Source organism: Capricornis sumatraensis, chromosome 18 (genome assembly GCF_032405125.1).
Source record: "Capricornis sumatraensis isolate serow.1 chromosome 18, serow.2, whole genome shotgun sequence".
NCBI lineage: Eukaryota > Metazoa > Chordata > Mammalia > Artiodactyla > Bovidae > Capricornis > Capricornis sumatraensis.
Genome location: NC_091086.1, coordinates 74,003,411 through 74,291,768, shown reverse-complemented (window position 1 = coordinate 74,291,768; position 288,358 = coordinate 74,003,411). Strand labels below are relative to the sequence as shown.

The window sequence follows — 288,358 nt, the reverse complement described above, 5'->3', positions numbered from 1 at the left end:
TGCTGAGGTTTAGGTGTATGCACGCTCAGTCACTCAGTCATGTCCAGCTCTCTGTGACCCCGTGGACTGTAGCCCGCCAGGCTCCTCTGTCCATGGGATTCCCCAGGCAAGAATATGGGAGTGGGCTACCATGCCCTCCTCCAGGGGACCTCACTGACCCAGGGACCTGAGTCCCTTGCATCTCTTAGGTCTCCTGCATCGGCAGGTGGGTCAGTTACCACTAGCACTCCGTGGGTCTGAAGTGAAAGTCGTTCGGTCGCATCCAACTCTTTGTGACCTCATGGATGATAGCATTCATGGAATTATCCAGGCCAGAATACCAGAGTGGGTAGCCTTTCTCTTTTCCAGGGGATCTTCCCAAACCAGGGATCGAACCCAGGTCTCCCGCATGGCAGGTGGATTCTTTCCCAGCTGAGCCACCGGGGAAGTGCCCCTTGGATATGGTGACTCAAATCGCTTTCCAAGTCCCATTGGAAAACTACCCCCACCTCACCCCTGCCAGGTGGTCAGGCAGCGACACTCGGAAGCCTCCAGGGAGCGTCTCAGCACTGTGACTTGTCCCGTCTTTGGACAGCCTCCCTGCTGTCACACTGTGACAGGAGTAGCCGTCAGGACTTGAACTTGGTGGACGCACCAGGCCCATCCAGAGCCCAGCACAGAGCTGGTTCTGCACATGACCTTCCAAACAGGCAAAAGCAGCGCTTCGCTCTAAGCCTCTGTGAGCAGGTGGACAGCTGTCCCTGCTTCCACCCGCCCTCTCCCAGGCTCTCTCCCGCCACACACTCTGGCCGTGGTTTTCCGACTGTGCTCTGCTTGTTAAACACCCTCCCAGTGAGGCATCCGGAACTAATGCTGAGGTTCGGATGAGGCCAGAGAGGCCATAGAGAAAGGCCATCCCTCCTTTCACCCCAGATGCTCTAGGTCCGTTAATCCAGGCTCAGTCTCTCCTCCTTTTGACGACTACCCTCACCAAGGATGCACCCCGATCCTGGTCAACAAAGCCCCCTGTCTCCACACATCCCTCTCTAAGGCAGGCTCCTGGGCTCGGCTTCGGAGCAGCTGCCTTTGGACCCAGCTCGTCTCCCTGTCTGACAGCTGACGCTGTGATGGTGTGCCTGGCACGGCTTTGTTGGTGACAAGAGCATGATGGAAACTCAGCTAAGACAACTGCACCCACGGTCTGCACCGGACCCAGAATGGGCGGTCCCAGCACAGCAGGAGCAGCAATGCTGATCTTCTCCAGGGACTTTGTGAGATGGAGGACCAGGCAGGATGCTGAGCGTGTGTGTGTGTGTGTCTGGATCAGGCAGGATGGGAGACCCTTCAAGTCACTCCATGAGGCAGGACCCACAGAGGTGTGCGTTTGTCATAAACCATAGTGGAGAGCCTTAAGCGCAGTCCTGAGACGTCAGGCTTTTATTCTGCAGGAACTGGAAAATCGTGGGGCAAAGGATGGAAGGAGAATTTGGAAAGTTAACTGGGGGGAAGTTTGAGGATGAACTGAAGATAATGCAATTCACCATTTTTTGCTTGTTTATTTTAACAATTACCAGAAAGAAATCACTCAGGGGTAACTTGGGGGTATGTCATGGTAAACGAGGATCGGAACTGTGATGTGCTCTAGGTCTGAAATGAATCAGGCCTTTAGTAACCAGGCAGCTCGGGGCGTAGGAGGAAGCGCTTTTCGTGAATGTCGTGAACAGCAGCAGAGAGGTGGGGGCTTTGTATTAATAAGCTGAGGATGATGAAGTCAGGTAGTAAAACAGTAACAGTGCAGCCGTTTGTCACAAGTGTCCCTTTTCAGCTCAGTCCAGTCACTCAGTCGTGTCCACCTCTTTGTGACCCCATGGACTGCAGCACACCAGGCTTTCCTGTCCATCACAAACTCCTGGAGCTTGCTCAAATTCATGTCCGTTGAGTCAGTGATGCCATCCAACCATCTCATCCCCTGTCGTCCCCTTCTCCTCCCGCCTTCAAGCTTTCCCAGCGTCAGGGTCTTTTCCAGTGAGTCAGTTCTTCGCATCAGGTGGCCTAAGTATTGGAGCTCCTTTTGCTGTCTATTCTGTATGTAACACGTCCACCTGGTTCAGAACCTTTCCCTCTGATGCCTGGAGCCGCTGACCCAGTCCCAGCAGCCCCTTCCCCAGCAATCTTTAGTTTCTTATGCACGCTCCCTGTGTTCCTTTTCAGCAAAGCGGTCTTGCTGCTACCCTCTCTGCTGCACTCGTGGGCTCTGCCCATCAGAACAAACTACCACATTCTGGGTGGATTAAACCACGACATTTATTTTCTCACAACTCTGGAGGCTGACACCCTGAGGTCAAGGTGTTGGCAGGGTTGCCTTCTCCTGAGAGTTCTCCTTGGCTTGCAGACGACTGTCTTCTCCCTGGGTCATCACATGGCCATCTTTCCGTGCCTCTCTGGGTCCTGGACTCCTCTTCTTGGAAGGAGACCAGTCATATCGATTTAAGGACCACCCATATAACCTATTTAGAGGTCCTAAGACTTCCCTGGTGGCTCAGACGGTAAAGCATCTGTCTACAATGCTGGAGACCTGGGTTCAATCCCTGGGTGGGGAAGATCTCCTGGAGAAGGAAATGGCAACCCACTCCAGTACTCTTGCCTGGAAAATCCCATAGACAGAGGAGCCTGGTAGGCTACAGGCCATGGGGTCACAAAGAGTTGAATACGACTGAGTGACGTCACTTTCAAGCCATCTCTTTAAGACCCTCTGTCCACACAGTCAAATTCTCAGGTGCTGGGGGACAGGGCTCCAACATACAGGTTTGGGAGAGACACAGTTCAGCTCGGAACACCTGCTCTCAGCTTCTTGGACTCTCGGAAGTAAGCAGACTGATAGTCTAGGGGTTTCCCTGGTGGCTCAGCTGGTAAAGAGTCCACTTGCAATGAGGGAGACCTGGGTTCGATCCCTGGGTTGGGAAGATCCCTTGGAGGAGAGCATGCCAGCCCGCTCCAGAATTCTTGCCTGGGGAATCCCATGGACAGAGGAGCCTGGCAGTCTAGAGTCCAGGGGGTCTCAGAGTCAGACAGGACTGAGCGCAGCACAGCGCTGGCTTCATGATGACAACCACCAGATGTTTCGGGATCTAAAACCTAAAATGACTGAGTGACTAAGCACTCAGCACAGAGGCTAGCCCAGATCCAGGAACGCACTTTTCCTGGGGAGCGGCTCCATCCGGACACTGAAGACATCAGATCGGGGTTGGCCACATGGGTCTGAGGCCCCCATAGGGCTCCTAGTTCATCCTATTACTCTGTTGCTCACTCAGCAACGCGGTTTGCTCAAGGGATTCAGTGCAGTCCTTCCCTAATGACGTTGTTTTACAAGGGAACCTATGTCGAGTCTACACATATGTGCTTAATAGACAGTATTTGTCTTTCTCTTTCTGACTTACTGCACTCTATACAACAGGCTCCAGGTTTACCCACCTCATTAGGACTGACTCAAATGTGTTCTTTTTTATAACCAAATACTATTCCATTGTATATTTGTACCACAATTTCTGCATCCATTTATCTGTCTGTGGGCACTGATGAGCCTATATGAAGGGTAGCAAAGGAGACGGGAACATGGAAAACAGATTTGTGGACGTGGCGGAGGAAGGAGAGAGTGGGACGAATTGAGAGAGGAGCATGGAAACACACGCACCACCAGATGTAAAGCAGAGAGCCAGGGGGAATGTGCTGTGTGATGCAGGGAGCCCAACCCCGTGCTCTGGGACAGCCTAGAGGGCTGGGGTGTGGGCGGGGGGCACGGGAGGCAGGCTCAGAGGGAGGGGACACATGTCTACCTGTGGCTGATCCATGTTGATGTCTGGCAGAAACCAGCACAATATTGTACAGCAACTATCCTTCAATAGTTTTTTTTTTTTTTTTTTTTAAAGAGGCCACGTAGGAGGTGCTGGAAGATACACTTGATACAGATATACCAGGCAGACTTTGCTAGAGATGACCTCTTGTCTGTCTTATATACTAAGGGAACCAACCACATCACAGGAACTGGGTGACGTGTCGTGGTGATATTTCGTGGGGTACATGGACATTCAATGCCCTGACAAGCTCATTATGCAAGTTTATGCCCTTTGCGATTTTCTGTTATAAAGCAGATATTGGCATATTAAAGAGAACTTAGGAAACAAGTAAAGATTCTTAAAGTCCATAAGCCCAGCCAAGTTTATACAGAGGAGCTACCCTCAAAATATTATGTCTTAGGCTAAACTATTGGAGAAGGAAATGGCAACCCACTCCAGTATTCTTGCCTGGAGAATCCCACGGACAGAGGAGCCTGGCAGGCTGCAGTCCATGGGATCACAAAGAGTCAGACATGACTGAGCAAGTAGCGCTTTCAAATCTTTCACCTCAAAGTGAGACGGACTGCACACCTGTTGGGGGGACGGGTGTGGAGGGGCCAGTGATGATGTTTCACAGCCCTGAAATTTGCTCACAAACCTACAGGCTTCCTCTGTCCCCTCCTGGCTGGGGACAGCGGCACAATTGGTCCAAAATATCACACAGGACTAGTTAAAAGTCTTCTAGAGTATTGCTATAACTCCTCGGTTACTGCAGGAGAGGAAGGTAACGCGGGCCTGATCGTCACCCGGCAGGTAAGGACTCATTCTCTGCACTCCTCACAGGTCAAGGGCAAAGCATGGGGAGCTCCAGGGTTGAAAGCTGGAACTTCTCAGCTGCAAGACCCAGCGTGCATGTCTTCACCACCCCTGGACGTGGCCCGTGGCTCTGGCCTCATGTTCAGGTATTACTTAAACAAATCATTGCAGCTGAGAACTCAACTTACACATATCCTTCCACAAGTTCCTTTCTTGTCCTCACCTGCCTGTGACCTAGTGACGTTCACACACACACACACACACACACACACACACACACACACACACACACACACACCTTTTTCCTTTTTCAGTAAAGCTGAGTCTGTATTTCGCTCACTGAAGTTCAGTACTTAAACACAGAGATGGAAAACACGGAGCAGGCCAACCCACACAACACGCCGACCCACACAACACGCCGACCCACACAACACGCCGACCCACTGTGCTATTAATACTGGGTCCAGATTAGCTTGTGGGTGTGATGCTTTTTTAGTTTTTGCACATTACACATTTACCAAAGTAAACAAAATATCAAAACTTGTCTGTGGCCGCCTTACAAAACAGTCCACAAGGTCGCAGAGAGTCAGACAGGACTGAGTGCCAGACACTTTCACTTTCTTTGCACCTTACAAAAACGAAGACACAGTCCTTTAATCTGGAGACTTTGTTTGCTGGGTTTTCTCACTGGCACAAGGAAACGCGGTAGGTCACATGTCTGAGGCCCCTCCTTTCTGCTCTGGTGACGTGACCTCCCGGACCTGAGACTAGGGATGCCCTGTGTTGTGTGAGGACCTCTTGATTCTTCGGATGTGTTTCCAAGCTAAGGATGACGTTCATCTGAATTAGCTTCTTAGAAACACGGTCCCACGGAAAGATGGAAAGTACCCGGGCTACTCAGCTGTTACACGGGTTCATGTCCTCCAGGTTTGTACTGTAAGGTTTTAAATTTTGTGCTGGCCTGCTGCCTAAGCATCCCCACAAATAGGCTGTGAGCACCCTGACAGGTGACCGGGTCCACAGGGGTCGTGAGGCCGGACTTTATCACAAGTTCCCTTCTTGTCCTCACCTGACTGTGGCTAGTGATATTCACACATTCCTTTTTTTTTTTTTTCACTTTTTTTCAGTCAAGTTAAGCTTTTGTTTCCTTCTTTGATGTTCAGTACTTAAAATAGTTACACAAATTGCTGAAAGAGAGTTTTAATTAATTTAAAGAAGTTTCTTATGTGAGTTTGCCTAAATTATTTCTTCCACTCTGGAGGGAGGGTTCCTGCTGGCCCATACTGCTTAAATTCTATACAAATATAAAAGTACTATATTTTAAAGTAATTAGCCTCCAATTAAAATAAATTAATTTTAAAATAAATTAATAAAAAAAAACTAAAGACACAATATCACTTGAATCCCTGTACCACCGAAAAAAAAGGTACAATCCACCATAAATAAGTCAATAACTTCTAAAATAATAGTCATCATTTAAAATAAGCTTTTCTGTGAAACACTGTGCTAAATATGTTACAATTCGTTTTGCTTTTGTATTCCATGCTGACCCGCAAAAACATCCTTGCCCATAAGGCCTCGCTCTTGGCCCCCACCTGCCCGAGGCTCCCTCTGCATGGTCCCCAGTGGGCCCTCCTGTGCCCTGCTGTGCCCCCACAGTGCCCTGCTGTGCCACAGAGTGCCCTGCTGTGCCCCCAGCATGCCCTTCTGTGCCCCAGAGTGCCCTGCTGTGCCCCAGCATGCCCTGCTATGCCCTGATCTGCCCCTGCTCTAGGACCTGTGGGTGCTATGAGTCTCTCACTTTCGCACACCTCTTCACATACCATCCTGTGTCTGCTCCTAACTGACCATCCAGGCGTCCATATACAGTGACATAACTGCTCCTCACGGCGCAGTGTCCAGCTTCTGTTTAAGGACGGCGTTTGGAGCTTACGAGGAAGGAAACTCTTTGGTCACCTAGTACTCGGTGCATTCTCCTCATAGCTGGAATTCTGTATATATTTCTACTTTCTTTCTTGCCTAAGACATCCATAGGCTTCTAAACCCCATCTAAAACATATTCATAGAAATAATGCCAACTCTTATGTGAACTTTATATGCCTTTTCCTTAGTGTTTTTTTACTTTATACATATTTTACTATTTTAACAGATATTTCTTTAATTTTAGGCAGCCTCAAGTATTCTATGGAAAGAGATGTGATACAAATAATTATATGTATACATATATGTATATGTATATATATAATATATTTATATTAACCAACTTAGTGAAGTATCTACTTCTCTCTAACATTAGCTGTTTAGAATACTTGAAATTGTTTGCTATCGTTGGTAACTCAGCTGGGGTGACTTTGTTCTTCACATCTGGGAAACTGTTCCTTCTTATAAATTCTTTGGAGAGTTTCTGGAGAGTTCAAAGTCTTTGGATACCTTTAGAGCTCTTCCCATGTGCTGTCAGACTGATTACATGGTTACAGGTTCATCGTGATGCCTGCAATAAACAGCTGCCCTGGCTTCATCTTTCATCAACATTCTAAAGTATTTTTTTTTACAAGTTGTAAAATACTTCACAACTTACTCATTTTATAAATGGCATCCTGAAGCTTTTCTCCTAACTCCAGCGCAATTTTATATATTATTAATGCTGTGCTTTAGTCTCTCAGTATGTTTGACTCTTTGTCACCCCATGGACTATAGCCCACCAGGCTTCTCTGTCCATGGGGATTCTCCAGGCAAGAATACTGGAGTGAGTTGCCATGCCTTCCTCCAGGGAATCTTCCCAACCCAGTAATTGAACCCAGATCTCTCATGTTGCAGGCAGATTCTTTACCATCTGAGCCACGAGGAAAGTTCCCATATTATTAATAACGGCCCTTTATCCAAACCGATTGAGGCAAATGTTTCCAAACTACTGCTGGTCCTTCCACTTCATTTCTGTAGATTTTTCTGCCTTTTTTCTAAAAGTCAAGAGAGCAAATATCACTTTTGTGAGCTATTCCTTTTTTCATATTTCTCCATAATATGATATTAATAATTAACTTTTTAAACTTCCAAAATTACTTAATATGTGCTTTATTATAAGACAGTCACTATTGTATGGATACAAATGACTAGCTTTCTATTTTTTCCTTTAATTAGCTACTTTAATAAATTTATCATTCTAGTTTTTAGCTGATTCATTCAGATTGCTGGGCTATTTAATCAGTAAACCTAAAATAATGATAGCTTTAGTTTCTTCATTCCAGCATTATTAGAAATGTAAAAACTACTTCTATTAATTAAAAAAACTGGAAGTTGGCTTGTAAGGTCATTTTATATACTCATATAACCACTAGTAATCTAATTAGCTTAAAAGGTACCATATTATAAATTAAGAAGGACAGTTTATATGAAAAACTATAAGCTGATTTGACATTCTTTATTTTTTGATTGATTCATAAAATTTAAGAAGAGCCACTGGTGGGATTAAATGTTCATGTAATCTAGTGAGTTAAGTAATTATCAAGAGATAGACTTGATGTGTGATTTGAACACTCAAATAAGATGAAAGATAGAAATTAAGGTTTCCCAGATTATGAAAACCTAGCTTCTCTTTCTCTGTGTGGCATCAGCCAGCCCTTCACCTGCACATCAGGGGAAGGTGGCCTTGGTGTAGCTTGGTACTGTGCTGGGTGGGGGCCCTGGAGATGCTCTGGACACAGACAGATCAGAGGGGTCTGGCTTAACCACCCTGCTCTGTAGCTCAATCATTTATGGGGATTTTCAGATTCATCTAGATAGAATATTCAAAAGCAGAGACATTACTTTGCCGACTAAGGTCCGTCTAGTCAAGACTATGGTTTTTCCAGTAGTCATGTATGGATGTGAGAGTTGGACTGTGAAGAAGGCTGAGCGCCAAAGAATTGATGCTTTTGAACTGTGGTGTTGGAGAAGACTCTTGAGAGTCCCTTGGACTACAAGGAGATCCAACCAGTCCATTCTGAAGGAGATCAACCCTGGGATTTCTTTGGAAGGAATGATGCTGAAGCTGAAACTCCAGTACTTTGGCCACCTCATGCAAAGAGTTGACTCATTGGAAAAGACTTTGATACTGGGAGGGATTGGGGGCAGGTGGAAAAGGGGACGACAGAGGATGAGATGGCTGGATGACATTACTGACTCAATGGATGTGAGTCTGAGTGAACTCCGGGAGTTGGTGATGGACAGGGAGGCCTGGCGTGCTGTGATTCATGGGGTTGCAAAGAGTCAGACATGACTGAGCAACTGAACTGAACTGAACTGAACTGATGTTTGCCACTCGGATCAAATTTCAACAATATCATGCAAATGAAGAAAAAAATATTAGAACCCTTGTATTTTCTTATCATTAAGATATGAAATTAGCCCTCAGTTCAATTCAGTTCAGTCGCTCAGTCATGTCTGACTCTTTGTGACCCCATGGACTGCAGCACTCCAGGCCTCCCTGTCCATCACCAACTCCTGGGACTTACTCAAACTCATGTCCATCCAGTCGGTGATGCCATCTAGCCATCTCATCCTCTGTCATCCCCTTCTCCTCCCACCTTCAATCTTTCCCAGCATCAAGGTCTTTTCCAATGAGTCAGTTCTTTTCATTAGGTGGCCATGGTATTGGAGCTTCAGCTTCAGCATCAGTCCTTCCAATGAATATTCAGGACTGACCTCCTTTAGGATGGACTGGTTGGATCTCCTTGCAGTCCAAGGGACTCTCAAGAGTCTTCTCCAACCCCGCAGTTCAAAAACATCAACTCTTTGGTGCTCAGCTTTCTTTATAGCCCAGCTCTCACATCCATACATGACTACTGGAAATTAGCCCTAGTGAATCAAAAATAATGATATTCAATGAGCATTTGCTAATTAATTTTGTAAACCCACAGTAGAAAGAAGAGACGCTGATTCTTTACTACTGCTTCCTTTTGGGGTCATCAAGTCCTCTAGGTTCTTCCCTTGGAAATGTCTCCTCCTGCTCCTCCATCTACCAAATAGCACACGGCCCCACAAAGTCGTTCCTTTGCCCTTGGGTGTTGGTGGATTGTCATCTCGATCTTGATCTCTGACTCCAGAATTATCTTCCAAAAATGCAACTCAGTCAAAGTCACACTCCTGCCCAGGAAACTTCTCTCTCCTTTAAAGTGAGCTCTTAATTCTTCATCATCTCACAGAAAACAAAAATCAAATTTGACTACAATAAACACTGTTAGCGTCCTTCTTTCCCTGGGCAATTCATTCTTGAAAGGGGACCAAAATCTTGCAAAATGGAAGATGAGCATGGAATTACAACATGAAGTCAGGTGATGCATCCTAATTCAGTCTGACATCTGGCATTTATTTTTAGCCCTTTGGAAAACAGGGAAAAATAATTTCCTACGAAATTCTAGATGTGGAGAGGGAAAATAATTTTGTAGCTCTTCTTTAGCCATGTTTCGAAAAGAATAATTACTATACATGCTCCCATGGTTATCATAAATTGTGTTAACGTTTTTATTGTTTCTCCCCTAAGTGAATGTGTGCCCTTGTGGAAATAACGAAAGAAAAACATAAGCCAAGTGTAAATTATTGCTGTATCTGCATTCATTAAATGCTGGTCAGAAATTAATAAAACTGAATCCTGATGGACTATGTCATAAATCTCATAAAACGGGGCTTTCTGGGAAACTGTAACATCCATCCGACCCTCTACCCTTAGACCGATGTCTATGTCATGCTTTTTTTCCCTGGCTTTCTTGTTTCTCCAACTTTGACTCAAAATATTTCTTCCAAGAACCAAGAATGTACCTATTTTCTGAAGAGCCCCGTGACTGTTCACAGCTCTGCTCACTCAGGTCGTGAGGACTCTGTTTTCTGTCCCTAGCGTCGTCGTCATTCAAGGGCAGCTCAAGTGCCAAGTGCTCCATGAAGATCTGACAGCATGCTCATGCCATCCTTTTGCAGTCTGGCTTATTGCCCACCTTAGGACTTGATGGAGAACAAGGGCTTTTTAGCTCATTTGTTTGTCCTTTAACACATCAAGTCACAGTAATACCTCTTGAGGAGGTACTAGATACATCTTCTTTAACTAAATGTAATCACTTTAAGGGAAATTTAAGTTTAGAATATTTTCCTGAGCAGCATATTTTATAATAACCTAGATGGGAAAAGAATCTGTAAAAGAATAGATAAACATATATGTAAAACTGAACCATTTTGCTTCACCTCGGAAAGTAACACAGCTTCGTTAATCAACTAAGCTCCAATGTAAAGTAAAAATTAAAAAATAAGGTTACAGCCCTTGTGGCTAATCTGGTAAAGAACCTGCCTGCAATGTGGGAGACCTGGGTTTGATCCCTGGGTTGGGAAGATCTCCTGGAGAAGGGAAAGTCTACCCATTCCAGTATTCTGGCCTAGAGAATTCCATGGGCTGCATAGTCCATGGGGTCACAAAGAGTCAGACATGACTGAGCGACTTTCACTCACTTCACTAAAAATGCAAAAGCATTTCTGTTCTGTTATTTTAAGGTGTTTTATTAATAGTAATATGAGCATCTTCCAGAAAATTTTGAGATTTATTTGATTGCTTTAATTTATAAGCAAATAATTCAAGACTAGACTGGAAAATGATATGGTTTGAACATAAATGTTCTAAATATTATATTAGTATAAGTAAACCAAGTTTTTCATGCTAACAAGCACCTTACGGGGTTTCCCAGGTGACTCGGGGGTAAAGAATCCGCCTGCCAGTGCCAGAGACGCAGGTTTGATCCCTGGGTTGGGAAGATCCCCTGAAGAAGGAAATGGCAACCTGCTTTAGTATTCTTGCTTGGGAAATCCCATGGACAAAAGAGTCTGGCAGGCTACAGTCCCCAGGGTCCCCAAGCATCAGACATGACTGAGCAACTTACTGTGCACACAAGTACCTTACGATACTTCCTAAAACAGAAAAGCTGTCCAACATACAAAGCATCACCGACTTCTGCTTTCTGTTTGGTTCAGGATGTGTCTGCGTGCGGGTGGAGAGGACTGTGGCTTATTTGTATTCCTGATGCGCCTGGTGCTGGCCCTCCCTGATACTGCTGATGAGTAGAGTGCTGGGCCAGGGACCGGCCGGGGCCTTGCTATAACAGCGGGCCCTTCTGTTCTCGGGCTGCCGGCTGGCTCTGCAGCCCGGGGTCAGCTCGGGTAGCATGTCGTGAACTATGTCAGTGAGGCTCTTACCCTGAGCGGCATACGTGGGGGTGAGGCTGTCTCCCTCCTTATAAAGTACAGTAAGGGGGCAAGGATACAGCTAGTGGTGAACAGTCATCACAGACTCCATGCCCAGGACTTCCCTGGTGCTCCAGTGGCTAAGACGCAAAGCTCACAAGGCAGGGGTCCTGAGTCCGACCCCTGATCAAGTAACTAGATCTCACATGCCAGAACTAAAGACTGCGTCCACAGTGAATCTCGAAGATCCTTCCTTCCTCAGCTAAGAGCTGGTGCAGCCAAATATGCAAATACAAGGAAATCTTAAAAGAAATAGAAAATAAATGTCATGCTCAGATATACAAAGTTTCTTTTAGCCTTGTGATTTTTTTGGTGTATGTTGAAAACACTGAATCGTTTCATGATTTACAGCAATGGTCCTCAAACTCTGGTATCTAACACCTGATGATCTGAGGTGAAGCTGATGTAATTATAATAGAAATAAAGTGCACAATAGGTGTGATGCCCTTGAATCATCCCTAAACCGCTCCACCACTCCTCCTGGTTTGTGGAAAAAGCTGTCTTCCATGAAACTGATCCTTAGCGTCAAAAAGGTTGGGGACTGTGATTTAAAGCACTGCCATTATGCAGCTGTTTTGACTAGATTTCTATCACTTCACAATATACATTTGAAAAGTCAGGGTGGAGGGAAGTTCAGAAAGCTGGAAATCAGAACAGGAAAAGATGAGAGGACTTCCACCCCGGTTGCTGAGCTATGCCCGGCGATGCTGTCTTTGCTGCACGTGTATTCAGAAGCAGCCCATCAGATTTATTCTGCTGGACTGGGTCCTGGTTTTGCCCCATGAACGGAAGCTACAGATTGAAAACAGAGAATCTGATAGGAATCCTTAGAGGGATCCCTGCAGCTTCGATATTTGCTTCAAGTTTCATCTACAATTTTTAAGATCTATTTTATCAAATAAAAATATGCAAAATGGAAATATAATTCTGTCTGACTTTATGACATTGGGTCATGTCATTAATATAAAGCCCTAGTGGACTGCTGTTTAGTGCAGATGCTGGCAAAGTCACGTTCAACTGCATTAGCTGAGTCTCATGATAGAAAGAGAGAATTCACAGACGTCCCTTTTTTACTAACTGCCCTCCGCCCTGATCCAAGGGAGTTCTCCTGACTTGAAAGAACTGATCGGCCTTCTTATTTCCTTTGTGAGCATGAGGTACTGAGAGACATAAATCTCTCCTAGCTCAATGATATTATGCATTTTTACAGAGTAGATTCTTGTTTAACAGAAAAAAAAAAATTCAAAAGGATAGATACTATAGTATAAGCAAGGATAAAACTGAAGCATTTAAGTAACAGGTTAAAATGTCCCCACGGCTTGCTTGGCTTGATGATAAGAATATATATAAAACAAGGGAAAAAAAAAAACACCTCATTTAAACAAAATGCCAAATAAGCGAGGTTTTCAGATAGCTTAATTTTCCTCCCATGGTTTTGAATATCTCTTTAAGAAATGAATATCTTCTCTTTGGGGCATTAGAGGATCATTAAAGCACAGTGGCACCTTGGACAGGTCAAGGGGAAGCCTGGACAAGGGCCTGGATTGGGCAGGGCATGTTGAGCTCGTCCTGGAATAAGAAAGGAGGCAGGGCTTCACACGGTAATGTGAAGTGGGGCCTTCGACATACACAGGGGGTTGCCCATGAAGGAGGGTCTAGGGGCAGAGATGTAAAAATTATTTTCATAGATGTGATCTTCTGGAGAGAACAGAAGGATGGATAAAACCCTAGGGACAGTCTAAAAGGCTGTAAGTTAAGCCAAAATTAAGCACAAGCCAAGGACTCCAAGGGGAGAAGTTTTGTTTTAAATTAGATGTTGTATCATAAGCCTACAGAAAGCCAACAGAAAGTCACTACCAAATATCCACAGACAGGATTGCAATGTGACCTATGGGTATTTCAGTAATAAAAGTGTGAGGATCTCAGAGGAATGAGCTGGAGGAAAGAGGAAACGGCTGTAAAAGTAAGGTACTGGTTTCAAGGTGAGGGACCAGCAACCTTCTTCGGGTGTGGGGACCATCATTAGAGACGTGGCCACAAGGAGTGAAGGCAGCACCAGCTCAGCACGGGTCCTAACGGAAGAGAGAAGGAATATTTAACGTGATTGCTTTTCAAATAATTTAGTGAAGGGACTTTTACAAAGGTGTGAGGGGGGAGTGGGAAAAGTCATGCCTGCAGATTTTCGTGGTGGGTCCTGCCATCCCCAAGACTGGAGAATGTTTAATGAAACCAAGAGACTGGTGAGGAGAAGGGCCTCCGCCAGCAGCTGCAGGTTTTCATGGAGGAACTGGCTGGGCTATGGAAACTGGAAAGGGAATAGCATATCCCGAGCCCTCTTCCTTCCCTCCCTCTGATTCCCATCGACTGAACTCGTTCAGAAACAGGTAGATTCCCAGGGCATGGAGCAGATGGAGAAGGATAGAGGGTTGGTCTGGAGTGATCCATTGCATGCTTTTAAGGGTTTTCCCGGTGGTTCAGATGGTTAAGAACCCACCTGACAATGCAAGACATGGGTTCGATCCCTGGGTGGGAAAGATCCCCCGGAGAAGGAAATGGCAACTACTCCAGTGTTCTTGCCTGAAAAATTCCAAGGACTGAGAAGCCTGGCAAGATATAGTCCATGGGGTTGCAAAGAGTCAGACACGACTGAGCAACTAATACACACACAAAGAAAAGCATGCTTTCTTAGAATGGAAAAAACTACAATTTTGATTACAAGATGTCCCAAGTCAGAGAAAAGAAAAAGATTGAGGCTACTGAGAAAAGTGGGTTGGTCCCTTGGTATGCTGGAGCCACATGCTACAGCTCATGAGAGACAATAGCTTAAATAAAACTCTGAACTGATTTTAAACATAGGGAACATAAAATCAAATAGAGTGAGATTATTCATGCCACAGAAATTGACAAGCACGTCATGACCCTGATCACTGCCCCTGGCCTGGAAATTCAACTTTAGCAGCAACTGTGATTGTAAGAATTTCTCAGAGTTCTGGGAACTTTGAGGGGTATGAACAGTGTCAGCTCTCTTTTACCTTCTTGGATTTGGGGAAAAGCTGACGGGATAGGGAATTAGGTGAAAAATTAGATCATGGCTTTCATAGACAGGAGAGAATGAAAGGGAAAAATACTAAAAATGCAATAAAACCAAAAGTTTACCATGTTCAAGTCTCCATTGTTACCCAGCAAATAGGTTGATCAGTACCATCCTTCTAGATTCTATGTGTGTGTGTGTATATATATATATATATATATATATATGCTTTAATATCTGATATTTGCTTTTGTCTTTCTGACTTACTTCACACTGTATAGTAGGCTCTAGGTTCATCCATCTCATTAGAATGGACTCAAATGTGTTCCTTTTTATGGCTTGAGTAATATTCCATTGTATATATGTACCAGAACTTTTTTATCCATTCATTGAAAGAAATACTTTACCAAATGTAAAATGGATGTGCATGCTAAGTCACTTCAGTTGTGCCGAACTCCTTGTGACACCATGGACTGTAGCTTGCCAGGCTCCCCTATTAACAGGATTCTCCAGACAGGATATTGGAATAGGTTGCCATAACCTCCTCCAGGGGATCTTCCTGAGCCAGGGATCAAAGCCAGGTCTCTTGCAACTCTTGCACTGCAGGCAGATTCTTAACTGCTGAGCCACCAGTGAAGCCTGTGAAATGGATAGCCAGTGGGAATTTGCTGTATGATGCAGGGAGCTCAAACCCGGTGTGCTGTGACAACCTAGAAGCGTGGGATCAGGTGGAAGGTGGAAGGAGGTTCAAGAGGTAGAGACATGCGCGTACCTGTGGCTGATTCATGTTGATGTATGGCAGTAACCAGCCAATATCATAAAACAACCATCCTACTATTTAAAAATAAATACAATTTCTAAAAGTTTGCAAACAGCTTCTTAGTGTTTGCAACATTTATTCCAAAATAGTCCTGTCGCATCCAGGACTTTTATGAGCAGGTAAGAGGTCATCATCCTAAATGAATAAGAGTGAAACCCTCTTTCACAAGACTTTACATCTGATCAGCCTCCCAATCTCAATTATCAGCTGCACCACTAGCCAGAAAATTCTTCACCCTGAAGCCTTGGGGGCTGTTTTAATCTCCTGGCAGACACCAAGTCTAAGACAGAGCCATATGGTGCAGTCAGTGAAGTAGTCCCTAGAGATGACTACATCTTGGTTCCCAGAACTTCACATGCCAGAAGGACTTTGCAGATGTTACTGAAGTGAACAAGATGGGGAGAGGATCCTGGAATATCCCACTGAGCCTAACTGAATCCCTTGAATTATGGCTTCTCTCAGGTAAGACCAGAGAAAGAGGCGTAACAAAAGAAACAGAGAAACGCTGCTTGGCAGCTTTGCTGATGGACAAAGAGGCCACGGACCAAAGATTCTGAGACTCTCGTGCTGTGCTGGGCTGGGCTTAGTTCATGCAGTCGTGTCTGACTCTTTGTGACCCCATGGACTGTAGCCCACCAGGCTCCCCTGTCCATGGGTTTCTCCAGGCAAGAATACTGGAAGTTGATTGCCATGCCCTCCTCGAGGGGATCTTCCCAATCCAAGGATCAAACTCAGGTCTCCCGCATTGCAGGCAGATTCTTTACCAGCTGAACCACCAGGGAAACCTGAGTGACTTTTAGAAGCAATGAAAAATGAAGACCCTGGAGAAAGGAGTCAGCCTGCGGATACCTCGAGTTAGCCCAGTGACCCATGTGTCTGGCCCACAGAACTGTATTTACAGTAAATTAGTTGTTTAAGCCACTGAATTTATTGTGATCTGTTATGGGGGGAATAGAATATGAATGTCCACGATTCACTTTCCCTGCAGACTTCTTATTCCTATTTCCTCACACAGTGTTCCTGCTCTGATCTGTTTTCTAAGACCTGCACTGATCCTGGCAGCTTCCCTCACTGATCGAGTTTAAAGGGGTTAATACAAAACACACGGAGCTGTTTCAGCGGCAGGAAGAGCAGTTGGCAGACGAGGTGCTTTGCACCAGAGATGGGATTTGGGGAGAGCTGATGGCACAGCCTCAATGCAAAGATGCCTGTCAGGTTAGGTACCTGCAAACACCTGTACATTTCACCTGTCCTTCTCACTGGACAGCTGTGCTAGGGAAGCAGGGGTCAGTCTGTCACCTCCCCCGGACCCTCATTCTTGGAGAAGCACAAGGATGTTTTTCAACGTTCTCATGAACAGACCTCTGGATGTCTGACAGACTGCGTTCAAACCCCAGCTTGACAGCTTCCAGGCTGTGTGGCTTTGGGCAAGTGAATAAAAATACTTATTGTAATTTCATTTCCTCGTCTATCAAATGGGCCAACGGCAGAACATCCACAAGCAAGTTAATGTCATGCTCATTTACTCAACAGCAGAAGGCCGATATCTGGGCTTCCCTGGTGGCTCAGTAGTAAAGAATCCGCCTGCAATTCAGTAGACACTGGAGATGCAGGTGGGTCAGGAAGATCCCCTGGAGGAGGAAGCGGCAGCCCACTTCAGTGTTCTTCCTGGAAAATCCCGTGGACAGAGGAGCTGGGTGGGCTACAGTCCATGGGGCTGCACAGAGTTGGACGCTACTGAAGTGACTGAACACACACTTGGCACTCAGGCCTAATACATACTAGGAACTGGGTAGGCACCCAGGAACCACCGTGTACAGAGGAACGAAAACCACCCCAGATAAAGGACTTATGTAGGTAAAACCTACTGATGTGCCAGGGTGGAGAGTGAGGGCTTGCCTGATGTTAATAATACACATATAACTGGATTGATTTTTCAGCAAAAATATGAAAACTTTTAATAAAATGTAAAAGTATGAAATTAGTCTCCTCACCTCACTTAAAAGTTCTGGGAACTTGAAACCCAGCAAGTGAGTGACCTCTGAAATATCTTCATGAGATTCTCACTGAGCTGAGACCTCAGCTGAGCTGACAAACAGAAGCTTGGGAAATGGCTGTCTGAAGGGCTATTATAGAATTCCTCTTTGTGGATGGAAAATTGGATAATCCAGGGTTCTGAGCCTGAACGTCAAATACTCTTGAGAAAAGTGACCAGTCTATAAAAGAATGTAACTGTCAATTCCCATACTGCAGTGGAAATATGCCCACTGGGAAAGTTCAGCAAGGACCGAATAGCATCTTACAATGAATTGCAGTTTACAAATGCATTCTAAATTTGTCTGTCACCCAGGGATCCTTGTAACCCAAGACGGTGAAACAGCAGGATGCCTTCTGATTCTGAGACAACCACTGTCCCTTTGCCTGACTTGGGCTCCTGCCAAGCAGGCTTCCATAAGCAGCATTTATGCTAAAGCAAATGGCTCTGAGTCTACCAGCCCAGCTGGGTTTGTACAGCTTCTCTACATTTTAAGTGATCACCACACTCACCTCATATACACTCACACATGTGTGTTTCATAGGCAGAGATACAGCAAAAGATATCTATGTGTGTGTTTGTTTTAAAATCTTTTAAGACATATATTAAAAAGCAGACACATTACTTGGTCAACAAAGGTCTGTCTAGTCAAGGCTATGGTTTTTCCAGTGGTCATGGATGGATGTGAGAGTTGGACTATAAAGAAAGCTGAGCACTGAAGAATTGATGCTTTTGAACTATAGTGTTGGAGAAGACTCTTGAGAGTCCCTTGGACTGCAAGGAGATCCAACCAGTCCATCCTAAAGGAAATTAGTCCTGGGTGTTCATTGGAAGGACTGATGCTGAAGCTGAAACTCCAATACTTTGGCCACCTGATATGAAGAGCTGACTCATTTGAAAAGACCCTGATGCTGGGAAAGATTGAAGGCAGGAGGAGAAGGGGACAACAGAGGATGAGATGGTTGGATGGCATCAATGACTCAATGGACACGGGTTTGGGTAAACTCCAGGAGTTGGTGATAGACAGGGAGGCCTGGTGTGCTGTGGTTCATGGAGTCGCAAAGAGTCGGACATGACTGAGCAACTGAACTGAACTGAACTGAAGACATATATTCTTAACTTCCCAGCTGGCGCTAGTGGTAAAGAACCCACCTGCCAATGCAGGAGATGTAAGCAACACAGGTTCAACCCCTGGGTCGGGAAGATCTCCTAGAGAAGGACATGACAACCCACTCCAGTATTCTTGCCTGGAGGATCCCATGGACAGAGGAGCCTGGCAGGCTACAGTCCAAAGGATCACAAAAATTCGGACATGACTGAAGTGACTTAGCACAGCCCAAGACATGTATTGAATTTTAAATAGTTTAAATAGTTGGTGAAGATTAACTCGGAATTTGAAATATGGTTGGTGTTTAGTTTAGAAACTGCTAAAAATAAATTTGTGCTCAGATGGCCACATTTCATTTCACGGCATCAGTGTATCCTCTGAGCTTCACTCGCAGCTGGTTACTTACCAGTGTGAACTATGAGCAACTTGAGTCGCTCATAAGAGTGCCTCTGACATCTTTTAACTGCTTCACTGTCCTTTCCTGAATATAATGCACTGGTCCTGTGCTCAAGGTTTCCTTCTATCCTTGGATTTAGAATTTGGAGACACATGTGCACTGTAAACATTACAAGAGTCCCACACCTCGAGTGAGTGCGGGAAGGAGCAGGGCTCACATAACAACGGAATTGCCAGAGTCTAGATGAACTCTCAGTTCCGTGGTACAGTCATAGCGATAAGCAGACGATTACATAGACTTATCTAACAACCAATCATTTCTTCGTCCACCTGATGGGGCCGAGCTAAGGATCAAGGTGGAAGGATGAGCAGAGGAGTGTGTGGGGGGAGTGTGTATACACACCAATATTCATACATGTTTATGTGTATATACGTGCACGTCTGTGTCTGCATGTATGTAGCAGACACATCCTTCTGTCTTTTGCTCTGTCTTTCCAGCAACACATTTCTTTTGCTTAAGAATCACGTGATAAAATTGCCAAAAATCTTCCTAAAGAGCTCTAGTTATTCTCACCCACACACGCAGCCGGTAAACACCTGGATCCGGCACAAGCGGCCTTCTCTACATGGACGCCATCAGAGCATCCTTGCGGTGGACACAGGGCGTAACCGGAGTGGATGGGAAGGAAACAAACATCCCTGAGCAACTGCCGTCAATTCTTCTTGTCTAATCTTTACAAAACTCTCATTTAGAAGTTTGGTTTGAGGCTGCGTTCTAGAACTCTTACAATGCAGGAAACCTCAGTTCGATTCCTGGGTTGGGAAGATCCCCTGGAGAAGAGATAGGCTACCCATTCCAGTATTCTTGAGCTACCCCGGTGGCTCAGTTGGTATAGAGTCCTCCTGCAATTCGAGAGACCTGGGTTTGATCCCTGAGTTGGGAAGATCCCCTGGAGAAAGGAATGGCTACCCACTCCAGTGTTCTGGCCTGGAGACTGACTGATTTTCGCTTTCACTTTATAGAGCTCTGAGCCTGGGTTTCCTTGTCTATTTAACAGCAGTAGAATCATTTTCCTGCCTGGATAAGATGGAGGATGAGGTAATGGACGCACAGTGCCTTCTTAGTACCATAATACATCTAAGGATGCCTGGGTGCCCTGCCTGAACCCCTGGGTGCTGTGTGCAGTGATGCCTTAGATCCTGGGAAGGACCAGAGCAGGATCCTTTTCCCTCTGGGTCTGAACCAGAAGGAATCTCTAGGAAGGGTCTCAGATAAGCCCCTGGGCTGACCTGAGGATACCATGTGGGCAAGAAGTGACTGCAACCAGGGGAGTGAGCCAAGGCTTGGAAGTGAAGCGGAATCTGGAAGGACTATGTGGGGTTGGAAGCATGCAACAGGCTGGGTGATCACAGAGCGTGAGACGGGCTGGATCTTCTCCAGGGGGTGCATCAGACCGACTCAAAGGAACCAAGTCAGGGGCAGGTTTTCTCCCAACAGGTGGTAACACTGATCCTCACTTCCAGGCTCAGTTCCTCCTACATAAGGGATCTGTTCTCATGCAGCCAGGGCAGGGTAAGAATTCTAGTCAAGAGAACTGCAGGTTTGAGCTGACCTGCTGGTGATTGTTCTGCTGTCTTGTCACAGGACACTCATCCTACCCTTCAGATCTCACACCCTGTCTGAAAACCTGGACTTTTCTTCTGTTTCCTGTCTTGCAGGGTGTCCAGAACCATGTACTAACGTCTCAAAGTCCATGCTCAGCTGCATCTTACCCTTTGTGTTGTGATAGACGACATTCAGGACAAAAAAATCTCAGAAGTGCCTGGCAATGCACTCACCCATTCATTCGCCCTTTGCTTTGATTTAGCGCAAATGGCTTCTTTTTTGCCTTACTTTTGTTTTTCTTGGAAGAAGCTATTTTTTTAGTGAGTCTTTCACTGCACACTTTTTCTGAGGCTACCCTTTGGAGTTGCTGCTCCCATCTTTACCACCTGCATTCATACTTACTGTGTGCGTGGGCTCAGTCACTCAATCGTGTCCAGCTCTTTGTGACCCATAGACTGTAGACTGCCAGGCTTTTCTGCCCATGGGATTTCCCAGGCAAGAATACTGGAGTGGGTGGTCGTTTCATACTTTGGAACATTTCAAGCCTTTGAAATTGGTCATCAGAGGGCCTCAGTGTGAGAGCCGACAGACCTGATACCTGAAGAGTGACCTCTTCACAAGTCTGGGGGCCGCCTGAACCCAAAGCAAGCTCTGCTTGTCTGCTCTTTGTTCCTGAGTAGAGAGATGAGTTTCCTGAAGCCGGCGGCCACATGCTGGACACAGTGGTTTGGATCCAATTCTGCAGAAAATCCAGCTTACTCAGCACTCAGATCTCTCTCTGAGAGGCCTTTTATTCTTAGGCTACCACATGCTCTCGATTAGAACCATTCGCTCCATCTTTATGTGGTCTATCCACCACCAGCTGCGTGTGTCAGACAAGAGCACTAGTTCTCACGGGTACTTCTTGGTCAAATGCTTCATTGTAGATGGTGGGTCAAGACAGGTAGGACCTTGATAACACTGACAATTTCTTTAAGGGCTTTGGCCGAAAGTAACTCTTAGTGGAGCACGCCCCTCTCCTGCTTACAGCAGCAACCACTGTTCTAAGAAGTCGCTCTCAGGTGAGTTTTGGAGGCCCTGTTGCAGACTGCTATACACCAATTACTTCTGATTTTTAGGACAACAATTCAGCTTCACAGCACAGCTGAGCTCAGGCTGTGAGCTCAGAAATCCTACATCACTCCGCTAACTGCAATTTAACTTAAAACTCCACCTTTTTAAGTTAAAAAAAAAATTACCATAAATTAAAAAAAAAAAAATCTTGCCCAAATTTGAGTAAGTTTTTCTCAGTCCTGAATAAGGGATAGTAGTTTATTTTCTGTTTTTGGCATGAGAACTCTAATGATGGAGGGTAATCTGTTTGAGTTTCAGGTGTGGAGAAGAGCCAAGCATTGGTAACCTGGGTATATAGTCTTGGTATAATTGTGTTTTGCTTGATTTCTTTGAAATTTACTCTCTTTTTTCCCCTAAGAAAACTATCTTTTCAACCCCTTTGGCTTGTGTCTGCAAATCTCAGTGACCCGAGAACATAAAGGGAATTGATTCAAAAGTTTTAGAAAACTTTGCAGAGAGGCTATCACTCCGCTGGATTCCTTTGTCGGGTGCCTGAACCTGATCCCACTCTCTGAAAGGAGCGTGAGGGAGCCTCTGCCCCACAACGTTTTCAGGGAGTGATGTCGAAAGAACAAACCCTACCATTCTCAAATTCGTCATTGTTTTCAGAGTACTTTTTCCTAAAGTTTCTCATAAGTTCTTTGTATGTAAACTTGCCTCACCAGCCAAGGAACTGTTCAATTTCCATGAGGTTAAATAATTTCCCCAAAGACTATTAAATCTTAATCCAGTCTCAGTAGAACAATCTCGTTCTACTGAATTCATCACAGAAATGTTTCCAAGCTTTAATTGTAGGTATCTATGGAACAGGATGATTTTCTGTTCATCGAGTTGAAAGAAAACTCTTTCAATTTCAAAATGTTGGAAAACATTTAGGCTCCTCATTCTTATCTTATTTAGATATGTAATTTGTTTAATATACTGTGATGCTGAAACTAGTAGTAAATCAGATTAATAAATTCCAGGCCTTAAACTAACCTAAATATTAAAAGTCTATTTTAAAAAGCCTATATTGTATATTTAGGACATAGTATTTGTAAAATACAACCTTGAGAAAGGGATGACTGCATTCTCTCTTTATTGGTCCTCTTTGTTGTTACTGGTTAAGCACTAAGTCATGTCTGATTGTTTGTGACCTCATGGACTGTCACCTGCCAGGCTCCTCTGTCCATGGGATTCTCCAGACAAGAATACTGAAGTGGGTTGTTATTTCCTTCTCCAGGGATCTTCCCAACCCCGGGATCAAACCAGTGTCTCCTGCAGTGGCAGGCAGATCCTATACCACTCCGCCACCAGGGAAGCCCCAAATCAACAACAACAAAAATATAACCTTAAAAAAGCATGATTGAATTCTCTCTTTGTTGGCCCTGAAGTGAAGTGAAAGTCGCTCAGTCGTTTCCGACTCTTTGTGACCCCATGGACTATACAGTCCATGGAATTCTCCAGGCCAGAATACTGGAGTGGGTAGCCTTTCCATTCTCCAGGGGATCTTCCCAACCCAGGGATCGAACCCAGGTCTCCCACATCGCAGGCGTATTCTTTACCAGATGAGCCACAATAGAAGACCCCTTTGTTGGCTGGGGTAGGGAAAAAAAAAAACAGGCTATGGAAGCCATGCAGTTACATACACTTCAAAAATAGAGATTTCATTTTGTAGGAGCTGGGAGGGTGGTAAAGGATTTTGAATGAGCAGAGCTGAGAGCTCCAGGAAAGCACCTGCTCTTTACACACTGGAGCAGCAACCTCTGTTTCCCATTTGGGAGGCATGTCTAGGGACACTCTTTTGAACACAAGTGCCTATCCAAATGCAAAGTAGCCCCTTAAAGGAAATCACTGGTGACTTGGGGCATGACAGGCATTTCAGAGGCGCTGAGTGTGTGTGGAGAATGACAGGGATCCAGCCTGTGTGCTGTGGGTGAGAATTTCACTGATACTCAGCCTAGTTCTTCAAGAGGAGGCCATCTTTGCTCTATAGAAGCATCGTGCGCCATCCTCCAGAATCCTGGTTGCACACGTATAGTATGTTTTATCTTGTGAGTCACAGTCCTGTACAGTATTATCCCACCACAGATGCTATTTGCCCCTGTTGAAAAACACAAAATCCATTCTATTAACCACCCCTCCAATTTCCCTGTATGTTGCAGTCATCACCATTTTCTCCAAGTCACCCCCAACTCCAAGTGCTAAGTCATGCCTTAATCATTCTTGCACTTGGCCAGCTAATCGGTACCCAAGTATTGTCATTTGTATCTAAAGGCCCTTTTTCCCAGCTCTTTCAGGCTCATCAGCTCACCCAAGCCGGCTAGCCCAAATGTGGGTAACACTTACGTTCACTAGGCTTCCTAGGTGACGCAGTGGTAAAGGATGGTCCTACCAGTACAAGAGACGTAAGACATAGAGTTTGACCCTGGGTCAGGAAGATCCCCTGGAGAAGGAAATGGCAACCCACTCCAGTATTCTTGTCCATTACAAGCACAAAGGAGCCCGGTGGGCTAGAGTCCATGGGGTTGCAAAGAGCTGGACATGACTGAGAGACTGAGCGCACCCACACTTAGCACTGTTCATCTCAAAGGTAAGGTATTTACTGTTATATCCAGTATTCACATCGTTAGAGCACGAACTATTCCCAGTCTATCTTATCCCTCTTGTTTCCTCAAATAGATCAAACTTCATGTCCCTGCACCCTTGCTAGATGAGTGACCCCTGGGGGATGACCACTATCAGTCCTGGTTTTTAAATCACAACTCTGACCCACATTAATGGGTGACAGTCAACCAGTTACTTGAACTCTCCAGCACATCAAAACCACGTGTGACACGTCAGTCATCCTTCCCACTCCAAAACGAATTGGTCCCTTCACTTCCACCACTCGTGTTCCAAACAGGTCAGCTCTTGGGATCCCACCACCTCACCCCCAAGCTCCATCCAGGCATCTGTTGCTGCACACCTGTGCCCACCATCCGCCTTCTCCAGGGCCTCTTGTTGCCTGGAACAACACTGTTCAGTATAAATACAAAGTTAAGTGAGCTGTGTCATATTCTCTTTTTGTGCCATGTGGCTGAACTCCACTGTGTTTTTCAGTGACAGCAAATCTTAATTCAGACTGGCCCAAGTTCAGGTGCTCAGCAGGTAGCCAGTAAGGTGCGGGCCTAGAGGCATGCCAGTGCTTGTCTTTGCCTGCGGGCACTTTATACTCCACTGTCCCGTGTTGTGTTCAGATCCAAGGCTACCGTAATAACACTTAAAATTTTTCAATGCTCTGCACCCACTGCTGAACTAGTGAAATGAATATGTCCTAGAAGTTTTAGTCTGCTGTAATAAAATACCCAAGACTGGGTGGCTTAACGAAGAGACACTGACTTCCTCACCCACCTGGAGGCTAACAGTCTAAGATGATGCTGTTGGCAGGGCTGGCTTCCTCCGAGCCCCTCTCTCGGGCTTGCAGACACCTCTGCGCCCTCACGGGACTGCCTATCAGTCTGTGTCCTAATCTCCTCTTATCACAAGGACACCAGTCATAGGGCTGGATCACAAGGACACATAGGGCTGGATGAGAGCCCAGCCCTATGGCCTCAATTTACCCTTACTTGCTTTCAGTTGCTCAATCGTGTTCAACTCTTCAACTCAATGGACTGTAGCCAGCCAACCTCCTCTGTCCATGGAAATTTTCCAGGCAAGAATACTGGAGTGGGTTGCCATTTCTTCCTCCAGAGGATCTTCCTGACCCAGGGGTTAGACTTGCGCCTCCTGCATTGGCAGGCAGACTCTTTTACCACTGCGCCACCTACAAGGGCTGCATTAATTGTCCTTAATCATTTCTTTAATGATCCTTTCGTCAAAGAGAGTCATGTTCTGAGTTAGAATTAGAATTCAATGTGAATTTTAGGGGGCGGGGCGCAGTTCAGCACATAGACCTGGACTCAAAAGTATTAGCAGACATATGATCATCTCCTCTTCTTTTGTTTCTTAGTCTCTAAGAAATGTTACCCTGACTCACCTTAAAACATCCCACTGTCTGTCCATCTCCTCACCATTGTTTTGTCCCCCACAAAGATCTGTGCCGGGATCCCCCTGTTGTAACACCCTTCAGATTGTCTTCCAAGGTCCGCCCTCATTGGGCCTCTCCTCATCCCTTTATTAAAAGAATAGCACTCTTCAACCCAACCATTAGAGTTGGCAAGAAGGGGCATTGCCTCGGGTTACAGTTATCCGTGTGAAGTACGTAACCCATCTCAGGGTAAGGTGTGTGAGACGGTGATAGAGTGCCATGCACAGGGACTGAGCAAAGGGAACAGGGGGTTGCAATACTTCCCCTCCTCTCTTTCTGGGCTCCTCTTGTGGCTCAGCTGGTAAGGAACCCACCTGAATGCGGGAGGCCTGGGCTCGATCCCTGGGTCAGGAAGATCCCCTGGAGAAGCAACAGGCTATCCACTCCAGTATTCTGGCCTGGAGAATTCATGGACTGTATAGTCTGTGGGGTTGCAAAGAGTCAGACACGACTGAGTGACTTTCACTTTTACTTTCTTTCTTCTCTTTTTTATACCACATAGGATACATCCAAGTCCCTTGCCCTTTATTGCACAACCACCTAATGAGAGCTCTTTGAACTGAATCAGGGCAGAGAAGGAGACTTTGCTGACATGCAATGATTGCTCAGTGGCCTGCGTTAGTACCTGAGTTTGCTGAGATTACCACGGAGCCCGTACACTCAACTGAAAGCCTTGTTTTGGACGTGCATCTTGACTTGTGTGCTGCATGGACACCACTGTGCTGCCCCCATGCTCTCAACAGAGACCTGCATGCAGTCTTCTCCAGTTAAAGGCAGGAGGCCAGAGCTCCATTATAACAATACCTCCTTGACCGCCTCTGGTTGCCCAAAGCAACTAAGCCCCCTCTCATTTGATCACTGACCTCATCTTTGTTCTGAAATCACCTGTAAGATTTTTAATGTTTTTTGTGGTGGTGGTGGTAAAAGTTTCATAATGTAAAATACACCACCTTAACCATATTAAACCATTCAGGTCAGTGGCACTAAGGACACTCATCTTGTTGTGCAGCTCTCTCCATCATTCATCTCCTTCCTTAACTAAAAGTCTGTCTCCGTTAAACACTAACCCCCCATCCCTCCCTCCGCACCCCGACCACCTCACCTCCAGGCCTCTGGCATCTACCAATGTACTTTCTGACTCTGTAAAACTGAATATTCTAGGCATCTCTTATAAAGTGGAATCAAACGGTATTTGTACCTACTGTATATTGGAAGGCATTTTTAAGGTTAACTTAATATATGTCCTACTGGGTCAGGAAGATCTTCTGGAGAAGGGACAGGCTACCCACTCCAGTATTCTTGGGCTTCTCTGGTGGCTCAGCTGGTAAAGAACTCACCTGTAATTCAGGAGACCTGGGTTCAATCCCTAGGTCAGGAAAATACCCTGGAGAAGGGACAGGCTACCCACTCCAGTATTCAGGCCTGGAGAGTTCCATGGACTGTATCGTCCATGGGGTTGCAAAGACTCGGACATGACTGAGTGACTTTCACTTTCACTTTTCACAGGTTATACCTAGGTGGCTCAAGTGGTAAAGAATCTGCCTGACAATGCAGCAACTTCAGGAGATGCAGGTTTGATCCCCGGGTCGGGAAGATTCCCTGGAGTAGGAAATGGCAACCCACTCCAGTATTCTTGCCTGGAAACTCCCACGGATAGAGGAGACTGGCAGGCTACAGTTCAAGGGGCTGCAAAGAGCTGGACACAAATGAGCATGCAAGCACTTGAGGTTGGTATTAATAAATTTAGTAATTTGTGTTTGTGGGCAGGATAAGTGTGTGGCTTCTTCTGTGATGACAAAGTCCTAGGTGAGAAGATACCAAGCAAGCACGTGGCCCAGAGAAGGTGTTGGGCAAGACACACCGGACTGTGTCTGGCACCTCCCTCTGGTTGCCCTATTACAGGGCTCGGCTCCAAGGTCCTCTGGGAAGAGGACATGCTCGTGGCCCACCGCCCGCCTTGGGCTGCCAGCAGCCTTCCAGCCTAGTTCTCCCTGAGTGCCCTTTCCTCTTTTTGGAAGGGGAAACAGAAATTCCCCCATACGGCGACTCCTGCCTGACTGTGGGGTGACCCTGACTGCATAACTCAGCACTGATACTCCTTCTTTAGCCCTTATGACATGGGTCAGGGCAGGCACTGAGAAACAGCTCTTTTTCTTCTCTTCTCGCTAATATTAACTTCACAAAGGGCTTTACTCTGTGCAGATGACCAGATTCTCTATTTTTTCAACACCTAACAGTGCTTCTAACAGATGTGGATTTTTAAGACCATACAGCATAGGGGGGAAAAGCAATCTTGGGCTAGAAATATATTTTTGCTATTAATATCTTGTTTATTCACCCAAAGTTTAATGACAAACCTGATTTCAAGTCCATTCACAATATCCCTTCTGAAGAACAACCATAGACTGGTGAGCTAGTTTCTAGTTTCACCGTTCCTGGGGTCAAAAGTAGTCCAACAAGGAAAATATTCAATAATTATTAGCAATGTGAGAGTTGAACTATAAAGAAGGCTGAGTACCGAAGAAATGATGCTTTCAAATTGTGGTGCTGGAGAAGACTCCTGAGACTCCCTTGGACTGCAAGATCAAACTAGTCAATTCTAAAGGAAATTAACCCTGAGCATTCATTGGAAGGACTGATGTCGAAGCTGAAGCTCCAATACTTTGGCCACAAGATGTGAAGAGCCGAATAATTGGAAAAGACCCTGAGGCTGGGAAAGATCAACAGCAGGAGGAAAAGGGGGTGACAGAGGATGAGATGGCTAGATAGTATCACTGACTCAATGGACATGAATTTGAGCAAACTCAGGAAGACAGTGAAGGACAGGGAAGCCTGGCCTGCTGCAGTCCATTGGGTCACAAAGAGTCAGATATGACTGAATGACTGAACAACAAATTAAGAGTGAAGTTTCGCCTTTCGAGAAATATTAATATATCCCCCAATTAATACTTTCTGAAGGAAGGAAAATGGCTGACAGGTCCATCCTAAAACTTCACAGTTTCCACTCAAGGCCAGTAGTGAAGGGTGTGGTTGGGGCTTGGGGGAGGGAGGTTCCTGAGGGTACCTCTTGCCCAAATAGGAACAGTCCCTAAAGGATTTAACGTAAGTGGTTTGTGTCACCTACTAAGACTCCCAGGACTTTTCTCTCCAGATCTAGATGCCAAATTTCTCTGGCATCTTGACCTACCCTCAGAATGAGGAATAAAGGAAGCCTGTACAAAGACTGTCACATCTGACTCCACACTGAACCAGAAAGCCAAGAAAATAATGTCGGTTTTCTCCAAGTTCAAGGGTGGAATTGTAATAAAGTGGCTTCAGATTGGGGGCTTTCCCGGTGACTCAGTGGTGAAGTATCCACCTGCCAAAGCAGGTTTGATCCCTGGGTAGGGAAGATCCCCTGGAGAAGGAAATGAGAACCCACTCCAGTATTCTTGCCTGGGAAATCCCATGGATAGAAGAGCCTGGTGGGCTGTAGTCTATGGGGTCACAAAGAGTCAGATGTGACTGAGCAGCTGAGCACTCACAGATTGTATCAAAGTACTTGTTTCAGGCTTATTCTAAGTTATTCAACAGAATCCATACTATTTTCTTTTGGAATGCAGTGCCAAAGCCAAGTTCTATCTGATGGATGATTGGTTTGTCCATTGATGATCACAGTGATCTGAAAGTCATTCCCTCCCTTCAGGACAGCTGTGGCAGGTGGGGGACACATCTGGACATCTCAAAGCCACCGTTAAGCCCCTGGCACAGGGTCAGACTCAGCAGGTACTGTAATCCAGGTCTGTGCAAAGTCCTTGACAAGGCAGAGCAGAGCTGCCCACTGGATGACCGGCTCAGGCTCTCTGCCCTCCTTCCTGACATGGAGCGGGAGCCTTGGACGCCTCGTGGCCTGGCCCCCAGGGCACACACACCTCCCTGCAGGTGGTGGCATCTGACTACTGATCCTGCACTCTCGGTCCATTGCTTCATTGGTCCCAGTAGGGAGCTGAGCAGAAGCACCTGCTTTCTAGGAGCTGATGATGGCTGCTGGCAAGCATGTCTACAGCTTCCTGGAGAAGAGGCAACCAATGACCATAACACGGCATGTGATGCTTGGAAGTGGGGGCATGCCCTTATTCCAGTGACCCCATGACCTCAGCAAGGCAGACACAGTCAGGTCTGTGTTAATGGTTTGATGGGTAAAAAAAAAAAAAGGCTTACCCGGTTACTCATATGGTAAAGAATCTGCCTGCTGTGCAGGAGACCTGGGTTTGATCCCTGGGTTGGGAAGATCCCCTGGAGAAGGGAATAGCTACCTACTCCAGTCTTCTTGCCTGAACAAAAACCATGGTTAGACCATGGGGTTGCAAAGAGTCAGACATGACTGAGCTACTAATACTTCACTTCAGGACCTGGCCATTCCCCAACACACAGAGGTCACAGCTACCCCACCTTCAGAAGGCTCCCCTACTAGGCACTGTGCCAGGGTCTGAGTTTATCCCCTGGTTTATGCCTCACAGAACTCTATTGGGTCAGCTGTTAGCAACCATGTGCAAGTGAGGGAACTGAAGCTGTAATGGTTAAGTGATGTGTTCAGTGTTTGCCAATCAGAGGAAGAACTGGGTTTGAATGAAGCTTCTCTTTCTCTCTTAACAATTACTAATGCTAGGACTCAGCCCCATACACTATCTCTACTATACATACCCATCCACGAACTGGTCAGAGGAAATGCCCTCTTCCAACAACACAAGAGACAACTCTATACATGGACATCACCAGATGGTCAATACTGAAATCTGATTGACTATATTCTTTGCAGTCAAAGATGGAAAAGCTCTATACAGTCAGCAAAAGCAAGACCATAAGCTGACTGTGGTGCAGATCATGAACTCCTTATTGAAAAATTCAGACTTAAATTGAAGAAAGGAGGTAAAATCACTGGGCCATTAAGGTCTGACCTAAATCATATCCCTTACTATTATATGGTGGAGGTGACAAATACATTCAAAGGATTAGACTGATAGAGTGTCTGAAGAACTACGGATGGAGGTTCATAATGTGCACATGGTGGTGATCAAAACTGTCCCCAAGAAAAAGAAACGCAAAAAGGCAGAATGTCTGCCTGAGGAGGTGTTACAAATAGCTGGGAAAAGAAGAGAAGCAAAAGGAAAGGAGAAAAGGAAAGATATACCCATCTGAACGCAGAGTTCCAAAAGATAGCGAGGAGAGATAAGAAAGCCTTCTTACGTGCATGAATGCAAAGAAATAGAGGAAAACAATAGAATGGAAAAGACTAGATATCTCTTCAAGAAAATTGGAGATACCAAGGGGATATTTCATGCAAAAATGGACACAATAAAGGACAGAAACTGTGACCTAACAGAAGCAGAAGATATTAAGAATAGGTGGCAAGAATACATAGCAGAACTGTACAAAAAAAGATCTTCATGACCCAGATAACCACGATGGTGCGATCACTCACCTAGAGCCAGAAACCCTGGAATGCAAAGTCAAGTGGGTCTTAGGAAGTGTCACTACAAACAAAGCTAGTGGAGGTAATGGAATTCCAGTTTGCTACTGCTACTGCTAAGTCACTTCAGTTGTGTCTGACTCTATGTGACCCCATAGACAGCAGCCCACCAGACTCCCTCATCCCTGGGATTCTCCAGGCAAGAACACTGGAGTGGGTTGCCATTTCCTTCTCCAATGTATGAAAGTGAAAAGTGAAAGTGAATTCGCTCAGTTGTGTCTGATCCCTAGTGACCCCTTGGACTGCAGCCCACCAGGCTCCTCCGTCCATGGGATTTTCCAGGCAAGAGTACTGGAGTGGGGTGCCATTGCCTTCTCCGGAAATTCCAGTTGAGCTATGTCAAATCCTAAAAGATGATGCTGTGAAAGTGCTGCACTCAACATGCCAGCAAATTTGGAAAACTCAGCAGTGGCCACAGGACTGGAAAAGGTCAATTTTCATTCCAATCCCTAAGAAAGGCAATGCCAAAGAATATTCAAATAACCACACAATTGAACTCATCTCACATGCTAGCAAAGTAATGCTCAAAATTCAAGTCCAGGCTTCAATAGTATATGAACAAAGAACTTCCAGATATGCAAGCTGGATTTAGAAAAGGCAGAAGAACCAGAGATCAAGTTGCCAACATCTGTTGGATCATCTTAAAAGCAAGAGAATTCCAGAAAAACATCTACTTCTGCTTCATTGTCTATGCTAAAATGTTTGCTGGCATGGATCACAACAAACTGTGGAAAAGTCTTCAAGAGATGGAAATACCAGTCCACCTTACCTGCCTTCTGAGAAACCTGTATGCAGGTCAAGAAGCAACAGTTAGAACTGGACATGGAACACAAACTGGTTTCAAATCGGGAAAGGAGAAATTCAAGACTGTATATTGTCACCCTCTTATTTAACTTATATGCAGAGTATATTGTGTGAAATGCCAGACTGGGTGAAGCACAAGCTGGAATCAAGATTTGTGGGAGAAATATCAATAATCTCAGATGTGCAGATGACACCACCCTTATGGCAGTAAGTGAAGAGGAACTATAGATCCTCTTGATGAAAGTGAAAGAGGAGAGTGAAAAAGTTGGCTTGAAGCTCAACATTCAAAAAATGAAAATCACGGCATCCAGTCCCATCACTTCATGGCAAATAGATGGGGAAACAACAGAAACAGTGAGAGACTTTATTTTCTTGGGATCCAAATCACTGCAGATGGTGATTGCAGCCACAAATTTAATAGAAGCCTCGTATCTTCTAGGTTCTATGACAAACCTAGAAAGCATCTTAAGCAGAGACATTACTTTGCCAACAAAGGTCCATATAATCAAAGCTATGGTTTTTCCAGTAGTCATGTATGGATGTGAGAGCTGGACTATAAAGAAGGTTGAACATTAAATAATTGATGCTTTTGAATTGTGTTGCTGGAGAATACTCTGAGAGTCCCTTGGACTGCAAGGAGATCAGACCAGTCCATCCTAAAGGATTCAGTCCTGAATATTCATTGGAAGGACTGATGCTGAAGCTGAAGCTTCAGTACTCTGCCCACCTGATGCAAAGAGCTAACTCATTAGAAAAGACCTTGATGCTGGGAAAGATTGAAGGCAGGAGGAGGCGGGAACAACAGAGGGCGAGACAGTTGGATGCCATCACTGACTCAATGGACATAAGTCTGAGCAAGCCCCAGGAGATGGTGAAGGATAGGGAAGCCTGGCATGCTGCAGTCCATGGGGTGGCAAAGAGTTAGACACGACTGAGCAACTGAACAACAACATACACCTTAACACTTCAATTCAAACCTCAGCTGCTCTGCAAAGTTTCTTTCATTTACCAAGAGGTCTTACAGTTGATGACTTCCATTACCACCCCAGTCCTGATAAAGCAAGGAGCTCTGCCACGTGAGTTATTTTTTGTTGCTGTTTTCCAGTCAAGAAGTCATGTCAGACTCTTCACAGCACCGATGACCGCAGCATGCCAGCCTCTTCTGTGTTTCACTGTCTCCCAGAGTTTGCTCAAATTCATGTCCATGCCATGGTTAGAATCTTAGCTAAATCTGCTCCTCAAGAGAATCTGAAGACCTGGAAGTCAAGGGCCAGATATTTTGTTGTGAGGATTGCCAGCATCCCGCATGGGATAGATAGCAAACATGTGGCAAAGGTGGGAAAAAGGAGGAAAGGGAAGAACAGGGAAAAGAAGAAGGAAGAAAAGTAAGAAAAATAGACTTTTAGGGTGACTTAAGCCCAGCTATCTATCAAAAAAGAGTAATTATGTTTCTAGTGTATTAATTGAAAAAGAACAATTAAATGTAGCCTGAATTTTTCCATTGTGGGGTAATTAATGGGACAGGTTTGACCATGTGACTCACAGGAGGAAAGCCTCATATGCCCACAAACAGGGAGTTAAAATTAGAAAGAAAGTCTTTAATTTCTACTAAGAGCCAGTTACTGAAATTTAATTCAGTGTTTGCTAAGAGTGATAGCTTGAGACTTAAGTTATTAATTGACTGAGTGTCTCTTATCTTGAACTAAGATAATAAAAATATTTAAGTAAAGAAAAATTGGTCCATTTCCTAACCTAACAAAAATATGAAATAGCCTTTCCTAACGCAGACTACAATGCCAACAGACACTCAGTGAAGTCATACTGAAAGCATGCCTCGATACATGAAATACAAGAGTATCTGAATCAGTGAGTGAATGAATCTTTCCTAACCATTGGCATAGATACTATAACAAAAGTGAAGATAGAGTGAAAATTAGAGTGAAAAGCAAGAGAAAGTTGAGCTTCCCAGAGGATTACTGGGTAGTAAGATAACACTGAGGAATTTATTAAGAAGGGATTAAGAGAAAAGTCAAGGAAAACTAAGAGACACTTAAAGAGCTATACTGAAAGACTCCAACAAACTCTCAGTAGCAACAACAGTCTAAGGGCTGACACCTGAAACATTTTCCCATTTAATAAAAGCCTTGTATCTTCTATAAGAAACTCAATCTGATATCAAAGTGAATTGGGAGAAAAAATTTCACATAGGATCATAAGGCAGGGAAATTTAGAACAGCAAAGCAAAGAAAAAAAAATAAAAGTTTTCAGAATTGTTTTAAATAAAAAGAAATATCTCTTAGACTAATAGCAGACTTCTCATTGGTTAAATTGATAAAGAAAGAATTGGAATAATAACCTGAAAGTGTTTAGGGGGAAAGGTTAGCATTGAGTTATATGTTGATCCATGGCCTTTCAAATTTGTGATATAGCAATGTGGTTTAGTCACTCTGTCATGTCTGACAATTTTGCAACCCCCATGGACTGTAGCCTGCCAGGCTCCTCTGTCTGTACAATTTCCCAGGCAAGAATACTGGAGTGGGTGGCCAGTGAGATTCTCCTCCACGAGGTCTTCCTGACCCAGGGATCCAACCTGTGGTTCCTGCTGCCTCTCCTGCATTGCAGGTGGATTCTTTACCCCTGAGCCACCAGGGAAGCCTTCACAATATAGTAAAGACATTTTCAATTTAAACTCTAAGCCAGTTAACAAACATCCTACAATTGAAGAGGAGATTAAGCATAATAAAAAGAAGAAAACTGCAGGCAGAGGCCGGGAGTGGGAATACAGAAACCTTGCCCATCTAGGACCTTGGTAACATACATGTGACACCCTAATTAATTATGAGTCTAAATTTGATTTTTGTGGTTAAAGAGCTCACACTGAAATTCTAGAAAACAGGAACAGAATGAGGAGGCTTGCTAAAGCACAGCATGCTCTTTATCCTACTGTTGAAAATTAGAGAGCCTAAACAGTTTCAAACATTGTTACACAATTTAGAGTGAGCCACAATTATTAAAAGCATGGATAACATAAAAGAGAGAAAAAAGAATGAAGAAAGTGCTTTATTCTGGCAGAAAGTGATATTAGAAAAATAAGAAAGAAAGGAAAAATGATTGTCATTAAAATTGATCATTTTAAAAATCTTCCAAATGTTCCCGTAAAGAAGTGAGCGAATCCCTCATTTGTGGCTTGATGCTCTTGTCTCACCAGGAAGAAACTAGAACTTGGATGCCAGACTCCCTTGCAGCTATGCTGCAGGCTTGTGATCTTGGCTCCACCAATCAGTCTGTTTGGACAAACTCAAACGTGGCCTCTATCCAGAAACCAGAACATGTAAAAAGCAGGTGCCTTGTGGATTCCAGGCTGGTGAGGGGAAGGGTAGAGACCTGTCCACCAGGTCTGGCCCTGGCAACCACACCAAGCACCACAGAGCTGTCTGCAGAGGCGGGGCTGGGCAGAGCAGTGTGGAGTCCTGCTACAGAAATCCCATGGTGTGAGGCAGGCACCACTCCTGACTGCAACACCTTAGAGGACGCCTCTGGGACCCCTTCAGAGTGTCTCTATTTTATGATTTGTTCTCATGATTTTTTTAAACAACCTACCATTCATTTATGTATAACCACCAACACTGAGTGGCATTATGCCTGGTGAAGAAAGAAGAATGTAATTCTGGCAATAACTGATTCAAGCTGAGTTCTTTAGGTACAAAAACTGACCACTGAACATTTGGTAAACAATAGATGTGTGTGTAGATGAAACTGACTTGTTAATTACAAATGGAACATTAACTTTACAAGGTGTTCACCAAACACAGTCTTTTTTTTTTTTTTTTTTTTACTATATTTTACTTTACAATACTCTATTGGTTTCACCATACATTGATATGAATCTGCCACGGGTGTACATGAGTTCCCAATCCTGAACCCCCCTCCCACCTCCCTCCCCATATCATCTCTCTGGGTCATCCCCGTGCACCAGCCCCAAGCATCCTGTATCCTGTATCGAACATAGACTGGCGATTCGTTTCTTACATGATAGTATACATGTTTTAATGCCATTCCCCCAAATCACCCCACCCTCTCCCTCTCCCTCAGAGTCCAAAAGTCTGTTTTATACATCTGTGTGTCTTTTGCTGTCTTGCATACAGCGTTATCCTTACCATCTTTCTAAATTCCATATATATGTGTTAGTATACTGTATTGGTGTTTTTCTTTCTGGCTTACTTCACTCTGTATAATCGGCTCCAGTTTCATCCATCTCATTAGAACTGATTCCAATGTATTATTTTTAATGGCTGAGTAATACTCCATTGTGTATATGTACCACAGCTTTCTTATCCACTAATCTGCTGATGGACATCTAGGTTGCTTCCATGTCCTGGCTATTATAAACAGTGCTGTGATGAACATTGGGGTACACATGTCTCTTTCAATTCTGGTTTCCTCGGTGTGTATGCCCAGCAGTGGGATTGCTGGGTCATAAGGCAGTTCTATTTGCAATTTTTTTAAGGAATCTCCACACTGTTCTCCATAGTGGCTGTACTAGTTTGCATTCCCACCAACAGTGTAAGAGGGTTCCCTTTTCTCCACACCCTCTCCAGCATTTATTGCTTGTAGACTTTTGATCACAGCCGTTCTGACTGGTGTGAAATGGTACCTCATTGTGGTCTTGATTTGCATTTCTCTGATAATGAGTGATGTTGAGCATCTTTTCATGTGTTCACCAGACACAATCTTAACCAAGTAATCTGAGTTAATATCCCTAATAATGAGACAAACTGATATCCTCTGCCTACAGATATAATACCCTGTGAAGAAAACATCATTTTTTTAAATATTTATGCATACAAGCATAACTTGAAATCAATTATGAGGAAGCATACAGCAAACCCACATTGAGAGATGTTGCACACAATAACACAGCTGCATTCTTGAAGTCAAAATCGTAGAAGACAGAGTACTGAGTACATTTTCTGAGTTAAAGGAGACTAAATCGACATGGCAATTAAATGGGATGTGGGAGTCTGAATTGGATCCTGGAGTATAAATATAAAGTAAGTGCAACAAATATTACTGGAAAAATTACTAAAATATGGAAGTGAACTGTGGATTAGTGGATATCCTTGTTATATTTCCCAATTTTACTAATGTTCTATGGTAGGTAAAATTTGTACATACCTAAGAAGATATATGATGCTGAAAATTTAGCCAGAGAATATTTCACCAGGTGGAAATACTGGAGATGAGAAATAGTTTTATATGCCAAGGCTGAAAATTTTGGTTCTTTCATATTTTCTCTAAATTCTACTTGTAAAATGCTGTGTTCTTATCTTAGCTCTTTACTCAGCTAATAATAGCCAGCTGAACATTCAGCATTCTGCCTCAAAATATAATTGTTCAAATCCAAAAGTTTATTTAGTACATTTGCTGTTTCTAAGATACCACCCACCATGGTTTTACAAATTGTACCACCACCAATAGCATGGGCCACCATGATTCCAGCCTCCTGAAAAGTCTCCATCCATTTTCCCAGTCTTGACCCACCACCGAGCCCCAGTGCAATGAGGATTATTTTCTATTTTTGCCACAGCACCACCCTACTTTGAAGTAGCAGTGTCTACATTAGCTCCCTATTATCATGATAAAGCTGTTTTACAAACCACCCTTACAGGCAGTGCCTTAAAGCATGTCCATGTATTATGCCGTGTCAGGGGTCAGCTGGATAGCTTTACCGATCCCATCTGGACCCCCTGGTCAACTGCAGCTCCTGTCAGTGCCTTTGCTGATGGATTCTGGGCTGCCTTGCTCATCTGAGGTCAGCTGGCTCCTGTTGGTCTATGAGGGCTAATATGCCTGGGCTCTCAGCCATGGGTCCCTCATATCCTCCATCCCAACATGCATGCCATCATGGTAAGCTCAGAGGATTTGAAAGACAGCAGGCATGATCATGTCGGAGGGCACATGAAAATTCACATGCTCTTTGAAGTTCTTTACTCATGTCTAACTGGTCAAAGTAAGTCATGGGGCTGAGCTCAAACCAGAAGGAACAGGTGTTCTAGACCCAATGAGTGGATACAGAGGAGATTTTCCCTGGGATCTTAGCGTAGGTAATCTACCACTGATATGCAGTGAAGGGGGCACTGAAGCTCAGTGTGAAAAGCGTGATCATTTCCATGGGTAGTATTGGTGAATCCAACATCTATATATAAAAAAAAAAAAAAACATGACTCTTACCTACTACCTCACATTAGAGACAAAAACCAGCCTAACTGGACAGAATAAAATATGCAAAAGAAAATAACAAAGTTTCTAGGCACGTCTCCTGTGATTGGTTCCCATCCTTATTATTGGAGTTGCCTCTAGAAAACATAGATCAGTTCATACAATTCCGTTTCTTGAAAATATGAAACTATTCACTTCAAAATAAATTTCAATTGATTGCAAATTGAACGCATAACCCTCAAAGTCCTTCAATACCTAACCTCAAGCTATGAACGCTGCCCCAGCCATCTCATGCACAGGTCACACCAGAAAGCACCTGTTTTTTCAGAGTCTTTCTATGCATCTCTCACTCACGTTTCCAGCTTTCTCTGCCCTCTCCAACTGGTGAGATATTAATTCTGATAATCAAACAGAATAGACTCTTGGGGCTTCCTTGGTGGCTCAGATTGTAAAGTGTCTGCCTGCAATGCGGGAGACCTGGGTTTGATCCCTGGGTTGGGAAGATCCCCTGGAGAAGGAAATGGCAACTCACTCCAGTACTCTTGCCTGGAGAATCCCATGGAAGGAGGAGTCTGGTAGGCTACAGTCCATGGGGGTGCAAAGAGTTGGACACGACTCAGCAACTTCACTCTCTCTCTCTCTCATAGACTCTTGAAACCTTCTAGGGATTCCCCAAAACCAAGCAGAAAGAATCCCCTCTCCTCTGTCTGTGTCCCCCAGGATCTGACTCAGTCACCCTGTCCCCTCCTGTTCTCTGTGTGCCCACAGTGTGGCTCCTTCAGCTTCCCACATCCCAGCAGTGTTCCCGCCTCCTACTGGACAGCCAGTTTGTGCAAGGAAGCAATTGATGGAGAAATGTGAGCGGAAGGGAAAGATAGGAAGGAAAACTGAATTAGGAATTTCACAACAGTTCAGGTGCAAAAATTATAGAAATCAATTTTCATTGCAAAATAAGGTGTTGTTAGAAGGGAGGATTACTGGCCTGGATGTCAGTGTTATGACACAGTATGAGTGTGTTTTGTGTTTGGCCACTGCAATCATTGCTGCTGTTGCTGTGGTCTTCCTTTTACAAGGCTTGGTGTCAGTTTACCTACCTCTCGTAAAAACAAAATATAGGGTGTAAACTGTGTGTGAGCTGTGAGCAAATGGAGAATCAAGATACAATGTACCTGGATTTGGAGAAACGGGAGTTCACTAAACTTTCACATTATAGTGTGAAATAAATGTTGACACTTGGTTCACAGTCGTGGCCACAGTTGCCCTCTCAGTTGCTCACTCATGTCTGACTCTTTGCATCCCCATGGGCTGTAGCCCACGGGGCTCTCCTCTGTTTATGGAATTTCCAGGCAAGGACATTGGAGTGGGTGGCCATTCCCTCCACGAGGGGATATTCTTAACCTGAGTCTCCTGTGTCCCCTGCTTCACAGGAGGAGTCTTTACCCGCTGAGCCACTGGGGAAATCTGATGGCCATGGTGTCTCCCACTTTTAACTTTGCATATTTCTAGGGACTGGTTGGGACAAGCACGTTACATTCTTAATAGACCAAGTCATTTAAGTTCCAATAATCATTTAGACTAGGTTTCCTATTGAGTCTCTTATTTTCATTCTCACTGTGGGGAAATAGTCTCGTAAGAGTAGTGGGGAGTGTCCTTCTGGAGGTCTTTCTAGACATGATGGCTGAGCTTGGCTGGACAGTCCAGAGGGAGTGTTTCAAACCTTCAAACCAAGAGACTTTTGCATAAGGCATGCCCATAGGCATCTGTTATGATCTCACAGCTAGTTATACTTGGCCAATCATAGCAGCTGGGATTAGTAACTCAGGTTATGTCTGCTGCTCAGAATGAGCAGAGATGAATTTCCTGGAATATTATTAGTCTTGAAGTGATTTTCCAGGCCCTCCATGACAAAGTTTACTTATTTTTAAAGCAGTCTGTACTATATTAATATTTACCTTAGTAATAATTGAGGGCTGTTTTACGCTTTTCCCCTATACTTGATTTAAGTGGAGTGAAATGCCCTGATTGTATATGTTATGATCATTTGTATCAGGGCTGCCCCGGTAGTTCAGCAGTAAAGAATTTGCCTGCCAATGCAGGAGCAGCAGGAGTAGCGGGGTTCAATCCCTGGGTCAGGAAGATTCCCTGGAGGAGACAGTGGCAACCCACTCCAGTATTCTTGTCTGGGAAATCCCATGGACAGAGGAGCCTGGCAGGTTACAGTCCATAGAGTCGCAAAGAGTCAGACACAACTGAATCAACTTAGCAAGCACACACACATAATTTATATAGGACTTAGACTGATCTTGCCAAACTCTTTTGTTATGATTCAAAAACATACCTTTTTCCTGGACAAAGACTCAGCTTCATTCTCCTTCTCTGGCTCATTGTGACTGGTCCACGGCCAGACACTTCCCCTGGGTGAGTGTGGACTCTCTGAGCAGGATCCGCCAGCTTGGCTGCGCAGGGATCTCGGGCTGTGTGGGCCCCTCCTTTCCTCTCAGGTGCAGGTCAAGTGCAGGAAGCCTCCGGGCTCAGATGAAAGAGAGCTCTGGCCACGCCGTTAGTGAGAGAGTCAGTAGCTTATCCTTCTCAATGGTGGACCAAGCTCTTGACAATCACAGAGGGTATCTGCTCCTGAAACACAAGCAGTTCTTGCCCCACACATGTTGTTGTATTTGGAGGATTTCTCATTCTTCCAAAAAGATATGTGGGGTTTTAGGATGACTCTTTCATTTTTTTTTTATTGAAGAGTAGTTGATTTACAATGTTGTGTTAGTTTCAAGTGTACAGCAAAGTAATTCAGTTTATATATATATATATATAATTACAAAATACTGAATATAGTTCCCTGTGCTATACAGGAGATCCTTGTTGCTTATTTATTTTACATATAGTAGTATGTATATTAATACACATATGTGTTAATCCCAAACTTCTAATTAATCCCTCCCTTTAACCCTTGGGTGACCTTAGAGTCTGTTAAATAACCTGTGAGTTTATTTCTGTTTTATGAATAACGCCATTTGTATCACTTTTTAAGATTCCACGTATAAAGTGATAGCGTATGATGTTTGTCCTTCTCTGTCTGGCTTCCTTGACTTACTATGATCATCTCTCAGAATACCAGGTCTCCATTCTTCAGGAATCTGAAATCAACCCTGGCCTCCCACATGGAGTGAAATGCAAAGGGTGAGCGTATGCATGCTTAGTCACCTAGTCGTGTCCAACTCTGTGCAACCCCATGGACTGTAGCCCACCAGGCTCCTCTGTCCAGGGGATTTCCCAGACAAGAATACTGGAGTAGGCTGGCATTTCCTACTCCAGGGGATCTTCCTGCCCCAAGGATCGAACCCATGTCTCCTGGGTCTCCGGCACTGGCAAGTGGATTCTTTACCACTGTGCTGCCTGGGAGTAGACACTCACTGATGCTGTGGAGACAACGTCTGTGTATACACAGCCCGAGAGGCTACGTGTGCACCCAGGGCAGGGGAGGTGAGGTGGAAACACTGGGTGAGCAGAGCTGGGCGGACAGAAACTCCACAGGACACTCAGATCCATGAGCACGCGGCCACCGCAGAGCAGCCAACACCACTGCAAAGCCAACCCCACATTTTAAGGGAGAATTAAACAATACCTGCTCCAAGTTTATTCCTGCTGGCTCAATAAAAAATAACTCCATGAGATACATTTCTATTGGGGACTCTTAGATATAAGCTAATTATAGATCACTCACAGCTTTACAAAACCCCAAGCAAGTACCAACAGACTGGATATTTTATATTGCTCTGATATGGAATGAGAGAGAAAAGAGCTGAAGAGATGTTTCACTTGACTACATCTAATCATCTGAACATCATTATATAAATGTCAATTCTAAACCACCAACATTTTTTGAAAAGCTGTGAAAAGTAATTTTAAAATATCAAGAAGATGTATGGATAAAGATGTGAGAGATGTGGTGTGTGTGTGTGTGTGTGTGTGTGTGTGTGTGTGTGTGTGTGTGTGTTAGTCACCAAGTCGTGTCTGACTCTGCGGCCCCATGGACTGTAACCACCAGGCTCTTACATCCATGGGATTTCCCAGGCAAGAATACTGGAGTGGGATGCCATTGACTTTTCCAGAGGATCTTCCTGACCCAGGGATCCAAACTTGGCCTCCTGCATTTCAAGCAGACTCTTTATTTCATATACTCTTTGTGTGTGTGTGTGTGTATATATATCTCATATATTACATGTGCATGTGCTGCAAAGCACAGCTCTGAGACTCTACAGGAAGCTGGGGCAGCTGAAGCTCCCTGTGCCCAGCATGTTTCCCAAAAGGCTAGAAAAGAGCAAGGGTCACCCTGAGATGGGGCCAGGGGCAAAGCAGCAAGTAGTTTCCTGGGATGAGGCCAAAAGGACTTAAAATTGAAAAAAAAAAAAAAAAAAACATTGCCAGGCTGTGTCTTAGAAGAGGGGAAAAACTGAGCTGCAAGCCACAGGCCAGTGGGCTCAGGCTGAGTCCTGAGAGCTCCGGAAGAGAGGGGGTGGGGTGGACTTGAGGCTGAGAAAGAGAAAGGTTCCATGTGGGGCCCGTGAGGGTAGGGCCTTGCCCAGGGACTCAGTCTCTCTGTAAAGTCTCTACAGGTAATTTCTGGTCAACGTGCTGTGGAGGATATTTTCAATTCTTTTCATGAACCACAGTCAAGTTGTGTACCTCAAATTTTAAGCACCGCCTATGAAGGAAAGGGACAAATGAGGATCCCCCACTTGGCAAGACTTCAGAAAACATGCCCCCAAAAATGTCCCATAAAAACGCATGCGTGCTGACGTACATGTGCAATTAAACCAGATGGAACCGCCGCTGGACATGGGTTGCTTCCGAGTCCTAGCTACTGTAAAATTGTCAGCCTCCAATTAAAAATAAACTTAAAAAAATAAACATTTGAAACTGTTGAGATTCAGCTTTTTTACTTACAAAATTTCACATGGTTTCAGGCTAATCACTGAAGATCTCTGTTGACACAGCAAGAGGCAGGGAATTCTTTTTGGCTCTGATCTGATTAACATGTATTAATCAGCATTGCAACTGAAGAAAGGTGTACCCCATTTGAGGCGCCTAAACCTACAAGGAATCATTTGACTTCTGAAGAACACATGGCAGAGTTGAGAGCTAAAGGCGGAAACTGACAAGATCATTTTGTTTTTTTTTTAATATGGTTACTAATGTGCATGTAAAGAGTTTTGTTTTTTTTTTTTAACTGTGTATTAGTGTGAATAAATGAATGACCAGAAGTAGAAAAGTTGGGTTTCTTTGGCTACAAAGAATGCCTTCATCTTGGAGAAGTGTTAGTCTCTTAGTCATGTCCAACCCTTTGCAATCCCATGGATTGTAGCCTACCAGGCGTCTATCCATGGGATTCTCCAGGCAAGAATTACTGGAGTGGGTAGCCATTCCCTTATCCAGGGGATCTTCCCCATCCAGGGGTCAAACCCAGGTCTCCTACAATGCAGGCAGATTCTTTATCACCTGTGCCACAGGGGAAGCTTGGTTGGGTTTTCTGTGTACTTCCCCGAAATACTCCTAACCATTTGTGAAAATCAGCATGGGGATAAACTTGAAAGGCTGATCTAATGATTTAAGGAATTAAAGATTTTAAAATTAAAAAAATAAAAATTAAAAAAAAATAAAATAAAGTAAGGTGACATTAATAAATAAACATGATTGTTAATTATGAGTAAACTGAACATTTTAATTTAAATGCAATTTAATATAGAATTTTGCTTCATTCAACATTAGCGACATTGGGTCATATTTAAAGAAACAGAATTAGAAACATACCAGCAATAAATATTAGTTGACTCCCTTAAGACACGTCCTAGGGTTTGACAAAGACCTTAGCTTTAGATCCACAGCAGCTGGCATTCTGCCCAGATAACTTCTAGAGACAGGCTGAAATTACTGGACATCTGAAGACCCACAAGAGGGGCCTTGGGAAAGAAGATCCTGGTCTTTGGCTCCCCTGGGATCCTCCTCGGCCCTGGAAGTCTGGTGAGGCAGAAAATGCAGAGACAAGCGTGCTCTGGGATGTTAAATTTAAAATAAATAAACAATAGAAGCTTCAGGGAACTACAAAGCAGGCAGCAGTGTTTCCTTGATAGCAAATCTTTTGAAAAGCTTGACAGAGGACGTAAAACTGCCCGGGAACAGAACTGGCGGGATCTCCTTTTAATTTTTAAAACTGTTTCTTTGATGCTGGAGTATAATCGATCTACAGTTTGTGTTTGTGTCAGACGCACAACAAAGTGGTCCACCTACACATGTACACGTGTGTACGCCTGCTAAGTCGCTCAGTCATGTCCACCCCTTTGTGGCCCCATGGACTGCAGCCTGCCAGGCTCCTCTGTCCATGGGATTCTCCAGGCAAGAGTACTGAAGGGGGTTGCCATTCCCTTCTCCAGGGGGGTCTTCCCGACCCAGGGATCGAACCCATGTCTCTTGCGACTCCTGCATTGGCGGGTGGGTCCTTTACCACTAGCACCACCTGGGAAGCCCCACGTATACATACATCTATTCTTTTTTTTTAATTCTTTTCTCATTTAGGTTATTACATAAGACTGAGCAGAGTTTCCTGTGCCATACAGTAGGCCTTTGCTGAATACTTATTTTATGTATAGTTTGTACTTCTTAGTGCCAAACTCCCAGTTTATCCCTCCCCCTACCTGTCCCCTTTGGTAACCCTGTTTGCTCTCTATGCCTCTGAGTCCGTTTATGCTTTGTAAATAAGTTTATTTTTACCTGTTTTTAAAGATTTCCCATGTAAATAGTATCCTATGTTATCTGTCTTTCTCTCTGACTTACTTCACTTAGCATCTCTAGGTCAATCTATATTTTACTATCGATCAAGTGAAAATGCCAGATCTCAGAAAAAATCCACCCCATCCTGTGTGCACATGCGTGCATGCACACCCCCAGAGGCACACACTGAATCAGCATGTCACACTGCAGACTTGAGTAGAAGAAGAGATTGGAGAGCCACGGAGGCCACTGGGCATGGAGGTGTGGGAGCAGAGCAGGATGTCTCATCAAGGCCACATCTGGAAGAGAGATGCTGAACCACGTGTGCAGTGCACGTGGGGACAAACTCAGTGTGGGACTGTGAACTCACCCCCCTTCAGAGAATATGAGGTCATTAACAGCTAACGGGAGAAGCAGATGGGAGCTGGATTGAGCTATATTGTTATATTGTTAGAGAGCCATACATCCATTCCTCTGAGGGTCTTGGAGGGAAATGGTCAGACCACAAACCCTACCCCCTGGAGTGGAGACTCAGGTCCGTCCCCCACTCTCCTCTTGCTGGGGTTTTCTCAGCTCCAGGAGCTCCTGCCAGGTGCTGTCCTGGGGCCAGAACTCAGCCTGTGTCTCCTGGCACGTGTGGGAGACCAGTCCCTTCCACACCCTCACCTGGGCAAGTGCAAAGATGGAGGCTGCTGGGAGGGGCTTATCCTCATGTAAAGGCACATATGTTAATTTGCTCCAGTCCTGTCTGACTCTTTGCAACCCCGTGGACTATAGCCTGCCAGGCTCCTCTGTCCATGGGATTCTCCAGGCAAGAATACTGGAGGAGGTTGCCATTTCCTTCTCTAGCGGATCATCCCCACCCAGGGATCGAACCAGTGTCTCTTATGTCTTCTGCCTTGGCAGGCAGCTTCTCTACCACTAGCACCATCTGGGAAGCCCACACAGAGGCGTGAGGCTAACCTTTCTTAAAGCCCAAGAAGATGCTTCCAGAAGTAACTAAGTTTGTGTCAAGCTGTCCATAGTAATGGCCTTGTCCATGTAGAGTGATGGGTGCTCATCCTGACTGTCTGGGTCTGGGACTCACCTGTCCTTGTGTTAAGATCCAGCACTCAGAGTTGGGGAGCCCAGGAAAAGGACACTGCTCACCTGAGGATTTGTTCCAACCTGTGTTTGCTACACATTTAGCAGGCATGAAACGGTAAGGAAACTCTCTCATCTGGTGGCAAGAAGACAAGAGAGAAAGTCAAATCACACATCTGAGCAAACAATAAATATGGGAGCTGGTAAAAGGAGTGTCAAATGCATCTTGAAGGATACGGTTAAGATCATCGAGAAGATCAGAGAAATGAAGAGAAACTCCACTTGGAGAGACCCCGGTAACGCATTCGACTGACACGGCTGATCCCAGGCAGACATGGCAACCCGGGGATTCAAGAAGGGAGAGTCAACCCAAGGACAAAGAGAAAAGGCCCAGTGCTTCATCCACGGAGGAAGCTCTGGTGAAGACAGAGAGGGAGCTTTTCTGAGGTTACCTCAATGTCTGTAAAACATGAGACTCTTACTAACATGCCCAGTGTTAACAAAATGTTGCAAGGGAAAGTCTAAATGCATTCAGATGAGATTATTTCCAGGTGGGACATAGTCACGGTTCGGCTGACTTGTGAAGGGTGGACATGGTGAAATTGGTGTGTCCAGAGGAGTGGACCAGAGACACGGAGGCAGGAGGCCTAGAGGCCCTTTGACACCCCCAGAAACCCGGTGTCTGTGGCGGGGGCCACAGAGAAGAGTTCAGTGTGGACAAATGTCAGCAGGCAGATGGGGGAGCAAGGCTTGCCTCTTGTACTAATTCTGAGGAACTTATGGGTTTGCTTGCTTGCGGTATGCAGTGAGGGCAGAGGGGTCGGTGGAACCTACAAGGTACTCTGGAGGCATAGCATGATGAAGAGAGTGGGCAAGAGGGAGGGAAACAGCCCCGGTCCTCCTCGGGAGGATTTCTGCTGTGTCCATGGAAAAGTGATGAGCAGAGAATGCCGAGCCTGGTGGCAACAGTGGAGAAGAAGCACCCAGACCCAGGGGCACACAGGTTCCCGGGAAGAGAAGGAAGGTGGAACTGAAGGCAACTGTCAGGTCTTGAGCAGGAATGTCCAGAATCCTGGTGAATAACATCGAGAGCTAAGTAGACATGGAGAGCAAGAAGCCTTGGTTTCCTGTTTGACACAGTTGCAGGGACATTCAGACGGACGCCTGAAACCTACCAGGATGAAGCTGAAGATGGCAAGTTTAAGTCATGCTGGGGACTTAAAGGGGAGGGGGGAGCAGATGCCTCAGACAGGTGGTTCCCAGACCTCAATGCACAGACATCACCTGGAGGGCGCATGGAAACCGCCCCCCAAAGAGAACGTAAGTCAGCAGAGCTGGGCCGGGACCGGGAGCGGGCATTGTTGCTGCTGGTCAGAGCACCATGCTTTGAAAATCGCTGCCTTAGAAAGTCAATCACAGGGACTTCTCCCCATGGTTCAGTGGCTAAGACTCTGCACTCCCGATGCAGGGGGCCCAGGTTCAGACCCTGCTCGGGGAGCTGGATCCCATGTGCTGCGACTAAGAGTTTGCACGCGGCAACAGAGGCGGCCTGAATGAATGAATAAGGAGGAGAGTTGCAACAGGATGGGCTGTGGGAAAATAACTGAAAAGCACCAAGATGTGGGCATCCTACAGGGAGTTGTTCTCAGGCTGAACCACCCATTAGAACCTGAGGAGCTTACAGATACCAAAACAGACACAGCCCCTGCCCTTCCAAGAGAAAAGCGCTCACACACACACACACACACACACACACACACACACACACACACACACACTGAGACCCTGGTTGAGTTGGCCTTGTCCCAGATGGTGTCGCCGGAATTCTTTAAATTCTCAGGGTCATTCTAACATCCATCCAGGGTTGAGAACTGCTGAATAAGGAGATGAGAAGAGAGAGAACTATTTATCTATTTTCTAAAGAGGCAGATAAGGACCCAAGTTTCCTGGCATAACTCTAATTCTCTTTTCTTTCCTCAAGAAAAGCTCATGAAATGCAGTTTGTTCACAGGTGGCCCAACTGAGCTATGGGCAACTAAGAGGAGAAATGGTTTGTTCTTGTGACACCTTTAAGATATGAACAGTAGATGAAGCTTCAAGAGCATCAGTGAGCAGGAATCCCCTGTTTGTCCAGTGGCTGGGGGTCCACACTCCCAGTGCAGAGGACACAGGTTTGATCCTTGATCTAGGAACTAAGATCCCTCCTGGCATTTTGGCATGGCCAAAATGAACTTATCGACCAAACAGAAATAGAATCACAGACGTGGAAAACAAACATATGGTTACCAGAGTGTGAGAGGGTGCAGGGAAAAACTGGGAATTAGAACTGATATATAGACACCGCTGCTACTGCTACTGCTAAGTTGCTTCAGTCGTGTCTGACTCTGTGTGACCCCATAGACGGCAGCCTACAAGGCTCCGCTGTCCCTGGGATTCTCCAGGCAAGAACACTGGAGTGGGTTGCCATTTCCTTCTCCAGTGCATGAAAGTGAAAAGTGAAAGTGAAGTCACTCAGCAGCCCCATGGACTGCAGCCTGCCAGGCTCCTCTGTCCATGGGATTTTCCAGGCAAGAGTACTGGAGTGGGGTGCCATTGCCTTCTCCGATATACACACTACTATATATAAAGTAAATATATCAGAACATCCTGCGGAGCACAGAGGACTGTACTCAATACCCCTATAGGGCCTATACGGGAACAGAATCTAAACAAAGAGTTGATATATGTACATGTATGACAGATTCATTTTGCTGCACAGCAGAAACTAACACAATATAGTAAATCAACTCTATGCCAATAAATTTTAAAAAATTAAAACTAAAAGCATCAGTGTCCAGCCCCCCTTAAGCCATCCCACCCCAGAAAGAAGCCACAGAAGCCACGTGGAAATTGTACAAGAAGGGTGCCTGTTGTGGTATCCACCATAGAGTAAATACTAAGGGTAATCACTGATTTTCTGATCAGATGAACAGAGGTGACCTGGAGCTGAATTTAATTCAGCTATAAGAAAGCACGTGTTTCCTGCACAGAGGGAGGTACTGCACTGTTGCAGAGTTGCTGTTTGTAGAGCTGGGAAAGCCCCTACGGAGAGGTGGACTCCAGGCTCAGTCAAGGCTTCCAGCTGAGAAGCAGACCCGGGGCTGGATGGTCTCCCACACACCCCAGCCCTGCAGGTCTCAATCAGCTGATTTCTGACTCTTCCTTTCATCCATCCTCAGAGACAACTGAGGACACTTTAACTGATTGACATGCTGCTATTGAATCTGAGAAAAGGAAAACCAGCGTATTAGCAAACCTGCCAAGCGTCCCCCGTTTTGACATTTTCCCTCCATTCACGTTCAAGAGTAAGGGTACTTAAATGAATAAAACTGCATTTTCAGCATTCAGAGCCCATAGACTGTGAGTACCAGGCACATTTTCAGCAGTCAGCAGTTCTGCTGGGTTGAATTGGCCACGTTTCAAGATACACATTTTTGTTAAAAAAAAAAAAAAGCCCCTAAATACATTCATGAAATGATTTATACTCTTTCCCACTAACTTTTAGCTGCCTCCGCAGTTTCACACAAAATGCCCCATGCTGGGGACGTAGAAGTAATAAAAAAGGGAGCCCTCCTGTTCCTCCCCTTAGCTCCTGTCCTGGAAGTGGAGCTTGAAACCTTCTGACACAACAGAGACTAGAGGGTTATATCTACGGCCTGCAGGCAAGCCCAGTGAGTTTTGACCTGGAATAAGCATTTAGCTGAAGGGATGTCCCAGACACAAGGTGGTGGTTGTTGTTTAGCCGCTCAGTAGTATCCACCTCTTTGCGACCCCGTGGACTGCAACAGGTCAGGCTTCCCTGTCTTTCACCATCTCCCAGAGCTTGCTCAAACTCATGTCCATTGCGTCCATGATGCCATCCAACCATCTCACCCTCTGGCCTCATTTCCATAGCTGTAGAGGAGGCTGGTGGACTCGGCTGCATTTTCTAAGTCAGATTCTCCGCAGTGATCTGAGTGATGAGCATAGGCTAAAAAGTCAGGGGCTTTATTCACATTAAATCACCAGTTTGGGTTCATCAGTGGCAAGACATGTACCACCCAAGTTCACATTGTTAAGAATGAAAGGGAAACCCGTGAGAGGAAGAGAGTGCGTGGGAAATCCCTGTTCCTCCCACCCAAGTGCTCTATAAACCTCAAAGTGCTCTAAGAGTAGACTTTGGATACAGTGGGGAAGGAGAGGCTGGGGCGGCTGCAGAGCGTAACACTGGACATAGACATCACTATATGTAAAATTAAGTAGCCAGTAGGAGTCTGCTGAAGAACACAGGGAGCTCAGGTCCAGGGCTCTGTGACAGCCTAGGGATGGGGCGGGATGGGGTGGGTCGTGGGGGGGAGGGGACATACGTGTTCCTATGGTTCATGTTGCTGTATGGCAGAAAGCAACACAATGTTGTAAAGTAATTATCCTCCAATTAAAAATTTTAAAAAAAGAAGAAAAGGGGGAAAAATTGTCCATTAATTTAAAAAACAAACAAAAGCCCCAAATAAATCATCCACTCTGAGTAAATGTTATATAAAATTCATCTGACCATTTTTTTCAAACTGCTGACCTTCCCTGAAAATCTTTTCATCACTTTAAACTCTTGTTTTACTCGTGGTCATTTTCATTGTGGACCACCCTGTAAGCTTGCTTCCTGCTCTGCAACCTGTGGGCTCTTCAACATATGGGACACAGTGGAGCTCTAGGAGGTGAAACATCAGAAATAATGTTAGAAATGGTGTATATGATCATTCAGAGTAAAACAGCAGTACGGAATGTAGAAAGGTGTGCTCATTGAATGTATCTTCATCCTGTTTAACTGGAGTCATGAGAAAGAATTTCAAAACACGATTAACATACGTACTTTTTAAAAACTCTAGCACAGTGGAAATAGGACGTGAAGTTCTAGAAAATCCCACATTTCACACTTTATTTTGAAGTCTCAGGCTTCCCTGGTGGCTCAGCTGGTAAAGAATCTGCCTGCAATGTGGGAGACCTGGGTTCGATCTCTGGGTTGGGAAGATCCCCTGAGAAGGGAATGGCTACCCACTGCAGTATTCCGGCCTGGAGAATTGCATGGCCTATAGAGTCCATGGGGTCTCAAAGAGTCAGACATGACGGAGCCACTTTCGCTTTCGTCTCGCTTCTTTGCTTTGGAAGTCTCCGCGGGCCCTGATCTTTTGTCCTCAATGGAATTTCTCTTCCACGTGTCACTGTGCTTGTAGTCAGTGCCCAGGGAAGGTGACATCTCTGCAGTGTCCCTCCCACAGGGGACCCACCCAGACACTCACCCCTCGAGGATTCCTGCACCCACCTGCAGAACCCAGCCCTGGGGTTCTGAAATCTAACTGGACAGTTTGCTCTCCAGTAGAGAGGATGAAGACAAGGTCTGAGAGAGTAAACTCTTTGACTTGGCTGTATTATGGGTATAAAACAGAAATATCCTTAAAAGTAGCTAGAAAAGATCCACAGTAAGGATAAGCAATAAAAAATAAAAGCACAAAGGGAAAGTACTGGGGAAAGATGGCAGTTGTTCAAAGTCAGAAAGCCTGGTTGAAATGGACCTGATGGTGGGAAAAGCCATTCATTCAACTATTTGAGGAGCAGCCCTGAACATTTCTGGAATGCAAGGGGAAGCATGCAGGAATCTCAGGGCTGGAGGAACAGTGTGAAGCCCCTCAGCCCACTCCACAAACGCCCTGAGCATTCCAGCAATGACTCCTTGCTGGTTGTTACAACTTGGTTGACTGGCAGCTGTTATTGGCACTGTCCCACGCGGCCGAGACCCCTTGCCCACCGGAAATCTTCCTCACCCCATAGGCCTGGGAGAGACAAAACTGTCCTTGGGAAGAACAGCTGTGCAGAGGGAAAGGATTCCACCAGAGGCCAGGAAACTGCCTTCGTGTGCAGCCCCAGGCTCTGTGGTTCCTGGTCTGTCCCGAGGCCAGCCTGGAAGCCCTTGTCAGGCTGCACAGTGGCTGGTGTCAGACACAATTTCCTGAAAGCGCAAGAAGTTTCAAGGACTGGGAGTTGTATAAATCCATAAGGAAGTATTACTTTTTCTTGGAAGGCATTTGTCTCCCAGTATCTTGGAACTAAATAGTCTTCTTGTCATTGTGACAGTGTGGCCTTCTAAACCCAGGAGTTTAAGAGTGTGTGTGTGTGTGTGTGTGTGTGTGCGTGTGTGCAGTGCACGATTTCCCCTGGTTGCCTCTGAATTCTGCCCCCTCTCTCCCCTGTTAGGCCACAAGGATCTTCTGCTCCAATTCTTCTCTTGCTCTTCTCCAGAGATGCAGCAAGTTAACTTCCAGATCGCCACTTTGCCTGGTGTCCACGCTGACATTTTATTTTTAGCATAAAGTATGGATTTTGTGAAGAACTGACTCATTAGAAAAGACCCTGATGCTGGGAAGGATTGAAGGCGGGAGGAGAAGGGGACAACAGAGAATGAGATGGTTGGACGGCATCACCGACTCAATGGATCTGAGTTTGAGCAAGTTTCAGGAGTCAGTGATGGACAGGGAGGCCTGGTATGCTGCAGTCCATGGGGTCACAAAGAGTCAGATACGACTGAGTGACTGACCTGAACTGATGGATTTATGAGAAACCTAGAGAAGGTTGAGATGACTGGTTATTTACCGGCCTGGGACACTGTCCTCATGCTGCTGTCTTCTGTATTAGGGACTTGCTGTTGGATAAAACCATGAACCCTTCACCTCAAAGCTGGTACCCCAGGGAAACAAGCAGTGGTGCCAGAGAGAAGGAAGAAATGAGGAGGGATTGTTAGACAACAACAACAAAAGACATTTCACAGAGTGGGCAATCTAAAGGAAACTAGCTAGAAAATATTTAGGCATCCAAATGTTGTCCATCACTGTCACTCTCATATTCCTTCATGGGCCTTCCAGGTGCAGTCCTGGGAAGGCATTGCTTTCCGCATCAGAGTTGCCAGCATCATCTTAAATGACCCTGTTTCCTTATGTGTCTTCTTACCTGAATCCTATTCGCCCTCAGTTCCTACCCTGATCTCACCACTCTTTCACCAACGTGTGGAGATTACATTGTTTTTTATTTCTGTGCCCCTCAAAAGGAGACTACATCCTCCAAACTGCAGCTCATCAAACTTCAAGAATTTTTCATCACCTCATATCTTTTTTCCAAAACAACTTGTTACCGAGTCCAGGCTCATCAAACAATAGACCAATAAATCCAGTGGTTGGGATAAGAAATAGCATAGTGACTTTATTTAGAAAGCCAGCAGACCAAGAAGATGGCAGACTAGCATCCTTAAAGAACCATTCTGCCTACCTCAGAATTCAGGCTTCTTTTACACTACACGGGGAAGGAGAGCGGTTGGTTGTGGCAAACTTCTTGCTGCCTGAACCTTTTGTACTTGTAGCTGCTCAGGTAGGTCTGGTCACACAGTTCCTGTAAGCCTCCAAGACAAATGTTATTTTCTGTTATGCAACTTTTTAAATTGAAAATTGTTTTAAAGGTCGGACACTGGAGACTGGGCTGCCCTGTGTCTTCCAGAACATAGAGAACACTCTTACAAAAGGGAGGGTGACTACGCACAGGCAGCTGACCGAGAGTTAGGGCTAGAGGAATAGATTCAATAAGCAGTCAGGTTCGTTCTTCTCTGCTATGAACGGAGTGATAACATGTGTGCATACATGAATATTCTGCCCTGTTCTGGCCATGTCATACCTGGAGGGCCATTTTCTGAAATGGTCAAGTCGAGAACAGACACTACACTAGAAGGGGCTGCCTGGACCCCAGCCCAGGGCCCCTCCTCAGCTGCCTCCCCCCCTTCCTTTGTGTCTCTTTCCCTGAGCTCCACGTGGTCAGCCCACCCTCCTGACTCATCCCATCTGACCCCCTACCCCCTTAGCAGGTTAGAGGCTCTGGAAGTTCTCTACAAAGGAAACTTGTGAGCTAAGTTCCACAGTGCTTTTCTGAGATGGACTTGGTCACAGATCCCTTCATCACCAAATGTTACTGAAGGCAAGTTCACGTACATGAGGAAGAGGAGGCCAAACAAACTGAAGTGTCACATTTTGGAGCAGAGAAAGGTTTATCGCAGGGTCAAGGAGAACAGATGCTTGTGCCCCCAAACCCTGAGCTCCCTAAAGGGTTTCAGCAAAGCATTTGTAAAGGTCAGTTGAGGGAGAGATGTGGTTGGTTGTTGCAAACATTTTGGTGCTCGAATACTGTGTTCTTGCAGCTAACCAGGTAGGTCAAGTCATCACCTTCCCATAAACCTCCAACAAGATGAAAGATATTCTCTTTCTGCAACTTTGTATCTCTATACGAATGGAAAAGTGTTATACACTTAAAGGTCAAAGCCTTGGGAATGGGGAGAATGGGCTAGCCTGTATATTCCCACCTATAGGCAAGATTCTTAACTTGAAGCAAAACCAGTAGAGTACAAAGATTAAAAGAAGCGGATTGAATAGGGAGTCAGAGTCCCACTTCCCTAACATAGTGAAGACGCCCAGGAACAAACACTCGGAGGCTGGGCCCTGGGAGATGGTCTCAGGTAGAGTGAAACTTGACTTCTAGTCACAAAGATTAAAAACCCCAGTATGTTTGTTTGTTTGTTTTTTTAAATCCTGAGACAATCTCAGAATGGCATGGAAAAGACAATGAAACGAGCTGCATATGACGAAGTTTGATCAGAGGGCTCAAAAATCAAATGCAGGGGGCAGCCCAGCACCAAAATCAGCCATGGCATCACCCACCGGAACCAAAACTGGCTCGCAGCTACTCACTCCTCACGTTAGCCCCCAAACAGGGCGCTTTGACCAGGAATGGCAGAGGTGGGCTATGCTGTCAAAAGAAAACGCACAGAGGCCTCCCTGGGGGTCCAGTGTCTAGGACTTCGTGCTTCCACTACAAAGGGCTTGGGTTCCATCCCTGGTCAATGAACCCAGATCCTGCAGGCCCTGCTGGGCGGCCAAAAAAGGAAAAGAAAATGCAAAGTCATGAAACAAGTATGCTGATGCTTATCTAAGGCTGGCAGCCTTAGTCTCATTTTTAATGCATGGAAAGGAAATCAGACTATAAATGTGGTGATTTCCTTGTATTTCCCCATTTCTTGGGCTTCCCTTGTGACTCAGCTGGTAAAGAATCCAGCTGGTAAAGAATCCAGCTGCAGTGCCGGAAACCTGGGTTCCATCGTGTGGAGGAAAGACTTCTGAGATGACTCAGTGGTAAAGAATCTGCCTGCCAATGCAGGAGACCTGGGTTCGACCCCTGAGTGGAGAAGATCCGCTTGAGGAGGAAATGACAACCCACTCCAGTATTCTTGCCTGGAGAATCCCACGGACAGAAGAGCCTGGGGGCTGCAGTGCACAAGGTCACAAAGAGTCAGACACGACTGTGCAACTGAGCATCAGGTGTGCACGCAGTGTGCGGGTGGGGAGCTCAAGTCCTGTGTTTGGCAAAACAATTAATTATTCAGGACCTACTTCATATAAAAAAGGCCACCAGTGCTCATGGGCCTTGGGAAGTCAGGACAAATGTTCTCAGAGAGCCAGGTGTCCAGGGAAGTGTGCAGTGAGTAGGAAGTCACCGCCATAAATCCTGATGGAGTCACTCTTGCCAAGATGGTTCTCTCCGGGAGCCCAGCACCCTGGGGTCATCCAGACCCGCACGTTGAGTCCAGTCGGTCATGCACAGCTCTGCTGCCTGCGGTGGGTGACGAGCCCCTGAGGGAAGGATGGTGCTGGAAGCAGGATGCTGAAGCCAGATGACCAGGTCAAGTCTCCACCTGGGCCAAGGTTTCACCTTCACGCTTCTGGGTCCCCGTGTCCTCCTTTGCAAACTAGGGATTCTCCCCACCTCCGATGCCACCAGGAGTGACAGCAATTACATAGGCTGATCAACAGTCTCTGGCACAAAGTAGTTGTCCCGGGACTGTCAGGGGCCACTGGAACCTTATAATAAATGGGGGGGGAGGGTGCAGTCTTCCTGGTGCTCTCATGAGCCACGTGGCCAGCTATGAGGATCTCTGGTTCCCCAGGCTGTTCCTTACCTGTTCTGGGCAACCATACATGGGGGCAGAGAACCAGGACCACATTCGGGGGTCTTCTAGGACCAAGAAGATTTGACATCCCTGTTTCTGAACCCCAGCCACACTCCTGCTTGCTGGCCACCTGCCAAATCAGCCAGACTTGCTTCACAGCATCACATTCAATGGAAAGTGTTTTCCCCCAGTACGGGCAAATGCCTGAAGTCGAATCTGGCGCACCTTTAACCAGGAGCCTGGTTGAAAACAAATATGTGACCGGAAAGCCTCCAGTGTCCAAGAGACTGGAGGCAGCTGGCTTTGAGAGTCTGCGGACGAGGCAGACATGCAGGAGTGCAGTCTGGGGCCCTGTGCCCAGCAACAGGCATCTGTGCCCCGCGTGATGAGCAGAAAGGCGGGCAGTGCCAGCCAGGGGTGGCCAAGCAGGCTGATCTTCCACTTGTGTTTCAATAGCGGCTTAAATGTTGACTTGCATAATATGTTTCAGCTCTTTTCCCTTGCAACAGGCCTGTGCCTTGGAAAACGGTGTTCCTGAGAACACAGGGAGTCTGCAGAGACCCCAGCAGACAGGGGCGGGGTCTCCTCTGCCCCCCACGTGGTTCGTGCTCCAGTGTGTCCACGTGGGGAGCCCCCCACCAACTCAGACAGGGGTGTGTCCTCACCCTCCATTTGGGCTCTCTTGCCACTCTCGGAACCTGGAGGAGCTACTCTGTCCCAGAACCTTAGCCAAACTCCTCAGAGCTTCACTGCCCCTCTTGGGGTTACAGAGTCAGCTCAGATAAACCATTATTCTTTCGGTCAAAGGAAAATTGAATTCCCAATGTGATATAAGAAGAATTCTGAGGGGCTACGGCAATGTGGTCTGTGTTAACCCCCAGTTACTGAGTGATGAGGGCAGTCACTGGAACACTGGGAAATTCCACGGGGGTCAGGAGTAAGTCACGTGAAGGGTGAAGCATTAACCCAGGTACAGAGGCAGGCGGGTGGGTAACACAGGGCTGGGGGAACGTGGTGCTCTCCAACCAAAACCCCGAAGGAAGAAACTTCACATGATCGACTGATTCAGCCGCTCAGTCGTGTCCAACTCTTTGTGACCCATGGACTGCAGCACACCAGGCTTCCCTGTCCTTCACGATTTTGCTCATACTCATGTCCACTGACTCGATGATGCCATCCAACCACCTCTTCCTCTGTTTCCCCTTCTCCCCCTGCCCTCAATCTTTCCCAGCTTTAGTGCAGGTCATCATAGGAAGGGGAGTGGCGAGTAGCTTTGCCAGTATCTGTCTTACACCCCTGGGGCCCCTTCCACATGACCACATGCTGGATGGAGACGCTGTATTCAGTATAACTGTGTCCACTGCAAGCAGGTGCTTTGATCTGCAGGCTGAGTACCCACACCCCAGCATTTTGTGCCCTGGAAAAACAACTGTCATATCCTGATGCCTGGCAAAGGAAGTCATTCAAACCGGCTCTCTGATTATGGCAGCAAACAGCAAAAACACTCATCAGTTAATAAAATACCATTTACATACAAATGCTAATAAAATTGAAGAAAAATACATTGCTTTTAATTTAATCATTAGCTCAGGGCTTCCCAGGTGGCACTAGTGGTAAAGAACCCTCCAGCCAATGAAGGACATGTAAGAGATGTGGGTTCGATCCCTGGGTGGGGAAGATCCCCTGGAGGAGGAAATGGCAGCCCACGCCAGTATTCTTGCCTGGAGAATCCCATAGGGTCACAAAGAGTTGGACATGACTGAAGTGACTTGGCCTAGCCTAGCCTAACCTAGCTCAGGTTCAAAGGGTGAATACTAAGTCCTTCCTATCCCATTTCAGGTTGTTAGTGTTTCCTGAAATGCCTACACCCTCCTCATTCTCTTGTCTGTCTGTAGATAACTAGGTGTCGCTCTGGACCTGAGTCAGTCTCCTAACCTGGGAGTGACATACAGAACAGTCCCTCATTACCTCCAAGAAGTAGGCCTCCCTGGTAGCTCAGACAGTAAAAAATCTACCTGCAATGCAAGAGACCTGGGTTTGATCCCTGGATCAGAAAGATCTGCTGGAGGAGGGCCTGGCAACCCGCTCCAGTCTTCTTGCCTGGAGAATCCCATGGACAGAGGAGTCTGGCGGGCTACAGTCCATGGGGCTGGAAAGAGCTGGGCACAACAGAGGGACTGATACTTGCTCCAAGAAGTAGGTTTGGGTGGAACAGGATTAAGATGCGCTTCTCTCACTTTGAAGAAGAGTCTGGGCAGCCAGTGGGGAGCTGGGGGCCTGCAGGGGCTTTTGAAAGGCTCCTGCCATCTGACTGCCATCCATCCTTGGATGCAGCGTGGTGCTGTCTCAGTGTCCAAGATCATCCCTGGAGGTCCAGCCATGGCATCCACATTCCAGCCAGCAGGATGGAGGCAGGGAGGAGCCACCCCTCTCTGAGGCCATGCCCGGGAAGGAGAACATGCCAACGGTGCTGACATTCTACCAGCCCGCTCTGCTGACCTCTCCGAGCTTTGCAGGAAACCAGGAAACGAATCTCTGTTCAGGGTGGCCACACGCCCAAACGAGAATAAAATCAGGGCACTGTTACTCAGGGAGAAGGCGTGACAATTTGCTGGCTCGGCTCTATTCATTCTTCTTATAACAAGAATAGAATATATAAGTCATCACAAGGTGACATTTATCACGCAGTTCAAATTCCTTTTACGTTTCTGAGTTACTGGGTTTGTTGCTGTTGTTTGGTTGCTAAGTGATGTCCGACTCTTTTGTGACCCCATGGTTGTAGCCCACCAGGCTCCTCTGTCCATGGGATTCTCCAGGCAAGAATACTGGAGTGGGTGCCATGTCCTCCTCCAGGGGATCTTCCCGACCCAGAGATCGAACCCGTCTCCTGTATCCCCTGCACCACAGGCAGATTCTTTACCGCTGAGCCAAGGGGACTCTCACATTACTGGGTCCTTACTTTCTATCTTTCTGACTCCTGAACCGTCCCCAGTAATGCCATGCCTCAGCGTGCACTGGAGTCTCCCTTCCCCCACAAGGGCTTCATCCAAGTGCATTCTGAAAATACAGCTGAAACTTCTGTCCACGGAAGCATTGCCATTCTCAGCTGGATCTGGACACCCCTTAGGAGTCCTCCTTTGGAAACAGGTTCCCTGATCAGCTCATGAGGAATTCCCGAATGGAAAGCCCACAGCCTCACATCCCAGGGCTCCCTCAGCTCTGGAGAACCCTGGGAGGTGGTGAGCGCTGCACACCACTTGCTGCGCTTCCTGAGAGCGGACCGCTGAGGGGGTGGGGGGGGAGCAGGGAAGGCCCTCCTGCCAACGCTGGCGCCCCACCCGCAGTCCCTGTGGCAACAGTCCGTACTGTGACAGGAGGCTCGTCAAGGACTGCACAGCTCGCGGATTATTTTCAATTCCTCTTATTTAGTTAGCCGGTTATCCTTAATTTCTTAACGTTTTAATTTTTATTGAAGTGTAGTTGATTTACAATGTTGTGTTAGTTTCAGGGGTACAACAAAGTGATTGAGCTTTATATATATATGCACATATATATATAAGGATTTTATACAAAGAATATATATTTTATTTATATATTTATATAAATATATGTATAATACATTTTATATAAATATATATAATTAACATATAAACATAAAATAATATATAAATATATTTATATTAAATATAATCTATATGATTAAATATATTAATTACATAAGTAATATATTCCATTAATATATAATTAAATATATATTTATATATTTATTTCTATATATTCTATATATTTATACATCATTTTATATATTTAATAATATTATATATTTATTTATAAAGATGTATAAACATATTATGTTTATATATTTATATATTATATATTTATATATTTTATATAAAGAATATATATTTATATAAATACATATAAATTAATATATAAATTTTATATAATATATTTATATATTATGTATATATTTAATCTATATTTTTATATAATACATAACTTTAGAATATAAAATAATATATAACTATATTATATATTAAATATAATATATAACTATATATTTGATTATATATAATTATATGATTAGTATATTTAATTGACATATAAATATAATACATACATAATTATGTATAAATATATATATTTGTATATTTTATATAGATATCTATTTATTTATATATAAAGGATAATATATATCCTTTTCCAAATTCCTTTCCATTTCAGCCTGCTGCGCAGGTAACACCGAGCAGAGTGCCTGTGCCGCACTGTAGGTCCTTGTTGGTCACCCATTTTAACCACAGCAGAGTGTACATACTAATCCCCAGCCCCGTAACTATCCCTTCCCCCAACCCTTCCCCCCCTTGGTAAGCATAACAGAAGTCTGTGAGCCCACTTGTGCTGTGTAAGTAAGTTCATTTGTACCATTTCTTTTTAGATTCAGCTTATGGGCAGTTTCATACGACTTTTCTCCTTACTTCCCTCTGCAGGACAATCTCTAGGCGGCTGTTTCCTGAGGCTTGGAAAGCGCAGTTCTTCCCGCAGCCTCATGTTAAAGGTCAGGAAACTGAGGCTGCAAGACAGTCTCTGGTCCGTGCAGGTTGTGAGCGAGAGCGTTTGGGCACAGTGACCTCCCAGCCATGGCCCCACCCCCGTCCTAGACGCATTCCGCTGCAGGGCCCGGCGGGCCTGGAGGGGCTCACTCTCTACCTGTGAAATGCAGTTAACGGAAAACGCACGCTTAGATGAGTGGGCAACAGATGCGGCGGACTTGGCTGGCGGAAGAGTCCCTGGAGATATCGTGCCTTCCAACCAAAGTTAGTTGCCACTTTTCATTACTACTGTTTCAAAGCCAGTGATAGATCTGCTAATGTGATTTTTATAGGTCTAGCTTCTCATCAGCTGTCTCCCAGGAGAGGGATTTTATGTTGAGAATCTCAGCATAAAATATTTTATCGCTGGTGCCATTAACCGATACCTGCTGATTTCCTGTTTGTGGCCACTGGGACGGGTCTGGGAGCTGCCCCGCAGGACCAGCTTGGCCCTCGCTGCTGTGATTCATCATTTTTGGGTAAAACCTTTCAGAATCCACTTTCTAACAAAAGTGACTGAACTCCAGGCTGAAGCGAGCTGGTGGGTGAGACACCGACCACGTGGCTGAGCCTCTTCTGCCCTCTCCCTTTCCTTCTGTTTCTCGACCAACTCCCCTGCCACCTTTTTTTAAATTATTGTTTTAATTGGAGGATAATTGCCTTTCAGTGTTATGTTGCTTTCTGCCATACAACAACATGAACAAGCCGAGTCACGTATATATGTTCTGTTCTGTTAGCTGCTCAGTTGTGTGACTCTTTGGACTGTAGCCCACCAGGATCCTCTGTCTGCAGAATTTTCTAGGCAAGAACACTGGAGTGGGTTGCCATTTCCTTCACCAGGGGATCTTCCCGACGCGGGGATTGAACCTGGGAATAGGCTTCCCTTATGGCTCTGCGGGTAAAAGAATCCACCCACAATGCAGGAGACCTGGGTTTGATCCCTGGGTTGGGCAGATCCCCTGGAGAAGGGAAAGGCTGCCCAGTCCAGTATTCTTGGGTTTCCGTTGTGGCTTAGCTGGTAAAGAATCCGCCTGCAATGCAGGAGACCTGGGTTTGCTCCCTGGGTTGGGCAGACCCCCTGGAGATGGGAAAGGCTGCCCACTCCAGTGTTCTGGCCTGGAGAATTCCACAGACTGTATAGTCCATGGGGCTGCGAAGAGTCGGACACTACTGAGCGACTTTCACTTCTCTTCACTTCTGCACTGCAGGCAGATTCTTGACCATCCGAGCCATCGGGATATATATACACATATATCTCTTCCCTCTTGAACCTCCCTCCTTTCCCCCCATCCCATCGATCTAGGTCATCACAGAGCACCAGGCTGAGCTCCCTGTGCTCAATAGCAGCTTTCCGCTCGCCGTCAGTCCCACGTGCGGTAATGTACACATGTCAGTGTTCCTTTCTCCCTTCATCCCGCCCTCTCTCTTTCTTGCACTGGGTCTACTTGACCACTCTGTGCATCTGCGTCTCCATCCCGGCCCTGCAAATTTGTCTGGATTTCCTATATATGCATTACTATGTGACATTTTCTTTTCTATTTCTGACTTATTTTACTCTGCATAACAGGCTCTAGGTTCGTTGACCTCAGTGCAACTGACTCAAACTCATTCCTTGTTACCCATGCCACCCTTTTTTCTGTTACTGATAAAGTTGAATCAAGGGAACCCATGACATAAAAATCCATAGTAGAAGTATAGAACACTGTGACTATCAGTAGCATTATATTATAATCACTTGATAGTTTTCAGTGGTTCAGTTTGACATATCATTGTGTGATTTCCGCAGTCAAATGAGTCAATTTTCACAGTAAAAATGAGCAAAAAAGGGATTAATCTCATGTAAACATTAGGATATTGGTTCAAAGAAATGTGATTCGCCCTATTTCCTTCACCAAGCAATTCAGAACTGCAAACTCACACCAAAGTCTTTTCTCTCTACCTGTTGCTTTCTCTGTACCTAAGACAGCACTTCAGCTCAGGAACTTGACCTTCACTTTACCTTATCAGCATGTCAGTTACTCAGGGGGCCCAAGCTGAAAGTGGGAATATTTTTTCCAAATGTTACTCATGGTAGGTTTTCTTTTTAAATGAATGAAACTAATAAGTTTTTGAAGCTTTAATGACTGAAGGAGTAGGTTCCAATTAAGGTGATAAACCATCTAAATAGTGAATAATTCTCTAAAGAAAATCCTCACCAGGGGTTTCTGCCAAACCTGTGTGGAAAATACAAACAAAGCTTGGAGTTGAAAAAAAAAAAAACCTATAATCATTAAAACAAAAATTAGCAATAGCTTGGAGGATGAGATGGTTGGATGGTATCACCGACTCAATGGACTTGAGTTTAAGCAAACTCAGGGAGACAGTGAAGGACGGGGAAGCCTGGTGTGCTGCAGTCCATGGGGTCACAAAGAGTCGGACACAACTCAGGAAGTAAACAACAGAAGGGACCCTCAGCTGACTACAAACGAAGTTAATCTATTGAGTAGCTGGGCTGAAGAACTTTCTTCAGATTAAGCCCAGTGCAAACAAAAGCAAAAAGTTAAAATCAAAACTGAAAAGCAATAAACAGAAACAAGCTAAACAGGGACTGAAGTGATTTCAACGTAGAATCGAAAAAGGGTTAGATCCCGAAGACAGACTGAGAGAAGCGAACACGCCTATGCAGGGCTTCCAGGAGAGGGCAGGATGACCCCTGTTCAGGGCCAGGCCCCCCCTCACTCCCTTGCTCCCCTGTCACCTGTTGCAGGGGTCCCCAACCCCCCCGGCACCCAGCCCCCCTCCTCCAGCTCCAGGGTGGAGGCAGTGACTGAGCTCCAGGCATACCCCCCTCCATCACTGTCCCACCCGTCTAGTCCTCAGCCCAGCGTCCACCCCAGCCCCTCCCAGTGCCTCGTGCTCCTGGCAGGTCCTTTGCCAGTTGGTAGGTTGTCATCTCAAACCTGCCCTGCCTTGACTTCCTTGCAGAAACCCTTCCAAGTTTCTTGTCTGTGAAAATGGAGGTGGTAGCTGCTTAGTTGTGTCTGACTCTTTGCGACCCCATAGACAGTAGCCCACCAGGCCCCTCAGTCCGTGGAATTCTCCAGGCTCCTCAGGATGCCGCCTTTGTTTGGTCCCCATTTGTCGGTACCTACGCAGTTCTCTTCCCGTTATCCTTCTTACATCCGCTGTCTGATAGAAATTTGGGGGGCAGTGGTGGGGCGCTATTTCACATCTTTATAATGAGTCAGAGCTGAAGGGGGAAGATATAACAGACACTCAGTCTTAGAGGCATGAGTGACTGTCTAAAATAATCAAGAGTTCATTTGTGAGAAAGGGGTTGATTGAAGCTGGAAAATGTGGATGTAAACTAAGTTATACCAGAAAGAACTCAGAATCTGCTTGGAAATCTTGAAGGTGCTGCTGGATGTTATGTCGATTATGCTTAATAAACCAAAAACATAAACAAGAAATTTTTGCGTTTCTTGTGTGGTGATAAAGAGCAACCATTCTTTATGTGACCAAGGAGTCAACTCATGAGAAAAAAGAAACGGGCTGGTATAAAGTCGAGTTTTAAACTGATGTCTGCGAATGTTTGTTAAATGCTTTAATCCCTAAGACCCTTTATTTTCTGATTAAGTTTTGTTGCCAGCCTTATAAGTTGGTTACAAAAGTTCTGTCACTTGATAGATTAAAATTCCTCCTAAGTATGTCTGCTGTTGACAGTTTTTTTCTCCCTGATGACCTTGAAGAGAGACAAGGAAGTCAACAAAGGTGATGAGAAGCACATGAAGATGTGAGAATAGTATGAGCTTTCATCCCAAAGAGGGTGTTGGGAGAGGAGAGAGCCTGAGGTCTGACAGAGTCCCCCGAATCTCCTCGTGGACACAGGACAGGCAGCTGAGAACCAGGGTGTGTGCCTTTTCAAGCAGCTTTCTCCCGGGGAGTTTCTCTTTATTTTTCAGCTCTTCCTCTTTCGCGTCACTGAGATTCAAGCTCTTTCTGAAAGTGAATCTGCTGCTGTTGTTCAGTCCCTCAGTCCTGTCTGACTCTTTACAGCCCCTTGAACTGCAGCACGCCAGGCTCCTGTGTCCTCCACGATCTCCCAGAGTTTAGGAAAATCCTTGTCCATTGAGTCCGTGATGCCATCTAACCAACTCACTCTCTGCCTCCCCTTTCTCCTTTCACCCTCAATCTTTCCCAGTATCACTTCATGGCAAATAGATGGGGAAACAGTGAAAAGAGTGGCAGGCTTTATTTTTGGGGACTCCAAAATCACTGCAGATGGTGACTTCGGCCATGAAATTAAGAGACACTTGCTGCTTGGAAAAAAAGTTATGACCAACATAGATAGCATATTCAAAAGCAGAGACATTACTTTGCCGACAAACGTCCGTCTAGTCAAAGTTGTGGTTTTTTTAGTAGTCATGTATGGATGTGAGAGTTGGACTATAAAGAAAGCTGAGCACCGAAGAATTGATGCTTTTGAACTGTGGAGTTGGAGAAGACTCTTGAGAGTCCCTTGGACTGCAAGGAGATCAATCTTACCAGTCCATCCTAAAGGAAATCAGTCCTGAACATTCATTGGAAGGACTGATGCTGAAGCTGAAGCTCCAATACTTTGGCCACCTGATGTGAAGAACTGACTCATTTGAAAAGACCCTGATGCTGGGAAAGATTGAAGGCGGGAGGAGAAGGGGACGACAGAGGATGAGATGGTTGAATGTCATTACCGACTCAATGGACATGAGTTTGAGTAAACTCCGGGAGTTGGTGATGGACAGGGAGGCCTGACATACTGCAGTCCGTGGGGTCGCAAAAAGTCAGACATGACTGAGCGACTGAACTGAACTGAACTTTCCCAGCATCAGGGTCTTTTCCAATGAGTCAGCTCTTTGTCATCAGGTGGCCAAAATATTGAAGCTTCAGCTTCAACATCAGTCCGTCCAATGAATATTCAGGGTTGATTTCCTTTAGGATGGACTGGTTTGAATCATGATAAAACAAAATTAAGAAGATCTGAGTTCAAGGGCTACCTTTGCTCCCTAAACAAACAGCTTGATGCTCTCTGGCTTTAGACTTCTAGGTTTTCCTCTGTGTGAAACGGGAACTGAGAGTCATTGAACTGAACTGATGTGTCTGTATTGAGACATTTACACAAAGTTCACTGTGTTCATCAGTAAAGCAAGGGGACCACCCTAGTAACTATGCTGCTAATTTGAAAACAAGCCCTTTGGCCTGCTTAGCCCTGTTTCCTGGGCAATTCCCCTGAACGCTGCTGCTGGACTTATTCCTGAAATCCTGTGCTCAGAGAGGAAAGCTGAAAGATATCTCAGGGTTAGGTCAAGTCAGAGCAGAGACAGCCACCTTCCAAACGCAGCTTGTAGTCAAGCCTCGGTGTTCAAATCCCCTAGCTAGGTTTACGCCCCACTTGTAAGTATTAATGAGTGTCTTGTGTTTGTTTTGCTTTGAAGTTGTTAAATGGAGATGGATTATTAGATTAACACATACTGGACAAATTGTCCATTATCCCCCCACCGAGGAACAGAGGCATCTGCAAATCTAATCTGAAAGATTGGTTTGTAGCCAAGCTGTGGCCAACTTCCCAGAGGCTTGTGGCTTTCTGGGTCCCTGCCTCTGCATCTGTCTCCTGAAATCATTTCAGGGATGTGAGCCCTGCCATCGAGCTCAGGGCATTTTCCCAACGCCCAAAAGGGAGCAAATTTAGTAAGCATGCATGCTCACCAGTCGTGTCTGACTCTTTGTGACCCCATGGCTCGCCTGTCCATGAGATTCTCCAGGCAAGAAGACCGGAGTGGGTAGACATTCCCTTCTCTAGGGGATCTTCCCAACCCAAGGAGGGAACCCAGATCTCCTGCATTGCCGACATATTCTTTACCATCTGAGCCACCAGGGAAGCCCATACTCACTCACATGCACACTTGTAAACTAAACAGGTTGTACATTTCATGTGCAATCTGCTTAATCAGAAAAACTTCAAGCGCTCACATTGTAATCGAATTATTATTGGCTTTTTCTAAGTTGTGCTAAAAACAAGGACATGGAAATAAATATCAGGTGAAGAAAGGTGGGCTTCCCCGGAGGTGCTAGTGGTAAAGAACGCACCTGCCAAAGCGGGAGACACAGGAGACATGGATTCTATCCCTCAGGAAGATTCCCGGGAGTAGGAAATGGCAACCCACTCCAGTATTCTTGCCTGGAAAATTCCATGGACTGAAAAGCCTGGTGAGCTGCCATCCACGGGTTGGCAAGGAGTCGAACATGACTGAGTAAACACACGCAGGAAAGGTAGAGTGTCCACCCTTCAGTTCTTACATGATTTACTAATGCTTTTGCATTTTGTGAGGTTTTCTTTAGAGTCAACACACTGGATGATTACTAATAGATGATCCATTTACTGGGCAATGGTGAGTCTTGGAGACAAAGTACGCCTGCTCAATTTATTTATTGGTGCCCCTGGCCTGAAACACTTTATAACCCCCCAGCTTTTCTCTGCTGCTCTCTCCATCTGCCACACCCCCAGGAAAACGTCTCTTGTGCTGTCTTTTGGTGAACAGACACCACTGAATATTTACAATAATCATTCAGCACTAGAGGATGCTGCAAAATATACAAAATAGAACAGAAAGCATCCATTTATTAAGGCAGTAAGTTAGCAACTAATAATCTGTAACTGGTCTCCGAAGCAATAGAAAGAAAAGCAAAATTAAACAAATGTTCAGTTCAGTTCAGTTCAGTTGCTCAGTCGTGTCCAACTCTTTGCGACCCCATGACTCGCAGCACGCCAGGCCTCCCTGTCCATCACCAACTCCTGGCGTTCACTCAAACTCATGTCCATCAAGTTGGTAATGCCATCCAGCCATCTCATCCTCTGTCGTCCCCTTCTCCTCTTGCCCCCAATCCCTCCCAGCATCAGAGTCTTTTCCAATGAGTCAACCCTTCGCATGAGGTGGCCAAAGTACTGGAGTTTCAGCTTTAGCATCATTCCTTCCAAAGAAATCCCAGAGCCGATCTCCTTTAGACAAATGGGACCTAGTCAAATTTATAAGCTTTGCACAGCAAAGGAAGCCAGAAACAAAGCAAAAAGACAACCTATGGACCGGGAGAAAATATTTGCAAATGACGCAACTGACAAGGGCTAAATTTCCAAATTATACAAACAGCTCATACATTCAATAATAATAAACATTTCTATGTAGAAATGGTCAGAAGACCGAAATAGACATTTCTCTGAAGAAGGTACACAGGTGGCCGATTGGCACCTGAAAAGATGCTCTAGATTGCTAATTACTAGAAAAATGCAAATCAAAACTAAAATGAAGTATCATTTCACACTGATCAGAATGGCCATCATCAAAAAGTCTACAAATAATACATGCGAGAGAGGGTGTGGAGGAAAAGAACCATTCTACACGGTTGGTAGGGATGTAAATTGTTGCATCCACTATGGAAAACAGTAAGGAACTTCCTCAAAACTAAAATAGAGCTACCATATGACACAGCAATCCCGCTCCTGGGTTTATATCTAGAAAACACAAAAGCTCTAATTTGAAAAGATGCATGCACCCCAGTGTTCATAACAGCACTATTTACAATACGCAGGACACGGAAGCAACCTAAATGCCCATTGGCAAATAAATGGGTAAAGCAGCAGCAGAACATATATATAATGGAATATTACTCAACCATAAAAGAGAATGAAATAATTCCATTTGCATCAGCATGGACGGACACAAAGATTATCATAGTAAGTGAAGCAACTCAGACAAAGACAAATATCACATGATATCACTTATATGTGGAATTTTTTTTAAAATATACAAGTGAACTTATTTACAAAACAGAAATAGACTCACAAACTTATGGTTACCGAAGGGGAGGTAAGGGAGGGATAAACTGGGAATATTGGGTTAACAGATATACACTCCTATATATAAAATAGATTTAAAAAAAAAAAACACCAAGGTCCTACTGTATAGCACAGGGAACTACTTTCAGTGTCTTGCAAGAAATTATAACGGAAAAGAACTTTTTAAAAGAACATGGATCAAATATATGTATAACTGAATTACTCTGCTGTATATCTGAAACTAACACAGCACTGTAAGTCAGCCACACTGCCATTAAAAAAATGATCAGTGGCAGAATAAGCGCCAAGAGAAAAGAGTGTCACCGTGCCTTTTCATTTTCTGTATTTTGGGTGCTGTGACATTTAAGCCTTGCTAACCCTAGAGAGATTGCCCCTTACAGGACTTGCCCCCGCAAGTAGGCCCTTCATATACAAACCATCCCCCCCAGAGCCGGTGCCCCAACCATACCCTGTACAGATGAGATGCGAGGCCTGTGGAGCACGCAAGACACAGTCCACCTCAATGGTACTGCCTCTGCCCGGGAAATGTTCCCCAGGCCCTGGGGACTAGCTTGTTCTTGTTTCGTGCTGGAGGGGGAACGGGAGCTCAAACTGAAGGCATTGGGGTGTTACTACATTTGGCTTCAGTGGAATAAAGGGGTGGCATTTGGTTACCGAGTCCAAGCTCACTCTGCTCTGCTCCCTGCACAACAGAGCGATGAACCCGAGAGAAGAGGTGTCGAGGCAAGGGAAACGACTTTATTCGGGAAGCAGCTGACCGAGAAGATGGCAGGCTAGTGCCTCAAAATAACCATCTGATCGGGGTCTGGATGCCAGGTTCTTTTGTTAGAGATGGGGGAGGTGAGGAAGCACAGTAAAAAAGTCATTTATCCTGCAAACATCTCCTAGGGGATGTGTTAATTTCTCCTTGCCTGCCATCCACAGGTGGGCAAGGTTCTGAACAGAGGCAATTTAGTTAACAGTCAGGCAGAGGGGCAGGGTCCTCTGAGGCAGGCCATTCTGTATGATTATAACAGAAGCCACGAAAAGCAAGTCAAAGAAACAGTTCCATCAAGGGGTTGGAATCGGCTTCTTCTCTGCAATACATGGACTCTTCCCCTTACAAAGGGCATTTATTGTGCTCAGTCCTTTAAGAGACACTTGGGCTTCCCAGGTAGCACTAATGGTAAAGAAGCTGCCTGCCAATGCAGGAAACCGAGAAGATGCAGGAGACAGGAGTTCAGTCCCTGGGTCGGGAAGATCCCCTAAAGGAGGAAATGGCAACCCACTCCAGTCTTCTTGCCTGGGAAATCCCATGGACAGAGAGCCTGGTGGGCCACAGCCATGGGGTCACAAAGAGTCAGACACAACTGAAGCAACTTAGCTGGTATCCTGTGACTGTCAGTTCCCCAGGCGCCCTTCATTGAGGCTGTACTCACTAAGAGCAATTTTTGAAAAATCTTGCTCCAGACCACTAGTCTTCTAACACAGAGAAGAGAGCCCAGATTTTGCAGTCAAAGGTTCATTTGACTTTTGAGACGATACCAAAACAAAGTATGTGCTGACCAGGTGGAACAAATGCTTAGCTTCTCATGAAATTCAAAAAGAACTTTTATAAAATGTGCCTTTGGACCATATCCAGTGTTTCACTTTGCAATTACTAGATGGATATCAGTTGTCCCCCTAGCCATCAGGTGGGTAGAACAGAACACAGAGAGAATGTTGTTTTCTGAACTTTTACCCAGGATGCTGTGAATTTCCTGGGGCAGCTCACTGTTAGGTAAAGCCTCCCTACATCAACAAGCATACACCTGTTGGCTTATGCACTCAGTTAACCGATGTTAATGGCAACCTGGACCTGGGCCTTTGAGTTTGCTTGGGATCCTTCATGCTGCTGCTTTGCTAATTCATGGTCAAGGTTGGGCTTCCTTTCTGAGAGCACCAGGCAGAGCCCTGCTGGGCCCCAGGGCCTTGGATCCAGCTAGGCTTTTCTCCAGGATTAATTTTTCCTCCTCTGATCAAATCTTGCATCTGACCCAATAAAGCCTACAGAGAAAGTTCCTCTATCACCCCAGACCCAACACCAGGTTCCTGGAAGCCAGTGTTTTTCAGCCAGGTTAGCACCCAAGTTCACTTTCCTGGAAGAGGGAATTGGACCCAAAGAACATATGAACACTCAGAGGAGACAGACTATAAACAAGAAGAGAGCGATCTAGACCATTCCCTGTTCCAGAAGTAGAGCCCATCCCGTAAGAAGGAGCAGGGTCCATCTGTCCACAAGCCAAGCTTCACGACTTACTGCATACAATCGCGGGCTTCCTTTCACGACTTACTATATATAATTGTGGGCTTCCTTTCACGACTTATACAATCACAGGCTTCCTTTCACGACTTATACAATCACAGGCTTCCTTTCACGACTTATACAATCACGGGCTTCCTTTCACGACTTACTGCATACGATCGTGGGCTTCCTTTCACGACTTACTACATACAATCACGGGCTTCCTTTCACGACTTACTACATACAATCGTGGGCTTCCTTTCACGACTTACTACATACAATCACGGGCTTCCTTTCACGACTTACTACATACAATCGTGGGCTTCCTTTCACGACTTACTACATACAATCACGGGCTTCCTTTCACGACTTACTGCATATAATCACGGGCTTCCTTTCACGACTTATACAATCATGGGCTTCCTTTCAGGACTTACTACATACAATCGTGGGCTTCCTTTCACGACTTACTACATACAATCGTGGGCTTCCTTTCATGACTTACTACATACAATCGTGGGCTTCCTTTCACGACTTACTACATACAATCACGGGCTTCCTTTCACGACTTATACAATCACGGGCTTCCTTTCACGACTTATACAATCACAGGCTTCCTTTCACGACTTATACAATCACGGGCTTCCTTTCATGACTTATACAATCACGGGCTTCCTTTCATGACTTATACAATCATGGGCTTCCTTTCACGACTTACTACATACAATCACGGGCTTCCTTTCACGACTTACTACATACAATCACGGGCTTCCTTTCATGACTTACTATATATAATCGTGGGCTTCCTTTCACAACTCACTATATACAATCATGGGCTTCCCACGGCACTAGTGGTAAAAAAAAACCCACCTACCATGCAGGAGACAGAGGAGATGCAGGTTCTATCCCTGCGTCGGGAAGATCCCCTAGAGGAGGGCATGGCAACCCACTCCACTATTCTTTACTGGAGAATCCCGTGGACAGAAGTGCCTGGAGGGCTACAGTCCATAGGGTTGCAAAGAATTGGACACAACTGAGTGACTAACACTTTCACTTTAAGGGCCAACCAGTTGATTCCAGATGATTACTTTGTGGGTTTAACAATCTGGGTTAAAGAAATTTTTATCATTGCTACCCTCAGATTTCCAGGTTGGCTGGGAAATTGAGTGTCATTCCTTCAAATACGCTGCATTCACAAGCTGACTTTTTTATCTGCCAGTGCTTCACAATTAAAAAAAAAAAAGACAACGAATTTACAAAAATTTTATTTAAACTCTTTGAAATGATGTTAAACATTTTTAAAGTATTTCCAGAGAAATCTAAAATACATTGATATAATACATTCAAAATATAATATATTCAAAATCATTAGATTTTGAAACCTACATTAAGGACTTACCTGGTGTGCCAGTGGTTAAGAATACACCTTCCAATACTGGGGACTTGGGTTTGATCCCTGATCAGGGAAATAAGGTTCCACCAGCCATGGGGCAACTAAGCCTCTGCTAGCCACAACTAGAGAAGCCCCCAGACCACAGTGAAGACCTAGTGCAGTCAAAAATAAACTAATTAATTTAAAAATAAAAACTATATTAGACCTTAAAGGCTATAGCCCAATAATAATCTAGGGTAAATGTGTGATATTCCAACTTTGGAAACTAGTTAATTGCAACTATTCACTGAGTAATGTGAAGTTCCTTTTATTCTAGAAATTAAAGTAAAATTTCAAGACGGCTGATGAACTGGATACCAAAATAAGTAAATAAATAAATGCAATTCAGGAGGTAGAATTTATGCAACAGAGGCTCCCATATGGGACTGTCATGAACCCAGGGAAAAGATTCACTCTAAGAGGACCGCATTTGTTGCCAAGAGACACAGATACCATTACAGAGGACCCAGAGGGGAAAGGGCAGCCCCTCTCTATATTGAGCTGGCCAAAAAGTTCCTTTGGGGTTTTCTGTAAGATGTTACTGAAAACTTGAACTTTTTGGCCAATCCGATATTTAACTCACTTGGCAAGCTGAGCAGATGGCAGCAGAAGCATGTTACAAAATTCTAGAAAAGATCTGTTGAAAGACACCAAGTCCCAGCAAGCATTTCATCCTCACCAGTAAACCACGGCTCAGCCTCTCAGCAGGGCGGAGGGAATTATTTAGTTATGTGCCAACTCTGCAAGCTGTTGCAAGTGGAGAGCTCGTACCCAAGGACCAGGGTCCCCGAGAAGAAAGGCATTTCCACAGACCACATTTTCACAACCCTTCTTTACTATACCAAAATCATGTAACGTCCCCACGGGTGTCCTTGGGCACCTTTCTTTTTCAATTCTGTGCTCTGGGAGATCAACAGATACCAGAAACAGGAGCTAAGGAGCTAAGAAAAGGAAAAAAATGTCACTGAGCAGCCAAGTCGCACACCTCCCTACCATGTCTTTTAACACTCCATGGATACAAAGGAACATTCCAGAAAAAGAAGTCCAGAGAGGCTGCATAGACAACCACAGAGGGCCTGAGCCCTACCAGCCATCTCCTGTCCAGGCACAGGCTGGTACCAGAACAGGGCTCTCCCCTTCTGGCCATCCACATGATCAGGAGCACCCAGGCTGGATGTTTGAAGGTCCCTGGGGTGGCGGTGGTGCCCAAGGGTGTCCAGAGGCTACATCTCCAGCACCCTCTTGTCAGCTGGACTTCTGCATGCCACGTTTAAAATAAGTGGAAATAACCAAAATGCACAGCAGAAATGTGCCTTTCTTTTTCCTCTGAACCTGAGTTCCCTCTGGGTACAAGCCCTCATTTTGCCTAGCTAATAGCAGGAACAAAAGAAAACCGCAGAACCAGAGTGAACTCTCGACCTGCATCGTAGGTGTGTCAGGCATGGAAGCGAAACATAAGGAGCCGGCTCTGCTGGGGTCACTCACCCTCCCGGGGTCCCTGCACCTCCTCCCCGGGTGTGTCTGCTCAGGAGCCTTGGAGGCAATTTCTGAGACAGCCCCCTCCCCCCTACCCAGTTCCCAAAGGAGCCAGCAAGCAGTCCCCTCTGCTCTGGAATTCAGAGCTTCTCGGGCACCTCTGTTTCTCTGATGACCCACACGGCTTTGACTGCAAGTCGTGGTTTCATAGGGTTTAGCGACAAAGCCATGTGTGACTGGGACCCCATGGACTGCAGCCCGCCAGGCTCCTCTCCCCATGGGATTTCTCAGGCAAGAATATAGGAGTGGGTTGCCATGCCCTCCTCCAGGGGATCTTCCCGACCCAGGGATCAAACTGGGGTCTGCTGCATTCCAGACCTCACAGGCAGAGAAGCCCTGGCACCTCATAACACGAGCCGCCCCCTGAGGACAGACGTCCCCCTGCCCTCTGGCCACCAGGCCTGCCCTCCGGTTTCCCCACCAACCCCGGGAAAGGTCCTTATCCCCTTCCGGGGTATAGCAGCTCTTCTGGTTCAAACCCTGAATCCTTCCCGCTTGCGCCATAGAACCAAGTCCACACCGAGGCCTCTGTGTTCTGCTTCTCGGTGATCAGAGCCCAGCGCTCAGAGTCCCCTCAGGAGAGCCCTTTTCTCCACCGAGAACTCGGCACTCACCTCTGACCCGGGGCTGCGTGGCCACTGTCCTCGGGATGCCCTCTCCACACTCACCTGGACGGTGAGTCCCCGCTCAGCACGCGTGTCACCTTTCAGGTCCTCGGCTGCTTGGTCCACACGGCTGAAGGTCCCTGCTTGCAGCCTCAAGCCCTGGATGGTCTCAACAGCTGAACTCAGAATTTATACATCTGCTCCCTGGGCCTGGAGGTGAGCGGCGGGGGCTGACCACCTGATCAGGGCTCTCCGATTCTTGCAGAGGCCGCCCCAGGCCACCAGCTCCCCGCCAGTGTCACCAAGGGGTCCCTCAGGGGCAGGAGTCCAGACATCGGGGGGTGTGGTCGGCACCTCCCTGCCTGGTCGCCTCCTCCAAGACCCCTCACCCTCAGACCCCTCCTCTGGTGCTGGTGCCGCCAGATTACAGAGAGCATCCTGGGGTTCTCCGGACCCCCTGGGGGTTCCTTTCTCCAGAGTCACATGTTCCACAGAAGCACATGTAGTCTGTCCTTTAGTGGAGGGTACTGGGGGACTCTGTCCTTGTCTGGGGAGGGGGCGCTGGGGTTTCCCAGAACATCCTCTGAGGATGGGTGTGTGTGTGAGTGTGTTTATGAGTCAGACTCTGCAGGTAGGGATGAATCAAGCCCCTCATTCACATCCACCCAGGCTGGAAAAGAACCTAACTTTGAATCTCCATCGGTCTCTCTCTGAGACCCAAGCCTGGAGCCTGGAAAGAGAAACGATGACCTGATGGAGGTTCTCCTAAAGCTCCAGGTTCTGAGCGTGGCCTGGAAGCAGGTGACAGGTGGTGAAATGAAGCCAGGAGCTGGGGTGGGGGGTTGGTTTGGGGCTCAGGCAGGCTTGTGAGTCGTTCTGGACCTCATGGTCGGGTGGTGACTGCTGGTGGGAGTCAGAGAGGACGTGGACAGGGAGCAAAGGGAGGGATGAAGGCGGTCACGTGGGGGCTGCTTCCAGGGGGCCCAGCCCGACCGGGGTCAGGAGCCACCGGAACAGGCTGAGAGTTAAGACAGATGACTTAGACTTGAGCCTGCGAGTCACGCGCGGGTCAGAGCCTGGTGTTTTGGATTGTGCCCATGTGTGCAGGGGCTGGAGGCCAATTAAAGGGTCTGGATGAGACCCGAGATGCCCTTCGCATGCCGTTCCTCCAATTCCTTTCAGCTACGGGCTATGAGCGGTCGTAACTGAGCTCGGTCTGGAAGGTGTCTCCCCAGTAGAGGCAGGCTCTCTCTTTTAACTGCCTCCCTCTTAACCCAGAGCTCATCACTGGCATATTTCTTCCACTTGAGAGAAAATGCTAGGACGTGGAGAGGAAACTACCAGCTGCTGCTTTGCATGGGCTCCTAAGGAAAGGCAAGCCTGAACTGGCTGGAGAGCGTGATCAAGTCCACGTCTGGTCTTTATAAACACAGCGGGTAAGGGAACGGGCCAGGGGTTCCTGTGAACTGCACCATGCTCTCTTGTGCTCTGAGACTCGAGGCACTGTTTGGGGATGAATCTAGGGATGAGTATTAAAAAGCAGAGACATTAGTTTGCCAACAAAGCTCCATCTAGTCAAGGCTATGTTTTTTCCAGTGCCCATGTATGGATGTGAGGGTTGGACTATAAAGAAAGCTGAGTGCCGAAGAATTGATGCTTTTGAACTGTGCTGTTGGAGCAGACTCCTGAGAGTCCCTTGGACTGCAAGGAGATCCAACCAGTCCATCCTAAAGGACATCAGTCCTGAATATTCATTGGAAGGACTGATGCTGAAGCTGAAACTCCAATACTTTGGCCACCTGATGCAAAGAACTGACTCATTGAAAAAGACCCTGATGCTGGGAAAGTTTGAGGGTGGGAGGAGAAGGGGACAACAGAGGATGAGATGGTTGGATGGCATCACCGACTCAATGGCATAAGTTTGAGTAAACTCCGGGAGCTGGTGATGGACAGGGAGGCCTGGCATGCTGCGGTCCTGGGGTCTCAAAGAGTCAGACATGACTGAACTGAACTGAACTAGGGAGGGAGGTTTCCTTATGGAATTGCAAACCCATCTCACTGAGGCGAATGAGCCCCCAGCTTATTGGCACTTGTATCAAAAACCACACAACCTGCTCAGAACAGGAAACAGACACCAGGAGGAGAAGGAGCTGCTGAGTGTCACACCATTTCAAAGGGCAGAAACGCTCACGGCTGTCTCCTCCACCCAGCCACCTCAACTGCGCTCCAATCTTCTGATGGGCCTTTGCTTTCAGCTTCTGTCTCTTGAGTCTCCACTCCATGCCTGGAGCCACTGTGGTCCCGGCTTTGCCGCATTGCTCCGAGTTGATCTGATGTCTGTGTGGTCCAGCTCTGAGCACCGGTGTCCCCTTGCCAGGTGACCCTGGGGTCTACCAGTGGCTGAACCTCACTGGTTCAGATCTTTTCTTGGAATCTGATCAACTTTCCCTCCCGCCCCCATCTAGACTTGAAGCATGACAAAGAAGAAGCCCAAATCTTTTAAAATATGAGGGCAGATTTTGAGCTGAAAGGCTTAACTCTGCTTTGTGTTCTAAAACACAGGTTCAGATTCTCCTTGCTGTGCTCAACTGCAGAGTGTACGGACGAGAGAGAGGACACAGAGTTTAAGCGTCCACAGTTAATCAGCGTTCCACCTGGGGAGATAACTTCTTCATGCTAGCCACTCCATCTCTGGGCAGAAAAATAATGTCCTTCTTCCAACAATTGGCATGCTGAAATACCCTTGGGGGGCTTGTACTTTCCACCCATCACCGAGGCAGAGTTTGGAGCTTTGCAGAATGGAGTAGAAGGTTCCAGCTCTTCCATGACTGTCCAGGAGAGTGAGGATTACGAATTTTCCTGAGATCTATAGAGGTAAAAGGAAACTCGAAGGTAGATGTGTTCCACCATTCAGGTAACTGACAGGTATCGAACACGATGGCATTCTGGGTCCCTCTGGGTGGGGGAGATGTGGGAGCAAGCAAGGCACCCCAGGGGAAAGGTGATCAATCAACAAGGCCCCCAGCAAACAGGGGATGTGATACCAGGCAGAGGAAGAGAGAGAAGAGAAGAAAGCCAGACAAGCAGAGAAAGTGAAAGTGAAAGTTTCTCAGTCATGCCTGACTCTTTGTGAACCCATTCAGTCCACGGAATTCTCCAGGTCCGAATACTGGAGTGGGTAGCCTGCCCCTTCTCCAGGGGATCTTCCCAACCCAGGGATCAAATCCAGGTCTCCCGCATTGCAGGCAGATTCTTTACCAGCTGAGCCACCAGGGAGGCCCCAGGCAAGAGAAAGGCATTTGTGAGCACACCTTCAGACATGAAAGGACAGGAAAATATGAGAACAGTACTTCCCAAGATTGATCAACAGTGCTTTTTTCCTACAAACTGACTTTTCAATGTCTAAACCCATGCCTGTCCCTGCTAAGAGGGGCTGCTGAACGTTAAAGGCAGTTTGAAAAAGTATAATCTGCATTTGTATCGATTAATTAATCATTATTATATTTCAAGTTTATTTTTGAATCCCAAATTTTGTTGAAGGATGCTATCAGATTTGTACGCTTATCACACTGGTTGTTTTTGTTTTTGCTGAGTCATTAAGCTATGTCCGACTCCTTGTGACCCTACAAACCACCACGCCAGGCTTCTCTGTCCTTCACTGTCTATTGGGGTTTGCTCAAACTCACATCCATTGAGTCAGTGATGCTATCTAACCACCTCATCTTCTGCCATCCCCTTTTTTTCTTCCCCTAAATCTTTCCTATCACATTGGAGGTGTGACTCAAAGATATTTTAGAGACATTAGCCAAACTCATTGGTTCTTTCGAGGGAATGAGTAAAGAAAGCTAGCAAGTGAGAAGATTTTATTTGCATTATTAAGAAGTAATCATTGCAAATCCAAATTTCCCCAAACATAGGATTGCTCAGTTATCAGGAATTAATGGAAAGTTTTGTATCTTAGTGACTTTACAGACCCACAGCTGATTTTGTTCATAAAAGCAACCTTAATAAAGTACCAATAAATACCCTGATAGAGTATTTGTTTACTCTGATACAGATAGAGATCTGTAACATAGTGTCATGTGGTTACTGATTTGAAATTTTATAGCTTGAGAACTTGTTTTTTTTTTTTTTTTCATCTCATGAAGATAGAATGAGACAGCTGAACTAAAATTGCTCAATCAGAGTCATGATGTTAATTAGTTGTCCAAGACATGGTTTCCCACTTGACTCTTGCCCAGGGCATAAGTTAAACACAAACCGTGGTGTTCACAACATTACAGATGGCATTTTTCATCTCTGAGAACTATCCAGACTTTTCCCAGATCCTTTAGCAAAGAGAAAGACTGGGTTCTCTTTCCCCATAGTTTGTGTGAGTCAGATGGGCAGTTTTTTCCAGTTATCCAAGTCTTCACAAATGAGACGTGATATGGGAAAAAGGAATCCAATTTGCCACATCAGATTTGCCGTGCAATTCTTGGTCTTGGGGCTGCAGAAATGCTGAACTCTGTTCAAGAGATGCAATCTTTTATTCTGGAAGGATCACTGCAACTATTTCCCGTGTAAATCAACTGGGCTTGGACGCAACAGTTGGAGCAAGGGGAATGTTGAGGCTCATGTTGAATTTGCTCTATACTCGTCTGATTCTGCCAACTGATTTTTTTCCTCCTGTGTTCTATTTTTTAAAATAATATGGATTACTTTTCATTCACATGCACTAAAATGCATTTAAGTTAAAATGCTCTTAAGTTTACATATCAGTTTCCACATTCCAAGCATTGTCCTAAGTTTTCTGTAAACACTCACTTATTCTGTCCTCATACTAACCTTTTGGAGTACTTTCTATTTTCATCATGTCCATTACACAGATGGGAAAATGAAGCCTCCTATAGGATAGGAAAGAGATCTAGCATCTTATCTTGACATTCTCCATTTTACCTGATCAATAACTTAATATGAAAATAATACTGCATTCAGTCCTTCAGTTTTCTTTTGCAGTACATGCGTACATTTACGAGTATATGACTGAGTTTTACTTCCATAACAAAATCTAAGATCTTGTTTTATAAGAAGCAAATTTAATTTATCATGTGTACTGATTTTTTTTATATCTTCGGTTGTCAGACCTATGCCTGATTTTTATTTTTCTGTTGCTGATCTCTAAATATTCAAAACCTCTTTACTTTTCTAAATACTAAAAATTTCTTTACTTTTCGTTTCCCATGTATCTTATTATTTTTATCACCAGTATTTACTTTCACCTTTTCAGGATTTTAGCTTAATGCCCTGAAATTCAGTTACAAAAAGAGCAGTGTATGTTAGAGTATAGTCATCTCACCTGTAGAGTAGAATTTTTATCAACCTTACTTAGACATACATACAAATAAACCTTTTATTTTTCCGTAATGGTTTTTGTTATTTTGTAACATCAGCAGTTGTCTAAACTCTATATTGACCTATCTTAATGCTAAACACTGTGCTATGCTTAGTTGCTCAGTCACGTCGGACTCCGTGACCCTATGGACTGTAGCCCACCAGGCCCCTCTGGCCTTGGGATTCTCCAGGCAAGAAGACTGGAGAGGGTTGCATGCCCTCCTCCGGCAGATCTTCCCCACCCAGGGATCAAGCCTGCATTTCCTATGTCTCCTACACTGACAGGTAGGCTCTTTGCCTCTGGCGCCACCTGGAAAGCCCAAATAGGGCACATGAATTCCAGAGGCAGAGATGGAAAAAACTGGCAGGAGCAAAAGCCAGGGAATGAAGAGGCTAATGTTCTATCATGATCTGGCATACTGGGGAGGCCCAGATAACTGCCACTTGTTTGAAATATTCCAAAGCAAAGAAATCACTTGGAAGTCTTTGCAGTTCATTTTACAAAGTTGCCAATGCCCAGAAAACAAAACCTGAAAAGGAAGTCTGCACACGTGTGTTTCCTCACCTCCCCTGCTCTCCCGTCCTGAGGGGGACCACTGCCCCAGGGTTACATACAGGACGACCAAACACAGGACACCCGCCTGGACGGGCAAGACGACCAGTGTTTACCAGTCATGATGCCGGGAGATATATGGTGGGGTCTGGCGCCTTGCTGCCCCAAAGCCAATAAACAGGCCAGGTTGGTGGAAAGGAAAGTTTGCTTTATTTCTGATGTGGGCAACTGGGGGTGGGGCGGGGTGGACGTCTGTCTGCAGGCTGACTATCCCCCCCCCCCCAATCCCTAGCAACCAGTGGGGCAAGAGATTTCCTGGACAGAAGGGAACTATACGCAGAAACAGCTCAGTCAACTCTGACAGTCATCAAGAAATTGGTCATCAGTGGTCTGATCAGCATCATCTTCATTGTTTTAACTCCAGTTAATTTTCAGTTCCAGGGTGCGTTGGTTCCCATTTCTTTGAGTCCAGTTCTTGGAATTATGGCAGCTTCTGGCAGGTTATAGTCCAAGGGGTCGCAGAGAGTCAGAAGCCACTGAGCAAGTGAGCAAAGCACACCTACAGGATTAGGTCCCTGGGCAACTGGTCTCCCATTGGGTGCAAAGCCAGCACATTAGCATAACCAAAGCTACTTTTCTTTCTCTCAGTACTCAGGAAATTCCAAATTTGGAGCTCTATGTGCCAGGGATTGGAGGAGACCAAATACACATATCTTATTATAAGTCACAAATGGGCTCCACCGTCTTCTGGGTCCCTTCTGTACCTAGTCCATCCACTTCCTTCATCTCAACCCCCAACCTTGCCCCCAGGCAAGGGGACCCTTCATCTATGTCATCTAGGATGAGCACCAGATTCAATGAGGGGCTAAAAAACCTGGAAAACCTTCATCATTGTAGAGGATATAGCTTCTTAACGATGGAAAGATTGATTTTGGTTGTATTCCAAAAGGGGAATAAAAGAATTCCAAAAGTGGACCCTTTTTACCTACCATTCTTCTTTCATTCCATCTGATGAACTTGCAGAAAGAGAGCCGTGGGTGTGCTGCTGGGATGGTCGCTAGCCTTGGAAAACCTGATGCCCTTGCATGTTACCTTCCACGCAATTAGCGATAACTAGAGATCCTCCGTTTACCAAGCATGCAATGCCCAGTCCTCAGAACAAAGGGACGCTCTGCCTCCTGCAGAACCTTGGCCAGCCTCCAGTGAGCCCCTGGCAGACCGGCTATGGGCACACCGGGCCAGACACCAGGTAGGAACTTCGTGGGGGAGGGGGTGGGGAGGGGCTTAAGCCCACTTCCCGAAGCACGACTTTTTGTAAAATTTCTCCCACTTCTGCAGAGTTTTCAAATAAATAAATATGAGAAAGAGAGCGAGAGATGAAGACGGAGTCTGCCCTTCACAGGCTGAGGGTGCTCCGTGTCTGCCCAGCAAGCCTGCACCGCGGAGCTGCCAGAAATCAGAGGCACCCACGGGCTCAGGGCGAGCCAGGCGAAGGGGGTCCAGAGACCACTGCCACCAACTTCCTCTCCAAAATGTGCAAAAACCAGCCAAGACGGGCTTAACTGAATGTGCGGGGCACTGGGACCACGAAGCCGGAGCCCAGACTCCGGAGACCTCCAGGAGGTAAGGGGTCTAGCAGGCCAAGGAGCGGCGAGTGGAACGGAGTGGCCCCAGGCAGGACACACGCTGGAGAATCCGGTGCGCTCAGGCGCCAGCGCGCACACAGGCACGGCGGTGGACGCGGGCGGAGGACACAGAAACCGCCACTAATACACATTCACGTACAGCTAGCGCGGGTCCGCGTGCGCTCACGTTCAAATGCACGCACGAGCGCTCACACACAAGGCCATCAACAGGTGCAGAACCCGGGCTGGGCTGGTAGGCGGGCGGGTGGCCGCGCGTCCTCAGCCTCCTAGCGCGACTGGCACAGCCGCGCAGGAACTGGCCCGCGCCCGCACCCACCCGCGAAGCCAAAGCCTCCCCTATCGGCTGCACTAGGGCCCCAGCGGCCCTGGGACAGGCGCGCTCAGAGCAAGGCCAGGCCGCGGCGGCCAGGACCGCTGGAGCCCGGAGCGCCCACACGTCCCAGGGCCGATGGGACGGAGGCCGGAGTTTCCCCCGCCCGCAGCGCCTCCCGAGCTGGCGGGCGACGCCCGTTGCATCCTCTGCTCTCCGACGCGCGCGTCTGCCAGGAGGTCTGGGCACTCCTGTTTCACACCCGGCCTCCCCCGGGCGGAAGGGCAGGGCCAGGGGGCGCTGTCCCGCCGCATGCAGGCGGGCGGCAGGTGTCGGCCTCTGGATGCGCAAGCCTGGCTCTCAGGAGTGGGGACCGGGGAGCGCCGGGGCGCCGCGCCGCGAGGTGCGAGCCTTGTCCAGTCGCGGACTGCAGGCCGGAGCGCTCGGGGCGGGCGGCCCCAAGCGGCTCACCGCCCCCGCCCCGGGTCCCCCCGGCCCGGCCACCCGCGTGCCCACGGGACGGCCGGCCAGGCGCGCCGACTGCGAGCCCGGGAGCGCGCGGCTTCTCCCGGGTCCTCCTCTGCTCGCGCCCCACCCCGCCGCCCTCTCTCCTGCCTCTCCCCGTCCCCTCCCCTCGCCTGCCCTCCCCGTCTCTCCCACGGTGCGGGCGGGCGCTCCGCCGCCGCCCCCGCCGCCCCCGCGGCCGCCACTCCGCCCCCCGCGCGGCGCGGAGCCGCAGTAATAACCCCGGCGCGGGCGGCGCATCCGCCGCGGGACACAGTGCTGCGCGCCGGCCGGGCTGGTCCTCGGTGCCCGCTTCGCAGGGCTGCCGGGCTGGGGAGCCTCCCGTGGCCCCGGGCCCCTCCGAGCGCCCCTGGATGGAGCCGTGCGTTCTCCCCGCGGCGGCGCAGCGCGGGCGACGGGCGCGGGGCGCGCTAGGCTGCCGGGCCATGCGGGTCCTCGGCCGCGCGGCGCTCTGGGTGCTGCTGCTGGCGCAGGTGGGTGTGCAGGTGGGTCCCGACGGCGGGGGCGGCGTTCCCTGGAGCCCCCCTCACGCAGCCGGGTCTCACCGAGGTCTCGACGCTGTTTTCCCGCAGGCACCTGCTTGCGCCGTGGGACCCGCAGCGGCCTCGCCGGGGAGCCCGAGCGTCCGGCGTCCTCCTGGACCCGCGGAGTGGCCGGGCTCGGGGGAAGAGGGCGGTAAGTCCGCGCGGGGCGGCAGGGGTGGTTCGAACCTTTTCCGGGGAGCAGCTTCTAAACTCCCAAGGCTGGTTTACAAAACGCTGCGAAGGTTCCTAACTCAGGGAATTCCCTATAAGACGCTGCGGCGCTTCGCCAGCGAGCACCGATGAGTCAACTTTCAGCAATATTTATATCATTTCCCAGTAAAACAGATGCGATTTACCAGCGTTATTACCATAAGCATTAGGGAAGAAAGCAACGGAATGTATTTAGATGAAATAGAAGAGAGAAATAACCTAGGAGTTATATTAATGCAGACACCAAAGCGATTGCAAAGCTTATAACGCCTTTCATCCCCTCGTCCCCTCCTTCACCTGTTCCCTTTCTGGCCTTTTACAGCGAACACCCTTCACTGCCAGAAAACTAGAAACTAGAACAACCATAGGACCCAGCAGTCCCTCTACTGGGCATATACCCTGCCTGCCTGCCTGCTCAGTCGTGTCCGACTCTTTGCAACCCTGTGGACTGTAGCCCACCAGGCTCCTCTGTCCATGGGATTCTCCAGGCAAGAATACTGGAGTGGGTTGCCATTGCCTTCTCCAGGGGATCTTCCCGACCCAGGGATGGAGCTCAGGTCTCCGGCATGGGCAGGTGAATTCTTTACCACCGAGCCCCCTGGGAAGCCAGAGCAGAAGACAAAAAGACAGCTGTTTTGCTCCGTAGCTACCACCTTGGCATCGAAAGGGATGCTCCTGAAGAGCTGGCGGAATGGGTAATCAGTGTCTTGTGACTTCATAAGAGCAATGTCCAAGTCCAGTGCCTTGCTGTGACAGAAAAGCAGGTCAGAACTTTGTACAGTGTGTGGTTGTACTTTCTCTCCTCACAAGCGGCATTTGTTATTCCATGTGTCAGGGGGAGAGACCTCCCTGTCCTGACCTGCTTTAGGGTAGATGAGAAAGCAGCCGTTTAATTTCAGTTGCTAGCTGGCTTTTCATCTGAACCCAGTCCATTGGCAGTTGCTAAATACGAATACTTTGCATCGATTCCAAGAAGAAATTGTCATCTCAAATGTTAGTGACTTATAGAGGAAGAATCAGGTTTGATTACCCCATCATATTTTTTCAGTAAACCTTAAAAAAATGAGTTAATAATTCAGAACTCCTGAATGTAGCTTCTTAATAAAACTCCTAAAGGCAATCATTGAATTATATGCATTAATTATTGAGATTCCTCCTGTAAGAGCCTGTAAAGTGATAAATGAAATGTGGGAACGTAGGACCTTTTCCGAATCCACCAGAGGGCGCTAGAGGTAAAGAATAGAAAACGTTTTTCCCTGTATTTGCCAGAGTTATTTCAAGCTCACCTTTTGGGGCTTGCCCTTGTCTTCAGTGTTTCTCTTACGTTTCATTCTAGTATGTAATGACTTATACTGTAGTTAATTGTCTTCCCCCACTTAAAAAGTAAGATTTTTTGAAAATTCTAGCTTTCTAGAATCATGAGTACTCCTGAAGGCCTCAGAAGAATTTTCAGTGTTTCCTAACATTTATGGGGTTTTCTGGGAGGTAAGAGCTTTAGAGATAGAGAATCACCTCCAGGAGGAGAACCCAAGACATCTTGCCCAAGTGTGCCCTTCTCCCCAGAGGAGTGTCCTGTGAACTGGACTCCAGCCTGGCGGGCACATGGCTCTGATCGATCGCCTAACTCCTCAGCTGGGGTCACAAACCGCAGAGTTCCCGAAAGAACCAGTTAGCTGGCTTGGTTAGAACTTCACGGGGAAGGTGGGTACCATTGTCAGTGAGGTTGTAGCCCAGGGGACACGCCGCCCCCTCATCTCCCACTGTGGAGGTGTTTCAGGTCCACAGTTACAGATGGCTAACTTGAGAGAGTGAGTTTCAGTGGAAAGCTCCCACAGGATCAGAGAAAGAATCCTTGTGCTCAGCAGTGACCTCTTTCGACCTAGGATGGCAGAGATGGGATAGACTGTGTGATGCTGGGGTTAACTGACTGCTAGATGTCTGGGGATGCCTTCAAAACCTGGAGGCTCAGATGGTAACGAATCCGCCTGCAATGCAGGAGACCCGGGTTTGACCCCTGGGTCGGAAAGATGCCCTGGAGAACGGAATGGCAATCCACTCCAGTATCTGCCTGGAGAATCCCATGGATGGAGGAGCCTGACAGGCTACAGTCCACGGGGTCGCAAAGAGTCCGGCATGACTGAGTGATTAACACTTTCTTTTCTTTCAAAACCCACAGCTGGCTTTGAAGTAACTCTTTTAGCCAAAAGGTTTGTTTAACACATATTTTAACCTCTATGGACAATGTTCCTGGGTGTCTGGAGTAATTATGCAGTTAGAAAGAGAACTCCATATATTCTGTGACAACAGTAGATAAGTTCATGGAGATCAATTCTATTTTCAGGCATTCAGTGCACTCCTTTCATTTTGGCTGATTCAGCATTGCGTCTCCTTCAGAGGAGACTTGAATGCTTTTTCTACAAATTAACCTTTGTCATAATAATAGCAGGTCTTTTTGAGAGCAACAGCTATTCCTTTCTCCATGGGATCTTCCTGGCCGAGGGATTGAACCCAGGTCTCCTGCACTGCGGGCAGATTCTTTACCATCTGACCCACCAGGGACTCCCCAAAGATATAGCATGAGCTTGTTATTAATAGCTTTTCAAAATCTAGGGTAAGCTAAGCTTCCAGGTCAAGGGTGGGAGGTTTTTAGAGTTTTGTTTTGTTGAACAAGAGAGACCTGTGTCTGTGTGCATGCATTCATAGTTTATATTGGTTTATACTCACACATTCACATAGCCTGAGACAGGGCAGGCTGGCCCAGTGCTGTGCTGGTAACTGTTTAACAACAGATTCTTGGAGGCTCTGATTTGTCACGTATGCTGGTTCCCACGGGCCAAATGCTCCCACCGCGGCTGATGACAACCTATGCGTGTGAGGCTCTGAACATGCAGTTAGGACTCAACGTGCAAAATCCGTTCTCCAGAGCTGGTACCGGGCAACCGCGCACAGGGGGGCCACGCATCAAGCGCTCAGTCTGAGGCTGGAGTCTCTCTAGACTCGGCGCTTAGTCAAAAACAGCTCTTGAAATCAAGTTGATCAGGGTGCTGACTGCAGCAGCCATGTGTGAATTTCTTCTCCTTAAAAATGCCTCTGTAGGGCTGAGGTCTTATTTCAGGGATTCTAAAGGATCAGGAATCTCACTAATTTTTTTTTTTTTTTAATTTCACAAGCCAGTAGTTTGGGGGATTATAATTTTAAACCTTAGCTCAAGAGTTAGTTTGAAACTGTCATTTTACACCAGTGATATATCACCTTCTCTCGGAGTAGTGGTAAGCGCACGGGGGAGAAGCTCTGCTTACTTTGTTCATTCATAGAATTCTGTAGCTATGAGCCTCTTCACGGTCATCTGCACAGAACTGACAGTGCGTATGTGATGCGGAGGCTGCTGCTTGACACAAGAGCCGGGGCTTCTCCGCCTTGCAGATGCTCTAGACCTTTGGTTGTGGCAGCCTGTCCTGTGCCTGGAAGAATATGTACCAACCTTGCTGGACTCACCCACTATATCCCCACAACACTGCCATCTGCTTCTGCTTTGTGAAAACCAAAGTGTCCCCAAAAGTCCCCAGCATCTCCTGGGGTGGGGGAAGGGTAGCACCCCCACTGAGAGCCACTGGGCTCAGTTTTCTCTCCTCTTCCCCTTCATCCTGGGAAGGGACTGTGATTGGTGACAGTGAGTGGCTTCGCAGTGGTTGGAGCTGGTGTGCTGTGTGAGCATGCGCCAGATCTCCAGAGCTGACCCTTAACCTCCTCAGGAAATTTGGGAGCTGGTTTATTGAAAATCAAAAGAAACTTGCAGGGAAACCATCACGTTCAAAAGAAGATTAGGACTTCTCTGGGGCACCAGTGGTTAGCTTCCACTACAGGGGGCTTGGGTTCGATCCCTGGTCCGGATACCAAAGTCAAGAAAAAAACAAAGTAACATAAAAAAAAGACTAAAACTAAAACACTGAAAACTCATCACTTCCCAGTTCTTTAAAAGTTTTGCTGTTGTTTATCCTTTTGACAATGTTTGCCTGTGCCTCTGAGCAGTGCCGTACCATCCCCACCTTCTCTGGATGGGGATGGTATCTCTCTGGATGGCATCACTGATTCAGTGAACTTGGGTGAGCTCTGGGAGATGGTGAGGGACTGGGAGGCCAGGTGTGCTGCAGTCCATAGGATCGCAAAGAGTCAGATATGATTTAGCGGGTGAACGACAGCAACGTCACCTCTGTATGGTGGAGATGCTTTGTAACGGTGTGCTACCATGCAAACCTCTAAACTCCACGTTCAGTGATGTCACGTGGGTAATTGACATCAGCCTCGGTGGGAGTATTTATACCACGGAAATTGGCAAAGTCTTCCCACCAGGCTGGCCCCCCACCCCCCCGCACCATAGCTGGCTGTGAAAGATGTATCAGCAGAATGCTGTGTGCATTTCTGTAAAGAGTCTTAAAACTTACTTTGAAAAAGAGTTGTGATAGGTCCCCCTTCCCCATAAAGGATAAAGATTGTATGTCTTCCAAAGTAAAGGTCAGAAGAATATGACTTTATGTCATCTGGGAACAATCTGATTTTTTGAATGGTAATCATCTTTTTATGTGCAATAAATCTGCTCGTTACCAGGGTTTGGAACAGTCCCCAGGCTTTGTCCTCATTCCAGAGCCTCTGTCGGGATGGAAACAGACGGGTGTGAGGTGGAGACTCCCCGAGGGCTCGCAGGGCAGGAAGAAAGGTGTTAACACAGCCACGTCACACTAGCTTTTCCCCTGAGTCCAGAAAGCGGGATGAGGAAGGCAGGTGGGGAAACGCAACTGCGTGAGCAAGAGCTTTCCCCTGTTTTCGGAGTGCCCAGGGACAGCCTGCTGTTTTATACAGTTCATGGGGTTCTCATGTACAACTTGCTGAATTGGTTTGCCATTCCCTCCTCCAGTGGACAGTGTATTAAAAAGCAAAACCATCACTTTGAGGACAAAGGTCCATATAGTCAAGGCTATGGTCTTTCCAGTAGTCATGTACAGAGGTGAGAGTTGGACCATAAACAAGGCTGAACGTTGAAAAATTGATGTTTTTCAACTGTAGTGTTGGAGAAGATGCTTGAGAGTCCCTTGGACTGCAAGGAGATCCAACCAGTCCGTCCTAAAGGAAACCAACCCTGAATACTCATGGAAGGACTGATGCTGAAGCTGAAATTCCAATACTTTGGCCACCTGATGCAAGGAGCCGACTCACTGGAAAAGACCCTGATTCTGGGAAAGATTGAAGGCAGAAGGAGAAGGGGGTAACAGGATGAGATGGTTGGAAGACATCATGCTTCAGTGGACATGAGCTCTGGCAAACTCGGGAGATGGAGAGGGACAGAGAGGTGTGGTGCGCTGCAGCCCATGGGGTCACAGCCGGACACGACTGAGTGACTGAACGAGTACAAGCGGTGGCTGTGGTCTCACACTTACACCAGGGCATTAACACCCGACTTGTTTCCTCCCCTTTTGAAATTATTGCATAGAATTCAAGCAGGTTTGCTTTACTTTCTTGTTTTCCTAAGTAAAATATGAAATAACCACAGTGTATTCTCCCATATCAGACATCAGGGCCCTGCTTTGATGCATATTGCAAAGTTTGGTTGTCCAGTGGCCAGCCAGCGCCTGCTGACTGTCTAATCTGTATGGGCCCCAGATCACCAGTTACCTGGACGATGGGCCAGGTCTGTGAGCCCGGGAGTAGCCCTCCAGGGGATGACGTCAAAGCCCTTGACCTGAGGAAGCAGGAAGCATGGGCTCAAACAGGCCATGGCCAATCGTTTGGTTATGGGCTGGGTACCAGGCCCCTGACTCTCACCTTGCTGAGGAACTCATCACCAGGGACTCTGGGCAATGCCTTACCATCCCTACCTTCTCTGCCTCACCCAAACCAGACACTTGCTTTTATGACCATCCACTGGCTGCCACCCACTCTCTCTGGTCCAGTGGAACCCTTCAGATGCCTGCCAGGACAGCCCAGGAACTTGTGGGCAAGTACCTATATCAAAAGAGCTTTGGTTGTAAAGGAAAATTTCTTTTTTCAGAAAAAGTTACTCAAGTACTGTTCCCACGTGTGTGAGAGGTGCTCATCACGTCTGACTGTTTTATGACCCCAGGGACTGTAGCGCTCCAGGCTCCTCCATCCATGGGATTTTCCAGGCAAGGATACTGGAGTGGGTTGCCCCTTCCACCTCCAGGGGAATCTTCTTGACTCAGGATTGAACCCGTGTCTCTTGCATTGCAAGCCAGTTTTACCACTAGTGCCAGCTAGCTAGTGGTTGTTCTGTCTCTTAGCTGTGTCTGACTCTTTGGGACGCCCCTGGACAGCAGCATGCCAGGCTTCCCTGTCCTTCACCATCTCCCAGAGCTTGCTCAAACTCATGTACATTGAGTCGGTGATGCCATCTCACCCTCTGTTGTCCCCTTCTCCACTTGCCTTCAATCTTTCCCAGCGTCAGGGTCTTTTATTTTTTAAAATTATTTATTATTATTTTTTTGGAGGTTAATTACTTTACAATATTGTATTGGTTTTGCCATACATCAACATGAATCCACCACAGGTATACACGTGTTCCCCATCCTGAACCCCCCTCCCTCCTCCCTCCCCGTACCATCCTCTGGGTCATCCCAGTGCACCAGCCCCAAGCATCCAGTATCCCGCATCAAACCTGGACTGGCGATTTGTTTCATATATGATATTATACATGTTTCAATGCCATTCTCCCAAATCATCACACCCTTTCCCTCTCCCACAGAGTCCAAAAGCCTGTTCTGTATATCTATCTGTGTCTTTTTTGCTGTCTCGCATACAGGGTTATCGTTACCATCTTTCTAAATTCCATATGATGTGTTAGTATACTATATTGGTGTTTTTCTTTCTGGCTTACTTCACTCTGTATAATGGGCTCCAGTTTCATCCACCTCATTAGAATGGATTCAAATGTATTCTTTTTAATGGCTGAGTAATACTCCATTGTGTATATGTACCACAGCTTTCTTATCCATTCATCTGCTGATGGACATCTAGGTTGCTTCCATGTCCTGGCTATTATAAACAGTGCTGCGATGAACATTGGGGCACACGTGTCTCAATTCTGGTTTCCTTGGTGTGTATGCCCAGCAGTGGGATTGCCGGGTCATAAGGCAGTTCGCCTCACGTGGCCAAAGGATTGGAGTTTCAGCTTCAGTCCTTCCAATGAATATTCAGGGTTGATTTCCTTTAGGATTGACTGGTTTGATCTCCTTAAAGTCCAGGGGATTCTCAAGGGTATTTTCCAACACCACAGTTCAAAAGCATCAGTTCTTCAGCACTGAGCTTTCTTTATGGTCCAACTTTCACATTCATATATGACTGCTGGAAAAACTATAGCCTTGACTAGACAGACCTTTGTTGGTAAAGTAATGTCCCTGCTTTTTAATATGCTGTATAGGTTTGCCATAACTTTTCTTCCAAAGAGCAAGCAGCTTTTAATTTCATAGCTGCAGTCACCATCCTCAGTAATTTTGGAATCCAAGAAAGTCAATTCTGTCATTGTTTCCCCACCTTCTTGCCACGAAGTGATTGGACTAGATGCTATGATCTTAGTTTTTTGAATGTTGAGTTTTAAGCCAGCTTTTTCAATCTCCTCTTTCACCTTTAACACGAGGCTCTTTAGTTCCTCTTCTCTTTCTGCCATAAGGGTGGTGTCATCTGCTTATATGAGGTTATTGATAACTTATCCCGACAATCTTGATTCCAGCTTGTGCTTCATCCAGCCCGGCATTTTACATGATGTACTTTGCATAGAATTTAAATAAACAGGATGACAGTATACAGCTTTGACATACTCCTTTCTCAGTTTGGAAGCAGTCTGTTGTTCCATGTCTGGCTCTAGCTGTTGCTTCTTGACCTGCATACAGGTTTCGCAGGAAGTAGGTAAGATGGTCCGGTATTCGCATCTCTTTATGAATTTGCTGCAGTTTATTGTGATCCACACAGTCAAAGGCTTAAGTGTAGTCAATGAAACAGAAGTAGATGTTTTTCTGGCACTCTCTTGCTTTTTCTATGATCCAACAGATGCTGGCAATTTGATCTCTGGTTCCTCCACCTTTTCTAAATCCAGCTTAAACATCCAGAAGTTCTCAGTTCACATACTGTTGAAACCTGGCTTGGAGAATTTTGAGCATCACTTTACTAGTGTGTGAAATGAGGGCAATTGTGTGGTAGTTTGAGCATTCTTTGGCATTGCCTTTCTTTGGGATTGGAATGAAAACTGGCCTTTTCCAGTCCTGTGGCCACTGCTGTTTTCCAAATTTGCTGGCACATTGAGTGCAGCACTTTCACAGCATCATCTTTTAGGATTTGAAACAGCTCAACTGGAATTCCATCACCTCCACTAGCTTAGTTCATAGCAATGCTTCCTAAGGCCCTCATAATTTTGTACTCCAGGATGTCTGGCTCTAGGTGAGTGATCACACTATTGTGGTTATCTGGGTCATTAATATCTTTTTTGTATAGTTCTTCTTTACAAAAGGCATTGATCACTGCCTTCCTAAGTGATTAATGAAAAGAAATAAGGGAAAACAATAGAATGGAAAAGACTAGAGAGCTCTTCAAGAAAATTAGAGATACCAAAGGAACATTTCATGCAATGATGGGTACAATAAAGGATAGAAATGGTATGGACCTAACAGAAACAGAAGATATTAAGAAGAGGTGGCAAGAATAAACAGAAGAGCCTAGCTAGTACCGTTCACCAAATGACCAAATGCCACTTCTGTAGGACGATGCTTTATTTTACCTTATGACTCCAGGAAGCGTGTCCAACTCATGCAAAAGGACCAGTTATTAAGCATCAGACTGTCTCCTGAGAACATTTATTGGTGGAGGATCAGGATGAGAATATTAGGATCAAGTCTCGTCCTACATGTAAGAGGCGGCTGCATCCTGAGTTTTTAGGGTGTGAGCACCATGGTGTAGGTCTAGTCCTCTGGTGCTGGGCCTGACACCCCTTTCAAAGGCATCTTGGAGGGAATTTGGAGGAGGCCCGATATCTTGCTTGTCTGCTATTTCCTGGTGTTTAGACAAAATGCAGGCTAGATAGCAAGTCTTCTCCAAAGCTGTGCAGGCCCATTGCTAGTATGCAGATGGAGACACACACAAGATATGTTTAAATGTTTGCAAGATGTAAATCAAAACAATACATTGGCTAAAACATTTCATAACCTAAGCTTTGACAAAGCTACCTTCAGATCTTCCTGGGTGGTGCTAGTGAAAAGGAATCCACCCGCCAGTGCAGGAGACACCAGAGATATGGGCTCAGTCCCTGGGTTAGGAAGATCCCTTGGAGAAGGGAATAGCTACCCTCTCCAGGATTCTTGCCTGGAGAATCCCATGGACAGAGGAGGCTGGTGGACTATAGTCCAGGAGGTCTCCGAGAGTTGGACAGGACTGAGCATGTCCGACGTTGGCAAATTGGCCTTCACGTGGTCTAAAAGCCGAGGTTCAAGCTTAGAGCATGGCGGTTCGGGAAGATATGATCCCTGGTGTGAAGCCCACCCCATGTCTGTGCTCCACATTCTGCCCCTCCGCCCAGAAACAACCGCTCCCTGACATCTCGATGGCAGAGATGATGTGTTAATGGTGGGGATGAAAGGGAGAATTCTGATCTGAGCAATGAAAAATAAGCGATGCCTATTTTTATCTTTCTGACTTACTTCTTTCTGTATAACAGGCTTTAGGTTCATCCACCTCATGAGAACTGACTCAAATACCTTCCTTTTTATAGCTGAGCAGTATTCCATTTTATGTATATACACCATATCTTCTTTATCCATCCATCTGTTGATGGACATCTAGGTTGCTTCCATATCCTGGCTATTGTAAATAGTGCTGCAGTGAATACCAGGATAGAAGACTCCTCCAGAGAAAGGAATGGCTGCTCACTCCAGTATTCTTGCCTGGAGAATCCCATGGACAGAGAAGCCTGGTGGGCTACAGTCCATGGGGTTGCAAAGAGTCGGACATGAGTCTTGTTAACTGGTTTCTGAAAAATTATCAGTATTTTTAAACTAAAATTTCTTATTAGTGGAATGAAGATGTTGCTAAAAGACAATATGACTAAAAGAATGTTTAAAGCTATAAAAATGATTACTTATTATAATTATTCTGGTGACCCAAAAAGCCCATACTTGGCTTCATTTGGTCTATGATCTCTTTCTCCTTAGAAGTGTCATGGCAATTTCTGGATTGGCAATATCACATTATAGGGACAGCAGTGACTTCCCCAAAGGCCCCTTTTAAGATTTCCCCTTTAAACTCTGATTTTATGCATTCAGTTTGGATTTGAATGGGTGGAGGTTGACATTTCCACCATCTTTCTTGCTGGGTGAAGATATCATCCAGTGTAAATTATATTTGAAGACTTCCTGATCTTTTTCAGAACTCTGAAATCACTCAGCCTCACATCCTCTCTTGATTTCAGACTATGAGCTGGTGTCTCCCTATGAGGTTGACCACAAGGGCAACTACGTGTCCCACGAAATCGCTCACCCCCAGAGGAGGAAAAGGGCTCTGGCCCACCTCGGAGTTGACTCTCTGCACCTTCGGCTGAAAGGCTTCAGGCATGACTTCCACCTGGATCTGAAAGCCTCCAGCAAGCTGGTGGCACCTGGATTTCTCATCCAGACTTTGGGAAAGCAGGGCACGAAGTCGGTGCAGGCTTTCCCACCCGAGGATTTCTGTTTTTATCAAGGCTCCTTGCGATCCCACAAAAATTCCTCAGTGGCTCTTTCAACCTGCAAAGGATTGGTGAGTACAGCTCATGCCGCTGGCCATGAAGTGATGGGGACATGGAAAGGGGACAAGTGACAATATTTCCCTTGTACTTTGGGTAGTTCTTCCACTATTGCAGTGCAGACTTCTTTGATTTGTCAGAGCAGGAGGAAAACCTGCCAAGTGGTACTTTCTAAAATGTGCTGGTTGCTTCCTTTCCCTGCTTGGAAGCAGCGTGAAGGTCCTGACTTCTGTCGTTGTTATTCTACAGTGAGTGAGGCAGAGCACTGCAGCCTGAAAACTACGCAAGAACTTATGGCCAAGTCTGAAGGCTGTGACTTCTTCAGGGTTATTGGTTCTGACTTACCGGTTCCTTAAACGTGTTTGTCACTTCCTAGCACTGGAGGATTGTCTTAACTTTGAATAGAACAATGGTACTCAACTGATTGGCCATGTGGGCTATTTGATCTAGTGCTTGAAAATGCCTTATTTCTGTCATTCTGATGTTGGTGACATATTTATGGATTTGAACATTCATTTCAAACATAGTGATGAGTCCATGGCAGGGCAGTGGTGGTCTTACTGGGCTAGTGATGTTATTGGTGTTTTCTTCTTGTCCTTAATATCCGAACTGAAATGAAACATTCACTCAGTCATGTCTGACTCTGCAACCCCATGGACTGTCTGCCAACCTCCACTGTCCATGAAATTCTCCAGGCAAGAATACTGGAGTGGGTAGCCATTCCCTTCTCCAGGAGTTCTTTCCGACCCAGGAGCTGAACATGGGTGTCCTGCTTTGCAGGCAGATTCTTTACCATCTGAGCCACCAGGGAAGCCTACTATTTAATTAGCCATTAAACATCTTCGATACCGCAGGTGGTCCTCTTTGTGCAAAACCCAGAGTTTGGGGCATCAGGTCAACTTGTAAAGGTACCTGAATCCCTCAGGGTGACCTAAGCTGAAATCTTAATGGCTTGTCTTTTACTTTTCTTAAAATATTTCCATTTTAGAAGACAAAAGCTTAGAAGATGCTTGAATTCTTGGACAAAAGCTAATTAGTCAGACACAGATGAGGGAAACATGATGTAAGTAGCAAGCTGAAAAAAATGTGGGGTCAAAGCAATAAGGTCTTGATCGTGTTTGGCGACCAGATTTTTGAACATTTATTACATCTCCAGAAAATCATCTAAGTCTGTCTTATTCCTTTCCCTGTTTGGAAAGAGAATTCAGACTCTACATCTCGTAAGGATTTTGTGCGCATGTACATGAATACTAGATGCTGCAGGGGCATTCAAAACTAATTCCTTGAAATACTAAATATGTGAAAATGCTATGTCCTGTGAATTTTTTTAAATATATATTGCCATTCTGCTTTTTAGGGAGAATTTGGTATGGTCTGGGCTCATGTCTACTATCTTTGGAAAGGCTTTTGGTTTGGGAACGGATACAGCGGGGAATTGTCAAGGGTAGGATGGTGATGACTTGGCACACTTGTTCAGCATGAAGATGGTGTGGTCAGGTTCTTCCATTGTTCTCTTGAGAAGCATAAGTGAAAGTGAATTAGCTCAGTCTTGTCCGACTCTGTGCTATCATGTGGACTGTAGCCTCCCAGGCTCCTCCTTCCATGGGATTCTCCAGGCCAGAATAGTGGAGTGGGTTGCCATTTCCTTCTCCAGGGGATCTTCCCAACCCAGGGATCATACCTGGGTCTCCCGCATTGCAGGCAGAAGCATAGATCTTCCTTAATGAAAGAGCTATAAGTCTTCATATAAGGCTCCAAAGGAAGATTGATTCCTTGGCTTTCTTCAACAAAGGCTCAGACCAGACACGGGAGCCATCTTTATGATGAGGAGGTACGCCATGCCCTTCACAGCACCCTTGAGTTTGTTTGTGGAGGCTGAGTAAGGCACTTGCTCCCTACTAACCCAGCAGGGGTGCAGGCTCATGAATGCCCTGGGTCCCATGAGCCAAGGCTTTTCCATGATGGCTGTGCTATGCCCTGGAGTCTGTCCCATGAATAGAGTTGGTTGGCAGCAGCTTGAGATTTCTGGCTCTCTTTGAACTCAATGGGAGTTAACACCAAAAGCTGTAAATGACAACTACATGAAAGATGGTGAAAGGAACAGAAGAAGACTCCTCTGCATAATAAACGTTGGAATTTAATATTTTGGTGACTGGAATAGAAAGCTGTGTGCTTTCACTATTAATCTTCCAAATACCTTAATTCCAACTAAAGTGATATTTTGTCCATAGAGGGTCACTGCATACATGACTTCAATTCGACTTATGAGTGTGCATTTCAGGGGCATTTACCACACGATAGGACAAATCAAAGGCATTATAAGGGAAAACAGGAGGGTTATGAAGTCCTCTATCTTTAGCCAGATAATAAAATTATTGAATGGAGATGCCCCACAAATTGCTGCCAAGTCTATGACTTCCTTCCTTGATTGATGGTTACCCCATCCCTCCTCTTCCAAATCTGTTAACACATGAAGAAAAATAGCATACCTTTTATATTACATGATGCTGCCTTTTTTTGTTACTGTTATTCTTGGTTCTTTCAGGTTCTAATTAAAGGTCCAAGTGGATATCAGTTAAGCCCTTTCTTACTGGGTTTCTAGATAATGCAGTGATCTGATGGGAGTCAGGAGTGTGGTTCTGATTTATAGTAAGTACATATTCTTAGAGAAGAAAGACAAAATCAAAATGAACATTTTGTTTGTAATTGTCTGTGAATACTGAATGTGCTTCAGAAGTGTGCCTTGCCAGAGCCTATCAGAGTTGGGTCCAAGGAGTGCGTTGTCTGAAGAGAGAAGCAGGGGGTAGTTAATTTGCTGCAGAGTGATAAAATAAAGACAGATGTGGGTGTTAGGAGAACTTAAATGAAGACTCCTCGCTCTAAGCAGTGAGGGGCAGCAGTGCCAGAGCAGTCCTCTGGGGGAAATATTGTGCAAGCCAAGTCCTTATTGTAGAATTGGAGTGTGATGCTCGTGAATGGAGGGGTCACAAGCAGTCTCAGGGAAGATCGTGAACATCGGTCGAGCTCATGGGTCCTTAGCAACACCGTCTATGAGTATTTGGAATTAATATTTGTATATGAAGGCCAAGTATAGTAAACTGAATAAGATCTGGAAGCCCTAAAATGACTTCTACAGTCATTCTGGTGTTGCCAAGAGTATATTGACTCATTTTGCTGAATCAGGTTAATAAAATAGTATCTGCTGTACTTTCATCTCTACCAGAATGACATCAGAAAGCTGTTCTGATTACTGATCACAAGCACATAGATGTGTGCCGCACAGTAGGTGCTCTTCAATACTTACTGAACAGTGGATAGAATTACGGGGCTAATTCCACTGTAGGAAACAGTGATGACCGTGACAGCAGAGAGAAAACAGCAGTAACTTACTGACTGTTGTTTGCCAAAGACTTGCCTAATAGCTTCCCATTTAGTATCTCACTCGACCCAATGATAACCCTAAGAGATAGGTACTATTTTTAAGAGCTTTATTAATATATAATTTATATGTCAACAGAGTTTCACCCCTTGAAAATGTATAATTTGATGTTTGTTTGTTTGTTTGTTTTTAGTATATTCCGTGACTTGTGCAAACATCACTACAATCTGAGACATTTACATCATCCCAAAAAGAAACTTTGTATAGTCCAGTCCCTCTCATTTCTCTGAAACCTTCATCAGTCAGTCGTAGGCACCAATTAGTGTAACACTCTGTGTCTATAGATTGGCCTGCTCTGGACATTTCTGATAAATGGAGGCTAAGATATGTGGTCTTTTGTGACTAGCTTCTTTCATTTAGTATACAACATTCAAGACTCATCCATGTTTTAACATGTTTAAAGGCTTCATTATTTTTATTGGTAAATAATCTTTTGGCCACTTTTTATTTTGATGTCTATCAATTGATAGGCATTGTTTGTATTTTCTTTGGTTATGTGAATGGTGTTGCTATAAACATTTGTATACAAGCTTTTGTGTAGACGTAAGTTTTCATTTCTCTCGAGTATGAATTTCTCCTGGAAATGCAATTGCTAGATCAAATGGGAATTCTGTGCTTACTGTTTATCAGATTCTGAACCATTTTTCACAGTAGCTGCACCATTTTGCATCTGTCCAGCAATGTATAAGTGTTCCAGTTTCTCCACATTCTGGAAACCATTTGTTCTTGTCCATCTCTTCTTCTTAGAGGCATCCAAGTGGCTGTGAAGCGGTGTCTTGCTCTGGATTTGATTTGCTGGGTGGAGATGATCAGTTGGCTGTTTCTTTTGGTTTTCGTTGTTTGTTGTGTGTTTCTCCGTCGGTATTTGCATATTCCATCCTGCTGCCATCTGGCATTGTTTCTGTTAAGAAGTCTTCTGTTTATCTCACTGTAGTTTTGTTATTCATAAAGCATTGGGTTTTTGCTCTTGTTGCTGCTCTCAATGGGTCTTTGTCTTTCAACATTATTACTGTGCTGTGTATAGATGGGTGTATGGTTGATTTATCTTTCTCAGAATTATATGAGCTCCCTGAATATTCATATTAATATTTTCCCTCAATTTGAAAAGTATTTGACCACTCTTTCCTCAACTATGTTTTTCTTCTCCTTTCTTTGGTACTTTCATACTCTTGCTCTTCATATATTGGTGTGTTTAATGAAGTAGCACTTTTCTCTGAGGTTCCACTCATTTTTCTTCATTCATTTTCCTCTGTGCCCCTCAGATTTGTAATCTTGATTGATCGATCACCAAGCTTGCTGATTCTCTGTTAGCAGTTCAAATCTATTATTAAGCTTCTGTAGTAAATTTTTTTATTTGGAGAGTACACTTTTCAACTTCAATTTGGTTCTTTTTATAATTTCTCTTATTCTGTATTTTATGAGATGTTTCTATTAGGCCTTGCTTTAATACTTTGGACATGGTTTCCTTTGGTTCTTTAAACATATTTGTAACAGTGGCTTTGGAGTGTGTGTTTGTCTGCTGAGTTAAACACCTAGATCCCCTTAGAAGCAGTTTCCATTTCTTCTTTCTTTTTCTGTGTGTGGGTCACACTTTTCTGTTTCTTTTTGTGTCTCATAATTTCTTTGCTGAATACTGAACATTACAGATAATATATCTTAGCAACTCTCGATACTCTGAGACTGACCACATGCCACCATTCAAGTGATTGTTGCTGTTGCTTTCTTTCTTGCTTGTTTAGGGACTAGATCAGTGAAGTCTGTTTTCTTTGCAACATGCAGCCTGCAGTGTGGCCTCTCAGAGAGTGCAGAGTTAAGGCATGTGCACAATCTTTCTGAAGCCTGTGCTCATCTGCCTCTGTTGGTATCACACCCAGCTCTTAGCCTACATTAACTGCTAGGTGATCTTTTTGCATTCTGTTTAACAGCACGCTTGGTCTTGAATTGCTTCACAGTCTAATTTGCTTATATAAGAGCTTTGCAGGACTAGGATGTGGCCAGTTACTGAGATCGCTCCAACAGCAGGAAGAATCCTCTTGTCTTTTTCCCTGACTCTCTCTGCTAAACTGCCAGCTGGGGCACTGTTTCGTTTCTTGGTATGCGTGTCGTGGAGCAATCAGTTTTCTCTTAATTGCATGCAACAAGAATACCCATTATTTTGTATAATGCTGTTAGGCATAACTTGCACAGTCTGTTCCAAATAGAATCATTCCTTTAACGTGAGGTTCTTGTTCATAGAACTTGTTTTTCCTCCTGGGAAAAATCTGTGTGCCTGTAAAGGAGCTGGAACTGATACACACTTCTCCTTCCAAAGTGACACCTCTGTCTCTGAGTGGAGCTCTGGGTGCTAATAGTAGCTCCTGGTTGTCTCAGCTTTGGTTCCAAGCATGAAACCCCTACTTTACAAAGGTTCCAGGTTGGAGGTGTTCCAGGATCTGTTATTCTCAGCCTGCTGAGCCTGGTATAGAGCTTCCATCCTGTGATCAGGAGTTTCTTCAGTTCAGTTGCTAAGTCATGTCCAAGTCTTTGTGACCCCATGGAGTGCAGCACACCAGGCTTCCCTGTCTACCACCAAATCTCAAGGAGTTGGGGGTGGCTTAGCAGAAGGAAATCAGCTTGCATACCCATGCCTGTCCTTAATAGAGTTTCTGCAATATAGAACTGTGGTAGGGGTGGGGGTCTCCCTAGCATTCCAGAGGTTAAGATTTCCCACTCATAATACAAAGGATAGAGATTTGATCCCTGGATGAGAAATTAAGATTATACCTGCCATGTGGTATGGCCAAAAATATACTTATACATGTAAATACACACACACACTCACATTGTTGTTGCTGTTCAGCCACTCAGTTGTGTCCAACTCCTTGCTCCCATGGACTACAGTATGCCAGGCCTCCCATGGACTAAAGTATGTCCCTACCATCTCCCAGGGCTTGTTCAAACTCATGTCCAGTGAGTCAGTGAGATCATCCTACCATCTCATCCTCTCTTGTACCCTTCTCCTGCCTTCAATCTTTCCCAGCATCAGGGTCTTTTCAAATGAGTTAGGTATTTGCATCAGGTGGCCAAAGGATTGGAGATTCAGCTTTAGCATCAGGCCTTCCAGTGAGTATTCAGAGTTGATTTCCTTTGAAATTGGCTGGTTTGATCTCCTTGCTGTCTAAGGTACTCGCAAGAGTCTTCTCAAACTCCACAATTCAAAAGCATCAATTCTTTAGTGTTCAGTTTTCTTTATGGTCAAGCTCTCACATCAATACATGACTACTGGAAAAACCATAGCTTTGACTATACAGACCTTTGTTGGCAAATTAATGTCTCTGCTTTCTAATATGCCATCTAGGTATGGCATAGCTTTTCTTCCAAGGAGCAAAGGTTTTCTTTGTGCCCACCAAGTCACTGATGCTGGGAAAGATTGAAGGTGGGAGGAGAAGGGGAAGACAGAGGATGCGATGGTTGTATGGCATCACCGACTCAATGGACATGAGTTTGGGTAAAATCCAGGAGTTTGTGATGGACAGGGAGGCCTAGTGTGCTGTAGTCCATGGGGTCACAAAGAGTCAGACACGACCGAGTGACTGAACTGAACTGAACTGAACCAAGAGTCTGTTTGCCCAGTCCTGTTGAAGCTCTGTAATTAAATCCCACTGGCCTTCAAAGTCACATTCCCTGGGGGTTCTCACTCCCTTTGATGGATCCCCAGGTTGGGAAATGTGTTGTGGGCCCTTGAACTTTTGCAGCATTGCAGAACTTCTTTGGTATAATTGTTCTCCAGTTTGTGGGTTGTCTGCCTGGTGGCTATGGTGGGGCTCATATGCTGCGCCTCCAAGGTCTGCTGCAGCCAGAGCCCCTGTCCTGGGGGCAGGGCACTGCTGACACATGCCTCTGACGGAGACACTCAAACATTCCTCAAAGGCAGGTCTGGCTCAGTCTCTGTGGGGGTCCTGGGTCCTGGTGGGCACAAGGTTTTGTTTGAGCCTTCTGAGCATCTCTGGTGGGTATAGGGTTTGATTCTAAATGCAACCTCACCCCTCCTACTTTCTTTTTGGGGCTTCTCCTTGCCCTTGGACATGGGATATCTTTATATATATATAACCAAGGGGATAAGAGGTGTTGGTGCCTTGTGTCTCCTGACTTTAAAATATAGCCCTAGAGTGGTTGTTAGGGCCATAGGGAGCATGGTCACATTGAGCAGGGGAAAAGGTAATATGTGACTAGACCATGGGCTCAAATACAACCAAATTTTATCATTCTTTTACAGACTTACTACATTTAATTCAATAGATGATTTCCCACTCTTTATAAAAGTATATTTATTTATTTTACTTATTTGGCTGTACTGGGTCTTAGTTGTGGCACTTGGGATCTTTGATCTTTGTTGTGGCATTCAGACTCTTAGCTGTGGCATGTGGGACCTAGTTCCCTGACCAGGGATCGAACCCAGGCCTCTCGCATTGGGAGCATGGAATCTTAGCCACTAGACCATCAGGGAAGCCCTTCACTTTTTTTTTTATTTTATTAAAGTATGAGAGAGGTGAATCATAAGCTTTGGGTGAACACACACATGCTACTATACACATATAAGATAGGTAATCAACAAGGACCTACTGTATAGTACAGGGAATTCTACTCTGTAGTCCGTGATAATCTATATGAGAAAAGATTTTCCACTTTTTATGCCCTTAGGACAATTTCTAGAGACTTTCAATGATGTGTGTGTGTGTGTGTGTGTGTGTGTGTGTGTGTGTGTTATTTTCACCAGGCAAATGGTTGTCTTACTTGAGAGAGAATCTTCTGCATTCCTTACACAGCCATTCTCGAAGTCAGTCTCTGTTGGATGCTACTATGAACATATTTTGCAAAGCACTGCCCAAAGCTATTTTGTTATCGCCATTCTACAGATGACTCCCAAGGTAATTCTTGAAAGAGTGGGATTTTGACCTAAGCTGAGTGACTCCAGAACAGCACTTGAACTCATAGAACCGTCTTGCTTCCCCTAATCATGAGGTCATTGTTGCACCACAGGGACCCACAAGGCTGTTTATGTGGATTCCATTGCATCATCCTTGAATACGCTGAAGTGTAAGCATGCTCTTCTTTGGTTTCCACCCCAAGGCCACCTTCCTCGGTATCAAGCCCTCTCAGAATTTAGCAGGTGATGTGTAATATATTAGGCCCTTATATTTAAAAACATGGATTCATTCCACAATTATTTACTTGTAGGTTTTTTAAATACCAGACTGTTGATCCTTGAAGAGATATTGTTTTATTCACCTTTGTTTTTCCAAAGTTCCTGTTAACACTGAGTTCCCTTTTTTATTGCAATGAATGATTGTATTTCACATACACAAACAAAAATATTTCATCTTCTCAACCTCTATTTTGAGATATGAATAAATATAAAATTCATATTATAATACATTTTGTATGATTTCCTTTAGTGACAAATGTCAAATAATCTAAATTTTCTTTTTCTTTTGAAGTACTGTATTTTTAGAAATGGTCTAATCAATAAGATTTCTGACAGGCTCTTTTTAGAAACTCCCATTGTCAATACTTTAAATGAGCTTTCTTTGGAACTATCTTCTGTTGCATATAACAGAATTAGATTTTCTCAAAGGGTCTTATGCCAGTCCTATGCTTGGATTGTGCTCAGTCACCAAGTCATGTCTGACTCTGTGACCCCGTGGACCATCGCCTGCCAGGCTCCTCTGTCCATGGGATTCTCCAGGAGTGGACTGCCATGCCCTCCTCCAGGGGATCTTCCCAACCCAGGGATTGAACCTGAGTCTCATGCACTGCAGGTGGATTCTCTACTGCTGAGCCACCAGGGAAACATATACTTGGATTAATACTTTAAAAAAAGATATTAAATCTGCCATTGGTCCTTGGCACAAAATCTGGAAGAATCTTAGCTCCTCTTGTGTAGTTTGTTAAGGTGTTAATGCATAGGATACATACAACTGCTCCTAAAATCTAATTATTTTCTTGTTTTCAGTAGTATTGCAAACCTTGTAAATGCCACAGTTCTTAGTTCGGTTTTCAAATTCGCTCACTTGGTTGGAGACTTACTTGGGGCCCTTGTTTGAACTGTATGATGTTTCATTTCCAGACACAAACTCCAGGGATTCTCTGGAAGACCTAGTCATTGAGGGTTTTCCTAATGCACCCAATAAATCCTAGGAACTGTCTGAAATGTTGCCAAATTTGTAACTGACTTTGAAAAATGTTCTTGAGCCAGGAAAGCAAAACAGGAGCAGAAAGGGAGCACCAGCACAGGAGATGGTTAGCAAGGCTGATGTGAGTTTTAGAAGGAAAGTGTCACTCTCTGAGAAGACCAGTGATGGCATGCCAGTTGAAAATAGGTCAGCCTTAGGAGGCATGTAGGAAAATTGCACAGAAAATAAAGTTTTTGGGTGACGTAGACCTGAGTATTGATTATTAGGAGATTTAAAAAGTGGGTATGGGGAACTTAACGTACTGAATCATTACACAAATTCTGCTAATTACTTAAGATTAAATATAATGCAAATATTTAAATTGACAGAATGGAATGTATGTTATTATTAGAACAAGGTCAGAGTAACTCTTGGGCTTCCCTTGTGGCTCATAAGGCAAAGAATCTGCCTGCAATGCAGGAGACCCAGGTTCCATCCCTGGGTCTGGAAGATCCCCTGGAGAAGGAAATGGCAACACACTCCAGTGTTCTTGCCTGGAGAATCCCATGGACAGAGGAGCCTGGTGGGCTACAGTCCATGGGGTGGCAAAGAGTCAGTCGGACATGACTGAGTGAGTAACAATAAAGTAACATTTATAATATACTTGACCTGGGGCTTCCCAGGTGGTGCCAGTGGTAAAGAATTCACCTGCCAATTCAGGAGACACAAGAAATGTGGGTTCGATCCCTGGGTCAGGAATATCCTCTGGAGCAGGAAATGGCAACCCACTCCAGTATTCTTGCCTGGAAAATTCCATGGACAGAGGAGCCTGGCAGGCTACAAATCCATGTGATCACAAAATAGTTGGGCACAGCTGAGCAACTGAACATGCATATACTTGATGTGACCAGATTTTTCTATTAGGTTACCATTTATTGTAAACAAACCAAAAAAATGAGATGATTAGAGAAATTTAAAACTTTTGATTGTATTCCATTTCCTTTACTTTTCAAGTGATGAACCTGAGATTCAAAGAGAGTAAATGACTTGGTCAATATTATAAAGGCAGGTAAGGTTTAGGTAGGTCTAGGATGTTTGTCTCTAGATTCTCCATCCAGGGATGTTTTCGCTGTAACAGAATTGGATGCTATTAGTTTTCATTACAAGGAAGAGTCAATTGAAGACTTTCTATGTTGGAATATATGCCAGAGATGTTGAAGCGAGTGATCCTTGTTCTGGAGATCTGGGGCCAGTAGCATGGGGACAGGACAGAGTGGGATGCTCAGTTCTGGTTAGTGTTTGGTACTCCTGATGTCCTTTTGTTGGAAGTAAGTGCCTCCCCTGTATGGCAGCTCCCAAATAGGCACTCTCTGTGGCCAATACAATATTTACTGTAAGGATCACTGGAATGGTGCTCATCTCCACAACCAGCATGACCAGGATTTTCTACGAGGCAAAGTTCAACCTGAGAACAGCCTTATGATCCCCTGGAGGAGCAAAGATGTGATCCCTCTAAGGGATGATTCATGTCTGGGATTTTCCAAAGGACCTGAAACCTACTTTTTAGAGAGTGACTGTTTCAGAGAAAGTCCAGGCTAGAGAGAATATAAAAAGGAGGTCAGATGAAGGCAAGATCTTTAAAGTATGATCCTGTCTTTCCTGAGGTCTGACCAGAGCTGTCTGATTGTACCTGCATAATTCACATGTAACATTTTTCTTCTTAAATATCACTTTCAACAAAAGGACCTCCTTGATCCACCCCCCACCACCACCACCATCTAAAATTGCCTATTCTTCTCCTTTCACATGTATTTCCTATCCCCTTCCCAGATTTATTTTTCTACTCAGATTTATCATTATCATTATTAATTATAACCTGGTTAGGAGACACAAACCACATAAACTAATTGAAAAGAGAGAATTAATACAGTGCATTAATTGGATATTAAAAACTGAAAACAGAAAAGGAAAATACCCAGACACATAGCATAGCAAGTGCAGGAAGCAGCCACCGGATCTCAAGTTGAGGGACTGAGGAAGAAGTTCAGTTCAGTCGCTCAGTCTTGTCCGACTCTGTGACCCCATGAATCACAGCATGCCAGGCCTCCCTGTCCATCACCAACTCTCAGACTTCACTCAAACTCACGTCCAACAAGTCGGTGACACCATCCAACCATCTCATCCTCTGTCGTCCCCTTTTCCTCCTGCCCCCAATCCCTCCCAGCATCAGAGTCTTTTCCAATGAGTCAACTCATCGCATGCGGTGGCCAAAGTACCGGAGTTTCAGCTTCAGCATCATTCCTTCCAAAGAAATCCCAGGGTTGATCTCCTTCAGAATGGACTGGTTGGATCTCCTTGCAGTCCAAGGGACTCTCAAGAGTCTTCTCCAACACCACAGGTCAAAAGCATCAATTCTTCAGCGCTCAGCTTTCTTCACAGTCCAACTCTCACATCCATACATGACCACAGGAAAAATCATAGCCTTGACTAGACAGACCTTTGTTCCCAAAGTAATGTCTCTGCTTTTGAATATGCTATCTAGGTTGGTCATAACTTTTCTTCCAAGGAGTAAGCATCTTTTAATTTCATGGCTGCAGTCACCATCTGCAGTGATTTTGGAGGCCCCAAAAATAAAGTCTGACACTGTTTCCATTGTTTCCCCATCTGTTTCCCATGAAATGGTGGGACCAGATGCCATGATCTTCGTTTTCTGAATGTTGAGCTTTAGGCCAACTTTTTCAGTCTCCTCTTTCACTTTCATCAAGAGGCTCTTTAGTTCCTCTTCACTTTCTGCCATAAGGGTGGTGTCATCTACATATCTGAGGAAGAACTTAGGATCATTAAAATTTAGATGCTTGGAGCTGGGCTCAAACCCCTGAGCAGGACTTGGCCCACTACTGCCAGGACTGGGAGGGGTCACCTTCCAGCTGGGTTTGTAAGTCACCTGTACATTGCTGTAAGCTGCTGTTATTGCCAATTACTAGAATCAACTGCCACTGCCAGGATGAAGCCAAGCTGACAGGAACAGGAAGCAGACAGGAAGTCCATGTTGGGCAGATAGAAGTCTACAGGGGCTGGACAGGAAGTCCACGTGGAACAGATGGGAAGTCTACTGGGTAGACAGGAAGTCCACAGAAACCAGGCAGGAAGTCAGTAAGTAGTAGACAGGAAGTTCATGAGGAGCAGATAGAGCGTCCACAAATCCCCAGGCAGCAGGTAGGAAGTCAGCTGGGAGCAGACAGGAAGTTCATAGGATGCAGACAGGAAGTAGATGGGCAGAAGGGAACACGTTCTTCCACCTTCCTAGTTCTATCCAATCCCTCATTGTGTTGGCTGTTGTTAGAGGTGAGTAGAGAACAGGAAGAACATTGAAATGGAATTTGTAGAGTTCCAGCTTCAATATCACAAAACAGTTTAAAAGGGGATAGGAAGTGAGAATGGTTTCTTAATACAAAGTAGGCCCTCTGTGCTAAATATTGAGGGTAGAGGAGGGGTTTATAGTGTGACTTTTTCTTGCTTTATCCTCAGCACTTTCAGTAGTGCCTAACACATATTCAAGCCCTCAATAAAAAGGTATTCTATGAACAAATTATATTTTAATGGAGAAATGGAAATTCTGGTGCTTTGCAAAAATCATTTGCACAGGTACTGGTCGGAAGAGGTGTAGGGGAGGAAAAACAAAGCATAGTAGGAACATCCCAGGGCTATTTAGGGAAAGGGCTGGACCTCAAGAAATAGACCTCCCGAGGCCTAGTGGCAGGCATATTACTGTGAGAGGGTGGAGCTGTGAGACCCCTGCATGCAGACATTCCTCCCCTGAGATGGGCTGTTCTTGCCCTTCTTCCTGACTTGATTAAAATAAAGTCCCATGTGTTGCTTGCCTGGAGAGAGAAGCATCATACTGTGAGTTTCCTCAGTAGGCTGGAAGTGGTATTTCATTGCTTACGACACAGGAACATGTTGGCACTCAGGGCTCCTGTATGTGTGTGTCTTTGTGTGTGTGTGTGTGTGTGTGTGTGTGTGTGTGTGTGTGTGTGTGGTGTAGTGTCTGAGTCTGGTTATTCTAAACCACTTCTGAAGGAGACATTGGAGTATCATCATCTACAGGCCTGAGGCCAGGCTCAGCATCAAAGTGAATTTACACACTCAGTGGATCTCGTCCTTGCTCATTCTGGACAACAGCCGTTCTCAGTAATCCCACCCCAACTCTCAGGTTCCCTGAGCCTCAGAGCTCAACTGCATTAGTATTTGCTTTCCTACTTCTACTCCAGTTCCCAGTTATTCCAAGTACATGTTATTTCTGCTGATTTTATTCGTTTGTTTAATAGCAGCATTCATTCTTTGTCCTTTATTGCACATACTTTTCACTCCTCAAGGGTTTGTTTTTAATATTCCAAGAATCACATGTATTTTAAAGACATTAAGTAACTCCATATTTTAAATTAGTAGCAAAATCAGTGCTAATTTCATTTTCTCTATTTCTGTGAAATTATAGGAAAACAAACTGTAATATCTCATTAAAAAATGACAATCTAAAGAAATGTAGGCAGGATTCTTTTTCGTATAGTTAATTGACAGTGAAGGAGCATGACCAGTGAGGTATGAACTGTCAACTTACCAGCTTTGAAACAAAAATTACTGAAACAAAAACTAAAAGAAAAATACAAGCTGTTACCAGATTTGCAGTTATGTTAAAATGACTGGCTGCCTTTAGTTTTAAAAGCAGTACTGAAATAATCTGGAGTAGGAAATGACAACCCACTCCAGTAATCTTGCCTGGAGAATCCCATGGACAGAGGAGCCTGGTGGGCTACAGTCCCTGGGGTCACACAGAGTCAGAGAAGACTGAGGGAGTGCATGCACACACACGCGCGCACACACACACACGCACACACACACACGCGCGCGCACACACACACACGCACACACACACACGCGCGCGCACGCACACACACGCGCGCACACACACACACACACGCGCATGCGCACACATACACTAAAATAATAGAAAGCTTCAGAAATGACAGATATTATCCAGTTTTCCAATTTCCTGTCACTGAAGAGTTACAGCCCCATCCCTTAAGACATTAGAAATTTGGAGTAAGACATGTAAAGTGACATGTAGTTTAAGTAATTGGTGATTTCTTTCAGTATGTAAAGTCTGAGAAAAATATTTGCCTTGATGACCTTAGGGCTATTTCACTTCATTACAGTTTAACTTTTCATGTGAATCCATTGTATCTTCTTCTCTTAGGTGAAAAACCATGGCTGTCCCTTATGTAAGCTTAAATATAGGTAAGTGAAGCAAAGTCGCTCAGTCGTGTCCGACTCTTTGTGACCCCATGGACTACATGTAGCCTACCAGGCTCCTCTGTCCATGGGATTTTCTAGGCAAGAGTACTGGAGTGGGTTGCTGTTTCCTTCTCCAGGGAATCTTCCCAACCCAGGGATCGAACCCAGGTCTCCTGCATTGTAGACAGACGCTTTACTGTCTGAGCCACAATAGAGCATTTTGAAAGAATATTCTTAGATTTGATTGGGCTTCAGAAGTAGTCAGGGCCTCCATGCAAGGTAGTTCAAATTGGGATGAACAGACATGGAGAAGGAGGGGTCAGAGATGGTTCTGTGAAAGTTGAGGCCAACTACTTGCAGCCTTACCATTTTCCTACTTTTAGCAGCTGAAGTGGAGGTTGGAAAGCACAGTTCCAATCTCTTCATTCCTTTACACAGCATATTCCCGTAGCACTCCGGGGAAACCCACATCCTCAGTATGACTGAAGAGGCCCTTGGAGTCTGCCCTTGCCTGCAATTTTAGCCTCATAGGGGAAACTCTCCAGGCTCGAGTGACATCAGTTTCTTTCTTTCATAGTAAGGCTGAGCTTCTCTTCTGTTCAGGGTCTTTGCAAATGCTGTTCCTTCTGCCTGGAACACAATTCCCATCCTTCTTCCTCCAGTTAAGTGTTCTTTATTCTTTAGGCATCGGTTGGAAAGGCACTCACAGAAGTCCTATTTCTTTGACACTCCAGACCAGGGTAAGTTCCCTTGTAATACCTCATGACTCATTTAAAGAATGATCTCAATTTAATTCTTGTTTTGGTCACCAGTTTAGTGTTTACCCGCCTCTCTCAGTAGATAGTCAGCATCCTAAGGGTGGCACTAACTGTCAGGATACCTCAAGGATCAGAGCACCCAGCGGCGTTCCTGGACCTTGGAAGGAGCTACTAGATGAGAGGTGGGCTGAGCGGATGGGTGGATGGATGGATGGATGGAGGATCCTAGTTTCAAATACTAGTTCCAGCTATACTGGAGAAACTTCCTGTTTCCAGAGAGAATGTGCGGTGACTGTGAAAAGCTCTCTCCAGAAATGGCTTTAGGTTAAATTTGGACGGCATGCATTTCCCAGGCACTGCTCAGATTGAAGCCCGTCTGCTGAGGACTGGGAGCGTGTCTCCACAGCAGAAAAGAGCACAACAAGTGCTGTTCACATTCACGTAGTTTCAGAAAACGCAATCTGCAAGTGAGCTCTTTACAGGCCTAACCATATGAATAATGTTTCTAATGACAGAGTATCTCTAAGCAAATCCTAAATAAGAGGAATTGCAATATACTTAGACGAAAAGATGTGATATGATTTATGTAAAAAATGGTTTAAGAAACTCAGTGGCACATGTCCACCTCTTAGCCTTTCATACCTTCCTACGTGAGCATAAAGATACTGTGATTTTTACGGTGTGATTTGGGTATTTCAGTCTCTTGGATGTCTGTCTTCCTTGATCACCAGGCTTATGACCAAGGAGAATTGCCTACTGCACATGAAAATGTCTGAGAATTACATTCTTCTCATCATGAATCCTTCACAAAATGTGATGCAGCAAATTTATTCTATACTAACTTTCAGGGATGAGAAGCTGACACTTCTCATAAAATAAGAAATTTTCCATATTTACTTCATTTAGTTAATATTGAAAAAATAAAATACAAAAAATAGTGCTGAAAGGTTAAAAAAAAAAAGATAAAAGATAAATATTAAGCACCTGTTTTATTTAGAACCAAGCTAGTCAACAAGCATTTTGGAGAAGCTGCAATTTTAGGGCTGTGGTAGTTTTTCAGAGTTGCAAGTGGAGGGAAAATCATGAAGTCTTCACACATGAAGGACGATACTTAGACAGACATTCAAATAAGAAACAGAGTAAAATGTCTTCTTAAGGTAAGCAAAAGGGAAATCTAATGAAAGACACAGCCTTTGAAATCACACAAGTCTTGTTGAAATCTGACTTCCCTTACTACTGGCCAAATAGTTCACCACTTCCCTTCAGTTTCTTTAATTTATAGATAACTCTGACCTCGTAGGGTCATGTGAGAATTAGTGAGGCAACATATATAGAAAAGGCCTTATCAGAGGACTCCCGGTAGGATCTGAGCAGGTATCTGTTCTTCTCAGTAACCTCCGTTACTAAACTATGAATGCAAATAAACCATAATTAAATCTGCATCTCTATTCCTGCCCTACAAATAGGGTCATCTACACCATTTTTCTAGACTACACATATATGTATTAACATACAATATTTATTTTTCTCTTTCTGACTTAACTTCACTCTGTATGACAATCTCTAGGTCCAACCAGTTCAGTTCAGTCACTCAGTCGTGTCTGACTCTTTATGACCCAGTGGACCAGAGCAAGCCAGGCCTCCCTGTCCATCACCAACTCCCAGAGTTTACCCAAACTCATGTCCATTGAGTCGGTGATGCCATCCAACCATCTCATCCTCTGTCATTTCCTTCTCCTCCTGCCTTCAATCTTTCCCAGCATCAGGGTCTTTTCAAATGAGTCAGCTCTTTGCATCAGGTGCCAAAGTATTGGAGTTGCAGCTTCAACGTCAGTCCTTCCAATGAACACTCAGGACTGATCTCCTTTAGGATGGACTGGGTGGATCTCCTTTCAGTCCAAGGGACTCACAAGAGTCTTCTCCAAAACCACATTTCAAAAGCTTCAATTCTTCAGCTCTCAGCTTTCTTTACAGTCCAACTCTCACACCCATACATGACTAGTGGAAAAACCATAGCCTTGACTAGACGGACCTTTGTCAGCAAAGTAATGTCTCTGATTTTTAATATACTGTCTAGGTTGGTCATAACTTTCCTTCCAAGGAGGAAGTGTCTTTTAATTTCACGACTGTAGTCACCATCTGCAGTGATTTTCATGTTAGGACATAAATATCTACGTGATTTTGTAAATTAGGGTATATAGTTGCTGTACAATGGTGTGTTAGTTTCTGCTCTACAACAAAGTGGGTCGTCTCTATGTATACATATGTCCCCTCCCTCTTGAACTTACCCTGCCATCCCAGCCTTCTAGGTCACTGTAGAGCACTGAGCTGAGCTCTCTGCCTTTTGGGTTCCCACTGGCTGCCCTGTTTTACACAGGACAATATACATATGTTAATCCCAATCTTCCAATTCATCCCCCCTCCCCCAAGTCCACTCATCTGTTCGCTATGGGCTTTGTCTCTAATTCCTGCCTGGCAATATATAAAATGGAATATTACTCAGCCAGAAAAAGTAGTGAAAGTGGGTTATTTGTAGAGACACGGACGGACCTATGAACACCTACGTGTTCATTGGAAGGACTGATGCTGAAGCTGAAACTCCTATACTTTGGCCACCTGATGCGAAGAGCTGACTCATTGGAAAAGACCCTGATGCTGGGAAGGATTGAAGGCAGGAGGAGAAGGGGATGACAGAGGATGAGATGGTTGGATGGTATCACCAGCTCAATGGAGATGAGTTTGGGTAAACTCTGGGAGTTGGTAATGGACAGGGAGGTCTGATGTGCTGCAGTCTGTGGAGTCACAAAGAGTCGGACATGACTGAGCCACTTAACTGAACATGGAAAATCTCCAAAATAGTTTGTTAAAGTATAAGAACAAGATGCAAAAAAAAATTTATTAGAATATGACTCTTGAGAAATCTGTATGCAGGTCAGGAAGCAACAGTTAGAACTGGACATGGAACAACACACTGGTTCCAAATAGGAAAAGGACTACGTCAAGGCTGTATAGTGTCACCCTGCTTACTTAACCTATATGCAGAGTACATCATGAGAAACACTGGAGTGGAAGAAGCACAAGCTGAAATCAAGATTGCCAGGAGAAATATCAATAACCTCAGATATGCAGATGACACCACCTTTATGGCAGAAAGTGAAGAGGAACTAAAAAGCCTCTTGATGAAAGTGAAAGAGGAGAGTGAAAAAGTTGGCTTAAAGCTCAACATTCAGAAAACGAAGATCATGGCATCCGGTCCCATCACTTCATGGGAAATAGATGGGGAAATAGTGGAAACAGTGTCAGACTTTATTTTTGGGGCTCTAAAATCACTGCAGATGGTGACTGCAGCCATGAAATTAAAAGACGCTTACTCCTTGGAAGAAAAGTTATGACCAACCTAGATAGCATATTCAAAAGCAGAGACATTACTTTGCTGACTAAAGTCCATTTGGTCAAGGCTATGGTTTTTCTTGTGGTCATGTATGGATGTGAGAGTTGGACTGTGAAGAAAGCTGAGTGCCAAAGAATTGATGCGTTTGAACTGTGGTGTTGGAGAAGACTCTTGAGAGTCCCTTGGACTGCAAAGAGATCCAATCAGTCCATTCTGAAGGAGATCAGCCCTGGGATTTCTTTGGAAGGAATGATGCTAAAGCTGAAACTCCAGTACTTTGGCCACCTCATGCGAAGAGTTGACTCATTGGAAAAGACTCTGATGCTGGGAAGGATTAGGGGCAGGAGGAGAAGGGGACGACCGAGGATGAGATGGCTGGATGGCATCACAGACTCGATGAACGTGAGTCTGAGTGAACTCCGGGAGATGGTGATGGACAGGGAGGCCTGGCGTGCTGCGATTCATGAGGTCGCAAAGAGTCGGGCACAACTGAGCAACTGAACTGAACTGAACTGAACTGAACACACACTGTCAGCCAAGCAAATTCAAGTGGTATTAAAGACCACAGAGCAAAGCTCCACAGACCTTCAGAGAAGGCCTACAGATGGCATGGGAACAGGATTAGGGTTGGATTAGAATACACTAAAACTTCTTAGGTGATTTACTGAAAGCACTTAGGATGCTTAAAAGACATCATTTAAGCAAGCAATTTAAAATCCAAGGGAGCTGTTTATGCACTTTTTAGAAGCATTGCTTATTTCCACACATTTGAAAGAAAGCAGTCCTTTCCTAACACCTGGGAGATTCCTTTGTGCTTACAAGGTATCATAAATGAGAAAAGTGCCCAGAATAGTTGACATCTTGGCTTCGTATCCTCCTGAAGCAGCCAAAGGAGCTATAAACCTTGTTTTATATGCAGAGATTATCTCTAACTAAAGCTGGGGGAGTTATGACTAGTCCCTTAGCAGGTCGTCATTAGGTAATAAAATAAAAAGTGATGGATTGCATAATAATAAGCCAAAAGAGAAGCTAGGACATTTGATAGTGCCCGTCTATGTCTAGTTGAAATGTACAAGCATGCATGGAAGACTTTGGAGAATGAAGGGTAAATGTTTAAATGTATAATAAGTACTGTACTGTGTAAGCATGGCATATATGGAAACAGAAGTCATTATATGTTCTAAAGAATGTCAATAATATAAGCTGGCCTTTTCTTAACCACTTAGTAACACATTCTGAATTTTTAACGTTGAAACATACCATAGTCATATATTTCCTAATTAAAAACTTTTCTGAATTTAATATCAATCATAAGTTCCTACCTCTAGCTCCAAAAATCCAATATGTTGTCCAATGGGGAGTAGCTTATGTGCTGTATATGCTAATACAATTAAGCTTATTAATCCCCAACACTTTCAAGTTTTCTGTTCTTAACCCAGTGGCTCAGCAGTAAAGAATCTGCCTGCATTGCAGAATGTGGCAGGAGCTGTGGGTTCAACCCCTGGGTTCGAAAGATTCCCTGGGGAAAGAAGTGGCAGCCCACTCCAGTATTCCTGCCCGGAGAATTCCAGGGACAGGGGAGCCTGGGGGCTACAGTCCATGGGGTCACAAAAAGAGTCAGACGTGACTGAGCGACTAAACATACAGGCACCCACACATGCATGCATACACAGCCCTCTGTGAAGATTTAGTAATACGTGCATCACAGCTTCCTCTATTGGAGGAAGAACTGGAGGCACTTTGTGTATGAAAACTGTAAAGGATTGGCCTAGGCCCATAAATTTGAAAGCGACCAAATCTAAAGGCTCAAAATGACTACAGACCCCAAGCTGTGATTGGTGCAGGGGCTTTATGGGGATAGCAAGTTTTGTTTCAAAGTAATGAAAAGACTCTCCATATTGATTTAAAACTTTAAAAACTGAACAAAGCTAAAACCCAACTTCACCCCAGGCCTGTATCACAGGAGTGCAGCGGTACCAGGAGGATGGGCAAACCCAGCTTCAACCTCAGCAGAAAGGCCAGGTGCCCCGGAACCCCTGTGCCTCTATACATACGAAGGAACATATGTGTTTGAGATGGTTTGGCCACTTCTGTCTTACAGTGTGAATATATCAGTAAGAATAGTTTGATAATTTCACAGATTGCAATTTAACTGCAAAAATCTCTTAAAAGCCCATCACTTAAAATTCATTCAGTTCAGTTCAGTTCAGTCGCTCAGTCGTGTCCGACTCTTTGCAACCCCATAAATTGCAGCACACCAGGCCTCCCTGTCCATCACCATCTCCCGGAGTTCACTCAGACTCATGTGCATCAAGTCGGTGATGCCATCCAGCCATCTCATCCTTTGTCGTCCCTTTCTCCTCCTGCCCTCAATCTTTCCCAGCATCAGAGTCTTTTCCAATGAGTCAACTCTTCACATGAGGTGGCCAAAGTTTTGGAGTTTCAGCTTTAGCATCATTCCTTCCAAAGAAATCCCAGGGCTGATCTCCTTCAGAATGGACTGGTTGGATCTCCTTGCAGTCCAAGGGACTCTCAAGAGCCTTCTCCAACACCACAGTTCAAAAGCATCAATTCTTCAGCACTCAGCTTTCTTCACAGTCCAACTTTCACATCCATATATGACCACTGGAAAAACCATAGCCTTGACTAGACGGACCTTTGTTGGCAAAGTAATGTCTCTGCTTTTGAATATGCTATCTAGGTTGGTCATAACTTTCCTTCCAAGGAATAAGCGTCTTTTAACTTCATGGCTGCAATCACCAATTCATTACCATATGTAAAATAGATAGCCAGTGGGAATTTGCTCTATGGCTCAGGAAACTCAAACAGGGGCTCTGTATCAACCTAGAGGGGTACGATGGGGAGAGAGATGGGAGGGAGGTTCAAAAGGAAGGGGATATATGTATACCTATGGCTGATTCATGTTGAGGTTTGACAAAAAACAACAAAATTCTGTAAAGCAATTATCCTTCAATTTAAAAAATAAATTAAAAAATCAGTTGTTGAGTGGCATTTCTCAGTCACATAGATCCAAGTATGTTACTTATATTATTGTTTATGTATATACTATATCAGTTCAGTTTAGTTCAGTCACTCAGCAGTCATGTCCAACTCTTTGTGACCCCATGGACTGCAGCACACCAGGCCTCCCTGTCCATCACCAACACCCGGAGTTTATCCAAACTCATGTCCGTTGAGTCGATGATGCCGTCCAACCGTCTCATACTATATACTGTATACTAAAATAAAGTCAGGGGTTAACATCCATTCTATCCAACATTGACTTCCAACTATGAAGGTCAAGAATATTAATTATACTGTGAGCTTGTATCATGTTCCACTGTGTAGTTTGCAGATTAACCCTCTCATTTGGCAATTATTCATGGTTCAGATGTCTCCTTTATCTCATGAACTCTTTGTTTGATCTCGGTTTCAAAGTCCACCCCAACCAGCTTCTCCTTTCTCTGGTTTCAAGCCCTTTCATCTCTGCTTTGTCAAAGGTGTGGCCGGTTCCAGCTCTTCAGGGCATGGAGGGGCCATGACCCGTCACAGATATGATGCGCGTGTGGGTAAGGTTGTGGGGCCCGTAAACACAGTAGGTAACTTGCTCTTGGATGTGTCAGGTATGAGGACAGATGTACCATGAGGTTCTGGCCACTGCTGCCATCGTCTTTAGTTGGATAGTGGTTAGAGAATTCCTTGTATGTTGAGCTAACTTTTCAAATTCCTGTGGCATTTTAATCATCTTTCATTCACGTGTTCTTTCCACTGCTTTTTTTCTTTTTAATATTAGTAATCTCACATCCCACATTTCCAGCTCTTGCCCAGATGGGTAGGCTCTGGTAATACTGTTTCTATCATACGAAAGCAGACACATTCTTAAGCTTTGACCTGTTTCAGTTTTGTGGTTCTTGGGAAATGGTGGTTCTACTGTTCCTCGTCAACAGACGAATGGGGGAAGTGTGGTGATTTCATGGGAAAGCTGTTTAATTCACTTTCTCCCTCTTTCAGTCTTGTTGCTCAGTTGTGAAGTTCTGTACTGTGAACAGCAGCCCGCCAGGCCTCCCTGTCCTTCACGCAATTCAGTTCAGTTCAGTCACTCAGTCGTGTCCGACTCTTTGTGACCCCATGGACTACAGCACGCCAGGCCTCCCTGTCCATCACCAACTCCTGGAGTTTACCCAAATTCATGTCCATTGAGTTGGTGATGCCATCCAACCATCTCATCCTCTGTCATTTCCTTCTCCTCCTGCCTTCAGTCTTTCCCAGCATCAGGGTCTTTTCCAATGAGTCAGCTCTTCATATCAGGTGGCCAAAGTATTGGAGTTTCAGCTTCAGCATCAATCCTTCCAGTGAACATTCAGGACTGATTTCCTTTAGGATGGACTGGTTGGATCTCCTTGCAGTCCAAGGGACTCTCAAGAGTCTTCTCCAACACCACAGTTCAAAAGCATCAATTCTTGGCTGCAAAAGTTTGTTTATAGTCTGATTCTCACATCCATACATGACTACTGGAAAAACCATACCCTTGACTAGATGGATCTTGGTTGGCAAAGTCATGTCTCTGCTTTTTAATATGCTGTCTAGGTTGGCCATAGTTTTCCTTCACTGTCTCTTGGAATTTGCTCCAACTCATGCCCATTGAGTTAGTGATGCTAACTAACCATCTTTTAATCTACCAGTTGCTCTCCTCCAACTTCTGAACCACAGTTTTGGGGAAAAATCTGAACATAAAATTCTTCTAATGCTCAATGTACCTGGGTACCAATGAGCCATCATTTTGAAAAATCCTGCTTATAATCTGTGCTCCATTTTTGGTTGTTATGGAGCAAAAATGTGGTATGTGTGCTTAGTTGCTCAGTTGTGTCCGACTCTTTGCAATCCCATGAACTGCAGCCCACCAGGCTCCCTCCTCCATGGGGATTCTCCAGGCAAGAATACTGGAGTGGGTTGCCATGCCCTTCTCCAGGGGATCTTCCCAACAAAGGAGTTGAACCCAGGTCTCTTGCATTGAAGGCAGATTTCCATTGCAGAGAAGTCCAGGTGCATTCAAGTTTTTCACCATAGGAGCCTGTGTGTTATATACAGTGTGCATCAATGAGGCATTTTGAATAGTTTCAAATAACATGAAAATGCACCCATTAATATAGGGAGTGATATTGATATTAAAATGAGCACTTGCTTTAATTCCAGGCCAGGTATTTCTTCAATCAGATTCACTGCATTACTCTTGCATATATATTAACAATACAAGAAGGCTCTCTGTTCCCATTGTGAATAAGAGGAATCAAAGATTAGACAGAGTTTTCAGCCTGCCCAAAGCTGCCATCCTATAAGGGACAGAGTCTGGATCCAAGCCATGTTCATTGGACCTGAGAACAAATGGTGAACTGTCCCCCACCCCTCACACTCTTGTCTCCTCCAAGGACATTCTTCCTCTTTCTCCTTGAAGTCAGCTAACTGGTTGGGCACCACAAGAAGAACTTAGATGTACAAAACCTGTGTCTTTAATCACTTTGATGCTTGCATGGAGGACAGCCGTGCAGTTTTGCACAACCTTGCTCACATGGCGTGATCCTTGCGGAGAACTTAGGGGGCTTCTGTGTCTTTTAGCATTCTAGTGGTTACAACTCACATGATTGTATTATTTAGCGATGAAAGACCATAAAGACAGATGACAGGGAACATAGTTTAAAGCATTTTTAATCCAAGACTAATCAAGGAAGGCTACAGAGATTTCTAGCCATAAATAGTGGCTGGTCCCTGTGTTTCAGCCTAACTCACTGTGCATTTCTTATGGATATGACAGCAGTGTGTAATAGCATTATTTCCTTTCCAGATGGTTGAGCTGAAATGCATGTAGAGAACTGGCAAAAAGGCAGCCTCAGGGAGCACTGTGAGCATAGCTGTAACAGGCTGACCAAGAGAAATGAGTGTCTCACCTGCAGATAACTGAGAACTGGTCCCAGGCATTCTCTTTTTAATTTCTTATGTGAATAAAATAAATACCTATCTCATCAGGAATCATCTTTGTCCATTGAATACACACATACATACTCATATATACTAATTTATACTAATTTCCCTGGTGGGCTTCCCTGGTGGCTCAGCTGGTAAAGAATCCACCTGCAATGTGGGAGACCTGGGTTCAATTCCTGGGTCGGGAAGATCCCCTGGAGAAGGGGGATCTCCACTCCAGTATTCTGGCCTGGAGAATCCCATGGACTGTATAGTCTGTGGGGTTGGCAAAGAGTTGGACACAACTGAGTGACTTTCACTTTCACTTTTCACTTTTCTTTCATACTAAGTTCAAAAAACTGTCCTTCCAGAAACTTTTTAACTTTCTGGTTTATACTTTTAGATGGGATGGGAGGTAACCTAAGTGTGAACTACTTTACTGGTCCAAGAGTTGCTCTATTAATACCAAGTCCATCATCTGATCAGAGACATGGAGTTCTGATGTACTGATCATCTTCCGTATTTCGGGCTTTTATCTAGATGTTATTCATAATATGTAATCCCAATATGTGAGCAATATCTTACCCTTCTGCAGAGCCTGACCCATGGATTTTGAGTGTTCCCATGGGGATCACCCCGAAGGGTTTCAATGTGCTGACCTGTAGAACTGGTCACTTGGGGCTGGGCCTCAGTCTTTAACAGTCATTGTTTATGTGCATGACTTATGTGAAAATGCCAGAGGTCAGTGAGTCAAGGCACCACAGAGTTACTGGTGAATGCATCGTTCAAGGCAGCTGGGTGATCCCCATCCACCGTCATCTATTTGACAAGTTCTCTAGATGTGCTTGTTCTGAAATGTATACAAAAGACTCCCAAGTATGTGAAGGTGCAGCTGAGCCGTGACACCCCCTGCTGGGCTCCCAGAGAAGGGACTGATGACAGAAGGATTTGAATCGTGATTAACATACAGTTATTGAGCACAAACGATTATGGCAGAAATAATGAAGGTGATGCTCATCTGTGCGGGGGGCTCTTTGGTGGTTGACAGAATTGAAGTGTGAGTTGCGGAGGAGGCTAAATCAGCAGTAAGCCCAGCTAGGGTGGATGGTCTGAAATAGCTGTTTGCCACCCCAGGACCACAGGCTCCGTCTGCGTTGCTGGGCTGTTCTCGTGGCTGTAGGAGAGGAGGACAGAGCCAATCCCAGGTTAATCTGAAGGTTTTTCTCTGAGCCATCGTGGGAACTGAATCCTTCCCTCACTGATTGGCAAAGGTAATCTGCCACGAGCGAAGTGAGCTGTGAATCACAGGAAGGAACCAGCCTTGGCCTGGTTTCTTTTTCCTTATTTGTTGCTGTTTGTCTTGCTTCTTTGTTGTTGTTCTTGCTTTTCCTCTCTGGAAGTGCTGGGTCTGTCCACGTTTTCTGCAGCGAGCATTCTCCTTGAGAAGGTGCTGTGTCAAATACCCCTAGATTCCTACGGACTGATTTTGCCTTAGTGTGTTCAATGCTTTTGTTGTGAGTTGTGAAAGTCACTCCAACTCTTTGTGACCCTATGGAGTATACAGAATCATGTATTCTCCAGGCTAGAATACTGGAGTGGGTAGCCTTTCACTTCTCCAGGATCTTCACAACCCGGGGATCTAACCCAGCTCTCCTACATTGCAAGAGGATTGTTAAGCTGAGTCACAAGGGAAGCACAAGAATACTGGAGTGGGCAGCCTATCCCATCTCCAGTGGATCTTTCCAACCCAGGAATCAGACCAGGGTCGCCTGCTTTGTAGGTGAATTCTTTACCAACTGAGCTATTAGGGAATTTCTACCAAAAGAAAAGAGAGGTGGTATTTGCCTAATAGGTTCTTCATAGCAGCTTATTAAGAAGGCATTCTATTTTGTTTTTAGACATCATGGTGCTATTATTGTTTATTCCAATCAATCATTTAGGAATATGTAGCATATTTTAGCTCTAGTCTGTTATTCTTATGTGACCACTTAGAATTTTTATTTGTGTTTAAAATTCAAGATAGTGGAACAGAGTACAAACCTCAAGGTATAACTTGTTAGTTTGGTTAAGTGCAAATTCTATTTTATAGATGAAATACTTTTTTACTAAATTTGAATATTTAAAATTAAAATGCATTCCTGTTTGTAATTGTTAACTGTTTTAAAACTAAAGAAAGAATCAGGAAATGTGTTTTAAAAAGAAGGCGTTCTAAAATAGACCATTTTGAATATGCATTGCCACATTGTAATGATCATGCATTTTGAGTTAACATTCTGGAAACAGGAGGGGTCTAACTTTTATAACCCCCTGGGGATTCTGACATGTGTGTGAGTATGTGCAGTCATACATATGACTGAGGCTGGAATTTGTGAGTGGTCAGATTTGGTATCCATAGTGACGGATGTTTAAAGAAACTGCCTGGAAGGTTACATGTGTCACAGAAGTCATGTCAAACACACAGTTTTGGTTCAGATGACCAATCCCAGGCCCTACATTACAAAAGCCAGTATGGGGCCATATTGATTCTGACAGCAAGCAAGGCTGATGTCAACTTGCTTGCAAACAAGGAAGCTTAGTTATAGCAAGCTTCTCGTGAAGTTGAACTGTGTCCTGGCAAGTCATTCAGTAAGCAGTAGACATCTGGCAAAACTGTCTGACCCCACAGGGGTCTCACTGGTCCTGTTCCCCAAGCGCAGGGCTGGAAAGTGAAAGGTGCCAGGTGAGTGTGGGGGTGTACCCGCCCTGGCCTTGGAGACACAGAGACTGGGTGTGTCTCAGTGTCATGTCGGTGTGTCTCATTAAACATGTCACAATCCCCACCCAGATCTGCTGATTCAGAACGGTGGGCAGGGAATGGGAGCATGGGTTTCCACAGGCTTCTCAGAGGATTCTCATGGACAGGTTTTGGGGTCCCGACTGGATACACAGTCCCCACCAGTGCGCCCTCGGGGGATGCACATGAAGTTCCTATTGTGTGTCTGCAGCTGGGACCCCTCAGATGGAAAGCTCATGCCCCTGCCTTGTGCTTTGCCCAGTCCAGGGGCAGCGGGGAGGAGCCAGGTGAAGAACTGATCTCCAGTGTTCATCATCTTTAGTGACAGAGTCCATGGAAACGGTGAGGTGAAGTGAAGTGGACAGAGGCTTCGCATTTAGCCTTGCGATGATGCCCCACGTGGATCGCAGGGAAGACAGCTCCCGCCTGGGCCAGGCTTCTGGCCCCTGGGCTTTCTGAGTCTCTCAGCTTCATCGGCTGCCTCTGTGATCGCTCGTGAGGAATCTGACCCCTTGGAGGGCCGTGAAGTCTGCATTGTGCTGGTTGTCAGGCAGGTTGTTGGCAAGGGTACGTCTCTGAATGACTTCAGTGTGCACCCAGGCAGGCCCAGGTGTGCAAGGAAAGGGCGGTTGAGCCCAGCCATCCTGGCTGCTGCCCTCATTCAGCCCACACTCCTGGAGCCTCAGGTTCGTTTTATTTTCTAGATGCTTTGTTGTTGTTGTTTAGTTGCTAAGTTGTCCGACGTCTTTTGCGACCCCATGGACCATAGCCCACCAGGCTTCTCTGTCCATGGGCTCTCCCAGGCAAGAATACTGGAGTGGGTTGCCAGTTTTTTCCTCCAGGGAATCTTCCCTACCCAGGGCTCGAACTCATGTCTCCTGCACTGGCAGGCAGATTCTTTACCACTGGACCCCCAGGGAAGCCCCTCTGAGTGCCTTATGGAGATATAATTCACTTAAGAAAACCTCACTGCTTCAAGTGCATGGTTCAGTGGTCTTTCAGTAAACAGGCAGGGGTGGGCAGCCATCACAGTGGTTCAGTTTTAAACCATTCACTTCACCCAGGAGAGAGCCCTTGTGCCAGCAGTAACTCCCTGCTCCCATCCAGCCCGGCAACCGCAGCTCTGCTTCCTGCCTCCGTGGTTTAGCCTCATCTGGGCATCTCAGAGACACAGAGTCACACGACGCGGTATGACTCCCTTCACTCCGCACACTGTTGGATTCATCCGTGTTTATTCATACTGCATCCCTTTTCATTGCCCGCAGTGTTCAATTGTAAGGACGCACCACATCTTGTTTATCCATTCACTGGTTGACGGATATTTGGGTTCTGAGCGTCCCTGTTTCTTTGTCTGCAGAAATGTAGCTGCCGATCTGTTCTGAGGATTACTGGTAAGAAGATGGTATCCCAGTCCCTGGGACAGAGGCAGCGGTGTGATAGGCAGAATGGCATCAATATTAAGATGATTAAGGCTTCACGGGGGCACTAGGGATAAAGAACCCACCTGCCAATGTAGGAGACATAAGAGACGCAGGCTCAATCCCTGGGTCAGGAAGATCCCTGGAGGACGGCACGGCAACTCACTCCAGCATCCTTGCCTGGAGAATCCCATGGACAGAGGAGCCTGGTGGGCTACAGTCCATGAGGTCGCAAAGAGTCGGACCCACTGAAGGGACTTAACACACTCAGAGAAACATGATGTCACCGTCCTGCAGCCCAGAACTTAAAGGGCACTGTTGTGAGAGACTAGATATCAACACCAAGACCAGCTGGGAAGGGAAATACCCCAGCTGCCAATTAAATAGAAAAACCAGCTGATTCATGAGCTAAGCGTCAGCTTGATGAGCTCATAACAGAAGCCTCCCAGAGCTAGCAGCCTGCCGCTGTTGAGGTTGTTGTGGGGGGCGGGTGGGGGGGGAGGGTGGTGCCCAGATCATCCACTGGGACGGATTGAGTGTGTGCGGAAAAACCAGGGTGATTTCAGCAATGGCTCGGGGATCCAGGTGACAACACCCCGGGGCCCCGGGGCCTCTGATGAGAAACATGTGTGCCTGCCCCGCCTCGCGACTCTGGCGACTTCTCTGCCTGACTGTAGCCACGGCTGACCGGCTCTGCTGGGACCCTCCCGAGCTGCTCTTGGCCTGTTGGTCTTTCTTTGCCAACCTGCCCAGCCCTGCACACTCTCTGCTTCTTCTCTCTGCAGCTTTCCAAGTGAGGTGCTGCCCCCATTCTTCCACGGTATCTGCTAGGATCTTGATGGACATCATTAAAGTACTGTTTTTTGACCACCTTTGAAGTGAAAGTCACTCAATCGTGTCCAGCTCTTTGTGACTCCATGGACTAAACAGCCCACGGAATTCTCCAGGCCAGGATACTGGAGTGGGTAGCCTTTTTCTTCTCCAGGGGATCTTCCCAACCCAGGAATCAAACCCAGGTCTCTGCCCTTGCAGCTGGATTCTTTACCAGCTGAGCCACAAGGGAAGCCTGGCCACCTCTGAAGTGTATAGATTTAATCTGCATAGTCAGTTTGGGAAATAGCTGTAGATATTGTCCTGTATTTGCAAAGATAGGAACTAGGTCTCAGGAGGCTCAGCTGGTAAAGAATCCACCTGCCAATGCAGGAAGCCTCGGTTCGATTCCTGGGTTGGGAAGATCCCTTAAGAGAGGGGAATGGATACCCACTCCAGTATTCTTGCCTGGAGAATTCCATGGACTGAGGAGCCTGCTGGACTACAGTTCATGAGGTTGCAAACAGTCAGACATGATTGAGCAGCTCACACTAGAACACTCAGGACACACACAAGTAAACACACGCACATACACATGCTTGCCCTGGGAAGAGAGGTGGAGTCAGGACTTGAACCTGAGCTTGGACCTCAGTGGTGACCGCTGGCCATTGAATCAGTGCAGCACATATCACGAGGCTGGGTTTAACATCTGCTCTGCCCTTAAGAGTGACACCAGGGCCAGCAAGGCCCCACACCTCCCCCTGTCACTCCAGACTGAGAGGGGAGGAAGAGCCAGGCTGGTGGAGGTCTGTGCAGGTGTACATAGGAAGCAGGACAAGTGGGCACCCAGATTCTTAGGCCAGAGGGTGTCCAGGTGCTGCTGAGACTGCAGGATAGCAGGCGCAGCAGAGGGTCCTGAGCCCAGGGCAGGTGGCAAGAGCATTGCCTGGAAGGAAATCAACACAGGCTGGAGCAGGGGAGGCTCCAGGACTGTGCTCTCTAATCAGAAGATGCAACTGCAAGGTTGTATGTAGTCAGTGATCTGGTTGATGCTTCTTCTTTCCTCCAAACGAGCAGAGGAAACCTCAGAAGGAGGGCAAGAGTGGAAGCGGCAGACAGTAAGCGTAGCCCTCTACGGGAGAAGCTGGAGGTGGACATGCCAGAAGGATCTTTATGTGTCCCCTCTTTCTGATGGGCCACAAGAGGCCTCCTCAAAAGCCTGTGCAATCCAAGCAAGGCCCTGCTGAATGATTGTTAACATTGTTCGTTGGTGAGTCTATCACATGTAGATGTTTTGCCACGAACATAGCGTCTACTGATGCGGCATTGGGCCACAGGCCCGCTGGAGTGGCTGTCTCCCTTGCCAGGCCTGCAGCCTTCCCCCTGGAACCCTCACGACTCCTTGCCCATCAGGGCTTGGCTGAAATGCACCTTCTCAATGAGGCCTTCCTGGCCACCCTAAGACTGAAACCCCCTCTCCTACACTCCTGGTGTTCTTCTTCCTTCTGAGTTATGTTCTAACAGTGTTTATTTTCAGAGCAATTTTAGCAGGACACAGCAAAATGAAGTCCACAGAATTCCCATACACGCCCTGCTGACACACACGCACCGCCCACCCCCATCGTCAACATCGCTCACCAGGTGGTACATTTGTCAGAACTGATGAACGTCTGTTGACATCTTATAATCACCAAAGTACATGGTTTATGTTACGGTTCACTCTTGGTGATATACGTTCTCTGGATTTGGATAAATGTATAAAGACATGTGTGGGCTCCCCAAGTGGCTCATTAGTAAAGAATCCACCTGCCAATGCAGGAGACACAGGTTTGATCCCTGGGTCAGGAAGGTCCCCTGGAAAAGGAAATGGCAACCCACTCCAGTATTCTTGCCTGGAGAATTCTGTGGATAGAGAAGACTGGTAGACTACAGGCCATAGGGTTGCACAGAGTCAGACACTGAGTATGCACACACCCATACACAGATGGATGTAATGATGTGTATACATCGTCATTGCTGTTCAGTTGCTCAGTTGCGCCCGACTGTCTGCGACTGCATGAACTGCAGCACACCAGGCTTCCCTGTCCTTCACTATCTCCCAGAGTTGGCTCAAATTCATGTCCATTGAGTCAGTGATGCCATCCAACCATCTCATCCTCTGTCGTCCCCTCTCCTCCCACCCTCAGTCTTTCCCAGCATCAGAGTCTTTTCCAGTGAGTAGGCTCTTCACATCAGGTGGCCAAAGGATTGGAGCTTCAGTCCTTCCAATGAATAGTCAAGACTGATTTCCTTTAGGATGGACGGGTTGGATCTCCTTGCAGTCCAAGGGACTCTCAAGAGTCTTCTTCTCCAACACCATAGTTCCAAAGCATCAATTCTTTGGCACTCAGCCTTCTTTATGGTCCAACTCTCACATCCATACATGACTACTGGAAAAACCATAGCTTTGACTAGACAGACCTTTGTAGGCAAAGTAACGTCTCTACTTTTTAATATGCTGTCTAGGTTTGTCATAACTTTTCTTTCAAGGAGCAAGCGTCTTTTAATTTCATGGCTGCAATCACCATCTCCAGTGATTTTGGAGCCCCAAAATACAAAATCTGTCACTGTTTCCACTGTTTCCCCATCTATTTGCTGTGAAGTGATAAGACCAGATGCCATGATCTTAATTTTTTGAATGTTGAGTTTTAAGCCAGCTTTTTCCTTTTCACTCTCCTCTTTCACTTTCATCAAGAGGCTCTTTAGTTCCTCTTTGCTTCCTGCCATAAGGGTGGTGTCATCTGCATATCTGAGGTTATTGATATTTCTCCCTGCAATGTTGATTCCAGTTTGTGCTTCATCCTGTCCAGCACATCACGTGATGTACTCTGCATATAAGTTAAATAAGCAGAGTGACAATATACAGCCTTGACATACTCCTTTCCCAATTTGGAACCAGTCTGTTTTTCCATGTCTGGGTCTAACTGTTGCTTCTTGACCTGCATATAGGTTTCTCCGGAGGCAGGTAAACTAGTCTGGTATTCCCGTCTCTTTAAGACAAGAGAGTGCCCAGCTCATAATATACAATTAATTGAATGAATTAATTAAATGAGTGCATTAAATGAATGAATTAATGAATATACAATATTGCACATTTCTTGGATGAGAGGATTTGTGAATTTCCTCAGGATCAAATTCATGTCTCAGTGTTGCACAACTCTGTAAATGAATCTGCTGGAGTGTTTAATCCATGGTATTTTTATTACATTAGGTAGCAGCAATGTATCCATTGCCTTGACCAAAAGACTATTTGCATAGACATTTCTTGTTGTGTCTTGGGAATATACAGAGAAACACAGGATCTGAGAGTTTAAGTTTGAGCTGTTTTTAGTTCAGATACTTTCGTGTCAACCAAAGGCAGTCTTACTAAGCATCAGTCTAGGACATGTTCTGATTTGTAGCTGGCAAACTCTTATAAAGATGCTAGTGGATGTGATTTATAAGAATGTTCCTAATTATGTGATATGTACTACCTATTACAGACGAGCAATGTAGCCAACTCTCATGAATTAGGAGACCAGTCTTAAGAAGTAAGCCCCCAAAGATTTGTTAATTACCAGTTGTTCTGGAACAGTGTTCTTCCATAAAATTTTGTGGATTAATATTATTATCTGTGATGTCCAGTATGGGAGCAGCTAGTCACATGTGACTATTGAGCAATGGCAAGACTACCTTTTAAACTTGAATTGATATTAATTTGTTCAAAATTGACTGTTGAGCAGCTGGAGAAGTGAATTTTTAATTTTCTTCAATGTTAATTAAAATTAGTGGCCACCATTTGGAAGAGCACCTATCTAGAAGTTTTCCTCTAGGAGAGATTAAAATCCTTGTAATAAATTGACCTGAAAGAGGTCATAAAATTGAAAGCTGAACCCCAGAATTTGCTAATGAAAAATAACATTTAAGCTCAAAGAGAGATTTGATCTGCCTTTACAAATAACTGCCATGGCCTATTAGGTTTATCTATGTTCTTAATTTTTTTCATATTCATTGTTTTTCATGAGGTATACCCGTTTTGATCCAAAAACCAGATCTTGACTTTATTAGGCTTTTTCAATTTAATAACCACATTCTTTTAGTAGTTACTGATTCATTTATTCTGAATTTATTTTTAATAAGTTTTTTCTGGTTTCTAGGTAGCCATTCATTGCAATTTTAAAAACCTTTTGAGTTAATACTTGGTTGGTTTATTTTCTTTATTTTCTTTAAAGGAAAGCATTTAGAACTTCAAATTTCTCTAAGTGCAGCCTGAGAACATCTTGCAATTTTAAACAGTCCACTCGTGGCTTCTTTGGTCTACCTCTATTGATTTCCTGTTTTCTACTTTATTGATTTATGCTCTAATTCTTATTATTTCTTTTCTTCTTCTTCTTACAGTGCATTTAATTCACTCTTCTTTTTCCAGTTTCCTGTGCCAGAAACCTAAATTATTGATTTTAGAATTTCCTTATTTTCTAATGTCTGCATTCAGTATCATAAATTACCCTTTTAGCATTTCATTGCAACCCACAAATTTTGATAAATTGGGTTTTCATTTCAATTTAGTCCAAAATATTTTAAAATTTCTCTTGAATTTCTTTGTGATCCATGTGTTATTCAGAAGTGTGTAGTCTAATTTCTACTTATTTAGGAATCTTCCAGTTCCTTTTTTGTATTGATTTCTAATGTAATTCTCTTGTGGTTTGAGAGTAGACATTGTATAATTCCCATTCTTTTAAATTTGTCGCAGTGTGTTTTAAGGCCCAAAATGTGGTCTATGTGGATGAATATCTTAAATGAGCTTGAGAAATAAGTGTATTCTGATGTTGTTGGATGAAATAACCTATGTTGTTGTTTAGTTGGTAAGTTATGTCTGACTCTTTGCAACCCCATGGACTGTAGTCCCCCAGGCTCCTCCATCCGTGGGATTTCTCAGGCAAGAATACTGGGGTGGGTTGCCATTTCTTTCTCCAGGGGATCTTCCCAACCCAGGGATCGATTAAACCCGCACCTCTTGCATTGCAGGCGAATTCTTTGTCACTGTGCCACCAGGGAAGCCCGACAGCTCCCTATCTGTAGATGTCGTTCACATCCAGCTGTTGAGTTCTCTGTGTCCTTCATGATTTTCTGCTGCTGAATCTGTCCATTTCTGAAAGAGGAGCAATGAAGTCTCCAACTACCATAGTGCATTCACCTATTTCTCCTTTCAGTTCTACCAGACTTGGCTTCATGTAGTTAAGTTGTTAAGTACGTATGTATTAAGAATCGTTGCATCTTCTTAGAGTGCTGACTCCTTTATCATTATTTAATTTCCCGCTTAGTTTCTAATAACTTTTCTTACATTGAAGTCTGCTCTTTCTGAAATTAATATAGTTCTCTTGCTTTTTTTGATTAGTGTTATCAAGGTATATTTTTGCATCTATTTACTGTTAATTTATAAGTGTCTTTATATTTTAAATGGGTTTCTTGTAGACAGCACATAGTTGGATCATGTTTTCTGACCTGTGACAATCTCTGTATTTTAACTGGTACATTGAACCATTGACAGTCAAAGTGGATGTAACTGAATTAATGTCTACTATATATGTTACAGTTTTCTACCGATGACTTTGTTCATTATTCATGTTTTGCCTTCAACTGTTTTTCTTCTATTTGTGATTTTAATTTAGCATTTTTATAATCATATTTTATGTCCTTCTTTAGCATATCAGTTATACTTTAAAAAATTTTTTTTTAGCTCTAGTGTTTGCAATATACATTTACAACTAAGTCAAGTTCACTCTCAGTGACCACAACCATTGGTATTACTCTCCAGGGTACATGGTGGTAGAGAAGTAACATGGTATGCTAACAGTGGCATGTAAATCTGAGTTGCTGTTGCTGCTACTAAGTCACTTCAGTCGTGTCTGACTCTGCGTGACCCCATAGACAGCAGCCCACCAGGCTCCCCCATCCCTGGGATTCTCTAGGCAAGAACACTGGAGTGGGTTGCCATTTCCTCCTCCAATGTATGAAAGTGAAAAGTGAAAGAGAAGTCGCTCAATTGTGTCCGACTCTTAGCCACCCCATGGAGCCTACCAGTCTCCTCCATCCATGGGATTTTCCAGGCAAGAGTACTGGAGTGGGCTACCATTGCCTTCTCTGAAATCTGAGTTACTCAGACTCAGTTTTACCCTTAGCTACCCTGCTTCCTAGCTTTTCAGTCTTGGGCAAATGTCTGCATTTAGTGTCCCATTCCTTTAAATGGGAATTGTGACTCTCACTTCGTATGTTTGTTGTTAGGATAAGATAATAAATAAAGCAAAACAGCTAGGGCAGTAGCAGCCACATAGATGGTGCCCGAGACAAAGTGTGAGACCCATAAATGCTGCATTTGTCTTGTGCTTTAGAAACGTCACCAAGAAGACTAGAATGAGCAGAATAGTCCAGACAAACCACATCTGGGGAGAAATGGCAACGAAGTTGAGTAAAAAGTGAAATGACTTGGAACTGAAATGCGTGTTTCTTCTAATGAGCTAGATCACTTTTCCCCTGTGTTGACCGATAGCTAGCTCTCGAGCTCTTGTCGCCCTAGATCAGCCTGGCCCCAGTCCAGTGGGGATTCCCTTACACCACGTGCATGCCCCACCAGGCTCATCACTTCCTAATTTACACTTTGTTTTTTGACTCACACAACTTTTACAGAGAACTTTTCTAAATAGATATACACTAATAAAAGTCTGTGTGTGTATGTGTGTGTGTGTGTCACTCAATCGTGTCTGACTCTCTGCAACCCATGGACTGTAGCCCGCCAGGCTCCTCTGTCCATGGAATTCCACAGGCAGGAATACTGGAGTGGGTTGCCATTCCCTCCTCCAGGGGATCTTCCCAACCCAGGGATTGGACCTAGGTCTCTGCATTGCAGGCAGATTCTTACCATTTGAGCTACCTGGGAAGCACCCTTAAATAAAAGTCTATCAACCTTTAAGGGCGAATAGCAACAAATATAACACAGTAAACATCCTACTTTCAAGCTTCAGTGGCTGGTTCTTTACTCACATTGCTCAGAAGCAGCATTTTTCTTTTTTTTAAATTTTCTTGTCCTTGAATATCGTTGCTATGCAATATAAGTGTTCAGTATAGTGATTCACAATTTTTAAAGGTTATACTCTGCTTATAGTTATTATAGATTATTGGATGTATTCCCCACGTTGTACAATATATCCTCGTAGCTTACTTTATAATACTTGTACCTCTTAATCCTCTGCCCTTATATCGCCCCTCCCAGTCACTGGTTGTCTACTTTGTTGTAGATAAACCATGACTTTGTTGTTTGTGTCTGTGAGTCTGAGGAGCTGCCCATTCTCATCACTGACAAGGCACTTGCTCTTCCTCTTCTTATAAATGCAGTTCTAGTGTTGAGTTTCCCAGTGTCAAATGATTTACAGAGCTGGCGACGAGAGATGCAGGCATCTGGAGAGCTCCCCTGTGATGTCTGGGGGATGTTGACCTTTTCTGCAGCCCGGTTAATAATCCACCCAGCTGACCTCCCAGTGGTGACTGTGGGCAGGTGTACACCAGACATTTTATGAGCCTCTGAGTAAAAATTCTTGATTCAGTGAAGAAAAGCTTTGATAAGAAGAAAACATTAATCTTCCACAATTTATGTAATCATTTAAATAAGCTTGCAAACTAATAATGCAGCAAGACAGTGGAGTCACTTCTCCTCTTGTATTTTTCATTGTGTATTGATTATCGAGGAATATCAAAATATCAGTGTTATCAGTTATTTTATTCTATGTATTTAATGAACATGGGGATTACTTAAACACAGAATACTGTGTCTCAGACTGAATTATAAATGAAACAAGCATAAACACGTTAGTGAACATTCAGAAGTCCTTCGGGTGCAGGGGTGGAGGTCACTCTTGCCTGACAGTCTGGTCCTCTGGGCCACCCAGAATGAAGCCAGGGGAGAAAGGAGATGGGTTTGAATCTGGAACAGCGGTCACAGAACCCAAGTGTTTTAGGGGAGTAAGCCAGAAAGGCCGGTGCAGCAAGCCAGGAGCCAAGGTGTGTTTGGGGTGATGATATTGTTGGGATACACCCACACACAGGCTTCAGAGGCATCTTGTACTGTAGAGTGAACCATCTGCCAGAAACCCCCTGCGTTATCCAAAGGGAATCATAGATCTTCAGGCTGAAGCATGGTATCTGCATTCTTTTTTTCATTTATGCAGCAAATCTTTTTTTTTTTTTTTTTTTTTTTTTGCTTATTTACTGGAGGTCATGTATTTTAAATGGATTTCCCTTGTGGCTCAGCTGGTAAAGAATCCGCCTGCAATGTGGGAGACCTGGGTTCGATCCCTGAGTTGGGAAGATCCCATGGAGAAGGGAAAGGCTACCCACTCCAGTATTCTGGTCTGGAGAATTTCATGTACTGTATAGTCAATGGGGTCACAAAGAGTCAGACACAACTGAGCGTTCAGCTATGTATTTAAGTACATATTAGTGTTAAGTCTTACAAACTCATGGCAAATGGCTCTTTGTAGCCACTCCCTAGAGGACAAAACAGCGCAGAGGGAATGAGTAACTCATCCAAAGGCACAAAGATCATACTGTTAGAATCGAATAATGGGTATCAGACTCATCTCTCTGTTCTCTGTAAGTCCATCTGGGCTCGAATCAGAGATGCTGGACGTCATTGACTCTAGAGAACCCACAGGAGCCGTTCGTATTTTCAGGGTGATTTCAAGAGTAAGATGTTATTTGCATATTTGAAAAAGGTTTTTTAAGGAAAAAAAAATTACTGTTTTTTAATGTAACACTTCGACTAGTTGCAAGTGTGGAAAGCCCTGGGTATGTCATCACACAAGGCTGAACACACCCATAACTGCTCCTGCCACTCCTGAGTTAGTTTAATTGCCAACAGGATGAAACCCACCTGGCTCCAGCTTTGATTTAATCCCACACTTGACTTTTCCTTGATAGCCCTGCAGATGTTAAAGTACTGTCTGTTCTAGTTTAGTTGGTAGAGTGCTTAGCCAAAAAGGTTTCCCAGGCATCCACGGAGAGCACCAGTGACAGCCTCCCCAGCCCTCCTCCTCCACCACCTGGATCCGCAGCGTACATTCCAAGGATTTCACCTTTCCTTGCAGGCTGGCATTTCTGCCCTGGGAGGTCTACCCCCCAAGGTGCTGATGGCTTCACTGATCAGTTACTGCTGTTAACCTTCTCTTCCCCTGGGGAGGAAATGGCAGCCCGCTCCAGTACTCTTGCCTGGAGAATTCCATGGACAGAGGAGCCTGGCAGGCTACAGTCCACAGGGTCACAAAGTCGGACACGACCGAGCAACTAAGCACACGTGCACTGTCTGGTCTCCCCCTTCCCCACCTGCAGGAGCACTGGGGCCTGGGCTTCACCTCTGAATGCACGATAAGCCTGGTCTCCCCTCTCTTTTGTGTCCACCCCACCCTCCTGTCCCTGAGAGCTGCATTTGACACTTTCCCGCGATCCGAGAAGGGCTTCTCCGCGCCTGTCATCCCACCCTGTGCAAACACTCAGACCCATGCAGGACAGCTCAGCACCCACAGAACTGAGTTTGGTAGGCGGTGATGGGCACTGGGTCCCCCCAGATGAGGGTCAGCCTCAGGTCCTAAATCAGAGGTTCACTGAGAACAGGCACCCAAGCACCTGTGTCTCTGAGTACCTAGAAAGTGCTAATCACGTGCTGAATTAAGAAAATAATTAGGAAAATATCAGCAGTCTTATAACACTATATTGGAGAATGCTAAGCAATACCTTAATAGTTCTGTAGGAATAGTTAACTGTATTCTAAAATTACAAAGGTATTTTAAAAACACTCACAAGGATTTTGAAAGCTCATCTGTCATCCTACAACCCAGCAATGCCGTTGATATGTTTAAGGTAAGGTGCGCACAGAGTTTACAAACTTGAGTAATGCCTAAAGCTGTAAACATGGACGTGGAATTCTCTCCTTACATCCCTCTTCCTTGACTTCCTCTCCCTGAACAGAACCAGCTTCGGCAATTTGCCATTAGCCTTCTAGGAAAATACTTCAAGTGGAGATGCACACTTAAAAAAAATGAACACATTTGGAATCACACTATATACTTTATTATGCACTTTTAAGGGGAAGGCAATGGCAGCCCACTCCAGTACTCTTGCTTGGAGCATCCCATGGATGGAGGAGCCTGGCGGGCTGCAGTCCATGGGGTCGCTAAGAGTCGGACATGACGGGGCGACTTCACTTTCACTTTTCACTTTCATGCATTGGAGAAGGAAATGGCAACCCACTCCAGTGTTCTTGCCTGGAGGATCCCAAGGATGGAGGAGCCTGCTGGGCTGCCATCTATGGGGTCGCACAGAGTCGGACACAACTGATGCGCCTGAGCAGCAGCAGCAGTAGCAGCATACACTTAAAAAAAAATTAACAGCTTCTGGGAACCCGACATTATAAGCCTAAACCTTACAGGTTTTGAACTTACTCTGATTTTGTTCAAATTCTTATACTTTCCCAAGTTACCTTGAATATGTTATTTAATCAGCCAGACTCTGTATTTCCTTGTCCATTGGAGGAAGAGCCGAGTGATACTAACCTTCCAGGGTGTCTGCGATAAATAAGGTGTAGTGCAGGAAGTGTTGCCCATTGTCTTAGGAGCTCACACAAAGCTGTTTACTTAAGATTATCATCAGGACATAATTAACTGGCCTTTTAAAGTGGTTATATACTCTCCAAATACAAAAAATGTACCTTAAAAATCACTCTGAACTAATTGATAAGCATTATTTATTTTTGTTATTAATTTGTTTTGTCTGTACTTTAAAATGATTATATACAGTGACTATATTATACATTCACAAATATGTATCAATACTGGGGGCGTGCCTGCTAGAAGCATTTGGCAATATTATGATAGCTGTTTTTCTTTTTCTGACTTGCTTCACTCTGTATGATAAGCTCTAGGGAAGAATAGAGAGAATAGCATTGAAACATATGCAATCCATATGTAAAATAGATAGCTGGTGGGAATTTGCTTGTATCACACAAGCTCAAACCTCATGCTCTGCGATAACCTAAGAGGGGTGGGATGGAGTGGGAGGTGGGAGGGAGGTTCTAGAGGGAGGGGACATATGCATGCCTGTGGCTGATTCATGGTGATGCATGGCAGAAACTACTGCAATATTGTAAATAATTACCCTTCAACTAAAAATAAATTACGCAAGAATTCCAAAGGGTTAAAATCCTGGAATCAAATGATATATTTTCAGTGTTGACAGATGAGCCAGGCGGGGCCCCAGCTCACCCTTTCCCGGGGTCACACCGACAGTCTGTTCTCATTTCTCCCAACAGTTATCAACTCGGAAAGCCCTTGTCTCTCTAAACGTAAAAGGTGGTCTCTGTTTTCTCTCACTTAAGCTGTTTTTGCCGTTTTGCTTCACTGTCTGTTATACTGTACATTTTTTCTACTTTGATAATCAATTCTTTTCTATTTCCCAAGTACCCTGTTTAGAAAGATCTCCCCGATTCCCTAAACTATTCCTCTTTGCTTCCTGCTGGATTGATTTCATTGTTGTGCTTTTATAGAAAGTGTCACCTCATATTCAGGTTTGAATAGAGTTTTGCTACTGACTATATCTGTTCGTTCCTTCCGTTGCCCAGTTACATCTGACTCTTTGCAACCCCATGGACTGACTGCAGCACACCAGGCGTCCCTGTCCCTCACCAACTCCCAGAGTTTGCCCAAGTTCATGTCCATTGCATTAGTGATGCCATCCAGCCATCTCATCCTCTTGTTACCCTCTTCTCCTTCTGCCCTCAATCTTTCTCAGCATCAGGAAATTTTCCAGTGAGTCACCTGTTCTCATCAAATGACCAAAATACTGGAGCTTCAGCTTCAGCATCAATCCTTCTGATGAATGTTCAGGACTGATTTCCTTTAGGATTAACTGGTTTGATCTCTTTGCAGTCCAAGGGACTCTCAGGAGTCTACTCCAGCACCACAGTTCAAAGGCATCAATTCTTTGGCACTCTGCCTTCTTTATGGTCCAGCTCTCACAACCGTACATGACCATTGGGCAGACCATAGCCTTGACTACACAGACCTTTGTCTGCAGAGTGATGTCTCTGCTTTTCAACACACTGTCTAGGTTTGTCATTGCTTTCCTTCCAGAAACAGTTGTCTTCTGATCTCATGGCTCCGGTCACCATCCACAGTGATTTTGGAGCCTAAGAAGAGGTAATCTGTCACTACTTCCACACTTTCCCCTTCTGTGTGCCATCCAGTAGTGGGGCCAGGTGGCGTGATCTTAGTTTTTTAATATTTAGTTTTAAGCTGACTCTCTCCTCTCTCATATAGAGGTTCTTTAGTTCCTCTTCACTTTCTGCCTTTAGAGTGATACCATCCGTGTATCTGAGGTTGTTGATGTTTCTCCCACCTATCTTGATTCCAGCTTGTAACTCACCCAGCCCGGCATTTCTCATTATGTGCTCAGCGTATAGGTTAAAAAAACAGGGTGACCGAGGACAGCCCTGTCATACTCCTTTCTCAATCCTGAACCAATCAGTTGTTCCGTACATGGTTCTAACTGTTGCTTCTTGACCCACATACAGGTTTCTCAGGAGACAGGTAGGATGGTCTGGTATTCCCAACTCTTTAAGAGCTTTCCACAATTTGTTATGATCCACACAGCCAAAGGCTTTAGTGTAGTCAATGAAACAGAGATAGATATTTTTCTGGAATTCCCTTGCTTTCTTTATGATTCAGTGAATATTGGCAATTTGATCTCTGGTTCCTCTGCCTTTTCTAAACCCATCTTGGACATCTGGAAGTTCTTGGTTTGCATAATGCTGAAGCCTAGCATGCAAGATTTTAAGCACGATCTTACTAGCAAGGGAGATGGGTGCAATTGTGCAATGGTTAGAACATCCTTTAGTACTACCCTTCCTGGGAACTGTGATGAGGATTGACCTTTTTCAAGTCCTGTGGCCACTGCTGGGCTTTCCAGATTTGCTGACATATTGAATGCAACACCTTGATGGCATCATCCTTTAGGGTTTTGAATAGTTCTACTGGAATTCCATCACATCCACTAGCTTTATTAGCAGCAGTTTTTCCTAAGGTCCACTTGACTTCCCACTCCAGAATGTCTGGCTCTGGGTGACTGACCACACCACCATAATAATCTGGTCCATTGAGATCTTTTTTGTACAGCTCTTCTGTGTGTTCTTTCCATCTCTTCTTGATCTCTTCAGCATCTACTAGGTCTCTATTGGTTTTGTCCTTTATTGTCACCATCTTTGGGTGAAACGGTCCCTTCATGTTTCCAAATTTCCTGAAGAGATCTCTAAGCTTTCCTCTTCTGTTGTTTTCTTCTAGAGAAGAGATGCAAAAAGCAAGGGAGAAATGGAAAGTTTCATTCAAGTAAATGAAGAGTTCAAACAATAGCAAGGGGAGACAAGAAGGCCTTCTTCAATGAATAGTGCATAAAACTAGAAGGGACCAGCTGACTATATTGGGTTTATAAATTTATGTCTTTATTTGGGAGCTCCCCCACCCACCCCAGCCCGTATTACTATCTAGGGCTGGGTGTGTGCTTTCTCCTCCATTTTTTCCAGTGAAGGACCTGACCGTGGTGTGCTGTGAGATCTCTCTCTGCTCCAAGAGTCAAATCCTTTGACCTCCACACCACTGTTTCTGAAAAGATGGGTGGAAAGGGCTTAGTAGTGGACCCCTCCTCCCCTAATCCTCAGCCCCCTATGCGACCCTTTTCCACGTGGGTTCTCCCTGGAGGGAACTGTGTGTGTGTGTGTGTTTCTCTGACTCTTTGTGACCCCATGAACTGTAGCCCTCCAGGCTCCTCTGTCCATGGAATTCTCCAGTCAAGAATACTGGGGTGGGTTGTCATTTCCCATTCCAAGTTTCTCCCTGGAGGGAACAGCATGTTTGTGAGCAGATGACAAAGCAGCGATGCACCTTCTTTCTCCCTCTCTCTTCTGCAGTCGGGCATGATAAGAACCCAGGAAGCGGACTACTTCCTGAAGCCCCTCCCTTCACACCTGGCAGGGAGCCCCAGTGACTCCACGGGGGGCAGGCCTCCCTCCCACATCCTGTACAAGAGATCCACTGAGCCCCTGGCCGTGGGGCCCCACCGGGCCGCGATGATGGAGAAAAAGTGGGGGCTGGAAAACCATCATCTCTTCCACCACGAAGATCAGTCTCCACACGGCTTCAGCTTCAGGCACCCACAAAAGCAGCATTTCTGTGGAAGACGCAAGAAATGTATGTAAGGATGATTCTTTTTGTAATTTAATGATTAGGATGTTAAGTAAGACACTGGAGTATTTTTAATTTTCTTCAAAGTAGTCTTCCCTCGAGGTGAAATTTATTGACCACCTTTGCTAATCCTAAGTGATGATTCCAAAGAGAACCCATCGTCTGGATGTTCAGGATAAAACATCTTTCCATGGCATATGGATAAAGGTATTTTTTTTTAATTTTAAGAGCTGTTCCCTGGGCAGACTAAATGACATGAGTCACAGAAATGTAGACTCCTCTACCAGACATCTTCAAAGGAATCCTGGTGTCTCTACCCAGTAACTATATTTTTGAGGTCTAGATTTGTTAAAGCTGACATGCTTTTCCCACTGAGGTGAGTTATCCCTAGGCAGGTTTATATACTTCACTCATCATGTCGGAAGACACAGGATGCATGGTGTAATTTACCTACAATTTTTTACCAAGGCTTTATCGAAGTCCTCTTTGTTTGTGTCATGAACATTTAGGAAGAGAAATGATGCTTATGTTTTATGCAGGAAGCTCTCACAGACTCAAGAATAGGAGTTCAGTGTTTTCTGAACTTGTCCTCTGCTTCAGCTTTCCCCTCAAGCATGGCTTTAGTTATTAATAGCAAACCTTCCCCAAGGCACTTCTGGAAGCCCACCTCTCTCTGCTGCTTAGCTTCATTGGCCGCTGGGCCAGCACCCTCACATAAGTGTGGGCACATGCAGGGGCTCCATAACACACTGCAGAGAAGAGAGAATGACCCAGAATCACTTGGCACCTATGACAGAAGAACAAGCGCGGCTGACCTGTTTGCACCCGTGTGTCACCTGAACACACGTCCTGTAAATCAGCCTCAAACTACATTCAGACGGTCTCAAAAATCTCGTCCCAAACTGACCCAACTGGGCGGGGTCTTAGGGGAGGCAGCATGAAGAACAGTGTTGAACACAAGGAGAGCGAACAGGAGGGTGAGAGGGTCAGGGAAGTCCAGCTGAGTGAGCATCAGAACAGGGTTCACTGACCGGCAGTGGCTTCCTGAGTCTGTGCAGACGGGGAGGAGGTGGGGGGCGTGGCCGGGCAGACCAAAGGCGGGGCCAGGCAGGCCGGGGGCGGGGCCAGGCAGGTCAGGGGCGGGGCCAGACAGATCAGGGCGGGGTGAGACCAGTTGGAACAGACAGAGAGACGGGACTCAGGCACAGACAGACAAGGTCAGAGCCAGGAAGGTGCTGGTGGGGCTCCCGGTGAGGGTGTGGTCAGAGCAGGACAGACTCCGTTGTGTCAAAGACAGATGACCAAGCACCTGGGTCCAGGCAGGAAAGACGGGCAGGGCTGTCCACACCTCTTTGACAGACCGCTCCAGGGCCCAACGCAGATGTCTCAGTGTTCCTGAGCAATCCAGCAGTGCTGACCCTTCTGGAATGAATGTGACCCTTTCATTCTTATCTGGAGGTGATCGAAGTCATTCAGACCCATAGCTCAAAGGCAGTGCACCTGGGCATGCAGGGCAGGACGGTTGTTCTGTTTGGTGTGGCTGTCTGTGCACGTGTGTTTATGTGCATGTGTGGGGATGCATTTGTCTCCAGAGGCATTTCAGAATCTCAGTAGTGGAGTCTGGTTGATGAGAGGGAGATATCTGAATAACACACTAAATTATACAATAAGACTTGCAGTTAGCAAATGGGAAAATGTAGCCATTTTTTTCTCTTTTTTAATCTTAATTTTTTAAATTATGAAAGCATGATAACTCATTTACAGGAGTCTTGGAATATACAGAACAAGGTTACAGATAGTTCCACTATATATTACAGTTTTTTTTAAGTAGATGAAGATTTTTAGTTGGAGTTTCAATATCAAACTCTCAAAAATTAATAGAAAGAATATACAGAGAAGTAGAAGGCTATAGTAGCCCTGAAAAGCACTATGTTTTCATAATAAAACTAGAGAAAAGGTGGCGGAAAATGCCTCTCACTGGTGGGCGGCTTCAGTGGCTGATCTGGTGCTGTTGACTTGCCATCTCTGCCCGCTCCTGCAGGGCACGTGGCAGTTCTGTGCCCGGGGCCCCCCGAGCCACTGGGGCATGCCTAGCAGAACTGGCACAATCCCTCCCGGCTGAGCACTTAATCCTCAGGGCTCACTTATCTGACAGCATGGGACAGGATATTCTCACACCGTCCATGAGGCTTTGGGCTTCCCTGGAGGAATCTCCATCTGTCTCAGCAGGGTTTACACCTACAAAGATTCTTCCCTAGAGTCTCTGTTCAGGAGATGAGGGATTTTCCTGTGTGTTTAGGCTTCCCTAGTGGGCTGCCGTCTATGGGGTCGCACAGAGTCAGACACGACTGAAGCGACTTAGCAGCAGCAGCAGCAGCAGTGGCTCAGACAGTAAAGAATCTGCCTGCCACGCAGGAGACCCAGGTTCCATCCCTAGGTGGAGAAGATCCCTGGAGAAGGAAATGGCAACCCACTCCAGGATTCTTGCCTAGAGAATTCCATGGGCAGACCACGGGGTCACAAAGAGTTGGACATGACTGAGCAGCTAACCCTTTCACTTTCCTGTGGGTTTAGGCATCTCTCTCTGTTGAAAACGGCAGAGAAAAGCAGGCCGGTTTGCTTAAAATCAATTGTGACTCTGAACGTCAGGCTCAAATAGTAGCTTGCTGCTTCTAGCTGAGGCATCATGGGTGGGTTTTGAGCTGGGACTCACGTGTGGCGAGAGACTTGTTTTGAGGGGCTTTTCAGACCCCAGGCCAGTGAGAGCACCACCTCCGTGCTCCTGCCTCTTTCCAGTACTGAGGGCCTGGGGAGCTGCTGTGCTCCCATCTCCGCTTGTACCCTGGACTTATGGAAATTAAGACTAAGGGCCCTGGGACCACACTGCCAGATCTGAAATCCATCCCCAATGCCTTCTAGGGAGGGATTTTGAGAAAGTGATGTTCATCTCCCGTGTCTCGGTGGCCTCACTCCTACCCAAGGCTGGTGTAGAGAGTGAGTGGGTTATACGTAGAGATCTCTTATGGGGGAGACCACATCAGTATAAACTGCATCAGTGCAAATGGCATGTGATGAGTGCTTATTAAACTGTAGCCAGTGTAACTGTTATCCTCCCAAGAGTTCTTTTAAGTTTGCAAGTATTTTAGCAAAGAGAGATAAAATGCAGTGGATGTGAGTATCAGTCAATCAAAACAGTGTCTTCAAGCTGAGTATTCCATGAGCAGAGCTGGCACACCTTTTGAATTAGTGCCGCCTTTATTTTTTTTTGGCTCCAAAATCACTGCAGATAGTGACTGCAGCCATGAAATTAAAAGACGCTTACTCCTTGGAAGGGAAGTTATGACCAACCTAGATGGCATATTAAAAAGCAGAAATATTACTTTGCCAACAAAGGTCCGTCTAGTCAAGGCTATAGTTTTTTCCAGTGGTCATGTATGGATGTGAGGGTTGGACTGTGAAGAAAGCTGAGCGCCAAAGAATTGATGCCTTTGAACTGTGGTATTGGAGAAGACTCTTGCGAGTCCCTTGGACTGCAAGGAAATCCAACCAGTCCATCCTAAAGGAGACCAGTTCTGGGTGTTCTTTGGAAGGACTGATCCTGAGGCTGAAACTCCAATACTTTGGCCACCTCATGCGAAGAGTTGACTCATTGGAAAAGACTCTGATGCTGGGAGGGATTGAGGGCAGGAGGAGAAGGGGACAACAGAGGATGAGATGGCTGGATGGCATCACCGACTCGATGGACATGAGTTTGAGTGAACTCTGGGAGTTGGTGATGGACAGGGAGGCCTGGCATGTTGCACTTCATGGGGTTGCAAAGAGTCAGACACGACTGAACTGAACTGACTGACTGAATTCAGTAACTCAGCTAATTCAGTAAAGTATTGCCAGCTAATACGTGCATACTTTCACACGGAGCAATTCTAACCACATTTTCTGAGGCACCCACCAAACCTGACCATTTTTAGCACAGTGTCAACTTCCTGATTATCAAAGCCAAAACTATTTTGAAACAGCTTGCTCTAAGAGGACCAAGTCTATTTTGTCTTCCAGTTAAACTAGGTAAATATTTAGAATACTTTCGAGGAAATTCAGCTCTACAGTGGATCTGTCTGGAGCATTTATAACCCACTGGAAATACTACAGACTGGACTGTGTGTCCAGACCCGGGAATCAACTTTAAAACCTCTTAGGTCATTAAAGGTCTTCAAATGAGAACACCACGTAAGACAGCGCTTCTTTGAGTAATTATTCATTTTATTGCTATGTCAGTGACTCCTTTTCGGAGCCCTGTTGCACATATCCTCGTGTTCGCAATCTTGGAACATCTTGCTTTTAGACACCAGCACTTCAGAGCCAAAGTGATCTTTTTGTTTTTGTTGTTGAGTCGCTCAGTCGTGTTCTCCTCTTTGTGACCCCATGGCCTGCAGTGTGCCAGGCCTCCCTGTCCGTCACCAACTCCCAAAGCTCGCTCAAACTCATGTCCACAGAGTTGGTGATGCCATCCAGCCATCCCGTCCTCTGTCGGCCCCTTCTCCTCCTGCTGCCAGTCTTTCCCAGCGTCAGGTTTTTTTCCAGCGAGTCAGCTCTTCACACCAGGTGGCCAAAGGATTGGAGCTTCAGCTTCAGTATCGGTCATTCCAATGAATATTCAGGGTTGATTTCCTTTAGGATTGACTGGTTTGATCTCCTTGCTGTCCAAGGGACTCTCTAGAGTCTTCTCCAACACCACAGTTTGAAAGCATCAATTCTTCGGCGCTTAGCCTTCTTTATGGTCCAACTCTCACATCCGTACATGACTACTGGAAAAAGCACAGCTTTGACTATACAGACCAATTTTTTAAATCAGGAGAAGTTTATAGAAAAGCCAATATAATGATGAATTCTATGACATCTAGGCTATGCAAACTTTATTTAAATGTAGTGTCCCACCTTAACACAAGTTTCACATCATAGTTTTAAGGGTTTTATGGTTCATTTCATGAACATTCATTTTTTTAAAATCCATTTTCTTTAGCGCGAGCTCTGCCACTGGTTTTGTGTGATGACTTTGCTTTTATTTCCTCTCCAAACGCCCCCCTGTAGACATGCCCAAGCCTCCCAAAGAAGACCTTTTCATCTTGCCGGATGAGTATAAATCATGTGTAAGGCAAAAGCGGTCCCTTCTGAAGTCCCATAGGAATGAGGAGCTGAATGTGGAGACGCTGGTTGTGGTTGACAAAAAGATGATGCAAAACCATGGCCACGAAAACATCACCACCTACGTGCTGACAGTTCTCAACATGGTAGGCACGCCCTCCTCTTTGAGTCATGCATGTGATTCCGCCTCCCAGTGTGTGTGAGTGTGTGTGTTTGCCTCCTACTTTTACTTGTGGATTCGTGTACTCAAGAAATATTTTATCCATGATAGCGCCTTCACTTTTACTATGCTCCAATCAGAAGAGCCATTTTCACTCCTTCAGAGAATAAAATCTGGAGGATGAACAATTTGATCCTCTCTGTAAGCCGATAACATATTTCAAGTTTACAATGTCTCCATTTATGAGAAATCTCCAAGAGGATGCTGAGACATTTGAGTGCAGGAAGTCTGCCCATTGGCATTATATATGTGTGATTTTAGATGGCCCTATAGAAATGCCCATCTCCCCTGGTGGTTCAGGTGGTAAAGAATCCGCCTGCAATGAGGGAGACCTGGGTTTGATCCCTGAGTTGGGAAGATCCCTTGGAGAAGGGAATGGCAACCCACTCCAGTATTCTTGCCTGGAGAATTCTATGGAGAGAGGAGCCCGGCAAGCTACAGTCCATGGGGTCACAAAGGGTTGGACGTGACTGAAGCGACTTAAATCACAGCACATAGAAATGCTCATCTTTTTAGGAATATGAATATAAAAGATGCATTATTTTATCTACCAGAACAAGAAGCAGTACACCGTTGACAATGTCACTGCAGGGGTGACCTAAACGGAAATGAAATCCAAAAATGAGGGGATGTATGTATACGTGGGGCTTCCCCGGTGGCTCAGTGGTGAAGAGCCCACCTGCCAGTGCAGGAAATACGGGTTCAGTCTCTGGGCCGGGAAGATCCCTTGGAGAAGGAAATGGAAATCCACTCCAGTGTTCTCACCTGGGAAATCCCACAGGCAGAGGAGCCTGGCATGCTGCGGTCTGTGGGATGACAGAGTTGGATGTGACTTTGTGACTGAACAATAATAAATAATGTAGACATATAATACCTATAACTGGCTCCCTCCACTGTACAGCAGAAACCAGCGCACTATAAAGCAACTATACTCCAATAATTTTTTTTTAAATGTCACTGCAGATAAAAATGTGTCTGGCTTCATGTCTGCTTGACAGCTCTAGTCTTTACTGAAGTGTGGCGAGAGGTGTCTAAGCCCCATTCCACCTAAGTGGAATCTGCATAACAGAAGACAAGATTGGGGGCCATCGACGTGCATTTTTAAAATAGTTGTATTTGAAACATACGTTTCACTTCCCGATAAACAGAGTGCCCCTAAATGTGATTCAGTTTGCCGTGATTCGGGATGGCTGCTCTCCCTGTCCTCGATTTTTCGGCCAGACCCTCGTGGTTTCCGGTCTCCCAGGAGACTGAGGGAGGTGGGCACCAGAGGCACCCGCCGCTGCAGGTCTCTGCCATTTGCAAACATCGCCTCTGTCCTGTTGAGCTTCTCCCGCATTTCCACATCTTGGTGCCAGATCCGTTCCCTGGGGCTTCCCGTGACCGTTGACTCATCCTCACTCAGCACCTCAAATGCCTGAGGGTTAGGGTTAGCTTGATCACTCTGATCACTCGTTTCTACTCCTGTGATCTTCACCTCTAATGTCTGCGTCTCCCCTTGATCACCATCTTTCTACACTGATTTCCTTCTCTTTCTTGTATCCTCTTGATCTTTTCCCAAGAAGTTCTCTTATGCTTCTGGAATCTTTCACTAGGACAGCTTGGGGAGTGCTCACCTGTGGATCACCACTGTCAGTTAAAAAAGAAACTTCCTTGTAGTCTAATGAGGACACTTACCAACTAAGGGGCCTTGTGAGCCCTTCACTGGTGTTTGATAACACGTGGGACCTGCCTCCCCAGACTTCATTGTTTTATTTCCAGGCACCAACTATAAGGACCCAATAGTTGGTGTAATTAGATGTTCCCATACCTGTGTGTCTTGGGCTTTCCTGGTGGCTCAGCTGTTGAAGAACCTGCCTGCCATGCAGGAGACCTGGGTTCCGTCCCTGGGTTGGGAAGATCCCCTGGAGAAAGGGAAAACTACCCACTCTAGTATTCTTGCCTGGAGAATCCCATGGACAGAGGAGCCTGGCAGACTACAGTCCATGGGGTCTCAAAGAGCCAGGCAGGACTGAGCAACTAACACTTTCACTTTCACACTTTCACTTCACATCCATGTGTGTCTAGCAGTGTAAGAAACCGAACATTGCTCTGTCAGTGGAGACCACGGAACTGGCCTTCAGCTGTGAACTGCAAGCTAAGGGCTGGGGGACAGGGTGTCATATGTAGGGACTGATGTGAATTACCTATCTTTCCCAGGTGTCTGCTTTATTCAAAGACGGAACAATAGGAGGGAACATCAACATTGCCATTGTCGCCCTGATCCTTCTGGAAGAGGAACAGGTATCCTATCTTTGATACAAGCAGCTTCCCCCCACTCAGAAAAATAAGTGCAAAATAACTATTCATTTTCCTAAATGTAATTTTTCTGTGGCTTCTTTCCTTCTCTTTCCCTTGAGGACAGAAACGTTCTGATATTGTGTGTCTAATACAGTCAGTTTCTTGTCAGTTCCCATAATGCTTATGTGACTTTTGTTTGTGATTTTTGTTCAGAGAAGTAAGACATACTCGTTTGCTTGGCTAATAAGAAAATGGAAAGGAAAAGTAACTTTAAAATGTATTTATTTATTTGGCTGCACTGTCTTAGTTGAGACGCTTAGGATCTCCAATTTTCATTGCAGCGTGCAGGGCGCTTTAGTTGGGGCCTGTGGGATTTAGATCCCTGACCAGAGATTGAACCTAGGTCCCTTGCATTGAGAGCGTGAAGTTTTAGCCACTGGACCACTGTGGAAGTCCCAGAAAGAACTACTGTAAACACCTGGGTGGGAAATACACTAGGAATACGAAGCGTGTTCCACTGTGAGCCCTGAGGATGGAGGTGGGGTCTTTTGTTAGAAGACGTTTAATCGCGCCCCATAGCCCAGAGGTTGCACCGTACTGTGCGGCCCTGCATGCCTGCACTCTTACCTCCCAACCGCTGACACTCACCTTCACCACCTTCAGTCTCAGCATTTTATTCTTAGAGCCTACAATATCAGGCGCATTTCTCTCATTGCTTGCAAACCTCCAAATTATGCTGGGTCTTGGGAGCAGTGGGGAAAAGATTCTCTGGCGCCTTCATTCCAGAATCACTGTGTGGACACCCAGAGGTGCTATAGGACACAGTAAGGACTCGGGTGGGCATCTTGTGGCAGAACTAAGGGGGAGTATCTTAGCCATAAAGGGCTCTCAGTTCTATTTTGCCCTGAGCTGGTCATTGACTGGATGTCAGGGAGTGAAGTCGGGTCCTAGTCAGGCACCCACCCTCCAGTTCCACCCTTGCTGGTGTTTTGGCAGAGTCTGCTGTTAGCCATAGCTGTCTTGTTCATGAAACAAATAATTTTTAGATGAACTCTGAGATCCTTGATAAGATCTCAGATGCCTTCAGATTTGCAGGTTCTGGGCTGCGGCCCTCTTGCCACGCAGGCGGGGTGTGCAGGGGCAGGAGTGTTTCTGGACTGAATAGTCAGCTAGGTACAACACTGTTGCCTCTCATCTGTGTCTGCAGAGGGGGCTGCTGAACGAGCAGGGATTCCCAGGTGACAGGTTAATTATTCTCTGCATTAAAACGTTTCACCTTGGAATTCATCCAAGCGGCAAAGAATAAGCAAGGTTATCGTTTGATCATACACCTGTGTTAACTTTAATTAATGCAGTTTTCCTGGAAATCACCGGCTGAAGAATGTAAGGCATGTCCCATGGTTGATGTACAGCATTAAGCTTGGGTGCATTTGGCTCCCTGGAAAGACATGGTAAACACTGAAGGAGAAAACGTGTTAGTGACTGAGAGGCACAGTTCCAGCCCAGCACTCTGGTCAGAAAAGCTTTAAACAAGCTGTTGTCCTGAAATGGAGATGTTTAAGCTGGTTTCCTGTGACCGTCCGTAGGAAAATATATCAAACCTTTAGATAAGGTTTAAATAACTCATCTGCCAGCTTTGAGAGCTATTCTTACCAGCCCCCCTGCCCAATTCTTCTTTTGCCAAGAGTTCAGGTGACCTTCTTTCTGATCTTTCATTGCTGATCTATTAGAACTTAGTATATATACCATGGTGGCTCAGTGGTAAAGAATCTGACTGCCAATGCAGGAGATGCGGGTTTGATCCCTGGGTTGGGAAGATCCCTTGGAGGAGGAAATGGCAACCCACTCCAGTATTCTTGCCTGGGAATTCCCATGGACAGAGGAGCCTGGCGGGATATAGTCCTTGAGGTCACAAAAGAGTGAAACATGACTTAGCTACTGAACAACAGCAACATGTGGAGGAGGCCGAACGTCATCTGCAACTAGCCTTCTAGGTCCAGCCTGTTTTCTAGAAATAAAGAAACTTCTTTCTAGACATAAAGAAATAAAGCTTTGTCAGTTGAGCAGCCCCTTCTTACAACATGGTGTCTCTGTGGAAAACTGACCTAATTTAACACTGTAATAATAACTCTTAGAAGAGTTACAGACACAGAAGTAATGTTTCTTGGGTCATCGAAATGTGATCAGCGATCGAATGCATCCCCACTGTTTTTGTACAGAACGAGAGGAAGGGACACGAGCGCCTACACTGAGCCTACAAGTTTTATACACAACATCCTCCTTTTGATTTTAAGACATGAGATGGGTAAATTAGTCCACCTGCCATTCAGATTCACCCACGTCACTGAAACCCAAGTCAGTGCCAGTTGCGGTGATGACAGTGCCGGTGCAGTTGCTTGACATGCTTTCTTCCTGTTATCTCGGGCTCTCGGGCGCCCTCCCACGCAGCCAGGGTTGGTGATAAGCCACCACGCGGACCACAGCTTGAGCAGCTTCTGCCAGTGGCAGTCTGGACTGACGGGGAGAGATGGCGCTCGCCATGACCACGCCATCTTACTCACCGGCCTGGACATATGCTCCTGGAAGAACGAGCCCTGTGACACCCTGGGTAAGAGCCTCCGCTGGGGCTGGGACAGACTCGTGTGTGCCGTGTGCCATCAGCAGCCCGGGATACGGAGGGTTCTCACCTCCCTCCCGGATCCGTAAGCGGCAGCTGCTGCCGAGTGCCTTTGTAAGAAACAGACGCCCTCCCTGCATAAACGTTGGCCAAACATAAAAGTGTGCTTGTCGTCACCAAAATCACTTCTTTCCCATGGAAAGTTCTCACCGATTCAAGAACTCCTGTCTCTTCCAATTTGAGAACTAATTTCTTCCATTTCTACCTCTAATTGTGAGAGTGGGATCAAGAGGTCCAAGTGGGTCTCTCATGATAGGAAAGAAATATGTTTATGAATATTTAAAGAGATACTGCAATAATACTGTGTTCCTCATCTTTCTGTTTCTCTATAAATACCTCAATCTTAGCCACCTTTAGCATGTTAAAGAGCTGACTGTATCTTAGTGGTACTTTGTGATGCAAAACTTTTTTATACTTTTCCAAACAGTGTAAACAGTGAAATGTGAAACAGGAAACCCTTGGACAATCACACAAAGGGCCCTGACTAATGTGGGAGAAGGGCGTCTGTTCTCTGTGGAAAAACAGTCCACAGTTCTGTGCGATGTTCAAGTTACAGGTTACAGTGCGGGCAACGTCCATGAGGCGGGTTTTGTGCAAATGGTGTAAAATAGTGTAAACAGTGAGCTACGAACAGAGGTGCTCCTGGACTTTTTTCTTTTATCTATTTCTCCATTTCTTTCCAAAGAGACTTCTTTATTACAAAAACATTCAAACAAGGCTGGGTTTGATAGAGGTCAGTCCTGACTCCTTGTTCCCAGAAAAGCCTGCATACAAAGTGGGCCCTCAGCCACCTGCGTCGCCGTGGGATCCAGCAGGGTTCCCGGCCCCCAGCTGGTGGGCCTGACCCACTGGGCCTACCCTGTGCAGGCAGTGAGGCTGACCGGGAACGCCTGCTTTCCTTCTGGGGCCTGGAACCGGGGCCCACACCAGGCAGAGATGCCCTGTGGCCAGCCCCCAGCCAACGCCTGGACCTGAGTCTCTGCTGAGAACCCCTGGTTGGCATTATTCCTCCTGTGAGGGGAATTAAGTCCTTTTGTGCAAGGACAGTGCGGAGAGGGCCCCAGATCCTCGGGCCTGGTTTCCCCCGGGCATGTCCCCACGTGCTTGCTTCCTCTGCTGATTCTACACTGTATCATTTTATCCACCTTAAATTATACCCATGAGCAGGACAGATGCTGACTACCCCCCCGGCAGGTCGTCCACCCTGGAGTGGCCGTGAGGGCCACCGACACCCACTCTCTACAGCACTTTGTGTCTGGCCTCTGAGGACACAGACGTTTGTAGGAAAAAAGCTGAAATCCTCCTCCTTCAGCACGGAACCCCCTTTTCGATGTTGCCCCCCTTGTAAGCTGTAACTTGAACATGACATAGAACTGTGGACTGTTTCCATGAAGAGAGAACAAAGGCCCCCTCCCACGTTATTCAGGGCCCTTTACGGGGGTTTCCTGTTTCACGTTTCACCTGACAAAGACGAGGACCAGGCGTCTCTGAAGGACGGAGGGGAACACACACGTGTGCTACGCCCCCGTCTCTATTTTCCTCCAGTGCTGGGCCTGTATGTTGTTTTCATCTGTTTGTCTCGTAGGATTCGCACCCATCAGCGGCATGTGCAGTAAATACCGCAGCTGTACAATTAATGAGGACACAGGTCTCGGACTGGCCTTCACCATTGCCCACGAGTCTGGACACAAGTGAGTGCGTCTCCCTCGGAAGGTGGAGGCTGGCGTCCTCTCTGGACTGGATGTTTGTCTTGAGACGGTGATGGGTAGGTGACGTCTGTAAGGGGACATTCCAGCAGGAATGCCGTGGACCGTAGGAGATGCTCACGTAGGTGCATCTATTTCGTTTGAATGCCTCTCTGTGCACGGTCTCAAGCGGTGGTGACCCGCACGTTTGCTCTTTGCTTCCTCTCTTCATCTGTTCCTGCTCACACATGTGCAAACAACCACACACTGCAGACTCGTCTGTCCCTGCTCCTCTGTCCTGTGTCTTGAGCTTGTTCCTATGGGCTGACTGCATTCCCTGGTTAGCTCCTGCAGAAGGACCCCATGTGACTGAGGATGGTAAACGTCGGTAACTTACTGTTCGAAAGTTTGCGTTCTGATGTCACTCTGATCATTTGCGGAGGTGGGTTGTGGTTGGTGTGCAGGGTTTGGGGAACGCAGACAAGACAAGAGATGCAGTCTGGTAGGAGCTGGTTGGCTTCCCACATCCCCACGTGCCCACTGTTGTCAGTTGTGAATTGAAGCAGCAACAGGGCGAATGGGGAGCCTGGGGCCTTGGCGGATGGATGGACCAGTGCAGGACCAAGCAATTCTCAGTGATGGGTGGCTTGTCATTAGCAATATCTTTTAAAGTGAGAAGCTTACCTTTATTCCTGTAAAAATGAAACACTTTTGTCAATTATTTCTAGTAGCTGTTATTCTTAAACAAGCTTTCTTAGTCTCACTTTGAGGCACCATCTACTTAAAAAGTAATTTTTTTTTTTTTACTCAGTGGGGCTCACTTGCTGACTTTCTGCAATTGCCTTGTTTATATGAGCATCAGCAGTAATAACACAAATGTTTTTCTTCTGGATTGAAATTGCACTTGAAGCTTCTAGAAAGCGCACAAGCAGGAGTTACAATTTTTTTCTAATTTTACTTTCATTCTCGTGATTTTGCTAATCACAAAATTTGCAAAAGGCTTTGTTCGTCATTTGGTTTTTGCAAAGCTGACTTCTCCATCCGGTCAGAAATTGGACTGAGGCCACTTGCATCATCCTGACCTGTTCAAAGCATCTCTGTGTGTGTGTGAATGAGTGTGTGTGTGGACACGTGTGCCTGCCTTTAATAGGATCTCACAGAGGCCATGCAGACTTAGGCTCTGTGTGAACTAATGCCCTGAAAGTGAAGCTTTATATCTTATTACTGATCTCTTCATCATTACAGGTAATGATTGATTTTTTCAGTGCCTAGAAAATTGCACCTACACTTTACAAAGCTTTCAATTAAATCATAATTGTACATGGGCTGCTGGAGTTAAAACTTCAAAAACTCCCATTATTTTTATGACATGGGGCTCTTGCTGTCCTCTGAACCATACCAAAATTTAATTAAACAATCAAGGTAAGAAATATTTAAGTCATCAAGGGCTGAACAAACCAGCGTTAGACAAGCAGTTGTGATCTGGGCCCTGGCAGTCCTGGCAGCCACAGCTGGTGAATTTAACTCAATTCAACTCTGTGCATCCAAGTCAAGACTCCCCATCTTCCATGTCAACGAGCATCAGCGTTTGCTTTTGTTTTTTTCCTAGAGTGGATGCATCTGTGCTAAGTCGCTTCAGTTGTGTCCAACTCTCTGTCCAACTCTCTGACCCCATGACCTGTAACCCACCAGGCTCCTCTGTCCATGGGATTCTCCAGGCAAGAATATAGGAGTGGGTTGCCATTTCCGTCTCCAGGGAATCTTTCTGACCCAGGGATCGAACCTGGGTCTCCTGCATTGGTAGGCAGGTTCTTTACCACAAGTGCCACCTGGGAAGCCCCTTTTTCTTAGAAGCCAGCTATTATTCCTTTTGTCACTAGGGCTCAGTGTAGGTGGAAAAAGAATTTCTTCCAAATAAGAGCAAAGTGTTTTTGTTTGCAAGTGGGGATATAGAAGGGAGGAAGGAAAGGGACTCTAGGGGTGTGGGTGCAGGGAAGCCCCACTCTGAACAGAACTGACCCCAGGAAATGAGCAGCTCCTTCTCCAGCACCTGCTTGTTGAGACCACTGTGCAAGAGTCAGAGAGGCTGGGAGCCCTGAGTGTTTCATGTCACCAGTGAAATGGCTTCTGACTGTATTAAGGAAATAAAAAGTCCAGTGGGAGGTGTGCCCAGAAAAGGCATGTGCCAGCTGCCGTAGCAAACAGCCTGGAATGGTAGCCCTGTGTGGTTATTCTGAATAGGGTCATGCATGTCATGAACGGAAATTTGCATCTGTGTCAGCAACCTGATGGCTCAAATGGTAAAGAATCTGCCTGCAATGAAGAAGACCTGGGTTTAATCTCTGGGTTGGGATGATCCCCTGGAATAGGAAATGGCAACCCACTCCAGGATTCTTGCCTGGAGAATCCCATGGACAGAGGAGCCTGATGGACCACTGTCCGTGGGGTCACAAAGATTCAGACACAACTTAGAGACCAAACAACAGCAATGATCAATAGTGTATATGTGTCGATCCCAATTTCCCAGTTCACCCCACCTCTCTTTCCCGCTCACTATCCGTATGTAAGGGGGCGTATTACTAACACATCATTCACTGTGGCTATTACATTTATGCAGTAATTATATTTCAGTTCAGTTCAGTCACTCAGTCGTGTCACCAACTCTTTGCGATCTTATGGACCGCAGCACGCCAGGCCTCCCTGTCCATCACCAACTCCCAGAGTTTACCCAAACTCATGTCCATTGAGTCAGTTATGCCAAACTTCACCTGTGAAACAGGATGTTTTATAACTTAATCAATCCAATCACTTCTCCACTGATCTCCAGTAGCATATTGGGCACCACTGGAGATCAGTGGAGAAGTGATTACGTTGATTAAGTTATAAAGCATCCTGTTTCACAGGTGAAGGTTTGGTTTATCTTCAGAGGACCTGGTCATTCAGGTTTATCATTACAGTGGATAATGTAATTGTAATGCATTTATATTATGTACAGCAATATGTATGTAAAGCACAGAGCTTTACAGTTCAAAAAAGATTCAGTTCATGTCCACCCCGTTTCTTCTGCCAAGTTCAGTTCTTTTTTAATCTCAAGGCATCTTGTGGTTTCTACTGGGAAATCTGACCTAGGAACAGGAATTGCCAAATGAGCACGTGTCTGCTCCTTTCGAGTGTGCAGCTGAGCCAGGTCTGGTGCAGGGTGGGCTTCCTGGTTGTACTGAGTCACCTGTCACACACAGCGTGTGCGGTTTGCTCGATGGAGGTGTTGAAGAATTGGTGCAGAGGCACGAGGGCTCAACTACACATTTTGGAGAATGTGTCATCTGGGCATGAATCCATTTGAAAAATTCTCATTTGCCAAAGGAGGTCATGCCATTCGGCAGGCAGGGCCCTGGAACTCAGACCCCAGATACCCTGTGGTTCTCTGGCAGCCTGACCATGCCAGGGTGCATAGCCTGGTCTCCTCGTCAGTGGGTTTCTGTACATAAAACTCCCGGAGTCTCTGAGACCTCAGTTCAGCTCAATTCAGTTCAGTCACTCAGTCCCGTCCGACTCTTTGCAACCCCACGAATCGCAGCACGCCAGGCCTCCCTGTCCATCACCAACTCCCGGAGTTCACTCAGACTCACGTCCATCGAGTCAGTGATGCCATCCAGCCATCTCATCCTCTGTCGTCCCCTTCTCCTCCTGCCCCCAATCCCTCCCAGCCTCAGAGTCTTTTCCAATGAGTCAACTCTTCGCATAAGGTGGCCAAAGTACTGGAGTTTCAGCTTTAGCATCGGTCCTTCCAAAGAAATCCCAGGGCTGATCTCCTTCAGAATGGACTGGTTGGATCTCCCTGCAATCCAAGGGACTCTCAAGAGTCTTCTCCAACACCACAGTTCAAAAGCATCAATTCTTTGGCGCTCAGCCTTCTTCACAGTCCAACTCTCACATCCATACATGACCACAGGAAAAACCATAGCCTTGACTAGACGGACCTTAGTCGGCAAAGTAATGTCTCTGCTTTTGAATATACTATCTAGGTTGGTCAAAATTTTTCTTCCAAGAAGTAAGCGTCTTTTAATCTAATGGCTGCAGTCACCATTTGCAGTGATTTTGGAGCCCCAAAAATAGAGTCTGACACTGTTTCCACTGTTTCCCCATCTATTTCCCATGAAGTGATGGGACTGGACGCCATGATCTTCATTTTCTGAATGTTGAGCTTTAAGCCAACTTTTTCATTCTCCACTTTCACTTTCATCAAGAGGCTTTTTAGTTCCTCTTCACTTTCTGCCATAAGGGTGGTATCATCTGCATATCTGAGGTTATTGATATTTCTCCCGGCAATCTTGATTCCAGCTTGTGCTTTTTCCAGTCCAGCATTTCTCATGATGTACTCTGCCTAAAGCAGGTGCAATCTGAGTTCTGTTACTTGAGCTGAGCATTGCTAATATATGAAGTTGGCTTAAATACATAATTTTCATGGTCATCACAGAAAATCAAGAAGATATTAAACATACTGCGCTCAAGAGTATGCATGAGCCATCATCCTGCCCCCCCTCTTTTTTCTACTGTTTACCAACCCATTTGGGGGCTTCCTGGTTGGTAAAGAACTCGCCTGCCAACACAGGACATGTAGGTTCGATCCTTGGTCGGGAAGATCCCCGGGAGGAGGGCATGGCAACCCACTCCAGTATTCTTGCCTGGAGAATCCCATGGACAGAGAAGCCTGGTGGGCTACAGTCCATGGGGCCACAGAGAGGCAGACATGACTGCACACACATGCACGCACTGATCCGTTCACCAGGCACAATTTGCCTTCTGCCAGCAGACCATTGTGCAGGATTGTACAAACCGACTAGTGATCCGTGCCCTCCAGAAGCCTAAAGCAAGGTGAGATAGACATGGCATGCGAGAGGTCAACCAGTGAGGGCTGCAAGCTTGGCAAGATGTGCAAGGAAGATCAGGGAAGGCTTTTGGAAAGAAACAGAATTGGTGTGCGGATACCATTCTGTTTAGCCATCCTTAGCTGGTGCTATTAGATGCCCTTCCAAGCGCTGGATGGTGACGTGTGCACCTCACTGATTTGTGGCTGTTCTCTGCCATCAGCCTGAGCCCCTAGCTGGACCAGGTAGGCCCTGGGTGATTTTAAGGGTTTAAAGAATATCAAAGCAATAGTTGCTTAAAGATCATCTGATGTGGTGATTGTCAGACTGTCCCCCAGGAGCCCCAGCAGGTTGGAGCATCATTTCTTACCAATTTTATCTATTGTCATTCCTCTTAAGATTTTTGTTTCTGTGACCAAAAGTGTCTGAAACCCATTGATCTTCAGCTGAACTGCCTCCTCATTACCACCCTTACACACACACACAGACACATACACCAAAGTTATGTATGCAAGTGATAGCTGGCATCTGGGTGTCTTGAATCAGGGAAAGAGATATTTTAAATTTTCCTTTTTTGACATGCGTGGTGCCAGATATGCTGAACAGTTTAAGAGGAGAGTTTTATTATCCCATTTTATAGGTGAGAAAACTGAGACTAAGGAACTTGAAAAATTTGCTCCACATCAAACCACTTGTGAATGACAGGGCCAAGACCCTGGCTGGAGGTTCCCCCACTGCCACAACACATGTTCTCCCAGGTTATCTGAGCTGCCCTGGCTTCAAGAGTCCCACCTGGCTGCCGTCCCCATGTGGACTTCCTGTCTGTCAGGGAGGACGGGTTTGCTTCTGGAAAAGCCTGCACCGGAGTCTGGACAGGTCCTGCCTGTGACGCCATCATCATAGCCAGCGTGTGGTCTACCTTCCAGATGACTGACCCAGCGTTGCTTCCGAAGGGTCTTCCCTTTGTCTTAACCACTGCTGTCTGATCGGCCTGAAATAGTGATGCAACCTCTAAACATGCTTGTTCATCCTGGGTATATCATTGCGTGCATGCGTGCCAAAGTCACTTCAGTCATGTCCGACTCTTTGCGACCCAATGGACTGTACCGCACCAGGCTCCAGAATACTGGAGTGAGTCACCACACCCTCCTCCAGAGGACCTTCCTGACCCAGGAATCAAACCCATGTCTCTGAAGTCTGCATTGGCAGTTCTTTACCACTAGCACCACCTGAGAGGCCTGGGTATATCCTTGGTAGTAAGGACATACTGGCTGATGTAGTTGAATAACTCAAGAAAATTCTGTAAAAGACATTAAAAGCATGTGACACTGAATATAATTCTCAAGTCCAGTTTGATCTGAAATGATGTCTACATTTGGGTATTTGAGTTGGTGTTATAGCTGGAAGGGTTTTTCTTATTCATTCAACAGACATCATTGGAGCACCTGTTACAAGCTAGAAAGTCCACTGGTGCTGGGTCTCTGAGCACAGTTAAGAAGACCTTCTGTTCTCTAGAAACTTAAAAGCTAGTACACAAGAAACAGGGAATATGTATTGTTTTAAAATATAGAATAGTAACCGCTTGGAATAAAGTACTGTGAGTCATGGAAGCTAAAAAAAAAAAAATGTCTGGCATGTACAACTTGAATAGTAATTTTATTTCTTAGCTGCCAAATACCAACCTTATCTCCAGAATGTGCCCTATTCATTCTTCCATGATGGTATTAATGTTAATATCAACTGTGATTCTTAAGTGCCGCTTTCATGCCACTAGGCTGATCCCCCTCACTCCCTCAGTGCAGCTTTGGGCTTGTATTGCTTCGAAGAACAACTTGAAACATAGTGCTAAAGTTTGGGTGGATATCAGAATCATTTTGTTAGGATTCACCCAAACACCAGAACCTAACCCCCAACTTGGGCTTCCCTGATGGCTCAGATGGTAAAGAATAAACCTATGACAAACCTAGACAGCATATTAAAAAAGCAGAGACATCACTTTGCTGACAAAGGTCCATATATCAAAGCTATGGTTTTTCCAGTAGTTATGGATGGATATTGAGGGTTGGACCATAAAGAAGGCTGAGTGCTGAAGAACTGATGCTCTCAAGAGAAGACTCTTGAGAGTCCCTTAGACTGCAAAGAGATCAAACCAGTCAATCCTCAAGGAAGTCAACCCTGAATATTCATTGGAAGGACTGATGCTGAAGCTGAAGTTCCAATACTTTGGCCACCTGATGCAAAGAGGCAACTCATTGGAAAAGACCCTGATGCTGGGAAAGATTGAGGGCAGGAGGAAAAGAGGGCAACAGAGGATGAGATGGTTGGATGGCATTGTCAACTCAATGCACAAGAGTTTGAGCAAACTCCAGGAGATAGTGATGGACAGGGAAGCCCGGCTAACTGCAGTCCATGGGGTCACAGAGAGTCAGACAGGACTGAGAGACTCAACAACAACCCCCAACATTACTACATCAAAACTCTACCAGGTGGGCTTTGGGGAGCCAGTGTATGGTACATTTCTCAGATATTCTGATGCTCAGGCAAGTCTGAGAATCATCGAAAATGCCTTTGATGAAGATGTTGAATCCCCAGGCACAGGATACTGTGGCTTTGAATTCCTTAGAAGTGAAGGCAGAATTGGTAGCAGATTCATCTAGGGCACTTGCTGGACCCTGATGTGTCGTATTCATCTTCGAGTCAAGGGCCATCCAGGGGAAGGCACTTTGCTATTTCACCTTCATCACTTTCTCCCCGAGGCAGCCTCCACGTGGATGACGCCTGAATCCTCCATTTCTCAGGCACATCCCCTCTGCCGTGCGGTCACCTTCTCCTTGACTGAGTGCTCTAAGGGAATTTCAGGTGGAGGCCGCAATAACCGCATCTGCATCCCCCTGGGTGATGAGCAGGGATGGTGCAGAAGCTGGGCAGTGTTTGTGCATCAGGCTTCCTTGGACCCACCCTTCACCCACGCTCAGGTTACACTATTGCATGGGTCCTGCCCGAGCTCTGACATCAAGAGTACTGGGTTCCAGGCCCAGCTCTGAGGCCCTGGGCTAGTCTGTCTCCAGCCTCCCATCTCACTGTCATTGCAAATATAATGTCTACCTCGTAGACCTGTAGTGAGAAAATAGTACTTAATGTGCTTAATGTCCTACCCAAAAAATTGTTTACAAATGGGAGTCGTTCTTCTTCCTGATATTGTTAAACAGCTCTAAGGAAAACAGCGGAGTCTCCAGCCTCTGCCACAAGTGCAGATTCCCCGGCCCCCTGGGAGCCCACCTCCCATGTGTCGCTGTCTCCCAGCCCTGTGCCCCTCCCTCCATTCATCATGGGGTTCTTGGCAGAGGAAAGCCCACATGGATCCAGGAACCGTGCATCCCTCTTTGCGTCCTCCCTCTCTTCCCTTCCCCTTCCTTCTGTATCCTGCTCATTCGGAACTGCTCTCTGGGACTCCATACAGTGACTGGGTGGGCTCTGTGCTAAGTCGCTCAGTTGCGTCCAACTCTGTGACACCATGGACTGTAGCCCACCGCATTCCTCTGTCCGTGGGGATTCTCCAGGCAAGAATACTGGAATGGGTTGCCATGCTCTCCTCCAGGGCATCTTCCCAACCCAGGAATCAAACTGGGGTCTCCTTACTGCAGGCAGATTCCTTACCAGCTGCGCTGCCAGGGAAGCCTGAGCGAGTGGGTACCAGACACTAAAGGCCAAAAATGGCTTGACTCTCCAAGAGTGTATCCACCCTGATGGGATGTCTTCAAGGTCATGGAGCTCCCAAGTCCCCAGGCTTCCTTCCTAATGCAGCAAGTTGTGCTCTTCTGAGGTGGATGAAGATGGCAACCTGAGGCAATCCTACCGGACTAGCTTCAGGAAGTTAAGAAGCAGCAGCTGATTTAATGGGCATAGGCAGCAGCTGTCAGTGGGATTCTTACAAGCTCAAGGCTGCAGCTTTGTCAAGTGACAGTAAGGATGCACTGTTGGCGTTTGGGGTTTTGACCATCTGCAAAACACCTGCCTCCAATGCAGGGGACCTGGGTTCAATCCCTGGGTTGGAAAGATCCCCAGAGAAGGGGATCCCACTCCAGTACTCTTGCCCGGGAAATCCCATGGACAGAGGAGCCTGGCAGATCACCATCCATGGAGTCTGAAGAGTCAGACATGACTGAGTGACCGAGCACACACGCACACACCCCGCACTGGAAATGCTTTTTTATAACTGAAACGTCTGCCCTTCCCAGATACCTGGCCGTGGGCTCTGGTTAGATGGTGGGCACTTTCAATAGCTGCACAAATGGTAGTTTCTCCCGGAAGGGTCCATGACCACGTGGATATTTTCCCCGGTTTGGTTTCCCCTTGCCGGCCTGCCTAGCACACAGGAGGAGGGGTCTTCGCAGGGCTGACCTGTGTTGGTTTGAGCGCGTGCGATCGCTGACCTTGTTCTTCGCTCTGACAGACCCGTCTCTCTCCCGCAGCTTCGGCATGGTCCACGACGGAGAGGGGAACGTGTGCAAGAAGTCGGAAGGCCACATAATGTCCCCCACGTTGGCAGGACGCAACGGGGTCTTCTACTGGTCCCCCTGCAGCCGCCAGTACCTGCACAGGTTTTTAAGGTACGAGCCCCGCGGCTGGCTGTGTGTCTCCCGGTGCCTGGGACGCTCACGGCTGGGTCCGCCGAGTCCCATCGGAGCAGTCCCCAGACTCAGGGGTACCGGCCGCTCCCCTCCTTACTGTGTAGCCAGGTTCCTAAGGGGCCTTGGAACACGAGCCATCTGTGGCCCGGGGGTTGGGGTCCCCCATTGTAAAGGAGATGCAAAGAGCATGCTTCCTTATTTTCAAAATACTCGCATGCTGGCTGGAAACGGGAGGGAAGTGGCTACTTAGGTCTCTTTAAACACACTTACATGTCTGAGCTTCGTCAAGGAGAGCGTGAGAATCATCGCTCTTATTTCACTTATATGTTCTTGGGGAAAAAGCTTAACACCTGAAACCACCTTACCTTAAGAATTTGTAGCAGATTATCACAAGAAAAAAATTAGTAGACTTGAAAGTCAGAGAGAGAAAAGAAATGAAGGAAGACCAGGGGGAAACATACAAATATATAGACCCTGGGGCTTCCCACGTGGCACCAGTGGTGAAGAACCTGCCCGCCAGTGGAGGAGACAGAAGTGATGCGGGTTCCGTCCCTGGCTGGGGAAGACCCCCTGGAGGAGGGCGTGGCAGCCCACTCCGGTATTCCTGCCTGGAGACTCCCATGGACAGAGGAGCCTGGCGGGCTATAGTCCGTAGGGTCGCAAAGAGTGGGACACAACTGAAGCAATTTATCTCATATAGATTGTAAAGGACAGCCGTTGGCTGTGATGTTGAAGCTTAAAATTGGGCTAAGGTGTTTCTAGAAACCAACACAAGTATTTCAAGGTAAGCAAAGTTTTACTAGCACAGAATTCTTTAGAAATATAAAAACTGTATATGTGTGTATATAAACATAATTATAGATTTATATAGCTACATACATTTATAAGGGCCTCCGGGGTAACTCAGCTGGTGAAGAATCTGCCCGCAATGCAGGAAATCTGGTTCGATTTTCTTTTCTCCTGTTGCACAAATGAATTAGTCTTGTTCCCTGACCACCATTTGGGCAGGGTCACGGGCACCATTTGGGCAGGGTCACGGGTGTCTCCCTCTTGGCCGTGCTCCCAGTGTGTTGCTTATCATCCGATGGGCAGCTTCCCACACCCACCTGTGATAGCAAGCCAGTGGCCCGTTTCCCTTTCCTTCTGCCTCTTCCAGCGCTTCTCCAGACCTCATAGCATGCCTTCTGAGTTGCAGCCTGACCTCCAGCCTGCAGCTGTGGTCCTCCCTCACAGACTTACCCTGAGACCTCAGCCAAGATGGTACATTTTACCACCTGACGGAATGGTGGCTGCTTTCCATATCCTGTGCCACCCTGGAAGGGTGAGAATTTTGTGGATGATATCTGTATCCTGGGCCTCTCTGGTGGCTCAGTGGTAAAGAACCTGCCTGCCAACTCAGGAGACATGGGTTCGATCCCTGGGTTAGGAAGATCCCCTGGAAGCAGGCACGGCAACCTGCTCCAGTCCTCTTGCCTGGAGAATCCCATGGACAGAGGAGTCTAGTGGGCTTCAGTCCATGGGGTTCTAAAAGAGTCGTACAGGACTAAGTGACTAAACAACAAGAGTAACGAATCTGAATCCTGTAATACAAACCTGTACTCTAGGGATATACACTTGATCGCTTTCTAAAATTTCTGTTCCCAGAAGGGCAGCATTCACACTCTTCTTCCACTGACATGACACAATGGGTCCTTTCAACGTCTGCTCTTCCCTGTACACTGATCTCTTGGAGTCAGGTTGGGAATTGTCAGCACTGTTTTTAGCTGCTTCATGCAGCTGCTCAAATTTTTAGGGGCATGTGTGTGTGTGTGTGTGTGTGTGTGTGTGTGAAGGATTCTGCTTTCTCTAACAAAGAAGTGTATTGACAAGGAAATTTTTAAATGTTTTTATACCTCAAATCCTTTGTATAAATTTTATATCCTTAAAAATTTAATTCTTTTTCACCTTACTGGTCTTGATGAAGATATGTAAACATTATAAATTTTTTGAAATGTGCTCTGAAAACCTGAAAAGTGCAGGCATCAGGGATGCAAAGTGTGGGCTTGCAGGGAAAATCAGCTTCATGAAAGAGTTTGGGTTTTAAACTGCCAAGAAATATAGAAGAACTCATGGAAAGAGAGCAGTCCTAGTCTGAGAGAAAAATTCTCTCCATGACATTAATCATGGGTGCAATCGTCAAATCAAAATGTGACCCTGGCAATGACTGATAAGAGTCTGGAGCCCAAAGCTATTTTGTTCAGTGATACTGGAAGGTTAAATGCATGCTGAAGTATGCTTATTGATTTTTGTGCCGATTAGTAAAACTCTTTTCTAGCCATGCAGTAATAAACAGTTGCTTTCAGGGAGTTTACTAATTTCTTTGCACCACATAATAATAAAAATGCAAGATTTTTTTTTTCATGCTCAGAAATGTGTTTTCTTGGAAGATCAAGTTTTCCAAGAAAGCCTCTCATTGTCAAATTCACTCTTCAGATTCTTAGTACTTGAGGTGTCTGGTTGTGAACTGAATGTGCCCACAGTGTTTCAACCCTGATTTTTCATTGGCTTAATGACCCTGAATCCATCTTCTTTTACATGTTTTCTGACTCCCTAACTTTTAAGTAATCAAAACACTGTTATATTCTCCACCAGTTAGTCAGCAGTTTGGATGTGATCCCGACAATGAGTAAGGACAAGTGACCAACTTTTCAAAGATGAATCTGCTTTCTTTTATTAGCAGTTTAGCATTGGGTATACAGAAAAATTATATATAATAAGGGAACTCAATTGGCCTGAAGTTGTCAGCATGACTTTTCTCTATACTTAGTAGTAAGTGTTTACAGTAAATTCCTCAGACTCATCAGTAAAGACGTATGTCACTTCCTGCAGACAGACAGACCTCATCACATTTACTCATGTCTATATCTGGGAGGCCTAGGACTTAGGGAAATTTTAGCTCATTATTTTGAACTTAATGGCAACATGGGCTCATCTTCAGTTTGCTGCTTGAAAGTTTGAATCATGAACTGCTGATCAGAGAACATCGCCTCCCCTCTCATCACAGAACTGAACTGAACTGAAACATTTGTTCAGTCGTGTCCAACTCTGCGACCCCAAGGACTGTAGCCCCCCAGGCTCCTCTGTCCATGGGATTCTCCAGGCAAGAATTCTGGAGTGGAGTGCCGCTGCCTTCTCCAGGGAACCTTCCTGACCCAGGGATCAAACCCAGGTCTCCCGCATTGCAGGCAGATTCTTTACTGTCTGAGCCACGAGGGAAGCCCTCTCATCACATAATCCACATTCATACATGAGAAAGGTCATTGCGGGAAAGCAGGAGTTTAAAGGGGCACGGATGCCCTGGCGTGCCCCAGACCACCCTGTGGATGCGAAAATTTGATTTGGCCTGAAAGAGTCTGTTTGGGGGCATAAGAGAAACAAGATACTTCAGTTTATATCTTGCCCTTCTGTTTAATATTGATCTTAAGAAAAACAAGCCCTTGAGTCATGGCTAAATGTAGTTTTTGTGAGACTGGAGGATGAGCACTTTCCCGTAGATCAGCCAGGGAATCAGCTCATGTGCCAACCTGGACTTTCCCGTGTAAGCCTGGGAGGCCTTGACCATGGCAAGTAGGTAGCCTTTTCTGATGGCCCGTGTCCTCTGTTGGAAGAAGAGGTGGTGAAGGTTAAAAAAAAAAAATCTCTGGAGGTCTTTAACCTGTTATGGTTCATGAGTCATAGTGGGGAAAAGGACTTTGAAATTTTCTTATAGAACTTCTGGTTTGGCCTAATATTCTTCATTAATGTTATTTTTTTGCTGTGCTTGACCACATATATAATATATATATATGTACCAAATTATAAGCTCAATAACATTTTACAGCCTGGGGGGCCACAGTCCATAGGGTCACAGAGTGGGATGTGACTGAAGCGACTTGGCACACACGCGCACACACTTCAGTGTAACTTCCACGGAGGTCGTGATCTGCAGCACATCACGATGGCCAAGTCATGGAGGCAGCCTGAGCGTCCTTCAGGGGGTGGAAGCGTAAAGAGGATTTGGTACATACGAGGTATATGTGATGTTTATATGTGTGTGTGCACTGGTATGTGTGTGTGTGCGTGCGTTTAGTCGCTACGTGGTGTCTGACTCTTTGCGACCTCATGGACTTTAGCCCGCCAGGCTCCTCTGTCCATGGGATTCTGCAGGCAAGAATACTGGGCTGGGTCATCATTTCCTCCTCCAGGGGATCTTCCCAACCCAGGGATAGAACACAAGCCTCCTGAGTCTCAGCACTGGCAGGCAGATTCTTTACCACCGGCGCCACCTGGGAAGCTCATATGACTGTGTCTATATCTACCCATGCACACAGTGGAATATCGTTCAGCCACGAGAAAGAGGGAAGTTCTATCATGTGTGACAACGTAGATGAATTTTGAGGGCATTATGAAATGTGTGAAAAGAGTCAGAGAAAGACAGACATGGTATGATTTCAGAATGTGTGGGATGTTGAAAAGAAAAACAGAAAGAGAGAACAGGTTGTTACTTTGGGGTGAGTAGGGTGAGGTAAAGATTCCCGTCAAGGTGAACAACCCCACAAAGAAAAGTTGGGAGATGCCTAAGGTGACCTACTGCCGTGGAATTTGTTGTGATTACAGAAGTGTTTTATTTTTGTTTCTTTGCTGTTAACGTTTGCTTATGGAAATTTATAAGCAGAATTTAGTTGCTATTTGCAAACACTTGTTTGTCCTCCTCCCTCCCAATGAAAAATTATCCCGAAGCATGTCTCTGTAGGGAAGAGAATGCCCTGTTGGTGGAGGAAGAAATCCCTAATTGGTAGTTAACCATCTGCTAGTGAACTGAAGGAAAGAATGAGCTTCTTCTAGGCCTGGGAATCTAGTCAGAAGTCAGCCTCCGTATTGGAAGCTATTGTGCAGGAAAGGGAGGAAGGAAAAAATCACAGCCTTTGAAATGGGTTGATCACGTTTCTGCTGTTAACAACGCTCATTTCATCTTTTTATTGTTCCTGGCAAGGAGTGTACTTTAGACGGTGTCTGTTATAGGAGCTTCTCGCCTCGAGAATCTGGTTGTACCATTTCTTCCCACTTTCCCCATGCTAAGTGAGAGATCCCATGAATAGCAAATGGCCTCCTCAGAAAAGGTGACATAGATGATGAACGTGTGGCCCCTATATTGAAATACGATTAAGATAAATGTTTTATTTCGACATCAGGGGAAAAGAAAAAAAGTGTCCCTTCTTCTTTGCACAAGACATGTTGTAGATTTCCATGAGGGGAAACAAAAGGCCTGATTGCGTGTACACCTTTGGTAACTCCTGGCCTCACCAGCAGCTCCTCTGTGTTCCAGCACCGCCCAGGCTACCTGCCTTGCCGACCGGCCAAAGCCCGTGAAGGAGTACAGGTATCCCGAGCAGCTGCCCGGAGAGTTATACGACGCAAACACGCAGTGCAAGTGGCAGTTTGGAGAGAAAGCCAAGCTCTGCATGCTGGATTTCAAAAAGGCAAGCGAGTGTTGGCAAGTGTTCAGTGCGAAATGCTTCATAAAACCGTTTTATTCAGTGAAGCTGACGTTGATGTATGCTGCGTTTATTGGGTACCTACCAAATGTCAAATCCTGTGTGTTAGGGCTGGCCCTGTATAACAGGAAACCCATGTTTTACTGGCAAAGAAGACCGCCGTGGATGCTGCGGTAGGCATCAGCTTTCTCCCGAGTACTGACTTGGCCTCTTGGGTCAGTTCCTGCGGATTTATCATGCGGGAGTTCAGTGAGAGCTCTTGGTTGGTGGAAGCTGGCAAATTAATACGCTGCATTCTTTTCAAATGGTGTTTAAGGAACAGTGCTCACTGCCCCTGCGCCCCCACCTTCCTCGGACAGAGACAGAATTTACCATAAGGCCTATCTGGGACTTCTTATCATTAAATTCCTCAAATGAAGTATTCCTAGAGAAGCCTTTCATAGTAGTCCACTGACCCCAGGGACACCAGCAGAGTGGTTTTCTCACATAGATTCCCCATATAACCCAGAGACACGTGGTCTTGCTAGACAAGGGAACATGAAGATTTCATAACTTGCTCTACTAAACTGCTCTCAAAGCCACCCATAAATGGAATGAAAGTAGTTATTTTGGGGGCTTCCCTGGTGGCTCAGTCCATAAAGAATCCACCTGCCAATGCAGGAGACCTGGGGTCGATCCCTGGGTCAGGAAGATCCCCTGGAGAAGGAAATAGCAACCGAGTCCATTATTCTTGCCTGGGAAATCCCACAGACAGAGGAGCTTGACAGGCTACAGTCCATGGGGTCACAAGAGTTTTCTTTTATCCTAGTTTATAATAAAATCAAAAGGAAAGTGGACAAAAATATATAGTCCTCCAGAAATCTCCAACATTTCAGAACATGCTGGGAATATGCCCAGTTTAAATCCAACATGATCATCTTCTTTCTTCTAAACTCAAGTAGGTCTCCCTGCAGAGTCAGTTACAGCTGTCTGCCAGAACTGGATGTTTGTCTCCTGAGCTGGGTAATCTCAGCTTGGAACCAGGACAGTAAATCAGCTAGCGTCAACACAGTATTCCCAGCGTTGCTTTTTCTGGTGGAGGAATATGTAAGATCCCTGAGAATTTTTTCTGTTATTCTTCTGTTTGCGAAGGAAAAGGAGCCCACATCTGACATTTTCTTTCAAAGGGAGCGTGTTCTATAGCATACTCCTGGTTTCCACACTGTTTTGCTGAGACTGTGGGCTGTCATCCGTGGTAAACTAGTGCTGCTTGGAAAATACAGGGAGTGAGTTAAATGCACCATTTCTTTCTATTCTTGTTATTGTTAAGTCACTAAGTTGTGTCCAACTCTTTTGTGACACCATGGACTGTAGCCCGCCAGGCTCCTCTGTCCATGGGATTTCCCAGGCAAGAATACTGGAGTGTATTGCCATTTCCTTTTCCAGACATCTTTCTATTACTGAAGAAATACTTACACTCAGGGAAATGCATTTGTTTTAGATTTACAATTAAATTTTTACCTGGTAGCCTTTTATCAAACTGAGGTCCCCTTTTGGTCCTTGCTTGGTAAGAGATTCTGTTAGTTTGTTTAATAATATTATTTACAGCTTCTGTAGCCTCTGCAATATTTGATACTTGGTATGTAATGATTTCAGAGATGAGTGTTAAATTCTTTAACAAAGATGATATATTTTTCTGTTTTTCCCATCGGTTCTATTAGTTTTTGCTTTGTGTATTTTGAAGCTAGGTTCTTAGGTGTATACAAGTTTTGGACTTTTGTCTTCCTGATCCTTTCATTAATGTATGATAACTTTATTTTACTTTTGATAATGTCACTTTTCTTGGACCCTGCTTTATCTCATGCTGATACAGCCACATCAGTTTATTTAAGGACACTCTGCATACTTTCCCCATTCTTCACCTGCCCGTTTCTCCATGTTTTTATGTAACACATGTCTCTTGTAGCATCCTTTAGCTTGATATTGCTTTTGTATCCAGTTGAACAGTGTCTAGCCTTTCACTGAAATGTTTAATCCATTTATGTTTAATGTAATTATTGACATGGGACTTCCCTGGTGGCTCAGATGGTAAGGAATCCCCCTGCAACGCAGGAGACCTGAGTTTGATCCCTGGGTTGGGAAGATCCCCTGGAAGAGGGCATAGCAACCCACTCCAGTATTCTTGCCTGGAGAATCCCCATGGACAGAGGAGCCTGGCAGGTTATAATCCACGGGGTCGCAATGAGTCGAACACGACCAAGCGATAAGCACAATTACTGACATAGTGGATTTAAATCTCCCATTTTGCTGTTTGTTTCCTGCTCTCACTCCTTTTTTGTGTCTGTTTTCTTTTGGATTAAATCTCTTTTCAAAAATTCTATTTTTTGAACCAATTTGCTTTTTAGCTGTCTTTTTCTTGTACTTTTAGTGGTTGCTCTAAAGCTGCATCTGTAACTTGCGACCTATGTAGAATTAGCATCATGTCACTTTATGCAAAATGCAGGATCCTTACAACAAATGGGTCCATGGGGGCTTCTTTCACACTTTGTCCTATCATCATGATATATTTTATTTCTTTTGCAAGCTATGAGCCACATGGCACACTGTTACAATTTTTGTTTTAGAATAATTTATTATTTTTAAATAAAATAGAGTTGCCTGTTATGTTAACCCACACATTTGCCATTTATTATTCATGCTTTCTTACAGATCAGTTTCAAACTGTGTCATTCCCTTGCGGCCTGAAGAACTCCCTTCAGCATTTCTGTAGGAGAAACCTGTGGCCGTAAAGAATCTCAGGTTTTCTTTATCTGAAAAACGTCATTAATTTACCCTCGGTTTTCAAGAACAGTTTTTTGTGAATATAAAATTCTAAACAGTTCATTCTTTGTTCCTTTTTTTCCCTTTAGACCCTTTAAAGATATAGTTCCATTTTCATCTGGACTCACCTGTTTCTAATAAGAGTTTGTCATCATTTGTATCTTTCTTCTAACATTCCTAATCATTTATTTAGACAATTCATCAAACTCTGCATTTGGTTTAAGTTTCATACTAGAATCACCATTTGGTTCTTTTTTATAGTCTGTATTTCTCTAGAGAATATCCCATTTGTTCACTTAGGTCCATTTTTTGAATATATTATAACATATCACTTGCGTTACAATTATATATTGTGATATATTGTTATTGTATGTTAAGTATATTCATATTACATTGTTATAGTAGGTGAATTCTTTTGATCCCCCAAGCCTTTGTTTTCTTATTCCTTTTTTTTGTTTAGTCACTCAGTCATACCTGACTGTGACCCCATAGACTGTAGCCCTCCAGGCTCCTCTGTCCATGGGATTCCAGGCAAGAATGCTGGAGTAGGTAGCAATTTCCTTCTCCAGGGGATCTTCCAGACCCAGGAATTGAACCTGAGTCTCCCATATTGCAGGCAGATTCTTTACCGTCTGAGCCACCATTATTCTTCCTTAGGGCTCATCTATTCGGGGTTTTCCTTAGCTCTAAGGCACAGCCTGTATTCTACCTATTAGACACCTTGTGGTTCTTACTCATAAGACGTGGACTTTGGGCTTTCCACAGGATGCCCAGATGCTCACTGTATTTCTTCACACTTTGAGTGAGCCAGAACACTGCTTTTTCCCAGCACTGTGTATCCACAATCTTCCAGCCCTTATCAGCTTTCAGCTCAAAGATGCTGTGCTCTGCCAGGCCACTTGGAGTCTCATCCTGTGTATCAGCCATTCACCGCTTAGATAAGGACCTGCAGGGAATCTTCAGGGCTCCCTATTCAGTTTAGTTTTTTTTTCCTTTCTGGCCATCGTCCCACAAATTCTGGCTACTTCTGCAGCCCCGACTTGGATCTCTGCACTCTCAGTTCGGCGAGACTGCTGTTGTCTGCATAGGATCCGCATTTCTGTACCATGGTCAGCAAAATGTACCCAGGCAAGGAGCTGGGCAGAGGTGGCACTCACCTGATGAATTTCTCTTCTCTTGAGAACTATGTACTGTGTTGCTTGTTGCAAGAGTCTGAAATAATTAGCCAGTTTTATAGCTTTTAAATGTAGAAAAGTAAGCCTAGTACCAGTTACTTCACCATAAACAATTGAGAAGATACCTTTTGAAAAAAAAATCCATCAAAGTCAGTATTGTAACATCTTTCCCTATAATGTGAAATTATTTTTTAATGCAAATAAAATTTACATAGTTTTCTTTTTAGAAGTTAAACTCTACTCATGTGGCCAAAGCTTCTAATATAAAGAATCTCAACTTTAGATACAGAGTGACAATTAGATTCTATATATTCCACATGAATTGAAGCATCTCAGGAAATTCTCAATCATAAAATTTAATTTTTCAAATGACCTCCTGCTGAAATCTTATAAGAATGAGTCTATTTGATTAAGTTGAAATGTAAAGATCTTGAACTTTTCTGATGGGAGAATATAAAATAATAAATAACAGAAAAACTACCCAGTGCCTAAACTAACCCTTGGCACTTAGGACCCACTTAAGGATGACACTTGAGGAGATGTTGAGGGACAGAGAGGCCTGGCATGCTGCAGTCCATGGGGTCACAAAGAGTCAGACGTGACTGGGCAACTGAACAACAATAGTTGCTTTATAGTGTTGTGTACTTTTGTGTTCAGCAAAGTGAGTCAGCTACATGTTTACATGTGGCCTCTTTTTTTAATTTCCCTCCCACTTAAGTCAACACAGAGCATTGAGTAGAGTTCTCCGTGCTATACAGTAGGTTCTCATTCAGTTCAGTTCAGTTCAGTTCAGTTCAGTTCAGTCGCTCAGTCGTGTCCGACTCTTTGCGACCCCATGAATCGCAGCACGCCAGGCCTCCCTGTCCATCACCAACTCCCAGAGTTCACTCAAACTCGCGTCCATCGAGTCGGTGGTGCCATCCAGCCATCTCCTCCTCTGTCGCCCCCTTCTCCTCCTGCCCCCAGTCTCTCCCAGCATCAGAGTCTTACAGGTTCTCATTAGTCACCTATTTTATGAAAGTGAAACTGTACTCGCGCAGTGTCAGCAATGTACATGGTCAGTCCCAGTCTCCCAGCTCACCCCGCTCCCCTTCCCCCTTCGGTGCCCATTCGTTTGTTCTTTCTGCCTCTGCTTTGCCAATAGGATCATCTATACCATTTTTAGTTATTTTGAACACTGTGTCTTTGTTAAGTTCCTATTCTGCTTCATCAACATTGCTTGGTGTCCTGAACTGACAGTCTGAGGTGCAGCATGTGAGAACTGGAAATCTGATCACCTTAGTGTCCTGGGTACTGTTGGTAAATTGGGATGCCCCCCGCCACCGTGCCTGCCCCACCCCCTCCAGCATTTATTGCATTCCACATTCCTATCCCTGCAGCCGTGATTTAATAGTATCTTTGTTCCAAGAGGACCCTAAAGTTTTATTAAGAATGTAATGATCATAATGCTGGTTTAATACCACCCTTGTACTTAATGCAGAAGTTAGCAGTAAAGTCAAAATATGATAAAACCAAGAGGGAATAATTGGATTTGAGTTGTTTAGATAACAAAATAAACATCATTTGAGATACTAGGGTTTCTATTTATTTTCCAGGATAGAATGTCACATTGTTATTAAGTGGCCAGCATTTACATAAAGACACCAAAGCGGAATACTTTCTGACATGTTAGAACACAATAACATGAATTCTATATTTCAAGGCTCTTGTAACTCTTGATTTATTTCTACCTGGGGGCCTAGAATTGGGGACTGAGCAGTTTGAAGTATGGGGCTGAAATACACAGATGGCATAAACTGGGCACAGGCTGAAGAAGAGACACGTCATGTGATTCAGTGGTGTGCTGACGGCCACCAGCCTCCTCTACATGGGAGCTTCTCACTTAAAACCCTTAAAAACGGTCACTTTCATTAGTATCTTCCGTCTATATGTCTGTGTTCTGCAGAATGGTTCCCAGAACTGTCATGTGAGAAGACTATGAAATGCTTTCAGCAGCAGTCTCAGTGTAGCATTTTCGTATCATAACGTTTTACCCTCCGAAATCACCTCAGATGTTTCCATGATCACAATTCACTGATCACCATTATGAGCATTTTACACTAAGGAAGTTTTTGCTCACTCTGTCCAACGTTTCCACAGAAACAAACTAACAGATGTTTGACTCACTCAGAAAGCATTTATTGAAAGCCAGCCAGGTGCTAAGCACTGTTCCAGGTATCGATAACAAAAACATAAAAATAATTTAACATTTTAAAGCCCCATTTATTTTACCCTCTTCCATCATCTCCGAAACCGCCCCAGGAATTAGCAGCACTGGCTCCCTCCAGCCACAGCCATGAACCAGGCTGGGAACTGGAAGTGAGCTCACATCTCCTCAGGATCGGAATCGAGAAAGGACACCGGCATGAGTTTGGTGCCTGTCGGGTGCCAAGCCCTGAGGCAGGCACAGGACCTTGGACACTTCATGTGGCCCCCGGGACAAGTTGATGGGCAGCTACATACAAGGACAATACCCGGGTTCTGCCTGCCCAATCTGTCCTGCCCAATTCACACCAGATACCTTCTCAGAAGCTCAAACCCTCCCCTGGGCCTCTGTGTCCATCTCCTGCTAACCCAGCCATAGGAGCTAACCGTTCCGCTATCACGCACTTAATCCATCTGTGTCCTTCCCTTTGCTTGTGCTTGCCCAGCCGCCAGAATCAGTAGGTCACCCCAGGGCAGGTGCCCCTCCCCTGCACCACTGTCTGCAATCTGTGTGTGATTTGTCATATTTCCACACCGACCTTGAGCCTGGGTCCACGAGTTCTGATTTTAAGGAAGTTCTATTTGTATCCTGGTTTTCTGTCACGATGTCATCCATGCAAACAGAGCTTCCTCGTTGTCTCTTTGGAGACTTACAGACACCCAGCCCCCTGATGGGATGGATGCGTTTAGGTCTTCTTATGGCTCTGATCTCTAAACACCCCGTTCCAGCCACGAACAGAGACCCCATGCTAATTAATACAGCATGCTAATTAATGTCATGAGAACCAGGCGCAACACTGCCCACCAGGCACAACACCTTTGCCCCAGTACCACTTCATGATTCTGCCAGGCTCCAGAGAAAATACAATTTAACAGTACAGTGATTGTAACCGTAGGAGGTTACTATGAACCACTCAAAATAAAAGCAATGAATTGATACCCAAATTAAAGCACCAAAAGCTTCTTAAAATTCCATGTTCTGAAAATTTGTCTGGAGACACAAGCGGGGTGGGGGTGGGGGTGGGGGGCTGGGGGGGTTCTTTAACAACTACTTTAACTGTTAAATATATAATGAATAAATTTATGGAGATTTCAGAATTAGGTTTTGTGAAGGTAAAATCCATCTGGATTGCTTAAAGGGAAATCTTTCAATCACTCACTCACAATGCAGAAAGCCTCGTGTGAGCTCGTCTCTAGCATCGTTGAAGCAGGAAGTAGAGGCAAAGACGCCGTGAAGCGCCATCTTTCAGACAGAACCATGTGGAAGTGTTGCTGTGTTGCATTTTCTTTATAACAGGAAGCGCCGTCAGTTCAGTTCAGTTCAGTCGCTCAGTTGTGTCTGACTCTTTGCGACCCCATGAATCACAGCACGCCAGGCCTCCCTGTCCATCACCAACTCCTGGAGTTCACTCAGACTCGCATCCATCGAGTCCGTGATGCTATCCAGCCATCTCATCCTCGGTCGTCCCCTTCTCCTCCTGCCCCCAAGCCCTCCCAGCATCAGAGTGTTTTCCAATGAGTCAACTCTTCACGTGAGGTGGCCAAAGTACTGGAGCTTCAGCTTTAGCATCATTCCTTCCAAAGAACACCCAGAACTGGTCTCCTTTAGGATGGACTGGTTGGATCTCCTTGCAGTCCAAGGGACTCTCAAGAGTCTTCTCCAACACCACAGTTCAAAAGCATCAATTCTTCGGCGCTCAGCCTTCTTCACAGTCCAACTCTCACATCCATACATGACTACTGGAAAAACCATAGCCTTGACTAGACGGACCTTAGTCGGCAAAGTAATGTCTCTGCTTTTCAATATGCTATCTAGTTTGGTCATAACTTTTCTTCCAAGGAGTAAGCGTCTTTTAATTTCATGGCTGCAGTCACCATCTGCAGTGATTTTCGAGCTCCAAAAAATAAAATCTGACACTGTTTCCACTGTTTCCCCATTTGTTTCCCATGAAGTGATGGGACTGGATGCCATGATCTTCCTTTTCTGAATGTTGAGCTTTAAGCCAACTTTTTCACTCTCCACTTTCACTTTCATCAAGAGGCTTTTTAGTTCCTCTTCACTTTCTGCCATAAGGGTGGTGTCATCTGCATATCTGAGGTTATTGATATTTCTCCCAGCAATCTTGATTCAAACTTGTGTTTCTTCCAGTCCAGCGTTTCTCATGATGTACTCTGCATATAAGTTAAATAAGCAGGGTGACAATATACAGCCTTGATGCACTCCTTTTCCTATTTGGAACCAGTCTGTTGTTCCATGTCCAGTTCTAACTGTTGCTTCCTGACCTGCATACAGATTTCTCAAGAGGCAGGTCAGGTGGTCTGGTATTCCCATCTTTCTGAGAATTTTCCACAGTTTATTGTGATCTACACAGTCAAAGGCTTTGGCATAGTCAATAAAGCAGAAATAGATGTTTTTCTGGAAATCTCTTGCTTCTTTGAAGATCCAGCAGATGTTGGCAATTTGATCTCTGGTTCCTCTGCCTTTTCTAAAACCAGCTTGAACATCAGGAAGTTCACGGTTTACATATTGTTGAAGCCTGGCTTGGAGAATTTTGAGCATTACTTTACTAGCATGTGAGATGAGTGCAATTCTGCGGTAGTTTGAACATTCTTTGGCATTGCCTTTCTTTGGGATTAGAATGAAAACTGACCTTTTCCAGTCTGGTGGCCACTGCTGAGTTTTCCAAATTTGCTGGCATATTGAGTGCAGCACTTTCACAGCATCATCTTTCAGGATTTGAAACAGCTCAACTGGAATTCCATCACCTCCACTAGTTTTGTTCATAGTGATGCTTTCTAAGGCCCACTTGACTTCACATTCCAGGATGTCTAGCTCTAGATGAGTGGTCCCACCATCGTGATTATCCAGGTCGTGAAGCTCTTTTTTGTACAGTTCTTCTGTGTATTCTTGCCACCTCTTCTTAATATCTTCTGCTTCTGTTAGGTCCAGACCACTTCACCACAGATGCAGATATTGAATGTCTTGGGAAATAGTGCGGCACTGGTTCAAGTATTCAGAACAGTTGTACAGATCATTTAAGAAATGTTTTCATTAGGTGCACCACAGCCCCCACCAGCTTTCCTGAAGGTCCCATCATTTCATGACCCCCACGGTCTGCCCTTCAGTAAGATGTTCCTTTGGATCTAAAGCATAAATAATTTCTTACAGTTGGAGAGGCTTTCATTGGGATTAAACCTCAGATCCTGTTTTATTTTGCTCACGAATCAGCCATGTGGGGCTTCCTCCCTCTGCACATGCCATTGTTCTTTCTCATCTTTCTTTGCAGGAACCCTTCCTTCCTTCTCTTTGGCAAGAGCCAGACTTGATCTGAAGAGTTGACTCATCTGTCCATCTTCTCCCACCCCTTTCCTGGGTCCTTCAGGCAAAGCTCTTTTCTAATGGCAAGCCTACCCTGCACCATGTTCTTTCCCTTGTAGCAGGGGAACCTCTTCCTATGTGCACCGATGGTGATTTATACCAGATCTACTCCCTCTAAGACCATTTTTGAGAGAGTAGGTCTGGTCATATTGCTATGGAACCCCATGCCTAGCTAGATACCTGGCACATTCTAGACTTTCATCAAAGATTTGGGGTTGGTGGATGGGTGGGTAAATGAATGAATGGATGACTGCCTAGAGAAATGGACACGTCAGCAAGTTTCATAGTCATCTTTGACATGGAAATGAGGATTCAGAGTTGCAGAGGTTAGTGAAAGGTAGGAGCAAGAGTGAATTATAAAATGTTAGGTGTTGTTAGTTTTTAATTTCTTAATTTTTAATTATTTGTACTTGTCTTCAATGTCTGGATTAAGCATATTTTATTTTTAACTTAGGAAGTGTAATTTTGTTAAATCTATGATGAATGCTGCTACTGCTAATATAAATGAATAGAGCTTCGGGGATAGAACGACATTGGACCATGTCTAGAACATGAGACTTCTAGGTCATTAGTCTACCATGTGTACCTACTCCTGAGTAGACATTAGCTTTTAATTCATACCAGTTTTTGTCCCTTAAACTTTTCAATGATGCTGGGCTTTCCAGGTATCTCAGTGGTAAAGAACCCACTTACCAAAGCAAGAGATGTCAGATTTGATCCGTGGGTTAGGAAGATCCCCTGAAAGAGGAAATGGCAACTCACTCTAGTGTTCTCGCCTGGAAGATTCCATGGACTCAGGAGCCTGGCAGGCTACAGTCCATAGGGTGGCAAAAGAGTCACACATGACTTAACAACTGAACAACGGCAACATTTTATGACAGCTGTGTGGAGCATTTCTAATGCTAATGACCTTCTTTCCATTTTAGGATATCTGTAAAGCCCTGTGGTGCCACCGGATAGGAAGGAAATGTGAGACTAAATTCATGCCAGCTGCAGAAGGCACTACTTGTGGGCATGACATGGTAAGAAGCTCACCTTAGGCACAGACATCATATTCAGATGTCAGCCTTCCAGCCATGCATCCTGCCGCCTTTTGTCTTTGTATTTCTGAGCCTGTCTTCCTGATCTTTATGCTCCTATCTGCTACAACTGAGCGACTGACCTGAACTGATACTATGTCGAAAGATTGCTTAATTTATATTAATTCTATGAAGAGGACTGACTCCCCTTCTCACTTTTCTAGTGATACATTGATGAGATACCTGCAGTTACTAGACACTGATGTCAGGCAACAAGTGATGGCCGATTCTGTTTAATGAGGGGGAATGTTAAACTCTCGGCTACCTTATAATCATACAAAGAACTAGTAGTGTTCAGTAGTTCTGATAAAGCCTCAGAGCATCCATTGAAGACTGTGGAACAGAGCCTTTTGACTACTGCTCCTGGGAAAATTAGATGCTGTCCTGGGGAAAAGAGAACATTCATAAGACGCAAGTTCATTACTAACTGGGAAACAATGACGATTCTGTCATTAAAACTGAAAATTAAATTCTCTTTATGCTCAAGAGTAATATTTTAATTCTTTTTATATAAGCTGCACGATTGTATTTTTCAGACTATAAAAGGCTACCGAAAAAGATAAACATATGTCAGAACCAAATTGTCACCGTAACCATTTTTTCTTCTATGTATCTGAACTTTTTAGTGATGCTAACAAGTACAAAAGGGAAACATATGTCTGAATATTATTGATCTAGTGCATTTAAAGTCTGAAGTAAACTTTGTTACGCTATAAACATATTTAAATGTGAGTAGTTGACTCATTGGAAAAGACTCTGATGCTGGGAAGGATTGGGGGCAGGAGGAGAAGGGGACGATAGAGGATGAGATAGCTGGATGGCATCACCAACTCGATGGACGTGAGTCTGAGTGAACTCTGGGAGCTGGTGATGGACAGGGAGGCCTGGCGTGCTGCAATTCATGGGGTCGCAAAGTCGGACACGACTGAGTGACTGAACTGAGCTGAACTGAGTACAGAAAGAAAGGATTTACAGTATTAAGAAACAATGTTAACATGCTTTCAGGTTAAATTATTGCAATGCTGACTGAGAAAATGAAGAGAAATGAGGTAAATTTGCCTAGGAATAACACCTAAGAACCATTAATCCTACACATGTTAATACACTTTATTTTCAGACTTTCCAAGGGTGGGATTGATATTTAAATCTGTCTAGCGATATAGAGAGCAGTAAACTAATCCATAGCAAAAGAGTCTAATAAGAACGCTTTTAGTTTCTCAAAAGGCAGAAGGAGAAAAGAGTGACAGTGGATAAAATGGCTGGATGGCATCTGGTGGACATGAACTTGAGCAAACTCAGGGAGAGGGTGAGAGACAGGAAAGCCTGGAATGCCGCAGTCCACGGAGATGCAAAGAGTCAGACATGACTTGGCAACAGCTTGATACTGAACAACAGTATCTCAAAAGAGGAAACGCGTTTGCTGAGGTACTGCAATGTAGAGATACCAGTTGTCACAGGGTACCAGGGAACTTGGGCTTCCCTGGCGGCTTAGATGGTAAAGAATCTGTCCCTGATGCGGGAGACCCGGGTTGTATCCCTGGGTCGGGAAGATCCCCCAGAGAAGGAAATGGCTACCCGCTCCAGTGTTCTTGCCTGGAGAATTCCATGAGGAGGAGCCTGGTGGGCTACAGTCCATGGGGTCCCAAAGAGTTGGACACCACTGAGCGACTGACACTCTAACCAGGCGATTACCCGAGCTTTAAGCTGCAGGTGGTCATGACTCCCCGCACATAGTTGCTTGCAAAGTTTTCAGAATTATGCTGATTTCTTGAGAGATTGGTAGCCTTCCCACTGTTGCCCTGGTGATGGTGCAACACCAGTATGGCTTGGCTCTCCAGGCAGCCTGCTTTCTTTAAAATCTGCTACTTTTCTGGGATGATGTAATAACTCTGGTGCCACCAGTATATTATCATTACATTCTGTTTACCTTGAAAGCACAATTGTTGTTGTTCAGTTTCTAAGTTGTGTCTGACTCTTTGGGACCCCAGGGACTGCAGTACGTACCAGCCTCCCCTATCCTTCACTATCTCCTGGAGTTTGCTTAAACTGATGTCCATTGAGTCAGTGATGGCATCCAACCATCTCATCCTCTGTTGCTGATTTTCACTGGTATTTTTTTTTCATTATGTTTCCAAATAGAGCTTTTTCCTTCAGATTGAAAAGAATTAGCGCATATTAAGCCAGAATAGATCCTCACAAATTGCGCGGCATTAAGTGTTCTGCCTAGAATCTCGTGGGTGCCCAGTGGCCAGGATGGGACAAGCATCAGAGGCCCCTGTAAAAGCTTCTCTGATGTTAGTTGTGCATCCTTGCGCATCACTGGTCCACAGGTGGCCATGAGGTGTACTGACTGAGAAGTGAGCGTTACCGAAAGTCAGTGTCCCCGTACTTTGTGGTATTCCAGAGCAGTGGGTATGTTCTAGATAACTGACAGTAGCTCTTCAGCTTCTGTACATCTCTGTCCTGAATGGGAGCCTATTCCCCTCCACCAGCTACAACAATGAGGCTCTGGGTGGACATGCATGCAGGTACACCTGACCAGTGGCCAGTACATCTTTTAGTGACAAGAGCTGTCCTTAGAGCGTTATATACATTGAATCCCCACAAGCATCCAGAGGGTAAACCTATGGTAGCCCCCACTATAGACCCAAGAACTCTTCCAGGAAAAAGACACTGGGTTCCCTGTGCTTGCGCCATGAGAAATCCGTAGCAAGGGGGTGAGGACCACAGCCTGGATGCACGCCAGAGCAGATTCTGGTTCTTCAGTGATCCCTGGTGTAAAATTAAACCAGCTCTCACTTTGTGATTACGTTTGGTACAAGGACTGGGTCATTACCCTGGGTCCCTGGTACAACTCAGTCTGGTGGTTTCCATCATGCCTGATGCTCAGAGAAGGACGGGCAGGCTCAGGGCCCCTGAGTCAGTGCCCAGGTCACGCACCTAGCTGAGCCGATATGTGGGGCTCGTTCTCTCCATGGCATCAGTTTTCCTGACTCATTATGCTGCTTCCCTGTCTGTACTGGGTTTCAGAGTGACTGGGGATTCCGTGGTCAGCATCACAACAGGATGTGTGCTTCACGGTGACCTCACACTGCCCAAGAGAAAGCCTCCTTTCAAGTCGTCGACAAAACATAAAACTGTGACCAAATGGGATGGTTCTTAGAAATATAACCAGTGCTTCTTCGGACATTTTGTGTGTCTACTTAACATAAGGATCTTATGCTGACCACGTCACTCACCAGCTGCATGGGTCTGCAACCTGTGAGAAATTATGCTCAAAATTGTATGTGTGCATGTTTATATTTGCGTGTCTACATGCAACTTTCTTGGGAGAAGATGTAGTGGCTTCTCCTCAAATTCACAAAAAAAATAATTTTTAAGAATAGTCCCTTAAGGATAATCTTGGTCATATATCCAGAGAGAATGATAATTGGAAAAGATACATGCACCCGTATGTTCATAACAGCACTATTTACAGTAGCCAAGACGTGAGAGCACCCTAAATGTCCATCGACAGATGAATGGATACAGAAGACGTGGTACGTGTATGCAATGGAATGTTACTCAGCCGTAAAAGGAATGAAACAATGGCATTTGCAGCAACATGGATGGACCTAGACATTATCATACTAAGTGAAGTCAGCCAGGCAGAGAAAGACAAATATCATATGATACCATTTATTTGTGGAGTCTAAAAAAGGACGCAGATGAATTTATACACGAAACAGAAACAGACTCACAGAGAGAGGAAACAACATATGGTAACCAAAGGGGAATAAAGTAGGAGCGTGGGCTTAACAGATGCGCATCACTGTACATAAAGTAGACAGCGAGGACCTACTTTACAGCCCGGGAAACTACATCAAATGTTGTGTAATAACCTACAAGGGAAAAGAATCAGAAAAAATACATATTTATGTAAGTATAACTGAATCACCTTGCCATACACCTGAAACTAACACAGCGTTGTGAATCAACTGCACTTCAATTTTACAAAAGGACACTCTGACAAAAACAGCAAAGAAAAAAATGCTGGTGTTTTTCAATGCAGTTATTGAAGCAATGATTATCAAAGCAAAAGACTGGAAATGATGCAAGTGTTCATCAGAAGGACACGGATTGGAAATACACTTACTGGAATGTTTTGTTGCTGCAACAAAGAAGTGAGGGATGTGTCTACCTTCTTCTGCAAATGAACTACAGAATATAGAGTTAAGTGAAGAAAAGAGAATGGAAAAAGATAACACGGGGTCATTTATGAAAGAAAAGGAACAATTAATCTACATTGTTTGCTTATGTCAAAAAATAAAAGAATAAATTCCAAGTCTCAGAAAAACATTACATAAACCCTCTGTTGTTGTTCAGTTGCTCAGTCGTGTCCGACTCTTTGTGATCCCTGGACTGCAGCACACCAGGCTTCCCTGTCCTTCACCATCTCCCGGAGCTTGCTTAAACTCATGTTCATTCAGTTAGTGATGCTGTCCAACCATCTCATCATCTGTTGTCCCTTCCCCTCCTGCCTTCAATCTTCCCCAGAATCAGGGTCTTTTCTAATGAGTTGGCTCATCGCATCATGTGGCCAAAGGATTGGAGATTCAGCTTCAGCATCAGTCTTCCCAGTGACTATTCAGGACTGATCTCCTTCAGGACTGATTTGATCTCCTTGCAGTCCAAGGAACTCTCAAGAGTCTTCTCTAACACCACAGTTCAAAAGCATCAATTTTTCAATGCTCAGCCTTCTTTATGGTCCAACACTCACATCCATATCTGACTACTGGAAAAATCATAGTTTTGATTCTGTGGACCTTGGTTGGAAAACTAATGTCTCTGCTTTTTAATATGTTGTCTAGGTTTTTCATAGCTTTTCTTCAAGGAGTAAGCGTCTTTTAATTTCATGGCTGCAGTCACCATCTGAAGTGATTTTGGAGCCCAAGAAAATAGAGTCTGTTACTGTCTCCATTGTTTCCCCATCTATTTGGCATGAAGTGATGGGACCGGATGCCATGATCTTCATTTTTGAATGTTGAGTTTTAAGCCAGCTTTTTCACTCTCCTCTTTCACCTTCATCAAGAGGTTCTTTAGTTCTTCACTTTCTGCCAGGGTGGTGTTATCTGCATATCTGAAATTATTGATATATCTCCCAACAATCTTAATTCAAGTTTGTGCTTCATCCAGCCTGGCATTTCACATGATGTACTCTGCATAGAAGTTAAATAAGCAGGGTGACAATTCACAGCCTTGATGAACTCCTTTCCCAGTCTGGAACCAGTCTGTAGTTCCATGTCTGTTTCTAACTGTTGCTTCTTGACCTGCATACAGCTTTCTCAGGAGGGAGGTAAGGTGGTCTGGTATTCCTATCTCTTGAAGAACTGTCCACAGTTTGTTGTGATCCACACAGTCAAAGGCTTTAGCATAGTCAATTAAGCAGAAGTAGATGTCTTTCTGGAATTCTCTTGCTTTTTCTATGATCCAGTGGATGTTGGCAATTTGATCTCTGATTCTTTATGTCATTTTAAAACAAATCCTTATGTCATGTAAACCCTTTATGTCATTTTAAAATAAAACTAGACCAAATTTTATTAAAGTAATTTATAAGCATCCCAAGAAAAATGAAATAATTTAACCTAAACAAGTCCCATTTAGGCTTTAAGTCAAGGTATTGGCTTAACCATGACTTGCCAGAGGAATTATCCAAGTGACTTTAAAAACCCAGCGCTTTCTGCATCTCAGGTCGAATGTATCCAGTAGACACCAAGTACTAGAAGGAATCAGAAGCTGTTTTCAGCGACCATATCAATATTGATAGATTGCTTTTGCCTTCCTAAAACTATTATTTTATAGTCTCCTACACCATCAGAATGCCGACTGTGCCCAGTGCATGAGTCCATCAGTGAGAAAACCAAGGCCACTGAACGCAACCCTCTATCTTGTGTAGCTTTTGCACGTGGTGCAAGTGAAGAAACCACGGGGACTTTAGCAGAATAACATCAACGGGCTCTTCTCTGGAGGAAGGGGGGCTGATAGCATCCCCGGCCTCCCTGGGACAGGTGGAGCCCTGTGTGGGTTGTTTCATGTCCTGGGAAGGCTGTGTGACCTCTGACAGGCATCACTTAAAGCCTCCAGGCTCCCAGCCCAGGTGCTTCGGAGCAAAAGCATGAAGCACTGGACGGAAATGACAAGGTGTTGAGACACACAGACCCTCCAGCTGGGCTTTTCCATCCGACAGTCAGTCTGTTGTGACGGCAAGAGATGAAGAGCGTGTTATTGCCAGGGAAGGTTAGAGTTCACACACCTGAGAGGTGAACAATCGGACTACGTGTTCCTGCAACGAAACTTGACTGCACGTGTGAGATTCCAGCAGCTCAGACAGATGCCTGCAAACTAGTCTTCTCTTATCTTCCCTTCATGCAGATTTACAGAACAAGGCTAACTTTGGAAAGAAAAAAAGGAAAGTAGCGTTGACATATATATGCTACTGTGTGTGAAATAGACAGCTAGTGGGAGCTGCTGTGTAACCCAGGGAGCTCAGCGCGGTGCTCCGTGCTGAGCAGAGGGGTGGGATGGGGGCAGGGTCTGGGAAGGAGGCTCAGGAAGGAGGGGACATATGTATACATGTGGCTGATTCACATTGTGGTACAGCAGAAACTAAGACAACGTGGTAGAGCAGTTACACTTCAATTTAAAAAAAGCATTTTTAATGTATTTTCATATGTGCTCCTGAGGACAGGGAGACTGATGTCTGCTTATACTACCAAGCTTCCGGGGCTGAGCATTGCAGTAGTGATGAAGCCAGTCTCCACCCACAGTCAGATCACTGTTCTTGTTTTCGCTGTAATTTTCAGTGGTGCCGCGGAGGGCAGTGTGTGAAATACGGGGACGAAGGCCCCAAGCCCACTCACGGTCACTGGTCAGACTGGTCTCCGTGGTCGCCTTGCTCCAGGACCTGCGGAGGAGGGGTGTCACACAGGGACAGGCTCTGCACAAACCCCAGGTGAGCGCTCAGACCGCCCTCCTCCCCAGCGAGCCACCTCTCTGTGACAAACTTCCCAAACAGAATGTGGAAGGAAGCTCGGGGAAAATAATTCTGTACTTCCCGTATTACTGCAAAAGAATTCCAAGGCAGAAAGCCCTTTCACTCAGGCATGTACTGTATAGTGATGCCTCTGTGATATGATTTAAGGTGCTTGTAACTATTTGACCGCAACAAAAGTAACAGTGCATGGATGCTCAGCTTCTCAGTCATGTATAACCCCTTGCGGCCCCGTGGACCTACCAGGCTCCTCTCTCCATGGAACTTCCCAGGGAAAAGTACCAGAGTGGGTTGCCATTTCCTTCTTAAGGGGATCTTCCCAACCCAGGAGTTGAACCCAACTCTCCTGCATTAGCAGGCAGATTCTTTACCGCTGAGCCACCAGGGAAGGCCCCGAAGTAACAGACGGACAACAGTATTCAGGAACTCGATTGTAATCACATTTACATGAAATACCAAGGTTCTGCCTAAAATATGGAAATTCGTCATAAGAAAAGTATAGAGAACACAAATGAGTGAGAATCAGTAAGAACAGTTTTTTCAAGTGAGAGAAACAAAGCCTTGGTTTTTCATCAAATATATTGACCTGCACGGTGTGTGGCTCCATTGTGTCTTGTGTAGGAGACAAGGATGTTAGAAGCAGACCGCAGTGCAGTGGAAGGAAAGGGATGTTCAGATGTCATTGTGCGCCTTTGTTTGTTTAACTTACGTTGACACTAAGTAAGATGATTTATGTCAGTCCTGTCTGTAATGCATGAGACCCGGCTGGTCTCCTGCTTCGGCAGGATGCTCCCCTTCTGGGGTGTCTGCATGAATTCTAGGGGTGAAGGGGGGTGTTTACTGTCCCTTGCAGACAGTGGAGGATGACTGCTCCTTCTGTCCCCATCTGATGTCCTGGCCTTGTCACAAGGAAGCTGGGAGTGGAAAGAAGCTGCCATCTGGAGAGTGAAGCAGTTGAATTTCAGGCTCATTTCTGCTTTTCACCACTGCCCTTCCTTAGTCATGCTCTGCTTTTTAGAATTCAGAAAACAGAGGTGCCCACCTGCCTCCTACAGGGAGATGAGCAAATACATGCCACTCCTTTTCCAAGTTCTAACCTGTTGTATCAATATTGCAAATGATACACCCAATAAAAAAGGCAAACACTACCCATATTGTAAGAATGTAACAAGTGCAAGGGGCTTCTTAGAAAGGCACTTTCCTTGACTGGTGACAGTAACTACCTTAACATTACCTGCTCCCTCTGCCTAACAAGCCCGATTCAAGGGAGGGGTGAGTAGCTGTTCTAAGGCAAGTTGCTAACCATGAACTATACATTTCAGACCATCGCATGGAGGCAAGTTTTGCGTGGGCTCCACGCGAACTCTGAAGCTTTGCAACAGTCACACATGTGCCCACAACAGCGTCGACTTTCGTGCCCAGCAGTGTGCTGAGTTCAACGGCAAACGGTTCCGAGGATGGTTCTACAAGTGGAAGCCGTACACCCACGTGGAAGGTAAATCTCAAATCCTGCTTTCTGGCAGCAGCCTCGGCTTCCTCGCCCTTTAAAGAACTGCAGAGTCTGTAGAGTGGGTCCAGGTAGACCGGATACTGTGAGGCCAGTCACAGCTTCTGTTCTGGTTGTTAGGGCTGTTCCACCTGCCCCGAGGCATCTTACTGAAAGCTGACCAGCTGTGTGCTCAGAAAAACGGCAAGCTAGTGAGTCTGTGCAAAGTGCCGTGGAATCCTTAAAGAGGTGATGAAACACTCAAAGTCCATGATTTATTGATAATGAATCAATTCTTTTAAAATTACAAATCACAGTAGCTGATGGTGATATGGCGATGAGTGTATCACCCATTGAATGGTTAGCATTGCTGAAAAATGAAAGAAAAATATCCATATCTTTTGGAAAATCAGATACTACACTGTATTTGGAAAAATTAGATCTATAACTTAGAAACCAAGAAGCTTATTTGTACTGTATGTAAGATTTTACTCTCCAGATGGAGAGAAATATGCGTTATTCTTATCATTATAATAACTTGAACTCAGTAGCTCAAGTAGTATAATTTGAGAATAAATTCAAAGAACACCTAATCATCGTGTTCTTCGGAATTGAGAATATTATCAGGAAATACTTGGGGAATACATAAGTCGGGCCTTATCTCACCTGGCACTTAACTATCTCAGTATATATAATGTTTTCATGGTGAGAGGTTTATGAAATCAGTAAATTCTGGAAGGAAAATTGAAGCAGTTTTACACAAAGGCTTTTTTGTTGGGTTATTACTTCCAAACTCAGCGAAAATGAAGCCAGTGAGAAACAAGGAAGCAGGAGAATAAAGGAGAAAGAACGCTGAGATCAGGGTCAGAAAATCTGTGTCCTGTTCCTGGTTTTCCTCATCTTCAGTAAATACGCTCATTGATCATGGAAACACATGTTAAATTTGATTCTTAGCATTATTCAGTCGGTTCTCTTATCCTGCACAATAAAGAACATATTTGTGTATGAACATTGGGCCAATGGAAACTCCTAAGGCAGAAAAATATTTATTATCAACTGTTCCCTTCTTTAATATTTATTCTCAACTCTTGCCTTCTTTACTGAGAAGAGAACAAAGGAAAAAAAAAAATTCTACAAAAGTTCGTATTAGCCATATAAATTATAAATCCTTGAAATGGATTACCGAGCGAGGGTGTGAACTTGATCTTCCAGGCTTAAGTACGTAATGAGATCTATATTCTCCATGTGACAATATTTTTGGCAATTCACTATATTTTTTAAGAAAAACCAATGTTCTTTGGAGATTGCATCCGAAAGTTATTCTCTTTATCAGTTTAAAAATATTATATGTTTTAGTAAATGTAGTAGCTAATTAAGAAATTTTGTGATTATTTTAATTATTTTATCGTACTTTATTTATAAGAATTTTGTATATTGTTGCAAAATGGTAGTGATTTTTTGCATTTCTACACAGATCAGTTAATTATACTAGTAAAATAGTTGAACAGTAATGTAGTTCAAGTCAACAAATGTTTATTGAATGCCTGCTATGTGCCAACCACTGTGTGTAGAATGAGGATCGATAAAGGACAGAGGAGAGTAAAAATTAATAGTGAAGCTTTAAAAAATAATTTTAAAATGAAAGGAAAAAAGAAGTCGAAAGAGGCAAGTTTAAAAATGTCTTTGCTATGTATTATTGTGTGGGAGTTTTTGTGGGCAAAAAAAAAGAAAAAAAAATAGTCTATAACATTTAGAGCAAAAAGTGATCAGAGCTTAAGTATCTTTCTTATTTGTGTTTGTGTGTGTATTTCTTTTTAAGATCAGGACTTCTGCAAACTCTACTGTATCGCAGAAGGATTTGATTTCTTCTTTTCTTTGTCAAATAAAGTCACAGATGGGACTCCATGCTCGGAGGATAGCCGTAATGTTTGTATAGATGGGATATGTGAGGTAATAATGATCATTCATTCATTCAACAAACATCTCCCAACAGTCCGCTTTGTGCCAGGCATCCTGTAAGGGGCTAGGGAGACCAGACACCTAAAACCACACCCTTTCCCTCCCTGTCACAGCCCAGAGGGAGAGAAAGCCATGAGCGCAGGAGGCAGTTTGGCAGTGGAGGTGTATGCAGAGCTCCGCGGGAGGGACAAGCTGCTTCCCTCTTAGACATGGACCCGGGAAACTCTCAGGGCTGCCGGGTGGTGGTGGGGGAGCTAGATCTGAAAGGATGAGACGGAAGAGGGCCGTGGGGGAAGCGGGGAGGGGGACCTGGTGGTGCAGGAATCACGGGCTGCAGGAGCGGTCCGGTGGTCAGAGAACGAGGAGGCAGCAGGAGCTGGGGGACGCCGGCGGTGAGTGGAGGAGGAGGTGCTCGCAAAGGGCCGTTTGCTGCTGGCAGACTTGGGTGGTTTTACCCTCACATTCCGGTGGAAGACACTGCAACTGGGAACTGGCAGGCGAAGCATCAGATGGCAGCCACCCGGCGGTGGCGTCAGAGTGAAGGAAGCCAGGCACAGCTTAGAGCCAGGGGCCCCTGCATGTCTCTGGCGGGGTCTCGGGGAGATCACAGCCTCACTCCTGCTGGAGAGGGACTCTGGGCGTGGGCTGGGAAACGGGCTGCTGCATGGACCCAAAGCTCTGACCTTATCACCATGCGCAGAAGTGAGATGTGGGGAGCATTTCGTTACATTAGTAAACAAAGTGGGGGGGCTATGTGCAATGACAAATACCGGGCTTTTCAGGGAAGTGACTCAATATCTGTATTCAGTGGAGTCCAAAGACCTTGGTCCCAGATCTGATTTCCTCTAAAAGTGTAAAGCGTGACTGGTAAAGTCGGACCAGCACTGTGAGGTTAGACTAAAGCAGCACACACAGGGCTTCCCTGGAGGCTCAGACGGTAAAGAATCCGCCTGCAGTGCAGGAGACCCGGGTTCCATCCCTGGGTGGGTAAGATCCCCGGGAGACGGGAATGGCAACCCACTGCAGTGGGTTGCCTGGAGAACCCCATGGACAGAGGAGCCTGGCAGGCTACAGTCCATGGGGTTGCAAAGAGTCAGACACCAGACACAACTGAGCAATTAACACACACACACACACACACACACACACACACACACACACTGTTCAGATCTCTTTCAGCTTCAAAACGCTCAGCTCTCCACCCACCATGTCTGATTATCAGTTAGTTTGTTAAATATCTCGTTGTTTTTATGTATTCTTAGTGATACAGTGTCACAATTCCTTATTTATAATTCTAAAGTCCAAAGAGCCACAAAAGGGAAAGTTTATATGGCTGTAAAATATAAGGCAACTTGAATTTATTTGTTTGCAATGTTGCCTTAAATTCATGAGACTGTCTTCAGTTATGTTTATCCCACTCAGTGTGTGAGTTTTACAAACATCATCCATGTCCCCACATCTTATATAGAATATGTTAGTTACCTTCCTGCAGTCCAAAAACCCTGAGTTGTGCAGTGTATCTGGTATTTCAAACAAGGGGTTGTAGACCCTGGCTACTTCATTTCTGAATGGACTTTCTTTTTTACCTAGGTAGCCTGTATCTTTTGTTAGGAAATGTAAGACTAACAAGCATCACAGAATTTATAAAGAGCTGCTAAAATTCGAAGACCATAGCCAAATGTGCTATAATTTGGGAATAATCGTCCCATGGTCTACGTTCCTTCTTTGTCTCTACACAAGACAGTCCAGAAGCATGAGGTGAATTCCAGTGGACCCCCATGAGGCCACATGCTTGTCATTTGTGCTTGGCTCTTGACGTCGGGCTGAAATTTACCCACGTCTCCCACAAGACAGTGCGACAGGTGTAACTCAGGGCTCCAGGCAGGACGGCTGTGTAGCAGTGCCAGAGAGGACAGGCTGTGCTTGCCACAAGAAGGCCTCCTTTGGACGGAAGCATAGCTTGACAGTCTCACAGCGCACATACTGGGTATCCAATAAATATTTGTTAACTCTCCCGTGTCGGTGAAACTTTCCAGCTCTCCGGGGAAAGGCTTGTGACTTCGCTCCTGTTGTCTTGTCTTTCATGAATGACCCGTGGCCTCGTGGGTCCCACAGAGAGTGGGGTGTGACAACATCCTGGGGTCCGACGCTACGGAGGATGCCTGCGGCGTGTGCCAAGGCAACAACTCCAGCTGCACAACGCACAAGGGCCTCTACGCCAAGCAGCACCGGGCCAACCGTGAGTCCACCCGTGGGATCCGCCCACCAGCCGAGCAGAGACAGAAAGGGACCCTCGGTGGGAAGGAAGGGGGTGTAGAGAAAATAGCCAATAGGCAGGGTCCTGAGAGCCCTATGTGACTCTTGGCCTGCTTTGCTTCTCAAACCTGTTTTGATTAGAAGTGGTTGCTAGGTTATTTCAATTAAAGCAGTTCTTAGAAACCATGAATATTACAATAGCTCTGTTCCAATTAAATTAAAAAAAAAAAAAAAAAAACTCCTTTATAGGATTCATGGAACTGGATGGCCAAACTAGACCTCCAGGTTCCAAACTCTGATCCCCAAGGGCTGGTCACGGAGAGCTACGGGCCCTGGGGTTGGCCCTGTGCTGCTGAAACACCACCTTCTCCCCTCCCATTTCCTCTGCCCAGAGTATTACCAGATGGTCACCATCCCCTCTGGAGCCCGGAGCATCCACATCTATGAAACGAACGTATCTACCTCCTACATTTCCGTGCGAAATGCACTAAAAAAGTACTACCTGAACGGACACTGGACGGTGGACTGGCCTGGCCGGTACAAGTTTTCAGGAACCACCTTTGACTACAGACGTTCCTACAAGGAGCCTGAGAGCTTAGCCTCTCCTGGGCCAACCAACGAAACGCTGATTGTGGAGGTGAACCCCAGCCTCCTGCTCTCAGGGCTTGGATGGGGGGTCTTGGGGCATTTCTGTAGGTTCAAGGCTATATTGGTGAAATATCACATCCCCAGAAAATTGTTTGCAGTTAATGTCTCTGAAACAAGACTAATCAATGCACAGACTGAGTGAGCCAGTGGACCGCTCGTCTTTCCCTCTAGGCGCGTGATGAGATTTATAAGGACACACCCACGCAGTCCTGGGTTTTCCATCTTTATTAGTGGATCGTGACCCAAGCCCGCATCTCTCCTGTAAGCTCTGCGGCCGTGAGAAGCGGCCGCGGTGGGGGTCTCTGTCTGTGCCTGTGTTTCGGGTGGGATCAGGATTCTCCTGAGTCCGGTGGAGACAGGAGTGAGGTGAGAACCCACCACCTGGGCCCAGTGCCAGGCAGGGGCCAGCACACAAGCCCCTCTGTGTTCTGCCCAAAATGGCACAGGCCCATGAGATACACTTGAGCAACTTCTAACAACGTAATGTGTCCCCTTGGGACCAGGCAGATGGTGGCAACATGCAGCGGACACACTAATTTCATGTTTTTACGTTTCTGTGCACATTTAAAGGAAAAACTTGGTTAAAATCTTCCCCCTCGGCCTGCACCTGTGCGTGCAGTTGTGAACCCGCCCCCCCCAGGTGCGCTCCACCTGCAACGTGGGCCTGGCAGCTCCATCCCGCCATGCTTGTGTCATCCTGAGAGATGCCTCATCTCCACACGTCCCACCTCCGCCTGCCCTCTCGACCTGGGACTGCTCCCGCCTCCACTTTACAGACACGCTCACCCTGGGTTCCTGCCTTGGTTGTCTCTCTCCCACCATCTGAGGCTTTTAGCTTTACTGCTCATGTGTGCCCAGTCCCGTCTGACTCAGTGGGACCCTGTGAACTGCAGCCCACCAGGCTCTCTGTCCATGGGATTTCCCAGGCAAGAGTACTGGAGTAGGTTGCCATTTCCTCCTCCAGGGGATCTTCCTGACCCAGGGATTGAACTGCATCTCCTGCGCTAGCAGGCAGGTTCTTTACCTGGGGAGCCCCTTTTAGCTTTATTACTCACAGAGAAACAGAGATCGGTCAGGGTTGAAAGTGATGGAGGCTTCCTGGGAGCCCGTTTCCCGTTTCAGGATGTCAGGGGCGAGAGCAGATCTATGGCCTGCAGTGAGGCCATCTGTCCAGGGCTTATCCCTGTCCTACGGCATCTGCCCAGCTAGACTTGAGCTGTGTTGTCGGGGACGGGACTGTGGTGCCAGGGAGCCGGGGAAGGTCCAGTGACTTTATCCACTGGGCCTTCCCGTTAAGAAGCAGTGAAGACTTCAGAGATGGGATTTCTAGTAACAGGCTAATGGCAAAGTTCCCTGCCCCCAACCCACCCGAAAAAAAGCCTGTCATCGAGATCAAGTGTTCAAATACTTTTAGGAGGAAAACGTAGTTGGTTCATGTGGTCGGGTTTCCAGCTAGGAAGTGAAGAGTCCAAGTGCGATTCCATAAGCATGGTTCACAGGTGTGCCCAGCCAGAGAGGGCGTCTTTCCTCCTGCGCCCACACGGAACATGTCAGTAGGCGGAAGATCTCTGCATCCTGTCCCCAGAGGAAGGACTCAGAGTTAGCTTCCATCCTGCAGAGATGAGACGCACTCAACTGTTGGTTGTTTGGAACTCACTAGGCTAGGGTCGGACACGACTGAGCGACTTCACTTTCACTTTTCACTTTCATGCATTGGAGAAGGAAATGGCAACCCGCTCCAGTGTTCTTGCCTGGAGAATCCCAGGGATGGGGGAGCCTGATGGGCTACCGTCTGTGGGGTTGCACAGAGTCAGACACGACTGAAGCGACTTAGCAGCAGCAGCAGCAGCAGCGGGAATTGTGAAGGTGCTTTTTAAGTATCACTCTCTGATTTGCTCAGCTGGGGAGAATGGCTGGGGCTTGCCAGGAAACACCCAGGGAAAGAACCACATGCCTTTGTTAGGTTGCAAAGACCTTGCAGGGAACACTGCATACAGCAAAAGAATCAAATGTCTATACATTTTTATAGATGTGTTTGAGTCTAGTTTAATATTACAGTCATCTTCTTATTGACATGACTAATGTTTCAAGAGCTTAAAACAGGTTTCCTTCTATATGTTGGTTCTGTGCTGTGCTTAGTTGCTCAGTCACGTCCGACTCTCTGTGACCCTGTGGACTGTAGCCCGGCAGGCTCCTCTGTCCATGGGATTCTCCAGGCAAGAATACTGGCGTGGGTTGCCATGCCCCCCTCCAGGGGATACTTCCTAGCCCAGGGGTCGAACCCAGGTCTCCCACATTGCAGGCAGATTCTTTACCAACTGAGTCACCAGGGAATCCCAAGCTACCTACTGTATATTGGTTCTAATTTAACTCATTTTCTCTTTCCCTTTTTTATTTTGTAGCTTCTGTTTCAGGGAAGGAACCCAGGCATTGCCTGGGAATACTCCATGCCGAGGTCGGGGGTTGAGAAGAAGCCTGGATCCCAGCCCAGCTACACATGGGCGACCATCCGCTCTGAGTGCTCCGTATCCTGTGGAGGAGGTAAGTCATATCCCACGGTTGACCTGGTGATGGGCACAGAGTTGCCAGGCATCTTTGGGCCATGGGACCCACTGCCGTGGTCTTCAACACCTAGCCCTGGTCCTTATCACACGCCCTGGTCCCCATCACACGCCCTGGTCCTCATCACGGTGTACCTGGTCCTCATCACAGTGTACCTGGTCCCCATCACACGCCCTGGTCCTCATCACGGTGTACTGACCCTCATCTTGTCCTGATGAGGAGCCCAGGGCTCCTTAACTCTTCCAGAGGCAGAGTGTCTGAGCAGTGGTCCTGAGTGTCCCTCGAGAACTTGGGCTCCCTTTTCTAACTCAGCTGTGTCCATGTGTGACCTTAAAGTTTAGTAAATTGGATTCTGCTTTTTGTCTAAGATTTTTTAAAAGGTAATTTTGTTATTTGAGAACATTCAGATGAAAGCCGCTCAAATTATTATATATTTCTTGTTGATGATGAGAAGTAGAAACCTCTGTGGAAATGAGTGATACAGAGCGGTGATATTTTATCAAATGGTGGTGGTTTCATCGCTAAGTCGTGTCCAACTCTTGCATCCCCATGGACAGTAGCTTGTCAGGCTGCCCTGAGCATGGGATTCTCTAGGCAAGAATACTGGAGTGGGTTGCCATTTCCTTCCCCAGGGGATCTTCCCAACCCAGAGATCGAGCTTGGGTCTCCTGCATTGCAGGAAGATTCTTTACTGACTGAGCTATGAGAGAAGCCCTTTATCAAATGGTCTTGTTCAAACATTTTATTGGAAAGAAATTTGCTATAAAGTCATATGCTTAAATTCACTAAGAAATTATAAGAATTTCGTGAAAGATTCAGTAAAAATGACAAGAAACTACATGTCAAAAAGAAGAATTTCATTTGACAGTAGATGAGTTTGTCCTCTTAATACCTTAAGAATTTTCAGCCCATGACTGAGTTGAAGAAGCTAGTTCACTGGAGAGAGATTTTTAGCTAGAGCCACTTCGTGCTCTCTGAGAAAGGATGGAGAATAGATACTTACACATTTTAGAAACAAAATATTAAGTTCTACCTGATATTGAAAACCAGACACGTTTCCATATGGACAAAGGGCTTTCAGCTTTGCACATTCCAGGTTTTAATAATCGAGAAAGTGATCTAAGCAGTAGTGTAAATTTAAGTATGTGCTGTGTGCTGTGCTTAGTTGCTCAGTCATGTCCAGCTCTTTGCAGCCCCATGGACTGTAGCCCTCTAGGTTCCCCTGTCCATGGACTTTTCCAGGCAAGAATATTGGAGTGGGTTGCCATGCCCTCTTCCAGGGAATCTTCCCAACCCAGGGATCAAACCTGAGTCTCCTGCATTGCAGGCGGATTCTTTACTGTCTGAGCCACCAGGGAAGCCCAAGAATACTGGAGTGGGTAGCCTATCCCTTCTCCAGCGGATCTTCCCCACCCAGGAATCGAACCAGAGTCTCCTGCATTGCAGGCAGACTCTTTATCAGCTGAGCTACAAGGGAAGTCCATGTATTTAAGTATAATAGGACACAAATTAACATTTTATAAAGTAAGAATCAAATGAGTTAATAAGGAAAAAAATGAACTCACGTCTTCTTAATAATTGCTTTAAATCAATGAGCAGAAGGAAACACAGGAAAATTGAACAATTAAAAAATAACAGTCTGAAAAGTTAACACCATGTACTCGATATGTATTTATTCTTCTCATTAAAAATAAAATGTGTAAATCCTGTTTAAATTCTGACATTAGGAGCTTTCTAAGGTAAAATAGAATCCCTTTCTGCAATGCAGGCTAGCAGCAAATGACCCTAAAGGCAGCCAGAGAAAATGTGGGGTGTCCTACTCAGGGGAGGGACCCACACCAGCTATCATTTTGCTCCATTCGGGAAATAAAGCAAAACAGGCCGTACTCGTGGGCATCCCATGTGTGGTCTGGTTATTACTCTCTAACCCCATTTATTCCCCTTCCCTTTCTCTTCTGCTCTTGCTGCGACTCTCTGCAGCCTTTTGGATGCATTTGATTTTATCTGTCCCTGTTTGAGATTATCTAACAGTGTTTGATTAAAATAATAAACCACAAAGCCTTCTATTTGTGTCAGGATAATTTTCAGATGCATCCTTGTAGATTTTCACGTGGCTGCAAGAGTGCAGCGAGTCACAGGGCAGCACGCGTAAGGGCGGCTGTTCCATGAGTGTGTTTCATTAGGGCTTCCCTCTGTGTCCTCCCTGGGAGAGCCAGCATGCAGAGGACGCTGGGTGTCCTCAGCTCCGACCACGTGGCCCGTCTCAGTAGCCTGAAACACTCCAGCGGGTGCTGAGCACACTTGCAAATCGCCAAGCTACACCTAAGAAATAATTCTCACATTGAGGTTTCTAGAGGACATCAACCCAAAACCCATCCCCTAATCATTTGCCTGAAGAATTGTGTTATAGAGGCAGTGAGTGGGTGTTTGTTTTTAACTTCAATGGAAAAATTCATGGAAAATCAAGGTTTCTCAGTTGAACAGCTAGAAGGGATGTCTAACCCCATCCTTTATCATCACCTGTGTAGGAGGTGGCTCATTTATACAGTCTTCCAGTGGAAATGCCAAGGCCGTGCCCCTCAGGACTCAGCGCCTAACCAAGAGCATCTTACGTTTTTTTAATTGAAGTATAGTTAATTTACCATTTTGCGTTAGTTTCAGGGGTACAGCAAAGTGATTCCATGTTATATATATATAAATAACCTATATACATCTGAATAACATATGCATATATGTATAACTGAATATACTGTGCTATTTTGAATATATTTGTTGATTATCTGTCTTATGTATAGTAGTGTGTATCTGTTAATCCTAAACTCCTAACTTATCTCTCCTCCCCTTCCCTCTTAGGTAGCCGTAAGTTTGTTTTCTGTGTCTGTGAGTCTCTTTCTGTTTTGTAAATAGGTTCGTTTGTAACATTTTTTTTAGATTCCACATGTAACTGATCCCATATGATACTGGTCTTTCTCTTTCTGACTTACTTAGTATATCACCTCTAGGTTCATCCATGTGGCTGCAAATGCCATAATTTCATTCTTTTCATGGCTGAGTAATATTCCACTGTGTAAAGATACCGTATCTTTATCCATTCATCTTGGATTGCTTCAGTGTCTTGACTGTTGTAAGCGGTGCTGCTATGGACAGCGGATGCGTGTATCGTCTTGAATCAGTTTTATCTGGATATGCTCAGGAGTGGGATCTTTTAGTTTTTTTAAGGAACCTCCATAGTGTTCTCCATAGTAGCTGCACCAATTTATATTCCCACACCGTCCCCAGCATTACTTTTTGTAGACTCTTTGATGGCCATTTTGAGCAGCGTGAGGTGATACCTCACTGTAGTTTCGATTTGCGTCTCTCTAGTAATTAGCAGTGCTGAGCATCTTTTCATGTCCCTCTGCGCCATCTGTATATCTTCTTTGGAGAAATGTCTGTTTCGGTCTCCTACCCACCTTTTTAATGGGTTGTTTGTTTCTTTGACATTGTGCTAAATTAGCTGTTTGTGTATTTTGAAAATTAGTCCCTTGTTGGTCGCTTTGCTTCCAAATATTGTTTCCCATTCTATAGGCTGCCTTTTCCTTTTAGCTGGGGTTTCCTTTGCTGTGCAGAAGCTTAGAAGTTTAATTATGTCCAATTTGTTAATTTTTAATTTTATTACTCTAGGAGACAGATCCAGAAAATACTGCTGCAGTTTATGTCAAAGGCTGTTCTATGTTTTATTCTAGGAGTTTTATGGTATCTGATCTTACATTTAGGTCTTTAGTCCGTTTTGAGTTTATATTTGTATATGTGTTAGAGAATGTTCTAATTTCATTCTTTTACCTGGGAAAACCGTAGCTGTCCAGTTTTCCCAGAACCACTTATTGAAGAAATCATTTTTTTCTCCGTGTATCCTCTTGCCTATTTTGTCACATATTAATAAACCGTAAGTAGGTGGGTTTAAGGAAAGGGCACTGCTTAAATCCTATTGGCTTGAAGTGGGCCCTCCCATATTTTCCTAAAAGGGCGAGACCACACCTTCCCTTCTCCCACTCTTTCCTCTCGCATCCCCCAGGATTATCCCATTTTCTGTACAAACAAGATAAAAATAAGAGACACAACATTGTGGTTGACTGGGCACCTACCGTGTCCTGTCACTTGCCTGGTCTCGTCGAAACCCTCAGTTCACTTCACTTCAGTCACTCAGTCGTGTCTGACTCTTTGTGATACCATGGACTGCAGCAATCCAGGCCTCCCTGTCCATCACCAACTCGCAGAGTTTATTCAAACCCACGTCCATTGAGTCAGTGATGCCATCCAGCCATCTCATCCTGTCGTCCCCTTCTCCTCCCGCCTTCAATCTTTCCCAGCATCAGGGTCTTTTCCAATGAGTCAGTCCTTCGCAGTAGGTGGCCAAAGTCCTGGAGCTTCAGCATCAGCATCAGTCTTTCCAGTGAATATTCAGGACTGCTTTCCTTCCTCAACAGGGCTTAAAAACAGAAAGACCCACCTGCAGGCAGCCAGACCAGGCTCAGGCCTAGGTTCTGTTTCATCTGCATCGTTTTTTACACTTTGAAGATTTCCGCTTGCGCAGGCCTCTTCGTAGCCTAGGCTGGAACTCCTGAAGCATGCTTTGCCGGTTCCCTTCTTGTGACTTTAATGTCTGCGAGCTGGAGAAGCAGCCAGGGAATGAGTGAGCCAGGAGGAGACCCTGGGGAAGCCCCCAGCCCTGCCGCATTCTGGAAACGTCACCTGGCCTCTGTAAAGAAAGGGCAGTCCCATCCCTGACCTGCTCTAATGGGCCATTTCTCTTTAGACAGCGAGGTTTCCTGACAGGCGCAAGGCAGGCAGTGGCTCTCGTCTTTTCTGACAGCGTCCTCTGCTCATGTTTTTTTCCCTTTCCACTCACTCTTGTGACATAACCATGGGATTTTATTTCAGTAATCCTGCTTAGTTGTGCCTTTGCCGGGATGATGGAGTGGTGGAGGAAGGATTCACATAGGGAGATGCTAAGCCAAGAGTGTTTGAGGGAAGGAGCCAGCTTAGCCGATAACATGCGACTCTAAGACAGGGACTTCCAGACACAGGAATGGCTTCAACCGACTCTTATTTACAGTGTAAGGGCATCAGCTCTTTCTCAAAGTTACGTATGCTGCAGCTTTTAAAAATCAACCTTGGTGATTCCGCTGGCTCAATGTATTTCAAACCATAGTAATGAATCTCAAACCACTGCTTTACTTTTGCATGAAAAGGCTTATTCAGATTTGGCTTATCAGTTCAGCTGCCGAGTCGTGTCCGAATCTGCGACCCCATGGACTGCAGCACGGCTTATAGTTACATTTAATCTCTCTGGTACATATCATGCAGTATCTGGGGATGATCCTCTGATTTACAGTTAGCGTTCCTCAGACAAACCCTAAGACTGACTTGTAAATCGAGCTCTCTTAACGCCTTTCCAGCAATGTTCTCATCATCATCTGCAGATATTTCTAGGGCTTAAACTTTAATTTTAGTGATGATGTTTAGAAAATAGAATAAAATTACATATTGGAATCCTTGCCTTTGTTTTGTTTATAGGAAACCATTCATTCATTTATTCATTTATTGTCCAGTCAGCAAATGTTTGTATCAGTCTGAACCTCAGTTCAGTTCAGTCGCTCAGTCGTGTCCGACTCTTTGCAACCCCATGAACTGCAGCACGCCAGGCCTCCCTGTCTGTCACCACCTCCCAGAGTCCACCCAAACCCATGTCCATTGTGTCAGTGATGCCATCCAACCATCTCATCCTCTGTCGTCCTCTTCTCCTCCTGCCCTCAATCATTCCCAGCATCAGGGTCTTTTCAAATGAGTCAGCTCTCCGCATCAGGTGGCCAAAGTATTGGAGTTTCAGCTTCAACATCAGTCCCTCCAGTGAACACCCAGGACTCTCAAGAGTCTTCTCTAACAACACAGTTCAAAAATTCTGAACCTCAAACTGTTTTAAATCAAGTGGGAAAAATGTAGAGACCTTTGCTTAATCCTGTCTCTGAACTGGATGATGAAACACCAGTGTAATTTTTCTTGTTCAGTTGCTAAATAGTGTCTGACTCTTTTGTGACCCCATGGACTGTATGTAGCCTACTGGGCTCCTTTGTCCATGGGGATTTCCCAGGCAAAAATCCTGGAGTAGGTTGCCATTTCTTTCCCCAGGGGATCTTCCCAGACCAGGAATCAAACCGATGTCTCCTGCATTGGCAAACAGATTCTTTACATCTCAGTCACCAGGGAAGCCCCATGATGTAATTGTTACTTTACTTAAAAAGTATTGAGTGACTTACTAGCAATATGGCTAACTGAAACATGGGACCTCTATAAGGTACCTATGCAGAGGACTGACTCCTTGGGAAAGACCGTGATCCTGGGAAAGACTGAAGGCAGGAAGAGGAGATGCTTGGATGATGCTATGGACATGAGTGTGAGCAAGCTCCAGGAGTTGGTGATGGACAGAGAAGCCTGGTGTGCTGCATTCCATGGGGTCACAAAGAGTCAGACATGACTGAGCGACCGAACTGAACTGAACCTCTAAGGCATGGGGCATTTTCGTTCTTCCTTAAATGTGTAAGGCACCATGCCGAATTCTGAGCCTGTAAAGAGGAGTCATGTAGACTGGCCCTGTCCCCAAAAACATGCAGTCTGCATACCCACATATGTAATGTGCAAGACTACAAGCTGTCGTGTGCAGGGGTCCATGAGCGCTCAGAGCCCCAGGAACCTGGCACAGAGTGCTGGGTGGCTGCATTTTGAGCATCTGGAGTAGTCAGCAGTGGAGACCTGGGACCACATTTGAACATCAGCCATTCATATTCTTCCTCTAGTTGGTAAAAATCATCTTTTTCACAGGAACTACTTCAAAGTAGATCTCCCCCATACATACATTTAGAACATCCTTACATGCTTCGAGTCTTAAAGTAAATGTGCATTTTACTTTTTTAAACTTTAAAGGCTTGAGCTTGTCCTTCTAGGTCCCAGAGATCAACTGAAATGATTCTGGCTTTTTCCTCCCTGTGTTGGGTCACCTTTGAGCCAAATTCATGAAACTACTTCTGTGTCTTTATCCAAGACCCTGAGAAGTTGCAAAGCACATCCTCCCTTTAGCCCTCTTACCCACCAGAAAAGCAGAGAAGAGGAGCACAAAGTTCATCCCTGGACAGGGCCCTCTGTCCTCGGGGGCCATGTGTGATGTCCACCCCATGCATCTCCTGGAGCACCCTCAAAAGTGCAGGGTAAGATGCAGAAGCCCAGCTCATCCTAAGGAGCAGGAACTCTTCCCTTTCTCAGAGTCTCCCAGTCCTGCAAAGCCCCCCTCGTCTGGGCACTGGGACCTGTCCGAGTTCTAGTCCCTCGCACATGCCCATGGTGATCATGTGGTCATGACTGGCTCCCTCCCTCCTCCTGCCATGGGTGGGTGGGTGGGTGGGTGTGTGTGTGTGTGTCTCAAGTCCTGCTCCCCACATCTGTTAGCCAAACTTGGGACCTTAAAGACGGGGAATGCCCACCTAAAACAAGATGAGCGGCGTGTCCTGCTGTCACTTTGGACCAGGCAGTGCTGTCGGGGAACTCAGATATCGGGCCAGCTTCTCATCAGTCGGAACAAACACAGGATGCCACAGGCCATCCATAAAGGGTAGTCACCGCCACCCTCCAAGCTCGGGTGCCCATTCGGGTGCCGTAAGCCTGGCGTGATCATGCCAGCACAGCTGCCACTCAGGCACACGTGGGAACAACTTAGACTCTGAGCATCAGCTGCCAGGAGTTCACCCACCCTGCTTTCCTGGAGCTACCAACCCTCTTCACCTTCAAGGTCTTCAGGACACAGACACCGCGAGTCCACATGGCATCTGGCGCTTGCCCTGGGCTTGGTGCAGGCCCCTTGTGAAAGCACATGCTTTGTTTGTGGAATATCTTCCAGTTTCCTGGGCAGTTTTGCTTACAAGCTTGGCTTCCTTGCCTTTATAAAAGAAGGCTGAGGCTTTGGGCAACAGCTGGAAATCATTCTGCCATTAGATTAACTGAAAACTTAGAGATTCTTTGATATAATTACCGTCTTTAAGACCGAATACTCTTCTTCCAGATACTTTGGCAAAGTATGAAGATTCTAAAATGATTTCCAAAGAGCTGGCCAGAGCTGGTTTCTATAAAAAGATTAAGATAGAGCTTCATCGCTTTGCTCATTAAACTCACCACCTTCCATGGCCAGGGTTCAGCTTTGGGTTTTTCCCAGTTAAAGGATTATTCTGTCTTTTTTATTGATTCTTTGAATTTTGACTCTGCTTCTCTCTCATCTATTAATATGGATCATTTTAGAAGGTTGGCCAGCTCGATTCTGACATTCCTGTGGACTTGCAGATTTTTCTTTCTGACAAATAGTTGAGATTATAAGTACAGTTGAGAAATTGCTTTACAGCTGTGCCCTCAGTCAGAAAAATGATACCTGAGTGTCTGTTAAACATTCAGCCAGGTGGCTGATGAGACCTCATCCCATGTGAAACTCATCTGAAAACGTAATTATCTAAAACCTAGTGTAGAAATAGAATCCAGAAACCCTAAATACCATTGGGCATATGGCTGTCTGTATTTTTATTTTCCCAGGATATTTAGATATTTGAAAACGAGAGAAACATTTAAATTCACCTTTACATCTATTTTGTTTATATGGAAAATTAATTTTACATTAAAACCTCGAGCATCCCTACCACACACAAACAGATTTGACCTCCAGAATTCATTATCCCTCGGTACATTGCTGGACTTTTAGATTCCTGAGCATTTCCATGTGGAATAAAGCAGAGCGTTCCCAGGCTGAATCCCTATGAAAATCTCAGACCAGCTCAAATGCTCTGACTTGATCAGAGATCCCGAGTCAGGAGTGCTTTCCTATCCTCATATCCAGGGCTTCCCAGGTGGCTCAGTGGCAAAGAATCTGCCTGGCAGTGCAGGAGACACAGGAGATGAGGGTTTGATCCCTGGGTTGGGAAGATCCCCTGGAGGAGGAAATGGCAACCCAATCCAGGATTCTTGCTGGAGAAATCCCATGGACAGAGGAGCCTGGCGAGCTGGGCTCCATGGGGCCACAGAGAGCTGGACAGGACTGAAGCGGCTGAGCACGCATATCCATGGGCAACTACCCCCCGTCTGGCAGGGCCTGAGGTGATGCTCTTCACCCTGGGATGTGGGTGCTGGCGTGTGCCGTCTCCTCTCTGACACCTGAGTGTCCCTAAGGACATGAGTCCAATAAAGATAATGTTGAAGGTAGCTGAGCCTTGCCATTTCCATTTTAATAGCCTACGTTTTGGGCATCACTGGGCCATCCCATAGGCACCTGGCAGGTAACGTTTCATCTGTTCACCGGTGTCTGTCGGCACGAAGCGGGAGTGCCTGCAGCCTGAGAAGCCTGGTGTGTGGGCGCCCAGCCCATGGGTGGTAAGAATGCTGACCGACAGTCTGCCTGAGTTTCTCCATCTGAGAGCTGACCAACAGCCTGTCTTCTTCTCCATCTGACTTAATCTTGGTGAAAATGCACAGAGACATTGTGTATGGTTCTCTTGAAAATGCAGGAATGGAGGTGAATGACTGTAGTGGGATTGAAAGGATTTTTTTTTTTCCTGTAGGCTCCCAGGCCAGTCTCTGCGTGGACGTGAAAAAGTGTCCCGCAGAGGAAAGAATTTGTATGATGCGTCCTCACATCTCGTCATTCCAGCATGCTCTTGTGTTGACTAATGACAGGATGGTTTTTTTTTTTTTCCTTTCTTTGGTTTTGATTTCTTCTGTTCCACTGGTTTCAATTTTGTAAGCTTTCTTGATGCTTTGAACGTCCCTTGGGTCTGAGGAAGGGCTTTTGTAGCTTCTCGGCACCTCTGGTGGGCTTTGCTCTGCTCACCAGTGATCAGCTCTAGGAGGCGCTCAGGCCCCGGTCCCTGCCACCCCAAAGCAGTGCCACCTCAGCCTCCGTGCCCAGGTATTTGTCTCCGCGGCTCGATTACACCTGGCGTGTGCGCTTGTTTCTTCGTTGTCTCTGTGGTTGAGATTCACTGATGGTGAGGGAGCGGTCTGGGGTGGTGGTCGGTTGCTGATGTTTCCTGTGTGTTATCAGCTGCCGTGTGCTCAGAGTCTACACAGCCTAGGCACTAGGCATTGCTTTGTTGAAGGATGAATGCAAGGCCTCGATCGCTTTCTGATTTGTAAACATGCGAAGGCGCAGGTGGAAATGATGACGCAGGGTCAGCCGGCTGCCTCCCCTCCACGGCGGCGTCCCCAGGGCCTCCTTATGCTTCTCATCCTGCTGCTGTGCGTGAAAAAAGGGAGCGTGCCTGAATTTCAGAACTCAGATTTCGTTACTTCCGCCTTAAACTCTACTCCCCGTGAAACAGAGTGTAAGAAATTGCCCTCCGGTGTGTGACAGGTTCTGAAGTAGAAAATGTTATGAATCTCCTTCCTTCTCAAGCAAAAATCAAACAAGAGGTTACAATTGCCACACGTGCCCATCACATTGGATAGAAGGACCAGGCTAGCTGGTGACCCATCACACCAAGGCTGGAAGGTGCAGCGGGGGCTTTAGCCAGACTGCCAGAGATTGAGTCCTGGCTTTTTAAAACACATGACCTTGTGAGCTTCTTAAGCCTTTTACACACTAGTGAGCGCATCTATAAAGTAGAATAATCATGTAATCAACCGTATAGGGTTCCTTTAAGGATTAGAGGAGATAAAAACCTGTAAAGCTCTCACACTCCGTCTAGCCAAGTAAATGTCAGCTTCTATTCTCTTCCATTAATGTTACAGCTTTGCTTAAGAAATCGCACCGTTTGGGTTACTAAACTCTTAAAGCCAGAGGAAATTCCACAATGACACTAGTCATGTGGCCCCAGGCAAGGGTGATGAACGCATTCCTCCCTGTTTCGAACTGTGTTGCCATCTTCTGCACACTCGTGTGGGCAGGCATGTGTGGGACACACACTTGGAGAGGTGCCTGCAGTGTGTCTCTGTGCGTAGAGGGTGTGTAGGCTGGTAGCCACCACGGGGAGTGGACAAAGTGTGGCCTGGCCCTTTTCCTGCCTGGAAGGGGCAGTGGCCTGGGGGCAGGACTTGGGGGCTGCTCAGGCTGATTCCCCAGCCTCCTGGGTGGAGTGTACCTTTCCTGGGTGGGCTCGGCTCACCACGTGGATTCAGCCCCGGCACGTGGTGCGATAATGCAGCACGTGGTCCTATCCACAGTGGCGGTCCTCAGCTTGCAGAGCACGTGGCCCCGTGCTGAGTGCCCCAGTTGTTCCCCTGGTCCTGAAACTTGTCGTGTGGGGCTTCTGGTTTCCCTTTCTCTACCCAGGCTTAGCGTCTGACCCTGAGAGTTTGCAGCCTGTTGCCTGCCCCGCTGTTTGCCTGACTTCAGGTCCAGGTAAACGCTCAACCCGACAACCTGAGTGTTCAGACTACGTGCACACTGTGATCAAAAGGCTTGGACCAAGGACCTGAGAAAAACCCTTGGGAAAAAAGGTGTAGGCGCTGCACACGAACATGTGGGCCATTTCTCTCACTTAATATTTAGCTCACCATTTTCCCTTCAGGCAAGGTTACTGGATGGTTGAAGTACAAGTAAGCCCAATGTAACGAATGCAAACCAGAAAAGCAGGAGTTGGAGAGAGGATTCATTCAGAGCGAACCAGTTACAGAGCAGTGATCTGACAGGAACAATACAGAAATTAAGGGACAAAATCAGAACTGTGAAAAAAGTAACGCAGATATTCTTGGCCGGGCCTGCAGACTCAGGTTTTCAGGTTCTCAAAAGAAGTGCAGACTTTCTAATCCCATGGGATTTTCGGGGGCCCTGGATTAACTGTGAAAAATGGCTTATCAAACCTTAACCCAAAGCCGTTTTTAAGCAGTGTGACCCCTGAGATGCTCCCTAAGGGTTCAGGTGTCAGCTGTGAGTGTCAGGACACAGTCAGAGCCCGCCTCCCACTCTACACTCTGCTGAGGAGGGACTCTGAACAGGACCAGAACCCTGTCTGCTTCTTCAGTGCCCGTGTGGGAGTGTGCTTTAGGGGCCCTGACAAGCCTTCTGGTTTGATTTTCTGTATCAGTGAACAGTTACAAGGTGGATTAAAAGAGAAGCCTGAATGTCAACTGCCCTCGCTTCCCCCCTCCCTGGTGAGTCTCTTGGACGTCCCAAACTGAGTCTCCTGGGGGTTAAAGAGCAGGAAGGAGGAGGAGAGGCCGAAGCAGGTGGGTGGGCAGACGGGCTGCAGGCTGGTAGGCGGTCAGGCGAGCCTCACCTGGGAGGTCCAGCACCCCCCTCCACTGGGCCATCCCTCACTGCCCGATGCTCTTGAGAAAAGACTGCCCAGGATGTCAGCAGGAGAGGAGGTGCATTTTCATGGAGGCTCCAATCTGTAGATGTTGGAATTATTTTTTAACCACAAGTGTCCTAACCATAGAAAATGCAGAAGACAAACCTCCCCCTGACCCAAGGTCACTGCAGACACTTCAGTGAACCCTGTCCCATCTCATCCCTTCCTCCCACGTTCAGCTTGCCATGACCTTGCCTAGAAGATCCTGACTGATAAATGTTCCGTGTTATCACCTCATCTGTATCCATCATTTGCAGAGTTCCTCTTTATGTATTAAGCCAGTGGCTCCTTTTTAATAGGGAAGTTCACGTTCTTGAGCAAGTATGTTGAAGCATTATTGATACTTTTGTTGACCTAAAACAATAAAACAGCTAGTTATTTTACCAGGAAAATGGGTTTATCAGGGAACAGCAAAGAACTGTAATTCAAGACACAATTGCAGGCAAGCCCTGTGAACAAAGAAGAGTCTTCTTTTATAGAGGAGAAGGGGGAGTTGACAGCGGCTGTTATTAAAAATCATAACGATAAGTCCATTGGAGGAAACTGGGCGTTTGAAATATAGTGATTTTTTCATTGGCTGAGTTGTGAGGTTTCTCATTGGCTGGGCTGTTGCTAGGCAAAGAGAGATTCTTAGCTCCTCCTGCTTGTAGTAAAGTAATCACCTACTTCCTATTGGACGCTCTGCAAGGCACTGTTCTTGTTGGCAATGCAACTGACATCCAGTGTTGGGGCCCTTCTGGCCTCCTGAGTCCTTTTATTTTTGGATATAAGAGACCTGAATGACTCTTATTTCTTTGGACATAAACAGCATTATTCCTATATAAATTTTTTAAAACGGTCTCTGTGTGCAGTTCTATACTAGTTTTAAGTAAGATGTCAGCATTTAAATTCTTTTGGTAGCCAGTAGTTTATGTTAACTAATTCAACCAGTGTGTATTGCTTTTCTTCACTTTGTGCGTCAAGTACTTTACGTGTTGAAGTGCTTACAATAAAGATTCATGAATTTCACATTATGTCCTTTAAAACCTTAGTATTATCAGAATATTTAGTCATATTTTCATATTATTTTTTTGAAGAATATAGATTAATTTTTATTTGCACATAAAGCACTGAAAAGTTGTCAGCACCAAAATCAACTCTATTTTAAATGAGGCTTCTGCTTATGAATTTTCACACTTAAAATGAACTGTAAATAGTGAATCCTTCCTGAGCCCAAAAAATTGCCCCAGAAATGACAAATTTTGGCTCCACTTTTAGGGAGAGTATTTGAAAGTTGTGCTTGTGTGCTTAGTCGCTCAGTCGTGTCTGACTCTTTGCCACCCCATGGACAGCAGCCCACCAGGCTCCTCTGTCCATGAAATTCTCCAGGCAAGAATACTGGAGTGGGTTGCCATTTCCCCCTCCGAGGATCTCCCCAACTCAGAGACCATACTCAGGTCTTTTGCATCCCCTGCGCTGTCAGGCAGGTTCTTTACTAGTGCCACCTGGTGACCCAGTTCCCCGGTGACTCAGATGGTAACGAAGCTGTCTGCGATTCGAGAGACGCAGGTCTGAACCCTGGGTCGGGAAGATCCCCTGGAGAAAGGAACGGCTGCCCCCTCCAGTGTTCTTGCCTGGAGAATCCCATGGACAGAGGAGCCTGGTGGGCTCCAGTCCACGGGGTCACAAACAGTCAGACATGACCGCACAGCTTACACACACAATCGGAAGGGTTCACTCCTAGAAGACTAAGATGGCTTCTCTTGGGATGACCTTGCCTCAGATATGTGTGGACACCCACATGCGGATTTGTTCACTTGTGGATGCAGAGTTTGAACGGTAGCATGGAATCTGACATAAAAAAAAAATTATAAAAGATTCTGATTTCGCATTCACAAAACTGGGCTGCCTCCCAGTTTAAGGTCCCTTTCTGCAGAATCATAGGCAAAAGTCACTGAGCTGCTGTGGGAATTGTACGCCCCAGGCCAGCATCATCAGCATCACTTGAGAATCTGTGAGAAACGCAAACTGCTGGGCCCACCCCAGACCTGCTGAGTCAGAAGTTGTAGCAATAAGGATGGGCCAGCAGGCTGCGCTGTACTAAGAGCTCCTGGTGGCGAAGCACATTGAGAACCCCTGGGTCAGGGAGTCACTTTCAATTGTGCTTCCGCCGAGAGGACTTTTCTACAAACATACTGTAGGTGGAACCCGCTGGCTAGGGCTTCTCCCCTGCTCAGTGCCCCAGCAGCCCTCGGAGGCATCTGTGGAGTCCCCGACATTCAGGAATACCAAGGGATGACCACTTCCCCAAGAGGAACTGGTTCTAAAAGAACAGCAACAACTTCACTGAACACTACAGTTAATTTTTAAATGTCAGTCAGATTTCAACTGTGGTGGTCAAAGGTCCATGCTTTAATGCTCCTTGAGAAGTGAGTTAAGACAGGTTTAGTGGGATGAAAAAGCTGACTTGAAGCTCAACATTCTGAAAACTAAGATCATGGCATCTGGTCTCATTACTTTCTGGGAAATAGAGGGAGAAAAAGTGGCAGCAGTGACAGATTTTATTTTCTTGGGCTCCAAAATCACTGAGGACTGTGACCGCAGCCGCAAAAGTAAAAGATGCTTGTGCTTTGGAAGGAAAGCTATGACAAACTAGACAGTGTATTAAAAAGCAAAACCATCACTTTGCCAACAAAGGTCTGTCTAGTCAAAGCTATGGTTTATCCAGTAGTCATGTATGGATGTGAGAGTTGGACCATAAAGAAGGCTAAGCACCAAAGAATTAATGCTTTTGAATTATAGTCCTGGAGAAGACTCTTGAGAGTCCTTTGGAAAGCAAGGAAATCAAATCAGTCAATCTTAAAGGAAATGAACCCTGAATATTCATTGGAAGGGCTGATGCTGAAGTTGAAACTCCAATACTTTGGCCACTTGATGGGAAGAGCCGATTCATTGGAAAAGACCCTGATGCTGGGAAAGATGGAAGGTGAAAGGAGAAGGGGACACCAGAAGATGAAACAGTTAGATAGCCTCACTGACTCAAGGAACAGTACTTTGAGCAAACTCTGGGAGAAGTGGAGGACAGAGGAGCCTGGCATGCTGCAGTCCATGGGGTCGCAGAGAGTCAGATGCGACTTAGCGACTGAACAACAATAACAACAATAACACGGGTGGGAGAACTGGAGACAAGAAATTTCCTGGAACGCGCCCAGGAAGTGAGTCTGGGGACCATTAGCGGCCCCCTCTCCATATGCTTTTAATCATGGTAATTTGTAAGAGGAGGGAAGCAGTGCCTGCGAACAGACCTCAAGCCCTGCTGAGCTTTATAGGTTATAGGTTAAAGGTAGCACTTTAACTGCCCGAGTAGATTGGAAGCCAGACCCGATGTGGAGTCCTGCTTTAATAGGTTCCATACGTCTCTACGCCAGCTTGCTTCTGCACATACACGTGGGCGATTTCCATCCCCCGTGTGGGGAGGGTTAAGCCCAGTGTAAACGTCAGCTGGTTCCCACCAACCACAGCAGAATTTTCTGCGACTCATTCCTTCCGCATTTTCTGCCCCAGGGAGACATTCCCCCTTCCCCAACCTCAATACTCCACTTTCACCCGTGACCTCATCACACAAAGTTCTCACTACCAAAACGCGCCATTTCTCCCTTTCCAGTCACTCTTCCCTGCCCCACCACCTTCCCCCTCTCAGATTTCCTCAGCCTTCCCATCAGTCTCCCATTCTTTCCTTTTTCTCTCTCTTGCCTTGAGAATAACCTCCACTTCCTGCCCCACCGCCAACCAGGAGCCCCTGCTGCTCATCCTGAGGGCTTCTTGGTTTCATATCTGAGACGCTTCTCGCCGTGACCACCACCCTGTCATGACATCAGAAGGAATGAGCCCCCTCCTGCTGGCCTCCCCGAAGCCCTTAGCACAGTTCACCCGATTCCGTCCAGCCTTCTCTGCTCTGGATTGCCGACATCCGTCTTGCCCATTTGGCTCCTTCCTTTATCAGCACGTTCTTGTCCCTGGTCCTGTCCCTTAACTTCCGTACTGCAGGTAAGGAAGCCCCACCGTGTCTCCACCTTCACTCTGACCTCACCACAAGCCCAGCACCGGTGTCTCCATCTCCTCCCCCGGGGGGCTGGTTTGCCCTCAGGTCCTTCCCCATCATCACTTACCCATGAGGGTCTTTTGATACAAATCTCTGTGCTCTTCGGTCTCACACTGGTGACACCGGCTCTCACATCAGAGCAACTTCTTACCATCTCAGCGACAGGCGTTGTTTTCTCTTTGCTTCTGAGCTCAGTCTGTGTCCACACTTTGTCTTCTCTCGGTACCCAAGAGTCCACTCTTTCTCTCCCCTCTCCAACATCTTCACACCTACCCCCCTTGAGTTTTCTAGATATATAATGATACCACCTGAAGTTTCTCCCCACTACAATGTTCATAGCCCTTGTTTTATCTTATCTAATTGTGTGAGCCAGTATCTCCTTATGGCCTTAACTGAAATGATGATAAGATCAATGATAATGACCAAAGTCATTCAGTCGTGTCCGACTCTTTGTGACCCCATGGACTATACAGTGCATGGAATTCTCTAGGCCAGAATACTGGAGTGGGTAGCCTTTCCCTTCTCCAGGGGATCTTCCCTGGAGATCCAACTCAGGTCTTCTGCAGGATGATATATGTTTTTCTTTTCCTAACCTTAATGGTCCTAACCTATAGTCTGGACTTCCCTGGCAGCTCAGACAGTAAAGCGCCTGCCTACAATGCGGGAGACCCGGGTTCAGTCCCTGGGTTGGGACCATCTCCGGAAGGAAATGGCAACCCACTCCAGTGTTCTTGCCTGGAAAATCCCATGGACAGAGGAGCCTGGTGGGCTACCACCCATGGGGTCAGAAAGAGTCAGACACAACTGAGTGACTTCACTTCACGTCAACCTTAATGGGCATGTTTATAGTGTTTATGATAATGCTGGTTTCCAGGTTTAAATAAACATGTAAATACCTACATCTGTCTATCTAGATACATAAATACAGATATGCACACATGTATACCCATGCAAGCATACAGACATATTGATTAAGTATTCAATTGTCACTTTTGTAAACATTTTTGTCAAAATTGAGGCAGAGTCTATCACATGCTGGAATGTATTACATTTGTGATAAACTTTATGTTTACTCTATCGTCCAAATGGTGAAATATATTAGCCAATTTTCCTAACACTAAACTATTCGGAATGATTTTCCTAACAGTAAATCATTCTTATATTCCTACTGGGAATTATTATCTGATGTCTTTTTCCCCCAAGGCACTACTTGATTCTGTCCTGTTTTATTTTGTGTTTTTTACATTAGTATTTCTAAGGGTGGTTGTTCCGGCACTAAATCGTGTCTGAATCTTGGCAACCCCTGGGCTGCAGCAAGATGGGCTCCTCTCTGTCTTCAGGGATCTCCCAGAGTTTTCTCAAATTCATGTCTATTGTGTCGGTGATGCCATCTAACCATTTCATCCTCTGCCACCCTCTTCTCCTCCTGCCCTCAGTCTTTCCCAGAATCGGGGTCTTTTCCAATGAGTTGACTCTTTGAATCACGTGGCCACAGTACTAGAGCTTCAGCTTCAGCATTAGTCCTTCCAATGAATATTCAAGAGTTGATCCCTTTCGGATTGACTGGTTTGATCTCCTTGCTGTCCAAAGGACTCTCAAGAGTCATCTCCAGCACCACGATTTGAAAGCATCAATTCTTCAGTCCTCAGCCTTCTTTTATGGTCCAACTTTCACAGCTGTACGTGACTGCTGGAAAGCCCATAACTTTGACTATATAGACCTTTATCAGCAAAATGATGTCTTTGCTTTTTAATATACTGTTAAGGTTTGTCACAGCTTTACTTCCAAGGAGCAAGCATCTTTTAATTTCATGGCTGCAGTGATTTTGGAGCCCAAGAAAATAAAATCTGTTACTGCTTACACTTTTTCTCCTATTTGCCATGAAGTAATGGGACTGGATGCTATGATCTTAGGTTTTGGAATGTTGAGTTTTAAGCCAGCTTTTTCACTCTCCTCTTTCACGCTCATCAAGAGGCTCTTTAGTTACTCTTCACTTTCTGCCATTAGAGTGGTATCACCTGCATATCTTAAGTTGATATTTTTCCCAGAAATCTTGATTCCAGCTTGTGATTCATCCAGCCCTGCATTTAGCGTAATTGTACTCTGCTATAAGTTAAATGAACAGGGTGAAAATATATCAATATTGAGTTTTTAATATAATTTTCCTTTGCATCCTAAAATATGCTAAATTTTTTAAATGTTGGAAATCTTCCCTATTTTGTCTGCTCTGGAATGATTTAAATAGCACTAGCATCTACTCTCAGAGAAGGCGATGGCACCCCACTCCAGTGCTCTTGCCTGGAAACTCCCATGGACAGAGGAGCTGGTGGGCTGCAGTCCATGGGGTCTGGAAGAGTTGGACACGACTGAGCGACTTCCCTTTCACTTTTCACTTTCATGCATTGGAGAAGGAAATGGCAACCCACTCCAGTGTTCTTGCCTGGAGAATCCCATGGATGGAGGGGCCTGGGGGGCTGCAGTCCATGGGGTCGCTAAGGGTCGGACTCAACTGAGCGACTTCCCTTTCACTTTTCACTTTCATGCATTGGAGAAGGAAATGGCAACCCACTCCAGTGTTCTTGCCTGGAGAATCCTATGGACGGAGGGACCTGGGGGGCTGCAGTCCATGGGGTCGCTAAGGGTCGGACACAACTGAGCGACTTCACTTTCACTTTTCACTTTCATGCACTGGAGAAGGAAATGGCAACCCACTCCAGTGTTCTTGCCTGGAGAATCCCAGGGACGGGGGAGCCTGGTGGGCTGCCGTCTGTGGGGTTGCACAGAGCCGGCCACGACTGAAGTGACTTAGCAGCAGCAGCAGCAGCAGCAGCAGCAGCAGCAGCAGCAGCAGCATCTACTACCAGAGAAGGCGATGGCACCCCACTCCAGTCCTCTTGCCTGGAAACTCCATGGATGGAGGAGCCTGGTAGGCTGCAGTCCATGGGGTCGCTAAGAGTCAGAAATGACTGAGCAACTTCACTTTCACTTTTCACTTTCATGCATTGGAGAAGGAAATGGCAACCCACTCCAGCGTTCTTGCCTGGAGAATCCCGGGGACAGAGGACCCTAGTAGGCTGCCGTCTGTGGGGTCGCACAGAGACTGAAGTGACTTAGCAGCAGCAGCAGTATCTACTACATTTGGTAGAATTTCTTTGAAGCACTTGAATCTGATACCTTTTCAGGCATTAGATCTTTGACTTTTTTTTTATAATATGTATGGTAATTAGACTAATTAGATTATTTATCTCTTTTGAGAGTAGTCTTGCTAATTAAAACCATTTTTTTCCTTTAGGATTTTAAATATTTTAATACATTTGAACAAAGTACTCTAATTAAATCATTTTTGTTTCTTCTTTTGCTCAGTCACTCAGTTGTGTCCAACTCTTTGTGACCCCATGGATTTAGCACTCCAGGCTTCCTTGTCCTTCACTATCTCTCAGAGCTTGCTCAAACTCATGTCCATTGAGTCAATGATGCCATCCAGCCATCTCATCCTCTGTCGCCCCCCTTTCCTCCTGTCCTCGATCTTTCCCAGCATCAGGGTCTTTTCCAGTTGTTTATTCTACTTGTGGCTGTTTCCTTACCCTGATTTCTTGTTTTGTATATTTGTGCTTATTGTTTGTTTTTTCATTAAGTTAGTATGTCAGTGACAGTTTAGCCAGGAAAACAGAATCCATCCTAGGTATCCTAGGAAGGTATTTACTATAAAGGATCATATGTTTACGAAATAGTTGGAAAAGTTGGGGCAGTAAAAGTCAGAGAGACCCATTTAGGTCTCAGAGTTGCTCCGGCTACTAAAGAGGTGGAATGTGTCGAACATTCCAGAAGTTCCTGGCGAGGATTAGAGCTGACCCAGCACTGAAGTAGGTGATTCCCAGAAAAATGTCTGGAGACTACTGCAGACTTCACATCCGCCAGAGCCCACATTTTAAATCCCTGCTGCCAGGGACACGATGCTGCGGCTCTGACCACACCATGTGCTCAAGCATCTCAGTGACAGGATCTATCCGACAGCCTCACAGACAAGAGATGCAGAGATTGAAGGGCCTGCCTGGAGCCCCTGTAATCCAGGGAAGAACTAGACAGAGGGGGGTGAGCAGAGTTGCAGCTTGTTATGCTTGAGGATAAGCTCCTCTCCCAAATATCAGCTTCTGGATTCACTGTTTTCTCTTTCCTGACATACTGACTTCTGCTTCACATGTTTGTGTGCATCCAAATATATTGATGCCTGTTCATTTTCTAATATGTTGACTTCTGTTCCAATCTATATAATTCCTTCTTTCTGCTTCCTTGAAAGTAAAAGTGAAAGTCGCTCAGTTGTGTCTGATTCTTTGCGACCCTATGGACTATACAGTCCATGGAATTCTCCAGGCTGTATTACTGGAGTGGGTAGCTGTTCCCTTCTCCAGGGGATCTTCCCAACCCAGAGATCGAACCCAGGTCTCCTGCATTGCAGGAAGATTCTTTGCCATTGAGCCACCAGGGAAGTCCATGAGCTATCCTTTTTTCTAACACCAGAATTAAGTATTAGATTCATTTATTCCCATTCATACCTATCTTTATCACTGTAGGTATTTAAGGCTGTGAAATACCCTCTGGATCTTACTTTGAGCTACACACCATAAATTCTGTTTTATAGCATTTTTGTCATTGTCATTTCTTAAATGAATTTTCCTATGAATCTGATGACCACTGTCCTGTTTTGATCTTGTTTCTAGAAATTACTAAAGATTTCCAAGCAACGCTTTACATTCCCCTTTCTCTTTTCCTAAGCATGTACTTTCTTCCTTATCTGCTTGTGGTCTATCAATGCCCTCAACCAAAGGCTGTGCTGTTCCTTAGAAGGAGCATTTGGATATGTTTGCAGGCATGTTAGTTGCCATGGGTTGCTATTGGCATCTAGTGGGCAGGACCCAGGGATGCTAAATATTTTACAACATGGCAACCGTGCTGCACAGCAAATAATATTTTAACCTAAAATGCCAATAGTGCCCCACTAGGAAAAGTGAGAGGTCTCCAGTGTCACCAGCTTAAAAAAGTAACTGGCCGAGTCAGAAGTTAGACATGTGTTGGGCAAATTCCCTTTAGGTTATATTTTTCCTATCACGTTGTTACTAAAATTATTCCAGAAGTGACTAGATCTGGATTTCCCTCTTATCCAATTAATAGGTAAAAGCTTGGGACTTGACTGGCACCAAAGTCAGAAAAACATCTCCACCAAGAAGGAAAAGTGAATATGTTAATACAGGACACTTCTGTTTCTGTTTCAAAGCAAAGCAATGTCCTGCTTGCTTGACCGAGAGCCTGTACCCTGCTCATCAGGATCATTTGGCCTAACTCTTTGTTAAGACTTGAGCATAAGAATGTCTCATGAATGTCACGTCTTCAGTCTCAAAACTGGAAACCAAACCAAAGCCATTATTCATAGAGTCACACCAAAAGTGCCAGAAGACTTTGGTTAGAAACTTCTAAAATGGACTTTTAAGTGGACATGTACGTGGAGAGAAAAGTTTAATTTTCCTTCTCTACTCGTTAGAACTGACCTCCAACAGGTTTAAAAACTGGTACTGTTGTTCAGTATGTCCTCCCATAAATTGGGTCACTAAGATTAGAAAGGATAGCTTTAAGGGAGTTTACAACATTCACTATAGAACAGCTTTAAAGTAACATCTGTTTCTTTTTTTTTTTTTTTTGAATTTAATAGTCTCTTATTCCCTGTTAGCAAGTGGAAAAATAAGTTCATAAAATACCAATTCAGATTTCATCTCTGTACTGATACATAGGGTGAATCATCAAAATTGTGTTCAGTTCTTCCCAAGTACTGTAGAATATAGAATATGCCTATATGCCTATATTTTGACGGTTTCTTGTCAAGCATTATTAAATCACTAGGCTTCCCTGGTGGCTCAGTGGTAAAGAATCTGCCTGAATGCAGAAGACCCAGGTTCGATCCCTGGGTTGGGAAGATCCCCTGGGGCAGGGCATGGCAACCTACTCCAGTATTCTTGCCTGGAGAATCCCGTGGACAGAGGAGCCTGGCGGGCTACAGTCCATGGGGTCACAAAGGGTCAGACGCGCCTGAGCACACAGCACATTAAATCACTACAGTGTCACTCTTACTGGTTCCAGGATACCCCACAGATACCAAATATATAAATAAAATGGTGTAGTATTTGCAATAAACAGTGCACCCCCAAATACTTCTAAAATCATCTCTAGATTACTTATAATACCTAATATAATATAAATGCTACAAGTGTGAAAATGAAAGTTTTAGTCGCTCAGCGGTTGATTCTCTGCGACCCCATGGACAGTAGCCCACCAGGCTCCTCTGTCCATGGGATTCTCCAGGAAGGAATACTGGAGTGGGTTGCCGTGCCCTCGCCAAGGGGATTTTCCTGACCCAGAGCTCGAACCTGAGCCTCATGCATTACAGGTGGACTCTTTATCATCTGAGTCACCAGGGAAAGCCAAAATGATACACAAATAGTTGTAAATACAAGGGAAATGTTGTATAAAAAGTTACTGGCATGTAGCAATGCAAGTTTGGTTTTTGGAACTTTCTAGAATATTTTCCCCAGTTTTCTCCATCTGTCGTTGGTTGAATAAGCAGATTTGGAACACTTGGACAGGGAGAGGTGACTTGATCTTAGAACTTACTGAATCTAATGAAATTGGCCAATGGCTGATAAACCACTTAACAAGTGTGGGAACAAATTAATCTATGCAGGCTGCACTCTCTGCCCTCTGGAAATTTGATCTAAGTGATCAAATTATATACATATGGGCTTCCCTGGTAGCTCAGCTAGTAAAGAATCCACCTGCAGTGCAGAAGACCCTGGTTCAATTACTGGGTCAGGAAGATCCCCTGGGGAGAAGGGATAAGCTCCCCACTCCACTATTCTTAGCCTTCCCTGGTGGCTCAGCTGGTAAAGAATCCGCCTGCAATGGAGGAGACCTCAGTTCAATTACTGGGTCAGGAAGATCCCCTGGGGAGAATGAATAGGCTCCGCACTCCACTATTCTTAGCCTTCCCTGGTGGCTCAGCTGGTAAAGAATCCGCCTGCAATGCAGGAGACCTGGGTTCGATCCCTGGGTTGGGAAGTTCCCCTGGAGGAAGATGTGGCAACCCACTCCAGTATTCTTGCCTGGAGACTCCCCATGGACAGAGGAGTTTGACGGGCTGCAGTTCATTCAGTCGCAAAGAGTTGGACACAACTGAACAACTAAGCAAACACACAGAGCATTTATATATCTCAACCAAACTTGTCACCAGCTTCACCATAAAAAGAAATGCAAGAAGGCAAAGTGGTTGTCTGAGGAGGCCTTAAAAATAGCAGAAGCAGAAGAGATTAAGAAGAGGTGGCAAGAATACACAGAAAAACTATACAAAAAAGGTCTTAATGACCCAGATAACCATGACGGTATGGTCACTTACCTAGACCCAGACACGCTGGAGTGTGAAGTCAAGTGGGCCTTAGGAAGCATCACTACGAACAAAGCTAGTGGAGGTGATGGAATTCCAGCTGAGCTGTTTCAAATCTTTAAAGATGATGCAGCTGAAGTGCTGCACTCAATATGCAAAAAAGTTTGGAAAACTCAGCAGTGGCCACAGGACTGGAAAAGATCAGTTTTCATTCCAATCCCAGAGAAGGGCAGTGCCAAAGAATGTCCAAACTGCTGTAAAATCACGCTCATTTCACATGTTAGTAAGGTTATGCTCAAAATCCTTCAGGTTAGACTTTAGCAGTATGTGAAGCAATGGCACCCCACTCCAGCACTCTTGCCTGGAAAATCCCAGGGATGGGGGAGCCTGGTAGGCTGCAGTCCATGGGGTCACTAAGAGTCGGACACGACTAAAGCGACTTAGCAGCAGCAGCAGCAGCAGCAGCAGAACTGAGAACTTCCAGATGTACAAGCTGGATTTAGAAAAGGCAGAGGAACCAGAAATTGCCAACATCCGTTGGCTCATAGAAAAAGCAAGGGGATTCCAGAGAAACATCTGCTTCATCAGCTATGCTAAAGCCTTTGACTGTGTGGATCATAACAAACTGTGGAAAATTCTGAAAGAGATAAAAGTATCAGACCGCCTTACCTGTCTCCTGAGAAACCTGTCTGCAGATCAAGAAGCAACATGGAGCAAAGGACGTGGAACAAAGGACTGGTTCAAAATTGGGAAAGGAGTATGTCTATGCTGTATATTGTCACCCTGCTGATTTAACTTATACGCAGAGTACATCATGCGAAATGCCAGACTGGCTGAATCACAAGCTAGAATCGAGGATGCCGGGAGAAAAATCAATAACCTCAGATATGCAGATGGTACCACTTTAATGGCAGAAAGTGAAGAGGAACTAAAGAGCCTCTTGATAAGGGTGAAAAAAGGAGCGAAAAAACTGGCCTAAAACTTAACATTCAGAAAACGAAGATCATAGCCTCCATTCCTGTCAACTCACAGCAAATAGATGGAGAAAAAGTGGAAACAGTGACAAACGTTATTTTCTTCAGCTCCAAAATCACTGCGGTGGTGACTGTAGCCATGAAATTAAAAGATGCTTGCTTCTTGGAAGGAAAGCTATGTCAAACCTAGATAGCGTCTTTAAAAGCAGAGACATCACTTTGCCAACAAAGGTCCATATAGTCAAAGCTATGGTTTCTCCAGTAGTCATGTATGGATGTGAGAGTTGGACCATAAAGAAGGTTGAGCACTGAAGAATTGATGTTTTTGAACCGTGGTGCTGGGGAAGACTCTTGAGAGTCCCTTGGACTGCAAGGAGATCAACCCAGTCAATTCTAAAGGAAATCAACCCTGAATATTCATTGAAATGACTGATGCTGAAACTGAGGCTCCAATACTTTGGTCACCTGATGTGAGGAGGTGACTCACTGAAAAGACCCTGATGCTGGGAAAATCTGAGGGCAAGAGGAGAAAGGGGCAACAGAGGATGAGATGTTGGAGTTCGCAGCAACCCACTCCAGTGTTCTTACCTGGAGAATCCCATGGACAGAGGAGCCTGGTGGGCTACAGTCCATGGGATTGCAAAGAGTTGGACATGACTGAAGCAGTTGAGAGAGAGACCATCCTGGAAGGTTTCTGAACCCCATTATTTACAGGTTTCTATAGAGATTTTATTACACTGGCAGGATTATTAAATCGTTGGCCATTGGTAATTGAACTAAATCTCCAGCCCGTCTCCTCTTCCCAGAGGTCCGGGGTTGGGCTGCAAACCCTCTCATCATGCCTCAGTCTTTCTGGGGACCAGCTCCATCCATACGCTGTGTGGGGCTCCCCCCCGCCACCAACCAGTCTGCTCAGCAGCTCACAAAGGAGACTCCAAAGGTTCTAGGAGCTGTTCCAAGAACCAGGGACAGAGACCAGGTATCCATCTTTTACTCTGTCACACCTGTGTAACAGGAGACAGTCAAGTGGCAGCTTCTGCTATTTCCTAGAGCAGCAGTTCTCAAAGTGTGGTCCGCGGGGCAGCAGCTCCTGGACACTGAGCACGTGTTAGAAACTTACACTCTCAGGACACATCCCAGGCCTGCCGGATCCAAGGCTCTGGAAGTGGCCGGGAGGGTGTTTAAGCTAACGAGAGGTTCAGATGTACACTCGAGTCTGAGAACCCCTGAGCACGGGAAGGTGCTGGGTCAGAGCACAGGGTATGGGCCTGCATAGGGGGACAAGAGGACTGCCTCCAGGTGTGTCGGGGACAGCTGGTGAGGACCACGTTCCACGCACAGACACAGTTGTGGGTGGGGTCTGGGGGTCAGAGGACCAGGGGAGATGTCGGTACAAGAGGGAAGCAGCGGGCCTGGAGGACAAGGCCGGGAGGTCTCCAGTTTAACGAGAAGAGCAGGCTTTTAATCTGGGAGCAGCGTGAGCACGTGTGAGTGTGTGTGTGTGTGTGTAAGCCTGGAGGACAAGGCTGGGAGGTCTCCAGTTTAACGAGAAGAGCAGGCTTTTAATCTGGGAGCAGCGTGAGCGTGTGTGAGTGTGTGTGTGTGTGTGTGTGTGTGTATAAGCCTGGAGGACAAGGCCGGGAGGTCTCCAGTTTAACAAGAGAAGAGCAGGCTTTTAATCTGGGAGCAGCGTGAGCACGTGTGAGTGTGTGTGTGTGTGTGTGTATGTGTGTGTGTGTGTAAGCCTGGAGGACAAGGCCGGGAGGTCTCCAGTTTAACGAGAAGAGCAGGCTTTTAATCTGGGAGCAGCGTGAGCGTGTGTGAGTGTGTGTGTGTGTGTGTGTGTGTGTGTGTGTGTGTAAGCCTGGAGGACAAGGCCGGGAAGTCTCCAGTTTAACGAGAAGAGCAGGCTTTTAATCTGGGAGCAGCGTGAGCGTGTGTGAGTGTGTGTGTGTGTGTGTGTGTGTGTGTGTGTGTGTAAGCCTGGAGGACAAGGCTGGGAGGTCTCCAGTTTAACGAGAAGAGCAGGCTTTTAATCTGGGAGCAGCGTGAGCGTGTGTGAGTGTGTGTGTGTGTGTGTGTGTGTGTGTGTAAGCCTGGAGGACAAGGCTGGGAGGTCTCCAGTTTAAAAGAGAAGAGCAGGCTTTTAATCTGGGAGCAGCGTGAGCACGTGTGAGTGTGTGTGTGTGTGTGTGTGTGTGTGTGTAAGCCTGGAGGACAAGGCCGGGAGGTCTCCAGTTTAACGAGAAAAGCAGGCTTTTAATCTGGGAGCAGCGTGAGCGTGTGTGAGTGTGTGTGTGTGTGTGTGTGTGTGTGTAAGCCTGGAGGACAAGGCCGGGAGGTCTCCAGTTTAACGAGAAAAGCAGGCTTTTAATCTGGGAGCAGCGTGAGCGTGTGTGAGTGTGTGTGTGTGTGTGTGTGTGTGTGTGTATAAGCCTGGAGGACAAGGCCGGGAGGTCTCCAGTTTAATGAGAGAAGAGCAGGCTTTTAATCTGGGAGCAGCGTGAGCGTGTGTGTGTGAGTGTGTGTGTGTGTGTGTGTGTGTAAGCCTGGAGGACAAGGCCGGGAGGTCTCCAGTTTAACGAGAAGAGCAGGCTTTTAATCTGGGAGCAGCGTGAGCATGTGTGTGTGTGTGTGTGTGTGTGTGTAAGCCTGGAGGACAAGGCTGGGAGGTCTCCAGTTTAACGAGAGAAGAGTGGGCTTTTAATCTGGGAGTGGCATGAGTGTGTGTGTGTGTGTGTGTGTGTGTGTGTGTGTGTGTGTGTAAAGGAAATATAGGTGGTATCAGTTAAACAGTGGACTCAGAGCAAGGCATGGGAGTGGGAATCAGAGGCTTACAAGACTGATCCCTTGACTACACAGAAACCACAGACCCCTGGAGAAGGGGCCTCAGGAAAGCCTGCTTTGAATGCATGTTGATGGATTGTGTATCTCTTAGACGGCCGGCTCTGTGAGCCCAGGAGGCCAGCCTGGGGACGTCGGGGCTAAAACCAGATTGGGGGCAGATAGTTTCACCAAATATAAGCTGGCACCAATAGCGAGGCACACATTTAAAGATGTTAAAGTGTAGGCAGGGTGGGGTACTTCTCTTGTGGTCCAGCAGTTAAGAATCCACCTTCCAATGCAGGGGACAGGGGTTCAATTCCTGGTCTGGGAACTAAGATCCTACATGTCTCAGGGCAACTAAGCCTGTACAAGGCAACCTCTGAGCCACACACTCTGGGGGCCACACACCACAGTGAAGGGCCTACGTGCAGCCAAAAATAGAAGCAGATATCTACGTTTTTAATGTAGGGGGAGAAACAAGGCGTCTCAGAACAGATGAAATCCACTAATAAAAATCATCAGGACAGACCAGAGAAGTGGAATATCATAGTCAGCCTAGTGTCATTCATGCAAAAGCAGGCTAACATGCAGGAAAAAGGTTTCCGGAGACGTCATTAGCTCTTGGCCTGCTTTTACCACGGGTCGTGTCGGTGAGTCTTCACCGCGCATCCCTCTCTCCCACAGGGCAGACAACCACGAGAGCAGGCTGCTACAGAGACCTGCGGATCCCCGTGAACACCTCCTTCTGCAGCCCCGACGCCCGGCCGGCCACAGGGGTCGTGCCCTGCAAGGTGTCTGCCTGTCCCCCCAGGTAAGAACTGCCACGTCCCTCTGAACGAGCGTCAGGGGTTTGCAGGTATAACGCCCGCCCAGTCCTCAGGGCTCCTGAGCCTGGGGATGAGAAGTGCCAACCGCGGCCACGTGATCCGTGACGGCAGAAGCGAGAGGAGCAAGAGCTGCCTGAACAGATGAGCCACAGAAAGTGTGCTCGGGTGGGGGCGGGCCTGGCCAGTCTGGGCAGGGGCGCGGAAGGTCTCGGAGTGGACGGCGCTTGTTCTGGCTTTTTTCAGCTCAGGCTGCAGGAGGGGCAGCGGCCATGGGCAGGGGAACTTTTTCCCACTAAGCCTCCGTGCCCTGCCCCGATGTCTCCTTTCCTTGCCAAGTGAAATGTGTTAGGAGAGCCCGTGGTGAGGCCTGTCCCAGCTGTCCGGGGAGGGTGGACCCTGTGCAAGTGGGGCAGCAGGTCTCGGCCATCTCGGTCACCCTTCCCGAGCACCGCCACCCCAACACGCTCCTCAAGAAAGCCCCAGTCCCCTGATTCAGGCGGGGGCAGGAGCCCAGGGGGCAGCCGAGGTCCTGCCCTGCCTCCCGCAGCCGTCACCCCCCAGGCTCGTCCACGGTCTGTCTGCGTCTCCCTGGCTTCATCATCACAGAGGGGTGGTCAAATGTATCCGAGAAACGTGTTTACAGAAGGGAAGCTCACTAGGCCCTTCTGACAGCTGAGGCACTCACCATGTCACGTGTGGCCTCAGGCGTCTTGATTTTAGAGACCCGCGGCAGCTGGCTTTGCTGAACTTGGCCTCAAAAGCAGAAAGCGGGGTCCTTGGGGGCTTCCCAGGTGGCACAGCGGGAAAGAATCCGCCTGCCAGGGCAGAGACAGAAGAGACACAGGCTCGAACCCTGGGTCAGGAAGACCCTCTGGAGGCGGAGATGGACACTCTCCTTCCAGTCTTCTTGCCTGGAGAATCCCGTGCCCCGAGGAGCCTGGGCGGGCCACAGCCCCGGGGTGGCAAAGAGGCGAGCATGGCTGAGCACAAGGACATATTATATTCTTCGTGTTATATGTATTATATTATATTGTATTATATTATATTATATTATATTATGTTAGTACCCTTGCCTTGTACTAATCAGGGCCGTGTAGGTCAAGGAAGTGTGGAGGGAATCCGTGTGAAAGCTCTCACTCAGTCCAGGACATGCGCTAAACACTCACTAAATCTTGGTTCTTTCCTTTTTTGCCCGGAAAGAAGAAACAAGTTCGCATTAGCTATTTACGCAGTCTGTAAGGCAGAAGGATCAATGACAAACAGAGAAGGAGGAACTATGTTCCAGGCATCCATCCCTGGGCACTGTCATATTACCCTACTGAACTGGGAAAATAGGTCTTGATTTTAAAGTTGTTCTGTTCTCCTATGTAAGACAGGTAGAAAGGTATGTAAGATACCTTTCTTTCTTGCCCAGAATACTGCCAGTTTTTCCTTCCTGATTAAGTGAGCCGAACACCCAAGCTTTCTATTGACGCCGGGGAGAGCCTAAGTCTTCCCTACTAGACTGCCTCCTGCGAGGTGTCCATCCACGGCCCTCTCAAGCGGAGCGTCCACCCGCTTCTCCGGACCCCACAAAGCCCCCGCCGCCACAGGGCACGGCTGCATGCTCAGCCTCCCCCCGCCTTTGGTTGACAGGGGAGGGGGCTCAGAGGATGGAGCCGGGAGCAATCTGCTGTTTCCTGCTCATGAGGGAGGCTCCCCGAAGGACCCCGGGGCGGGGGCGGGGGCGGTTTAAAACATCTTAATCACAGGTCATCTTCTTTTTAACCAACATGATCCAAAAAAAAACAGCCCTGCGACTCCCCACTCCCCCGCCCGCCCCCCGCCCCCCGCGCCCCCATCGGTCTCCATCCACACGTGCGCACCGCTGCGTCTGGGGCGCACAAGGGCCCCGGGTGCGAACCCAGGTCGTAAATCTCCGCGGGCAGAGAGCCGGGAGTCCGGGAGCCTCCCAGCCTGGAGGAAGGTGTTCTCAAATGTCTGCGAGGAGGGGGCTAGCGGGGGCACCCCGGGCCTGGTGTTGGAGCATCAGCACTTCGTGCCGCGCCGCAGGGACCGAGCGAGGCCCCGCGCCGCCGCCTCCGCGCGCCTGGAAGGAGGCTCTGCTGGCCCCGCGCAGACGGCAGCGCGCGGCGCTCCCCCGGCTCATTTAAGCGAGGATCAGGCATTTTTATGGCTTGCTTTTGATACATGAGCCATAAATCACACGCGTATTTATTTCGTTTCGATTTCTCAGTTTATCTAAATGGAGCGGCTCTTCCTGTGCTTCCTCTTATCGCTGTTTCCCAAGCACAAGCGCTCACTGCACGCCTTCCTGGTCAACCGGCTGAAGGCAGAACGAGAGGAAATTCTTTCCAGATGGTAAAGGATGCGTCGCCTCTCTCTGCAGTATTCTAGGGATGCAGAGGAAGGGTGTAGATAAAGCGTCTTGTCATGGATACCTCCTCCGCGTACAAACGGAGCCCTTCTCTGCTTTCCTCCCGCTTGGTCTTTGGATGGTCCTATCGTTTCTGTCTGTCTACATTTTGCTGACTCCCACAAACCCTTCAGCAGAACTGTTTCTCTTACAACCGAGATCCAGACGAGGGTGACTGCGTCCATTTGGTAGAAATGAGGGAGGAGATGAGCAGGGGAAGGTCATGTTCTGGTGATCATGAAGAACTAACGATCTTCTTACAGCAATACTGCCAGGGACAGGGAGGGGGCAGTAACACTTGGCGTGCAATAAAGAAGCTGAGCACCGGAAGAAGTGATGCTTTCCAACTGTGGCGCTGGAGGAGACTCTTGGGAGTCCCTTGAACAGCAAGCAGATCCAACCAGTCAGTCCTAAAGGAAATCAATCCTGAATATTCATTGCAAGGACTGATACTGAAGCTCCAATGTTTTGGCCACCTGATGCGAAGAGCCAACACATTGGAAAAGTCCCTGATGCTGAGAAAGACTGACGGCAGGAGAAGGGGGCCGACAGAGAAGGATGGTTGGGTGGCATCACTGACGCAATGGGCATGAGTCTGAACACACTCTGGGAGATAATGAAGGCGCCTGGCATGCTGCAGTCCGTGGAGTCACAAAGAATCAGACATGACTGAGAAACTGAGCAACGGCAGTTTAGGTTTAAGCCTTGAAAATGCTCACACCTGGCAGTGTTCAGGTTTGGAGAAGGCAGTGGCACCCCACTCCAGTGCTCTTGCCTGGAAAATCCCATGGACTGAGGAGCCTGGTGGGCTGCAGTCCATGGGGTCGCTAAGAATAGAACACGACTGAAGCGACAGCAGTAGCAGTGTGCAGGTTACCCAGGGGTGGAAAGGACCCTGGTCCCCGAGGTGGTCCGCATATGTGAAAGGGTTTAACTCCCAGGGTGGTAAGGAAGTATTTCAGTTCATTTGATTATCAGAGTGACTGGGAATAAACTAGCTCCAGGACCGGCTTGCTGGGAGTGTTTCCTGCCCCGTAGCTCAGGGCCCTGTGCTGGAAACGTTCCCCACTTGGTTTAATTCTCCGATGCTTGAAATCCCTCGTGGTCTCGCACCTTGCACCGGATTCAACAAATGACAGAGCCGGTCCTCCCACCTAGCAGCCCAGCTTCTGTTTCAACACCTTTTTCTGGAATCGTTGGGAATCGTACTAGACTGTTTCTTCCTTTAGTAAATCAATTACACGTCACCTTTGAGTTTGGAGCACAACTTCATTTATTTTCAATTTAATGTTACTTATTGTTTGTTTGTTATATACATTTATTTATCTTTAATTGGGCGATGATTGTTTTACAATATTGTGTTGGTTCCTGCCATACAGCAACACGAATCAGTCACAGGCAGAGGTATGTCCCCTCCCTCTTGAACCGCCTTCCTGTCTCCCACTCCATCCCTCCCCTCTAGGTTGTCACGGAGCGGGAGCGCTGAGTTCGAGCTCCCTGCATCACACAGCAAATTCCCATGGCTACCCACTTTACGTTTGGTGATGTCTGTGTTTCCATGGTGCTCTCAAGTCGTCCCACCCTGTCCTTCCCTCGCTGTGTCCACAAGCCTGTCCTTTCTAGCTGTCTCTTTTCAAATCATGGATTTCTCTGGTGACATGCCAGTGGCGAGGAAGGATACAGGAGACTTGGTGCAGTTTTCTTCTCCTGTTTTCTTTCCACTTATGGGATGAGCATCAGCTTTGCCGAACTTCAGAACACTTGCGGATGCGTGAAGCCGCAGTGAGGGGAGCTTTACAGAGCCCGCGTCCTCCAGGTGCCGCAGTTGCCTCTGCTGTTCTTCTGGACGGAGCTGACTCTGGCAGGGAACCTGGCGCTACATACAGTTCACGCCCACAGACGCTGCCTCCCTGAGGGGCCCTTCCTCTTCTTTAGAAACCTGTCCTCCCTCTGCTGCGCCCCCACTGAAAAGGCATCTAGCTGTCTCCTTTTAACCAGAGAAACCAAAAACGTTAGGCCATCTCTGTACTTGACAGTCTTTGGAGAACCATTCCGTGTAAAGTGCGAAGTTGCCAGTGCAGGGGCTGAGCATCGTGACTTGACTAGGTGCCTGCATCATCACCTAGATGTCACAGGATCTCAGTGTAAAAGGGGGTGTCCTACTGTGTCTCCCCCAAGAAAGATGTGGCTGAACCAAAACAAGGAGGTTAGAATGCATTCAGGCTCATAAAGGTGTTTGTTACAGTGCATCTGTAATGAAAACCATCATAGTGATGTTTGTTGCAATGCCTCCGTAATGAACACCAAGTTACAAATGAGGACAGACTAGTCCTAATCAAGGCTGACATGACTTGTTTCCTCGGTCACTGAAATAGTAAAATGGAAAAATCATTGCAGAAGTGGAGCTATGGAAGTGAGCTAAGTATTCAGATCTGGAGTCATCATCTCACACCGGAAACCTGCCTTACGTAGTTCCGTAAAATATTTTGGGTGTTTCTTCGGGGGGGTCTCCTTACTTGTCTCGCCTTTTGCTTGTTTCGCTCTGGTGTATGTTTGTGTGTCAGAATATGTGTGGGTGTGTTTTGTTGTTTTCCATATTTATCCATGTGAGCAAAGGCAGAAGGGCACTTTGGCAATACTTTTCTCTTTCTGGGAACTTACTTACAAAGGTTAAATAACACCTGTAATGTTCATAATCCTTTTATTATTCTGGTCTTGAGACCTCAATACGATGAACTAAAATTCACCAAGTGTCCTGATGATACACATGACAGCATATGCTTCACATGACAGCATACGCTTCAAATATGTTGGAATAAAAATGAAAATGAAGCCTACGAATAGATACATAGAATACACAGATGATAGATGGAAAGGTAGATAGGTGGCAATTAGAAAGATAGTTGGTAAGTCATGTCTGACTCTTTGTGACCCCGTGGACTGAAGTACGCCAACCTCCCCTGTCCTTCACTCTCCCAGAGCTTGCTCAAACTCATGTCCATTGATTCAGTGATGCCATCCAACCATCTCATTCTGTGTCACTCTCTTCTCCTCCTGCCCTCAATCTTTCTCAACACAGGTAAGTAGATCTATAGATACATAGAATCAGTTCAGTTCAGTTCAGTCGCTCAGTCATGTCCAACTCTTTGTGACCCCATGGCCCGCAGCATGCCAGGCCTCCCTGTCCATCACCAAATCCCAGAGTCCACCCAAACTCATGTCCATCAAGTCGGTGATGCCATCCAGCCATCTCATCCTCTGTCGTCCCCTTCTCCTCCTGCCCTCAGTCCTTCCCAGAATCAGGGTCTTTTCCAATGAGTCAACTCTTCGCATCAGGTGGCCAAAGTATTGGAATTTCAGCTTCAACATCAGTCCTTCCAATGAACACCCAGGACTGATCTCCTTTAGGATGGACTGGTTGGATCTCCTTGCAGTCCAAGGGACTCTTAAGAGTCTTCTCCAACACCACAGTTCAAAAACATCAATTTTTTGGCACTCAGCTTTCATCACAGGCCAACTCTCACATCCATACATGACCACTGGAAAAACCACAGTCTTGACCAGATGGACCTTTGTTGACAAAGTAATGTCTCTGCTTTTGAATATGCTGTCTAGGTTGGTCATAACTTTCCTTCCAAGGAGTAAGCGTCTTTTAATTTCATGGCTGCAGTCACCATCTGCAGTGATTTTGGAGCCCCCAAAACTAAAGTCTGACACTGTTTCCACTGTTTCCCCATCTATTTGCCGTGAAGTGATGGGACCAGATGCCATGATCTTCGTTTTCTGAATGTTGAGCTTTAAGCCAACTCTTTCACTCTCCTCTTTCACCTTCATCAAGAGGCTTTTTAGTTCCTCTTCACTTTCTGCCACAAGGGCGGTGTCGTCTGCATATCTGAGGTTACTGATGCAACTAAAATAGACTTTACTAAAAACCTATAGGAGCCTGTGTATATTCACTGCAAGTGTCCAATCAGGTCTTCTGGAAATATTTGTTGAAAACTGAGGCTTCACTCAGAGTCACATCTTTCTGAGAGGAGAACTCAGTATGTTGTTTTTTAAGTCAGGTTAGACACCATTGTTTCACTGTCTGATCCGTGAATTACTTACAATGATTGTGGTTTTGCATTTCTAAATTTATTGAGGCTTCAGGGCGAATTTTTTTGTTATTTCAGATGTTACTACATCGAGATCAAAGAAAGAGTTAAAAAGTATGTCATTTTTAGCATTTCCAAGATTTCCGTTCTGCCTTAGGCATGGGAGTTTTTACAGATATTTTCTGTGGGAATGAAGGAATGTGTGTTTTGTGTTGTATTAGGGTTATTTATATGACAGATCAGGCTTCTTCTTTATCCAAATATGTTCCATCTCGTATGTCTGTTTCTGAGAGAAACACTTTAAAATCTCACATTAGGATTGTTTATTTTTCTGTTTCTGCTATTAATTTTGCTTTATAGTTAACATTAAAATTCTACTTTATGTGGTTAGGTAGGGGTCTAGTTTCTGCATGAATTTTCTTTATATTGAACAATAGCCGTGCTTACTCCTAATACTGCTTTTTCCCAATATTCCTGATATCACTTTAATGGATGATCTTTTTTTTTTCACTGACCTTGTGGCACGAGGCTACCTCTGCTTGTTTTTGGCCTGCCTTACATTTCTTCATTCTCTTTATTTTTAAATAGCTCTGTTATTAGGTTTCTCTTCACCTTGAATACTTTTCTGTTGGATTTTGAATTTATCAAATCAAGCATATCTTTTACCTGCAAGCTTAGCTTGTCTACATGAGATGTAGCTGCTCGTGTATTATTAATAAATCTAGGTCAGGATTTAGGATTTGAGCCTTCCGTCTTCTTTGCGTCTGGCCACTTCCTGCCTGTTCTCTAACGAATGTGTACAATTCTCTTTCTACTCTTTTACGGCCTCTAGTGTAGGAAATCCTCCCTTCTCTCCTTTCACTTCACCACTGCTGTTTGATATAGATAAATAACACAGACAGCCACGTAAATTAGTGTATCTTTAAAAATACCTTCAGGTTGCCCACACACGATTATTATGAAGCTCTCCGAAATAAGGGATTTATAGAGAGAGCTAAGTGCTCTGTGACAGAGCTCACATTGGACTGAAGCCCCTTACCGATGGGTCGCACAGTGTTGCTAGAGTTCTCTGGGTGCATTCTCTGAGGAGGGCGAGAAGGCAGACAAAAGACACCTGTGGGAAGCGGCAGGGTCCAAGTGTGCACCGCCTGGGAGGCAGGGCCTCTCGCCTCCTGCACCTCGAGTGTTGGTAAAATTTAGGAAGGTTTGGATCATCAGCACCACGTGAGCATGTCCAGTGGAGGCGGGGGGTAAGCAAAGACGTGGGATTTCCAGAGAGGCGAGAGAGCAGAGCAGGTGAGAACGGGCCCGTCCCCAGTGAATCTCGCCATAAAAGACAGAAGGAACTGCACCTGGAAATGGTCACGAAGCCAGGGGGCGGCTGCTTCCTGCCTTCCCGTGGGAGAGCTGGTGCGCTGAGCCGCGCAGCTTTGGGAATGACCAGGGAGGGGACAGAGAGCAGCTGTGAGGGTGAGGCCCTGGCAGGAGCAGGGGCACGCCCAGGCAAGTGGCGGCCGGGCGGACGCTGAGAAAGCGCCTGCCGCTTTGCTTTTGTCTTTCCAGTGGGGAGAAAATAGCTAAGCGTTTCTGTTACTGACCTCAGGTCTGGCTGCTCGCCGCTTGAAAGCCAATACTCCAGAGACAAGTTTTGGTACAAAGAAAAGTTTGCTTTATTCAGGAGGCCGGCAACCTGGGAAGAAGGTGGACCCAGGTCCAAAGGCCAACGCCCCACTGCCAGTCACAGGGAAGAGCTTTAAAGGGTGGGCGTTTCGGGGATACACAGGAGGAAGGGGTCTACACGCCACACAGTACAGTCGGCTCTTGATAGTCATCTTGGAAGTTAGTCACCTGTGATCTGATCAGTGTCATCTTAGTTGCTTTAAGTACAGTCGGTCTTCAATTCCTGGGGTGGTTCGTTCCCAGTTCTTGGGATCATGCAAGACAGAGCAGCTGATGGCTCCGGTCATGGCTTCCGTCTGATCATCACGTAGGCAACTCCTTCCACTCGGTGGGGATTTTGGAATCTACACAGCAGCTCAAAGTACAGAATCTAAAACAGAATCCAGCCCTGAGGAGGAGCTGAAGGTCCGTGACTTCATAAAATGGTTAAACTATGAGCAATACGATTTTGTCTTTTTTGGTCTTTCTTTGTTCAGGATTTTTGTCACTTCTCTGATGAGATTTACTCTTGGGCTAAGGTTTTCTGCAAGCACGAGTCGGGTAGAGGAGGGGGGCATCTGTCCTGGGAAGGCCCCGCAGGGTCCTGCTCCGTTACACCACCAGGGAGTCGGGAAAGCAGCCTGCTGCCTTGAAGGGAAGGAGAAGGCGAGATGGGCAGTGCCCTGGCCAGCCATGTGAGTCAGGTGGGCACTTCCCTGAGTGCACACTTGGGCCTGCAGGTCCTACAGTGAGCCTAATCACACAGGTCATGGGTACAAGTGTGGTGGTCAGAGTTAGCTCAATAAGAATTGGGATAAAAAGAAAAAAGAAAATTCAAGAAGTTGAAAGCATTAGTTGCCTCCAGTCATGTCCAAACTCTTTGCAACCCCATGGACTACAGCCTGCCAGGCTCCTCTGTCTATGGAATTCTCCAGGCAAGAATACTGGAGTGGGTTGCCATGCCCTCCTCCAGGGGATCTTCCCCACCCAGGGATCAAATCTGCTGCTCTTGAGTCTCCTGCATTGGCAGACAGGTTCTTTACCTCTAGCACCACCTGGGAAGCCCTTAGGAAGTCTGTCTCCTTATTTTGTTTTAATGTATGAGAAGTCCAAGGCCATAGCATCAGACAAATCCCTGAACCTTCTCTTCAGAGGTAACATGCAACCTATCCTGCTATCCCAGATTCAGAAGTCAGCGTGAACCTGGGACAGGCAGGAGGGGATGTGGCCTTTATTTCTTTCCTAAAGATGAGCCCACAAGTCTGAATTGAGCAGGTCAAGGGGGAGGGAGTGGAAGAAGGCAAAGGTGGCATCTCCCTGTAGCCCTTCTGAGGGCTGCGCCCCTCTACCCCTTTAGAAAATCTGCACTCTGGGCTGGAGGGATCTCAGCTTCACATCTGTCTCCATAGCAACCTCTGCAGAGGGTGGGCTTCTGACTCATAGAGGCCCCATACGGTTCTTTAAGGTTTCAGACCAAACTTGCAAGATGATACCACATGGTAAAGTGAGACATGGTACTTTTCTGCTCCCTGAAAAGCTACCTGAGTTATTTTGGAAGAAAAATTCTTTTTTTTCCCTCCATTATAATCCTCCTTTTTGCCTGCCTTCCTCACCCCACCCCACCTCACCCCCACCACCTTAAAAATACTTTCACTAAATTAAAAAAAAAAAAAATCACCGACCTTCTAGGACTAGGAAAATTGAGCAAATGAGTATAATGAACTCATGTAACCTTGAAAGAGCTTTAGAGGGCAGCCAAACTAATTGACTAGAATTTGATACAGGAGTTTAATCACTTATTTTGCAGTTCACATTAGAATTTTCTTAAGAATTCAGGTTAGTTTTGATGGACTTTTGATGTCTTGTCATTCCAGAGTCATCTACAAGCCACATGGTTTTGTCAAGCATATTCACCAGCTGTGGTGACTTTATGACATTAAAGTCTCAGAGAAAAGGGAGATATATTCATTCATTTTAGCATGTGGCTATAAGATATTGTGACAATATGAAAATCATCACTGAATCTTAGATTGTTTTTCATCTTATTTTGACCGTGTTCCTGCTTTAGCAGTCCCTATTTTATTTATAGTTTCTAATAAATATTACTGATGATTCATTGCCTTTTAAAGACATGCATAATTTTTAAACAGTATTCCAAGAGCCAAAGAGATCCTCATATATATTTGTCTAGGTAAACTACATTTTCAACTAAAATATCCCTTTCCAGACAGGACCTCATTTCAACAAAGAAATGGTGTTACAGGATGAAATAGCACCACATGGCAGAATAAAAGTTCTGTGTTCGGCTTGATTTCCATGTTAGAACCAGCAGGTTCCATGTTAGTTCAGGGCCGAAGACCTAACAGAGGGCAGATTCTAAACACGCTTCTGACTGTGGTCACCAGGAATGTGATTGTCATAAAGACTGCAGTCTCCTGGAATGTTTGGATTTGTCTGGATCCCACACAACACAGGAAAACACACAAGTGTCCGCCCTCCTGCCTCCAGCCACCATGTGATAGCAGCCTTCTTTTATCTCTATGTCAAACAGAATTCCAACTGTTGGGACTCTTAATTGTTTTCATGCATTTATGACATCTGACAATAAAAAAAGAGGACTGAAGAATTCACTTAAATTCTCAAAATTCAACATTTGCACCAAACCTTGGTTTGTGTTTCTTACATGCATTATTTTAATTGGTTTTTTAAAGGCTCACTCCGAGAGGCCACACTCCCTGCCCCACGCACGCAGCCCCACTGACCAAGAGGGACAACTCCATCACCTTGGTTCTCTCTTCTGGGAGGGGAGTATTTCTCAGTACTGTGTGTAGTCATCATTTTCCTTTGTATTGGTTTGGAGACCACCCTTTGATCCACCACAGGGAGGCTGCAGCTCTTCACCATCATTTTGTGTGACTTTCACATCACTAAGCTCTCTCTTCACACCAAATTCCTTTACCTCCATCCTTCCAGTAAGGTTATATCCCATTAGTATTCATTGTTGACATAGCTATTTATTATTCTCTGTTAAGCAGAACATCCTGATTCTGTATCCTTTTGCATATGAAATTGTATTTTCTAAAAGTTAATGATTGCATGATTTTTTTTTACATAAACCCTTAAAAAAATCATGTTTGTAAACTCATTTAACCAATACTTGTTGAGTGTCTGTTCTGTGCCGGGCACTCGGCATGTATCAGTGGGATAAAGGTCCAAGTCTTGGGACGGTCAGTGGGGAAGAGACAGTCAATAATAAACATAGCGTACTTTTGCACCAGCGGCATGTTTAGAAGGTGATAAGAACCGTGGATATAAAGGGAAAAATAGAGCAAGGCAGAGGAGCTTGGAGCCCTGGGAGCCGACGGGTCAGGGTGTCGGGCAGACCTCAGTGAGCAAGCGTGGACAGGGCTTATAGGGCTGAGGGTGTCCCAGGTCTGTCCCGTGCTTCTCGCTTGGTTAAACATGCGAGAGAGTCTCTTCTCCCTGGGGACCTCATCCTGGGGCCTGGGCACCGGGGGAACCAGTGCCACCGCCTCTGGTCCAGCCCGTCATCCTGGACACCCTTCTTTCTCTGCCATGTGGATCCCACTGCTTCTTGATTGCCAGGCCACTGTCTGTCTCCGTTGGCTGACACCGTAGTTAGGAAACAGCCTCTTTCTCCTCTCCGAGAAAGCGTTCAGCGGGGCTGAACTTTCTGCGGCTTCAGGGATGAGAGTCTGAGAGGAGGATTCAGGGGTGGAGTCACGCTCACCTGGAGTTTCATGGGCGTGGCATCACCCTCCTGCGTCCCCTGCACCTGCTGAGAGGCTGCTGCCGTTTGGGCTCTCAGCCTTTCGCTTGGAAACGGGTTGTGGTTTTTTTTTGCCTCTCCTTTTGTGAAATCGTAGGTTCTTTTGTTTATTCCCAGCTGTCTCATCTGCTTTCATGCTGTCCTATCTTCATTTGTTTGCTGAGCCCATACAGGCCCTGTCGGTTTAGGGGAAAAAGGGGTTTAATCACCTCCCCCTTCAGTCTGCACATTCTTGCCTTCTGAACTCTTGATGCATTAGACTTGGATTTTGATGCGCTCGCTTTCTTTTCAAATGCCCGTCTCTTTCTCTTTTTGTTCTAGGAGATATTTAAGATTTTACCTTTGAAGCTTTCTGCTGTAGACCGTTCTGCTTGTTGTTAAATATCTGGCACACACTTTCTGTTTCTTTTTCTGTTTTGATCCTTCCCTCAAGATATTCTGCTTCTTTCTTTTCTTTTTGGAAATTCTTAAAAAAGAAAAAATTATATATTGCTGCCCTTCCGTTATTTTTCTTTTTTTTCTCTCTCTCTCTCTTCATGTCCCGCCTCCCTCTTCCTCCCTCTGCCCCCGCGCCCCGCCCCACGTTCCTTACCCACAGGTCCTATGCCCTCTGTATTTCTCTCCTCTAACAGTTGTGTGGTGGGGGTTTCTCTTTCCCTTTTGTGCTGACATCCCCCTCCGATGCCTCGCAATCCTGTTCTGGCATCAAGGCTCATTAGACAATCTCCGGGCTGAGACAGGATTCTTCAGCAGCTCTGTCACTTGCCAGAGTTTCCCTGGGAATCATCTATTTCTCGAGTGGGTCCTGTTATCAGACACATGTGTATCAGCCAGCCCATGTGCCCAGCACAGCAGAGAAGGGCCCTCGGGCCGGGGGTCTCAGAGCCTCCCATTCTAACAGCCCCCAGGTTCTCCCACGTCAGCCTCTTCGGGGGAAACCTCCTTCCTGGCCTTCACTAGCAGCAGGGGAGGCAACAGGGGTGAACAGGCAGACCTGACCCACCACGTCTCACTTCAGGCATCTGTTTGCTATCGTTAGATTGACAGCTAAACAGCCGTAAGATAACGAAATGGACACAGTGCTGAGCTATTAGCAGTGGTGAGTTGAAGCAAGGCAATGGGAATATGGAGGAAAATTACTGGAAATGTTTACACATGCCTGTGGTTACCTGGGTATTGTTTTTGCTTTGGCTCCATCCCTTCATTCTTTCTGGAGTTATCTCTCCACTGATCTCCAGTAGCATATTGGGCACCTACTGACCTGGGGAGTTCCTCTTTCAGTGTCCTATCATTTTGCCTTTTCATACTGTTCATGGGGTTCTCAAGGCAAGAATACTGAAGTGGTTTGCCATTCTCTTCTCCAGTGGACCACATTCTGTCAGACCTCTTCACCATGACCCGCCCATCTTGGGTGGCCCCACAGGGCATGGCTTAATTTCATTGAGTTAGACAAGGCTGTGGTCCTAGTGTGATCTGATGCTGGGAGGGATTGGGGGCAGGAGGAAAAAGGGACGACAGAGGATAAGATGGATGGATGGCATCACTGACTTGATGGACGTGAATCTGAGTGAACTCTGGGAGTTGGTGATGGACAGGGAGGCCTGGCGTGCTGCGATTCCTGGGGTGGCAAGAGTCGGACATGACTGAGCGACTGAACTGACTGAACTGAACTAATGGTTACCTTGTGGCTCATATGGTAAAGCATCTGCCTGCAGTGCGGGAGACCTGGGTTCAATCCCTGGGTCAGGAAGATCCCCTGGAGAAGGAAATGGCAACCCACTCCAGTACTCTTGCCTGGAAAATCCCATGGATGGAGGAGCCTGGTAGGCTACAGTCCATGGGGTCGCAAAGGGTCGGACATGACTGAGCGACTTCACTTCACATGGTTAAATCAGTTCTGTATTGAGAATAAAAGAAAGCAAGTTATTCCTACAGTGATCAGCACAGCCCAAATGACCCAGACGGTCCTGACTTCAAAAGTCGCTTGTCAACCAGAGCAGCTGGTCACTCTGCCCTCTCCCCCGACTGTGTGACTTGCAAGAGTTGAATCATGGTTGAAATGCCTCTTCTAAATGCTTATAACCAGTGGTGTTCACCACTAGATCACTTTCCAAAGGGGAGTAGAAATGCCCACGGAACCCAGGCGCAGTGTCACTGAGGGGATGGTAGTGGTTGGGGGGTTGTGTGGGGCCCCCAGAGCTGAGGCTGGAAGGCTCCTCTCGATCCCATCTGCTTCCCCAGTGTTGATGTTACTGTCCTGACAGGAGCTGACCTCAATTATAGAAGCTTCAGGCCCCACCAAACCTAGACCTCCCCGATGATGGTGATGATGGTAATGATAAAATCATACTACCTGGCAAGAGTCTAGAGCTCGCTGAAATGAGGGATTAAGTCATCAGTCCTCAGAATAGCCTCAGTTATTATCTGAATACTGTTACCAACCCCAGGGTTTAGATGTGCAGAACTGAGGCGGATGGGCTTTGGAGAGTATACGCAAGAAAATGATCAAGGAAGCCCTTCAGCCAACCAGACAGCTGTTGTATGTAAGTGAGTCAGTGTGAAGCAGTATGCACACCTCCTGTCTTCACTGGTTTTCTGTGTGTCTGTGACATAGAAATCATAAGTCCTGTAGGTTCCAATCAGAGAAGGCAATGGCAACCCACTCCAGTCCTCTTGCCTGGAAAATCCCATGGACGGAGGAGCCTGGTGGGCTGCAGACCATGGGGTTGCTAAGAGTCGGGCGCGACTGAGCGACTTCACTTTCACTTTTCACTTTCATCCATTGGAGAAGGAAATGGCAGCCCACTCCAGTGTTCTTGCCTGGAGAATCCCGGGGACTGCGGAGCCTGGTGGGCTGCCGTCTGTGGAGTTGCACAGAGTCGGACACGACTGAAGCGACTCAGCAGTAGGTTCCAGTTTGCCCAGAGCAGTTCCAGTTCATCCAGTTATCCAGTTCCTGCCGTCCTACTATAAGTAACGGTGCTCTTTCACCCTCCAGAGTGTTCTGATTTGGATGATGAACTATTTGGTTGATCAGCATATAACCCTTGCTCTCTAGATAATCATTTGGGGAAATTTGTTGTAGGACCCTGTCAGATACATTTCTTATAACGGTCACATGATATTTTCAATTAATATGCAATGAAGTTTGTGTTTTCAGTAAAATCCTATTCATCCAGCAGAGAAAGTTTTTCATACTTTCAGTTCAGTCCAGTCGCTCAGTTATGTCCAGCTCTTTTTTGTGACCCCATGAACTGCAGCCCACCAGGCTTCCCTGTCCATCACCAACTCCCGGAGCTGGCTCAAACTCATGTCCATCAGGTCAGTGATGCCATCCAAACATCTGGTCCTCCTGCCCTCAGTCTTTCTCAGCATCAGGGTCTCTTCCCATGAGTCCATTCTTTGCATCAGGTGGCTCAAGTATTAGAGCTTCAGCATCAGTCCTGATGAATATTCAGCACTGGAATCACACACAGATCCTTCTCCCTCTGAACAGGATGAAAGTGAAAGCATCAATTCTTGGTGCTCAGCTTTCTTTATAGTCCAACTCTCACACCCGTGTCTCACACCAGTGACATGGAACGATGTGTATCCACAGCTGTGATTGCTTGACCGGCTCTAGTGCTGGCCCCTGTTTCACTGGCTTATCCTTCTGTGCCAGAATCTCGCTGTGTGATGCCTGCAGCATGTCACAAACCAGTTGTCTTTCTTAAAACTTTCCTGTTTCTTCTTGAATCCTTTTTTCCAGGTGAATTCCAGGTGAATTCATGTTGTCAAGCTAAAGAATATAAAAGAATTCTTTTGACATTTCAACTGGGGTTACTTTCCATTACTAGGTTACTTTAGACCTAATTAGTTGATAATTGAAATCTTGAAAATATAGAAGCTACCTACCAGAAAGCAAGGTTTTTTTCTTTCATCATTCCATTTAGTCATTGGGTCCTTCAAGAATAGTTCATAGATTTATTTCCATAAGTAAATATATTTTATTTTTCCTGAATATTTCATAATTTTATGCCATTATATTTAATTAGTTATTCTTTCTTACAATGAAATAGTGACTTTATAACCTGACACTAAAATTTTATATTTTTAAATTTTTCAGTAGTAAACAGATATTTTAATATTACATGAATAAACTAATGGTGATAATGCTGACTTTCTTTCCTACTGTTTGTACCTATTGCTCACCTCCACCCCCACTTTAATTTCAATGGCGTCTGCTTTCTGAATAACACTGAAATATGTTCTTTCTTTTTTCCTGATCCCTGTTGGTCTGTATCCACATTTTTACACGTAAGCGCAGGTTCTTCACTTGAGGAAAGCTGTCCATTGCATTTCTATTTGTCTTTTGGAAACGCCACTTGTTCCCGTTGCCTCAGGAGATTCGGACCCTTGGCCAGTGCCTTTTCTTCCTGCCATAGTGGTTTTATGGCAGACATGGAGGGGTTTAAGAAAAGAGGCTGACGAATCCGTTTTATGAAGTGTGTGAGCTTCTGCACACAGCACATGGCAGAGCTGACTTCCCATCCCCACCCCACCTCCAAGGAAGCCCAGAGGACATGGTCACCTTAGGGTTTCTAGCCGTAGTGGCTCGGTGACTGCCCCTGGATCAAGAATGTTGGCCCTCTCTACACACACAGGTCTGTGGGCTTTGCAGGCAGAAGATGGAGACTCGCAGGGACCAAGGGACCACACTCTATGAGTGTCGACTGAAGTTCTGAGGGTTTATGGAAGTGACGTCGAGTCAGCCCCCAAGGCACTGGAGGATGCTTGAACTGGGATGCATTTTCATCACTCAAACAAGTGAACACTTGTGATGTTAAATTTGTGAAGGAAAGAAAAACACATCTCATTCTCCAGCCTGAGATTAATGAGGCCTGGGATCCCTGCTCTCCTCTCGTGATCCCCGCACTCCCATCATTCACTCCAGCCGTCGCTGTGTATGCTTTAATTGCACAGATTTCTTTGTGATTTTCATACATCTCATAACATTTGTCTGTGATTTCATATGTGTGCTGCTTCTAATAGATAAAATCTTGTAATTACTTCATCTGTTTGCTTCCTATTTTTATTTAATGTTTCTCTACTGTTAAAAGTGAAAGTCGCTCAGCCGTGTCCGACTCTTTGTGCATACTTGGACTGTACCGTCCATGGAATTCTCCAGACCAGAATTACTGGAGTGGGTGGCCTTTCCCTTCTCCAGGGGATCTTCCCAACCCAGGGATCGAACCCAAGTCTCCCACATTGTGGGCGGATTCTTTACCGGCTGAGCCACAAGGGAAGTTACTTTTCTAATTTTTGACTTATGGCCTTTTCACCCCTCTTTTGATTTAGGAAACATACAGTATATTTCTCAGTCTACTTTAGATGCCTGTACTGTTTAAAATCATATACTTAGGCTATTCTTTTTTGATTTATCAACTTCACTAAGATATATATATATATATAATTCTCTCTATATATAAATCTACGTAATTATATAAATCTATATAATTAAACCCTATTTGGCAAAATCAGGTGATTAGTGCATGTCTCCTTTCATTCTCTGCTGTTCACACTTCAGTTCAGGCTTTACCCTTTGTTATAATTGCTTGCAGTTTTCTCATTTCCATTTGGCTTTAGCGTTATTATTATCTTTTTATATCATGCACCTCTATCACTTCAATAACTATAGAATGTTAATTCTGTGTTACAATTGTGACCACAGTTGTTTAAGTGAAACTGTCTGTTTAAATGGATCCAGTGGCAACTCATTGGAAGAGACCCTGATGCTAGGAAAGATTGAAGGCTGGAGGAGAAGGGGACGATGATGGATGAAATGGTTGGATGGCTTCACCGACTCAATGGACATGAGTTGGAGCAAACTCAGAGATAATGGAGGACAGGCGAGCCTGGCGTGCCGCAGTCCGTGGGGACACAAGGACTCAGACACGACTTAGCGACTGAACAAAGTGGCCTCACCAGTCTTTTCTTTATACAGTAGCTTTCTCATTCTTGAGTTTAACAGTTTATGTTTTCCTGGTCAGCAGGAGTATGTCTTAAGGCAGTTTTCAATTAGGATAATTAAATCATGAATTTCCTTTTTAAAAAGTACGCGCTCAGTCATGTCCGACTCTTTACAACCCCATTGCCTGTAACCCACCGGGTTCCTCTGTTCATGGAACTTACCAGGCCAGAGCACTGGAGTGGGTTGCATCTCCTGCCCCGTGGGATCTCCCTGAGCCAGGGGCTGAACCCGCGTCTACTGCATCTCCTGCACTGGCAGGTGTGTCTTTACCGACCGAGCCGCCTGGGAAGCCAAATTCCTTACCCGTCTGGGGGCTTCCTTCTGTCGCTTCTCTCCAGCTGCCTTTCACATCCGTCTGTCCTCTTGCCTCTTCCTTGCTTCTGAGTTCCCTGACAGTGCGCCTCTATATTGTAAAACTGTTTTTGACGAGCACGTCTTCTTTCAGAATGCTTTATTTTCTTTTCTTGTTTTCCTGAATGCTGTGTCTCTCTTCTACACGTGCATCTGATGGAAAGAAGGTTGTCTGCAGTCTTCACCTAGGTTCCATACAAAGTTCCTTTTTCTCAGCTCATTTCCGACCAAGGAATTTGCACCACAGTCCTTTACATCCCCAAGTGGAGCTGATCTTCTGCCTGGCCTAGCTCCTGTGCTGTGCTTTTCCCAAGCGCTTTACGGAGCAAATACGGATGATGTGTAATGTGAGTAATCCCTCTATTTTGATTCTTTTCATATGTTCACAACTTCTTGGCCATTTAGTTGCTTTGGAGAAAAGGAATCTCTATGTTACCTCACTTGCACCGTCTTTCCCAAAATCTCCACTATGATTTTGTTTTAATTCACCAAGAAAGGTTTCAGGGAAATGTGCCTTTTTATCAGGTTTTCAAAGAGTTTTCATACTCATCAAATGGTTGGGTGGCCTCCCTGTGGTTATCAAAGTCATTAACTCAAAATCCGGTCTATCGATCGATAACAGAACCTGCCTACCGGGGCAGGAGGCAGAAGACATTAGTCCCTCCCCTGGTGAAGGGCATGGCAGCCCGCTCCGGTGTTCTTGCCTGGAGACTCCCGTGGACAGGGAGCCTGGCAGGCTACAGTCCACGGGTTTGTGAAGAGTCAGACACAACTGAGTGACTGAGCAGGCACACAGCGTAAGGCAATGTTACTATCCTGACTGCAGCAAGATGTTTGTGAAGGGTTTCTCCAGAATGGGTGGGCCTTCCTGGTGGGTCAGATAGTAAAGAATCTGCCTGCAATGCGGGAGACCTGGGTTCAATCCCTGGGCTGGGAAGATCCCCCGTAAAAGGGAAAGGCTACCCACTCCAGTATTCTGGCCTGGAGAATTCCATGGACTGTATAGTCCATGGGTTCTCAAAGAGTCAGACATGACTGAGCAACTTTCACTTCACTTCTTCAGAATGGGTAGCTAACCACACTGTCACCTGTGTTTGTGACATCCTTCCGGATGGCCTCAGAATCGCGGGTGTCAGTCACAACTCTGGGATCCTGGCTCCACCATGTGCCCCCACATATTCTCAACACATAAGCTAGTATTTCTGCACCTCAATTTCTCCTCTCTGAAATGGGCATGATAAACACACCTGCAATATAAATTTGTTGTGAGAATTAAACAGTTAATATAGCTAAAGCTCCTCATTGAATACTAGCTATCATAGACCCGGGTTCAACCCCTGGGTGGGGAAGATCCCCTGGAGGAGGAAATGGCAACCCACTCCAGTATTCTTGCCAGGAGAATCCCACAGTCAGAGGAGCCTGATGGGCTGCAGTCCATAGGATCGCAAAGAGTCGGACACGACTTAGCAACGAAACCACTGCCCCGTCATCACTAGTATTGTCGGAACCCAGTGGACTAGAGGGATTTGGGCATTGGATTCCTTAGCCCAGATCATCTGACTATAGATTGCTCAGGACTTGGAAAATTTATTGGTTTATCTAGGACAATGAAAACTTGCACAGCCTGTCAGATGTCACTCCACGCCTGCTAGATGGGGATGTGCAGTGAGCCGTACTGACCTCAGCACTTTTTGATGCCTTTATTTGCTGTTCCTCTGGAGGCCCTTTATTTAGTTCAAAGAAGCAGATTTTCCCCTGATTTCCATCCGATGTCTGTGGACACTAAGGCAATTCTCTCATGGCTACTTGCGCAAATGTAGACCTTACATCATACGGGCAGTTAAAGAAAGACATCATCGTACTGTCCAAACTGCCCAGACATCGTTTCCATGTTCTGCATGTGATATTTTGGAATAAATTATCATAAATGCTACACTGCTTGGCTGCTATCCCAATTTGAGTCATTTAAACCAGCCGAGTTAGAGAATGAAGTCTTTACATGTGGGGCTTCTCTCTGCCTCAACCTGTTGTAAGAATATTGCACATATGAGAAAGCTTTTGAATATGAAATAGAGGGCCTTCTTTTGTCCATATAGATAATGTAAGTACCACTGAATCATTAGGCTCTTTTGAAGCACAGGCTGATCAAGCATGGCAACTGTAATACAGCAAATATCACTGAATGTGATACCAGGATAGTATGAACGCATGCCTTTTCACACTGCTTTGGTCTTTGAGCATCAACGTTTTTAGGAGCAGCAGGTGAATACAGGGGCTTCCCTGGTGGCTCAGTGGTAAAGAATCCTCCTGCCGATGCAGAAGACATGGATTTAGTCCCTGGGTTGGGAAGATCCCCTGGAGAAGGAAGTGGCAACCCACTCCAGCATTCTTGCCTGGGAAATCATGCGGACAGAGGAGCCTGGTGGGCTACAGTTCATGGGGTCATGAAAGAGTCGGACACGACGCATTGACTAAACAACAACGGATGAATATAACATTTACTACATGGATCCTCTGATACGTTTTGTAATGTTTCATGTGAAGCTTTAGATTAGGAAAGTGATTCCAAGAAATAAAACAGCATTTAACAAAATAATTACTTAGTAACTAAATAACCAGCACTGTTACTTACCTAAATATTCCTTAAAGTGTTACAACCTTTCAGTGTTTACAAATACATGAAACCCAACTGATGGGACGCAGTTCAACCAATGAGTACCTAAGACTTGGTAAGAAAATAAGAAATAAGTGATTTTCAGTGTCTTGAAGAAGGATGAATGCAACTTAAGAAGGTAGTTTCCTGGGGACGGGAGCCAGGAGGTTACATAAATATTGTTCTGCATACTCTTACGTGTTCATTTCCTGGATCTGATTAATCTCCTCAAACTACTGCAGTGAGAAGTCTGTTTCCTGTGGAGAATGGAACGGCTCCCGCCCTATGGAGAAAGAAGACCCCCGTATCAAATGTTACCCACATGTTCTTGGCAGGCACTCAGCCTAAAAGCCTCCTGTGGTCAGAAGACTCATCTTGGCATGGGGTGGCTTCACACCTGGACCTCAGTCTGGAAGCTGTTTGACAGCTTAACACATCAAACTCGGAGATTCTTTGAAATCGCTGTAAAAAGTCAGACCCTGCCATCATTTTGTGGAAACAACAGTAAATATTCGTGTGTCTGCTATCATTTCTGTCCTTTGCTGTTAAATTCTTTACCCCAAACCTCTATGTGGGTTTATGCTTCATATTCCCAGGTGTCAGTCAGCTGTCATTACTGCTTTCATAATTTTTTTAAGGAAGGAGTTGAGATTACCAGTTTTGTGTAGTAGTGTGGCTCAGTGGTAAAGAATCTGCCTGCCAAGCAGGAGACGCAGGTTCAATCCCTCTTTCGGGAAGATCCCCTGGAGAAGGAAATGGCAACCCACTCCAGCATTCCTGCCTGGAGATTCCAGGACAGAGGAACCCAGTGGCCTACAACCCACAAAGAGTCAGACACAACTTAGAAACTAAACAGCAAGCACCCCCGCCACTCAGGAAGCTCTGTGGCTCCATCGTGGACTTAGGTTGCGTGACCCTGCAACCGTGATGTCCTTACTGTCTCTTACTACCTTCCAGCAAAGAGTGTGACTGAAACTCTGAGCAGGATACTGACGCTGATTTCATCTACGGCGTCACTTTGATTGCAGATTTGCTCTGTGAGCAATATGACTTCGATCTGCTTCTTTGGTTTCCCTCTTAAAACCCATTAGATTTATATACATTCCCGGCAGCCCTGGTACATAAAACCCTCTGATGATGGCCCTAAGTGACCGATCCACCTTGGCCCTGACCCATCCGGGCCCTCGTCCTGGCCAAGGGCAGAATCCCTGGAAACTGAATGGCGGTGGTCAGGCCCTAACCACCCAGATGTGCTGGACGAGGCCACCTGGAAAGCATTCTCAGGAAACCGACTCGTATGTCTGCAGAAGATCATTGCAAAGTATTTATCTGGGAGTGAAGATCCAATAAACTCTACAGCAAAAATACCAGAGAAGCTTGAACTGTAGGAGTGATGCCATCATTCTTAAAATCCTCCTCATAAATGGAAGAAGCCACAGTGCGGACAGTTCAACTCCTGTATTAGAACAAGAAACTGACGTTCCTTCCAAGGAAAACAGGGATCCGAACAAAGTGAGTCTCCGCGAAGTTCCTAGTGAATCTTCCATGGCTTAAATCACATTTTGCACCTTGAGAAATGAATTAAGCCTTCTCCTCTGGGAAGGTCATCCATTTTAAAAGAAAGAAAACTGAACCTAAGCCAGCTTTGAAATGTTTAAATTCCTTTTAGATGCATAGGCTTTCCCCTAGGACATCACTAAACAGATTTTCCTGAGAGGCAGGAAGAGATATTTCAGATGTCACAGAAAATCTGGATGCAGTAGTGACTGAGGAGAAAACTGCCTGGAAAGAGCATGGACCTAACTGAGTACTTTGTGTTATCGTTGTTGCTCAGTCCCTCGGTCTTGTCTGACTCTGCAACCCCGTGGACTGCAGCATGCCAGGCTTCCTTGTCCATCACCAACTCCCAGAGCTTGCTCACACTCATGTCCATCGAGTCAGCGATGCCATCCAGCCATCTCATCCTCTGTCGCCCCCGCCCCCTTCTCCTCCTGCCCTCAATCTTTCCCAGCATCAGGGACTTTTCCAGTGAATCGACTCTTCTCATCAGGTGACCAAAGGATTGGAGCTTCAGCTTCAGCAGCAGTCCCTCCAGTGAATATTCAGGGTTGATTTCCACTAGGATGACTGGTGTGGTCTCCTTATTGTCCAGTGGACTCTCAAGAGTCTTCTCTGGCACCACATTTCAAAAACATCAATTCTTCGGCACTCAGCCTTCTTTAGGGTCCAGCTCTCACATCTGTACATGACTACTGGAGAAACCATAGCACTGATTCAATACTGAATCATTATGGACTTTTGAAAACAGTGCTCTGTATGGTGATGATCCATAAAGTAGAAATACACAGCGTTTACCTTGAATAGTGAATTCCACACTTACACGTATGTGAAAGCAATGCACATAAAAATTTTCACTACCCGCTTAAGATTAATGCCCCTCCCCCAGATATATGCATTTATCCTGGGCTGGTTTAGAGCTAAGCCACACTGAATAATGGCCTCATTCAATTCCCCAGCTAAAAGGCCCACCTTGCGGAGGCCTGGACTCACTGAGCCGCAGAACTCAAGGCGGCTGAGAGCGCAGCTCTCCCCCTGTTCCCTCTGGCCCTGCTGCGTCCCGGCTGTGTGACCTTGACTGTCCAGAGCCTGAGGGGCTGCGTCCAGGCTCCACTGTCTGCGGGCCTCGGTTTCCTCATCTGTAAAATGAGAATTCTGACGACACCTCCCTGGGGTTGTTAGACGGATGGGTGTGTGAGTGGATTAATCCACACAAGCATTTGGAAGCGCACAGGGCACAAAGTGGGCAACATGTGAGCATAGAAGGGGAGCCAGGGAGTGCCTCGCCTGCAGGCTGGACCCTGGATAGGGCTCAAACCCTGGCCCACACCACTGTGGGGCCTTCCCGAGCTCACCCGTGTCCTCCAGGAGCCGGAATGAGGACCAGCCCCCAGCTCGCAGGACCACAGGACAGTCAGGAGCTCTCAGCTGTCTGGGTTCTCAGAGCCCAGCCTGGCTGTCCCTTCAAGGAGCCCACGATCTGCCCCCTGGCCCCGTGTACTGAAGCCATGTGCTTTGGGTTTGATTCTCTTATTTGCGACTCTCTTTTGTTGGAACTTCAAGATATATTGTACGCGGCTGGCTGTTCCTGTTGTCGCTACTGTGTTGTTGACGTCTGTCCCCCATGATGAGGCAGTGTGCCCACCCCCTCCTCCCAGTAATCTGCTTTGGTGCACTCAGGCTGGGTCTAAACCCTGACACACTGACCTTATAGAGCCATCCCGGTTGTTGTACAAATACCCAGCGCTTCCTGGTGTCTGCAGCTGTGTTTGGTCCTCGCCTTCCTAAGTGGAACGGATAACTCTGGGGCTGGCGCACTGTGGCCCCAGGGCCACGTGCAGCCCACCTCCTGATTCTGCAAATAAAGTTTTATTGGGACACTCCCTGCCCGTTCTCTTACATCCTGCCTCTGGCTGCTTTCTCCCTGCCACGGCGAGATGGAGGATTTGCAATCGTGTAGCCACCGGCCTAAAACACCTGCTGTCTACTCTCTGGCCCTTTAGGGAGGTGCTTGCCAACTCCTGGGCTAGATGAAAGCTGTTTTTTTCTTTTCAGAAAAAGAGTGTCTGAATAGGAAACGTCATCTCTACTATCTGTCAGCCTTTTTTGGGGAAAAATAAGCCTTCATGTTATTGCAGCAGCATAATCCATGCATGTGTGCTAAGTCGCTTCAGTTGTGTCCAACTCTTTGCGACCCTGTGGACTGTAGCCCACAAGGCTCCTCTGTCCAAGGGATTCTCCAGGCAAGAATGCTGGAGTAGGTTGCCGTTTCCTTCTCCAAGCATAATCCAAGTAGTTGAGAGAATCTGAACCCTTACGGGTTCAGCCTTCTGTCGTGAGCTTGTGAGTGTCTCTTAGAGTGAGTTAAAGGGTGTATTTATACACAGGCCACTCAGCGATTTGGGTAAATATTCCCTCATCCTTTCTCAATTAGGGAAATGGCATATCTTCAGAATAGGAAAGTTTCTCTAAATCAACAAGGAAATCCCATGTGGAATCCACAAATCTACATAACATATAAGCTCTTGTTCATGCAACTGGACTGTCCATAAATCGTATCATTTCCTCACCTGCTATTAAAATGTGTAAGTGTTGTGGACAGTAATGCCATTTTCTCTGGACATGGTGGGAGAAGGAGCCTTTGTCCTTTGGGAATGTTCCTTAATAAGCTGTTGCCTGAAAGCAGGTCAAGAAACTGCAAGAGTCTTCTTATTCCCACAACTCAAAAAGCAGCGTCTCTTAGGGGTTCTCAAGCATCTCATTCCCTTTTCTTTTTGAAAGACAGACTTTTTTTACTTCTTTTTTCTCCGTTGTTGTTGTTGTTTGGTCCCTAAGTCATGTCTGACCCTGCGACCCCATGGGCTGCAGCACGCCAGGCCTCCTTGTGCATCACCATCTTCCAGGGCTCACTCAAACTCATCTCCATTGAGCCAGTGATGCCATCCAACCATCTCATCCTCTGTCAGCCCCTTCTCCTCCCACCTTCAATCTTTCCCAGCATCAGAATATTTTGAAATGAGTCAGTTCTTCACATCAGGTGGCCAGAGTATTGGAGTTTCAGCTTCAGCATGAGTCCTTCCAATGGATATTCTGGACTGATCTCCTTTCTTCTCCGTTTACCTTAATTCTTTCCTAGCATCAGGTTCCTTTCCAGGGTCTTTTTAACTTTTTTGGAGGATAATTGCTTTACGATGTTGCACTGGTTTCGAGGTGGATCTAACCCTTCACAGTGTAGACCATGTTCCTTCACCAACGACCATCTGTGTCTGCTCTGTGCTCAGGTGAGAAACACCTGGACAGATGGGAAAATCTGCCCAGGGCCTTTCCTGTACCTCTAATTCAGCTGGGTATAGTTGAGATAGTTTCCATGTTTCCTTTCTGCAGATGTAAATAAATATGTGAAGTCACCATTGTTTTCCATATTCCCACATTCTTCCCCCAGCACCATTTTTAGAACTTAGTTCTAAAGTTTCTCAATAATTCTTTTCTGAGTGGAGAATTACATACTTTCAGCAGCATGTTCTCTTGAGCACATGATCTTTACCCATAATTAGAAAGTCACTTAGAAGTAATGCAACAAATGGGCACATGTTTGTGGGATTTTTTCACTTTTTAAAAATTTATATTTACTAGTTATGTCCTTATCAGCTCTTCATTGACTGTCAAAAAGTACATATGAAATACAATTGATGCAGTAAGGAAACATGGCTCTCCTTCTTTGCTTGTATGTTGAGTAGATAGACAGAGAGGCTGTATTTATAGAGCCAGCTGGACTGCATGTGAACGACCTCACCCGCCAGGTGAGGGCTGAGGAGGAGGAGGAGAGGGAAGGTGGGGATGGAGTGGAGGAGTTACCCTGCACTAGGATGAGGCTTAGTACTCTGCACCTGGTACTCTGCACCTGGTACTCTGCGCCTGGTACTCTGCACCTAGTACTCTGCACCTGGTACTCTGCACCTAGTACTCTGCACCTGGTACTCTACACCTAGTACTCTGCACCTAGTACTTTACCAAATCGTAAGTATCTGAGGAGGAAGGCAAGGAGCCCAGTGTGCCTGTGTGTGTATGTGTGTGTGTGTGGAGAGATTTTAAGAAATCGACCCATGTAATTGTGGAGGCTGGCAGGTCCAAAATCTGGAGACCCAGGGAAGGGTCAGTGCCATGGTTCAAGTTCAAAGACTGTCTGCTGGTAGAATATTTTCTTCTGGGGAACCTCAGTATTTTTCTATTAAGGACGTCAGCTGGTTGAGTGAGGCCCACCCACATTATGGGGATGATCTACTTCACTTAGAACCTCCTGAGTTAAATGCTAACCTCATCTTCAAAAAAAAACCCTCCTCAGAAACACCTGGACTAATATTTGAGCAAATATCTGGGTACCATGACCCAGTCAAGTTGACGAAATGAACCACCATCCACCTGGATTTGGTCAGAGGGCCTTCCCACGTGGTGTTAATGGTGAAGAACCCGCCTGCCAGTGCAGGAAATGTGAGAGATGTGGGTGTGATCCCCGGGTCGGGAAGATTCCCTGGAGGGAGGACATGGCCACCCACGCCAGTATTCTTGCCTGGAGAATCCCATGGACAGAGAAGCCTAGCTGGCTACAGTCCATGGTGTCACAAAGAGTCGGACATGACCGAAGCAACTTAGCACACACGCACACACTCTCAGGAAGGGGCAGCTTTGCTGGGGAATTGGGAAATAGAATCTGTGACTGGGGGAGACATGGGAAGAGCTAGAGGACAGAAACCAGGAGGGGTTCCACCCCCTGGAATGGGCACGCAGGGCAGAGGGGGCACAGTGGGGCAGTGGGGAATGCTGGCTCTGAGTTCCCATCACACACCAGGTGGGAGTGCCATGTGATGGAGACGCAGAGGTCTCTACAGGTGAGATGCTTACAGGGCGGGGAGTCAGGGCTCTCATCAGACAGAGGATGAGAGTGACCCTCATTTGGTCCACTGATGAAAATGGTAAATTAAGGGAAACTCCTTTAAAAATACATAGATACACATATGCCTTGAACCTGTCTTTTCACTTAAAATACAGAAATGTTCATCCATTTGCTAACTGCTTCAGTTGTAACCAAAGCTTATTTGGGTAGGAATCTGCCTATTAAAGATCTAAGTTGATTATTTGCATAAACTATGCCCACACCTGTGATGTTCTGTTTAAGTTTCTTGAAGGAAAAAACCTGAAACCTGTCCCATTCACCCGGGTGCAAAAATCATCTTAAATCTTTCATGTTTTCTCCAGACTTTATTTTTCTCTGAGCCACACCTAAGCTGAGAGCAGTTCCATTTAATGACTGAGTCATTCCAAAGATTCAACTCAGTGTTCATAGAAACAGCCTTCTCCTTTTTCAAGCTCATGTTTCATCCAGCGACACCAAGCCTCATTATATTACATAATTCCGATTCCAAGCTCAGCTGGCAGAGGCAGCCCTGAGGGCGGGCTCCACTGGTTCCTGTGCGGCCAGGCATCACTGGGTGTCAGGGAAGGATGCTGACAGCCTGGGGCACGGCTGGCCCTTCACCCCACCCGGCGCTCAGCACGGCTAGGCAGCAGCCCTGCTGTTTTGCCAAGACAGAAAAGACGTCCAAGAATCTGACAGGTCAGTTCAGAGCAGAGCGGGGAGCTGCTCCCGAGGCTGGAAATGCATCAGTGAGAGGGAGGCGCCCATCCAGAGGGCGTCTCGTGTTCAGGGAAGAACAGAACCAACGGCGAGCATCCCCAGGAACAGACGCTGATGGAGGAGGCGCCAGCTGTTGTGTTCTCTTGGGGGATGATGCTATAGTCTCATGTCAGAAGTTATATTGGTCTTGCCCAGTAAAAAACCAACTGTCTACGGAGGGGGCGGAGTGGTAGAATATTTGTAACATAAATGGTGTCTCCAGCTATGAATACATCTATGGTCACAAGCTTCCATCCTGTCAGATACAGATTGGCACTTGCCACGTTATCTCTCAGTTCAGTTCAGTTCAGTTGCTCAGTCATGTCTGACCCTTTGTGACCCCATGGACTGCAGCAGCCAGGCTTCCCTGTCCATCACCAACTCCCAGAGTTTACTCAAACTCATGTCCATTGAGTCGGTGATGCCATCCAACCATCTCATCCTCTGTCGTCCCCTTCTCCTCCTGCCCTCAATCTTTCCCAGCATCAGGGTCTTTTCAGATGAGTCACTTCTTCACATCAGGTGGCCAAAGTATTGGAGTTTCAGCTTCAACATCATATTCAGGACTGAATATTCAGGACTGATTTCCTTTAGGATGGACTGGTTGGATCTTCTTTCAGTCCAACACCACAGTTCAAAAGCATCAATTCTTCAGCGCTCAGCTTTCTTTATAGTCCAACTCTCACATCGATACATGACTACTGGAAAAACCATAGCCTTGACTAGATGGACCTTTATTTGCAAAGTAATGTCTCTGCTTTTTAAATGCTATCTAGGTTGGTCATAACTTTCCTTCCAAGGAGTAAACATCTTTTAATTTCATGGCTGCAGTCACCATCTGCAATGATTTTGGAGCCCAAGAAAATAAAGCCTTTCACTGTTTCCACTGTTTCCCCATCTATTTGTCATGAAGTGATGGGGCCGGATGCCATGATCTTAGTTTTCTGAATGTTGAGTATCTCTACAAGGATTAAATCATGTACTGCTACAGCTACTGGACTTCAACACCCCTGGAAAGAAGTTCGGTGAGTTACTCACTCGGTCTTGTCCCATTCTTGGCGACCCCATGGGCTGTAACTGCCAGGCTCCTCTGTCCATGGAATTCTCCAGGCAAGAATACTGGAGTGCATTGCCATTCCCTGCTCCAGGGGATCTTCTCGACCCAGGGATAGAACCCAGGTCTCCCTCATCGCAGGCAGATCCTTTACCATCTGAGCCACCAGGGAAGCCGCAAGGAGTTCAGGGTGGAGAGCAGAGATGAGGCCCTTTGTGCTCAGGGCAACACTGGAGGAAGGTCTTCAGACTGTTAGCTATTTTCAGGAGCCGGTTTTATGAACCCAATTTTTGTATCTCCCTGTATCTAGAAAAGCAATAAAATCCTTCATGGTGACAACTGCTTTTCGTGATTAGCAAAAGCTTCATGAGATTAGCTGAAACATTCTGGAAAGATATGCGCTGAATTGCATGAACTCCCGCTTCACCAAAATCACATGTGTCCTGACCTTCCTGTCCCCCACCAACCGCCCACCTCTCTGGAGCGATTTCACAGAGCCACTGAGGTGCTGTCTCCCGGACTCTAGTCCTCACTTTGCACATTGCGCACTTTAAAGTGGACAGTGCCTAAGAGAAACGTGCATCTCCAAAGGCCTTGCTCCATGGGACCTTCCTCGGGTTGGAACCGTGTCCCCCCAGCTGTCAGGCAGGGTTGTTTGGGGGGATCGGAAGGGCGTCAGCACTGGATGTGTCTGCCTTCACTTCTCTGAGCGCTTCGTTTTGAGGCTGGAAGGGCCGCACAGGAGGACCAGCTCTGTTCCAAGCCAGCTCCTCCACCACTTTGGTTCTGAGAAGTCTTTCTTCCAGAAGGAGCCCAAGCCTGCCTGACATGCAAGCCTCCCAGAGGCTCGGTCGCTGAGTCTGGGGCCAGCTGCCAGCTCCAGAGAAGGGTGTTTACAGCCGGGGATGATGCTTGAAGCTGGAGTGGCCGGGGCATGGGAGCTGCCAGGCAATGGGATTGCCTGGGTGGGCTTTTCTGATTTCCTGTGATGGGGAGTGAGGGTTGATGGCTTTCTGGAGAGGAACCCACTCACCAGGCTTTGCCCCTGATGTTTTATTGGCACCTCTGAGTTCTCATAATCATTAAAAATAGCATCAGGACCATGTTAATGCAACTGGGAGTGAGGGCAGTTACCACCCGCAGGAGCCAGAGCCGTGGCCTGCCCTGATGAGCAGGCGTCCTGCTTCTTGGTCTCTCAAGGGCTTTTACAGAGCGTTCCTTCCCAGTCCAGGGAAGGAGGGCTTTGCAAAAATTCAGATTTCTGATTCTCAACCTCAGATTTGTGATTCCTGCAGAACAGATGAGAGACCACGTGCATGTGGGTGTGTGAAAGCCCTGCCAGGCAGCCGTGGTTTGGGAAACATTGTCTCAGCGCCAGGCTGAGCCACAGGTCCTCTCAGCCCCTGGGGTCATCCTGGGGCACAAGAATTGGGGTGCAAACCCTGTGAAATTGGAGGGAGTTACTGCCGACCAAGTCATTACTCAGTTTCAGTTGCAGTTGGGTATAGGTTGCTCACTGGGCTACCTGTGTGTAGTTACCACCCCAGTTTTTCATTTTTACTCCATAGCAGAGGTGTTTATGACACAGAGCTGGCTCGACGGTTGGGTGCTGAATGGGGTGAAGAGGAGCGGGAGCTGGCTGCCTTCCCCACGTAGACATCTCATGATGGGAAGATGCTCACTCTTCCCAGCAGAGCAAGGATGAGTCAGAGGGCAGCGCTGGGGGAGTCCTGAGCTCCATCCTGTTTGCATTATCCACTCCCTCCATGACCCTTTGCTTCTTGAGGTGCCACTTCCCCTCCATAAGATGCAACTGGAAAAGCAGACCATCTCTGAAGCCCTTCCCAGTGCTAAGACCCAGCCTCTTTCTTCCAGTTTCCCGTGGAAACTGGCTAAAGGGGGGCAGCCCTGCAAAGAACAGCCCTTCACTGTCACTCGGAATCTAAGCATTTCCCTCTCACCTTTTATGAGCCGGGGTTTTTCATTTGAGTTAATGGGATACACACACCCTCCACGGTCTTGCAGAGAAAAAACCTCCAGATGAAGGGTTTGTGCTGAAACAGGGAATTATCAAGGCTGTCTGGAACAGCGAGGTAGGTTTCTTTGGCCTATGCGTCCCTCGTAATTCCATTTCCCATGCCTCCCACATGTAAATGAAGCTCTGTAGATCTTACTGATTCTTCTTAAGATAACATTTGATGACAGGGGAGTGAGACGGAAAGTTTAGTAAAAATAGCACATCAGCCCCGAATAATAAAAAATCTCCATATCTTTGGCTTCTCGCAGTCCGTAAAATTAACACCCACTGAACCTCCTTTATGGGGAGGTTTTGAGGTCCTGCAATTTGGCTCCATGTGAGTCAGCAAAGAAATGCTGCCTTTAATGATGAAAAAATTCAGTCCTGTGCGTGACTCATTATAAATCTCTCCTTCATTTTCACATCGAACAAAGGAGTTTGCCTTTTGAGGCTGAACAAAATGAAGTCACTGTTGAGCTGCCAGCTTCCCAGAGCCTGGCTTCTTGATCCAGGTGCCCAGTTTCCTGAAGTCTGGCCCCCATCCTTGCCATCCAGTCATCAGTAATGGACTTTCAGTTCTGGGGTGACCGTGGAGGCCTTTCCCCGGCCTTGCTTCTGGAAGAATGCATCCCGTAGACAGCCGGAGGGTCTAGCACGTCCCTGCCAACACACGATAGAGGACGTGCGTGTGTGTCTGGCGCGTTGCTGTCGCTTCTAACGTACTTACTGCCGCGCTTCAGGAGGACTTGCTCCAGGCCTCGAGGCATGAGCGCAGAGTGCAAGCTGTGTGTCCAACAGCTCTGGCCTCTGACACCACCCACTCACACAATCGGTTACCGAGGTCATTGGCCCTTTCAGCACTGGACTTCTGCCTCGGAACTGGCCTGGAGCGTAGCTGGCACCCTCTGATACAGTTGAAACATCCCCTGACAGAGACCAGTAATTCCCGACTCAGCAGATGGGCCAGGCCAGTGAACAGCCCATGCGTGGCCAGATGCCGGATGGACTCAGGAATCAGCTTCTCTCCCTCTTCATCACCCTGAGTCCTGTGATCTCAGCTACCGAGCTTTCAGCTCCCAGTCTGTCTGCTCTCTTTAAGTTAACGTGTTCGCAGACATTCTCTTCCTGTGGCTAAGGGGGGGTTTTTCAAACTGGCATCTGTTTATTGTGGGGTGTGCACTGTCATCTTGAAAGCAGTGGAGTATTTCCCACCATATCAGTAAACAAGGGTGTCATAGTCACTGGCGATGGCAGCCCTCCAGTGTGAGCTGGTGAGTCCTATGGGCGCTCAGGAAGGAGAAGAATCCCTGTGATCTGACAGCGGCTACTCCCCACAGTGAGTCCCGGGGGAGCTCAGGATGTGAAAACACAGGTTACTGGCCCCAACAGCATATGAAAGGAGCAATTTAATGAGCCCAGACTCTTGCGCCTTCCCATATACAGAAAAGCGCTAAATTCCTTCACTGGTTTTCTTCAACAGTATTCTTTTGATGTTCAGACTACCTGCCCTTTGTTGCAAAACTTCTATGTAACCTGACTCCTCCTCTCAGCTCCTTGGAGAGTTCTCGCAGAGTTCCTTGAGATTCTGCCTCCTGGGCTTAAGCCCTAAAAATTCCCACCAAATAAAACATAACTCTCAGCTTTTTAGGTTGTGAATGTTTTTTAAGTCGAAAATTTCATGTAGAAGAAAAGCATGGTAAACCTCAAATCACCTGCACATGTGACGTGGCTGTAGTTTCCTATGAAGACAAGATCCTTCTGTCTTCAAAACCCACACAGTGACCTCTGGGCCGCAATGGCAACTGTCCCAGTCCAGGCCACTGAGCATGGGGCATGTGAATGTCCGTGTTGGTAGTCACAGAGGATTTTAAAGATCGTGTCGCAAAGTCACAGCAGGCAGTGTGACTGAGCGCACCCTTCCTGAAGGCCGTGACAGACACCAGCTGTGAAAGTCCTGACCGACGTGGGGGACACCAGCTGTGAAAGTCCTGACCGACGGGGGGGACACTTTGCAACTGGAGCTGTATTCACATGCTGTCCTTCGCCCTGTCCCTGGGACTAAACCCAGTGGTGAGCACGGCCTTCTCTAGGTTCACGCCGTGAACCGGGTTCTGCCCGGCCATTACCCCATGTGCTTGCTGAGTTATGAGAGACCACTCCACCGACAACCAGGAAGTTACTCCTGAAAATGGGATCCGCAGGGTGCTTCGTCTGAAAACTTTGACGGCAACAGGAAGAGTCACTGAAACCCAGTTCTAAAATGAAGTTAGTGGTTTCTGATGCTGACTCTGTGACAGGCCTGAGCTGACCATATAGGTGGGGCTCAGCCGTGAGCCACAGGCCTGGTCCCCGTCAAGGGTGACCTCTGAGTCTGAAAGGCAGTCACAGCCCTGAGCCTGCCTGGGGAGTGCTTCATGACAACGTACTGCACTAAACCAAATACCCTTGTTGAGAATTTGCATTTTCAAATACCCTTTTGCATTTTCAGAGGAAACATTAAATAACCAAAACCACAATGTTGCTATTTTTTTAATGGGAAGGCAAAAGTCATTTTATGAGAAGCAGCTCCTGACTGTTGACAGTTAGTGACATTGACTGTGGAGCAGATGGTCCCAGGGAACCCTGCCCAAACTGCTGAGTAACTGCTGGAACTTCCACCACTTGTCCAGGCAGCTCTGAGAGCTGCAGGGTGAGTCCTGCCAGGTGACCCCTTGGCTGGGGCAGCACCATGTTGTTTGGGTGGCCGAGTGCTCCAGGCCCTGCCTGGGACACCTGACTGACATGAGTCATACCAGCCGCCGGCTCTGTTTCACCTGGTGGACTTGAAAAACCAGACGACAGCAGGACAGGTATGGCTACTCGTCAGCCACCCAACACGCCTCGTCCTGCTCAGTGGACCCTCAGACACCAGCACAGAAGTTTGCTTGGATTTTGACTCTTTCTTGAGCTGCAGTCAAGACATTTCCCAGGAGCTCTGTCTGTGAAACAAAGCAAATACTTGGCATCTCCAGATGCCATGTGAACAATTTTTGCACAGGACCATTTCTTAATGGTGTGTGGCTAAGAGGAGGTCAAAGCATGGCCCAACCCCACTGGAACAGCTTTAGATGGTGGAGACTGAGAACTTAACACAGGGATGTGAAAAGTCTGGGAGCAGCCAAGACACCTCCGCAGCCCCAGGGTTGACCAGTTAGAGTTTATGAGGCTGCATGGTTGAGAGGCAAACGTAAGGACTGGGAGGAAACATTAAAAATAGAAAAGCAATGGAGAGCCTCCAGATGAAGAATCAACACAGCCAGGAGCCCAAAGCCCGGGTTTCCTAAGGAGTTTGCATAATTTACATGGTTTAACTTGATGGTTAAGACCAGGCTTCCCAATAGCTCATGAGGGTTTGATCCCTGGGTTGGGAAGATCCCCTGGAGAAGGGAATGGCAACCCACTCCAGATTTCTTGCCTGAAATATCCCATGGACAGAGGAGTCTGGTGGGCTCCAGTCCACGGGGTCGCAAAGAGTTGGACACAACCGAGCAACTAAACAACAGCAACAATCTTGTTAACACTGAGAAGTGGAAGCATTTCTGCAGTTGATACAGAACAGTTCCTACAAACAAAACTTTTCATTACAGTTTTTAAATAATTTTCTTAGAAGGATAATAGAGTCTGTTCATGAGAAATATTTTGGCATAATCTAGCTCAAAGCTTCTACAAACAAAGCTAAGTAAACATATCATGTTTCTATCGACTACAAAAATCCAGTCGCAACCTGAAATTAGAGAGTTATTTATTGGGAATGTTAAGGATTCCAAGCTCGGGAAAAGGCATCTCAGTGACCCTGAGAAAACTGCTCCAAGGGGGCAGGAGGGGGAGTCAGGCTATACACCAGTCTGCAACAAGGAGGGCAGGCAATCTGAACATCAAAGATTATTAAGTAAGGAAAATCAGATACCAAGTTAAGGAATTTAGTGTTCTTCTATGCATGGGAAGATGCGAGAGTCTGGGATCACTGAAGTTATTCCTGTCATACGCCTCTCGGCTATCTGGGGCCAGCACCCTGCACATTTAAGGAGACATTTTTCTCTCTCTTGAATTCCCTTAGGGCCTTCTGGCTCACACTGGAGGGCTGGAACTGCTGATGACTGCGGCAGCCTTAAGTTCCTCATGTAGGGAGTCAGCCCAACTGGGAAGTTCACATGGGAGGGCCGGAATCACGGATAGGCATGGCATCCTTGTTTATTGATGCGGCAGGCGCTATCCTGTTTCACAGTACAGCCCGAGCGCACCCAGTCCCCCTGCAGCGCTGCCAAGTATGACGACGCATGTTGGTGGTTTTGTTCAGCAATTTGGGGCCGCACAGAGTCGGACACGACTGAAGCGACTTAGCAGCAGCAGCAGCCTACCTAGAACTGGTACTATTTCACGGCGTCTGTGGACACAAAACAAAACCCCAAATATGACAAAGTCTTTAGATCAATGACTTAACTGCAAGAAGGGCAGAGGACAGAGAGCCTTCTAAGTGATACCGCAGAGATGTAGCTTGTAAAGTCCTGTAATCAGCCAAAAAAAAAAAAAGAAAGAAAGAAAGCAAGCTGTAGAGATGAGTTAGGTGAGCCATCTTTCTGTCATTCTGTAACAAAGAAAAACCTAAACAAAATTTCGGAGAACCTATAGACTAAAAAAAAGACACATCAACCAGTTCAAAGCAAGAGCTTTATTTGGATTCTGACTCCAACAAGCAGATTAAATTTTGACAGGGACAACATAATTGGGAATGGAACATTGAATATTTAATGATGTTAAGGTATGATTGTTAAAATTTTCAAATGTCACATGGCATTATAATTAGGCTGAAAAACCTAAGACTCCTTATCTTTTAGAGATGTGTATTGAAATACTAGTATGTCTAGAATTTGCTTCAAAATGCTATAGGGATCGGGCACATAAACTGATCATCTTTGAGACTGGGTGGTCGGGGATACGGAGGGCCTTTATTTTTGTATACGTTTGAAATTTTCCTTTTAGGAAAAGGTTGGGGGGGCGCGGGGAACAGACGCACTGCGTTGAGGGGAGTTATTTCCAAGCTCAAGAGAAGCTGACAGCCAGGGGAGGGGAGGTCTGACGTCAGGAACACTAATCAGGAAGTTAGAACGGGCGGGGGCCTGGGAGACCGCACGGGGCCTGAGAAGGACTGCGCACACGGAGGCAGCAGGTGGGAAGTTATGCCGGTTGATGCCCCAGCCCCGGACCGGCCCCCTCCGGCTGGAGACGCAGCCCCGCCCCTCACCGCGCGTCCCCTGTCCCCGCAGCTGGTCGGTGGGGAACTGGAGCGCCTGCAGCCGCACGTGCGGAGGGGGCACGCAAAGCCGGGCGGTCCAGTGCACGCGGCGTGCGCACTACAAATCGGAGCGGGTCTCGGCCAGCCTGTGTCCACAGCCCGTCCCCTCCAGCCGACAGGCCTGCCGGCCTCAGAGCTGCCCTCCGGCGTGGAGCACCGGGCCCTGGGCAGAGGTAAGGGGGGGGTTGGCATGGGTGAGGTGGTGAATGGGGTCCCTCCTGTGCAGTGCGGGGTGTGGGGGCAACTGGAGTCTCCCCGGCCTCGGGGCTCAGGGCTGGAGCCCCAGCTCGGTCCCATCCCATCCTCGAGGGAGCCAACACTCGCTCTTCCCGCGCAGTGCTCACGAACCTGCGGGAAGGGCTGGCGGAAGAGGTCCGTGGCCTGTAAGAGCACCAACCCCTCGGCCAGGGCGCAGCTGCTTCCGGACGCCGTCTGTACCGCAGAACCCAAGCCCAGGACTCACGAGGCCTGTCTGCTCAGGCGCTGCCACAAGCACAAGAAGCTGCAGTGGCTCGCGTCCGCCTGGTCCCAGGTGGGTGCACCTTCCCAGGTGGGTGTGCCAAGTCCCAGGTAGACGCACTGGTCCCAGGCGGGTGTGCCAGGTCCAGGTGGAACTGGGTCGGCCACCTCCCACCTCGGGCCGCCCCTCCTGGCTGGGTTCCTCTGCTTCCGCTCCTTCCCTCTAAGTCTCGGGTCCCACGGCCCCTGGTATTCAGCCCCGCACCTGGCCTCCACTCCTTGGCGTGTCCTCTGGTTTTCGTATCACATCCGTGGAGCACCCCACCCAGGTCACCCACACAGTCATCCCTCCCTCAGAGTGGAGTGGGTGGGTGGGTGAACAGGTGCCGGCCAGGGAAAGTGTTCATCACGCCTGCTGTGGGCTGGGGGACCCACCTCACCCCGAGCAGCTGCAGCCATTTCCCAGGATGTGCCTAGGTGGTGGGGCAGGGGGGGTGACCACAGGAGGAGAGAGCGTGTCCTGAGATGCATGCATGTACTCAGCCCACATAGCTGGTTTCCATAGGAACTGGGGAAAGAAGGCCCCCTGATCCCTGGCCCTCAGGGACAGACTCGGGGCCTCATTCCCACCTAGGCCGCCAATGGCGTCTAGTCCAGGAGGGAGGAAGGCCTCTATAAAGTGATGGCGTGCCAGGCAGGATATTTATCCCGAATGAGACAGCACTTGTTTGCCCCTGAACAGCATCACTACTGCATGAAGCCTGCTGCTGCTAAGGAAGAACTCCTGATTCTCTCTCACCTGGGACCAGGGGCATCAGTGTCTAGACTACCGAATCATCAGTCATTAGGAGACATTTGATTTTATGCGCATCTCCAGAGGCTGAGTCCTTTCTATGCGCATCTCCAGAGGCTGAGTCCTTTCTATGCGTGTCTCCAGAGGCTGAGTCCATTCTATGCGCATCTCCAGAGGCTGAGTCCTTAGGAAGGAAGCAGCTTGGTCTGCCTAGTAAGAGCTTCCGGGTGGCGTGGCGGTAAGGAACCCGCCTGCAGCGGGGGTTTGATCGCTGTGTTGGGAAGATCCCCTGGTGAAGGGAATGGCTGCCCACTCCAGTATTCTTGCCTGGAGAATCCCATGGACAGAGGAGCCTGGTGGGTTACAGTCCTTGGGATCACCAAGGGTCAGACGTGACTGAGCGACTAACACACACGGTGTGTGGAAGGTGTCCAGGTGGAAATCCCTTGTCCTGAATATGTAACACATTTGGGCGTGCACACACACACACACACACACACACACACCACACCCCAGAGCTTCTCTCAGGCTTGGCCCCAACAAGCCCCCGAGAGGAGCCCTTCAGCTCTGTTCTGGCAGCAGGACACGCCAAGCACGCCCCAAAGCCAAGCCTGAGCCTGAGCATGAGGCCAGAGCCTCGGGCACCCAGCCTCCTCCGTGGATGGGACCTGCAGACGTGCCAGCCCAAGGCAGCAATGCCAGCCCCCGGAACCTGCCCTCTGACCTCCGAGCCAGCCCTGGGGTGCAGGCCGTGCCTGGCCTTCTGCGTCATCCCCATGTATCACGTGGCTGCATCCCCGCCTGGCCACAGGTCGGCCCAGGGCCCTGCTGTCCACACAAGAGGGTGCGGCTGCAGCAGCAGCTCGGGCTCAGAGTACCTCTGGTCAGAACGAATGCGCCTCCTGTGCTCTGTCCAGGACAGCACTCAGCTTCCCGGGGAAGATGGAAGCCCTGGGTCTCCCCCGCCTGTCCCTGTGCGAGGGGCCAGCATCACGCTGCTGTTGGGTGTGTGAATCTGAGGAGCTCTGGGGTTTATCTGACATCCTTGTTCGTTAGATTCCAGTGCATTCTGGTATTGGTTACAGCCCAGCATCTTCATTCCCCGGTGAAGTGATAGCTCCGGAATTACTCCCTTCATGGTTTCTAATTGCCCTGCCCCAACTTATGTCTCTAGTACCAGACCACTGTGACCTCAAGATCTTTTTTTTTTTTTTTTGGCAGATACTGTTGACACCATTTAAAAATGCTGAGGTCCCATAAATTTCACTGACTGTTTGTTGTTCAGTCGCTAAGTCGTGTCTGACTCTTTGGAACCCCCAGCACACCAGGCCTCCCTGTCCATCATCAGCTCCCGGAGTTCACCCAAACTCATGTCCATTGAGTTGGTGATGCCATCCAGCCATCTCCTTCTCTGTCATCCCCTTCTCCTCTTGCCTTCAATCTTTCCCAGCATCAGGGTCTTTGCAAATGGGTCAGTTCTTTGCATCAGGTAGCCAAAGTATTGGAGTTTCAGCTTCATCATCAGTCCTTACAATGAGCATTCAGGGTTGATTTCCTTTAGGATGGACTGATTTGATCTCCTTGCAGTCCACGGGACTCTCAAGAGTCTTCTCCAACACCACAGTTCAAAACGATGAATCAGGTGGCCAAAATATTGGAGCTTCAGCTTCAGTCCTTCCCATGAGTGTTCAGGGTTTATCAACTTTAGGGTGGATTGACTGGTCACACATCTGTAAATGTTCAGGCTGATGTAATCAGGAGGCTTCTCCACTCAACAATGTGCGAGAGAGAGACGGCCACCACGCGGGGAGACGTGCTTTTCACACACATCCTTGGCTGTCTTCTTTTCAGTGCTCTGTTACCTGTGAAAGAGGAACCCAGAAAAGGTTCCTAAAGTGTGCTGAGAAGTACGTGTCTGGGAAGTACCGCGAGCTGGCCTCCAGGAAGTGCCTGCACTTGCCGCAGCCCCAGCTGGAGCTGCAGCGTGCCTGTGCCCGCTTTCCCTGCCCCAAGCGCCCCGCGTTCGCTGCTGCAGGACCCCCGCGGGCCGGCTGGTTTGCCTCACCCTGGTCTCAGGTAGGGATGAAGGCGTGGCGGGCGGAGCCCCTCCTCGGTGTTGCCAGCTGCCTTGGGCCGGAAGGTTTCTGCCGGAGTGTAGGCCCACGGAGCCAGCTCCAGGCCCTTCCCTCCAGAGCCCGAGAGGTGTTGGGTTTCTGGGGGTCGGGGTTGCGGGGGCGCTTCCACAGGGTGATCTCCAAAGGTTACTCCATCTTTAAGGGCACTTATGATTGTTCTAGGGCTTCCCGGGGGGTGCTAGCCTGCCGATGCAGGAGACAGAGGATTTGTGGGTTCATCTCTGGATCGGGATGATCCTCTGGAGAAGGAAATGGCAGCCCACTCCAGTGTTCTTGCCTGGAGAATCCCACGGACAGAGGGCCCTGGTGGGCTCCCGTCCATGGGGTTGCAAAGAGTCGGACACGACTGAACACACAGGCGCAGCGTGGTTGTTCTAAACCTTCACTCTGTGGAGGGTAAGAGGATGCAATGGTTTGGGTAAGAGCTGGGCTGAGCTCCCCAGAGGTGAGTATGGGTGAGGAAGAAATACGAGATCTGGAAGAAACAGGTGATTGTAAGTCTGTTTGGGTCAACCACAAAGCTGAGCAAATGAGGATGGGGCTTGAGCCCCCGGAATGGCTGTGACCCACCTGGTCCCCGGCCTCGGCCAGCCCAGGCTGAGAGGGGCTGCGGGATCTGTCCTGGGGTCTCCCTGTCCCTGGCTCCCTCCTCCTCCCGTGCTCCCTGCGGCTGTAAGGGAAGATTCTGCACTCACTACTGTTGACCCAGCCTCCTTCCTGGCCCTGCTTCTGGCTTTGGGCTCCTAACAGCCCTCTCTGCCTGTTGCCGTCTGTGGGCGAGGGCAGCACGGAGCAGCTCAGAGCCCAGTGTCTTCTTGGGCACTTGGGTCTGGACGGTCAGTTTTTAAGAAGCGAAGGAAGGGACATCCCTGGCTGTCCGGTGGTTGGGACTTGGCCTTCCGGTGCAGGAGGTGCAGGTTCAGTCCCTGGAGGTAAGATCTCACATGCCTCGAGGCCAAAAAACCAAAACATAAAGCAGAAACAGTATTGTAATAAATGCAGTAGGGGCTTTAAGAATGCTCCACGTCAAGAAAACAGAGACAGCAAATGAGCACGATGGCGGGCACAGCCACGAACGCCTGTGCTCCCACCTCGGCCAGCTCTCATAACCGTACCAGGCAACACTGGCCCCAGGACCTCCGAGGTGAAGTCCTACCAAGCTTATGGGATCCGCGGGGCACCAGGCCACCAGGACAGCCCCATCGCAGAAGACCTCTCAGGGCCAGCAAGCGGGATCTTCGCTGATTCCAGAGGCTGATCTCGGGAACCACAGGCGGACATCTGCTCCCCATCGCTTTCAAAGGAACTTTCAGGAGTCTTCGTCTCTCTCCAAATCACTTCGCAGAAGGCATGCTCCGTGCCTGGTGCCACAGGAATGACCCGAGCTGCTGCAGGTGGCCGTCTTCCCTGCCCAGGTAGTGACTGCCCTCCCAGGAAGCGCGTCCCGCATCCTCGAGCTTCCCGGGCGCCCTGTGCTAAAAAGGAAGCAAGGACAGAAAGCATACTCCGGAGTGGAGAATCGCGCCTCCTGTCCCACAATCGTGCCTGGTCCGTACTGCGGCCTCGTCAGAGGTCAAGGCCAACCCCGCTGACATGAGCTGCTTGAAAGCGGATGCAGTCACAAGACAGCCATCCGGTCCGGTCACTCCGTGGCGAGTGTCCTGCTGTTCTGCGGTGTGTTCCCCGTATTGGCATATGTGGATCCATACCCGCGTGCACATCTTATATACACAGCCCCCAGTGTCTGCCAGGGCGCATGCTCCATACTCAGTACTCAGGGAGTGTTTGCTGGATGTGGAATTTCAGATGGAAAGCGAATCCATGAGTGCCTGAGGGCAGCCCCGCTGGGTCCTTGTCTGGAGGACTTTCCCCCCCAGCAGAGCCTCACCCTTGTCTGGGGTTGCTGTCACAGTCACCAGTACTGTGCGCTCTGTTGCCAGGCCGTGTAGGGACAGCAGCATCTTTAAAGCCCGCGGAGGCTGCTCTTGCTTGCCGCCCACTCTGCACCCTGCCCTCTAGTTGTGTTTTTGCCTTTGGTTCTGCTTCTCTTCAGACTTGGGGCTTCCCAGGTGGTGCTAGTGGTAAAGAACCCAGCTGCCAATGCAGGAGACACGAGACACGGGTTCAGTCCCTGGATGGGGAAGAGCCTCTGGAGAGACAGCATGGCAGCCCACCCCAGTATTCTTGCCTGGAGAATCCCACGGACAGAGGAGCCTGGCAGATGGAGGTCCATGGAGTGGCAAAGAGTCGAACACAACTGAAGTGACTTAGCACCCACATCTTCAAATCTGATGTCGCTTTTTCATTTAGAAATACACGAACTCCTCCCCGAATGGTATTAGAAATTGCTTCATTTAAAATACTGGACCACAGGACATTTGGACTGTATCCTTTTCAACCATTTCCTGTTTTAAGTAGATCAAAAGTATCAGCATGTTAAAACGTGGATTTTAATTGCAAAAACTGTTTTCTGTGGATAAAGTTACATCAACCTCTGTGCCCACAGCTTGAGTTCAGTATAAACAGATGTGATATACGCAGGGAGTGGCAGTCTGCCCCTGCTGCTCCAGGGGGATCCCGGCATTGGTCCTGTCCACACATCTTGGCAGCAGCCTGAGTTGTGTGTGTGTCTCCAAATCAGCAGAGCTTTATCCTCACGCGTTAATGTGATTGTTTAACATAACCCACCGCGCACCAGGAAAGAAAGAAAGAAATCCAGCTCAGAGGCAGAGAGGCTCAACACTATGGATGAGAAAAGTGAGGATGAGAACTAGGAACCACGTCCCCGAGTGAGTTCCCAGCCCGGGACGGGGGCTGAGGGAGCGCCTGGGACCCGAGTCAGAGGCCGCCAGGCCAGGAGCGTGGCTCGGCCAGGAAGCTCAGAGACGCCGCAGTCCCAGGAAGACAGCTGGCGTGACCGGGCGGGCCTGAACGACTCGGGTGCATCACGAGTCCGAGACGCCGCAGCCCCAGGAAGACCCGGGCTAGCGGTGTCCTACCCCGAAATGGAGCGGCCCACGGCGTTCGCCGATGTTGGCTTTGAAGAGCAGGGCTCAGCCTCACAGGGTGGGTTCCAAACCCACAGGCTCATCAGCAAAAAGCCCTGGGTTTTCTCTCCAGCGGCCCAGATATCCTGTCCCAAAAGAGTGAAAAGAAGAACGAACGATTCCTTCAGCTTATGAGCTCTGGGGACTCTGTTTCCAGCTTCTCTCCTCCGTCGAGGGGCAGACCAAGATGTTCTACTTAGCCCATCACTGCGTCCCTCTCCCAAGGGGTTTACAAGCCACCTCCACGGGCTCTGTCTGCAGCGGGTCCTCAGCGTCTGGCCGCGGACGGTTTCTGCCATGGAAGACCACCCCCGGGCCGCTGCTCCAGGGGGATCCCGGCATTGGTCCTGTCCACACATCTTGGCAGCAGCCTGAGTTGTGTGTGTGTCTCCAAATCAGCAGAGCTTTATCCTCACGCGTTAATGCGACTGTTTAACATAACCCACCGTGCACCAGAATCTCCAGATCATTTTCTGACCCCGTCTTTCTGCAGGGGCTCCTCTACCACTTAACATTCTTAGCATTCTTGAACACGCAGCCTTGTGTGAGCCATGCCGCGAGCTAGTCAGAATTTGGTCTAGACTATGAGCCACTTTCTTTCTGGGCAGATTCATTGCTGCAGGTTTGGGTCCCTCCGTCTCCAATCACTCCCGTCTCTCCTGGTTTCTTGCCAGCAGTGGGTCTCCGATGGACCCACCGCCGTGGTCTATGGGGTATGTGCCCGGCCCGCTGGTGAGGACCGGTCTGACTGAGCCACATCTCCCTGCCCTGGCTGTGCTGTGCTCTCAGCCTCAGAGTGCAGGGGCCCAGCGTAGGGACACGGTGTTCCTGAGAGGGGGCGGCCACGCCCAGGCATCCGGAGTCCCTGCAAAACTTGGGGTCGGGAGGGGTGAGTGTCATCGCGCCTCTGCGGTGGGGGGCTGGCTTGTCGAGCTTTTCTGAGTCAAGGGCACCAGAAAGGCTGGCTTGTGAGAGCGTCTCATGACGGACCTGCAGCCTGTATCCCCAGACGTGTGCCGCTTTGTGTGTATGTCCATCGAACCCTTGATGATTCAAGAATATTCAGACTTCTGGGCCCGTCTTCACAGTGTCCATACCTAGGAAATATGCAGCTGTGTTCAGCCCCCCACCCCGGTCCAGAGACAGAGAGAGACCGCCTTGAGGAGCCTGGGTGGAGGGGACCCGGAGAAAGGGGTGGCTGGGCGGCCGGGTGGTCCAGTGTGACAGTGGCTCGTGTCTCCCGCAGTGCACGGCCAGCTGCGGGGGCGGCGTGCAGACACGGTCCGTGCAGTGCCTGGCGGGGGGCCGGCCAGCCGCAGGCTGCTCCTTGCTGCAGAAGCCCGCAGTCTCCCAGGCCTGCAACACCCGGTTCTGCCCCATCGCAGAGAAGAAAGGTGAGTGTCGGAGCCCCCTCTCCCCTGCCTAGGTTTAACCTTTTCGGCTGGGGCTGTCGGGTTTCTGGAGTGGTTGCTAAGAAAGCTGACCAACTAGGGGTCCCCGCGGGTTAGAGGGTCTTGTGTCCACTACACCTGTTCTCTCTCCACCTCCACCAGTTTTCCCCCCGAAAGGGCCCACGGAGCAGACTGCTCACTGCTCACACCTTCCTCCCCGGAAACGGCACAGGCGGCTGTGAGATCCATTTGGCTTCCAGCGAGCACGATTGCCTCTTGTGTTTCAGTGCTGCTGTCTGTATTCAGGAAAGGCCATTCTGAGTAAAGCAGCCTTCTGCACCCCAAGCTAAACGAGATCCCAGCACATTCATTTATTGTTGATGTTCAGTCACCAAGTCGTGTCCCGCTCTTTTGCAACCCCGTGGACTGCAGCGTGCTAGGCTCCTCTGTCCGTGGGATTTCCTTCAGTTCAGTTCAGTCGGTCAGTCGTGTCCGATTCTGCAAGCCCATAGCCTGCAGCACGCCAGGCCTCCATCACCACCTCCCGGAGTTTACTCAAACTCATGTCCACTGAGTCGGTGATGCCATCCAACCACCTCATCCTCTGTCATCCCCTTCTCCTCCCCCTGCTCCTCGGCTGCTCAGTAAATGCACACATACCCAAAGTGCCTTGGGGATTTGCAGCGCTGTGCCCTGTCTGTCTGTCTGTCGAGGTTCCTGGAGGAGAAAATGGGGCTGGAGGAGAGTGAGTTGTCTGCTTCAATCAGGGACCCGAGAACCGGAGTCCAGTCCACTGAAGACCCGTTGTCTCGGGTGGCTGAGTGGTCCTGTGGGGGGTGTTTAGCATTAAAAGCAGAAAATGCCAGCTTTGCAGGAACCTGCCAAGAAAGAGCTTGTGAAAACAGCACGACCCACGTGGTCCGTGTGACCTGCGGAGCAGCCCTCCCTGAAGAGCAGGCTTGCCTTGATTGGCCGGGGTTTCCGTGGGTGGCAGCCAGCCCGCGGCGGGGGGGGGGCCGCGCGGAGGCTGACGCGGGGCTGCTGGCTTTCAGGCGCCTCCTGCGGGGACCGCTTCCACTGGTGCGCGCTGGTGCCCCAGCGCGGGGTGTGCGGCCACCGCTTCTACGGCCAGCAGTGCTGCAAGGCCTGCTCCACGTCCAGCCTGTGAGCCGGCAGGTGCGGGGGCCGCCTCCAGCCCCCGCTGGCCTTGTGGTCTCTCCACCAGCAGGCGTCCCAGGAAGAAGAGAAACCCGTGCGGAGCTCTTGGGCCGGACTACGTGTGTGCCTGTGTGTGCAGGCACGTGTGTGTGTGTGTTCATCCCCGGGCACACAGGCACACGCTTGGCGGGGAGGACGCGTGGAGTCAGGACAGAGCTCCCCAACCTGCTCGCCCTGAACCGCGGAGCTCTGGCAAAGCAGGCCGGCCCGGAATAAGGAAGACTCGTAGAAGGTCTGCTTCTAAGGACCAGCCCAGTTGCCACCTGGAGACCACCGCTTCCGGAGGCGGGGTCAGCCCCTCCGGGCTGCGTCCCCAGCGCCCCAAGGCCTGTGTCCCGCCCCAGCGGCGATTTCTCTGTACAGGGACCCCGGGGACCCCAGCCGGGTGAGCTGGTCTCCATCCTGGTGGGGAGCCTGGCCTCTGGAAATGGGAAATGAAATCCCCGCCATGGTGCTTCTGTCCCTTTCAGACCCGTTGGAACCAAGAGAAAATTCTCATACGTTGCCTTTTTTCTCTGTTATTTACAAGTGAGTGTTCCTATTTAAACGCGTTTCTTAATGCTTTTCTCTTTCAAGTGGCAGAGTGACAGGCTGGACCCGAATTAGAGACTCCGTGGGGTTTACACCAAGCACTGCGGGCCGGGATTGGCCCACTTGGGTTTGCTTTTGTGTGCTGCAGGGTTTTCGATTTTTTTCCCCGATAAATTTTGGTTGTTTTCCTAACATTCATGCAGAAGGGAGGCCAAAGATTTCCAGGTGAAAAGCTAAGCAGCAGGGGGCCTCCAACCTCCCCTCCCCTACCCAACCCTGGATTTCAGTCTTTTTCTGCGGTGTAGTCTCCATTCCAAATGGCACCTGGATATTTATATTTGCTGAAGTTCTATAATAAATTTTATATTGTGCAGCGTGCTTCTGAACAGCTGTGATTCTTTGTGAGGTTTACTCAGAAATGCGGAAGACAAGCACAGAACTGGGAACCTGGCCTCAGAGAGGCAGAAATGGGGCTCAGAATCTGGTAGAAAGTGCTAGAAGCAGTCTGAGTAGACAGTGCCCCCGAGTGAGGAGGCTGCAGGGAAGACAGCTGGTGACCTGGGGATGGTGGTGGCCAGTGCCAGGGGGCAGGGCCACAGGGGCTCCCTGCCCAGGGACCGGGTTTTCTCCAGCTGTACCTGCAATCTGCAACGGGCAGGTGCAGCCTCCTTAGAGACGTCACAATCAATTAAAAGGTGCTCGCTGCTTCATTGGGCTTCCCTGATGGCTCGGACGATAAAGAATCTGCCCGCTATGCAGGAGACCCGGGTTCAATCCCTGGGCCGGAAAGATCCCCACACCCCCAGAGAAGGGAATGGCAACCCACTCCAGTATTCTTGCTTGAAGATTTCCAGGGACAGACTGGTGGGCTACAGTCCACAGGACTGCAACAAGTTAGACACAGCTGAGCGACTTTCACTTCAGCCTGCTTTATTAGTCAGTGTTCTCTAGAGACATAGGCACCATAGGTTATGGAGGGGCGGTTGCTTTAAGGGACTGACTCACACAACTGTGGAGGTTTCACACATCTGTAGGGCAGGGAGCACTCCAGGAGTTCAGGTAAGAGTTGAGGCTGCAGCCTCGAGCCTCAGTTCTGCAGGGCAGCAGGCTGGAAACTCAGGCAAAGTCTCTCCAGTATAGTCTTGAGGCCAAATTCCTGCTTCTCAGGGAAACGTTGGTTGTTGTTCTGGGACCCTTCAACCGATTGGGTGAGGCCCACCCCACTATGGAGGGTGATTGGCTTTACTCAAAGTCCACCAATTTAAATGTTAATCACATCTATACATGCACCCCAATGTTGATAGCAGCATTATTTATAATAGCCAAGGCATGGAAGTAACCTAGATGTCCATTGACATATGAATGGATAAAGAAGATGTGGTCTCATTTGGACAAGACCCTGATGCTGGGAAAGACTGAGGGCAGGAGGAGAAGGGGGCAACAGAGTGTGAGATGGTTGGATGGCGTCACTGACTCAATGGACATGAATTTGAGCAGACTCCTGGAGATGGTGAGGGAAAGGGAAGCCTGGTGTTCTGTAGTCCATGGGGTTGCAAAGAGCTGGACATGATTTACCTACTGAACAACAATACACACACACACACACACGGGACTTTTATTCAGCCACAAGAAAGGAAATAATGCCATTTGCAGCACCATGGATAAACCGAAAGATTGTCATGCTAAATGAAGGGAGTCAGACAGAGAAAAACAAATATGATATCACTTATATGTGGGATCTTAAAAAATGCTACAAATGAGCTTATTTACAAAACAGAAACCAGTTACAGCCATAGAAAACCAGCTTACGGTTACCAGAGGGAAAAGGGGCGGGGGGGGGGGGATAAATTATGAGTGTGAGATTACCAGATACAAACTACTATATACAGTATAGACAGGCAACACAGTCCTACTGTATAGCATGGAAAACTAGATGCAATATTTTGTTAATAAACTGTAGTGTAAAAGAGTCTGGAAAAGAAGTTATACATGTAGACACACATGCATCTCCATATATACGGGGCTTCCCAGGGGGCACTAGTGGTAGAGAACCCACCTGCCATGCAGGAGACATAAGAGACCCGGGTTCGATCCCTGGGTCGGGAAGATCCCCTGGAGGGGGAAATGGCAACCCACTCCAGTATTCTTGTCTAGAGAATCCCACGGACAGAGGAGCCTGGTGGGCTACAGTCCAGGGGGTCACAAAGAGTCAGACACAGCTGAAGCAATCAAGCAGACACGCGTGCGTGGAAATCCTCACACCTACACTCTGCACTCACTGACTCCAGAGCTGGGCCCAGCAGAACCCACCCCTACAGACCAGGGTGTCCAGGGCCGCCTGCCCACCTGGCAAAGGAGGACACCCACAACCACGCCGAGGCTGCTCCCGCCAGGGTCTCCAGCAGGAGTGTCCCCGGGCCCACCTGCCTGCCGGACTCACCCTGACAGCCACCTGGCTGGCTGACTCTGTGGTCACAGGCCTGAGCACGGCCGCCCAAGTCTCCCGCCTGGGTCACACCCAGCCCTGAGGCTCAATGGCTGAGGATTCTTCTTCTGACTTCGAGTTGGACAGCTGACCCCGGCAGCTGACGTCCCAGCTGGGGGGTCTGCTTCAGGCATACAGATCCAAAGAGCTTGAATCCGTAGTCTGGCGAGAGACTCAGCGGCACCCGTGTGCCCTGCGGCTGAGAGGAGCGATGCGCCTGCCGGGAGGAGCATGAAAAGTCGGGGGAGCGTGCTTTGCTGCTTTGCACACACGCCTGTCCATCACCGCCTTCTCAGGAGCCGAGGAAGGGTGCCAAGCTTCCCGGGGGCAGCCAGGGTCCACCAGGAGATGAGTGTGCCTCCCTCGTGCCCATGACTCCCCCAGCACCTCCTCCTCCGGTTCATGTCACAGTATCAGTCAGTACCACTGCATGCCACTCGCTCACGGGTCACCTCCAAGCGGCAAAGCACGCCTTCCGACAGGGATCGGAAGGTCCCAGAGCCGTCCACCCCAGGGGACGCTTCCTGTACCCGCAGACAGGCTCCTCTGGTCTGTCTGTCTTCTGCAGCCGGGAGCAGCTCCGCGCCCCACCATGACATGGGGACCCAGTGCCTCAGGGGAAACGGGCCAAATCTGTGCAGCTTCAAGTCTCTCCCCTCATTTCTGAACGAGCGCAGTAGTCCTGGGGAGTGCTGCACTTTGTCACACTCCATACCCTTCAGGGTTGCTCCTAGACCCTAGGACACCCTGAAACCCCCTCCTCCAGCTCCCTGCTGGCCAGGGACTGAATTGTGTCCCCCCTCAAATTCATATGCTGATCCCCAGTGTGGCCGTATTTGGAGATGGAGGGACGGGCTGGGGGAGGTGATAATTAAGGTTAGATGAGGTCACAGAAGGGTCCATGGTCCCACAGGTCTGGGGTCCTCATCAGAAAACAAAGAGGCACCAGAGATTCATCCTTTCTCTCTCCCTCTTTCTTTCTCTCTTTCTCTCTCATACACACACTTACCTGTGCGTGCCTGGGTGGAAAGATGGGAGAACACTGTAAGATTTGCAAAAAAAAAAAAAAACCAACCCGGTTATTTTTTATTTTCTTCCCCTAATCTCAAAAAGCAGGTATAAAATAATTTAAAATGAGTGCTATTTATTCACCTAGCCTCAAATCAACTCTTGGCAAATTTAAACGAGAAGAAGACAACAGGAAGGAAAAAAAGGGTGATATTATTAGAGATTCACAGTCAGGTAGGCATTAAGGTTCTGGTACAACTGTTCATTGCTGGAAGTTGCATCAGGATGGAGCAGCCTGCAGGAACAATTTGAAAGCAAATACATTTTTCCATTATTCTCCTATCTGAGGGTCCATCCTGTAACCAGTGAGGTTTTCTTCCATTTTAAGAGCTAAAACTACAGTCAATGAACACAAAGGATCACCTCGGCATCACTCCTTCTGTGGCCCTTCTTTCCACAACAGAAGGGCGTTCCTGTGGCAGCGGGCATGGTTTTTATGTTAGTCCCAGTCTTCTGTTTGGAGAAGGAAATGGCAACCCATTGCAGTATTCTTGCCTGGGAAATCCCACGGACAGAGAAGCCTCTCAGGTTACAGTCACAAAGAGTCAGACACGACTGAACGTGAATGCAAGATGCGCGCTGGTCCAGACATGCACCCTCCTACCGAGGAAGGCGCTTTTCATGAGGAAGGCATCTTTCATGAAGACTTCCTCAGAAGAGACCCGTTTTTGCCAAAAACGAAAGGACCAGAAACACCATCAATGGACAAATAAATACGTACGGAGTGGAAGAACAAAGACTATCTTCCAAATAATTTCCAGTTTTCTTGCAAGTTTGTTTGGTGGGGCCAGGGGCTGGGGACTCACCCAGGAGAGAGGGAATATGTGTGCTCTGCCAGTGGGACAGCAGTCTTTAGGGAGAGGAGAAGCAAAACCGCAACGAGAGAGGCCACCATACTCACTAGGATGGCTCCGAGAGAAAAGAGAAGAACGAATGACTCACCAGAAAACCAGTGTTGGTGAGGATGTGGAGGAGTCGTTCAATCACTCAGTCGTGTCTGACTCTTTGCGACCCCATGGGCTGCAGCACACCAGGCTTCCCTGTCCTCCACTATTTCCCAGCGTTTGCTCACACTCGTGTCCATGGAGCCAGTGATGCCATCCAACCATAAATTAGAACCCTCAGGTCTTGCTGATGAGATAAACTCCTTTGCCGGCTCCTGGAAAATGTTGAACACAGAACCACCATGCACACCGGCAGCTCTGCTCCTAAAGTGTATACCTAAGGTGTATACCTAAAGTGTATGCCTGAAGTGTATGCCTAAGGTGTATACCTAAAGTGTATACCTAAAGTGTATACCTAAAGTGTATGCCTAAAGTGTATACCTAAGGTGTATACCTAAAGTGTATGCCTAAAGTGTATACCTAAGGTGTATGCCTAAGGTGTATGCCTAAAGTGTATACCTAAAGTGTATACCTAGGGTGTATACCAAAGGTGTATACCTAAGGTGTATACCTAAAGTGTATGCCTAAAGTGTATACCTAAGGTGTATACCTAAAGCGTATGCCTAAGAGGAAACGTGCTCACACAGAAACGTGTACACCCCTGTTCATAATGGCCCAGCCCAGACAGGAGGGTCACCAAGACACTAGACTTCGTGAGGGGAAGTTTTAGTTCTCTCCTCCTGGAAAAATCTATTTAGGAGCCTAATACTCATCAGCCTTGTATAAGAAGTCAAGAAAGAACCAGGTTCATCAGGCAGAGAAAGCCAGCGGCTGTGGGAACCGGGGCCAGCCTGGAACTGTCTTCTGCAGCCTCTGCGTCAGGATCCCGGGCAGCATCAGTCAGCAAGTGGTGCCCCGGTAGCTGCCCTCCTGCCACCTCCGGGTTCCCGAGCGCCTGGGCTCCCCCTGGCTGAGCGCTCAGTAACCACAGACGCTCTCTCCCCACCCACAGGTGGCTGAGCACCCATGTTCCCTCCTTGATTTGGCAAGCCCCAGGACCTGAAAGGAAGCGGTCCAAATTCCCCCTTCACTTTTCCTGGGAGATTTCTCTAAGCCGCTTCCCAGAGTTGAGAACTCAAGGGCAAACGTACTACCACATCAGTTTCTTTCCTTCTCAAAGATATTAAACCATTTCTAGGGCAGGGCCTCTTTTTGTGTTAATTGCTGTGTTTCATGATTCATCCCCAAACGTTCATGCGGAGTGTCTAACCAGCCCAAATTCGTGAAACAGCTTTCACGGTGCCTCTTCCTCTGTGCTGAGACAATTAGTGGTCAAGTGGATTAACTTTGGCAGCTCCATCCTGGGACTTTCCTCTCTCCTAGAAGGACTTGAGGCCAGAACAAAAACGCACCCGTCTCCAGAGAACCAAATTCTTGGCGTGGGAGGTGAGAGATGTGGGCAGGACCTCAAGGGCAAATAGTCAGTCCACTTAGGAAAATTTATTGCGATGCAGCATAGCAAGGCGGTTGTAATTAGTGTTGAGGGAATCCCAGGAAAGCTGATGCTAAACATACGCGCGCTTTTCCCAGACCTCCCAGCCCCTTCTGTCCCAGGGGCAGGCCTGGCCTCCCCACTGCTCACGGAACCCGACATACATTTGTTTCCTCTTAGCATTACTCATCTCACTATGATTCAATGTCCACACAGCCTGGGGCTCTCCCCACAGCCCCACACGGCCAGCGGATCACCCTTGCCTTTCTTTTTCTCCTAATGGACTCCAACTGATTTATCTTCAAGCATCTGCAAAATCCATTGCAGACGGAACTCCATCTTCGCCACAGCCTGGGTGGGGGCTCGTGAGGCCCAGATGCCGGCAAGGGGGTCCCACTCCGTGCTTCGAAACAAGGTCGTCCGTCTCTATCAGCACAGTCGGTCCTTGACGATGACTGGAGCACTTATTTCAAGGAATGCTAGCCATTCTGCAGAACTGGAAACTGGAGTTCATATCCCAGACCAACGTTACGAATCTGTGGGGCACAGAGTCATCCTGTGACTCTAAGTATCTTTGCAGTGAAAGGAGTGTGGACACCCACCCACAACATGCGGATGCAAAGAGGAGCCAGGACTCCCTGGTGGTCCAGTCGTTAAGAAATCGCTTGCCAATGCAGGGGACACGGGTTCGATCCCTGCCTAATCCCGAAAGATTCCACATGCCGCAGGGCAACTAAGCCTGGATACCACAACTGCTGAGCCTATGCTCTAGAGCCATGGGACTGCAGGGAGGAAAGCCACCATGATGCCGCAGAGAGGAGCCCCACTTGCTGAAACTAGAGAAAGCCCGTGGACAGCAAGGCAGACCCAGCACAGCCAAGAACAGTAAGCAAATTAAAGTCGAGGCTATGGGTTTTCCAGTGGTCATGTATGGATGTGAGAGTTGGACTATAAAGAAAGCTGAGCACTGAAGAATTGATGCTTTTGAACTGTGGTGTTGGAGAAGACTCTTGAGAGTCACTTGGACTGCAAGGAGATCCAACCAGTCCATCCTGAAGGACATCAGTCCTGGGTGTTCATCAGAAGGACTGATGCTGAAGCTGAAACTCTGGTCCTTTGGCCGCCTGATTCGAAGACCTGACTCATTTGAAAAGACCCTGATGTTGGGAAAGGTTGAAGGTGGGAGGAGAAGGAGATGACAGAGGATGAGATGGTTGGATGGCATCACTGACTCAGTGGACATGAGTTTGAGTAAACTCCAGGGGTTGGTGCTGGACAGGGAAGCCTGTGTGTTGTGGTCCATGGGGTCACAGAGTCGGACACAACTGAGCAACTGAACTGAACTGAAATTAAAGAAAATACAAGAGGAGCCCCCTGCAGTCACCAGGACCTGCTAATGGGTGGGATCTGTCCTGGGGAAGGGTCGGGAGGAGGAGAGGGTGGGGAGAGGCTTGCCTGTTGGCTGCTTGACGTCAAAGGCTGGGGCTGAGCAGTAGGTTCAGGACTGGGCTGGATCTGGGCTCACAGGGGGTGATGCTCTCACGGTCTTGGTCTTGGACCCCCAAAGAGGCGGGCCAGGCCACCCCCCACTCCATGCCCTGCCTCACAGGATGGATCGTCCATCCACCCACCGGTGCGACTGAGCCATATGCACCAACCCATCACCCATAACACCTCAAAAGGTTTACTTTGGGGGCTGAAATGTTTGCTAATCCAAAGCTTTGGCTTTTAAATATGCTTACTGTCTTATTTACAAACAGCTCGTGCGTGCCATATGCCTTCTTCCTCTTTGCTCTTTAAAAAAAAAAAGACATAATTTACATGTGATAGAATATATCCTTTTGAAGTGTACAATTCAGCGGTTTTTCATAGAGTCACACAGCTGTGCAACCGCCACCAATGTTTAATTCCAGAACACTCTTGTCATCCTCAAAGGAATCCCATGCTAGTCACAGTCGGGTCCTCAGCCCGGGCAGCCACTCATTTACTTCCCGTCTTTATGACTTTGACTCCGCCTCCTATAAGAGGAATCCTGCCCTGTGGTCGTGGTGTCTGACTGCGTGCCCTCAGCATCTCGTTTTCGCAGTTCGTCCTCATCGCGGCGTGCATCACTGCGTTATCCTTTTGTTGCAGGGAATAGAAATGCCACCTCGTGGTTATTCATTCATCAACTGATGGAGGTTTGGGTTGTTTTTATTTTTATTATTGTGAATAATGCTACTGTGAACAATTGTGCACAAGATTTTGTGTGGACGTGTGTTTCCATTTCTCTCAGGTTTGGAGCTAGGAATAGAAGGGCTAGGTCCTAGGGTGACCCTCTGTCTAATATGTTGAGGAACTGCCAATCGGTTGTCCAAAGAACTTGCACCATTTTACCAAGCCCACCAGCAATGTCTAAGGGTTCCACCACCACAGCCTCACCAGCCAAGGTTATTTTCTTTCTTTTTTATTAGGCATACTTAATGGATGTGCAGTCCATCTCGATATGCTTCTGACTTGCATTTTCTGATGACTAACGATATTTACATCTTTGAATACTCCAGTGGAACATTTGTGTACTTGATTTGGATTAATGGCTACAAGTCCTTTGCCCATTTTTAACTTGGCTATTTGTTTATTTTTTTATTCTTGAATTATAAGAATTCTTTATGTACAAGGATATAAACCTCTTATCAGATACATAATTTACACATATCTTCTCCTATTATGAGAGTTTTGTTTTTAGCCTTCTCAATGGTGTCCTTTACAGAACAAAAGTTAATCTTTGATGTTCATTTCGCATTAAATACTTTCTTCTCTGCAATCACCCTCAGTGATTTTTCAGCCTTCTAACTTTACTGAGGCTTTCAATGGCTAAGTCAAAGACATCTCTTGGTAAATGTCACATTGCACTTGAAAATATATGGGTTATCTTAAAATATTGTTTGATATTGGTTTCTAACAAGATTCCACATAGAGAATCATGCCTGATGAGAGCAGACCCTTATGATCTAAATACCTTTAGACTATGAGTGTTTGCACTTTGTTTTATGTCCCTGGATATGTTCTAATGTCTCCTAGTTAGTAGTATATGGGAACTTGAATTTGTATCTACTGATGTGTGAAAATTGTATAAATCTTAATTGCGTTGAATCGGTTCCTGGCGCTTTTTCGGTCTGCTGTATCTTTCTGGTGCTGCTGCTGCTGCTAAGTCCCTTCAGTCGTGTCCGACTCTGTGCAACCCCATAGACAGCAGCCCACCAGGCTCCCGCATCCCTGGGATTCTCCAGGCGAGAACACTGGAGTGGGTTGCCATTTCCTTCTCCAATGCATGAAAGTGAAAAGTGAAAGTGAAGTCTCTCAGTCGTGTCCGACTCTTCGCAGCCTCATGGACTGCAGCCCCCCAGGCCCCTCTATCCATGGGATTTTCCAGGCAAGAGTACTGGAGTGGGGTGCCATTGCCTTCTCCAGCTGTATCTTTCTACTTCCCTGCATATTCATTCTACTGATTTTTGAGAATTTGATATTTAAACTCCAACTAAAAATCTTAATTTATCCACATAAAAACAACTGTAATATCTAGTAGAACTATATGTGACTTCATTCTATATTTCCCAAGTCTCTCATAAATGTGCTATCATACTTTCATAAGTTAAAAAATAAAAAGAAAGAGAAAAAAGTTAATTTTGATGAAGTTCAATTTATCTGTTTTTTTTAAAAATTTTGTTGTTTGTGCTTTTGATGTCCCATCTAAGGAACTAATGCCTAATCCAAGGTCATGAAAAATGTATGCTTTTGTTTTCTTCCGAGAGTTTAGCTTCTGATGACTTCAGTGATGATCCCTACTTCTCAAGGAGGGAAAACGTTACAGAAAACAAGAGTCAGTTCATTTCATGATGCCTGACACGATGGAGAAGCCGGGTACTGAAGGCAGACTGGAAACTGTCTCGCTGTGTATTTCAGGAGAGGCCTGCAGCTTCCTCCCGTCTCTTCCCTACGCAGCACCTCCCCTCTCAGGGTCTGCTGGTGTGTGTGTGCGTGATGTAGTCGAGTGTGGCTGTAGGTCAAGGGCAGGGGCGGCTCCAAGCCTTGCGATGCCCACCTCCTGCCAGTCACTCTTCCGCAGAGAACTTCCGCCTTCTCGCCTTTTCCAGCACCACCACCTGTTGGCGCCTCACTGCAAGATGACCTGATGACTGTGCCTTGTCCAGACCGTGGCAGGGCTGTGACGCAGAGTGTGAGATTCAGGGTCAGTGCTCACTGACGTATGCTATACGTGTCACTCTAGAGTTGAAACCTCCTACAGGGACTAACCCTTCCTCTCGGAGTCTATCTTTTTTTCTCACCTGCGATATAGTTGATTGACACCATTGTGTTAACTTCTGCAGTACAGCAAAGCGGTTCCGTTAGACCTATCGGTACCTCCTTTTTCATGTTCCTTTCCATCATGGCTCATCAGAGGATATTTATATAGCTCCCTGTGCTGCTCACTGGGGTCTTGTTGCTTCTCCATCCTCTGTGTACTAGTCTGCGTCTGCCAATCCCAACCTCTCGGCCCATTCCTCCTCTGCCCTTCCCCCTTGGCCCTCAGAAGCTGTTCTCTGTGCCCGTGAGTCTACTCCTGTTTATAGACACGTTCATTTCTGTCATACTTCAGATTCCATGCAGAAACGATACCTTTCTCTTTCTCTGTCTGACTTACTTCACTGGGCATGCTACCCTCTAGGTCCATCCATGTTGCTGCAAATGGCATGATCTCGTCCTTTGTATAGCTGAATAACATTCCATTGTGTTTCTGCACCACATCTTCTGTGTCCAGTCATCTGCTGAGGGACACTTTCGTTGTTTCCATGTCCTCACTATTGTAAACAGCGCTGCCAAGCACACTAAGGTCCATGCACCTTTTTGAATTAGACTTTTGTCTGAATACTCGTCCATGAGGGAGATTGCTGGATCATACAGCAATGGAGAATGTCTTAAATCATCCCACATCCATGCCTGAGCCCCTCAAGGTCCTCCCTTCCCAGGACTAATACAAACTGCAGAACAAAGGCCTCCCAGTAGAGAGCCAGCCCTGCCTGAACACGGAAAGCATTTTCCAGCCACCTGGACATAACGTGTCAAGTGGCCTCGGCCCTGAGCGTGGAACTGACCCTTCCATGCCTCGCTCCTAGACACAGATCCAGCTCGGCTTGACAAAACGACCTCCCTCAACGCGCCCCCTCCCCCTTCCTGTAATTCTCTGAGTGCATCGGGACCCAACTGCGCTCTGCTCCTCCCATCCCCGACCCTCAGGGCTCACAACTGTTGCCTGCATAGTCAGGAAATTAAGAAAAAATCAAATAAAAAGCCATTCAACCCACACATCCTGCCCTGGAAAACCCCAAGCCTTGTTCTTTCCTACGCAAGAGCCTTAAAGCCCTGCATTGTCACAGACTGAATCACGTTGGCCGGCTGCCGTTTCTCCTTAATACGCAGTGATTCCTGGAGTGGGTTTAATTTGCTTTTCTGAGGCCAAGCTGGGGGCCTTGGCAGTTAAAAACCAAACGTTGGCATTTAATCACCCTTTACACTTCACCCACCCATTCCTCCCATCCCTTTTACTAACTGACTTTTGACGGGAAGGAGAAGAAACTAGTTTTAAACAAACACATACACCACAGCGGTGGCAATATCTCAGGTGGATGGTAGCGATATCAGCCAGTGGATCGGAAATTATCATCGTAATGCATGTTAATTTGTAATCGATGTATATTTCAAGTTGCTCATTTAATATCTAAGAATTAGACATTCCGTAGCCGCTGCCCTCCATCTGCCCCTGCTGTTTCTTTCTGACCAACGTTCTCTGGCTTTGCTCAGCAGACTGGAGACCACACAAATGATCCGCCGTCCCCTGTGTTCCTCCGCCTCCTCCGCATTCTGAAATATGATAACAACGAATCAGGTAGAGTCCAGGTGAAATGCACCAGATGAGCATCCTACAAGGTGGATGGTATCATGAGGTCTACTCAGAGCACGTGAACAGAGAGTGGCAGAAGTCTCCAAAATATTTGAAGACAGAGTAAACTTATTAAAATAGAGCAGCCGTGCTCCAGGCGCATCATGCGTGCTTGTACAGCCGTGGACTGTAGCCCTCCAGCCTGCTCTGTCCCTGGAACTTCCCAGGCGAGAGCACTGGAGTGGATGCCATTTCGTCCTCCAAGAGCTCTTCCAGACCCAGGGACTGAACCCATCTCTTCTGTCTCTTGCATTGGCAGGCAAATTCTTTTCCACTGAGCCACCTGGGAAGCCCTATTTTTTTTTTTTTTTATTTTATTTTATGGGCACTCTAACTGGTAAACATTCATGGTTTGTTCTGCTAATTTTTCTACCGAATAAAACTGGTAACCTATGTCTAGCAGACCGCTCATTTCAGAGCCCTGGTTTCACTGCTTTCTGTGCTCCTTGTTCTTTTCCCCAGATGCCCTTAGCTGTTCTTTGTTATCCTGTATTTACCATTTGAAGAATCTTCAAAGTCTCTACAGATCTACATAGACTTAGATAAATAGACAGTTCTTTATTTTAGAAAATAGATTATTCGTTTTTCAGGGCTTCTGAAACAGGGGAAGGGACCCGAGAAGATTGCAAGTGGTTGTTAGAGGAACACTTTGAATCCATTGCTTCCATACCTTCTGGTGGTGTTCAGTCACTAAGTCGTCTCCGACTCTTCGCGACCCCATGGACTGCAGCACGCCAGGCTTCCCTGTCCCTCACCATCTCCCAGAGCTTGCTCAAACTCATGTCCACTGAGTCGGTGATGCTAACCATCTCATCCTCTGCTACTTTCTTCTTTTGCCTTCAGTCTTTCCCAGCATCAGAGTCTTTTCCAATGAGCCAGCTCTTCCCATCAGGTGGCCAAAGTATTGGAGCTTCAGCATCAGTCCTTCCAGTGGATATTCAGGGTTGATTTCCTTTTGGATTGACTGGTTTGATCTCCTTGCTGTCCCAGGGACTCTGAAGAGTCTTCTCTAGCAACACAACTTGAAAGCATCAATTCTTTGGCACTCAGCCTTCTTTATGGTCCAACTCTCACATCCAGACAGGACTACAGAAAAACCCATAGCTTTGACTATATGGACCTTTGTTGGCAAAGTGAGGTCTCTGCTTTTTAACACACTGTCTAGTTTTGTCATAGCTTTCCTCCCAAGGAGCGAGTGTCTCTTGATTTCGTGGCTGCAGTCACCATCCGGGGAGATTTTGAAGTGCAACAAAATAAATCTGTCACTACTTCCTCTTTTTCCCTTTTCTATTTCCCATGAACTGATGGAACAAGATGCCACAATCTTCGTTTTTTGAAAGCTGATTTTCAAGCCAGCTTTTTCACTCTTCTCTTTCACCCTCATTATGAAGTTCTTTGGTTCCCCTTCACTTTCTGCCATTGGAATGGTATCATCTGCATATCTCAGGCTGTTGGTATTTCTCCCAGCCCCTAAGAGACAGGTAACCAAATGAGCTGGCACTTCCTGAGAATCTTTGGCAGCCTGGCCTGTCTAGTCGCAGCGTGAGAACACAGGAGCCCAGCACTGCAGGCTGAGCGCCGCTGGCCGGAAGCACCATGCCCTGTTTTAAAGCATCCATCCGTGTGAGTCGTGACAGACAGGGAACATAAGCAAAAGGTGGACACACACTTGTGGAAGCAGGAGAAACCCTAAACGTTTCCTGGTAGAAAGCTTAGTGCCAGAGAGGCCTTCAGTTCTTTAATGTGTTCTTTCCCAGGGGCTGCTTTCCAAGAAGCAGGCCCTTCCCTGCGCCCCCTCACTGTGCAGAAAAGAGGTGTTTTCCAGGCGCTTCCCCGGTGGTCTCCTGCAGGGAGCCCCATCAGTTCCTGCGTTTCTGGGCTCCGTGGGTGATGAAGTTGGGGTGCTGGGTTGCTCCCTCCCACGCCCCGAGGAGCTCCGAGCTGCTTGCCTTGAGTGCCCATTCCCAAAGAGACTGGGATACTTAGCGGGGGCTCAGAGAGCCTGCGTGGAGGCCGGCTGGAGTTGAGAGCAGAGCATTAGCACACACCTCACAGAGGAGCCAGCTGGGACCGAGCAGGGGTCTGTATCTACCACGCTGTAAACATTTCCCTCAAAGGCAGCATCCTAGCACTGAAAAGCATCATCTCAATTTTAGGAAGAAGTGAGAGGTGAAGTCGCTCAGTCGTGTCCAACTCTTTGCGACCCCTCGGACTGTAACCCACCAGGCTCCTCCATCCATGGGATTCTCCAGGTAAGAATACTGGAGTGGGTGCCATTTCCTTCTCCAGGAGATCTTCCAACCCAGGGATGGAACCTGGGTCTCCCCCACTGCAGGCAGATTCTTTACCATCTGAGCTACCAGGGAAACCAAATAAAAGAATGTCTTCTCCTTGATTAGCTCATACAACGTGAAAGGGTGCCATTCCCACATATGCCTTTCAAAGTGGGACAGTGGCTGATGATTGAAACTTAAGTCTGTTCACTGGTTGGTGTCCACACGTATCACGTGGGTGGCTTGCTTCTGCCTCTCAGACATCACAGACTGCTGGCTCCAGGCCGAGTCTCTGTTGGGCCCGCAGTCGTCTTCTTGACAGGACACGTGTGTGAGCGCCTTTCTCTAAGCCATGCACTCTGATAAGCCAGGCCCTCCAGCTCCTGACTGTTCCACTCTGGGGATGATGCTCTTCCTGCATCCTACGTGCTTGGAGTGTGAAGCCCTTGTTTCACCAATGTCTGTTCACACCAGAATGATTCCATTTTTGCTACAGCAGGCTGTGAGCAAGAATAAACGCAAGCACAGTCTATGAACTGCCTCTGCAGGAGCCTCCATGTTGGAACAACCCATGATTTGCTGATCGTGGTGACCTTTACATAATGGTTGAACTTGATCTGAGCCAGCCAAGTTTAAGGGCTTCCCTGGTGGCTCAGATGGTAAAGAATCCGCCTGCAGTGCAGGAGACTGGGGTTCAATCCCTGGGTTAGGAAGATGCCCTGGAGGAGGGCATGGCAACACCCTCCAGTATTCTTGCCTGGAGAATCCCATGGACAGAGGAGCCTGGCAGTCCACGGGGTCACAGAGAGTCAGACACGACTGAGTGACTAAGCACAGCACAGCTGTTCTTAAAGATATCAGTTCAGTTCATTCCCTCAGTCGTGTCCGACTCTTTGCAAACCCATGAGTTGCAGCACGCCAGGCTTCCCTGTCCATCACCAACTCCTGGAGTTCACTCAAACTCACGTCCGTCGAGTCAGTGATGCCATCCAGCCATCTCATCCTCTGCCGTCCCCTTCTCCTGCCCCCAATCCCTCCCAGCATCAGAGTCTTAAATGAGTCAACTCTTTGCATGAGGTGGCCAAAGTACTGGAGTTTCACCTTTAGCATCACTCCTTCCAAAGAACACCCAGGACTACATAGGTTTATTTTTGCTTGGTTTTGAAGTTTAGATGTGTTTACTTGAAAACAAAAACTTCAGGTTGTCTGAAAAGTTCTCTATCTGGCAATTTCTGTTTATGGAGTAATCTACAATGAAGAGGGGCTGCCCCAGTGGCTCAGTGGGAAAGAACCCGCCTGCCAATGCAGGAGACTCAGGAGACCGGGCTTCCACCCCTGGGTCAGGAAGATCCCTTAGAGAAGCAAATGGCAACCCGCTCTGGTGTTCTTGCCTGGAGAATCCCATGGACAGAGGACTCTGGTGGGCTACAGTCCATGGGGCTGCAGAGAGCTGGACGCGGCTGAACATGAGCATGAGGAGGACAAAATGAGGCACAAAACTAGATTCAATTAAGACCTTAAACATTTATCTATAGTTGGGAGAGACTTTGGTGAGCATGTGAGCCCCTGATTTTCCTTTTGAAAGAACTGAGAGCTGGAAGAAAACTCTACTGGACTGAGAGGCACTCTGCCATGTCTGACTCTTTACGACCCCATGGACTTCTCCAGGCCAGAACACTGGAGTGGGTTGCCATGCCCTGCTCCAAGGGATCTTCCCAACCCAGAGATTGAACCAGTGTCTCCTGCAGTGGCAGGCAGATTCTCTACCACTCTGCCACTAGGGAAGCCCCAAGACCACCACAACAAAAATATAACCTTAGAAAACCATAAATGGATTCTCTTTGTTGGCCCTCAAGTGAGGTGAAAGTCACTCAGTCATGTCCAGCTCTTTGTGACCCCATGGACTATACAGTCGGTGGAATTCTCCAGACCAGAATACTGGAGTGGGTAGCCTTTTCCTTCTCCAGGGGATCTTCCCAACCCAGGGATTGAACTGGGGTCTCCCACATTGTAGGCAGATTCTTTACCAGCTGAGCCACAAGGGAAGCCTGGAAGGAGAATCTGAACACAACCAGATGCCTGACTCTGAGTTGTTTGGTTGTTCTTTTTTTTGGTTTCGGGCTTTTTTTCAGTTATCTTTCCCTTTGAATCCATTGTAAGAGGCAACACTTTCGCTCTCTGAGTTTCCGGTCCCACGTGTGCCCTGCTGAGAAGGTCTTTCGTCGCACGCTGTGCTGATGCTGCAGGCAAACTGGATGCAGCCGCGGTACATGCCAAGGATGCAAGGAAAAACCTCACACAGAAGGCGGAGGAGACAGCTGACGCCTCACTGCGGCATGGGCTCTTTCCTGGACTCCCGGGCACCTCCAGCAGCGTGAACTCTAGAGTTTGGGGGTGAGGGGGAGAGACGAGTGGGAAGGAATGCCCGCAGGCTGCGGGGCACTGGAGGAGGAGGATTCAGAGGAGTGATTCATTTTTTCCCAAGCTTTGCTTAATGGTGGCTTTTTGAGTTTCCAGGGGGACATACTGCCGCAAGTGACAGTGTCAGAGTCGCCCACAGTTGTTTAAAAGCAGGGTTATTTTTTTTCCTATTGGTGTCCACAGTTCCCAGCCTTGTACACTTTCTCAGGTGCTTTCTTCTGACAGCCTAGCGACAAGCTACCTGCTGCTGCTGCTGCTAAGTCGCTTCAGTCGTGTCCGACTCTGTGCGACCCCATAGACGGCAGCCCACCAGGCTCCCCCGTCCCTGGGATTCTCCAGGCAAGAACACTAGAGTGGGTTGCCATTTCCTTCTCCAATGCATGAAAGTGAAAAGTCAAAGTGAAGTCGCTCAGTCGTGTCTGACTCTTAGCGACCCCATGGACTGCAGCCCACCAGGCTCCCCCGTCCCTGGGATTCTCCAGGCAAGAACATTGGAGTGGGTTGCCATTTCCTTCTCCAGTGCATAAAAGTGAAAGTGAAGTCGCTTAGTCGTGTCTGACTCTTAGCGACCCCATGGACTGCAGCCCACCAGGCTCCTCCATCCATGAGATTTTCCACGCGAGAGTACTGGAGTGGGGTAGCGACAAGCTAGGGCACACGTCAAATGAGTGAGAAGTGGACTTTCCAGGTGAAAGAAATGTGTGGATCAGCACTGAATGCTTCTGTGTAGGCTGTAAGCACCTTAGGGCTCGTCCACAACGCCAGGTAAGGGAAAGGGTCCTGGTGCACTTGTCCAACCCTCCCCCCTGTTGCTGGTCCCGGGCGGGAGCCGAGTCTGGCGGGGCTGAGCCTGGGCGGGGGTCAGGCCCCCAGGGCCACTGGATGCTTTGCTCGCCCTTCCCTGCTGCCCCCGGGATGTGCAGTGACTCATCCCACACGGAGGACCCCACCACCTGACTGGGGAGCTGCTCTGTCCTGGGGATTCCGCCCCTGGTGGACAGACCTCCGGGCCTCTCTCTGCAGATTCATCAGGTGGGCACCCTTTGGTTCTAACCCGCGCCGTGGACACCAGGATGAGCTAGCTCACTTTGCTCCTACAAGAGTCTATCCTACAGAAATCTCCTTATAGAGTGAAGTGGAAAGGAAATCATCTCAACGCTCATTGATGACTTTTTGTGTAAGTTTGAGCCATTGTGTTCGAGGCCTTGCAAATAGAGGAGAATCAGGTGTTTTGAAAGTGTCCCCTTTCTCTCTGCGGCTTCCTGCTTCCTGGGCAGCTGCTCTCTGTCCTCAGCTGACCTCTCCCAGTGTTCCGGCTGCTGCCGTCCCGGCCCGGGGGTCTTTGTCTCCCCACACATGGCCGGTTCTCAAAGTTTGAGGAGCTCAGTCCCATTTCCTCTGCTCCTGCTTTTGCTTCTTTCTCCTCAGCTCATTTTTCAAAAGTTTACCTGATGCAAACAGCTGGCTCGTTGAAAAAGACCCTGATGCTGGGAAAGATTGAAGGCAGGAGGAGAAGGGGGCGACAGAGGATGAGATGGTTGGATGGCATCACTGATTCGATGGACATGAGTTTGAGCAAGCTCCAGGAGATGGTGAAGGACAGGGAAGCCTGGCGTGCTGCAGTCCATGGGGTCACAAAGAGGCAGACACAACTTGGTAACTGAACGGCTGTGAAACAGTTCAAACATCTGGAAAGTGACATAAAGGTCCCCACGGACTCACACCCAGTGTATCGGAGAGCATACACCTGCAGGATGCCGCCCACCTGGGCCAAGAAGACCCCAGCCAGTGTACTTCTGGGTGACTCCCACTCTGTTCTCGAGACCTCAGCGGGAAGACCATCTCCCCACAGCTGCGCCCCCCACGCTTCCATCGAGGCCACTGCACACCGGAGCTGCACCCTCCTGGCGGGCAGGGATGCTGTAGTGGAGGGCCTGGTGAGAGCCGTGCCCTGGGCCACCATTGTCCACACCTCCTGTGACCACAGAAAAGTCCAAGGAACCACAGGAACAAGCCCTTTTCACTTGAAGTCCAGTCTGGTTCCCTCATGACTCAAGCTCAGCCTTGCAGACCTCCCCCCAGTGCAGCAGAGCTCTCTACCCCAGCCACACGGGAGCATCGTGACAGCCCCCAGAGCCCCTCGGGGGTCAAACTGCAGTTCTGTGTCTAGCTCACTTCACTGTTCTGGCCACACATTTGCAAAGCATTCATTCCTTTCGAAAAAGTGAAAAAGTGTTAGTCACTCAGTCATGTCCATCTCTTTGCAGCCCCCTTGGACTGTATAGCCCGCCAGACTCCTCCATCTGTGAGATTCTCCAGGTAAGAACACTGGAGTGGGTTGCATGCGTGCGTGCTAAGTTGATGGCATTTCTTCCCATTCTCCCGAAATGGAGTGACGGACCAGTTATCTGTCACTGTAGATCAGCCTCGATTGTGCTCCCAGGTGTGACTCAGTTTCCCTCTCTTCCTGTGGTCATGACGGCCCACCCAGCAAGGTCGAGAGGCTGCTGGCTGTGCCTGCTGTGGGACAGTGCTCCTGCCCCATCAGGGGTGTCCCCATCTCACTAGGGCTGTTCCAGGAAAGGTCAAAGCCTCCAATGGCCCCTTTCAAGGGCAGACGTTGAGTTAAGCACCCAGGAGTTTCATCCAGGCACATCGCCGGGACCTGATGATAGGGAGGTCTTTGTCCATGAAGATCTGCCCAAGCACAATGGCACACCAAGGAAACGGGTGAGTTCTCCAAAGGAAGCCAGGGTTCATTCGACAGAAGGAGCAGGAAGGGAACGCTGAAGGCAGGGGAGACACCAGAAATGTGGGTTCTACACGGAACTTAGTCCCACCTTCAAAAATCTCTCCTCCAGAAGAAATCACGACGTGAAATGTGAGCAGACTTTAAATCTCCTTTGGCCGCCTGCCAGCAGCCCATCATATCCGCAGTATTACCTTAACACTTGGGGTGGACGAAGGCCACCTGCCATGTCAGTAAACAAATGATTGGGACCATCAAGCTGGCAGCCACTGCAGCCGCCCCCAGCTGTGCACCCGGAGGGGACTCAGGATGGAGAAAAGCAGGACGCTGGCCCTAGAGAGCCAAGGTGCCCATCAGAGGAATGAGTCTGCCCCTACCCATACGTAGGAAAGCTCTGAATTCGTTAACTTGAGATATCTGCTTATTTCCTTTTATCGGTAATCTCTTGATCAACTACCTGTTTTTTGATTGTTTGTTTGTTTTTGCAAAAGCTCCTCTGTATCCTGGAATTCCCTGGTGGCTCAGACGGTAAAGAGTCTGCCTGCAAGGTGGGAGACCCAGGTTCAATCCCTGGGTTGGGGCGACCCCCTGAAGAAGGAAACGGCAATCTACACCAGTATTCTTGCCTGGAGAATCTCATGGATGGAGGAGCCTGGCAGGCTACAGTCCATGGGGGTGGGGAGGGGTCACAAAGAGTCACACACGACTGGGCGACTTCCGTTCACCCTGGCCACCCCCTTGCCTCTTCGGAGCAGTCCCTTAGGGGCTTCCCTGATGGCTCAGGTTAAAGCATCTGCCTCCAATGTGGGAGACCCGGGTTCGATCCCTGGGTACCTGGAAGGCTGTCTCCTAGTCTTAGGTTCTCAGTTGTTGCTGTTCAGTCACTCAGTCATGTCCGACTCTTCGCAAGCTGTGGACTGTAGCCCACCAGGCCCCTCTGTCCATGGGATTTTTCAGGGAAGAGTACTGGAGTGGATTGCCATTTCCTCCTTCAGGGGATCTTCTCCACCCAGGGATCAAACCTACGTCTCCTGTTTGGCAGGTGGACTCTTTACCTGTGAGCCACCAGGGAAGACCCAAGTCTTCAGTACATCCACCAGATGAAACATAATTCTCAAATTTTAAGTTGTGCATTTTTTTTTTCTCAATCAACACATCTTGCTGCTGCCGCAGCTAAGTCGCTTCAGTCGTGTCTGACTCTGTGCAACCGCATAGACGGCAGCCCACCAGGCTCCCCTGTCCCTGGGATTCTCCAGGCAAGAACACTGGAGTGGGTTGCCATTTCCTTCTCCAGTGCATGAAAGTGAAAGTGAAGTCGCTCAGTCATGTCCAACTCTTAGTGACCCCATGGACTGCAGCCCACCAGGCTCCTCCGTCCATGGGATTTTCCAGGCAAGAGTACTGGAATGGGGTGCCATTGCCTATTCTCCCCACACACTTTAGTGACTCTCGTAAACTCTCATGAAGATTTCTTTGAAACTTAATTTCATTTATCTCATGTCCTTGCTCATGGAGGGACTCTCACACCCTCAGACTCTTCTCTGCACTCACCCTAGGTTTGAACCTCAATCTGATTTTGCGTGTTATGCTCAGTTGCTTCATTTGTGTCCAGCCCTTTGTGACCCCATGGACTGTATGTAACCCGCCAGGCTCCTCTGTCCATGGGATTCTCCAGGGAAGAGTCCTGGAGCGGGTTGCCATGCCCTCCTCCGGGGGCTCTTCTCAAATCAGGGACCA

At 46.7% G+C, this 288,358-nt stretch overlaps 1 protein-coding gene across 1 annotated transcript; it reads left to right on the top strand.

The window, feature by feature from the left end:
* Positions 1 to 93,411: 93,411 nt before the first annotated feature.
* ADAMTS16 (ADAM metallopeptidase with thrombospondin type 1 motif 16) lies at positions 93,412 to 266,691 on the top strand. Its single transcript, XM_068990533.1, has 22 exons — positions 93,412 to 93,439; positions 94,378 to 94,703; positions 138,701 to 138,980; positions 144,060 to 144,259; positions 146,533 to 146,616; positions 149,062 to 149,221; positions 150,876 to 150,981; positions 160,316 to 160,453; positions 165,819 to 165,972; positions 176,511 to 176,606; positions 183,506 to 183,654; positions 185,016 to 185,188; positions 186,999 to 187,129; positions 189,254 to 189,377; positions 189,787 to 190,031; positions 192,445 to 192,583; positions 220,952 to 221,078; positions 257,670 to 257,871; positions 258,036 to 258,230; positions 260,802 to 261,026; positions 265,379 to 265,526; positions 266,576 to 266,691. The coding sequence occupies exons 1-22, from the start codon at positions 93,412 to 93,414 to the stop codon at positions 266,689 to 266,691; spliced, it is 3,546 nt and encodes a 1,181-aa protein (XP_068846634.1).
* Positions 266,692 to 288,358: the final 21,667 nt, after the last annotated feature.

Coding starts and splice junctions, on each gene's coding strand:
- ADAMTS16 (XM_068990533.1), top strand. CDS start 93,412: ATGGCGGTTCGGGAAGATATGATCCCTG. Junction 189,378..189,786: donor CAAGCAGCACCGGGCCAACC/GTGAGTCCACCC, acceptor TCCTCTGCCCAG/AGTATTACCAGATGGTCACC. Junction 258,231..260,801: donor TCGCGTCCGCCTGGTCCCAG/GTGGGTGCACCT, acceptor TCTTCTTTTCAG/TGCTCTGTTACCTGTGAAAG.